The sequence below is a fragment of the Plecotus auritus genome (assembly GCF_963455305.1).
Source record: "Plecotus auritus genome assembly, chromosome: 9".
Classification (NCBI taxonomy): domain Eukaryota; kingdom Metazoa; phylum Chordata; class Mammalia; order Chiroptera; family Vespertilionidae; genus Plecotus; species Plecotus auritus.
The window spans coordinates 85,515,159-85,803,516 of record NC_137783.1 but is presented as its reverse complement, the minus strand read 5'-3'; the positions used below and the strand labels follow the sequence as shown (position 1 = coordinate 85,803,516).

The following is a 288,358-nucleotide window of genomic DNA, read 5'->3' as shown; positions in this document are numbered from 1 at the left end:
GCAGGGACACCCTAAGAATTTCAGGGGTGTGCCGGCTGCCTAGACTTACGCGCAGCCCGGGAGTTCGCACACTTGGGCTTTTTCCTCTTCAAATCCTTGCTTCTGATTACTAAGCCCAATACATAGGATCACCCAGTTGGGGACACCCTGGGAGACTGCAGGGGAAAGTGTTTTTCTGGAACCTGGGGATCAGAGCAGGGAGTGACCATCGGAGAGCCAGCTCTGAGGCAGCCCACTCCCACAAACCGGTAGTGAGTGCCACAGGGAAAGAAGGCTCTAACACTGCCTAGAGAGGCCATAGATAAACCCGGAAGTCAATCCAGAAACACTGCCACCCAGGGGCTGAATCAAAAATTGACTCTTGTGTAATCAAAAATAAAGGAATACGAGAAATTAAGACACACCGCCTGCTTAAAATCAGGACTGGCTTACAACACTGAAGAGCAGTGGAACGCAGGGAACTGCAATACTGTCTGGACTGAGAAACAGGTGAGCAAAACAGAACAACAGAGGAAGTGAATGACTTTCACTACTCCACATTTTATTTTTATTTATTATTTTTTATTTTCATTTTTTGCATCTTTTACTCAAGAAACTAATTTTTTTCTTTTTTCCTCACTTGATTTTACCTTTTTAATTATTACATTTTTATTTTCAATCCGTATTATTACTACTGCTATTTTACCTTTTTTTTTAAGTGTCATTTTATTTTCTCTTCATTTTATTTTGGGATTAGTGTTCTACATTCTATTTTTATCTTTCCTTTAGCATCGTTTTACTCTATCTCAACTCTACCTTTATGCCATCACTCTCTTCCTAACCTTCCCCTTTTCGGTGTCCTGTTTATCTTACCCCTTTCCTGCTTTAGATTTTCCCTATTCTTTCTGTTTACCCCTTGTTAAAATTTCACCCTACTTACATATATAATCTCCAATCCCCTGCTCCAAGTCCATACACACCTCTCTCTTCGCTATCTTAACTATCCAAAAAATTGTTTTTCTCTCTGTCCTTTTGTTGTTCTTCGCTTGAATGTAGATTATATCAAATTTTTATGATTTTTTGTGAGATTGTTTTGCTTATTCTTCTTTTATTTATTTTTTTGTTTGTTTTGTGCTTCTGTTTTCCCTTGCCTCACTCAATATTAGTTGGTGTTGTAGTTTGTATTAATCCCCAGGTACTTGTTGCTGGCATTTGCTGGGATTAGTGGTTGTTCTATTGGAGTTTTATCCCCAATATATATAGTCTGTTCCCCTTTCTCTCTTAGTCTCTTTCTTGTCTCTCTTACTTTTTTTTCCCCTTTTCCCAATTTCATTTTGACACTCCTTTTTTTTTTTCTTCTTTCTTTCTTTTATCCTCTTCTTCTTTCTCTCCTATCCCCTAATTTGCCATTCTCTGGTAGTCACCTTTATTGGAGGTTATTAATATCATGAATACATTTCTGTTCAGTGCCTTGTGTGTTGTACCTGGTAGTGCTGTATTTTGTGCCTTTAAATCAACACAGGAGAGAGAGAACTACATAACCAGACACCCAGAGAAGAGAGACCATGGGGAGACAAACAAACAGACCACATATGAAAGAAAAGCAGGCATCACCAGAAAAGGAAGTAAACGAAATGGAGGCAAGCAACCTTCCAGAAAAAGAATTCAGAGAAATGGTCATAAGGTGGCTGAAAAGAATGGAAGACAAATTCGACAATATGAGCAAGAACCAAGAGGAAATGAAGAAGAACCAAGAAGAAATGAAAAATGACATCGCTGCTGTAAAGAACTCAATAGAAAGCATCAAGAGTAGACTAGAAGAAGCAGAGGACCGCATCAGTGAGCTAGAACACAAGATGAGAAAAAATACCCAAGTAGAGCAACTTCTAGAAAAAAAATTAAAAGGCAGGAGGAGAGCCTAAGGGAACTTTGGGACAACATGAAACAAAACAACATCCGCATAATAGGGGTTCCAGAAGGAAAGGAAGCTGAGCAAGGAATAGAAAACCTCTTTGAAGAAATAATGACAGAAAATTTCCCTGATATAGGGAAGAAAAAACTCACACAAATCCAAGAAGCTCACAGAGTCCCAAGCAAAATGAACCCCAAAAGACGGACGCCAAGGCACATTATAATTAAATTGGTAAACACCAACGACAAAGTAAGAATCTTAAAAGTGGCAAGAGAGAGACAGAAAGTTACATACAAAGGAACCCCCATCAGACTAGCAACTGATTTCTCAACAGAAACTCATCAGGCCAGAAGAGAATGGAATGAAATATACAAAGTCATGCAAAGGAAGGGTCTGAATCCAAGAATACTGTACCCAGCAAGGCTATCAATCAAAATTGAAGGTGAACTCAGGAGCTTCACAGACAAGAAAGGACTAAGGGAATTTATTACCACCAAACCAGCAATGCAAGAAATGCTAAAGGGTCTGCTATAAAAAAAAAAAAAAAAAAAAAAAAAGGAAATAGGAAGCGAAGAAGGAACACAGGGGTAAAGAATAAGAATGGCGACAAATAAATACCTATCAATAATAACTTTAAATGTAAATGGATTAAATGCACCAATCAAAAGACATAGGGTAACGGATTGGATAAGAAAACATGACCCATATATCTGCTGTCTACAAGAAACCAACCTCAGAAAAAAAGATGCACACAGACTGAGGGTGAAGGGATGGAAAAAGGTTTTCCAGGCAAATGGAACTGAAAAAAAAGCTGGGGTAGCAATATTTATATCTGACAAATTAGATCTCAAAGTGAAGGACATAACAAGAGATAAGGAAGGCCACTTCATAATACTAAAGGGAGCAATCCAACAAGAAGAAATAACTCTGGTAAACATATATGCACCCAATACAGGAGCACCCAAATACATAAAAAAAACTCCTGGAGGATATCAAGGGAGAGATTGACAGCAATACAATCATAGTAGGAGACTTTAATACCCCACTATCACCATGGGACAAATCCTCTAAACAAAAAATCAGCAAAGAAACATCAATCCTAAATGACTCACTAGACCAGATGGAATTAATTGACATCTTCAGAACATTTCACCCCAAAGCCACAGAATATACATTCTTCTCAAGTGCACATGGGTCATTTTCAAAGATAGACCATATGTTGGGACATAAGCAAAGTCTCTTCAAATGCAAGAAGATAGAAATCATATTAAGCATCTTCTCAGACCACAGTGGCATAAAACTGGAAATCAACTACAATAAAAACAACCCAAAGAAATCAAACACATGGAGACTAAACAGCATGCTATTAAACCATGACTGGGTTACCACAGAGATCAAAGAAGAAATAAAAAACATCATGGCAACAAATGACAATGAAAACACTACAATCCAAAATCTATGGGACACAGTGAAAGCAGTCTTGAGAGGGAAGTTCATAGCTCTACAAGCCTACTGCAAAAAAACAAGAAACAATGGTAATAAATTACCTAACCCAACAACTCAAAGTGTTAGAAAAAGAGCAACAAGAAAAGCCCAGTGTAAGCAGAAGGAAGGAAATAATAAAGATCAGAGCAGAGATCAACGACATAGAGACCAAAGAAACAATACAAAAGATCAACAAAACCAAGAGCTGGTTATTTGAAAGGATAAACAAGATTGATGAACCTCTAGCCAGGCTCACCAAGAAGCAAAGAGAGAGGACCCAAATAAACAAAATCAGAAATGAAAGAGGTGAAATAACAACAGATCCCGCCGAAATACAAAGGATTGTTAAAAAATACTACAAACAACTCTATTCCAACAAACTCGACAACCTGGAGGAAATGGACATATTCCTAGAAAAATATAACCTTCCAAAACTCAATCAGGAAGTATCTAAACAGCTCAATATGCCAGTAACTATGGAAGAAATTGAAGCAGTCATCAAAGAGCTTCCGGCAAACAAAAGCCCGGGGCCAGACGGCTTCACAGGAGAGTTTTACCAAACATTCAAGGAAGAACTAAAACCTATCCTCCTCAGACTATTCCAAAAAATTCAAGAGGAAGGAACACTTCCAAGCTCCTTCTACGAAGCCAGCATCACCCTAATACCAAAACCAGATAAAGACAACACAATGAAGGAGAATTACAGGCCAATATCCCTCATGAATGTAGATGCCAAAATCCTCAACAAAATTCTAGCAAATCGGATCCAGCAGTACATCAGAAAGATCATACACCATGACCAAGTAGGGTTTATCCCAGAAATGCAAGGATGGTACAATATCCGCAAATCAATAAATGTGATACATCACATAAACAAACTGAGAGATAAAAATCACATAGTCATATCAATTGATGCAGAGGAAGCATTTGACAAAATCCAACACCCTTTCTTGATAAAAACTCTCAACAAGGTGGGAATAGAAGGATCATACCTCAACATAATAAAAGCTATATATGATAAACCCACAGCTAACATCATACTCAATGGGCAAAAACTAAAACCATTTCCCCTAAGAACAGGAACAAGACAGGGATGCCCACTCTCACCACTCCTGTTTGACATAGTACTGGAAGTATTAGCCATTGCAATTAGACAAGAAGAAGAAATAAAAGGCATCCAAATTGGAAAAGAAGAAGTAAAGCTGTCCTTATTTGCAGATGACATGATATTGTACATAAAAAACCCGAAAGACTCCATCAAAAAACTAACAGACTTAATAAATGAATTTGGCAATGTAGCAGGATACAAAATTAATGCCAAGAAATCTATGGCATTTCTATACACCAACAGTGAACTTACAGAAAGAGAGACTAAAAAAGCAATCCCATTTTCCATCGCACCAAAAAAATTAAGATACTTAGGAATAAACCTAACCAAGGAGGTAAAAGACCTATACGCGGAAAACTACAGGACACTGAAAAAAGATAAAGAGGAAGACATAAACACATGGAAGAACATACCATGTTCATGGATTGGGAGAATCAACATCATTAAAATGTCCATACTACCCAAAGCAATCTATAGATTCATTGCACTCCCCATTAAAATACCAACAGCATATTTCACAGACCTAGAAAGAACTCTCCAAAAATTCATATGGAATAAAAAAAGACCCTGAATAGCCACAGCAATCCTGAGAAAGAAGAATAAAGTAGGAGGGATCTCAATACCAGATTTCAAGCTGTATTACAAAGCCACTGTCCTCAAAACAGCCTGGTACTGGCACAAGAACAGACATATAGATCAATGGAATAGAATAGAGAATCCAGCTATCGACCCAAACCAATATGCGCAATTAATATTTGACAAAGGAGGCATGAGCATACAATGGAGTCAAGACAGTCTCTTCAATAAATGGTATTGGGAAAATTGGACAGATACATGCAAAAAAATGAAACTAGATCACCAACTTACACCATACACAAAAATAAACTCAAAATGGATACAGGACTTAAATATAAGACGGGAAACCATAAAAATACTAGAGGAATCCACAGGCAGCAAAATCTCAGACATATGCCAAAAGAACTTTTTCACTGATACTGCCCCTAGGGCAATGGAAGCCAAAGAGAAAATAAACAAATGGGACTACATCAAAATAAAAAGCTTTTGCACAGCAAAAGAAACCATCAACAAAACAACAAGAAACCCCACTGTATGGGAGAACATATTTGCAAATGTTATCACTGATAAAGGTTTAATCTCCAACATCTACAGGCAGCTTATACAACTTAATAAAAGGAAGATAAATGATCCAATAAAAAAATGGGCAATGGACCTAAATAGAATCTTTTCGAAAGAAGACAGAAGGAAGGCCAAGAGACACATGAAAACATGCTCAAAGTCACTAATTATCCGAGAGATGCAAATCAAAACGACAATGTGATACCATCTCACACCTGTCAGAATGGCTATCATCAACAAAACGACAAGTGTTGGCGAGGATGTGGAGAAAAAGGAACCCTCGTGCACTGCTGGTGGGAATGCAGACTGGTGCAGCCACTGTGGAGAACAGTATGGAGTTTCCTCAAAAAACTGAAAATGGAACTCCCATTTGACCCAGTAATCCCACTCCTAGGAATATATCCTAAGAAACCAGAAACACCAATCAGAAAGGATATATGCACCCCTATGTTCATAGCAGCACAATTTACAATAGCTAAGATTTGGAAACAGCCTAGGTGCCCGTCAGCAGATGACTGGATCAGAAAACTATGGTACATCTACACAATGGAATACTATGCTGCCATAAAAAAGAAGGAATTGCTACCATTTGTAGGCACCTGGATGGAATTAGAGAACATTATGCTAAGTGAAATAAGCCAGTCAATGAAAGAAAAATACCACATGATCTCACTCATTTGGGGATAATGAAAAACGTTATAAACTGATGAACAAAAAGATAGATACAGAGGCAGTAAAGCATCAAACAGACTATCAAATTACAGCGGTAAGGTTAGGGAGAGGTGGGGGAAATAAGAGATCAACTGAAGGACTTATATGCATGCATATAAGAGTAACCAAAGGATGCAAAACATTGGGGGGTGAGGGCATGTATGGGAGTGGGGTGGGGGGGGGGGCAATGGTAAGATATGTACACATATAATACCTTAATAAAAAAATAAAACACACAAAAAAATAAAAAATAAATTGTTACTATTTTGAAAAAAAAAAATCGTACACCTATGGATGAGGACAGTGGGGGGAAGTAAGGGCAGAGGGTGGGGTGGGAACCAGGTGGAGGGGAGCTATGGGAGGAAAAAAGAGGAACAATTGTAATAATCTGAACAATAAAGATTTATTAAATTAAAAAAAAAAATTAAGCCGAAACCGGTTTGGCTCAGTGGATTGAGCGTCGGCCTGCGGACTGAAGGGTCCCGGGTTCGATTCCGGTCAAGGGCATGTACCTTGGTTGTGGGCACATCCCCAGTGGGAGGTGTGCAGGAGGCAGCCGATCGATGTTTCTCTCCCATCGATGTTTCTAGCTCTCTATCCCTCTCCCTTCCTCTCTGTAAAATATCAATAAAATATATTTTTTTTAAAAAAATTAAACAAGAAAATAAAGAAGGATTAAGCAGAAATAATCACCGGATTTTTTTAAAGGGCCATTTCAATTCAGTGGGTTAGAAATGTTCAGTCTGCTTATCAATGTACAGAGCTCGGTTAAATGGAAAACCATGTGGAAAAAATTGAATGAGCTTAAAAAATTATTTTGAGCTGAATCATGGACATAAATGTGAGACTATTTCCATGAGTCTTTGTAGGCAAAAAAGCAAACATGGCACAAAAAATAAACTTAATTGTGCTTCATTAAAATTAAGAATTTCTGCCCTGACTGGTTTGGCTCAGTGAATAGAGCGTCGGCCTGCAGACTGAAAGGTCCCAGGTTTGATTCCGGTCAAGGGCATGTACCTTGGTTGCGGGCACATCCCCAGTGGGCGGTGTGCAGGAGGCAGCTGATCGATGTTTCTCTCTCATTGATGTTTCTCTCTATCCCTCTTCCTTCCTCTCTAAAATATCAATAAAATATATTTTTAAAAAATTACGAATTTCTGAGCATCAAAGCTACAAACAAGCTACAGACAAAAAGGAAAATATTTGCAACACATATAGGGTGTCCCCCAAAAAATGTATACACCTTTAACAGCTGATGGCTGTAGATTCTATTACATTTTGAAAATTAAATGTATTTTAACAAACATGCCTTTATAGTGTGTGTGAATGTTTGTGGGGGGGGACACCCTGTATATCTGGCACTGGACTTATATCCAGACTATTATAAATTTCCCATAAATAAGAAAAGACTGACAACCTTTCATGGGCAAAACACTTGAATAAGCACTTCACTGAAGAAGATACCCAAACGGTCACTAGGCATATAAAAAATTGCTCGACAACATTAACTATCAAGGAAACGCAAACTTAAAAATCACAATGAGAAATTAATACACCCTCACAGCATGGGCTGTTTGCAAAAATGTAGAACAACTGGAAATCTCACATTGCTAGTTGGTGTGTAAGTTGATCTACTTTAGAAAACTTCTGGAGTATCTAGCAAAACCAGCATGCCCTATGGCTAAGCACTTCCACTCTTGGATATATTTCCCACAGGAATGAGTGCATAAGTCCATCAAAAGACATGCACCCTGCTCTGGCCCCACTGCTTAGTTGTTGGAGTGTCTTCCCATACACCAAAAGGTTGTGGGTTCTATTCACCTAGGTTTTGGGTTTGATCCCCAGTTGGGGAGCATACTGGAGGCAACCCATCGATGTTTCTCTCCTCTCTCATTCTCTCTCGCTCTCTCTCTCTACCTTCCTCCCTCTCTCAAAACCTATCCTCAGATGAAGATGTAAAAAAAAAAGAAAAAGGCATATCCCTGATGTTTGTGATTGCTTCCAGAATACCCTCAAACTGTAAACAACCCAAAAGGATAAACTGTGGTTTAGTAATATAATGAAGTACTAATCAACGTGAATAAAATACGTATTCTCAGTGTGTGTTTATCTCTCCATCTCTCCTGCTGTTGTGGACAGGGATAATCAAGATCAGTTCTTGAAGACTAGGGGGAAAGGAAAGGGGATTAGCAAAGGATCCGGCTTCCGAATCTGTGGGGGAAAACGATCCCCACATTCCGAAGCCAGATCCACTGCAATTACAGAAAACAAAACAAGAATTATAGATACAAAAGGTAATTTTCAGTAGTTTCCATTAAACAGCCTATTGTACTGTGGTGTGTATGCCAAAATTGTTTTAGCCTTCAGATGTCCCTTAACAAAAAAAGATCCAGATGGTAAAACCATCGTTTCCCAAGTAGTCACGTAGTCGTAGACATTTGTCTTCCAAAATAGATAAACCTAATGAGTTCAGAATAATTTTTCTTCAGAAATGTTTGAGTCATCAAACCTAGATAACTATAAATCCGAGATTACAACCATTGAGACTAGGAAACCAACCCACGCACAGTTATTATTATCAAGAGTTCATTTCTACAAGAATGCATTGGCAATTTTCCTAGTTATCACAGCCGCTAGGCTGGGGGTGGAGGAGTGTGAATGCTGGGGCGCGGGAGGAGCGTGGGCACCAGCTCCCCGAAAACCCAGGCGGCTTCCTGGGGCCCTGCCCGCCCTGAGCCAGGACAGAGGACCCGACGGGGAAGACGCGTGGCCCCGCCCCCGCCCCGCCCCCACGGCGTCGGCCTCCGCGTCTCTAAGGAAACGGCGCCCACTTCGGCGCAGCGGGGACCACGATGGCGGCCGGGGAGCCGGGGGATTTGGGCGGCTACTACTTCAGATTTCTGCCTCAGAAAACCTTCGCGTCTCTGAGCACGCAGGAGAGCGCCAGCCGGCTCCGCCAGTGGTGAGGGGCCGGGGCGAGGAGGAGAAACCCTTGGCCTTCGCGGCTGTGGGGACGCGGGCCGGCGTCGGGGCGGCGGGTGGGGCGCCCCATCCCGAGTGGGACCCCGAAGGCCGGTGAGGCGCGCAGCGGCGGGCTCGGGGTGGGACTGGCCGCTGTGCTCTCGGAGGGTGCCGGCCCCAAGCTGACTTTCCCCTCCTGTGCTCCAGGTCCATGCTGGGCAGGATCAAGGCCCAGGCGTTCGGGTTTGACCAGGTGTTCCGGGGCTATCGGAAGGATGACTTCGTTATGGTTGGTATGGGGGCTGCAGAGGTTCGGGGTCTCTCCTGATTTTAAATCCCCCCGCTTCGGCAGAGATTGTTACGAACACTCCACCACGTGGGGACGTTGTTTCTTGGAGTTGGAGAACAGCACATGATAATTTTTTAAAGGAACTTTTACGTTTCCCGTCACCATACATTAGCACATCGTCAGTATCCTTCCATAGAGATATTTACAATTTTAGAAAATCAGCCTCTATTTTTAATAGGCACATCTCATTTTTGAGTATTTATTACCCAGCTTTATCACCAGCTTTAATCACTAGGCTTAGCTTCAAATTACTTTTGTTTGTGGAAATCCAGTCTGTCTTTGAGAGAACAGGCTCGAAGAGCACTCCCAAATGAGGAATCAAAAAATAATAATAATAAATTTTTAGCTACTAGAAGTAAGTGGTTTGAAAAGGAAAAAGCTCACTTGAAACAAGTTCTGGTGTGTTCGTTAAAATTAAGTCACATTGCCAAAACCGGTTTGGCTCAGTGGATAGAGCATCAGCCTGCGGACTGAAAGGTCCCGGGTTGGATTCCGGTCAAGGGCATGTAACTTGGTTGCAGGCACATCCCCAGTAGGAGGTGTGCAAGAGGCAGCTGATCGATGTTTCTCTCTCATCGATGTTTCTGACTATCTATCCCTCTTCCTTCCTCTCTGTAAAAAATCAATAAAATATATTTAAAAAAAAAAAAAATTAAGTCACATTACTTTTATTTTTGTAATATATTTTATTAATTTTTTAAAGAAAGGAGGGATAGAGAGTTAGAAACATCGATGAGAGAGAAACATCGATCAGCTGCCTCCTGCACACCCCCCATGGGTATGTGCCCGCAACCAAGGTACATGCCCTTGACCGGAATCGAACCCGGGACCCTTGAGTCTGCAGGCCGACGCTCTATCCACTGAGCCAAACCGGTCAGGGCTAAGTCACATTCCTTTTAATTCCTGGGTTTTTTTTCTCCTCAGTCAAATGGAAAAACCTGTTATGGTCTGTGATACTATCTTTGCTATTCTTCTCCTTGGGGCACTGATTTATTCACTCATTCACCAGCACTTCCTGAGGGCCTACCATGTGCTAGAGATGTTGTCAAGTGCTGGGGCTACAAGACCCAACAAGACTCACAGGAGTCTGGCTTTCAGGGATCGCCCGGGCCTGTGGCAAGACTGTCAATAAACAAAAATCCGATCCCCTCATGAAGAGTGAAGAAAATAGTAGCCTAATGAATAAATCAATGTGTTTACTGTGAGGGTATATTAGTTTCCCATGACCGTTGCACCAAAGTATCACAAAATAAGTGGGTAAATATAACAGAAATATATTATCTCCCAGTTTTAGAAGAGAGGTGTCGGCAGAGTGATGCTCCCTCTGAAATCTGTAGAGAAGAATCCTTCCTTACCTCTTCCTCGCTTCCAGTGGTTGCCAGCAATCCTTGGTACGCCTTGGCTTGCCACTGCAGAACTTTCATCTCTACCCATGTCAGCATCACTTAGCCGTCTGTCTTCTTGTGTCTATGTCTGTGTCTCTTTTTATAAGAACACCGGTGAATATTAAGGGCCCACCCTACACTAATTACATCTGCAACAACCCTGTTTCCAACTAACGTCACTTTCTGAGGTTCTAGGAAGGACATGAATTTTGGTGGGTACACTAATTCAACCCTTAACAGAGGGTAAATGGGTTGAATGTCTATTTCTCTTTCCTAAGCTAGTGTTATAATGTTAATATAATATGCTAATATAATGCTACTGATGACATTAATGATATTTCTCAAATATTCATTGTTAGATTTTTATAGTTTTTATTTTTCATTTATACCAGTACTGGCTCTTCATAATTTAAAAAAAAATCAGAATTTAATTCACTGAATTTGAGAGTGTTATAAAAAATTTTAATATATTTTTATTGATTTCAGAGAGGAAGGGAGAGGGAGAGAGAGAAACATCAATGATGAGAGAGAATCATTGATTGGCTGCCTCCTACCCACCCCCTACTGGGGATTGAGCCTGCAATCCGGGCATGTGCCCATGACTGAAATCAAACCTGGGGCCCTTCAGTCCGCAGGCTCATGCTCTATCCACTGAGCCAAACCAGCTAGGGCACAAAATTTTTCATGTAAGTCACTTATTCAATAAATATTTATTGAATACTTACTATGTCCCTGCTCAGGGGTTTTAAAAAGATTTGATCCCAGCTTGCAAAGCATATACAGTTTGGAAGCTAAAAATGTAAAATACTCTCTACAACACAGTAAAATAATTGCTATAATGGAGGATATATCGGATATCCTAGGCAAGGAAAAAAGACCACTCCATAGAGAAGGGCATTTGTGTTGGGGAGAATTTCATGGAGGAGAGAGTAGAATTCATATGGGTTGTGCATTAGACAAAGAATTAATCAATAGATTCAAGACATTCATAAAGCACAACCAATTTTCTTAATACCAGGCGATTTTTTTCTTCATGTTTGTTAATCCTAATTTATTTTTCCTGTGAGGTAGACACTATTATTTCCATACTAGAGGCCTGGTGCACAAATTTGTGCACGGGTGGGGTCCCTCAGCCCGACTAGCAATTGGGGCCTATTGGGGCTAGCCAGCTAGAGGGAGGGACCCCGGGAGGTTGGCCAGCTGTGGAAGGTTGGCTGTGGGAGTGCACTGACCACCAGGGGGCAGCTCCTGCATTGAGTGTCTGCCCCCTGGTGGTCAGTGAGCATCATAGCTACCAGCCAGTCATCCTGTGGTAACAGTCACTTAGGCTTTTATATATATAGAAGATTTCAATTCAAAGAGATGTACTCGTACAATCATCATTGTGACTTGTGTAATTAATTTGGAGGAAATAAAGCATTGTGGCTAAGAGCATGGCCCAGGAGGGGATTTGAATCTTCAGGGGCCCTCACTGGCTCAAGCTCCTCAGTTGCAGAAAACCTTTCCAAGGAACTCTAAGAGACTACAAATATGGTCACATATGGTCTCTCACCCTCCCTCCCTCTCTTTACTAGATAATACCAGTTTCCAAAGCAGTTGTTATGATCTCATCTTTTTTTTGTTAATCCTCACCTGAGGATATTTTTCCATTGATTTTTAGAAAGAGGGGAAGACAGAGAGAAATATCTGTGTGAGATAAACACATCAATTGGTTGGCTCCTGCATGGGCCCTGGGGCCCGGCCCGAGGAATTGAACCCGGGACCCTTTGGTCCACCGGCCGACATTCTATCCACTGAGACAAACCGGCTAGGGCCATAGTGTTTTTCTATAGCAATAGTGACTATTGTTTGCCAGATTAGCTTTCAGCACTTTTTATACATTTGTCATTAATCTTTCCTACAATCTGGTAAGTTTGGTGTTTTGATCCCCATTTTATAGCTTAGGAAACTAAAGCTCAGAATAGTTAGATAATTTGTGCAACAATGCTCAGCAAATGGCAGAATCCAGGCCTTCTAACTTAAACATCCATGTCATTTCTACTACAAAACCTCATAACTGAACAAAGGGTATTGCTTAAACCAGAATTCCAGATTCTGGATTTTTCAATTTAAAAATGAATTATGTTCCAAGTTCATTTGTGAGGTAGTAAATGGATGGAAATAAGGAAGGGAACATTCCTCCAGCAAACATTTCTTTAGTTCCTAGGTCTGTGCTGATGAACAAGATAGTTAAGGAGAGGGGAACACCAAAGATTGCATTGCAGAGTGAACAGTAATATGAAACAAAGCGTGTGCACAAGGTACTGGGGTGGCACAAAAGAGAAAGTGACTGTTTCTGACTGCAGTGGTCAGAGGAGGGTTTACAGAAGTCACTTGAAAGAAGTGGAGAAGTTTGTCAGGTAGACAAAGTGAGGAAACAATGTTAGACAGATGGGTGGGGCAATATTTTAGAAGACCTCTTGAGCCATGCAAAGGAGTTTGAGCTTTACTAGCTAATGAGGAGCAACTGAAAGGTTTTCAGCAAGACAGTAAAATGTAAAATACTGAGATCAGTGTGGTAGAAGTGTGGAGGGTAGAAACTGAGTCTGGAAGCAATGAGACCAAATTGGAAACTGCTTCTCAATTATGATGATGTTCTCAATTAAGACAATAGCACCAAGTTCAAAACACCATAATGGCCTGGAGAGATGTTTATGAAAAAGGCAATACACAAGGACTGATAAAATATTCAGAGTAAGGCACTAAGTTTCAGATTTGGTTGACTGGAGTGGTAGATGATGCAAACAAAATGAGTTCAGTTTTAGTCGTGCTAAATTTGAGGTGTATCTAAGTGGCAATATCCTAGATAGTTGAATATAAGATCTCACTTTGAGTCCTAAGAGAGCACCGGGCTCAGTATACAGTGTTGGCATCCTCACCATGGGACTGGGGCTGATGGGAGGGGAATCTTACACATAAACTGCAAGGAAGTTCCTTAATTTACAGGGCTCTCCCGAAGGTCTGCACAATACGTCTGCTTACATTTCATGACCAGGCTGCATACATCTCATTGCCACATGCCACAGAGACTAGAAGTGCAGAATTTTAGCTGAGCACGTACATGGGTAAATAAATTACGATTTCTTAAGGGAGAGGAGAGAATTGACATTGGGTTAGAAACCAGCAGTGTCATATAGATTAAAATATCAAATATGTATATTTCACATGTGTGGCATGCAGTAGACATACATTAAGAATTATATAGAGCCCTAACTGGTTTGGCTCAGTGGGTAGAGTGTTGGCCTGCGGACTGAAGGATCCTGGGTTTGCTTCTGGTCAAGGGCATGTACCTTGATTGCAGGCACATCCCCAGTAGGGGGTGTGCAGGAGACAGCTGATTGATGTTTCTCATTGATGTTTCTAACTCTATCTCCCTTCCTCTCTGTAAAAATCAATCAAGTATTTTTTTAAAAAAAGAATTATATAGGAAATATATATTAATTTTAGAAGTATTTTTCAAATTCACATTCTATGAAACAAGTTTATTCAAATCTTCACATGCATTTTATCATCAGTATATTTGTTATCGCTGTAATTAGTTTATGAGTCATTAATATTTTCACAAAACACATCAGCTTTCCTAAAGTTAATTGAGGTGCAGAGAATCCCTTCTAATGCCTCACTGGAAATTCTCTAACAACCCCAAAATATATTTGCATACATTAAGGTAGGTTGTTGTTGTTTTTTTATTAATTTGTTAGGTGTATAATTTTAATCCCAATGACAGCTATCATATTGCTTTCTTTAAGGAGCCTTTATGAAGACTTACTTCCATTAGCTCCACATCAATTCATTGCAGGCCATTTAGCCTACTTGTATTTATAATGACTTAAATGTAATTTGTAAGTTAATATCCCTCCCGAAAAATGACTAAATCTTAAATAAATTCCCTGCTTTATTGATTTGTTCAGAAGATGTCTAAAAAGCATTCAAAACCAGTATTGATTGAGATTCATTCCAGCTTGTTACTTTTTTTTTTTTTTTTAAGAATTCATGCCCTGGCCAGTGGGCTTAGTGGTTAGCAGCCGTGGGCAAACTACAGCCTGCGGGCTGGATCCAGCCTGTTCAGCTGTTCTGTCCGGCCCGCGGAGCCGAAAGAGCGGAGGGTTCTCTTGCTCTCCCCTCCGCTCCTGTACTTTGAATTTATATTAGTTCACACAAACACTCCATCCATGCTTTTGTTCCGGCCCTCCGGTCCAGTTTAAGAACCCATTGTGGCCCTCGAGTCAAAAACTTTGCCCACCCCTGGGTTAGAGCATCGGCCTGTGCACTGAAAGGTCATGGGTTCAATTCCCAGTCAAGGGTATGTACCTGGGTTGCAGGTTTCATCGCAGGCCTAATGGGAACACGTGCAGGAGGCAACTAATTGATGTGTCTCTCTCACATTGATGTCTCTCTCTCTCTGCCCCTCCCTCTCTCCCTTCCATTCTCTAAAAAATCAGTGAAAAAAGTATCCTCGGGTGAGAATTAACAACAACAAAAAAAGGGCTTGTCCATTGATGTTTAGAGAGAGAAACATCAATGGTGCAGCATCTATAAGCTGCCTCCTGTACACACCCCCACTGGGGACCAAGCCTGTAAGCCAGCATGTGCCCCTGACTGGGAATTGAAAGGCCAACCACCTGGTGCCCAGGATGGCAACATCTATAAGCTGCCTCCCATACACCCCCAACCAACTGACCCACGCTGGCCAGGGTGTAGCTTGTTTCTTTTCAAACATGTATGTTACATATACTAAAATAGATGTGCAAACACTTTACTTTGAAACTTTGTAAGGCAACAACTTCCTTTTTTTCTGAGGAATAACTTTGGGGAAAACTTACTTTTTGTAATTGGGCATGTATGGTACCTGTAACATGTTTACCTTTATCCTCCACCACTAAATGTAAATTCCATGGCAACAGGGACTTTGTTTTGCTTGTCATAATGTAGACTGACATTCACAAATACTTGTTGAATGTGTTCATCTTCACCCCACATACCTGGTCCCTTTCTCATTTCATTAAATGACAGGCGTTCTGCCTGGTTTTTTCATACAAAATTTCCAGGAGTCACCTTTGATTCTTCTGGCTCCCTTTGCTTCTCCTAAATATGCTTTGAATCCATTCACTTCTCTACCTCCCTACTTGCTATGGGCTTGACTGATGTGAATATCAAATATTCCGAATTATAGCATAATCCTCTCTCCTAACTAGTCTCTATACCAGGGGTCCTCAAACTTTTTAAACAGGGGGCCAGTTCACTGTCCCTCAGACCGCTGGAGGGCCGGACTATAGTTTAAAAAAAAAACAACTATGAACAAATTCCTATGCGCACTGCAGGCCCGGGACGAGTTGGCTGCTAAGCAGGACAGGCAGCGGCACCTGGCGGGCCGGATAAATATCCTCAGCGGGCCACACGTGGCCCGCGGCCCGTAGTTTGAGGACGCCTGCTCTATACCTTTCAATTCATTCTCTGCTACACCCAAAATTAACTCAAAAAATGACTCTAATCACCTTTCCTCTGCTTAAATCCTTCAGTGTCTTCCTCCTGCCCTTAATTCAAAATACTGATCAATCTAGATAGATCTTAGATCAACATCAAAATTTTTGACCTGGCCCTAGCCGGTTTGGCTCAGTGGATAGAGCATCAGCCTGCAGACTGAAGGGTCCTGGGTTCAATTCTGGTCAAGGGCACGGTTGTAGGCTCCTCCCTGGCCCGGGCTCCTGCAGGAGGGAACGAATCGATGTGTTTCTCTCACATCAACATTTCTGTCTTTCCCTCTGTCTTCCACTCTCTCTAAAAATCAATGGAAAAATATCCTCAGGTGAGGATTTAAAAAAAAAGAAAAATATATATTATTTAAAACAATTTTTTTTTTTTTACGTGATCTACAAGGTCTAGTGCAAGCATGTCAAAAGCTAACGCAGGCAAAATAAGGTTTAAGTTTATGTGGACCAAAAAAAAAACCAAAACAGAAGTTTCAATTTTCATAGAAATGTAGGTTTATTTTGATAGAGACATTCTGAATACAAAGGGCTGAAATAAATGAGTATTCGTTAACATAATAGAACATTTAAGTAAAAATTAGTCTTTTTTCTTGAACATTAACTTACCAGACACTGAATAACTGCACGAATTAATAAACGTAATGCAAATGAACCTATTTTTCTTGTTCTCCAAAAGCGAAATATTTCCTGTTGCGCACACCAAACAAGTCAGTCCAAGACTAATGACGTGGCAGTCAGCTGCTAAAATATTCGCTGCTAGTACTGTGTTTCCCCGAAAATAAGACAGTGTCTTATATTAATTTTTGCCCCAAAGACACGCTAGGTCTTATTTTCAGGGTCTTATTTTTCCATGAAGAATACGGTACACATTTATTGTTAAATGAAAATAAAGGAAATTTATTACCTGTATACGGTACGGTAGTACGGTAGTTGTCAACACAAACCAGACAAACTGAATCCTACAGTATCAAGAATTTACTCATTTATTCAATGACGATCATGTCATCATCTTCTGGAACATCATCATAACAATCCAATTCCTGAATTTCCTGGTGAATTTCTTGTGACTCCATTTCTTTCAGAATCAGTGGACCATATCTCTCATGTTTAGCAATAGCACTGTCTTTAAATGAGTACTTCTTGTCAAGGTAGCCTGCTCGCAGTGCATTTGCAATGCAACTGTCAGTGATTTTCTCCCATGAATTCTTCACCCAAGTCACAACTTCTTGCAGTTTAGGTTTCACAAAGTTTCCACGCTGATTTCTCTCCATTCTATTTTCAATGTAGTCATTAATTTCCATGCGCAAATTGTCTTTGAATGGCTTGTTTATTGCAATATCAAGAATCTGGAGATAGGCCGTCATTCCTGCGGGAATCATTATCTGATCTATTTTTCTTTCGTGAAGAAATGTCTTCATGTCTTTAGCGCGGTGAGTGCTGGCTGCATCCCAGACTAGCAGACTAAATCGACCCACTTCCTTATAACTGCTTGTGTGGCCCAGGCTTTTTCAGTTTCAGGAATAAAAACGCCCAAAACACGTTCAATCTTTTCCTTCTTGCCCTTAGAAATGATTAAAGGTGGGATTTTAGTGCCATCCAGACGAATTGCCAAAATACAGGAAACACGTGCACTTTCGTAAGCAGTGGAGGGAATGTACGCTAAGGAGGCACCCCGCTGTTCAATTGTTGTTTGAGATGATTGGCCCATAAACACTGCAATTTCATCCATAGCAATCATGTTGGAAAGATTGTATTTAGAGAAGTTAGCATCATCAATAAAGGACTTGAATGCAAGTGCTCGCTTAATAACTTGAGTATCTTCCAACCTAAACAATGTTGTAGATCTTCTTAAAGACAGTTCACTTTGCTGAAGGAAATTATCCAGCCAGTGTTGTGATGCTTTGAAGTCTTCGGGGGCTATGTCAAACTGTGGTGCCGTTGCAAGGGCAAATTCTTGAATCTGAGCCCTATTCACAACCAAAGCCTTTGCTCTCCTGTCAACAACCCATTCACAGATCAGGTCTTCCAGCTCGGAAAATAATGGTTGCCGACCTGATCCGCACTTGCGCTTTTTAGCATTTCCCTTGTCCACTTGTTCAATGAGGTTACCATACTCTGCTCGCCATTTTCGGACCAATCGGATACTCAATATCTTCTCTTTGTAGAAAGCAGTAAGATTTTGGCCCCAAGAGTCTTCCACGATTCCTTTCTTGTACTCCACGGAGTAGCTTTTTCTTTTTGCGCTCATTTCTAGGGGTAAAAAAAAAGGAATTGGGGTATCAAGGTGGGGGGAGGAGGATCACTCAAAATGACACAGGGGGGATCAGAGGGGGGAATCAAAATGGCACAGGAGAATCAGAGGGGGGATTACCATTTTAGTAACCCCTTTTGATCCTCCTGTGTCATTTTGATTGCCCCTCTGATCCTCCTGTGTCATTTTAAGTGATCCCCCTCCCCCCACCCTTGTGCCACTGAACACCTTCACCAGACATCCCCCCTACCCCTTTATCAGACATTTACCCCCTGGGGCCTGCCTGGGGACTGTCACGGGGCTTGCTGGGGCCTGGATCTGGGCTGGAGCAGGGTCTGCCACTGACTGAGAACCTTCAGTCATCATGAAGGCGGCTGCAAGCATCAGGTAGTGTCACCAGAGACAGACCAGCACTCACCACCTTCGCTGCGTCCCGTCCGCTCTAATCCTCCTGTTCTTCTACACCAGCCTTGGGCAAACTACGGCCCGCGGGCCGGATCCGGCTGTTCTATCCGGTTCTCTTGCTCTCCCCTCCGCTCCTTTACTTTGAATTTATATTAGTTCACACAAACACTCCATCCATGCTTTTGTTCTGGCCCTCCGGTCCAGTTTAAGAACCCATTGTGGCCCTCGAGTCAAAAGTTTGCCCACCCCTGTTCTACACGCATCTGCGAAAGTCTCCTCCTCTCTCCCGCCCCGTGCTCACCGCTCACTCCGACCTCCGCTCTGCCTCCACACAGCAGTGACGTCAGGACTCTGCGTAACGTCACTGGTTGCTAGACGCCAGTTGGGGCGGCCCTAGCAACCAGTTTAGGGTAAATTAATTTTCATTCTGAGACAGAGCCTGGGGGCCTTATTTTCGGGGGATGCCTTATATTTCACTCAGAAGGAAACCTGTAAGTAGGTCTTATTTTCGGGAAAACACGGTATTAGTGGAAAGAAATGGTGCGCCTGTGCATAAGGCGCTTAAGGGAAATGAATGCAACACGATTATAGTAATCAGTCATTAGCCAATGTTGCAGTTCATTAATAATTATGTATAACAGGATATTGTAAAAATTAAGTTACAAAATATTTATTAAAACGTTTCTTACATACTGTTACATTGGCTGGGCCGCAAAAATATTTGTGTGAGCTTAATGTGCTTGGTCTAGTGCAGTGGTCAGCAAACTCAAGAGTCAACAGAGCCAAATATCAACAGTACAACGATTTAAATTTCTTTTGAGAGCCGAAAACCGACTTCTGCGCATGGGCCACGAAGTTTCAATTGCACTGTACGTGCGCACCCGCACGTGGTATTTTGTGGAAGAGCCACACTCAAGGGGCCAAAGAGCCGCATGTGGCTCACGAGCCGCAGTTTGCCGACCACTGGTCTAGTGTAACTCCCCAACCTCATCTGACCATTGCCCCTTGGACTCTGGTCACACTGAACTTCATTTCCTTGAATGAGATGCTCCCTCCTTTCTCACATTATGGAGTTTAAACTTGCCATTTTTATATATATCCATTGTCATGCTAGAACCATATCAGGACAGCTTAACTGCTAAATTTTCAGGAATCTTTGCTGATTGCTAAACTATTGGATCATAGAATCCACCATGGAAATCAGCAGATGCTACAAATCAGGGTTTTGGGTGAGGAAGGGATATCAGTTGTTAAACATTTACCAACCTGCTACTCACCTTTCTCATCTAAACCTAAATGTTCTTTCTGTATTAACCTTTCTTCCCAACGTTATTAGATTAGGTCTGCCTATTGTGTACTTTTATAACACTTCATAATACTCATGGCAGGGACTGTGTCCATTTGATTTTGGAATTAGTAAGTCAAGTATACTTTTAGTTGAGTAGTGGGAGCAGCAGCCAGATACAGAATAACTAGAAGAGAAGGAAAACAAGAAGCTATTTAGGAAAAGAGTGATGGCTTGAAAGGAATGTTGAAATAAGAGAAATATTTATTGCAACAATCTAAGCACTAAGAACAATTCATGGAGTCAACAATCTCTATCCCCTACCCTACCTTCTCCACGTAGCGCCCGCACCCCCCTCCCATCCCCGCTCCCACACAACACTACAACCACCACTTCTGAGGTAACTATTAATGTTTTGGTATATGTTCTTCCACACTTTTCTTTATGTTCATATAAATGGGACTTTATCTTGTTTTTTGTTTTTTATCATACATATTGTTCTTCAACTATTCTTTTTTACTCAAAATGCTCATGGTTTTCCTTCAGAGTCAATGCAGCAGATGTTTATTGAGTAACTGCTCTGTGCCAGGCCCCACTCTAGGCCCTAGGAATATAGCAGTAAGAAAGACAAGGCTCCTACTCCTGTGGAGCTTACGTTCTAATATGGACTCTCTTTCCAGTAACTGCATGCCACCTAGTGTAAATGTACTGTATGTTATTCCATCTTATATTAATGGACGTTGAACCTGTTTCTAGGTTTTGACACTACAAACAATACTATAAAAATTTGTATACGTAGCCCTACCCGGTTTGGCTCGATGGATAGAGCATTGACCTGCGGACTAAAGATTCCCGGGTTCAATTCTGGTCAAGGGCACATGCCTGGGTTGCGGGCTCGATCCCTAGTTGGGGGTATGCAGGAGGCAGCAGATCAATGATTCTCTCTCATCTTTGATGTTTCTATCTCTCTTTCCCACTCCCTTCATCTCTGAAATCAGTAAAAATATTTTTTTAAAAATTTTTTATACATAAATCTTAATATATTGGTGATTTTATTTATGCAGGACACATACCCCAAAGTGGAATTTGTTGGATCATAAGATATGCATGTTTTTAATGTTCAAGATTAATATCCAGTTCCTTCTCAAAAGGTTATAAAAATTCATACTTCTACCAGCAGTGTGTGAGAGTACATAGTTCCTGGTGCTTCTGCCAAAGTTACCAGTCTTTAAATCTTGCCAGTGTAATGGGTAAAAGTGATGTCTCCTAGTTTTTATTTTCATTTTCTAACTATTCTTGTAATTGAGCATCTTTTTGTAAGTTTATTGTCTATTTGTATGTTTATATGACTTTTTATAGCCTTTCTCCATGTTTAGTTTTATATATATATATATATATATATATATATATATATATATATTTTTTTTTTTTTTTTAGAGAGAGAGGAAGGGGGAGAGAGAGAAACATTGATGTGATAGCAAAACATCAATTGGCTGCCTCCTGCACACCCCCTACTGGGGATCAAGCCCAGAACTGAACATGTGCCCCGACCTTTTGGTGCACAGGAGGAAGCCCAACCAATTGAGCCACACCAAGCCAGGGCTATTTTAATTTTAATTTTTTTTTTTAATCCTCACCCAAGGATATTTATTTCCATTGATTTTTAGGGAGAGTGGAAGAGAAAGGGAAAGACAGAGAGAAACATCAATGTGAGAGAAACACATCAGTCGGTTGCCGCCTGCATGAGCCCCAATCAGGGCCAGGGCCAGGGAGGAGCCTGCAACTGAGGTACGTGTCCTTGACTGAAATGGAACCCGGGACCCTTCGGTCGCAGGCCGATGCTCTACCACTGAGCCAAACCGGCTAAGGCTTCAATTTTTATATACTTACTGATTTGAGAGAGACAGAGAGGAACAAAGAAACAGCGAGGAAAGAGAGAAATGTTGACCAGTTGCCTCCTGCACACACCCTGACCAGGGATCTGTAACCTTTTGGTGCACAGGATGAAGCTCCAACCAACTGAGCTACACAGGCCAGGCCCTTTGGGCAGGTTTAAATAAGCCCCTTTTTATTTATTTATTATTTTTTAAATACATTTTTATTGATTTCAGAGAGGAGGGTAAAGGGAGTTAGAAACATCAGTGATGAGAGAGAATCATTGATCGGCTGCCTCCTGCACTCCCCACACTGGGGATCAAGCCTGTAACCTGGGCACGCGCCCTGACAGGGAATCAAATTGTGACCTCCTGGTTCATAGGTCAATGCTCAACTACTGAGCCATGCTGGCCAGGCAATCAGCCCCTTTTAAGAAAATCTTAACCATTGGGGATGTCAGCCAAAGATTTTTTTTAAAAAATCATATTTGTTGCAAATATTTTCTCCCAATCTATTGTTTTTCTTTTATTGCTTATCATAGATATCATTATTTTTACTGACTGCCTAGTACCTTTTGAGCATACATGTGATTTGGGGGTAATTTTATTTATGGAAGTCCAAAGTGGAACCCAAAACACTTGCCTCCTTTGCACTCAAAGCACAAACCTGGGGTTCAGGTTTACCAATCAGACTATCAGTGAAGATGTGAGCAACTTAAGGAACGAGGTACACAGAGAATCCATTTCACTGGCAACAGTGGTGGCAGAGGCATCCAGGTTTCAGGCAGGGCAGTCCTGGCAGGAGTGGCCTTAGTGAGGAGAAGGGATGGGGATAGCTTCTTTTAATGCTTGATGTGAGCAAGGATGACTGTTTCTTCATCAGGCAGTTCTGCATAGAGTAATGGATTGTTCCGAGGGCCCAGCCTTGAGCTGATTCTCTCCGCCTCCTGAAAATTATGTGGACTGCCTGATGAAGTTTCTCTTCTCAACTTTTCAGCCTGAGTCAGCTGCTGGTGCTTGAAACTAAAACTCGACTACTTTATTTTCTTTTGCCACATATAAAACTTTTTTTAGGATGTCAAATCTATGACTTACTTATGGTGCTCCCTGCATAGATTTAAATTGACAATCACTTTTAGATTTAGATCTAGTTGGGGAAGGGTGGTGATTACCAAGACAATTAATTGGGAAAGCAAGATAGAAGGAAAGCCAAATTTCAAACATTATATAGCCTCCTCCTTTTCACTATAAATCATTATTTTCTATTTATTAAATTGAGTGTCAAAGATATCTATACTTTGACATAGTGTTGTTCATACTGTTCCAACTTGAAGGTAACAAAACTGCACTTCTTTATAAAGCATTTATTACTTAGACATTTTACTGATTTAAAATTGCCTTTTTCCAATTGAGTTAAGTGAGATTTTACTGTAGTTATTTTAGAAGTTAATTCTTATTATTGTTTATAATAAAGTATCTAACTTGTTTTCTCAAATTTGTATTTTAGGCTTTTTTCAAAGACCCAAATGTTATTCCCAATTTGAAGTTACTTTCAGATTCTGGACAGTGGATTACATTAGGTAAATAAAATTTATTTTTATATTTTCAGATGACTATTTTACTGTCATAACAAAATTTTGTCCCAGGAATTTTTATTAAAATACAGATTGTGAATAGTCATTTGTTTGGTAACATCAAGGTCAAGTATGAACAGCTCTGCCAGGCCTGACCTGCATCTTTTCCTGGCTTAGCACATAGAGCAGTTTTTCTCTTTTCATTAATTTGGAAAGTATTTATTTTGCACTTTCCATGGACTCTGCCAGATACAGGGAACATTAAGATGAACAAAAGAAAACCTGTACTCAAAATTTGATATGTGGAAAAATATGTGCAATAATCTATCACTGGGGCTACCAAAGCAGTGGGGGCAAAAGGAGGGAAATGGTCAATTCTACACAAGTAGAAAGGGTCAGGTAAGATGGCCCTTGGTTTGAGGATGCTTAGGCAAAATCTCATTTGGGGCAGGGTAATGGATTTCTGAAAAGAACTAGCCACTATGGATCATTCTTTTATTTATTATATAAAAGCCTAAGCGACCGGCTGACCAGCTGACTGGCTGGTAGCTATGACTCACACTGACCACCAGGGGGCAGACGCTCAACACAGGAGCTGCCGAGCTGCGGTGACTGGGCAGCTGCGGTTCTCAGGTGACGCACCCGGAACCAGAGAGGAGGGAGCCTGATTCCATGGTATATCACCCAAGAACTGCCCTCTCGCAATCTGGGACCCCTCGGGGGATGTTGGAGAGCTGGTTTTGGCCCAATACCCACAGGCCAGGCCGAAGGAACCTACAGGTGCATGAATCCATGCACCGGGCCTCTAGTGTGTGTGTGTATATGTGTGTGTGTGTGTGTGTGTGTGTGTGTGTGTGTGTGTGTGTATATATATATATATATATATATTTTTTTTTTTTTTTAATTTCAGAGAGGAAGGGAGAGGGAGAGAGAGATAGAAACATCAATGACGAGAGAGAATCATTGATCGGCTGCCTCCTACATGCCCCACACTGGGGATCAAGCCCGCAACCCAGGCATGTGCCCTGACGAGGAATCGAATCAGGACCTCCTGGTTCATAGGTCAACGCTCAACCACTGAGCTACGCTGGCTGAGCTATGGATCATTCATTGAAAAATAATAATACCAGCCGGCCGAGGTGGCTCAGTGGTTCTTTTACCAGTCAGGGCATATGCCTGGGTTGTGGGCTCGATCCCCAGTGGGGGGCATGCAAGATGCAGCCAATTAATGATTCTCTCTCATCATTGCAATTTCTCTCTCTCTCTCACTCTCTCCCTTCCTCTCTGAAATCGATAAAAATATATTTTAAAAATGAAAATAATTCTGTAACCATAATAAATTTAATTTAAAAAATAAAAATATGTTAAATATTGGAAGAGTCTTAAATTCTCAAAAGAAGAACTTTATATAGCTAATGTTTTCATGGTACATTGAAATACAGCTAGAAATCTTTAAAGAAAATTACCAAGACACTTAGGAACATTCAAATCTCTAAATAACTCACAGGTCAATAACTAAGAGTGTTAATAGAAGACTATTTTGGAAACAAAAACTTGAGAAATATATATTTTTAAAAATATCTGTTTTATTTTTAATTTTAAAATTAAAGTTGACATACAATATTATTTTAGTTTTAGGTGTACATTATTTTAGTTTTAGTTGATTAGACAAATATATAACTTATGAAGTGATCCTCCTGATAAGTCTAGTACCCATGTGACACCAAACATAGTTATTACAGCATTATTGACTATATTCCTAATGCTGTACTTTACAGCCCCATACTACTCTTATAACTGGCAATCTGTACTTCTTAATCCCTTCTCCTTTTTCACCTATCACCTAACCCCCTCTCAGCTGGCAACCATCAATTTGTACATGAACACTGTATTTTAAATTTTAGATTGAGGCCTCTTAACAATCATCATTCCATTTAGGAGGAAAATCTGGTTGATAATGTGAATTTGTGCTCAAGAACAAGCAAGTTGATTTTAAATTGGATGGGGTTGTTTCAGTGAATTCTTACATTGCATTTTTATGGAATTCTATTAGCCTTGCACTAAAATAACTTTTCTTGGTATTAGTCAAAAACAAGATTTCAAACAGTTCATGATGTTAGACTTAGTGGGTCAGATTTTATTGCTTTTGGCTAAAGGACTACTGCAAAATTTATAGAGTAAAAAGCTGGTACAGCATGATCTTCAAATTACTTAAAAAGTTAAACAGTATCTGACCAAATGTATTTACCAATTCAAAATCTTCAAAAGAAATAATTAGAGCCATGTATCACTGTGTTTATAAAGCATGTTTACAGTAACCAGTCAATTCATTTACAAAAATAAGGTTCGTTGAGAAGTGTTCACCCTTCCCCCGTGTTGTTACGTACTTCACAAAACACTCACTTTTTTCTAAATTTTAAAAAAGGCATTGCAAAAGGAGAGGTTCTAAAACTCCACATGCTCCTGACAGAATCAATTAGAAGTACTCTGAAAAACAGGGCAGAGGAGGTAGCCCTCATTTCAGAAGCAGACATTTCTAGTGGATTGCTAGTATTCTTCCATTAGCTTGTTTTTATCTCCCCCTACTTATTTTTCTTCTTCTGAAATATGGTCTTCTCTCTGGTTTTCCTCTGGGGACCTTGATAAACGGAGAAACAGCTTTTTAAAGTGAGAGAGAGCATTCTTTTAGCAGGTGAACCAATGTTAAAGAAATGAGATGGAACCTCCTTCACTACAGGCTGCACTGCTTGATTGCCAGTGAGTGTTGGTTCATCCTCTCAGCCAGCTGCCATTGCCCCCTTCATTTAGACACAGTTTGCTCTTTTTTACTTATATATAATGGGTGCTTTATATGTGTTCAGCTAAGAGCATCATATACATTATTAATTCTCAAAACAACTCAAAGGGAGTTATTATTATATGTTTTTATTTCATAAATAAGGAGTCAGAGGCATGAGCTAAGTAATTCACAGTTTTACCCAACTGGCTGCATAGAGTTGAGATTCAAATCCAGGCTCCAGAACCCAAAACCTTGACCACTGCACCCTCCTAACTCTGCCACTTCCACATTAATGAGGTTGCCAGAAAAGCGCCAACTTGGACACAAAAACAAGACACACAGTGTATTATAATGCCAGGTGGAAAATAGTACATTTTTAACTTACTGTATGATCATAGTGATGCATTATCCTATATAATAAAGAGGTGATATGCAAATTGACCATCACTCCAACACACAAGATGGCCGCCCCCATGTGGACAGAAGATGGCCGCCACAAGATGGCCAGCAGGGGAGGGCAGTTGTGGGTGATCAGGCCAGCAGGGGAGGGCAGTTGGGGGCAACCAGGCCTTCAGGGGAGGGCAGTCGGGGGTGACCAGGCCTGCAGGGGAGGACAGTTAGGGGCGACCTGGCCAGCAGGGGAGGGCAGTTAAGGGTGACCAGGCTGGCAGGGGAGCAGTTAGGTGTTGATCAGGCTGGCAGGGGAGTGGTTAGGGGGTGATCAGGCTGGCAGGCAGAAACAGTTAGGGGCAATCAGGCAGGCAGGCAGGTGAGCGGTTGGGAGCCAGCTGTCCTGGATTGTGAGAGGGATGTCCCTCATATTAGACATCCCTCGAGGGGTCCCAGATTGGAGAAGGTGCAGGCTGGGCTGAGGAACACTTCCCCCCACCCCCATGCATGAATTTCGTGCACTGGGCCTCTAGTACATATTTTAAATGCTAGAGACATAGTGTAACCAAATTCCTACATAACAGATAGCATGTCCTATGGACTGAATTGTGTCCCTCCAAAATTCTTACACTGAAACCTTAACCTTTAATGTGATGGTATTTGGAGATGAGGCCATTAGGGTATAATTAAGTTTATATGAGGTCTGAAGGGTCCTCATTATAGGATTAGTGCCCTTATAAAAGGAGGAGGAAATAGCAGAGCTCTCTGCAATGTGTGGACAAAGTCATCTGCAAACCAAGAAGAGAGAGTCACAGAGGTGAAGCCACTACCCTGTGGATCTGGAATCAAATCAGCCAGCACCTTGATCTTGGGTATCTCAGCCTCCAGAGCTGTGAGAAATAAATGTCTGTTGTTATGCCACCCAGTCTATGGTATTTTGTGATAGCAGCCCGATCTAACTAATATGGACTTTGGAAATGGAATGCTGCTGTAGCAAATACCTAAAAATGTGGAAGTGGCTTTGAAACTGTGTAATGGAAATGGGTATAAGCTGGACGAGTTTTGAGGTGCATGCTGGAAATATGGGTTAGGGTTAGGGTTAGGGTTAGGGTTAGGGTTAGAGTTGATTCTAGTGAGGTTTCAGATAGAAATGAGGAATATGTTATTGGAAACTGGTGGGAAAGCAATCCTTGTCATAGAATGGCAGAGAACTTGGTTGAACTTTTTTAGTATTTTGTGGATATGTTGTATTGTAAATCATTGAATGAGATACAAGACACCTTAATGAGCCAATTAATTAGGAGTCATTATTGCGCATGGCCCAGACAGAGGTGTCTTTTTTCCAAATCTCTGAGCAACCCATACAGGAAGTTTTTCCATATTTATACTTTTCGAGCCTCTTTGTTTGCAGATATTACAAAGGGCTCTGTGTGAGTTATTGTTACAGACAGTTGTAACCTTGAATACATAATGAGTTTGTACTTGGCATAATTATTATCAGTATTAGTCTATTTTAGTCTATTACATTGGATGGCTAGCTTGCAAGGTCAGACAGTTAAGTTTATGTTTTTCTATTATTTGAACTAAAAACAAAGTCATTTTACAGAATAACAGACTGTCTTAAAGTGACAGAGTTTATAATAACAGAGTTTACAGGACTAGGGACTATCTAACAATAGCAGAGAATTCAAACAGCAGTTTTTTTTATACAAGATGGAGGTTACTATGCTTCAGATAGTAGAACTTACAAGTGATAAAATTGGATATTTAACTGAGGAAACTTCAAAGTATGAACTTAGTTCCTCTAGAATGCTTATAGTAAAACTAGGAGCCCAGTGCACGAATTTGTGCACCTTGAACTGTGGGCCTGTGGGCCACAGGGCTGGGATAGGCACAGGGGCAGGTCTCGGCCCATCCTTCGCGCCCCCGCCTGGCCCCTCCCACTGCCCCCCCCCATCCCCTGCCTGCTGGCAGCCCCTCTCCTGCTGCTGCAGCTCCCACACGCTGACGGCGCTGGCCCCACTCACACCCACTGACAGCACGGAGCGATTGGGACTGGCACCAGCAGTGGGTGCGAGCAGGGCCAGCACCATCAGCGGGTGTGAGTGGCGGCTGCTGCCCCAATCGTCCCTCAGGGGCAGGGGGAGATGGAGAAGCCACAGGGCCAATCAGGACCTATAGCCGCTGCTCACAACTGCTGATGGCGCCAAGTAATCAGGACCAGCACCAGGCAGGGCACCGACAGCAGGTGCAGGTCGGAGGCGCCGGCTGCAGGTACAAGTGGCAGCTCCGGCACTGGCAGCGGGTGCAAGCAGGGCCGGCACCAGCAGCATGTGCAAGCACCAGGCAGGACCGCGGTGTGTGAGAGCAAAGAATTTTCAGTAACCACCAGAGGCTCGCCCCGATGACAGTGATCAGCGCCCTGCCTTGGTCTGGTGCCCCCCACTCACCTGCTCCACCATCCTGCCGCGGCCAACACCTGTCATGTTCCACACACGCCCCCTGGTGGTCAGCACATGTCATAGCAACCGGTTGTTCCGTTATTCTGGTTATTCCACCGTTTGGTCTATTTACATATTAGCCTTTTATTATATAGGATATGAAAGGAGAGCAATGAATTGAACAAGTAATTGTTAAGCAGAAAGGAACCAGATCTTGAAGATTTGGAAAATTCTCAGCATATTCATATTGCAAAAAATGAGAAAGCTTGTTCTAAAGAGTGTGACTGAGCTACCATTTGATAAAGAGATCACAGGCTCAATTTATGGACTTAACTGGCCATTTCAACAGAAGCCAGAAAATGAGATGGGGATTGTACTAGCAAAGACTGCCAAAAGACGAAAGGAAGACTGTCAGACATCTTAGATCCTACAGGAACATACCATAGAGCCATTCAGCTGCAAATATGCTCTATCTATAATAATAAAAGCATAATATGCTAATTAGACTGGACGTCCTTCCAGACGACCTTCTGGATGAAGCTGGGGCTGCGAGGGAAGCCTAGATCCTGGGTGCCTGCCAGTGGCCGGAGGGAAGCCCGGGTCCCAGGTGTCAGAGGGAAGCCGGTGCTGGCAGCCGGGGGAAGGAAGGCCTACTCTTGCACAAATTTCGTGCATCAGGCCTCTAGTTTCTCAATAAAAGAAAAGAACTGAGAATGCAATTTAGAGATCATCAGAGCTACCCCCTCAGTTTCAACAACATACTTCACCTTGAGGAATCACAGAGGTAGAGCCTATGGATCTGGAAGGCAGTGCATTGAACCAAAAGGATTAGTTTTGGGGCTTAAAATCTAATGGAATTTGCCTTGATAAATTTTAGGCTTGCTTGAAACCATCATTCCTTCCTTCTTTCCTATTTCTCACTTTTGAAATGGAAATGTCTATCCCTATGCCTGTCTCACCATTGTATTTTAGAAGCGCATAACTTGTCTGGTTTCACAGGTTCATAGCTGGAGAGGAATTTTGCCTCAGGATAAATCATACCTCTAGTTTCACCCATACCCGATTTAGATGATATTTAGATGAGACTTTGGACTTTTAGAGTTTATGCTGGAATGACTAAAACTTCTAGTGCTGTTGGGATAGAATAAATGTATTTTGCATATGAGAAGGACATGAATTTTGGGGTCCAGAGACATAATGCTATGGACTGAATTGTGTCCCTTCAAAATTCATATGTTGAAGTCCTAACCTTATCCATTGCCTCATCTAACCCTAATTACTTTCCAAGGGTCTAATGTCCAAATACTATTACATTGCGGGGTGGGGTTTCAACATATTAATTTTAGAGGGACACAATTCAGTCCATAACAAATGCTATTTCTATGCCTCAGATTAAGTAGTTTGTATTTAATTACCTTCTCATAATCCAAACCCTCCTGTCACTCCTCACATCAGAGCTCGGGTACATTTGTTAAAATGGCAGGTTGCCCAATGTTTATCTCTCATTCTGTGGCCACCAACCCATTTTTGAAGACTGTCTTGCTCTCCACTGCTCTTGTTCTTTGACCTTTTAATATTGCTTAGACCTACTCTGTCATTTTCTGTGGGCTTTTTCCTTTATTCCCCCAGAAGATTTTGCCTCTAAAACACAAGGAGCTTTTCTTAGCAGCATTGCTTTTGAAATTACTGAGTATATATAATTCCTGGCTCCTTCTTGCCTTTACACTAGCCCAGCTCAGGTCCTAGCAGGATTCTAGGTGGACAACCAGAGTGAGGAAGTGCAAATAATTGCCAGTATTACTCCTCTGAATCTCAAACAACTTCTTGGGTTAAAGATCTGGCAAATGTATGAGGAGAGGACACACCAAAACCCACCATACCTTGGTCTACAATCTCCATAGAACTTTGAAGAAAGAAGACCAAAACCCCTCTATATCTGAGTGAGAGCATGTATATATGTGGATGCATAAAAGGGGGGAATTGAACGATTCATTAAGGAAATAATAAAAATACTCACTTTAACCTTTATGTATTTCTGTAATTTAATAGAACTTCTAATAACAGAAAATCCATCCCTGAAAGACATATTTAGGAAATAAGTGGGGAGGGGTAAGAGCTAGAGCTACAAGAGAAAAATAGACAAAACACCATGATTTCACATTTCTCTAATCTCAAACTTGTGATAACTTGATTAGGGCCTGGTTTGAAATATACCTTAAAAAGGAAAACTTTTTTTTGCAATAATACTGTAAATGAGATCACCATGAAGAAATTTTTAAATGGAAAGGGACATTTTTGAGACATCCTCAATGACTTTAGAAATACCCATTAGTTATATTAATTAAAATTTTGTAATATGCATTAAGCATAATATAAATCCAAAGTCATAAAGTAATTCCTGTGTTTTTATAGGCAATTCTGATATGTGCATTAAAACTGATCTAAAAACCTCCTACTACACACAAAAACATCTATTTCATTTTAAAGCACTTTCTAATTTATATATCCTTCATCTAGGCCTGAAATGGTGAAATTTTGTTATAAAACTTTAATGATTTTTTTTTTAACCCCCACCGGAGGATATTTTTCCATTGATTTTAGAGAGTGGAAGAGAGAGGGAAAGACAGAAACATCGATGTGAGAGAAACACATAGATTGTTTATCTCCTATACGTGCCCCTGACCAGGGCTCGGGCCGGGGAGGAGCCTGCAACCAAGGTACGTGCACTTGAGCGGAATCGAACCAGGACCCTTTGGTTGGCAAGCTGATGCTCTATCCACTGAGCCAAACCAGCTGCAGCCGTGGGCAAACTACGGCCCGCGGGCCGGATCCAGCCCGTTCGGCTATTCTATCCGGCCCGCGGAGCTGAAAGAGCAGAGGGTTCTCTTGCTCTCCCCTCCGCTCCTTTATTTTGAATTTATATTAGTTCACACAAACACTCCATCCATGCTTTTGTTCCGGCCCTCCGGTCCAGTTTAAGAACCCATTGTGGCCCTCGAGTCAAAAAGTTTGCCCACCCCTGGTAGGGCATAAACTTTCAATGATTAATAAAAATGAAAAGCTTTGCCCTGACCGGTTTGGCTCAGTGGCTAGAGCATCAGCCTGTGGACTCAAGGGTCCCAGGTTCGATTCCGGTCAAGGGCATGTACCTTGGTTGCGGGCACATCCCCAGTAGGGGGTGTGCAGGAGGCAGTTGATCGATGTTTCTCTCTCATCGATGTTTCTAACTTTCTATCCCTCTCCCTTTCTCTCTGTAGAAAATTAATAAAATATATTTAAAAATGAAAAGCTTTAAAATAATAATTTAATTAAATTCTTAAACTAATGTATCTTTTAAATATATCAAAACATGCCTGATATCATTACTTTGAACCTCTGCATAGTAATGCTTATTTTGGAAATAATTGCAAATATTAAACTAATTTTATATGTCTATAAAATACCTTTTTTTCAGGAACTGAAGTGAAAAAAATTGAAGCTATAAATGTTCCTTGCACACAGCTTTCAATGTCATTTTTTAAACGGTTATACAATGAAGATATTGTACGAGACAGTGGACATATTGTTAAATGTTTAGATTCTTTTTGTGATCCCTTTCATATTTCTGATGAGTTACGAAAGGTAAGTACAGAATTTTTAAATTTCACAATAAAATTTTATTTCAGAAACTGCTTATGTCAAAAACTTTTACCTGTCTAAAACCCACAAAATACCTCTTAGCAATTAATAATGATCAGTACATTGGTAGGTTTCTTGGATGACACTTTTACTATCAACTTAATTATTTGTGTATTTCAGTAGTTCTCAACTGGGTGCTCCTGGCATCTAATGGGTTGAGGCCAAGGATGCTGCGAAACATCATACAATACACAGGACAGCCCCTCACAACAAAGTTATCGGGCCCAAAATGTTCAGTAGTGTAAGGTAACAAAACCCTGACCTATGTAATAGATGGCTATTTTTCTTCAATGTGGGGCTCTTAACATACCAAATGAGTATTTTAAAACATACCTGGAATAAAATAGTATTTTTATATCCTTTCTGAGATTTTTTTAAAAAGCCATTTGATTAAGTTAATTTTTGTTTTAGTGGGGTTTTGAACCTGGAATCAGAAGACATGGATGATTTTACCTAATTTCTGAGTTATGTACAAGATAATAACTATAGGTAAATCATTCAATATGTTGAGCCTCAAGATCTTACCTGTAGAGATTAAAATGTCCATTCTAGGCTTTGGGCAGGTAGCTCGGTTAGAGCGTCATCCCGATATGCTAAGGTTGCGGGTTTGATCTCGGGTCAGGGCCCATACAAGAATCAACCAATGAATGCATAAATAAGGGAAACAACAAATCTCTCTCTCTCTCTCTCTCTCTCTCTCTCTCTCTCTCTCTGTCTGTCTCTCTGTCTCTCTCTCTCTCTCTCTCTTTCTCTATTTTTCTCTCCCTTTCTCCCCTTCCCTCTCCATTCCTCTCTCTCTAAAATCAATAAATTTTTTATAATGTCCATTCTACCTTCTTCCTGAAATCATTGAGAAAAATTAGTGGACAAAGCATTTAAATACTCTTTTTAAAAGGTATAAAATGCTGTTGAAATATTATCATTATTTTAATTATTGAGAAAGTATTTACAAAGTGGTTACAAATTAGGGCTTTGTTATCAAATAGACATAGGTTCAAATCCAGGCTCTGCCACTTTATAATTGATACTTAATGTCTATAAACCTCAGTTTCTTATAGACATTACATTATCTTATGAATTATGTAAGATAATGCATTTAAAGTGCTTAGCACAATGCTTGGCACTTAGTAAGCTTTTGATAATATTAATAATTACTATTTTTATTCTACATTAAGCGAAAGGGAGATATGCAAGTCTAATATGTTGCAAATCCATATAGAAATGAACTAGGGAAGCTACTGATGTACCATGATAGACACAATAATCCTGTCTGTAGGAGACCAGGAGGCATCCAGCTAGTCTATACATTGATCTACACTAGTAAAATACCTAAGAGAACTCTTAGTTTAAGAAAATAAAATGAACTAATTGAGAATAACCAAACTCGTCCAATTGAATGAGACTATAGTTTGGTCTTAAGTGACGTATATTTATATATAATAAGAATATAAATACTATACAGTGAGGATCTGATATTAATTTCTACTCCTTCTTACCATGTATTGGAAATTATCATTCAAAAAGTGTCTAGTCTGGGTTTCTCTCCTTTTGGGTACAATTAATCTCAGCTCTTCTCTCTGTCACTGATCTGTGTTAACTTTTTTTGTCTCAAGGCCCTTACCCCTAATTTTGGAGAGTTTTACCAACACTTCTACAGAGAGCCTCAGCAATGGACTTTTTAAAAAAGAGGATTTGATTTCCAATAGAGTACTCTGTTTAAAACTGCCTGCTGTGGCTTGTCTTAGTTATGCCATGAATAGTGCACCTTTATTCAGGAAGTGCTGGGACTCAGTGTTTTTCTGATAGTTGCCTGTATGTTTTGCTCCTGTGTTCTTTGTTACTGTATTCTTTTAATTTGATTGCTTTTTAGTTGAAAAATAAGTAACTCCCAGATTTAGCATGAAATATAAAGGGCCCCCCATTGTACAGCAAAATGGATTCTATTGCCAATACTGTGTAACATAAGTACTGATGATAATAACCTCCTTTCTGACTGCAGCTCGGAAGTTGGCTCCTTGACCGTTGCATACCAAATCACTAAACAGATCTACATGTGAATGGAGAGAAAGATCAACCATGGAATGTTATTGTTTAACATTCATTCCAAAAATAATTTCTAATTATTATAATTTTTAAATTGCATAAGCTAGTCAACTCAACATATGAGAGTGCTCGTAAGGAATGTGTTAACAATTCATTCTTGGGGGGCGGTTGGGGCGGCGGTAGTGGAGGTCGGCTCACCCCAGCAGTTTCTGAGGAGCTGCTGTGTCTCAAAGCCAAGTCCCTCGTTGTGGTCCATTTTGGGGCACCGTGGGCTCCGCAATGTGCTCAGATGAACGACGTGATGGCAGAGTTAGCCAAAGAGCACACCCAGGTTTCGTTTGTGAAGATTCGCGCATCAGCTATCACACGGTGTCTTGTTGAGGGGAGTTATCACAGAGCGTGCACTCACCTCATTTCACAGGCATTCACGTGGGCGCAGATACCAGCAGCCAGGAACCTGCAAGTTGGAAGCTGAAGCTGTTCCTGAAGTATCTGAAAAATATGAAATTAGTTCTGTTCCCACGTTTCTGTTTTTCAAGAATTCTCAGAAAATTGACCAATTAGATGGTGCACATGCCCCAGAGTTGACCAAAAAAGTTCAGTGACATGCATCTGTGGGCACCTTCCCACCCAGTGGTAGTGAGCACCCCAAAGAAGACCTCAACCTTTGCCTGAAGAAATTAATTCATGCTGCCCCCTGCATGCTGTTTATGAAAGGGACTCCGCAGGAGCCGCGCTGTGGTTTCAGCAAGCAGATGGTGGAAATTCTCAACAAACACAATATTCAGTTTAGCAGTTTTGATATCTTCTCAGATGAAGAAGTTCATCAGGGCCTCAAAACCTATTTCAATTGGCCACCTACCCCCAGCTCTATGTGTCTGGCAAACTCATAGGAGGACTCGACATCGTGAAGGAGCTGGAAGCATCTGAAGAACTAGATACAATTTGCCCCAAAGCCCCCAAATTAGAGGAAAGGCTCAAAGTACTGACAAATAAAGCTTCTTTGATGCTCTTTATGAAAGGAAACAAACAGGAAGCTAAGTGTGGATTCAGCAAACAGATTCTGGAAATACTAAATAGTACTGATGTTGTGTATGAGACATTTGACATTGGAGGATGTGGAAGTGCGGCAGGGATTAAAAACCTTCTCCAATTGGCTCACGTACACACAGCTGTATGTGAAAGGGGAGCTCGTCGGAGGGCTGGACATCGTTAAGGAACTGAAAGAAAATGGTGAATTGCTGCCTACACTGATAGGAGGAAATTAGTAACAGTTCAGCGTGGTGCCCAACTAGTGCAGGAAATACTTCGTTACAGCCGAGCGGCTCGTGGCCAGGCCTCCCCACGGTCGTGGGAGGAAAGGCCCCCTCCTGTCGCTGTGTCCCACAAAGCTGTGCTAAAGACATGTGTTACCATTTCCCCACCAAAAATAGAACGCAATAAACGAATTCAGTTAAAAAAAAAAACAATTCATTTTTTTAAAAATTAAACATATCAGGGTGACATTGGTTAATAAGATTATATAGGTTTCAAGTGTACCTTTCTATATGGTACATGAGCTGTGTATTGCATTGTGTGCCCACCACCCAAAGTCAAATCATCTTCCATCACCATATATTTAAACTGTTCATTCTTAAGGGCTTTAGTTACCCTTGTAATAAGCCAGATCTTTAGGTAGCTACAACCTTGGGCTTTAGTATCACATCATTCCTTACAGAAGGGGAGGAAGGGAGAGAAGGGAGATGTACAAGTGGCACACCCAAAGAGCAGTGAACTACGGACCACTTCCCCTTACCTATCTTACTATACAGTATATACTTTGGCTTTCATCAAGTAATTATAAGTAAACTTTATATAGACAGCACCATAGAGTTTATTATTTTTTTAAATGCCTCATATAATGACGTTGTGATGAATTTTCATTTGAGATTGGGGTCAATAAAATGTTAAGCTTAATCAGTTTTCCTAATTAAGTGTACTTCTTGCTACCTAGACAGTGATTATTGTATAACTTATGTTTCCCTCTTTTATCTGTATGGTGATGTTAAATGTATGTATAATATTTATAACTTTTCTCCATTTAGAGTTCCTTATGTGTATTTGTTTTCTCTTCCCATTTTATTTCTTGGTAAGAATTTTTAAAATCCTTTATTATGTTTATCTTATTTTATCTATATTTTATTGTTAGCTATTTACCGTACTTTAAAAAGTATATGGGATATAAACAATTTAATAAAATAAATATGTTATAGCATACATTCATCACCTTGTTCATGTCCACCACAGTCAACAAATTAATTGCCTGTAATGCCCAATGATATAAGAAAATCCCCAACATCACACCTAGTCAAACTATTTTCTGAAAGAGAGAAGGAAAGGGAGAGGCGGTTATGAGGCTCTAATTACCTGAATAGTTCAAAATGGGTTAACTGTGGGGATAAGGAAAGTAGTGACCCAAACACCGGAAGGTGAGAGGACATAGAAAATGACCATTGTGTTTAGCCTCCATAGAAGCAAAGACTATAGACCTAATTCGATGGAGAAACTTCTTTTATTTGTGCTCCAGTTGTTTCCAAATAAGATTTAAGGTGACTCAACACTAAATTGCAACAGCACTAAAACAATTACTGAAGATACAAACTAGAACAAAGAAAGTAGAAGAGAAGGTTTAAGTTTAGATTTAGATTTGTTTCTTTCATTGGAGGTCAGTACCTAAGGATAAAATGGTGGTGAAAACCAGCTGCAAGTCTCACAGATCACTCTCACCAGTTCTCAGGATTGGTTATTAAAATAGGACTAAGATTATATAAATTGAAATTTGCAAAAACACAAAAATTAGAACCTCGAATTATGTTACATTAAGATGAATTTCTCATCTTACATAGGTTTTGCTAGTGGAAGACTCAGAAAAATATGAAATATTCAGCCAACCAGATAGAGAAGAGTTCCTGTTTTGTCTTTTCAAACATCTTTGCCTTGGTGGAGCCCTTTGTCAATATGAGGATGTGATTAATCCATATCTGGAAACAACAAAGCTTATCTATAAAGATCTAGTAAGGTAATGTTGCTAGATTACAATATGTAAACCTCTAGTTACATTATTTGTAAAATTATTTGTTAAAGTATGGTGGGATTACCCAACATCTGTTTGTGGTCCTGTTAGCAACCAAAGTAAATAAAAATGGCACCACCCTGACCTCCTCATAGCCTCCTCCTCTTCCAGGCTAGAAAATGTCTCGATTTCTCTGTCCCCCCCTTTTTAAAAAAATACATTTTTATTCATTTCAGAGAGGAAGGAAGAGGGAGAGAGAGAGAAACATCAATGATGAGAGAGAATCATTGATCGGCTGCCTCTACTGGAATTGAACCCAGCACCCTTGAGTCCACAGGCTGATGCTCTATCCACTGAGCCAAACTAGCTAGCGCTCCCTGTCCCTCTTTTAGTGCTCAGTCCCCTCATTCTTCACCTTCCTCTTGTTGTTTCCTCATTCATACCTGTTACCTGCTCCATTCCTCATTAGCAACTGCCATCTTCCAGGTCTCCTCCTTTACCCCAGGCCTCCTATTAAATCTCAAGAGAACAGAAGATCCCTCAGGATGTTTGAATTTGCTTGACTAATAGTTAAAAAAAAATTTACCTTTGTAATTTTTGGAAGAATTTTCATCTAAGTGTAATCTTTAGTTTTTAAACTAATCCCAAATCCCAGTTTCTTTTAAGTATTCTACTAGGTTTTTTTTTTTTCTTTATGAAGATCAAATGAGGATAAAAACTATATCTTTTATTTATACTTTAATTTTAAATAAAATGAAAGTTCTTTGGTTGGGTTTTTCTGTGATAAAGATATTGGACCATCTTTATAGGCAAAGGGGATAGGAACAAGTGAAACAAAGGGCCCCAGAGTGTAGCTATAAAATTTACTTTACCAGGAAAACAACAGAATTTACTTCTATCAAACTCCTCATTGTTACTTACACTCAACACCTCAGTTTTCTTATCTATTTCATGTATCATATAGCTATACAAAAAACTATATTACTTAGCTATTTTATTTTAGTTAATTTCTGATATATGGTTTTAAAAACAAAAATATTTCTATATGTGATCTCTGATTTTTATGAAAAAGTTATTAAAGGTTGCTGGAAGAGATATATTCGAAACAGAATTTCAGAAAAAGCACACACATACCTACATCAAACATTCTGTTCTTACCATTTGCAGCTCATGAAAACTTACAAGACCACTTGTAGCACTCCCTGTGGACACTTCTCATTATACCTAGACATACACACACCCCACTGCCACCACAGTGTGTTGTTTCTCATCAGCCACATGAACCTGTGGAATTCCTCACTAATATGCCCTGTGGAGGAGGAAATTCTATTGGAGATATTTGAAATACAAGTAACTTTAGAACCTAATCATTGAAGAAACTTCTGTTTTGCCCAACATTCCCTTTCCTGGATTCTTATTTGTGATTCTCTTCTACACTCTTTGGGTGCTAAGAAAAAGTATGCCTCAAAGACTAATGAAATCAGTAGCCAAAATTCAGGACATCTTACAGACAAATATAAATTGTGTCCATGGAATCACTTAACCAGGCAGCCAGTAAGTGTTAATATTGTGCACAGAACTCTGCCAAACTCTAAGCTTCAGAGTCCTTAGAGCCTAAAGAGACTGCAAAAAGGAGCATCAGATAGTCCTTGACCTTAAGGAAATTACAACAAACATTAAATAATAGTAATGTAAATTGTTTAAAATCTTTTATAAGTAAAATTTTTATATAATCAAATGTTCAATTAATTATAGGCAAATGTTTATAGCTTTTTATACCTTATACATGCTCCAGAAATTCAAAAGAGGAAATTGTCAATGTCAGCAGTCAGGGAACTCTTGAATCAAATCGAGTCCATGAGAGCCAGCAAAGAGGAGGGCAGCCTATTCCCAGTGCAGGGGAGAGGCACACAAGTCCTCATGCTGGGGGAGGTGGGGAAGGAGCCCAGCCCAAATAGAGCCAAAACAGGGCTGATCCTCAGAAACTAGCACAAATGATATCAATAAGAAAAAGTTTATTTGATAAGCACAAACTTTTATAAGGTGGTTTGGTTTTTTTAGATTTTTTTTTAAATTGGGTAATTTCCATACACTAAAGTGAACAAATCACAATGTACATACAAGTTGGTGAATTTTTATATATGTTTACATTCATATAAACACCTTCAGATCAATATTTAAAATTTAAAAAATAAAATTAGATGTAACTGTAGATAGGTTCTGTATTTTGATCTGGTTGGTTGTGTATGCGTATACAAGTGTTTTAAATGTAGTTGTCATAGCACAAAATTTTAAATATACTCTTCAACTTTTAAAAAATATATCTCGGACATTAGATAAATAAAAGAAAATTACCTCAATCCATGTCATATAAATATGTGGAAATCGGTTTAATTATATGAATCCTGGGTTTAAATCAAAATGAAATGTTTTAGAAATGAAAACAGCCTAAGAATCTTGAATCCTGAAATGGCTTAGGTCTGGCCATTCCCAATAGCTGCACAGGCTCAAACACGCGCGCACACACATACACACACACACACACACACACACACACCCTCACCCTCCCGCAAAGCCCACCCTCTTCCTCCTTTCTCTCTTCTCCCATTACTTTTACATAAGCAGCAAAGGAGAAGCAGTGCTTTCACCTGATAAAGTGAAGAGGAGGGATATATCCTTTAAATTTAACCTACACATTATATCTGAGTAATACCCTTGATGCGTATGTAGGTACAGGATAAACAGGTGAGGTGTAGGAAAAGAGAACTGGACTCTGTGTCAACTAGGTTCTATTCCCAGAAATACCACTTTTAGTTGGAATGTCTTAAATACATCATTTAACTTTTCTAGTACTAACTATACTAATAAAAGAGTAATATGCTAATTAGACCAGGAGACCTTCGGACATCCTTCTGGACAAAGCCTGGGGCTTGGCCGGCCTGCAAACCGCCCCCAAATGGCCCTCAGCCCCTTGCTCAGGCTGGCCACGCCCCCCAGCGGGTACCCTCACCCCGATGGGGGCATAGCCAGCCTGCAAACCACCCCTGGCCCCTTGCCCAGGCTGGCCCCCACATGTGCACCAGGCCTCTATCTTCTATACTAATAGAAGGGTAATATGCTAATCAGACCAGGAGACCTTCCAGACATCCTTCCAGACAAAGCCATGGTGGCGGGGCCAAGGCAGTTAGGGGCAATCAGGCCAGGAGGGGAAAGCAGTTGGGGGTGATCAGGCCAGCAGGGGAGCAGTTGGGGGCAAGCAGGCTGGCAGGGAGGGCCAGTTGGAAGCGAGCAGGCCGGCAGGGGGTGGGGGCAGTTGGGGCTGAGCAGGCTGGCAGTGGGGGGCAGTTGGGGGCGAGAAGGCCGGCCAGAGAGGGGGCAGTTGGGGGCGAGCAGGCCAGCAGGCAGAGTGATTAGGGGCGATCAGGCAGGCAGTCAGGTGAGCAGTTAGGAGCCAGTGGTCCCGGATTGTGAGAGCGATGTCCGGCTGCCGGTTTAGGACCGATCCCTGTGGGATCGGTCCTAAACCGGCAGTCAGACATCCCCCGAGGGGTCCCAGATTGGAGAGGGTGCAGGCCGGGCTGAGGGACACCCCCCTCCTTGTGCACGAATTTCGTGCACCGGGCCACTAATCTATAATAATAAAAACATAGTATGCTAATTAGACCAGACGTCCTTCTGACTGACCTTCCGGACAAAGCCGGGGCTGTGAGAGAAGCGGCCAGAGGGGAGCCTGGGTCCCAGGTGACAGAGGGAAGTCAGTGCCAGCAGCTGGGGGAAGGAAGGCCTACTCTTGCATGAATTTCGTGCATCAGGCTTCTAGTTGTTTATAACATTGGTGAAATGATGCCTACCTCACTGAGTTGTCTGATCTTTATGAGGTAAATTATATAAAGGTATTTGCAGATTATAAAGCATTATAAATATAACTCTTATATATTTACATGTAGATATCTACTGTAGTTTATTTCCTCTATCCTCAATTTGCTTTCTGACTTTATTGGTAATGTTTTTTGTTTGTTTGTTTATAATTTTTTTATTTACTAAAGTTTTACATATGTCTCCTTTTTCCCCAATAGATCCCCCCCCCCTGCCATTCCCACCGTGGGCAAGCCCCCACCGCCCCAGTGTCTATGTCCATTGGTTATGCTAATATGCATGCATATAAGTCCTTTGGTTGCTCTCTCAACCCCCCTCCCCTGCCATTTGTCTCTGGATTTATTCTTTTTTTAAAAAATATATTTTTATTGATTTCAGAGAGGAAGGGAGAGGGAGAGAGAGATAGAAACATCAATGATGAGAGAGAATCATTGATGGGCTGCCTCCTGCATGCCCCACACTGGGGATCAAGCCCGCAACCCAGTCATGGTTGACTGGAATCGAACCTGAGACCCTTCAGTCCACAGGCTGATGCTCTATCCACTAAGCCAAACGGGTTAGGGCTCTGGATCTATTCTTGTTCATCAAATTATGTTGATAATTATATCCCACATATGAGTGAGATCTCGTGATATTTATCTTTCTCCGACTGGCTTATTTCGCTTAGCATAATGCTCTCCAGTTCCATCCATGCTGTTGCAAATGGTAAAAGTTCCTTTTTTATAGCAGCATAGTACTCCATTGTGTAGATGTACCACAGTTTTTTAATACACTTACCTGCTGATGGGCACTTAGGCTGTTTCCAAAATAGGGGTGCATATATCCTTTCTAATTGGTGTTTCTGGTTTCTTGGGATATAGTCCTAGAAGTGGAATTACTGGGTCAAATGGGAGTTCCATTTTTAACTTTTTGAGGAAACTCCATACTGTCTTCCACAGTGGCTGCACCAGTCTGCATTCCCACCAGCAGTGCAAGAGGGTTTCTTTTTCTCCACATCCTCACCAGCACTTGTCGTTGGTTGTTTTGTTGATGATAGCCATTCTGACAGGTGTGAGATGGTACCTCATTGTTGTTTTTATTTGCATCTCTCAGATGATTAGTGACTTTGAGCATGTTTTCATATGTCTCCTGGCCTTCTGTATATCCTCTTTCAAAAAGTGTCTATTTAGATCCTTTGCCCATTTTTTGATTGGATTGTTTATTTTCCTTTTGTTAAATTGTATGAGTTCTCTGTAATTTTGGAGATTAAAAGCTTATCTGAAATATTATTGGCAAATATGTTCTCCCATGCAGTGGGCTTTCTTGTTGTTTTGTTGATGGTTTCTTTTGCTGTGCAAAGCTTTTTATTTTGATGTAGACCCATTTGTTTATTTTCTCCTTAGTCTCTATTGCCCTAGGAGCTGTGTCTATAAAGATATTGCTGTGACATATGCCTGCTATTTTGCTGCCTATGGAATCTTGTAGGATTTTTATGGTTTCCCATCTTACATTCAAGTCCTTTAGCCATTTTGAGTTTGTTTTTGTGTATGGTGTAAGTTGGTGGTCAAGTTTCATTTTTTTGCATGTATCTGACCAAATTTCCAACACCATTTATTGAAGAGACTGTCTTGACTTCATTGTATGCTCTTGCCTCCTTTGTCAAATATTAATTGAGCATAATGGCTTGGATCGATTTCTTGGTTCTCTGTTCTGTTCCATTGGTCTATATGTCTGTTCTTGTGCCAATGCCAGGCAGTTTTGAGAACCGTGGGTTGGTGATATAGCTTGATATCTGGTATTGTGATCCCTCCAACTTGGTTCTTCTTTCTCAGGATTGCTGTGGCTATTCAGGGTCTATACTGGTAATGTTTTGTGGAGAGTGTAACTGAAAGACAGCTACTGAGAGGACATGCTTTTAATATTATATAATTTAGTAATACATAATTTAACAAATAGCTTCCATATACATTATCCCACTTAATTCTCCTATAATCCTAAAAGGAACCATAATATGCCTCATTTACATATGAGAAAATTGAGGTTCAGAAATATTAATCTTGACCAAAGTGAAATAACATCAGTGGCAGAACTGGCATTTGAGTTTAAGTTGTGTAGTTCTTTAGTTAATGTATATTTATCTACCCTTCCAATTCACTACACTTCAATCTAACTTTTACCAATTCTCGTTTTTCCAATAATTGTCTCTGGCCTTGGAGTCATGTCGTTTGAATCTCAGATTGACCCCAACCTTCTAAAATTCAGATTTTTGCAATTCCAACTCAGTTGACTTTGCATCACCCTTGAATGAAACCGCAGCTGCCACCCTTTTTAAATCACTTTATTTGGATGTTATATATTTCCATATTACATATGATTAAGAACACCTGAGTACCAAATGTATTATGCCAATGCTCGTTATATTTAAAATGTATCTTTCTCCCTTATTTTAGTGTTCGAAAACATCCTCAAACCAAGGAAATACAAATTACCTCTTTCATCTTTAAAGTTACAGCATATGTAAGTGGAGAGGAAATTTACTACCAATGAACTTAATTACTTGCTATTAACAGGGTTGTTACAACTGGAGTTAGCAGTTAGGGCTATGTTATGCCTATGAAAAAAGATGATGATATTTAGCTTTTTGTTAAATTTAAGGTATGCTTTTATTTGGAGAACAGTATGAACTTTTCCCCCTACCTTTCTTTCTGTTGTACATGTCTAATAATAGTCCTTAGTAAGAGCTAAATCTGTGACTCATGGGAAGTAAATCATAGTTCTCTGTCAAACCACACCTATAGGTCAAATAAGTAAGAATGCCATAGATGTCTTTGTGCCACAGAATCAGATGCTTGAATTTTAGTAGCATACAAAAGTGTCTTCATTCAATCAGTTCAATGTTTATTGAGTATTTACTGTGAGGGGCTAGGTGCTTTTTATTGATAAACAAAAGAAACATAGTCCCTAATAGTACATATGGACCATGTTTTAAAAGAAAGCAAAGATAGAAGAAAATTGCAAAATGGAAATTTTAGCAATATTAGCACTTTATAAGCACTTTTTCAAAAGATGGATTTCCTTTTAGGCTACAAATTCCTTAAGGTAAAAAATTATGCATGTTTGTGTAGTAATGAACATATGTATTATTAGCATAGTAGACTGTCGATATTTTTTTCATTTTAATTTCTTTATTAATTGAGGTATTACATATTTAGCCTCATCCCCCCATTACCTTCCCAACCCCCCCCCCCCCCACTCATGCCCTCACCCCCTGGTGTCTGTGTACTTTGGTTAGGCTTATATGCATGCATACAAGTCCTTTGGTTGATCTCTCCCCTTTACCCCCACGCTCCCCTACCTTCCTTCTGAGGTTTGACAGTCTGATCAATGCTTCCCTGCCTCTGGATCTGCTTTTGTTCATCAGTTTATGTTGTTCATTATTTCCCATAGATGAGTGAGATCATGTGATATTTATCTTTCTCTGACTGGCTTATTTCACTTAGCATAATGCTCTCCAGTTCCATCCATGTTGTTGCAAATGGTAGGAATTCCTTCTTTTTTATTGCAGCATAGTATTCCATTGTGTATATGTACCACAGTTTTTTAATCCACTCATCTGCTGATGGGCATTTAGGCTGTTTCCAAATCTTAGCTATGGTGAATTGTGCTGCTATGAACATAGGGGTGCATATATCTTTTCTGATAGATGTTTCTAGCTTCTTAGGATATATTCCTAGAAGTGGGATTACTGGGTCAAAATGGGAGTTCCATTTTTAGTTTTTTAAACTCCATACTGTTCTCCAAAGTGGCCGCACCAATCTGTATTCCCACCAGCAGTGCATGAGGGTTCCTATATTTTTAAAAAATTACTTAACTGCCAATTTATTGTCAAAGATTTGATGTATGTTTCATGACATTTTAACAGAAAATATATTAGTTAAATACGTTGACTATTATTTGAATACTGTTGTGTACTAAATAATTTAAGTTTATCTTTTTCAGGATTCTGTTGGTGTGTGCTACCCTTCAAGAAAAAGTCACGAACAGACATTTTCTTACTTTATTGTGGATCCTATCATGCGTCATGTTCATGTTTTATACCATTGTTATGGCGTGGGAGAAATGTCTTAGCAGTATTCTTTCAGATAATCTATATTTACTATATTTTTATTTACCAATTTTCATTTTAATACTTATTTATAGATAAGCAATTACTTTGCAAGTTAATTCAAATAAAATGTAAAGAACCCACTTAGAGCAGAAGCAAATGGCAAGATACTTTTCTTTTTCTTTTTTAATATGTTTTTATTTATTTTAGAGAGAGAAAGGAAAAGGGGGAAAGAGAAACATTGGCTGCCTCCTGCACATCCCCTACTGGGGATTGAGACGCAATCCCGGCATGTGCCCTGACCAGGAATCAAACCGGCAACCTCTCTGTGCATGGGACAACGCTCAACCAACTGAGCCAGGGCCAACATGCCTTTCTTTAAATTTGTCTTTTAAAAAGCTAACATAGGAAAGCCAACATAGGAAATAGACTCTATCCCTAACATAGTCTATACCAATACATTTGTAGAATTTTTACAGAAGTTACAAAGAACTAAAACTCTAGTTAATATTTGTTGCATTAGAATTCAAGTGAGTCCTTAATTTTTCATTTGTTTTATTTTAGAAGCTAATTAATTCCTTATTGAAATTGTGGAAGAAACTTAAACATCTCTACTACATATCATTAATATGAATTATTAGCTGTTTAAATTTGAATTTTATTTAATTATACTTCTACATTGTATAAAGATTTATATCTCAAGGGCTGTGAAAAGTATAACAGTTTCTTTGTTTCATTTGTCCCACTTAAAATCCTCAATTAAAAAAGAATGTTCTGAAAGTAATTGTAAACTCTTTTAGCACATAATAATTAAAATTGCAGCTGCCCACAGCTAGTACAAGATCTGCATGTAAACATAGAGAGTTGCCCTGATGGTATTATTAAGTTGGCAAAAGAATAAAGAACAGGTCTCTTAGTACTGTTTCCTCATTACATTCATAAAATGAATATCTAACTTAGATGTTTTTTAATGGAAAAAGTAATTGACAAGAAATGTTGAGACTTTAAGGAGAGGCAAGTTTGTAAAATTTGTTTCTATGTTGTAAGGATAAGGATGATAATCTTGGATTTGAACTTGTGGATATATCTGGAAGGCAACTGGCAAGCTGGGTATAGAGGTCAGGAAACAGAGTTTAACTTTTAATACCTAGCACAGTGGCTTGGCACGTTAATAATTTATTGAGTGTGTATTTTCCAGATATATTCATAATCCATAGTTTTTTTAAAAAATCATATAAAAAACAAAATCAAGAACTAAGATGCCTACTTGCTACCAGAATGGATGCCTGCCACACAGACCCCCTACAATCTGGGGACCTTCTCTTTATCAATCAGTTAGTCAATCAGTTATTTTTGAGTACCAATTTCATGCAAGGCACTGTGCTATATACTTTGGGGAAATATACACTCCCTATAAACTTTGTAGAGAAGGTCATCTATAAGAGTATGTCTACGAACAGTGACTGTTACCTGAATTCAGAGATGGAAGAGATCACTATGAACTAAGCCTGGGAAGGGCTTGGCCTGGCTTCTACAAAAGAATGGATGGGGTTCCAACACCTGGAAAGGAGAGCAGGCCAGCTGAGTAGAGAAGCATGATGTGGCAAAGTGCCCTGAGCCTCGCTCTGGGATGCAAGTTCAGAGGCAGAAGATGGGGACTGATTCGGAGGAGTTGCCAGTATTTTCTCTCTGCTTTAAAGCTGGAGGTAGAATACACCTTTGAAGGAAGATCAATCCATTGTTTTGGGAAAATCATTTTAATGACCTATCTGTGATTATGCAGATTTTTATAGTAAGAGGTAGTAATAAAGACTTCGGGGTAGCCAGTCAAATTGCCTAGATTCTTACTTCTGCCATTACTTGCTGTGTGACCAAGCTAGTTATAATCTTTCTGTGCCTTAGTTGCCTCTTCTATAAAAGGGGAAATTAATAGGACTCCTTCATAAATTATTGTGAAAATTACATACACACACACACACACACACACACACACACACATAAATGGCTTAGAATGGTGCCAAGCACATAGTTTAAGTGTTCATGAATTGTGGCTTTTTTCATTCTCTATTGAGGAAATATGAAAAAATCTGGAGCTAAGCAGCAAAATAATGTAAAAAGCTGTCTTCCTTAAGGTCAGAATTGCTTTTCTTAAGATTATTATTATTATTATTGATTAATCCTCACCCAAGGATATTTTTTCCATTGATTTTTAGAGAGAGTGGAGGGGTGGAAGGGAGGGAGAGAGAAACATTAATGTGAAAGAGACACATTCATTTATTGGTTGCTCCCACATGCGCACCCCCCCCACACACACACACACTTCACTGGGGCCAGGGATCAAACCTGCAACCCTTGCCCTTGACTGGGAATCCAATCCAAGACCTCTCTGTGGGCAGGCTGAAGCTCTAATCACTGAGTCATGCCTGCCAGGGCAAGATTATTATTTCTTAATGTAATTTTATTGATTTCAGAGAGGAAGGGAGAAGGGGAGAGAGATAGAAAAATTAATGATGAAAGAGAATCATTCATTGGCTGCCTCCCACAAGCCCCCCCCCCCCCCCCCCCCCGGGGATCAAGCCACAATCCGGGCATGTGCCCTGACCAGGAATCAAACAGTGACCTCCTGGTTCATAGGTCAACGTTAAAACACTGAGCCACACAGGCCGGGCTTATTTTATTATTAATTTGACTAGATAGAGTATAAGAGATGGGAGCACTTTTTCCCCTTTCTCTGTAGAGGACCTAAGTTCGGATTCTAAGTGTTTCTTTGGCAGCATTTTGCACACTTAGAATTATTTGCTCAACTATTTGTAATCATTTAATGTCTGTCATGAAAACAGCAACTGTGTCTGTTTGGTTCCCCCTTGTATCCTCAATGCCTAGCATATTGCCTGGCACTTAACTGACACTTCATCTGTGTTCCCTGACCAACTCAGTCCATGGGCGTGTGACTCAGGTGTGGAGAGTGAGGGAGTAGGGAAGGGTGGGTGAGTATGGTCACAGGGCATCAGGAGTACATTAGGTCCACTCGTTATCCCTAAGCCTGTATAAAATTGTGCACACCAGCATAAACTGGATGTAGCTGTACTGTGTGGAATCAGACAAGCAGCCTGGGACGAATTATCCTTGGAGAACAGCAGCAGCCTTAGAAGCCAGCTTTGAAGAGCAAGCTGTGATCAACTGAGGATAGAGTATTATTCTGGAGTGAGAAACTGACCATGGTGACATGTGACAACACAATGGTTTTCTGGGATTTGACAGCATTTTTTCAGAAATTCTAAAAATGACTTAAGAAGAGAAGGCTTACGGAATTATAATTTGGACATTCAAAAAATGGATTCAGGGTGAAGACTGGAGAACTTGGGACACTTAGGTATGTCTCATGAGCAAAAAAATAGGCAGAAGAACACAAGGTGATTTGGGGGGACATGAGTATATCTGATGAGTTGGAACTGAGGAGTCCTGTTCAGGAGTTCTGGGTAATAACACAGAGAAGACAGATTAATGGGGAACTGGTCACTGAGGGCTGTGGGTACAAAGCTAAGAAATGTAAATCTTTTAAATAGATGACATATAGCAGTCATTAAAGACTTTGGAGCAGGGTAGTAGCATCATGAAAGTGATACTCTGGAAAGATTAGTCTGGCAGTGATGAATTGGTGTAAGGAAAGTCCAAAGTCCAAAGATCAAACAGAAGATTATAGTAGTTGTCAAAGCACAGAATTGACTGATCTAAGTTAATAGCAATGGAAACCCTTTTTGGGATCATGAAGTATGTGACAATGGAATGCAGATTAGAAAAAAATGAAATATGGGCCCCAAAAAGGCTAGCAGCTGGGTGAATTATGAAGTGCTGGGTATTTAAGGTAGTGAGAACTGGGAAGTGGGAACTGTGGTAGGAAGATGTGGTCAGAGTGGGGAAATCCCTTGTCCTGCCTTTCGTTCCTGTCCCAGGCCATGCTCAACTAACCTTACAACTTTGAAAACCTAGGTCTGAAGTTTCTAAAAACTGACTGGAGGTTTCTTAGGAAAACTATTGATCCTGAAGGCTTCTTAGTCATCCAATTAATCAGCAAGTATTTATTCATTCTTCCACAGATGTTTATTGATTACCTACTGTATGCTGGGCACTTTCTAGGGACTGCACATACAGCAATGAACAAAACAGACAAAACTTTCTATATTTGGAAGTTTACATTCTAGTGCTCATAACAGTGTTAGGTGCAATGAGAGAAATACCCAATTATGAAACTTGAAGTTTTATTGGAGACATGACACACATTTTTAAATATTTTTCAATCTGGTGGATGTGAAATGATACTTGTTTTTTTAATTGCTCTGACTTTTTATATAAAATAGAGCATTATTTTATGTAGTTTTATAAACAAGTATTGATTCTGATGGGCAATTTCAGAGTTCAGAACCACTGCTCTACTCTACTTTTTTTCTAGTTTAAAAAAAAGAAGGGGGGAGAAAGAATACATGAAAAGCAAAAAACAAAGGAAAGAATAAAAGACAGGGAAATATGCTGTCTCTTACTGTAAAAGCTGCATTAATTAGTACTAAAAGCCGCATTTAGGGCCACATTTAGCCTTGTCCAACTGGCAAACTCTAGCAGCCGGTATACCTGATATCCTCTAATGTAAGCCTTCAATCTCCTGACTTGGCACACATGTTAAAGTTCATTCGAATAGGCTGGCTAACCTGGATTTAAATAAGGCTAAAACTTACCATTCCTGTTTATCTTATCTTTTTTTCTTTTGTAAAGAGAAAAAAATGTCACTGAGCTTTAGCAAACACCAAGAATCTAAATTATTTTTCTTTTTCATTACTAGAAAGGTGTGTGAGAGAAATAGTAAAATGGAAAGCACCTATAACAATATAAATAGACTTTTATTCAATCAATTCTTTTTATTAGCTGGCACCCTTCTATGTCCTTAACATATTGTAGAATGAAACACTTATTCTTAAAATACTTCATACATATAAAATAAGGTTAAATATAGCATTGCCATTCTGAGGGACCCATAGTGATCAGTCAAGGATGATCCACAATGAAAGGCTTCCTTGAGAAGGGAATTAAAGTACACCTTAAAAGAAACAGCAGTCATGGATTGGCTTAGGGGAGGAAAGATTTCCAGGCAGAGAGAATGTTCCTCGCTAATAGTGTAGAGATAGAAAATACATGCGGTATTACAAACTGTCTTGAATACAACAGCAGATATGCCTAGAAAAGTAGATCATTCAACTAATGTCTATTGTGTCTAGTAAACGAAGAACATCTGGACATCATCTCTGTCTAATAACCCTTCATATACTTGGATATAATTATTAAGTCTTCCCACAGTCATTTTTCTAAACAATCCCACATCTTTAGCCTTTACTCAATGTCTTGTTTCTCGGTTCTTTAATCATCTTTCAGTCTGCTAAGTCCTCTCCAAGTACCGCATGTTCTCCGGTTGTCAGTGTCACAATATATGCTACCTACTGTCCAAAAAGTCATTTACACACAAGTGATTACAATTTTTGATGATCATTATTTACATAATTTCTATGTGTCAAAGTGTATAATTTAACATTCATTAGAACTGTATTTTGTTTTAGGAAGTTAAAAGTTAAACTCTTAAAATGTGCATATGAATTTGTTGTGCTGAATTAGAATAACAGCATTTTAGAACTAAAAGGCACAGGAGATCACTTAGCTCAACTCTCTCTTTTGTACACAAGAACTTGAAGTTCTGAGAGGTTTTTCTGCTCTGTCTAATATGACAGTCACTAGCCATATATGAAACAGAAAATTCTATTCCTTAGTCACACTAGCCACATTTCAAGCGCTCAATAGCTACACATGTGGCCAGTAGTTCTGGTTTTAAATAGCACAGATATAGATCAGTCCTTCCCCCATCACAGAAAGTTTTATTGGGCAGCACGGGGTTAAATGACTTGCCCAAAGCCATAAAGCTCTTAGAACCAGAACTTCCAGTTCCTGGTCCAAAGATCCCACCATACCTTTTGTAAAAGGCAAAATATGATAGATTACTTACCCTATCTGCAACATTTAAGTTTTTGTACAAAGCATTGTGCTAGGCATGGATCCTGGCACCAACAAGGTTTTAAGAAAATTACTTTAGGTGGGTGGCTGCCTATATAGAAATTCCTGCAGTTTTGAGTTGGAGAGCAAGGGTGAAAATGGCACTTGAGGGAAATGGGTGTAGAATCATAGAAGATTGATGGGAGTGGGAAAGACCGGATAGAGCCTGGGAGACCAGCCAGGAACTGAGGTGTGAGCTGAAAAGTGTCTGATGCCTCTGGGAAGGTCAGAAGGACTGGAGACATTTCAGTAAACAAACCCATCCCCCCTCCCACCCACCCACACATTTACATATATATATATATATATATACATTAAGTAGCTGGAGGCCAGAAGGGAGATGTAACTAAAACACCTGCCACAACCTATATAGGCAGCAACCCACTTAAAGTAATTTGGTAACATATTCACATTTTTAACATGACATGTGGCACACAAAACATATTTTCTTTGTTTTTATTATTTTTAGCTAGAGGCCCAATGCATGCAGATTCGTGCAAGAACAGGCCTTCCTTCCCCTGGCCGCTGGCACCCAGCACCTGGGCCTTCACTCTGGCCACCACCTTCTGCCTTCACTCCGGCCCTGCTACCCTCCTGTGGCTTCCTCTACCCCCCGCACCCCCACTCATAGCAGGCATCCCACCCCACCCCAGACGCTCTGCGCCTGCGCGTGCACGCACTGCCCAGGGGCCCAGAGTGGCTGGGGCAGGGCAGAACGCCTGTGTCGTCACCATGGTGATGACACAAGCATCCTGGCCCAGCCGCCACCATCTTTGTCGCTTCAGTTTTCATATTCCCTCCTTATTGACTGTGGGTGCCACCATCTTTTGTCATGGAGTGATGGTCAATTTGCATATTCTGTCAATTAGATAGGATTTTTTTTTAGATTTCAGAGATAGGAAGGGAGAGGGAGAGAGATAGAAACATCAATGATGAGAGAGAATCATCAATTGGCTGCCTCCTGCATGCCCCCTACTGGGGATTAAGCCAGGAACCCAGGCATGTGCCCTGACCAGGTTCATGGGCCCTTGCTCAACCACTAAGCCACACCCACTGAACACAAAAAATGTTTTTAAAACCATTACGTTAAAAACTATCTTTGAAAAATACATCAACCTTTCTGATGTGTCTCTTATTATCTAACTTATTTCCTCTTTAATGATTTTAAAAACATTTTTGTGCCACATGTCTAGTTGAAGATATGCATATGTTGAAACAATAGTTACAGAATGTTAAAACTGCAAACATATTGGAATCACTGCTTAAGAGACCTTTGAAAGTAGAACTCATTGTTACCTTTCATGTAAGATTCAAGACATTGCTTTTTGAGATTCATTACAACATGAATGTTATCAAATAAACAGATTTTTTTCAATTGTCAAAAACATTATATACTAGATATATATATATTTATGGAATAAGTAATGAGATTAAAGGGATATCCTATATAATAAAGAGCTAATATGCAAATATGCCTTCACGCCATCATGCCGTAATGGCTAAGACACTCAACACTGGGGAGAGAGGAATGGGGACCAGCCAGGCACAAATGAGCTTGTGAGAGAGGAATGGGAACCTGCCAGGCTGCGGCCCGGGAGAGGGACAAGCCGCCTGCCCCGCGGTCCCGGGCACCTGCAGCTGTGGCCCGGGGAAAGCCACCCGCCCACGATCCCCTGTGGCTGCGGCTGGCCCAGGCGAAGCTGGCCCGGGTCCCAGGTGCCTGCGACTGGCTGGAGGAGGGAATCCTGGGTCCCAGGTGCGGGATGAGGCAGAGATGGTTAGGGGCGATCAGGCCAGCAGGGGCGCAGTTAGGGGTGATCAGGCAGGCAGGCAGAGGGGTTAGGGACAATCAGGCAGGCAGGCAGAGGGGTTAGGGGCAATCAGGCAGGCAGGGAGGCAAGCGGTTAGGAGCCAGTGGTCCTGGATTGCAAGAGGCAGTCGGATAGCCCCCTAGGGGTCCTGGATTGGAGAGGGTGCAGTCCGGGCTCAGGACCCCGTCCCCTCCCGTGCACAAATTTCATGCACTGGGCCTCCAGTTTATCTATAAAATTGGAAAGGGATTTTACCTTGATGCATGATGTTTACAAAGCAATATTTATAGAACAAAAACAGAATGTGGAATATAATATAGAATAGTGTTCTCAAACATTAGCTTGCATCAGAATCGCCTACAGGGACTTGTTAAAACCCAGATTGCCCTGTCTCCCTCCAGAGTTTCTGATTCAGTAGGTCTGGCTTATGGCCTGAGAAACTACATTTCTAATAAATTTTCATTGACACTGATGTTGGTTTGGAGACTATACCTTGAGAACCACTGGTAGGTAACATAATATGTTTAGTATTTTTAGAAGAGAACCTTTTCATTTTTTGTGTAACTTAGTAAAGTGTGGTTAATGATGAGAACTACGGGCCTTTCCTTTCAAGCCTCAATGTAGAAAGCACAAGCCTGAATGTGACAGTCTGTATTGCTCACTGCATGGGTGTGGCTCTTTGGGGTCTCCATTACTTGCTGCACTCGGTTCTGCCCTAAGCCTGAAGGGCTCCATACTTTGATATTCTTCACCTCCAGCTCTCAGAACAAATTTCTCCCATATGGACAACTTTAGCTAGATTGTAGAAGAAAAATAAATCTGACTTAAAATGATTTTTTTACTGCAGTATATATAACATTTTATTAAAAAAGAGAGAAGCCTATTAACCAAAATGCATCTATTGTGGTGTAATATGAAAAATACATATCATATTTGAAAGGAGTGGGTCTTTCTGTAATAGGTCTGACAGGTCCTCCAAGATACCAAAAAAAAAAAAAAAAAGGCTTGAGCAATTTACCTGTGACCTCAACCCTTTCTGGAAAGTTGTCATTACCTGGTGTATACTTATCAGTTTAGGCAACTAGCTCACCCAGATAGTAATCCGAGTAGAGTTGCTCATAAATATTTTTTCTGCTATCAGGGAAAAACGACAGAGAAGCCTAATGAGTGAAAAGTTGGCATAATATTTTTTACAAAAAAGTATTATCATAGATTGTAGCTTATCTCTCTTCTAATCCCAGTTCCCCACCCGAACTGATGTTGTATAACTAAACAGGGGTGAACATGATCTTGTTTTTTTTAAATAATTACATGTAAATGTTCATTTCTAAAGTGCTTTAAAAATGCTTATTCTCTAAAATTGGTAAATAGATGACACTTTGAGACTTTGACTTTCTTTTTTTTTTTAATAAATCTTTATTCAGATTATTACAATTGTTTCTCCTTTTTCCCCCCATAGCTCCCCTCCACCCGGTTCCCACCCCACCTTCTGCCCTTACCTCCCCACCACTGTCCTCATCCATAGGTGTACGATTTTTGTCCAGTCTCTTCCTGAACGTCCCCATACCCCTTTCCCCCTGAGAATTATCAGTCCACTCCCTTTCTATGCCCCTGATTCTATTATATTCACCAGATTATTCTGTTCCTCAGGTTTTTAATTCACTTGATTTGTAGGTTCACTTGTTGATAGATATGTATTTGTTGTTCATAATTTTTATCTTTACTTTTTTCTTCTTCTTCCTCTTCTTTAAGAATACCTTTCAGCATTTCATATAATACTGGTTTGGTGGTGATGAACTCCTTTAGCTTTTTCTTATCTGTGAAGCTCTTTATCTGCCCTTAAATTCTGAATGATAGCTTTGCTGGGTAGAGTAATCTTGGTTGTAGGTTCTTGTTATTCATCACCTTGAAAATTTCTTGCACTCCCATCTGGCCTGCATAGTTTCTGTTGAGAAATCAGCTGACAATCATATGGGTGCTCCCTTGTAGGTAACTAACTGTTTTTCTCTTGCTGCTTTTAATATTCTCTCTTTGTCTTTTGCTCTTGGCATTTTAATTATGATGTGTCTTGGTGTGGTCCTCTTTGGATTCCTTTTGTTTGGGGTTCTGTGTGCTTCCTGGACTTGTAAGTCTATTTCTTTCACCAGGTGGGGAAAGTTTTCAGTCATTATTTCTTCAAATAGGTTTTCAGTATCTTGCTCTCTCTCTTCTTCTGGCACCCCCATAATTCTGATGTTGGTACGCTTGAAGTTGTCCCAGAGGTTTCTTACACTACCTTCAACTTTTTGGATTTTTTTTTTCTTTTTGCTTTTCCAGTTGAGTGTTTTTTGCTTCTTTGTATTTCAATTCTTTGACTTGATTCTTGTGTTCCTCTAGTCTGTTGTTGGGTCTCTGTATAATATTTTTTATTTCAGTCAGTGTATGTTTAATTTCTAGTTGGTCCTTTTTCATATCTTCGAGGGTCTTGTTATATTTATCGGCCTTTTCTAGGATATTCTTGAAAAGCCTTATAACCGTGGTTTTGAATTCTATATCCAGTCATTTGTTTTCCTCCATTTCTTTCATTTGTGATCTGTTTCTTTGTCGCCGCATTTTCACTGATTCCCTGAGTTGGTAGGGTAGCTTTGTGTGCTAGGTTTCCTATATGGCCCAGTGGGTCGGCCTTCCCAGTTTACCTGAGGTGGACACTCTTGGTGCACCCCTTTGTGGACTGTGTGCTCAGCCTTGTTGTAGTTAAGTCTTGATTGTTGTTGGTATCACTGGGAGGAATTGACCTCTAGGCCAGTTGGCTGTGAGGATCAGCTGTGTCTACGCTGGGAGAAGTTCGGTGCTGGAGACAGCCTTATAGGATTAGACTTGCCAAATTGCAAAAGCCTCTGTGCTCAGCTTGGAAGGGGTGGAGTCTCAGGGCGGAGCAGACAGTCTTGGCTTCCCGTCAGCCTTGCCCTTGCGCGCACGCGCCTCCAGACCTCTGCCTTCCCCGGCTCCCGAGTCTCCACCCAAGAGTCCAGATTCCCCCCGTAAGAGCATGGGTCCCCAGGGGCTCGCCTGGAATTGGGGTTCAGTGCAGTCAGAACTGGGGTTCAGTGCAGTCAGAACTGGGGTTTAGTGCAGTCGGGAGCTTCCGACTCCCTTCTGCTAGGGAAAGCCTGTGGCAACCTCTGCAGTCTTTGTGCACACTGGCGTGTGCGCCTCCAGACCCCTGCCTGCCGGGGCTCCCCCGGGTCTCCCCTGGGTCTCCGAGTCTCTGGGTGCCTATCTCTCTACCTGACAGTCCAGACTCCCCCTGTATGAGCCTGGGTCCATGGGGTTTTGCCCGGAACTGGGGTTCAGTGCAGTCAGAACTGCGGTTCAGTGCAGTCAGGGGCTTCCTTCCTCCTCCCACCAGAGAAAGTCAGCCAGGCTCTCAGCCGCCCTTCCTCTCTGCGTGCACAAAGACCCTTTGCCATACCTCCAATTCTCTGTGAGCTTTTCTCTTCCCTTCTAGTTGTAGAATTTCCACTCAGCCAGCTTTCCTGTGGTTCTGGATGGTGTCCGTTCTGTCTTTTAGTTGTAGTTTTGAAATTGTTGTGCAAGGCAGCAATTTAGGTGCTTACCTATGCCGCCATCTTTATTTCTCTCTTGACTTTCTTACTTAAACCTATAGCTATGGCCTGGGAAAAAAATTCCAGTCTACAAATGAGTGACATCATGTGATATTTATCTTTCTCTGACTGACTTATTTCGGTAAGGGGGAGAGATCAACCAAAGGACTTATATGCATGCATATAAGCATAACCAATGGACACAGACGCCAGGAGGGTGAGGACATGAGCGGGGGTGGGGGGGATAGAGGAGGACGAGGGGGAAAAGGACACATATGTAACACCTAAAATCAATAAAGAAAATGTAAAAAAGTTCCAGTCTAACAACACCTTTTGTAACATAACTCAAAGTAATGGATTCTGAATAAATAAATTACCCCAGGAGTTGCAGAACCTACTCTTTAGTTGCATATATAGCTTTGCAGGGAACCTGACTTCAAATATCTATCTGTGTGCTAAATTTACTTTTCAATTCTGATAATATCTGTTAAATAATATGAACAATAATTTGTACTAGATTTTTATTTTTTTTAAAGTGGGTATTTTCCATCTATAAATTAGAGGTGCAGCTATGAGATTTGAGATTCCCTTCTCCCCATAACTAGACTGAAAAGCAGTTTTTAAAACCAACAAAGTTCTTGATCATTACCTTATGCATTTATTGTTCACAGTAGTTTCTAGCTATTTCAGAAGGATCTCCTTCAAGCCAGAGTCTAGCTCATAATTATTGATTAGTGTCTAATGTGGAACATGCATAATAATTGCTAAAGGCTGTGGTAATAAACATTTTATATTTGAGAATTCAGAACATGAATTAGAATAAAAATAATTTCAGGGCAATGTTAATTCTCAGGTACACACAAAATAACTTCTAAATATTAAAGTGGAGAACTCTGAAGTAATATCTATGAGTTGAATAGTCAAGTCCTATCAGGCCTAGGAGAACTTTCGTTAGCAAACTGTTCCTTAATTTCTCATCACACAATTATACCAAGTCAATTCAAATCAGGCTTTCTTAATCTACATAATACAATAATAAAAACTCATTCACACTTCTTATTTAATCCTCATGATTATCCTGTGAAATAAGCATAATTATATCAATTACTGCCAATTCCTGGCACATAATCAGCACTTTAGAAGTGCTTATATAAATGTTTCATCTTAATTTCATCCACTCAGTGCCAGACATATAGCTAGCAGAGAGTAGGAAGATCCAGAAACAGAAGGGAATAAGCAGAAGCTTTGAGACTATTAAAGCCACGAGTGAACAAAATCATGAGCAAGAGAGACAGGGACTTCTCCAGTTTTAGCAGGAAGGGAAGCTGAGTCCCAGTAGTGGATCACTCTGACGGGGGAACTTACAGAGAGTAATTGATTCTAGGGGTTTGGGAGATCACCACCAATGTGGTTAGAACTACAGTGAATCCTGAGCAAGACAGAGATCCACGAAGCCCAGCTCCACGTGCCAGGCTGTTTCTCCCTTTCTGTGCATATACACTGAGAGGCCAGATTATTATGATCTCTGAATGCATATTATACCAATATATATAGATATATTAGAGGCCCAGTGCATGAATTCGTGCATGGGTGGGATCTGGCCAGCCTGGCCAGGGGGAGGGGACATGGGCGGTTGGCCAGCCTGCCTGCTGGTCGAACTCCTGGTTGAGGGGACAATTTGCATATTAGCCTTTTATTATATAGGAGGATATACACTGAGTGGCCAGATTATTATGCGTTCAGAGATCATAATAATCTGGCCACTCAGTGTATATATACTAGAGGCCCGGTACATGAAATTCGTGCATGGGTAGGGTCCCTAGGCCTGGCTGGTGATCAGGGCCGATTGGGGCCTTCTGGCTGTTGGCTGGGACCTTCCTTCCTCAGCTGCCAGCTGACACCCAGGGACTTCCTTTGTTCCACACTGCCCCCTGGTGGTCAGTGCACATCCTAGTGAGCGATTGATCTTCTGGTGTCCCAAACTCCCAAGGGGACACTTTGCATATTAGCCTTTTATCCTATATAATAACAGCCTAATATGCTAAGTCTCCAGTTGTCCGGTCGCCGGTCAACCAATCAAAATGTAATATGTTAATGATATGCTAAAGGCATTCAACCACTCGCTATGATGTGCACTGACCACCAGGGGGCAGATGCTCCGACCAAAAGGTTAGCTTGCTGCTGGGGTCTGGCCAATCGGGACTGAGCAAGACGACCAGACACACCCTAGAGCCCTCCCGCAGTACCTCCCCAGCTAGCCAACCTCCAGCGTCCCTCCCCAACCCTGATTGTGCACTGGTGGGGGTCCCTCAGCCTGGCCTGCACCCTCTCGCAGTCTGCCACTCCTCAGGGGATGTTGGAGAGCCAGTTTCAGCCTGATGGCAAAATGACTGGTTGCTATGATGTGCATTGACTACCAGGGGGCAGACGCTCAACACAGGAGCTACCCCCTAATGGTCAGTGTGCTCCCACAGGGGGAGCACCACTCAGCCAGAAGCTGGGATCATGGCTGGTGAGTGCAGCGGTGGTGGTGGAAGCCTCTCCCGCCTCCATGGCAGTGCTAAGGATATCCAACTGCCGGCTTAGGCCCGTTCCCATTGGGAAACATGCCTAAGCCATCAGTTGGACATCCCCCGAGAGTTCCTGGACTGCAAGAGGGTGTAGGCCAGGCTGAGGGACCCCCCTGCCAAGTGCACGAATTTCATGCACTGGGCCTCTAGTATATATACATATCTATATATATTTCAGAGAGGAAGGGAGAGAGAGAGAAACATCAATAATGTTGAGAGAATCATTGATTAGCTGCTTCCTACATGCCCTGCACTGGGGATTGAACCCGTAACCTAGGCATGTGCTCTGACTGAAAATCAAACAGTGAACTCCTGGTTTTAAAGTTGACACTCAACCATTGAGCCACACTGGCTGGGCTCCCTTTCTGTGAATTCTTAAGGTAGAGCTTCCTTAACTGAGGTAACCTATGTCCCTTGCAGTATGAAAACCCCTAAAAAGTATATTGTCCATTAATTTTTTTCTAAACTCCTTTGGAATGAAAGACTGTCTCTTCACACTTTCAATCTGACTTTCCAGAGATCAACCTACTAGTAGCTTTGTCCTTAATGTTTAACATTAAGACTTCATAACTCTAGACCAGCATTTATTGGTCGATAAAAAATAAAATACTCCTTAAATGACAGGGTTTCTACACCCCTGTATCCTACATTCATAAATTTGTGAATAACCTTTTTGAACTGTCTAATGAAATTAAATATAATATTCCTGATGAGTCATTTGAGCTCTGGAATCAAATGTAGATTCAAATTCAGTTCTATCACATATTAGCGGTACAACTTTGGGCAAGTTATTTAACTCTCTGTGCCTCAGTTTCCTCATCTATAAGAGGTTTTTGTTGTTGTTTTTAAAAATATTTTTTATTTACTTGAGAGAGAGAGAGGGAAAGGGAGAGAAACATCAATGAGAGAGAAACATCAACATCGATCGGCTGCCTCCTGCTGGGGATTGGGCCCACAACCTGAGCATGTGGGGCATGTGCCCTGACCAGGAATTGAACAGGCGACCTCTTGGTGCATGGTTGACGCTCACCCACTGAGCCACACTGCAGGGCTATAAGAGGTTGTTTTTAATTTTAACTTTAAATAATTGTTATAAGGTTTAAATGGGATATTCCATTTAGAGCACTCAGCACGTCTGACACAATGTTAACTGTTACTTTTATTCCATCAAGAACATTCGAAAACTCAAGCGAATTCATTAGTATTTATTAAATGTTGTGAAGTCTTAGAGGTATGTGACTGAGAAACATCTGTGTGGCCTGTGGAAACTGAATGAATTTTCAAAATTGGAATCATGGCAGCAAGTTAGTTGTTTGACATTCAAACCCATACCTCTATTCTTGGGCTCTGGGATACCACCTTCCCTTCCTCCCCTCCTTGTCTTCTGTGTTTACTGAGTACCTATTGTCAACATTGCTAGCATGGGGGTAAAGAGAGGGGAGACCCAGAGTGGCACTGGGGACACAGACACATAAACAATCACAACAAACTATGGTAAATGCCATGATGGAGGAGGTGGGTGGATTATGTGAGAGCCCCGAAAAGAAGCCTCACCGAGTGTGTGGGGTGGGGACCACTGAGAAGGGGAAAGCCAAGGAGGCTTTTTGTTAGAGGTAGGTACATAGGTTGGAGGTTGAGTACAAGGGAAACCAGGTGAAAAGGGAGTTCCAAACAGCAAGAACCGCATCTTCAGAAGGCAAAGGATGAGAGGGAAAATGGCTTATTCAAGGAATCACAAGTGGTTCAACAAGCCCTGAAAACATAACACTTATAGGTGAGTTGCAAGAGATTAGTTGAGGAGAGAAGCAAGGACTAGAATGGTTAAGGTTATATGCCATGGTCAAGATTATATGCCATGAATTTGTCCTGAATGGTTTCACACCATGATCAGACTCGCATGTTAGAAAGATCACTCTGATATCAGAGTAGAAGTCTGGAGCCACGTAAAACTAGGAGTCACGTAAAACTAAAAGGAGCCACATAAAACTAGAAGCAGGGACATGATTTCGGAAGCTCTGTAAAAATTGATGGGAAGTCAAGTAGAAATGGACATGGAGCTGGGCAGCAGACCTTCAGAGATCTGAAAGAACAACTGGTTGTATGTAACTTATGGTAAAGGGAAGTGATTAAGAGGACACTTATGGCTTGAATAAGGAAGTGGATCATGATGCTATTAACTGAGATGGTGAATCAGAAGGAGGATGTGGCTTGGGAGGGTGTGTGTGTTGTTGGAGGTGGAAGAGGGTAGAGGTAAAGAGTTCAATTTTGGATGTGTTGAGTCAGAGGGTAAATGAATAAAAGGTGAGGAAGTGAAAAGCAAGCATGTGGACTGCTCTTTCCAAAAAATGTACATGTGTAAGCAAAGTCTTGTATGTGTGTTTCTGCAGGTTCGGGGTAAGATTTGTAGGGCTTTGGTACATGGTGGTCTCCGTTCTCTGAGTAGCTGGAGGTGATGTGATTTTCTAAAGGGTAAGTGGATGATAAATAACCATGATGAGGAGAGCAGTAAAGTTTAGAATAGCCATGTCATGTGAGTGAGAAGCTGATTGCAGTCACAGGAAAGATGGCTAGAGACTATAAATATAGAAAGACACCAATTCACGCGCCTGAGAGATTCCCTCCAGCACCCCCCAGGAACCTGGGTGTTAGCCAGGCTTTTCAGAAGTTAAGAGAGGGCTGGAGGCTTCTTCTCAAGCCCCCGGTCTACTCAAGCATACTGGAATGTCGAGAGGGTTACAAAACCAAGGTATGTTTCAAATGTTTACACTTAGCAAATTAATGCTTTTAACACACAACGATTACGATGCAATGTAATTGTGCTATTCGCCAGATAATTACAGAATTTACTTAAAACATTAATTCATAATGCATTAAAGAGAGTATCATTTGGTAACAGGACAAAGTTTAACGTTCTACAATGAATGCCTTCTTGTAATGGTGCAGGTATAGATCTCTGGGATGATAGTATAATCTCAGTTTGACAAAAAGTCTAAACGTGGGGCCCAGGCCCCCATAAACCTTAGATATTGGATGGAAAAGACAGATGACTGGATTAATTCAGTTTAAAAGATTCATTGAAATACATGAGGCAACGGAATTGAGGGCATAGATGACTAAGAGAGGTTGAAGCAATGTTATGATTTCTAAACTGAATTGGGAAAGAAAGGAAAACAGGAGTGATAGGTTGGTGGGAAAGAGAGAGGTTAATAATAAATGAGGGGTGAGTAATGAAATCAGAGAACCAAATGGTTATTGAGAGAATAGTATAACATAGTTTGATTTCATAGCTGAAGTATTTCTGAACAATGATGGGGTGTGGACATAGGAGGAGGTGACGGGGAGTGGAGTGGAGATGAGGGTCCATTGTAGCTGAGAAGTCAAGTCATTGGGAGACTAGCGTTTTGAGATAGTGATCTCCATGGACATTGAAAACCACCCAGGAAAACGGTGGGTCTTTGTCTGAGGAAGGCAACTCCCTATTTCAAGGTGCCTTAAATTGATAATTGCTCCAAAAGTGGGGCTGGAAAGGAGGAGAGGGGCAAAGGATTGAATACGTTATTGTTATTCCACACTAACCTGTGATTGAAATTTTATAGATGAGGCATAGTAAGTTACAAAATCTTGGTCGATGCTTCAGCAGTGCTTACAGAGCATAAAATCACTCCAAACAGTCTTTTAATCCACTTATCAAAGCAATTCTGTTCTCATTTTAATGGCAGGTGAAACAATACTGAACAAAGCAACCTCTGCGGCACCCTAAGCCCTTTAATTACAGTGTTCATAGTTGTAAATGCTCCAGTTAAGGGACAGCTTCCATTACAACCCCAGGTTTTTAATCACTTTGGTTCTTAAAGTTTGCTTTTTGTTTAAGTTTTTAATGCATAGTTTCTGTCCAAAGGCTTTGGGTGGGTTGATTACTGGACATGAGAGGAAGGGACTGACAACAGGATCTTGGGAGAAGTGGGAGAAGTTGCTGCAAAAGAGAGGTCATATCACTACATGTGAAGTAAACTGTGAACCTGGACAATAAGAGCCGACATTTATGCAGAACTCATAGGCCAAAACCTGAGCTAAGTACTTATTTTATGTTCACTGACTCATTTAATGCCTCAGCATATGAAGTGGCTGTTATTACTGGTGACAATATTAAAGAAATTAAAGAACAGGTAATAAGTTACTTGCCCAATGCCTCACAGCTAGTAAGTGGTGGAACTGGGATCTGAACTCAAATCTCTGTAACTCCAGAACTTACATGGGCATGGTTAAATGCACTTAACATTTTGGTATGGGGTGGAGAGAAATCTAAGGAGCACTGGGGGCTTCACTAAGGGGAATCCCTTTCTTCAGATGAAATTGGGATCCAGAGCAGTTGAGTAGAACCCTGCTTTAGAATCTTGAGGGCCCTCAGCCTCTTCCCCGGACCCCACCCTCTCACACCAAGTGATCCAGATCCTTCCTCAGAATTCTCCTGGGCATGTCCTGGCTGGAGGGAGATTATCCTTTTGCTCAGGGGACCTTTTCTTGCTTAAACCTATTTATACATCTGCTCCACTAGCACTGCAGACAAAATCATTAAAACAAGTTAGGCTTCTTTAAGAATGGGCTGGTGGATTTAAAATCAGAGTGATGTTGCACAATCCTGTGAATATACTAAAAACTCTGAGTTGCTTAAATGGATAAGCCCTATAGTCTGTTTATATCTCAACAAAGTTGCTTATTTTAAAAATCAGAATGTATGAATTAAAAATATTTTTCATTGCTTTTAATGATTTCACATAGAGAACCAGGTGGCTGGGGTGAGCTCCTCGCATTCCTTATTCAGCCGACATTCACTGAGTCCAACCTGTGCCAGGCACAGGGATGAGAAAGAGGGGGTGGACTCCCGTCCCCTTGAGGATGAGGCAGGTACACAGAGGAATACTTGCAACAGGTAAGCACTGACTTTTTTTCGCTGAGGTTTCATGTCTATGTTGCAAGTTTCGGTGTTAAAAAGGCTTTCACTTCTTTAAAAAAGGCAATATTGGTGGGGTTTTTAAAAAGTAAATTACATCACAGATCTAGTCTCAAAACTTTACAGTGACCGTTCATCCCTTTGCAGGGGGGGTTTGCACAAAGTGAAAAAATCAAGTTGACGTTACAAAGAATGGACCCTTATCAAAATCAGTGCCTGTTCACGGGTTTGTAATTGAACTCCGACCTATCCTTGAGGTTTTAACCCCGCATGGCCCTCCGCTGGGTGCGGGTGAGCTCCCGCGGGAGGGTGGACGTGGATTTACACCTCCCCGCCCGTCCTCAATTCGCAGCTCGGGGAGAGCTGGAAGCCCTGCGGGATACTTCCCGAGGACCGGCCGGCAAGGGCCGCGCTGGACTTCCTGCGGCCAAGGGCGGCCGCGTCCTCCGCGGGGACCAGACTTCCCACCCAGCCTGGCCTCCGCGGAGGGTGCAGGGCCGGGCGCCCTCGGGCGCTGGGCCCCACCGAGCGGAGCCGGGCCGGGCGGCGATCACGTGCGGCGGAGGGCGCGGAGGCCGGCGTCTGCAGGAATGCGGCGGCTCGCAGGGGAAAGTTTCCTCGGCCCCGGATCCGGTGCGGGCGGGCGCGCGGAGGAAGGAAGAGCCGGGAGGAGGCGGAGCCGGCTAGAGGCGCGGGCGGGCGGTTCTCTCAACTTTAGTTTTGGCGTCTGAGGCGAGTTTCTGTCTCAGTCGGGCGCAGCCGCCGCGGGGAAAAGAAAGGGAGGAAGGAAGGAACAAGAAAAGGAAGTAGAAGAGAAAAGGGGAGGGGACAGGCAGCTAGCTGTCCCGCGTCCGTCAGAGAGTGCAGGGGAGCAAGTTCCCAGGCGCCGCGGGTCCGGCCTCGCAGCCCCTCCCGAGGCGCAGCCGCCAGACCAGTGGAGCCGGGGCGCGGGGCGGGGGCGGAGGCGCCGGGGCGGGGGATGCGGGGCCGCCGCGCAGCCCCCCGGCCCTGAGAGCAAGAGAGCGTCGCTCCGCCGCCCAGCGCAGCCCGCCCACCGCCCGCGCCGCTTCTCGCGTCTGGGCCCGTCGAGTCGGGGCGCCGGGCGGAGCCCTCGCCCGCCTGGTCGGGGTGCGCGTCGGGGAAGCAGGAACCATGGATCCCGGGCAGCAGCCGCCGCCTCAGTCGGCCCCGCAGGGCCCGGGGCAGCCGCCCGCGCAGCCCCCGCAGGGGCAGGGCCCGTCGTCCGGGCCCGGGCAGTCAGCACCCCCGGGGTCCCAGGCGGCACCGCAGGCCCCCCCGGCCGGACACCAGATCGTGCACGTCCGAGGGGACTCGGAGACCGACCTGGAGGCGCTTTTCAACGCCGTCATGAACCCCAAGACGGCCAACGTGCCCCAGACTGTGCCCATGAGGCTCCGGAAGCTGCCGGACTCCTTCTTCAAGCCGCCGGAGCCCAAGTCCCACTCCCGACAGGTAACCGCGCCGCCCCTCTGCCCCTTCCCCGCTGGCCGGCCCGGGCCGGGGCGCTCGGGAGCGGCGGCCAGCCTCGGGCGGGAGGGGTCCGGGAGCTCTAGCGGGGCGGGGGGCGGCGGGGGTCCCCGGGGAAGTGGAGAAACGGGAGGCGCCCGCTGGGCCGCGGTGCCCGGCTCCCGCTCCTCCCGGAGTCCGGGGCCGAGATTTGTTTTTCCGCTCGGAGTTGGTCTCTGCGGTTGCAGCCGCGGGGGGCGTGCTTTCCCCTTCTTCCTTTCTTTCTTTCTTCCTGGGGTTCCCGGGAGGTTGGCGGGATGGCGGGGGAGGTGGTAGGAAGGAAGGGGGTGGGGAGAGCCGCCGGCCGCGGTGGGCTGCACAATGCGCGCGCCGCCGCCACCGCGCCCGCACCTTCGCTCCCGCCGCCGCCGCCGTGGGGGAGGGGGCGCCCCTGGCATCCGTGTGGGTGCGCTGCCAGCGGCGGCCGCGCTTGTGAAGTTGAGCCCCGATCCCCCTTTCCGTAGGGCCTCTCGGTCCCCTTCAGCCTCCCGGGGAGTCAAATAATTGTTCTCTTGTTTCCCAGTGTTGATTAGGGGCGGGGGTTGAACCAGTCCCTTCGGTTTCTGGCTGTTCCTCCCCCTCCCGCTCCCGAAAGCATTTCTTTTCCTTGCAGCCCCGGCCCTTTCTGATTACAGGATCCAGACTTTCCTGGAAGTTGTTTATGGAGTCTGCTTTCACCCCTTGTCTTCCCTTGTTCCTTGGAACTCGGGCAGGCTCGCTCTCATCAAACTTAGAAGGTTCACGTGTTGGTTTCCCAGTTGTAGACTATTATTTACAGTCTGCTGAAATGCGATTAAATAAGCCACATCTGCACGTTGCGCAGGACCTGAGTTGCGCATTACAGTGCCTTGGTTTTAACACAAGCCTTTGATAATACATTGCAGGTTGACTCATAGGCCGAGTCCTGCCTGGTTCAACTGTGATTAAAAGTTACTGTTTGGGAAGCGATGACTAATTCGAGGCTCGCCATTGCTTTTTAGTTTCTTACTGAGGATATGAACAGGACTGTTTCACATACACAGCGTTCGATTATTTTGTCAACTTGATGCAGCAGTGAAGTGAAACTGTTATAAAAAGTGCTAACATTCCGATAGGTCCCAGAAGATTTGTTTAGTGTAGGTTTTTCCTTTGTTTCTTAACCTTAAAAAAGAACTTGCTTCAGGCTAAATTTCAGCTTAGGAACTTTGCCCAAAAGTTAATTGGTTTTCCAAATACTGCGATGTAGTTAGTTCACTTGTGCTGTAACTTGAGTGAAAAGAAGAGTTGTCGCCCCATTCGCATTCCCCCACCACTTGCAAGCCTGTTGTATGTTCTTCTGCCTCAGACCAAGGGATTTTGGAATTCAGAGAAACTCACTTAACCTGCTGGCAAAAACCTGGGTTAAGAAGGAGAAAGGAAAAAACAATTTAGCTGTTTGCCTAAATACTTCAATTTTTAAGAAGTAGACTTTATGCCTTTTTCTTTTACTCCTGGAAGTGGGTTTCTGGACTCATGGGAAAAATGTGTGTTGGCATTGCACTCTACAGACTACAGGGTTAGGCTGCTAGTTAATATGTTTTGAAAGCATAATACACATAGGAGATTGAATTCCCCATTTTGTGGCACCTATATGCAATTGCAGCTAAAAAGTATACTCTAATTGCACAAGAATTTATATCCAGGAGCTTATTGGTTTATAGGGGCTTAATCACAAGGAACAACAACAGCCTGTAATTATTGGAATCGAGAGTCTATACTATTGATGGTTTAATATAGATTTGTTTGTTTTTAATAAGTTTCTTAAGTGATGTGCATCTTTAAGTTTGACTTATTTTTGCTAATGATTTCCTAATTCAAATATATTCTGATTGGAAACTCAGAAATGTACAATGACGTTAAGGCATAAATGCCTCTCTGATTGCTTCCAGTCTCCCTTCCTTGCATATATGAATCTAGGAAATTCTAACTTTTTGATAATCAATCCCTAATTCTAATAATGGAATTCAAATAACTGAATTATGAATAGTGTATGGGTTGTAAATAATATCCACAAACTATTGGATGTAAATTCATTCATATGTATATGTATGTGTAAGTGTGTAAGTTCTTAAGTTATATTGTAATTGAACTGTTGACATCTTTATTATCTAGGTACAAATAATATATTTGAATTTTCATTCGTTAGGTGACTTTTAAGAACATTTGGCTAGTTCTAAATCTTTTGCATTCATTCAAAGTTATATAACTTGTGATGGTTGTTTTACTGATGGCATTTGTTCATGATGAGAAAAAAAATGACAGTTGTCATGTGTTTAGGGCTTAGCTTAGGAAAAAAATTAACTACTTAAATATTAGCTAGTGAAAAATTGCAGTTATGTTCCTTGGCTTACATTTATACCTGGAACATTTTAAAACTTGGGAAAGCACCCATACTTCATTGACCTTATAGAAATTAGGTTTTAAAATTCAAAATTTATTATTTTAGGGATGTTTCATTCATTCTGTACAACTTGTCTTTAAAATATGTAGAAAGCACATCAAATGTGTAGTGGGTAGAAAATTCACTTAAATGGATTGCTCATTAATAAAATTATAAATGTAAAAGTACATATTGCAATTACATAAAACCTTTTAAAATATCCATCTGCATACCTGTATTCCTCTCTGTCACATATTAAATGTTGAAATTTGCCTTTGGTACTTAGATATTTGGTTGCAATGAAAGTCTATCTAGGAAATTTAAAGGGACTACTTAAAAACAGTTTTAAAAATTTCATTTTAATATTCCTATAGGCCAGTACTGATGCAGGCACTGCAGGAGCCCTGACTCCACAGCATGTTCGAGCTCATTCCTCTCCAGCTTCACTGCAGCTGGGAGCTGTGTCTCCTGGGACACTGACCCCCACAGGAGTAGTCTCTGGCCCAGCAGCTACCCCCACTGCTCAACACCTTCGACAGTCTTCTTTTGAAATTCCTGATGATGTACCTCTGCCAGCAGGCTGGGAGATGGCGAAGACATCTTCTGGTCAGAGATACTTCTTAAAGTAAGTGAAAATAATGGAGGGAGATAGTTTTCTAAGGAAAATGTATTTTGGAAAACACAGTACAATGTATCAAGAATTAAAATGCCATTTATTTTTTATTTTACTTAATATTTCTGTCAAGTTCAATTAATCTTCCATAATTATTTTCTCCCAGTTTGGTATTATCTAAATACCTTCTTTAGCTTGGGTAAATTTTGAAAGCTTGATTGATTCTTGTTTCAGAGCCTTTTAATAATCTCATGTGGCAATTTGGGTATTCTCATTTTGAGTTTGCGCCAGACCTATTAATTAATCTAGCTCAAAACTGAAAGAATACCATGAGAAAATTCAAATTGTGAGAATTATAGGGCTGGCATAGCCTTATGAGTTATGTATAGTACTAATCTTTTTAAATAAACAATTTACTGGTAAAGAAGAATTACAAAATAGTAGGACTTCTTTGGGAGTATAATTTTACAGCATTTTAGATTTGAAATAACAAACCATGTAGCCGCAGTTTGATGTGATTTATCAGGGTTTTTCCCCCCCCCAGAATGTAAAGAGAAACAGAATTTTTAGGTTTAATGTACAACCTCTTAGTGGCAAATTTACTAGCAGGTCTTCAAAATTGAATCCCTCCTTTGGAAAAGTAAAAATAAGGCCATTGGGTTATTTTTATCAGACTTTCTTGTGCTTAACAAAATGGTAAAATTTCATCAAAGCTGAAAATATCAAAATAAAATTTCATCCCCTCTCACTTTGAAATTATAGATAAGACCTTAATATTTTTGTTTGGCTTGGCTTGTTTAAGTGTGTACAAAATGTTTTCTAAAAGTAATTATTACAGAACTGAAATTGTTGTTTTAAAAAAGTAGTTTACTTAGTACTATTTAATCAGGTTGAGATAATAGAGTGAAAAACGGTTTTGATTGAGATCTGTCTTGGCAATCTACTCCTAAGGCAAATGTAACATATATTTATTAGATTAGATAATACAATTAATGATACTGTTTTATTGTGTGAGTCTTAGTATTTTATATTAATTGACTCAGGGTAGGTTGTTACTTTGTAACGTAAGATACAGTTTTGTGACAGACAGGCTTAGGGGATGAGCAGAGGAAAAAATTTGATCTTGAAAAGTTTCTACAGTTTTTGTTCCTTTTACTGCAACTTTTTTCTTCTTTTAATTCGTTTTCTGATGTCCTGGTATCCATTTCAAAGGGTCAAGTTTCAACCAGAACAATAAAGGGTCTGAGACTGGAAAGTACACACAAGTCTGGCAAACTCATCTGCATGAGCAAGATCATTTCTTCTCAAGCAGGCGTCCAAAGTAAATGATTGAAAGAGCTGCTAGCTGTGAGGATGTTTCTTTAAGGGAAAAAGAGTGGAAACAAACCAGGTTGTTAGGCGGAAAAAGAAAGGCTGTACTTTTTTGAACCTCTCCCTGCTGGGTCACATGCTGACCTGGGGAGATTTTTAAACAGCTTAATAGCCTGCTTACCTTCTTTCTTTGGTTGATTCTGTCACTGAAAGTATAAGGTTAAAGAGCAACACTTATGCTCTCCTCAGTCTTTTGTATTTTGTAATAATTGCTTATTGGTGACATCTGCCTATATTTTCATTTTGAGTAATCCTTTTGTTTTGAGCAGAAATAAATGTCCTATAATTTATTTTTCAATGGTTCTTCCTTTGAGAAGTGTTTCTCTTAAAGATATTTGATAAAGATGGATTAATGAAGAGTGTGTACACATACCACATCACTCTGAGCACCCCACTCCAGCGGGCCCGCAGGGAGGGTACACCAGGCCAAGTAACATGAAAATCATGCCACAAGAGTAATGGTTGCAGGAGTGGAGAGAAGCTCACCTGGGAAAGAAAAAAACAAAAAAACCCTGTGAAAAAGAGAGAAAAACATGATGGTTCTTCAAAAGTTTTGAATTTCATTATTTGAAAGTTGCTAAGTGAGTAAATCTTAAAAGTTAAAAAAAAATTCTGGCCCTGGCTGGTTTGGCTCAATGAATAGAGCGTGGGCCAGCAGACTGAACGGTCCCAGGTTCGATTCTGGTCAAGGGCACAAGCCCAGGTTGTGATCCCCAGTGGGGAGTGTGCAGGAGGGAGCCAATCAATGATTCTCTCTCATCATTGATGTTTCTCTCTCTCCCTCTTCCTTACTCTCTGAAATAAATAAAAATATATTTTAAAAAAATTCTGTAACTATGTATGGTGACAGATGTTAACTAGACTATTGTGGTGATCATACACACACACACACACACACACACACACACACACACACACACACACATACACATACACACATATGTATATATGTATAAACTAGAGGCCCGGTACATGGATTTGTGCACTGGTGGGGTCCCTCTGCCAGGCTTGCAGGGATCAGGCTGAACATCCCCCAAGGGGTCCCAGATTGCAAGAGGGCAGTTCTCGGGTGACGCACCCGGAATCGAGCTTCCTCCTCTCTGGTTCCGGTGCGTCACCCAAGAACTGCAGCTGCCAAGTAACCGCAGCTCGGCAGCTCCTGCATTGAGCGTCTGCCCCCTGGTGGTTATTGCACGTCATAGCTACCGGTCAAACAGTCGGACAGTCACTTAGGCTTTTATATATATAGATGCCAAATCATGTTGTACACCTGAATAATGTTGTATGTAATGAGGTATGTATACCTCAATTTAAAAAAATGGGGTGGGGAAATATTTTTGAGGGACTCATGTGGAAGTAAAATTAGGCTTATTATATGTTAAAAAATATTAGGATTTTTGACTCAGTTGAATAATTTTCTCATATCATACCTTTCAGAAATAGAAGGTTTTCCCTGAGAGAGAGATCTTGGTCAGTAAAAGCAGACAAAATCATGGGTTGGCTGGTACCTGTCAGGAATTATAGAGAGGGCCCCTAAGAATTGGTTGTGGAAGATGGGTATTATTCTTCTAAAGATTGTCTGCTTTATGAATAATATGCAATTTGGAGAAAAGTTATGAAAAGTTTAGTTCACATGCAGTTGTTAGCTACTTCCATGAAATAATTGGCTCGTTGAGTTGTCATAAATAACTTATTTTTGTGTACTGCACGGGTAAATGATTAATATCTGTCCTATGAGTCAAAGATGATAATGAATGAAGCTTTTGGAGCCAAGTTGCTTCTGTCAAAGTTCATTTTTATCCGAGTCTTAATGTTTCAAAGTCAGGCTCTCTTTGCAGTCCATACTTACATATTTTCCTTTTGTGGCTAAAGAAAATTCTTGTTGGCCAAAACCGGTTTGGCTCAGTGGATAGAGCGTCGGCCTGCGGACTGGGAGGTCCCGGGTTCGATTCCGGTCAAGGGCATGTAACTTGGTTGCGGGCACATCCCCAGTAGGGGGTGTGCAAGAGGCAGCTGATCGATGTTTCTCTCTCATCGATGTTTCTGACTATCTCTCTTCCTTCCTCTCTGTAAAAAATCAATAAAATATATTTAAAAAAAAAAAAAGAAAATTCTTGTTGCCAGCTAAATGTAGAATGAAAAATTAGTTGCATATTTTACAACTAGTGAAAAATTATATCTTAATATCTTTTTAGGTTGGAACTAACTTTTCACTTACAAGTATATAATTTGGCCCTAGCCTGTTTGGCTTAGTGAATAGAGCATCGGCCTGCCAACTGAAGGGTCCTGGGTTGGATTCCAGTCAAGGGCACGGGCCTTAGTTGCAAGCTACTCCCCGGCCCCGGCCCGGGCCCTTGGTCGGGGTGTTTGCCTGCAAGAAGCAACCAATTGATGTGTTTCTCTCTCATCAATATTTCTCTCTGTCTTTCCCTCTCTCCAAAAATCAATGGAAAAATATCCTCAGGTGAAGATTAAAAAAATAACATCAAGTATATACTTTATCGAGATTTATATTTGTCATTAAGAAATCTGATCATAAAAGGTCCAAACTTAGAAGGTGATGTGATGTGTTTGAAAATTTATAAATGTTGACTTTGGAAGCAACTAATTGTTGCCTTGTAACCACAGATGAATGACTTTGAAGTCAATTGGCCCATCTTGTTTCAAGGCAGAGTAATTACTGAAGAAGGATTATGGACAGGCAACCATTGGTATTTTTAAAGCTCTTCCTAGGTTAATGAGATCTTCTGGAAAAGACTTGTACCTTAATTTGACAAGTGATAAAGTGAATTATGGTGATTCTACCTACATTTATCAATGATACATATTTAAGCTCTTGTATAATTGTGAAGTATGTAAAAAAAAGCTTAGCCTGTATATTATGTATATATTTGTTCTACTGAATTTACTGTTTAAAACTAAGTTCTTCAAATTTGTATATTGAGTTTTTATTTTTTTTAAATCATTTCTCTTTATTACTCTGAAAAGTATTGCCTTCTTCAGCTTTCTTATAGTTTTCCTACAGGAAATAGTTCTTCAAGTAGTTGGTCAACAACTTCCTATTTCTTTATAAGCTGCTGAATAACTTCCTGAATTAGTATTCTGTAATATCTCTGGTTACAAGGAATGTTTTTCTCAGATTTATTTTATTGAATCTGATACCTTGTAACTATTACCATGTACAAAGAACTTCTTGTATATAATGTACCATATAGGATTTTATACTTTGATTTAAGAAATCTGATCCAGTGATTTTAAAAGTTTGTAAATTTGCATTGTTTTAATAATGTTCTAATTTTTAAAAGATTTTGTTTCATTTCTACTATTTATCACTTTCTGAGTACTGGCCAGTGTTTTCAAAGCTTGAAGACTCCAGGTTTCATGTGGCTGTGATCTGATTAAAAGTTATATTGAGTATCTTGATCCAAGAGTATTTTGTTCAGAGATTTTCAACATTGCACAGCAATATAAATTAGCCAGTTTTACAACATTAAATGAACTTGCCTTACGGATGTTATTGATCACTATAAATGCTTTGATTCTTTTTTATGTTATTTCAGAAGTTAATGCTCCACTGCTTTAATTAAAGCTACCTTAAAATGTATCAATTAAAGATGAATTAAACTGTTTCTTGTTACAATTTAATCTATGCTTCTAAACACTTGCCCCGCAGAAGACTATACACAAATGCAATGTGTATTGTTACTACAATAAAGATTAGATGTTTTTAAAAGGAACAGTTTCAAAAAGAATAAAGTTATTTTTTTGGGGGGGTGTTGGTTTTGTTTCTTGCTATATCAAGTTAACTTGATATGATTTCCTTTTAAAAGTGAAAAGCTTGTAATATTGCCATTAAATGTTGATTAAGCTGAAAAAAACAACACCCCAATTCAAATTATAATCACAAAGTATTTCCCTATCTGAGGGGAGGGCCAGCCTCTTGCTGTTGAGGTTGAGTGGGGAGAGAAGATGAAAGTATGCCCTCAGCTCTAGGGAAAAAATGCTTGCTTCTGCTCAGTGGGTGGGCATCTCAGGGAAGAATGGCCCGAAGTGCCACAATGATTTAGGCAGAAAAACTCTGGAGGAACTGTTGAATACAGTGGCAGAAGAAAAACAGTTGGAAGATAGTGGATGTGACAGAGTAAATAGAACATGGAGATTAATGTATTTCCTGGGGAAAATAATGAGTATTTTGAGTGTGAACTAAGAAAGATGTTTAGTTAACAAGCTAGATGTTTAAATGCAGCAAACTCTCAATGGGCTACAAGATGGTAGGCTAATTTTCTTTAAAAAATAACATTAAAAAAAAATATCCCTCCCTCCAAGTCTCATGTTAACTATTAAGGAAAAAAACCCAAGTAGTTTTTTAATAATTGAAACATTATAAAAATGTTATTGCTATCCTGAGATCAGTCCTCACTAGTAATGTGGAAAAATAAATTTTACTTTATAGTTAGAAAAAATAATGTGAATTGGCATCCTAAAATAGTAATGCTGATATGCAAATAACTCTGAATTGCCTTTTACCTTAAGGCTTTGAGGAAGAGGTAACCTCTAAACCTAACCTTTTAGCTGTCAAAATGCATAGTGAAGTTTAGGCTTAGGGCAAATCAAAGTTAAATCACTTTAAAAATTAGTTATTATGACTTAGATTATTCAAACTTAATTTGCTACCTTCAGTAATAGCATAATTTAGCCATTAATTATGGCTTGAAAGTTTAATAATAGTTGAGTAGCACTGTAGAAAGAACCATGTGGTTCTATAACTATGGTTACTAAGTGATGCAGTTCTTACAAAAAGGGCTTCTGATTCTAGGATTAATCAGAACTTCAAGCTATGAAAGGGGCATTGCTGTTTTTAATGAAGAAGAATTGCTTCATGGTTCTGGTTGCTCAAGTATTGTAGCACCAAGTTTCCTGAGAACAAGTACTGCCACAGTGGAAACACTTCTTTTGGGTAGGGCTTGACCCCTTCTAAAAGCAAACAAAGAAGTTTGGTATAAATCATAAAGGTCTTTTTTTTTTTTCCTCTTTTTAGTATTTTAGACAAGAAAAAGTGATCAGTAGTTTAATTCTCATTTGGTTTTTAGCATGAGGAGAATTATCTTTTTTTCTTTATTTAAAGTATTACATATAGTATTACATATGTCTCCTTTTCCCCCCATTGACCTTTCCCCAGGCACTACTACCCCCAAATCATAATCTTTAATACATTAAATGATATTTTTTCTGAATAATGTTGCAAATTAACAAAATAATGCAAATAGGGATATCTATTAAAATACTGCTGTTTATTTCCACCAAATATTTACTATGCTTTTTTTATAGCTAGCTCTATTACTTACCTGTCTTTACTTTTAGAGTGGTTAGCTGGGTCCTGATTTGGGGTGGGAAAGGTTCTTTTTGTTAAAAGCTCCTTCCTTCCTCTTGCAATTGCTTGCTTATCCTACAGCGAGCAGGTTTTTTGTTTGTTTTTAAAGTAAGGTCTTTATTTGACCAGTAAGTATGTTTAGAGAGATGTGCTTTTGATACATTCATGAAAGCTTACTATAGACTACTTGATTTGGGGTTTTGAGTAAAGACAACTTTCTTTAGAATGCTATTATGTGCTTTCACAAAATTAAATGTAGACTAGAAAGCTGTTCGAAATTTAACTTCACACGTATTCAGAAGTGACTGTAATATGGAGCTGGCTTTGGGAAGGAACCTACCTACCATCTAGGACAGTGGTCGGCAAACTGCGGCTTGTGAGCCGCGGTTTGCCACTCTGTTGACTGAGTTTGCCGACCACTGATCTAGGAGATGAGGGTAAAATGTGGATTTTTTTAATGTACAAGCATGAATGGAGATTCTTTTGTTTTTTATGTTAATGAAACTGTCCTCCCTTTTTTTCCTCCCCTCTGTATCAGATTTTACAGCTTTTTAATAAGGTGTACGTTTTTTATTACAAAAATAACATGTTCATGTTGTTCACACTGGGACGTTTCTTCACTCTCATCTTGGCAGGTCCCGTTTCACTCTTGTTGGTTGTTTACCCTATTTGTTGCTTTTCTCTTTCTTGATTTGCACATTCGTAGAGCTGGCTTAAGTAGGCTTCTCCCACAGGAATTTGCTGAGAAAATAGATACATTGGTAGGTAACATCATTGAGATCTTTTATGTTTAACAATATCTTTATCTGTTAACATTTGAAGGGCAGTTTGGTTGTAGAATTAAATTTAGTTATTTTTCCTTGGTGTTTTAAAATCAATGCATCGTTTTATTCTAGCTTTCAGTTTTCTTATTGAGTGAGCATTTAAACCCAACTTGGCTTCCTTGGGGATTTTTTGGGTTTTTTTGTTTATCTTTGGGCAGGCAGTGGTGGTCTTAAATTTCACAGTGTGCCTTGGTATGTACCTTTTTTTATTCATTCTAAAGATTTCATGGTTTGGAAACCCTTCAATGTGAATGGTGGCTCTTAAATTTTTAAAAAATGTATTTATTGATTTCAGAGAGGAAGGGAGAGGGAGGGAGAGAGAGAAACATCAGTGATAATGGCATAATCATTGATTGGCTGCCTCCTGCATGTCCCACACTGGGGATCTAGCCTGAAACCCCGTTCAGGTAGATGCTCAACCACTGAGCCATGCTGGCTGGGCCCTCTTAACATTTTGCAGTGTAGTTGCCCTAACTCTCCTTTGGTCCTGGGAAAGGTTTTTTTTTATCAGGTCTTGTATAATTTCTTCTAGTCTGTTTTATCTGTTCTCTTTACCTGGAATAACTAGTCAGAATAATTTTTTTATTTTCTTATCTTTACCCCCATTTTTTCCTACACTTATTAGCCTGTTGGTATGCTTTCTGGGAGATTTAACTTTAATTTTTAACTTTTCAGTTGACTTACCCCTTCCCCCCAAAGGTGTTTATCATTCATAATTTCCAAGGACCCTTTTCTGAGCTCATTGTTCCTTTGTGTGTGTATTTTGTTCATTTTTGGGGGGTTTTTTTGTTTGTTTTTGTTAATATACCCGAGTATATTTCTCCACTGATTTTTAGAGAAAGTGGAAGAGAGAGGGAAACACATTGATTGGTTGCCTCCTGCATGCCCCCTGACCAGGGCCTGGGCGGGGGAGGAGCCTGCAACCAAGGTATGTGCCCTTGATAAGAATCGAACCCGGGACCCTTTGGTCTGCAGGCCAATGGCTCTGTCCACTGAGCTAAACAGGTTAGGGCTGTTACTTTTAATGACATGCTCTTCTTATTTCATGGAAGTAGTAATAAAATGTTTCTCTGAGGATATAGCAGGTGTGTCTTTTTAAATTTTTTTCTACTTTCAGTGTCTCAAGTGAGCTTCACTGGAGTGATAGGTCAGGGACCAACCAGGCCCTGAAGTTGTGGGGGCCCTAACTGTCAGTATCTTAGTTAGGTTCTCTTATAGTGGCCAGTTTCTCCTGAAAAAAACTGCAGTCCTCTTTTTTAAAATTGTTTAAATAATATTTTTATTGACTTCAAAGAGGAAGAGAGAGAGAGAGAGAGAGAGAGAGAGAGAGAGAGATCTAGAGAGCATCATTGACTGGCTGTCTCCTGCACGTTCTTGCTGGGGCTCCAGCCCGCAACCTGGGCATATGCCCTGACTGGGAATTGAACTGTGACCTCCTGGTTCGTAAGTCAATGCTCAACCTCTGAGCCATGCTGGCCGGGCTGCAGTCCTCTTTCTAGAGAGCATTGGTGGTGATGGGTGTTAAGACTTAACCACTGGTGTTTTAGGGCTGACCAGTGTGGGGCTTCATCCGTGCTCTTGGCTGCGCCAGGTATCTGAATCTAGAGCCTCTGGCTCCCTTTCTTGGGAACATATAATTTCCCATCTCCTTGAGCCAGGGAGGGGAGTGTGCGATAGCTTTTTAAAAGTTGTATGTAGGCTCAATTTTTGTACTAGTAAATCTAATTTGTGGTTATTAGGTTGACTTGGTATGTAAAGTTGCAGCTTTCTAAGTCCCAAACAGCTAGACAGTTTCATATAATTTGACTTAAATATTACAGGATCATTTTTTTAAAAATATATTTTATTGATTTTTTACAGAAAGGAAGGAAGAGGGATAGATAGTCAGAAACATCGATGAGAGAGAAACATCGATCAGTTGCCTCTTGCACACCTCCTACTGGGGATGTGCCCGCAACCAAGTTACATGCCCTTGACCGGAATCGAACCTGGGACCTTTCAGTCTGCAGGCTGACGCTCTATCCACTGAGCCAAACCGGTTTTGGCCAGGATCATTTTTTAAATAATACTTAAGTAAATGCTTTTACCAGGCAGATGGTTAATTCAAGCACATTTGTTCCATTTAATGTCAGTTTTGCTAGTTTACATCTTCATGTGTTAGATTTCCCTAAGGGGGATCTGTATACTTGGACATCAGGGCAGTTGGCTTTGGGCATTGGACAAAATTTTTTGAGAGAGTTTGGATTATGAAAAAGTGTGGAGAGAGAGACTGGACACTTACTTCCTATTCTTAAATATGATAATGGAGATAATCAAATCTGTATGTCATTTTCTAGTATACATAGCTTTTAAAAGTAGGACTTTAAAGAAAAACAGCTCTATAAAGTTGGCATGTTTGTGTCTTCCTACACTCCTTCCTTCTATCTCGTTTTCATCAACATTTATGATAAGATAAGGAAAATATGCATATCTAAATTGACTAAGTTATTATTGATATACTTGTTGTGTAGTTTAACCCCCAAGGTATATAACTTGACTTACTTTAGTATAGATTGTTGCTTCCCTGGCAAGTGCTCTTTTAATAGATACCTCAGAAAAGTAGCCTGTGCTGTATTCAGCAGGCCACTTTCAATGTCATAGGATAATATTAATAAAGAGAATTTTCTTTTTTTATTTTACAGAATAATTTTACTTTTATTTTCACTTTTTAAAAAAAGTTAACATTTTCTCAATTACTATTTACATCCAGTATTATTTTAGAGAGAGTATTTTCTTTATAAACTAACCCTAACCATGGAAATGTAAGTAGTTACGAATTTCATGAAAACTGGGTTTAGGTTGAAATAGATTCACCCAGAGTGGGTGGCTGAGATGTGTTAGGATAGGACCCTTTGTTGTTGTTGATCTCTAGTTGAATTTCTTCAGACTTAACTTTCAACAATCTCTGCCTTGATTAGATTAAAAAGCAGATATATGGAAATGTTTTGTGGAAAAGAGGAAGCAAACCTTTTTAAAACCACACAAAATCTTAAGTGACCAATGCAAAACCAGACCCGGGCCATCAGTGAAAAGGGTTAAATGGTACTGTAAAAAAGGATACTTTGGAGTTGTAAAAGGCATTGAAATGTTGAATAATGTGGAGGAGTAGAATAAAATCCATACATTTTAGTTAACTATATAGAGTAAGGAGGTTTGTTAAAATAGTCAATTGCTAAGGTGAATGACCTAAATAAATAAATGGAGATTTCTGAGACCCTGCCTGGAACTAAGACTTACCAGTGATAGGGTCACAGTTAAAATTTACCATGTTCACCTGGATAACTTTTTTTTAAGATTAAAAAAAAAACAACCACCACCTCTGGGGAAGAGTTGGCCAAAATACAGATGTTTCTGTTTTTCCTCTACACATGTTCAGACTGATATAGGTTATGTTTCAGAAATTGTGTAGTTTGGATAGGATCCAGATGATGTAATAGGATCACTTTTATCCCCTCCCAGCTGGAGGGTGTGCAGACTTTCCTGTTAGGACTGGTACAAATCTCCTCTTATGGGTGACAGAATATAATCACTGTTTTCAGACAATGATATTATCATCATGGTCCTCTGAAGACAAAGCGTGTCCTTTGTGTACCTGCCCATTCTTAAGTTTTCAGTTAGTGCCCATCACATTACAGATAAGAATTTGCACAGTTTATCTATCAGTGTCCTTACTATTTCTACTCCCTCAAACACAGGGTGATTTTTTTCAAGAACTACGTGGTTCTGGTCACTTGCATTGATGTGGATATAGTTTCTTTTTGTCTGCTTTTTTTTTTTTTAGTTATTTTTTTAAAATTCACTATATGTGCTTAATGGTGTCTTGATTTCATAAAAACCTACCTAGTAGTTTTATGTAACAGATATTATTATTATTATTTTTTAAAATATATTTTATTGATATTTTTACAGAGAGGAAGGGAGAGGGATAGAAAGCTAGAAACATCGATGAGAGAGAAACATCGATCAGCTGCCTCCTGCACACCCCCCACCGGGGATGTGCCCGCAGCCAAGGTACCTGCCCTTGACCGGAATCGAATCCGGGACCCTTCAGTCCGCAGGCCGACGCTCTATCCACTGAGCCAAACCAGTTTCGGCTGTAACAGATATTATTTTAAGGATTCACTTGGTCCTACTCCGTGGAGTTGATTGATGGATTGAATTGGGTCTCAAGACTCCATTCATTCAAGTCATCTTTGCCTTTTCATTGCTGTCTCACTGGAGAACCTGTTGAGGCTATTATAAGCTCAGTAAAGATAGATTTTGTCCTCTTTGTTCAGTTTTATGTATGTAGCTCTTGATGTGTTCATTGGCAGATTTATTTCAGTCTGTTGGTTGATAGTCACCCTGATTAATGCCTTCAGTCCCTGAAATTAATGCAATGCAACTTCATGCTAAAAAGATGCTAGACGTATTGCCTTGTGTATTCTAGAGTTAATTTTATAAGTTTGAGGTTATTCTTAAACTCAAATAAGTAGAATTATTTTTAAAATACATACTTGTGTAGGTATAATTGAATAACAGTTCTACTGAGGGCATTGTAACCATGGAAGGGAATATTTAGAAAAAAAATTCTGTTGTAGAAGTGGTACCAGTTGAGTAGACTACCATGGGAGTTCAGGTGAAGAGATGGTACTCAAGTTATGCTTATGGAATTAGCATTTTCAATTCAGTGAATATGGGTCGAGGAGGTGGGGAGGCAAACACTGAGCTGCAAAAAAACGTTTTCTGGTAACAAAGGCTTTGATCTTCCTACCTGGATGACATTTGTATCTTAAGAGACTCCTCCCTTCATTAAAATGAGCTGTTAATTGTAGTTAAATCTGCCCTCTCACATTGGGCATTTAAAAAACCAGTTCTTTAAATGGTTTATGTTGCTTATTGATTAGAGTGTTGGCTTGCATACTGAAGGGTCTTGGGTTCAATTCGATTCCTGGACAAGGGCATGTATCTCCGTTGCGGGTTTGCGCCCTGCCCCCGAATTGGAGTAAGTGTGGGAGGCAGCCAACCAGTGTGTCATATCTATTTTTCTCTCTCTCCTCTTCTCCCTCCCTTCCACACTCTTTGAAAGCAATGGAAAAGATGTCCTTGGATGAGGATTAACAAAAAAAACAAAAACAAAAACAGTTCTGATATCAAAACAATTGAAAAAACATCTAATGACTTGGTTTTATTCACTGTTTGAAAAAAATGTTTCATAAGTGAGGACCATCTATTACATGAACATTGTCAAATACAGTTGTATTCTGTATGCATTTTAAAAGTTTATTTTGATATTACAGCCTATTAAAGATTTTTTGTTTGCTACTTTTTGACACTTTGTCAGAAAATGCTAGTTGAATTCTTTTAATTTTTCTGGTACTGTTTAAATTTAGCTTAATGTTCATTTGTTTATCAGGTAAATTTTATTAGAATTATGCAACGTGAATAAAACTACATGCATTGTTTTTGTTTTGCATACCATTGCACAAATTGAATTAATAGTAAAATAAGTGTAAAAGCTACAACTTTTTAATTTTTAAAGTTGCTTGTGAAAGCTGCTGATGACAAACATTCCAGAGCTTAAAGAGTTTTTAAAATTAATCTTTTGAATTTGTTTTAGGCAAGCATAATCAGATGGCTTAGTCCATTTTACATTACCAAAACCAAATAAGTATTTGAGAGCTTGTTTGTTGATCAATTATATTAAAATAAATTGTAAAGCAAATCTGGTACTCTGCTTCTCACCATTAGAAGTTACTGTGGGAACTAAATTTTGTCTTTTAAAACACTCTAGGATTTTAAATTTATTAATAAAACTTTCCTGGGACACAGAGCAGTCAGAATTCTTTACCTACACTCAGTTTAATTTGGTTTTGGAAGGAAGTTAGGAGTTTCAGGAATGCTAGTAATTAAGAAATGAATATAGTTGACAGAAACATATTAGGTTGTTAAGATTTCAACTCTGTTTTATAGTAAGTCACATGGAGGTCATTTACTGTTACTGGTTGTCTTAGTAAGCTGGGCTGCCATAACAAACCACAGACTGGGTGGCTTAAACAACCACCCAGTATTTCTCACAGTTAGGGAGGCTACGAAGTCCAAGATCAAGGTGCCAGCAAAGTAGGTTTTATTCTGAGGCTTATCTTGGCTTGCAGGCGACTGTCTCTTGCTGTGTTCTCCTCTTGTGTGCACAGAAGTTTCCTTACGTATTGGTGGGAGCCTTTTAAGAGGATGAATGCAAAAGCTGCACAGTTACCTTATGTCACATGTTACTGCATTCTGTTGGTGAGAGTCAGCACAGATGGGAGGGGGCTTGTTTGGGAAGTAACTCTGTTTCTTGATGTACCAAGTTGCAAAATATTGTGGCCATGTTTTTAAGTCTACCACACTTAAACGGGAAGTTTTTAAAAAATAATATTCAAAATAGGTGAATGATCATCTGGGACCTAAAATACTCGGGGTAGAACATAATGTCACTGGAAAATAGTTTGTACTCTTAAGAAGTAAAATCTAATTTTTTGTGAATAATATAAGTTGATAAGTGTTTCTCTCTTGAGATGCCATCAAATCAGGCAGGTTATTTTTAAACCATTCAATAAGGTTAGATAAAATATGGACTTTGGGATTACAATTTACATTTATGGTTCAAGACCATGAATTGAATTGACATCTAGTTGCAACTATCCTCTAAAACTTGACTCTGGTATTTTATCAAAAAATTGCCTCTTTTTACATCGTCTTTAGATTAATTTAGGCATGAACTCACATGGAACATATAGCAGAAATGGAACCTGGTATTTCCTGGTACCTATTTGTGTTTGATTTAATTACATTGCTTTTTTCCCCCTGCCTGAATTCAATTAAGTTGAGGAAAATCTGTATTGTTATTGCTCATAGATTTGACTTTATTAACTGGCTATTCATTGAATTTTTATTAATTTACAAACTAGTAAATTATCTGAATTATTAAGTTGTATATGTGTATAATACACATATAAATATAAGTAACGCAATTGGTGAGAACTCAGTGATTTTAGAACGTTTGTTCTTTCTGCGTTCCAAAAGTGTTTTCCGTGACCACACCACATGTGTTTAGGTTTCCAGGTTGCTTATGAATGAACACTTGAGGATCACTGCTTCACTGGGAGTTAATGAAGACATTCTCAAACATTTAATTTCAAAACTAAGCATCTACCTGTTTTAATAAAGGCATGTAAAAGCAAGGTGGTTTTTTCCTCCTCTTCATGAAATTGAGTGATTATAAGAAACTGATTTAGTTCTTTGCAATTTGTTACCTAAAAGTTGAATTTAAACAGTGAATTAGATTTTAGCACTGTGATTCATACTTCTGCAATTAGTAATATGGTTAGCAGGACATCCCTAGTTGTTCTCTTGACTTTTTTATTTTTGTTTTTTAAAATGGTCCATGGCGACTCCTCCATTTTTGGTAGTGGAGTTGTACTGGGTCTGTGAAGAGGCTTCACAAGAAAAAAGAGCAGCTATTTATGGAGCATTTCCTCAGGCCTGCAATTTGAAGCCATTACAGCAAAGTTGCTGAGCAAGTGATTACATGCCAGCAGAGGCCCTCACCCTGCAGCTTGTGTGGATAAGAGCTCAGGACTACCGCTGTGCTAAGTTTGCCCTCTTAAATTATTGTCAATTGCTTTTAAAATCCATTCTAAACTCACTTTCCTAACAGTTACATTATTAAAAGGTTATAGGATATAAGCTTGTTTTTGAGGTTTCGGGAAATCAGCATCCAAGAATATGATTTTCCCCATCCCCCACTCTTTTTAGTTCATTAAAATCTGGTCATCTTATCAAATGCAGATCTTGTCCAGCAGTTTTGCTTAAGTTCACAAAAACAGATGTTAGGAGTTGTCTATCAAAGGGATTTCAGCTTAATCTATACATTTTGTAGACCTGGAGTCTATGTTTGAGAGGTGTTTGATTTTCAGATTTTAGGTAACTTGATTGCCTACCTATGAAAACACCTTTTCTCTAGAGAGTTGCTTTAAAAAAAAAGTTATAGGAAATAAATTAAGTGGTCTCTTTTGTGTTTTATAACAGCATATGATGACGTGAAAACCAATGAACTTCAGTCTGCTCAGGAATAAAATTACTAGTAGCAGTTTTATCTTAAACAGGACACTTCTAATCTGTGAATTTTACAACATTTCCTTTCTTTGGTATCAAACTTTTAAAACTTAGTAGTTTTTCTAGGTTATAGTCAGGTGTCTTTAAAAAATTAGGCATTGTTCTACAGAATTTTCTCTGTCCTATTAAAAAAATCTAGATATGTCCGGCCGGAGTGGATCAGTGGTTGAGCCGTCAACCTATGAACTAGGTGGTTACGGTCTGGTCACTGGATTGTAGGCTAGATCCCCAGTAGGGGTCTTACAGGAGGCAGCTGATCAATGATTCTCTCTCATCATTGATGTTTCTATCTCTCCCTTTTCTCTCTGAAATCAATCAAAAATTTTTAAAAATCTGGATTCATTTTCAGGAAATTTTTTAATGACAGAAAAATGGCTTTTAGCTATAGCTGTAATTTTAATTTCAAAAAAGGATCAATTGATAAAATCAGTAATTATGTTATAAAAATTGAAATATGCTTTTTAAAATATTTAAATTCTTTATTGCTTAAAGTATTGCATATGTCTCCTTTTTCCCCCCTTAACCACTCCCTGCCCACCCCCAACCCCCAGCACATGCTCTTAGCCGCCCCTCCCCCCCAGCCCCTTATCTGTGTCCATTGGTTGTAATCATATGCATGCATACAAGTCTTTTGGTTGATCTCTTATCTCCTCCCCCCTCCCTCTCCCCACCTTCCCTCATAGGTTGGACAGTCTGTTCCATGCTTCTATGACTCTGGTTCTTTGTTCATCAGTTTATATTGTTCATTATATTCCACAAATGAGTGAGATCATGTGATATTTATCTTTCTCCGACTGGATCTTATTTCACTTAGCATAATGCTCTCTGGTTCCATCCATGCTGTTGCAAATGGTAAGAATTACTTCTTTTTTACAGCAGCGTAGTATTCCATTGTGTAGATGTACCACTGTTTTCTAATCCACTCATCTGCTAAATGGCACTTAGGCTGTTTCCAAATCATAGCTATTGTAAAATTGTGCTGCTATGAACATAGGGGTGCATATATTCTTTCTGATTCTGTTTTCTTGGGATATATTCCTAGAACTGGTATTACTAGGTCAAATGGAAGTTCCACTTTTAATTTTTTGAGGAAACACCATACTGTTCTCCACAGTGGCTGCACCAGTCTGCATTCCCACCAGCAGTGCATGAGGGTTTCTTTTTCTCCACATCCTCACCACCACTTGTGGTTTGTTGATTTCTTGATGATAGCCATTCTGACAGGTGTGAGGTGGTATCTATCTCATTGTTGTTTTGATTTGCATCTCTCAGATGATTAGTGACTTTGAGCATGTTTTCATATGTCTCCTGGTCTTCTGTATGTCCTCTTTTGAAAGTATCTATTTAGGTCCTTTGCCCATTGTTTGATTGGATTGTTTATCTTCCTTTTGTTAAGTTGTATGAGTTCCCTATAAATTTTGGAGATTAAACCTTATCGGAGATAACATTGGCAAATATGTTCTCCCATGCGGTGGGCCTTCTTGTTGTTTTGTTGATGGTTTCTTTTGCTGTGCAAAGCTTTTTATTTTGATGTACTAGAGGCCTGGTGCACGAAATTCGTGCACGGGGGTGTGTGTCCCTCAGCCCAGCCTGCACCCTCTACAATCTGGGATCCCTGTCAAAATCCAGGACTGCTGGCTCCCAACTGCTTGCCTACCTGCCTTCCTGGTTGCCCCTAAACGCTTCTGCCTGCCAGCCTGATCACCCCCTAACCACTCCCCTGCCAGCCTGATTGATGCCTAACTGCTCCCCTGCCAGCCTGTTTGCCCCTAACTGCCCTCCCCTGCAGGCCTAGTCACCCCTAACTGCCCTCCCCTGCAGGCCTGGGTCCCCCGCAACTGCCCTTCCCTGCAGGCCTTGGTCCCCCCCAACTGCCCTTCCCTACAGGCCCGGTTGCCCCCATTTCCCTCCTCTGCTGGCTTGGTCACCCCTAACTGCCCTCCCCTGCAGGCTTGATTGCCCCCAACTGCCTCCCTTGCAGGCCTGGTCCCTCCCAACTGCCCTCCCCTGCTGGCCTGATCGCACACAACTGCCCTCCCTTGCAGGCCATCTTGTGTCCACATGGGGGCAGCAATCTTGTGTGTTGGAGTGACGGTCAATTTGCACATTACTCTTTTTTTATTTTTATTGATTTTTTACAGAGAGGAAGGGAGAGGGATAGAGAGTTAGAAACATCGATGAGAGAGAAACATCGATCAGCTGCCTCTTGCACATCCCTTAATGGGGATGTGCCCACAACCAAGGTACATGCCCTTGACGGGAATCGAACCTGGGACCTTTCAGTCCGTAGGCCGACATTCTATCCATTGAGCCAAACCAGTTAGGGCTTGCACATTACTCTTTTATTAGATAGGATAGAGGCCTGGTGCACGAGTGGGGGCTGGCTGGTTTGCCCTAAAGGGTGTCCTGGATCAGGGTGGGGGTTCCCTTGGGGCATGGGGCGGCCTGGGTGAGGGGCCTGTGGTGGTTTGCAGGCCAGCCATGCCCCCCGGCGACCCAAGCGGAGGCCCTGGTATCTGGTATTTATTTATCTTCTATAATTGAAACTTTGTAGCCTTGAGCTGAGCCAAGACTCCTGCTTGCTCCGTGGCCACAGCCAATTTTGTTGGGATTTATTTATCTTCTATAATTGAAATTTTGTAGCCTTGAGTGGAGGCCAAGGCAGGCCAGGGCAGGCGGAAAGCTTGGCTTCCTCCATCGCCGGGGGGAACTCAAGCCTCTTGCTCTCTCCAGCTCCGTGGCTGCTGCCATTTTTGTTGGGATTTATTTATCTTCTATAATTGAAACTTTGTAACCTTGAGTGGAGGCCTGGGCTGGCCAGGGTGTGCGGAAAGCTTGGCTTCTTCCATCGCCGGGGGCAACCCAAGCCTCCTATTCACAGCCATCTTGGTTGGGTTAATTTGCATACTCGCTCCTGATTGGCTGGTGGGCATGGCTTGTAAATGTATTGGAGTGATGGTTAATTTGCATATTACTCTTTTATTAGATAGGATTCCCATTTGTTTATTTTTTCCATTGCCCTAGTTGTTGTGTGGGTAAAGATATTGCTAGGACAAATGTCTGCTATTTTGCTGCCTGTGGCTTCTTCTAAGATTTTTGTGGTTTCCCGTCTTAGCTTAGGTCCTTTATCCATTTTTAAAAAAATATATATTTTACTGATATTTTACAGAGAGGAAGGGAGAGGGATAGAGACCTAGAAACATCGATGAGAGAGAAACATCCATCAGCTGCCTCCTGTACACCCCCCACTGGGGATGTGCCCGCAACCAAGGTATATGCCCTTGACCGGAATCGAACCCGGGACCCTTCAGTCCGCAGGCCGACGCTCTATCCACTGAGCCAAACCGGTTTTAGCGGTCCTTTATCCATTTTGAGTTTGTTTTTGTGTATGGTGTAAGTTGGTGGTCTATTTTCATTTTTTGCATGTATCTGACCAATTTTCCCAACACCATTTATTGAAGAGACTGTCTTGACTTCATTGTATGCTCTTGCCTCCTTTGTCAAATATTAACTGAGCATAATGGCTTGGGTCAATTTCTGGGTTCTCTGTTCTGTTCCATTGATCTATATGTCTGTTCTTATGCCAGTACCAGGCAGTTTTGAGAATCGTAGCTTGGTAATATAGCTTGATATCTGGTATTGTGATCCCTCCAACTTGGTTCTTTTTTCTCTTTCTCAAGATTGCTGCAGCTATTCGGGATGAATTTTTGGAGAGTTTATTCTAGGTCTTTGAATTATGCCGTTGGTATTTTAATGGGGATTGCATTGAATCTATAGATTGCCTTGGGTAGTATGGACATTTTAATGATGTTGATTCTACCGATCCATGAACATTGTATGATCTTCCATGTATTTATGTCTTCCTCTATCTCTTTTTTTCAGTGTCCTGTAATTTTCTGAGTAAAGGTCCTTTACTTCCTTGGTTAAATTTATTACTAGGTATCTTAATTTTTTTGTTGCAATGGTAAGTGGTTTTTTATTTTTTTAGTTTCTCTTTATGTGAGTTCATTATTGATGTATAAAAAAGCCATAGATTTCTGGGTGTTAGTTTTGTATCCTGCTACATTGCAGAATTCATTTATTAATACTAGTAGTTTTTTGATGGAGTCTTTAAGGGTTTTCTATGTACAATATCATGTCATCTGCAAATAATGACAGTTTTACTTCTTTTCCAATTTGGATGCTTTTTATTTTTTCTTCTTGTCTGATTCCTATGGCTAGCATTTCTAGTACTATGTCGAACAGGAATGGTTAAAGTGGGATCCCTGTCTTGTTCCTGTTCTTAGTGGAAATGGTTTTAGTTTTTGCCCATTGAGTATGATGTTGGCTATTGGTTTGTCATCTACGGCTTTTATTATATTGAGGTATGATCCCTCAATTCCCACTTTGCTGAGTGTTTTTATCAGGAAAGGGTGTTGGATTTTTGTCAAATTCCTTTTTTGCATCAATTGATATGATTATGTGATTTTTGCCTCTCAATTGATTTGTGGATATTGTACCAGCCTGGCATCCCTGGAATAAATCCTACTTGGTCATGGTGTATGATTTTTCTAATGTAATGCTGGATCCGATTTGTTAAAATTTTGTTGAGGATTTTAGCATCTATGTTCATCAGGGGTATTGGCCTGTAGTTCTCTTTCTTTTCTTTTTTTAAGAGGAAAGGAGGAGGAATTCTTTTTTTTTTTTTAATATATTTATTGATTTTTTACAGAGAGGAAGGGAGAGGGATAGATAGTTAGAAACATCGATGAGAGAGAAACATTGACCAGCTGCCTCCTGCACACTCCCCACTGGGGATGTGCCCGCAACCAAGGTACATGCCCTTGACTGGAATCGAACCCGGGACCCTTCAGTCCGCAGGCCGACGTTCTATCCACTGAGCCAAACCAGTCAGGGCTGTAGTTCTCTTTCTTTGTGGTATCTTTATCTGGTTTTGGAATTAGAGTAATGTTGGCTTCATAGAAAGAGCTAAGAAATATGCCTTCCTCTTGGATTTTTTGGAATGGTCTGAGGAGGATAGGTTTTGGTTCTTCTTTGAATGGTTGGTAAAACTCCCTTGTGAAGCCATCTGGCCCCAGGCTTTTGTTTGCTGGAAGTTTTTTGATGACTGCTTCAATTTCCTCCTTAGTTATCAGCCTGTTGAGATTTTTTTATTCTTCTTGGTTGAGTTTTGGAAGGTTGTATTTTTCTAGGACTATGTCCCTTTCCTCTAGGTTTAGTTTGTTGGAATAGAGTTGTTCATAGTATTTTTTTTATAATCCTTTATATTTCTGTGGGGTCTGTTGTTATTTCGCCTCTTTCATTTCTGATTTTGTTTATTTGGGTCCTCTCTCTTTGCTTCTTGGTGAGCCTGGCTAGGCTCAATCTTGTTTATCCTTTCAAAGAACCAGTTCTTGGTTTCATTGATCTTTTGTATTGTTTGTGGGTTTTTTTGGTCTCTATGTCATTTATTTCTGCTCTGATCTTTATTATCTCCTTCTGCTCACTCTGGGCTTTTCTTGTTGCTCTCTTCCTAATTCTTTAAGTTCTAGAGTTAGATAATTTATTACCATTTTTTCTTGTTTTTTGAGGTAGGCCTGTAGAGCTATGAACTTCCCTCTCAGGACTGCTTTCACTGTGTCCCATAGGTTTTGGATTGTTGTGTTTTCACTGTCATTCGTTTCCAGGATGTTTTTAATTTCTTTTTTGATCTCTTTGGTAACGCAATCATTGTTTAATAGCATGCTATTGAGCCTCCAAGTGTTTGAATTGTTTTTATTGTAGTTGATTTCTAATATTATGCCATTGTGGTCTGAGAAGATGCTTGATATGATTTCAATCTTTTTGAATTTGGAGAGACATTGCCTGTGCCCCAATATGTGGTCTATCTTTGAAAATGTCCCATGTACACTTGAGAAAATTGTATATTCTATAGCTGAAATATGCTTTTAATTCAAATTCTCTGAAAGTGTTTTAATAATACAGAAATTGAAATGGTTTTTTAGTCATGGACATTATAAGAGATTAGTATTCCCTAACTTACTGTCTATATAACTTTCCCCTCCCCTGCCCCTTCCCTCCAACAACCCTGATAATTAACAACACAGACTAAAAGGAAAAAGAATAGTGTCCTTCTAGGATGCCCACGAAATTACTACATCTTTACAAATTGGCAACCTAATCCCTGAATAATCCTTTTGATTGTCACAGGTTTGGTGAAATAGTGAGTTTCTTAACTCTGGCAATTATAATTGAGAGAAATTTCCTAGTTCTGTGATAAATTGAGATTTAGGACATTTCTATAGTATTTAGTTAAATGATAGCCTCTGGAAACTGCTTTTTGGATTTTTTTACACTGCTCCCTCACTCTCCAGCAACTGTATGTATAACATAAATTCCTTCAAGATTCAGCTCAGATTTTAACTCTCTAGAACCAACATGTCAAACTTTCTGCCAGTGGGCCGCGTGTTTGACATGCTTGGGTCTCCCCAGATTTTTCCTAGTCCCATGTCTGTTGTAGAGTTAGCCCCCTCTTTCTTCACATGAACCTTGCTGCATTGGGGATATTTTTCACTTATAGAATTGCACTGCGTATCCTGTACCTGGCATAGTGCCAGCACATATTATCTGCTCACCAAAAATTGTTGGGAATTGCTTTGACATGGTGTACAGTCATTTCAGAAGCATTGAGTTATTTTCATGCTTTGGTGCCTTCAGAAAGCTTCAGCACCATGCTTAGAGCTATGGAACATAAGGATTGAGAGCACTCATCCCTGTCCTCAGGAGGCAGGGTGTGAAATAGTTAGAAATGGCATGAGGAAAGATCTTGTTGACTGCTAAATGACAGTCTTGTTGACTGTTAGTAATCCTGAAAAAGAAGCGATTGCTTGCCTGGTTGCTTGTCACCCCTACTGGATATTGGAAGGCCCTTTCAGTTCACCATTATGTCTTAAGCACTTAATATATAATAAATGCTTAAATATCTGGCTAGCTGATTTTCTTACTTAATTCCAGGAGCCTTGTTGACCTCATCTGTAAAGTCAGTGGATTGAAATATATGATTTCTAAGAACTTTTCTAGCTCTAAAATGCTGTGAAAATCAATGAAAAAATTCACACGGATTACCAGGTCTACATATATATGTCAAAAAATTATTTCCTGATGTGACACTGTATTTACAATACTTTCAATTTATTGTAAAGCATACTAAGTTTAAAATATAAGTACTGCCAGAACCGGTTTGGCTCAGTGGATAGAGCGTCGGCCTGCGGACTGAAGGGTCCCGGGTTTGATTCCGGTCAAGGGCATGTACCTTGGTTGCGGGCACATCCCCAGTGGGAGGTGTGCAGGAGGCATCTGATGGATGTTTCTAGCTCTCTATCCCTCTCCCTCTCTGTAAAATATCAATAAACAATATTAAACAAAAAATAAGTATTACCATTAAGCAAAAGCACTTAGTAATGTTGGCAATAGGAGTATTTTAGAAGAAGAATTTTTTTTTTCTGTCACTTAACTGGAAGAAAATGAAAAGTAAAAAAGTTCACTAACAGTAACATTAAGGGATCTCGGTAGAAAATCAGATGGAATTGATAAGGGCTGAAAGAGTTAGAAAAGAAAGGGCTGATCTTCCTAGATACAGAATCAGTGAATACAGAATCAGTAGTATCATTTTGGCAAGAATGCAAACTGATTTTAAGGAATATTGATTCTGTTTGAGGAAATACTAACATATCACAAGTTGTTTATTATCTGTTGAACTATAAAAAAGATATTGGAGGTAGGGGGGAGGATTCAAGATTTAAAGTGCCAGCTCTTTCTCATTTATGTTTTCTTTGTTAGCACAAAAACTTAGAGGCAGTCATCATTCCTAAGAGTCAAAAAAGGCTTTTTCTAGCCTGAGTGAAGAACTATTTGTTGTCAGAGCCACAGCATAGCAGTTCTAGACACTTTTTAAAAAATATATACTTTTATTGATTTCAGAGAGAGGAAGGGAGAGGGAGAGAGAAGTAGGGAGAGGGAGAGAGAGGTAGAAACATCAATGATGAGAATCATTGATCGGCTGCCTCCTGCACACACCCCACTGGGGATCCAGCCTGCAACCCAGGCATGTGCCCTTGACCGAAATCGAACCCAGGACCCTTAAGTCCGCAGGCCGACGTTCTATCCACTGAGCTAACTGGCTAGGGACCAGACACTTCTTATATCTTTTGGAATCTCTTCTTCACAATCAGTTTTAATTTTGGACTGTTTTGATTGTCAGATACAACTTAGAATTTTTTTTAACCCATTGTAGCCAATAATGCAACTTACAGATGATTATTTAGTTGCTTCATTATTCCATGTTTGAAAGAATGTTAATATTTTGTGAATAAGGTAGTGATTTATATTTAGATTTAATTTCAGAGAAAAACATTTAAAATTCCTTTGAACCTGTAAAAATTGTTTTATGTACTACATTTAACATAACTGCTTAGAGTCACCATGTCTTGAATACTTGCCGTGTGAATACTTACAATGTGTTCTCTCTTAATCTTGTCCATAGTCTTAAATATGTAAATATTACATGTTTTATAGATAGGGTGTCTGCTTTGAAGAGGTGAAGTAACTTATACCCATCCATGCCTGCGTAACTCCATAGCACTAGCTATTTCTATCAAATCTGTGACTGTCTCTTTACCATCAATAAAGTTTTTTTGTAGACTGAGTTAAATCTATGCTGTATTTCTCATAGTCCCATTCAATATTGCATACTCATTTGGTGATTATTAAATACTTATTGAATTAAACTACGATGCTTTAATTTCTTCACCATGTTCCTTAAAAGAAATGACACCAGTAAGGATGAATTATCTACTTGTTCAAAAGCTTCCTGGGTGATTCTGATAATCCACTTATCAAATAGTTGTTGAATGACTTGAAAAGATTTTGGTTTCAACATATCATATACTATTCTAAATCATTAAACATATCCATCAAGCTATGAAATGGGTGGTATCTCATTTTGCAGGTGTGAAAGTTTAGCCAGCTCTTCCTCCCCTTCCCCCACACTGCTAATTTAAGTTCCTTTTATTATTTTATATATATTTGTGCTAGTGTGTGAGACTATCACCTAAACTTGGTAAAAGACCATATAAATGTCATCCTTTATTACCTGACCTTGTTTATTACTAAGAGTAGGTCACATGGTATAGGCACCAAGGGAACAGAGGCTGCCTAGACATCTTGCTTTATCTGTAAACCAGTATTTCAGTTGAATAAATTATGTTAGCACTTATGCATTGGATTAGAATTTGATAAAGGATTTCATGTAGGCTCACGTTGCTCTGCTTTTATATAACTGTGAAAACAGTAGCAAATTGAAATCAACACATTATAATTTCCTTAATGGAACTGTCCTAATTGGAATTTCTACTTCTGCGAATGTTAAGCAGTAAGAATGATTTCTTTTATAGTACCTGATTAAGAAAAAGTGACCTTCTTAAACATATAAAGAAGACTAAGCAAATGTGCAGACTAGCAGGTGTGTGGTAGAAGGTATTCCAGTATTGGCAATCCATTGTGAGAAAAGGGTGACCACCTGGGTATATTCTGACTCTGGACCTGTGATCAGGAGTTTTTAACTGAAGTTGTTTGAACACTGAAAATAATGCCACACATGCTCATTTAAATGAAAACTGAAAATTAATGATACTATAAAAAGGCTATTTATGCTCACACACAGATAATTTTTCCCAATTATGTACAAAATTAGTTCAACTTAAACAATTTTTATTATGATATTAGGGCTGAATTATGTCCAGGGGAGTAAAATATTTAATTGTGTAATTTTAAGTAGGGGAAAAATAGTTTTATTTATGGAAATTTAGCTTATGTTTTAGGACCCTCTGTAAATTATGACACCTGTTGTATGAATTTTTAAACAAGGCATATTAATTCTACTAGGATGCTTATTTTTAAAGTACAGAATAAGCTTCTACTTTTAAGAATTCAGCCTAGTGCTTCAAATGAGAACTTATGTATTGCAACATTATTTATCTATTTTTGTAAAGGGCTGTTAATCACTTGGTGCCACCCTGTCTGAGTTGTGTGCTTGTGGATTGTCTACATGAAATCACTTGATATGGCCTCTCATTTCTGCAAAAATGTTTCTTATATTTTTAGCCGACCACCCTAGTATGAAGCTAAATTATTTAATAGAAATATTTAGAGACCAGGAGTTTACTTTTAATAAAATCTTTATTGCAGATGTTGCCCTAGCCTTTTTGGAACAGGATGGTGTTTAAGAGCAGATGTCAATGTAGTTATTAAATATAATTCATTTATTCTACCTTTGGCCAAAATACACGTGCATACACTGGTGTGGGTGAGCCCACTTCCCCTCCCTCCTTCCCCCCACCTTCCCCTCATAGTCCTTACCCCCTACCGCCGCTACTATTTCTAAGCACACAGTCTTTTGTTTAAAAGGATTCCTATGTTCAGTTTATTTCCACATTTCTAGATTTGAAGTTTTACTGGATACTTGTTTTTTTGATGGGACTGACATTTAATGCTTCTTGAATTATTATGTAGGAGTGTTAGCAAGAGTTGTAAACTGGAGTTCTTATGTGAAATGTGAGACTGTGACCTCTTGATTTAAAGGCCAGGAGTGTTACCAGCGGAACCAAACCCTGCTGTTTCCTAAGAATAGAAGTACTCTGCTTAATGATTGGAGTTTGACTCAGTGCTTATGGTGTTCTCCAATAATTGGTTAAATCCCAGATATACATGTTGGTTTTGTATGTCTTTTGAGTGGACAAGCAAGTATTTCTTTGTAGGGAGAGAAGAGGCAAGATGTGAATAATTTCTTCTGAGAGTTTGGGAAGGAATTCTAATGTACCAGAAATACCACTGATACCCAAGACTTGCCTTTGCTCTCACCCCATAGAAGTTATCTTCAAGCATGAAAAGAAGTATACATTTTTATGTTAACTATAAGCAATTTGAAAAGAAACATGTAATAAATTATTTCATGTTTCAATAAAAGTCTTTCATCCTTGAAAACTTAAGCCCTAGAAACCATCAATATTGAACTGAGTGGGAAAAAATTGAAGGTTAAGAAAGGTTATTAGGAAGAATGAAGAAATAGGTTCATATGTGAGGCATGGAACATTTATAAAATGTTGGCAGATGAACCATGGAATATTTATAAAATGTTGGCCATATTTTTCAACCTATTCAAAATTAAAACACAACAGGCCTCATAGGTCTTCATTTTTTTTTTAAAGATTTTTAAAATTGATTTTTAGAGAGGAAGGGAGAGAAACATCAATGTGAAAGCAGAATATTGATAGGCTTCCTCCTGCACACCCCCTACCAGGGATCGAGCTGCAACCAGGGCATGTGCCCTGACTAGGAATTGAACCAGCAACCTTTCCCTCCACAGGATGATGCCCAACCAACTGAGCCACACCAGCCAGGTCATAGGTCTCCATTTTGTGAACAAGATTACTAATACTTAATGAATTCAGAATTCTTGTTCTCAGATTTAAGCTGCTTTATATTTATTTCTACTTTTCCTACTATTTTGCTTGTTCTGTATTCTTTTCAAAATTTGCAGTGTATTTAAACCTCAATAGTTTAGAGACATTTGAGATACAGAAGAGAAGCCCGATTACCTACCCACATAGTTGTTGGGTAGGTCACTTAATCAAAATGCAATTCTGTTTAGTTAATTGAGTCACTTATGTCAGGGAATTAGTTTGGTTAGTTAAATTAAGTCACATTTATGTAATGTACAAGTCAGTGGAACCATTAGCCTAGAGCAGCCTTGGGCAAACTACGGCCCGCGGGCCAGATCCGGCTGTTCTATCCGGTTCTCTTGCTCTGCCCTCCGCTCCTTTACTTTGAATTTATATTTGTTTACACAAACACTCCATGCTTTTGTTCCGGCCCTCCGGTCCAGTTTAAGAACCCATTTTGGCCCTCGAGTCAAAAAGTTTGCCCACCCCTGGCCTAGAGATTAAGATCAATAGCCTAGACTCAAACCTCCTTTCTGGCCTCTATCTACCACCTCTTCCCCTCACCCTCTTCCTGCCCACGATGCACCACCAATCACCTGTACTGCAGTCACCATGCATAGCCACACATTTGTAACTGCATGACATGTTCCCACTATTTGAGCTGCTTATCCAAGAAGGTCTCCCCAACCTCCCCATTTTTATTTTATCATTTAAGGCTCAGCTCCAGCTCAGATACTGGCACAAATTGTTCTGTAGCTTTCATTGACAGTGTTTGAACGTCCCATCTCAATTTTTGTGATGTTCACTTCACTCATTTTTATTCCTATAGCATTTCTTTGATTCTAATATGTGTATCTTTCACATTTTAACCTGTGAAAATAGGGTTCTTCTTATAATTCATGGGGCCTTAGATTTGATTAAATAAGGTACCTCTCTGTTCTGGTACTTATTAGACAGAATCGAGGTTCTGTAGTTGCCTCTGTTCTGGAACTTGCACTCCTTGTTGGGGCCATATCTTTAACTCCTCTGCCAGCACAACACCCAATCGTTTCTGCTCAGATGTTGTTGAATGAAATTGAAATACTTTACTTGGCTTTTACTATATTCAGTTACATTACAAGGGCATTATTTGTTCTAAAATATATCAACCATAATAATAATGACTAGCATTTGCTAAATTTTTATTATGTGCTGATACTGGCTTAAGTCCTTTATATGGAGTAACTCATCTAATCTTCACAACTCTGTTATTGATGAGGAAATTAAGGCACAGTTCATCCAAGATGATATAGCTAATAGATGGCAGAGCCAGAATTCCAATTCTGTCAGTCTGGCTCTAAAGTCCACGACCCTAACTACTATTCTCTACTTAAATGTAATTGAATCTTTGTTTAACTAGGCGCTATGCTGTGTGCTTAGCTCTATTTCTCATATACCCCTCATTACAGCCCCATGAGGATTTATCTATATATACAAAAGCCTAAGTGACCGAACGAACAACCAGTCGCTATGACACGCACTGACCACCAGGGGGCAGATGCTCAACGCAGGAGATACCCCCTGGTGGTCAGTGCGCTCCCACAGCCAACCTCCCGCAGTCCCTCCCCCCAGCTGGCCTGCCCCATCACCCCTATTGGCCCCAATTGCCAGCCAGACTGAGGGATCCCACCTGTGCACGAATTCGTGCACTGGGCCTCTAGTTTAGAATAATAGAGTACAGTTTGTATTGGAAACAAGAATTTTGAATGATTTTAGTCTGTTTTAAAGCCTAGCCCATTTCTTAACATGAAAATAACAACATGCTTAACCCAGGGAATCTTTGTTTCTTAGTTGCAGCTTTGATCTGTAAAACTGCAAGTAAATAAATATCTGACTTGTCTGTAAATACCTGCTTCAGGGCTTTGGGGAGCCTAAGAAGACCATTGATTTGAAAGTGGAGATGAGTGTACATTTATGACAGCCTGTATTTCTGTAAAAGGAGAGTAGGTTTGGATTCAGAGTTGAAGGTCAGAGTTGTACAGTCTCAATAGAGAATTGAAAAAATAATACCTACAGCTAGTTCAGCAGTAGTTCCTTCAGTTCAGTAAATCGTGTTTGCTCATTGTGTGCCACACACTGATGGATTCTGGATGGCATTAATGTGCCAAGTTTAAGGACTCCGTAAGAATTAATGATACCTATTCAGTGTTGGTGTCAAATTTGGGGTGGCTATGCAGCACTAGGACCATTATAGAATATTTATTTGATAGTCATTTTATTTTTTTATTTTTTTATATATCTTTATTGATTTCAGAGAGGAAGGGAGAGGGAGAGATAGAAACATCAGTGATGAGAGAGAATCATTGATTGGCAGCCTCCTGCACATCCCCCACTGGGGATAAAGCCTGCAACCCAGGCATGTGCCCTTGGCTGGAATCGAACCTGGGAACCTTTAGTCCACAGGCTGACACTCTATTCACTGAGCAAAACCAGCTAGGGCTTGATAGTCATTTTAAAGTACTATCTTATACTGTTCTCTGGATAGCACATGAACATCTTAAATGTCTTTACTCATCTTCTGCAGTTCCTGATCATCGTGTCAATCCATTTTTAAAAACAAATACAAATACATTTTTTATTGCACAAGTAATGGAGATTTAATGTGGACTGGGTATTAGAAAATACAGAAATGCCAAAAGAACAAATAAATTACCCATAATATCACTACACATTGTTACAATTTGGCTATATATTTTCAGGCTACTTGCACTATAGTTTTTTTTTTGTTTTGTTTTGTTTTATATTTTATTGATTTTCTACAGAGAGGAAGGGAGAGGGATAGAGAGCTAGAAACATCGATGAGAGAGAAACATTGATCAGCTGCCTCCTGCACACCTCCCACTGGGGATGTGCCCGCAACCAAGGTACATGCCCTTGACCGGAATCGAACCTTGGACCCTTCAGTCCGCAGGCCGACGCTCTATCCACTGAGCCAAACTGGTCAGGGCTACTTGCACTATAGTTTTGGATATTACCAAACAACTCTTCAGTAAAGTTATAGCTATTTGCCTTCCCACTAGCAACAAAGATAGAATTCGAATTTTGTTGTTATTACCTTTTACCTCTTCAGGTGTTGCTGTGTAGTTTTTATTTAATTACATTTTGAAGTATGAGTTCTTTAGGTTATTAAAGTGACCACTCTGGGCAAAACATCATACTGGAGGTATGGAGGAAAACTTGAGATTGCCTCTGTAAAGCAACAAGTTAAAGGAATATTAATGCTATGCAGTTTGAGCGCATTCAGAAAGGATGATCACCAGCCAGTGGAGTCAGTGTACACCTTCCTGAACAAGCTGATTTCAAGTGTCTATAGGATAAAAAAAAGAAGAGACATGTTTTGTACAGGGGAATGGAATGTAAAATGACCTGTGTGCTGGATAAGAAATAGACAACATAGACATTCTGTCTGCAAGAGAGAGAGGAAGTTGGGGAGATGGGGGCAGGAGGAGAATGTCAAATTGAGTGTTAACCTAAGGGGTGGATAAAAGGGGAATCCAGATTTATTATTGTAAAGGAAGAGAAGAGACTAGATAATGAATTGTGTTTCAGAGAAGCTGGCCCATGAGGCAGGTAGTTGAGTTTAAATTTTTTTTTTTAATATATTTTTTATTGATTTTTTACAGAGAGGAAGGAAGAGTGATAGTCAGAAACATCGATGAGAGAGAAACATCGACCAGCTGCCTCTTGCACACCTCCCACTGGGGATGTGCCCGCAACCAAGCTACATGCCCTTGACCGGAATCGAACCTGGGACCTTTCAGTCCGCAGGCTGACGCTCTATCCACTGAGCCAAACCGGTTTTGGCTGAGTTTAAATTTTTAAAAAATATATCTTACTGATTTCAGAGAGGGAGGGAGAGAGAGAGAGAGAGAGAGAAAAACATCAATAATGAGAGAGAATCATCGATCGGCTATCTCCTGCACACCCCACACTGGAGATTGAGCTTGCAACCCGGGCATGTATCCTTGACTGGAATCGAACCTGTGACCCTTCAGTCCGCAGGCCAATGCTCTATCCCATGAGCCAAACCAGCCAGGGCAGATTTTAAATCTTTTAAGATAGATGTGAAATTACTTTTTTCAAGAAAAACAATGTTAAATATAATATTAACAATACTGTACTAACATAGTATAATATCACAAAAGTTGTAGGAAATATTAAAAATCTGCAAATAACAGGATTACTTCTATTCTAAAATATTTTTTTTCCTCTGGCTCTACTTTTTTCTTTTTGCCTTTTATTTTTTTTAAAATAAATCTTTATTCAGATTATTACAGGTGTTCCTCTTTTTTTTTCCCCCATAGCTCCGCTCCACCTGATTCCCCACCCCACCCCATGCCCTTACCCCCCTCCACTGTCTTCATCCATAGGTGTAAGATTTTTGTCCAATCTCTTCCCGCACCCCTCACATCCCCTTCCCCCTGAGAATTGTCAGTCCACTCCCTTTCTATGTCCCTGATTCTATTATATTCACCAGTCCATTCTGTTCTTCAGATTTTTCATTCACTTGATTTTTAGATTCACTTGTTGGTAGGTATGTATTTGATGTCATTTTGTTGTTCATAATTTTTATCTTTACCTTTTTCTTCTTCTTCCTCTTCTTAAAGAATACCCTTCAGCATTTCATGTAATCCTGGTTTGGTGGTGATGAACTCCTTTAGCTTTTTCTTGTCTGTGAAGCTCTTTGTCTGCCCTTCAATTCTGAATGATAGCTTTGCTGGGTAGAGTAATCTTGGTTGTAGGTTCTTGCTGTTCATCATTTTGAATATTTCTTGCCACTCCCTTCTGGCCTGCATAGTTTCTGTTGAGAAATCAGCTGACAGTCGTATGGGTGCTCCCTTGTAGGTAACTGTTTTTCTCTTGCTGCTTTCAAGATTCTCTCTTTGTCTTTTGCCCTTGGCATTTTAATTATGATGTGTCTTGGTGTGGTCCTCTTTGGATTCCTCTTGTATGGGATTCTGTGCACTTCCTGAACTTGTAAGTCTATTTCTTTCACCAGGTAGGGAAAGTTTTCTGTCATTATTTCTTCTAATAGGTTTTCAATATTTTGCTCTCTGTCTTCTTCTGGCACCCCAAAAATTCAGATGTTGGTACGCTTAAAGTTGTCCCAGAGGATCCTTACACTACCTTATATTTTTGGATTCTTTTTTCTTTTTGTTTTTCTGGTTGGGTGTTTTTTGTTTTCTCATATTTCAGATCTTTGTTTTGATTCTTGGGGTACATTGATCTACAGTTGAGTTTCTATATATTCTTTATTTTAGACAGTGTATGCTTAATTTCTGACTGGTCCTTTTCCATTTTTTTGACATTCTCATTAAGGTCCTTGAAGGTCTCACTAAGCTCCTCGGAGGTCTCAAAGTTTTTCGGCGGTTTTTAGAAGATTCTTGAGTAACCTTATAAATGTGGTTCTGAACTCTGTGTCGTCCAGTAGTTTGCTTTCCTCCATTTCTTTCATTCATGACATGTTTCTTTGTCTCAGCATTTTGGCTGCTTCCCTGTGTTGATGGAGTGGCTTTGTGTGGTAGGTGACCTATAGGGGCCAGTAGCTCAGCCTCCCCAATCACCTGAGGTGGACGCCTTTGGGTACACCCCTTTGTGGGCTGAGTGCAAAGTCTTGGTGTAGTTAAGCCTTGATTGCTGTTGGTACACTGGGAGGAATTGACCTCCAGGCCAATTGGCTGTGAGGACCCGCTGTGTCTATAATGGAAGAACTGCTGCACTGGAGACACGCTTATGGTGCAGGACTTATTTCAGTGGGACTTTGGTGCTCACTGAGTCTGCCTCTTGAATGTGTCACTTATGGATGTGAGGAGTTGAAATCTGGTGTCTCACACTGACCACTAGGGACATTGGCTTCTGGATCTCCAATGGGGTGCAGGTCAGCTACTGTCTGAGGCCACCCAGCAGGCGCTACAGCGAGAACTACACTTTCCTCCTCTTTGCTTGGGGTTTGGAGGTTTTGGAGCTGTCTGACCCAGGCTGCATGTTTGCTAGGTTAAGCTGGGATAGGGCAGGCCATTCATATGCTAAAGCCACTGCTTGGAGCTTGGGTGGGTTTGTAGATTGTGCGGGGCGGGGTCTCAGGGCGTCACTAGGCTAGGGCGTGGCAAACAGGGATGGCTGCCAGTCAGCTGGCTCTGCGTCTCTGACTGCGTCCCCGCGTCGTGTGCCCCAGTGCAGTAAACAATTATTCTTGCACGCAGCCCTGCAAGCAAGCCACCCTCACTTTCCGACCCAACGGCAGACAGTCCAGCTTCTCCCCGTAGGAGTTTGGGTCCCCCGCGTCTCCCCAGAAACTGGAGTTTGGAGTAATCGGGAGCTTGTCTCCCTTCGGGTTGAAAAAAGCAGCGCTCCCAGTCGCCCGTCGCCAGCCCAATTCGCGCACCTCTGTATTTCAGCTTTTCAGCGCTTGTGCACCTCTCAATGCTGTTTGCTCTTTCCTTCTAGTTGTAGAACTTCCACTCAGCCAGCTTTCCTGTTGTTCTGGGTGATAGACGTTTTGTCTTTTAGTTGTAGTTTTGAAATTGTTGTGCGAGGCAGCAGTTTAGGTGATTACCTACGCCGCCATCTTGGATCCTCCTCTTCTCTGGCTCTATTTTTGTTCATCAGTTTATATTCATTATATTCCACAAATGAGTGAGATCATGTGATATTTATCTTTCTCCAACTGGCTTATTTCACTTACCATAATGCTCTCCAGGTCCATCCATGCTGTTGCAAATGGTAAGAATTCCTTCTTTTTTACAGCAAAATAGTATTCCATTGTATAGATGTACCACAGTCTTCTAATCCACTCATCTGCTGATGGGCATTTGGGCTGTTGTAAATTGTGCTTCTATGAACATAGGGGTGCATATGTCTTTTCTGATTGGTGTTTCTGATTTCTGGGGATATATTCCTAGAAGTGGGATCACTGGGTCAAATGGGAATTCCATTTTGAAATTTTTAAGGAAACTCCATACTGTTTTCCACTAGATGTGAAATTATTAACTATAGACTTGTTATTGCTGAGTATGTAAGGGTATGTAAATGATTTAATATTACTTTTATGATCATGGAAAGTGGGAAGAATTTGTTTGGGAAAGTTAAAATTATTACTTTTATTTGCAGTACTAGAGGCCCAGTGCACCAGTGGGGTCCCTCAGCCTGGCCTGCAAAATCGGGCCAAAACCGGCTCTCTGACATCCCCCGAGGGACCCCACTGGTGCATGATCAGGGTCGGATAGGGACGTGGGAGGTTGGCCAGCCAGGGAGGGTCCACAGGAGGGCTCTAGGGCATGTCTGGCCCATCTCGCTCAGTCCCAATTGGCCAAACTCCAGCAGCAAACTAACTTACCAGTCAGAGCGTCTGCCTCCTGATGGTCAGTGCACATCATAGTGACTGATCAACCAGTCAACTACCCTCTGGTGGTCAGTGCACGTCATAGCAAGCAGTTGAGTGGCCTTAGCATATCATTAGCATATTATGCTTTGATTGGTTGAACGGCTGACCGGTCGACCAGATACTTAGCATATTAGGTTTTTATTATATAGGATTTAAAATACTAAATTTATTTCCATCCTAGCCCTTGTTCTACTGAGACATGGAACTCTGATTAGGGGTTGGGTCTCCCTTACTTTGTACCCTGTTACCATGCATGATGACTTCACCCATAGTTGGTGCTCAGGAACATTCATTGACTAATTGCATAAATGAAAGAATATACATTATTGGCGGGAGGGGTATTTCAATATCAAGATGGTCCTGAAGAGGACATGCGTGCGTACAACTTCTCAAGGCTAAATAAACAGGGCAAGTTGTCATAAATGAAGTGAGAAGATAGCCATGGGGCCAGCTGGTCAGTGCCAGAGAAAACTCTTGAATCTTTCCAAAAAGCTTACAGATCTGAGAACACACGCTCATTTTCTTTACATTTCATTTTTTTAACCCTCTACTGTTATTTTCTAAGAAAGAGATTGCAAGCAGTGTGCTTACTTCTTTCTACTGAAATTAGTGGTGTCATTTTAGTGTCCCTTGTCTTTTGTCTAATAAGAAGTCCTAGGATTTTTTGATATTTGGCTAGCTGAAATATCACCAGCCAGTATTTTGGGAATTTTTTAAAAGATGACTTAGTGGCAGATTGTTGAGATATAAACTAATGACAAATAGCTTTAGTTATCAAGTTAAGCCCGAGTTAAATAATTTATTTGATTATCTAATAGTTTATCTAACTCTTTCTCCCTTTAGATGGCACCCTTAAGAGAGTAGGGGTTCTGTCTTGTATTTATTTTGTAGTGCTCACAATGTCTGTATAATTTTGCATGGCTGTTTTAATGCCTAAAATATTTTTATTTCATAACATTAAGCATGTTAACAAAACTTAAAAGATGAAAAATTCTTACACATGCAGATTTTGGGGGGAGGAGGAAGTTCAACATTTCCTTATGAAAACAGTAGTTGTGTGGTTGTCATCACAGTGTAAATTTTCATTTTCTTTACCTTGCTGAAATTATCAAACATTTTTAATCTACATAGACTCTTTAATGTTTGCCCCTATTAATGGTTTAGGATTCCATTTAGGAGGTGTTTACTTGATTTTTATGATTACGTGAGATTGTTATAGAACAACATACCCAATCTTTCACCCTGCACAACTTTGACTTGTGCCTAAATCTATTTAAATAGTCAGTTAAAAGTATGCCTCTTTGGGGGTGTTTAATGAGCCTGAAACTTTTACCTAAATAGAATATATCTCATTGTTCTGCCTTTTTAGTTTTGTAGCTAGAGAATTTCTCCTGCCTTACTTGCTTGCAATACTTATTTGTAGCTGCCAAGGCCTAGATCTGCCAGTGGTATCAAGTGGATTTGTTAAGTCATCTTTATTTTCTTTTCATTTTTCCGGGTAGGTAGGTTACTTGCAGTTCAAGGTGTCTACAGTTCTTGGAAGATAGGATTGAAAATGTGGTTCAATAACACATTTAGAAGGTTTTTCACCTGGTCATAGCCTGTGAAGGAAAAGGAACATCAAATAATCTGCATGATTAACTTTTTACCTTAAATTTTTAAAAATTGTGATACATAAGATTCATACATACCATGAAATTTACCATTTTTAAATTACAATTTAATGGCAGTAAGTACATTCTCAGTGTTATACAGCCATCACCAATATCCATTTCCAGAATTTGTCATCCCAAATAGAAATTATTTATTACATGGAACAGTAACTCTTTATTCTTCTTTCTGTCTGTATGATTTTGCCTTTTTAGGTACATAATAAAATTAGAATCTTCTATATATATAAAAGGCTAAGTGACTATCTGACCGGCTGGTAGGTATGACACGCACTGACCACCAGGGCTAGACGCTCAACGCAGGAGCTGCCAAGCTGCAGTGACTTGGCAGCGGCGGTTCTTGGGTTACACACCCCAGAACCAGAGAGGAGGGAGCCTGATTCCGGGGTGCGTCAACTGAAGACTGCCTTCTCAATCCGGGACCCCTCGGGGGGATGTCAGCTGGTTTTGGCCCTATCCCCACTGGCCAGGCCGAGAGACCCCACCTGCCGGAAGGACCCCACTCACTTCGCAGATGCCCTTGGAGCCGAGGTGCCACCCCAGGTGCGGCCGGTGAAGGGGAGGGACCCTGGGAGGTTGGCTCCAGGGCGTGTCCAGCCTGTCTCGCCTAGTCCCACCCACCCCACCTTCTAATTAATATCCTTTCAATTGCACGAATCCATGCACCAGGGCACTAGTATTACAATATTCTTTTATATATCAGACTTTCATTCCTGTTATTGCTTAATAATATTCTGTTGTATTTGTATGTCACGTTTTATTTACCTATTCATATGTTGATGGACACTTGGGTTTTTTCCACCTTTTGGCTATTGTAGATAATACTGCTATGAATGTTGATATACATGTATCTGTTTGAGTCCCTGGATTCAGTTCCTTTGAGTATATATCTAGAAGTGAAATTGCTGGATCATATGGTAATTTTATGCTTTAAGTTTTTGAGGACCTGCCTAACATTTCTTTTGTTGTCATCATACAAAGGGAAGAGAAACATGGAAAATACATACCGTTCTATGCTTTGGTCTGAAAAGGAAACAGAACTTCTCATAGCCCTTTGGCAAGATTGAGTCACTAGATCCCTCCTCACTGGAAGGGGCATAGGAAGTGTGGGGAAGCGTTTGGGGATTTTTTTGGTGATCAGTAAGTGTTTCTGCCACATAGAGATAACAGGGACTTCTAAATTTGGAATTAAAGTTGCCATTTTTATAAGTAAGTATTAAGATCATTAGTATTTTCTAATCTCCTGAAGTAATGGAAATTGAAGCATGTCGGTTCTTACTATTATAGATGTTGTGTATACTCTTTAGAGACACATAGCCATCCTTATTCTGATGATTCATGTATTCCTGGATCTATTCTTATATTTTTAATTCTTCCATATACAGTACATGCCTAGCATTTGTTATATACATTTACGTACAACTATCCTACCTAATAAAAGAGCAATATGCAAATTAACTGTTATTCCGTCACCAAGATGGCGGCGCCCATAGCCACAAGATGGCAGCGCCCAGTCCTCTCAGCCCTGCCGGAGTCCCCCAGTCCTGGGGAGCAGGCAGCGTTCCGCGCCCAGCCGCGGGTGGGCTCCTGTCAGCACTCACTCAACTTACCTGAGTGAGTGCTGACAGGAGCATGTCATCCCTGTAACTTATTCATTTTAATTGGAGAGAAAGAGGTGTGCAAACTAGCAGTGCTGGAGGATCAAGGAGACACGCAGAACTCCACTTGGGGAAATCCGAAAGATACGGCTCATGGAGGCACAGCCACTCTGGGCACTTCACAAATGAATGGGGTGTTTTCTTCCCGTTCCTGCTACACTGAGCATGCAAATGCCAGAACCACGACTGTATAACACAGATAAAACGGATGGGCCTCTGGGCCGCACATGGGCCTCTGGGCCGCAGAGAGCCTCTGGGCAGTGGGGGCTGAGCAGCCAGGCCCGGCAGAGAGCTACTGGCACACAGATTCGTGTGCAGGGCTACTAGTATATTATAAAGCACTAATGTATATTTGTTTTACATATACATATTATGCCTAATATCTACTAAGTGATAACAGGTTAGTAATACAATTAAGAAAGATAGTCAAAGTAACATTATTGCACATATAAGGAATGCTTAAAAGCTAGAGGGGCAAAGATGAATAGAACATGATTTTTATTCTTAAGATTACAGCAGTACTTTTAACCAGGGTTAGTTTGTCCTCTCTCTCTTCCTGGGGCATTTGATAATGTTTGGAGACATAATTTGATTGCTAAAGACATAAATCGTTTTCAGCCAGAGGGGTTTGTTTAATTGAAATGTACTTCAGCTCTAATTGGACAAAAATCACACCTGTGATTTAGTTAGTCCATGCTTCCCCCATGTTGTGGAATGCTTTTCCAGTCTCTTCAGCTAGCTAATTTTATAGATTTTTCAGCACTAGGGTCAGAGGTTATCTCTTCTGTGTGTTCTCTGTATTCGTAGGTTGGACCAAGAAAGAACTTTTCCATAAATATTGTGAGCCTCTGTATCTTTTTTTGTTTTGTTTTGTTAATTCTCGCCTGAGGATATTTTTTTCCATTGATATTTAGAGAGCATGGAAGGAAGGGGGAGAGTCAGAGAGAGGGAACATCAATGTGAGAGAGACACATCGATTAGTTTGCCTCCCACACATGCCGACCAGGGCCAGGGATCAAGCATGCAACTGAGGTACGTTCCCTTGACCGGAATTGAACCCAGGATTTTTGAGTCCATGGGCTGATGCTCTACCCACTGAGCAAACTGGCTAGGGCCCATACCATTTTTTATTAAAATTTTATCTTTGTGGATATTCTCTTTTAAAAAGGAACTTCTCCAGGTCAGGGACTATGTCTTACTTATTTTGATGTCAGCAGCACTTGGTACTTAGTAGATGTACAGTAAATGTTTTAAATGAACTGTAGCTCAGATAATATTGTTTGCCTTGGGCAGGGGGTTGGTATGGGAGAGAGTTGGAGTTGTGGAAAGAGAAGCTGATTGACAGGAGACCTGAATTCTAATTCTGCCTCTACCAGCCACTTAAATGTCATGATCTTAGGCAGGTGATGGAGTGACCATCATAAGTCTCAGTTCTGTCATCTACAGCATGAGGGAGAATTGAATTTACAGGATCAAGAGTACCATTCACCCTGTATAAGCAGTGTATCACAACACATTTAACTGGAGTCTTACTGAACACAGCTGTGTGTTCAGGACTAAAAAAAAGAGACCTTAATGTAACTTCTAGATATTTTCCCTGTAATTTAAGGCAGGGATTACAAGTAACAGTCAATAGTAAATAAACACCAAACACTGAGAGTCCAAATGAAGAGGTTCCTTCATTTATCTGTGAAGTAACTTGGAGGGTGCATCTTTATTGATGTCCAGAATAAGGGAAGTATTCTCATTTAATCTGGTTCACAATCAGTGTTCAGTAAACATCCCTCACCTGGCTGAAGAAGAGCTGCAAGATGCTGATGAAATGGCTTTGTTGTGAGTTGTTTTTCAACCTGTGAGTCATTAGCATCAAAAGCAGTTGTAGATACTGCTTTTACCAGTGACCTCGATGTTAGCAGTTGTTTGACAGGTAGGCACTGCCTGGGTACCTTTCATTCTGGCCTCTCTAGATCAAGCTCCTTGATTTAAGAGATCAGTTTGGGTGTTGTCTAAGGAAGTCATGCTACTTTGTGAGTCAGAAAATGTTATAGTCTCATTGCAAGCACTTACTTAAATGACTGTCCATTCTCATCTATAAAATGACACAATTCGTTAGATGGTCCCCAATTCTATTTCTAGTGCAAACATGGTACTATACTAGTATTGTGTAAATTTGCCCTTTGATTTTAGCAAATCACTTTTTTGTGTTAACCACCAGCTATTGATTGAAAAGATTCAGGTAATGCCTGGAACGTAACTGAATGATCTGTATATAATTTTAGGGTATCCTATATAACAAAGAGGTAGTATGCAAATTGAGCATCATACTGTCACAAGATGGCAGCGCCCACAGTGGTGGCAGGGCTGGCTGCTCTGTGCGCCTGCTGCTGGAGTCCCCTCAGCCCTGCCGGGGGCCTCATGTCCTCCTGCACCTCCCACTGACTGAGGCTCTGGCAAGGCTCGGATGGCAGCTGCCCAGCTGCCCAGGGCCAGCCCGAGGCTCAGGTAACCAGGGCTGGCCGAGGCTTGCGCTGCCGGCAGTGGCAGCAGCAGAGGTGTGATGGGGGTGTTGCCTTCCCCTAATCGCCAGGTCGCCTCCTGCCCCTGAGGGCTCCCGGACTGTGAGAGGGGTCAGGCTGGGCTGAGGGAACTGAACCCTCCAGTGCATGAATTTTCATGCCCCGGGTCTCTATTCAATAAGTAGAAGTAATAAGTTGTGCTATATTTGGGTGATTGAAGGGAGAGTTTAACAGCCTATCTGGCAATATATAATGCATATTCTGTATTTTTTAAGTACAGATTTTATATCCTTGTGATGAGAACTCTTAGAATGTACTCTCAACAGCTTTCATATGTATCATACAGCAGTGTTAACTATAGGCATCATGCTATACATTACATTCCTAGTACTCATGTATCTTATAGCTGAAAGTTTGTACCTTTTGACCACATTCATACAGTTGCTCTCTCCCCCTACCCCTGCCCCTGATTACCACAAATCTGATCTTTTTCTACTGATCTTTTACTAGGAGTTCAGCTTTTTTTTTCTTATTTTCTTTTTAAGAATCCTCATATAAGTTAGATCACACACTATTTGTCTTTTTAATTCTGACATATCTCAGCATTATGCCCTCAAGGTTCATCCAGTGTTGTCTCAATGGCAACGTTTCCTCCGGTTTTTTGTTTGTTTGTTTTTAATGGGTGAATAATATTTCATTGATTATCCCCTGCTTTCTGACCGTTCACATTTCACATCTTAAGGTCTCACAAGTAAGACCTACATTAGCACAGTAGTATATTCTTCACTTTGGGCCATTTCAGCTTACAGAAGCTTTTGTAGAAACATTGCACTTTGGATAGTTGGAGAAACCTGTACCACAACGTCTTTATCCATTTATACATAGATGGACACTTAGGTTGTTTCCATATCTTGGCTATTGTAAATAATGTTGCCATGAACAAGGGGGTGAGATGCATATATCTTTTCTAATTATTGTTTTTGTTTTCTTTGGATAAATACCCAGAAGTGGAATTGGTGGATCATATGATGTTCTATTTTTAATTTCTTGAGGAGCCTCCATACTGTTTTTTTTTTTAATGGCTGCACTAACTTACAATCCCACCAGTGTCCAAACAAACAAGGGTTCCCTTTTTTCCATATCCTGAGCAGTATTTATTCCTTGTCTTTTTTATGCTAGCCATTCTAACAAGTGTGAGGTGATTTTCACTTTCATTTCCTTGATAATTAGTGATGTTGAGCAACTTTTCATGTACCTATTAGACATTTGTATATATTCTTGGGACAAATGTCTGTTCAGGTCCTTTGCCCATTTTTAAAATTGGATTGTTGATTTTTTGCTATTGGGTTGTACGAGTTTCCTGTTAAATATATTTCTTTATTGATTTCAGAGAGGAAGGGAGAAGGAGAGAGAGATAGAAACATCAATGATGAGAGAGAATCATTCATCGGCTGCCTCCTGCACACCCCCTACTGGGGATCGAGCCCGCAACCCAGGCATGTGCCCTTGGCCGGAATTGAACCTGAGACCCTTCAGTCCGTAGGCTGATGCTCTATCCACTGAGCCAAGCCGGCTAGGGCAGTGGTCGGCAAACTCATTAGTCAACAGAGCCAAATAACAACAGTACAACGATTGAAATTTCTTTTGAGAGCCAAATTTTTTAAACTTAAACTTCTTCTAACGCCACTTCTTCAAAATAGACTCTCCCAGGCCGTGGTATTTTGTGGAAGAGCCATACTCAAGGGGCCAAAGAGCCGCATGTGGCTCGCGAGCCGCAGTTTGCCGACCACTGGGCTAGGGCTTTCCTGTATATTTTGGATATTAACATTAAATATATACTTTGCAAATATTATTTTTCTATTCCATAAGTTGTCTTTTCATTTTGTTTCTTTTGCTGTGCAGATTTGGATCTTTTATGTGGCCTTCTGTTGATGGTTTTCTAGTGCTTTATTGTGGTTTGGAGATTGCTTGAAATGAGAGGCAGGGGTTGTCCGTTTGTTTTTTAACTATTCTTTCTCACCTTCCCCAACCACAGAACCCATCATATATTGCTTATGTGGACTTCTTTGATTATAGAAGAAAAAGTCAGTTTTACTTTGTGTTTGCCATTTTCCTAATCTGTAACATGAGTATGTTGGATCAAGTAATTCTGAGATCTTGAGCTCTTCTAATACTGGGTCTTCTGCCTGCTGCCAGTTGGCTGATCACATAAAAACTCCTAACACAGGTGTTTCCACTTTAATTTATGCATCTGAAATGATTCATATGATAGAATCAGAGTTTGGCCTACTACTAACTCAGATTCTTAGATTTATTCTCTGCCTTTATATTTGTTATGGCGGTATAGTAGTACCGCCCCACGCCCCACAATGCCTCACACTTCCATAGAGCTTCATAAATCTACAAGATTCCATGAATGTCCTCTTGTTCCTTAAAACATTGTGAATGTATACTATGTTTGGAGAGTACTGAGCCTATAGTCTAGTGTGGGTTTAAAGACATAGTATAGTGGTAACTCTAAAGACATTTTCATGAAAACAGGAGGGGCAGTTGGATCTTTAGGGGCTGAGTGGAGGTGGGGGGAGATCTCAGGAACTCTTCCTAGGAACAGACATTTGAGCTGGCTGGCCTCAAAGGCTTTTGACAGGAGAGAGGGGAAAAGGAATTGAAGCCAGGATAAGGATACTATGTGAGCAAGGTCACAGAGACATGAAATACTGATTGATAGCCAAAGTTTACCTTAGGGTGTGAAGTGATTTTCATGTGTTGAGAACTTCAGAATCTTCCTTCCACATCTCCACTTGAACTTCACCTTTATAGACTTAGGCATTCCAATTAAGCCTAGTCTATAAATGGTCTATCCCTTAAGCCATTTTACTCATTTGTCTTTGTCCAGCAGCTCCATTATGTCATTCTTGAGCAGTAGTGACAAAAACTTTCCACAATGTCACAGATATGAGTGATTCATAATAGGCAGACATTATTGCCATTCAGCCACTGCTCCTTCCCACCAGAGTTGTAATGGACAAAATATTTTATGAAAATTCTTATATGGAATTGTTGTTTTTTTTAAGATACAAAGAAATAATCTTTATTTTATAGTTCAGGTATTTCAGCCTTCTCATCTTAAAACCCAATAGTGTATTCTTAATACTACTTTAAAGAATCAGTTATTTTCTATATGTACATTATATGTGAATTAGAAGATTAACAAAATTAGTTCCATAGATAATAAAATTAAGTTTCTGCTGTGGGAAACCTTTTTCAGTTATTAATAATTTTATTTATCAAAATAGAATTTCATAGAAACTTTCAGGGAAACTCCCAATCTAGTGAATTGCCTGGCTTTTCATTAATGTTTTAGATTCCTAGAGCTTGGATTTGTTCTCAGTGAGCTGGTGGATATTGGCATTTTAATCAGAGTAGAGGAATGTCCTCTTCATACTTAAGAATTCCTTAAAAATAAACAAAACAAACCCTCAGAAACTTATGAAACTACTCCTTGGGGAAAATCTCCTGTAAAATTGAGGATCTAACCTTCTAGCTTCGTTTCAAAGATGTCCTAAGTGATCATGTTACTTAGTGTTTATGGTATAACCTTCTATTAATTTCCTTTTAATGACCATGCCTATGACCATTTGTCACATTTTCTATCCATATCCATAAAAAAACTCCTTCAAAAAGGTGTTAATATATTTCATAGTATAATTGAATTTCATAGTTATTTAACTTGAAAGATTCAAAGAAGAAAACTGTATTTTCACTCACAGATCACATTTCAATTATAACTTACAAGAAGCAATTTAAATCCTAGTTTTCAGCCTGAACAACTGTTCTGATTCTAGTGAATTGGAGGATCTGCAAAATGACTTTTTTTGGTATATAAGTTTCAGGTGTACATACATCTCTCTTAATGAATGTTAAGTCCAGAGGAGACAGAGGGAGAGAGACATTTAATCTGAATGTTATAATTTAATTTTGATAGACTACTGAGAGTATTCTATGTAAGCCAGCCCTACCTAATAAGGTAAGCCTGTTTTGGATGAGTATGTAGTATTCATTTTTCTTAAAAAAAAAAAAAAAAAATACCAGCATGGCATGACCATTCAAAATTAACTTTCAATGGATGGAAGAAAGGTAAATGACTACTTGGCTATGATGAAAGAACCCTGCACCCCCTTTGCCACATTCATTCTGAAAATGCGGTATAGAATATATAAAAGTTAACTCTTATAGATTTTGAGGTCTTCCCTCAAGTTATTTTGCTAATTTCAATATGAATATTTTTAGATGACTGAAGACATTCTACAGTGTTATCAAACTATTGTTTAAAGTGATAATTAAAGAGAAAATATATAAGATGCTTTAACTAATTTAAGTATTAATTTAATCAAAATGGCAGGGATAGAGGATGCTGACAAAAGTTCTATATGTGTTTTGCTCTAGTAGGGCCATTTGCCTACTTTGCTTAAAAGTGTTTATTGTGGATTTTCTCAACGCCTTCCTGGTGACTTGCCATTTGGGAACTGTTTCCCAGGCGGTTAGACTTGTCGTATATTAATATTTTGGGTGACTGAAGCCTTGTTGCATTGATAACAGTTGAAAACTTGAATGTAGCCATAAATATGCAATGAATGTGGTTCCAGGTTTTGAACCAAATGTGATTCCTCACAGTATAGACACATGAGCCAACACACTCAACAGATCCTTATTTGGAAGCTGCTGGTGTCTAATGAGACACAGAAAGTTGATTATAGCTTTGTGTGGCTGCCTAAACCTGTCTCCCTTCTTTGTGCTTAGTTGAGGGCCTCAGGCCTAAATCATGTCATGGCATATGAGGTCAGAGTTGGTATAGAACACATTTGTTCCTTATCTTCACCGCCCCCCCCCCCCCCCGCTCCTGCCACACACACACACACACACCCAGATTTTATTTCCTACTGCTAGAACAGCAATTATAAAATGAAAGACTAATACTACCAAGGTCTAACAACATGTATAAAATAAGGTTTACTTCTTTTTGACATCTGTCATGTAATAGTTTCATTTAAAAGTTATTTGCTCAGTAGTATCAATTTAAACAAAACAGTGAAATATGAGAAAAATAACTATCTTTTAAAGCCCTGGCTGATGTGGTTGAGCATCGTCCCATGCACTGAAAGGTCTCAGGTTCCATTCCTGGTCAGGGCACATGCCCAGGTTGTTGGTCTGTTCCCCGTGGTGCATGCAGGAGGCATCTGATCATTGTTTCTCTTTTACACCTTTCCCTCTCCCTCCTCTCTCTAAAAATCAATGAAAACAACATTCAAGAAAAGAGAGATGGCATTTTTTTATCTGGCTCTTCTGGTTACATGAATGCCTTATTATATTGTATGTAAGGATCTCAGATTGTGGAAGGATATGTAAAATTGTTAGATTAATTACTCCCCAATCTTACTATGCTTAGAAATACAGAGAAGCTAATAAGTCAGGTATTTCTGATGCAAGTGCTTTAAGGATCACATTTTGAATAATATTTATAGACTAGAGGCCAGTGCACAAATTCGTGCACAGGTGGGGTCCAGCTGGCCTGCCCCAATCAGGCCGGGCTGGCTGGGGGGAGGGGATGCAGAAGGTTGGCAGGCCAGTTCCGCCCCCAATTGGGGTAGGGGGCCGATCAGGGGCCAGGCTGGGGAGGCTGGGGGGTGTGTGTGTGAGCGGGGCCACCGGAGGGTTGGCTGTCCAGCCCCGCCCCCTGCTTGAACTCCCGCCCAAGGGGACAATTTGGATATTAGTCTTTTATTATATGGGATTTTTCTGTGTCTTAAAATTTCTCAAGAGCTCTTTTCTTCTTTTTTTGGGTCATAGTTCTGATGTTTGTTTTGTTTTTTCCTCTGTGTGTGTGTGTGTGTGTGTGTGTGTGTGTGTGTGTGTGTTTAAGGTTACTCTTATGAAAGGAGCCAGGTAGACTTTATAATTGAGAATCAAGAGACTTGAATTCCAATCCTTATTCTAGTAATACAACCATGAGTCTCAGTTCATACTGTGATGACATCCGTTATTTTCTATATCAAGAAATAAGGACAAATAGGGAGAAACCAAGATGGCGGCATAGGTAAGCACCTAAACTGCTGCCTCGCACAACAATTTCAAAACTACAACTAAAAGACAGAATGGACACCATCCAGAACCACAGGAAAACTGGCTGAGAGGAAATTCTACAACTAGAAGGAAAGAGAAAAGCTCACAGAGAATTGGAGGTATGGCAAAGGGTCTTTGTGCGCGCAGAGAGGAAGGGCGGCTGAGAGCCTGGCTGACTTTCTCTGGCGGGAGGGGGAAGGAAGCCCCTGACTGTACTGAACCCCAGTTCCAACTGCACTGAACCCCAGTTCCGGGTGAAACCCTGTGGACCCAGGCTCATACAGAGGGAGTCTGGACTGTCAGGTAGAGAGAAAGGAATCCAGAGACTAGGAGACCTGGGGGAGCCCCGGCGGGCAGGGGTCGAGGTGCGGGCGCCAGTGTGCACAAAGACTGCGGAGGTTAACACAGGCTTTGCCTAGCAGAAGGGAGTCGGAAGCTCCTGACTGCACTGAACCCCAGTTCTGACAGAACTGAACCCCAGTTCCAGGCGAGCCCCTGGGAACCCACGCTCTTACGGGGGCGGGGAATCTGGACTCTCAGGCGGAGGCTCGGGAGCCGGGGAAGGCAGAGGTCTGGAGGTGCGCGCGCGCACAAGGGCAAGGCTGACAGGAAGCCAAGACTGTCTGCTCCGCCCTGAGACTCCAACCCATCCAAGCTGAGCACAGAGGCTTTTGTAATTTGGCAAGTCTAATCCTATAAGGCTGTCTCCAGCACCGAACTTCTCCCAGTGTAGACACAGATGATCCTCACAGCCAACTGGCCTGGAGGTCAGTTCCTCCCAGTGATACCAACAACAATCAAGACTTAACTACAACAAGGCTGTACACACAGTCCACAAAGGGGTGCACCAAGAGTATCCACCTCAGGTTAACTGGGGAGGCCGACCCACTGGGCCATATAGGAAACCTAGCACACAAAGCTACCCTACCAACTCAGGGAAGCAGTGAAAAATGGGGAGACGAAGAAACAGATCACAAACAAAAGAAATGGAGGAAAGCAAATGACTGGATATAGAATTCAAAACCATGGTTATAAAGCTTTTCAAGAATATCCTAGAAAAGGCCGATAAATATAACGAGACCCTCGAAGATATGAAAAAGGACCAACTAGAAATTAAACATACACTGACTGAAATAAAAAATATTATACAGAGACCCAACAACAGACTAGAGGAACACAAGAATCAAGTCAAAGAACTGAAATACAAAGAAGCAAAAAACACTCAACTGAAAAAGCAAAAAGCAAAAAAAAAATCCAAAAAGTTAAAGATAGTGTAAGAAGCCTCTGGGACAACTTCAAGCGTACCAACATCAGAATTATGAGGGTGCCAGAAGAGAGAGAGCAAGATACTGAAAACCTATTTGAAGAAATAATGACCGAAAAGTTCCCCCACCTGGTGAAAGAAATAGACTTACAAGTCCAGGAAGCGCACAGAACCCCAAACAAAAGGAATCTAAAGAGGACCACACCAAGACACATCATAATTAAAATGCCAAGGGCAAAAGACAAAGAGAGAATATTAAAAGCAGCAAGAGAAAAACAGTTAGTTACCTACAAGGGAGCACCCATACAATTGTCAGCTGATTTCTCAACAGAAACTATGCAGGCCAGATGGGAGTGCAAGAAATATTCAAAGTGATGAATAGCAAGAACCTACAACCAAGATTACTCTACCCAGCAAAGCTATCATTCAGAATTCAAGGTTAGATAAAGAGCTTCACAGATAAGAAAAAGCTAAAGGAGTTCATCACCACCAAACCAGTATTATATGAAATGCTGAAAGGTATTCTTTAAGAAGAGGAAGAAGCAGAAAAAGGTAAAGATAAAAATTATGAACAACAAATACATATCTATCAACAAGTGAACCTAAAAATCAAGTGAATTAAAAATCTGAGTAACAGAATAATCTGGTGAATATAATTGAATCAGGGGCATGGAAAGGGAGTGGACTGATAATTCTCAGGGGGAAAGGGGTATGGTGGTGTTCAGGAAGGGACTGGACAAAAATCGTACACCTATGGATGAGGATAGTGGAGGGGAGGTAAGGGCAGAAGGTGGGGTGGGAACCGGGTGGAGGGGAGCTATGGGGGGGAAAAAGGAGAAACAATTGTAATAATCTGAATAAAGTTTTATTTAAAAAAAAAAAAGAAAGAAAGAAGGACAAATTATTTTTTTAACTTTGGGGAGAATGTTCTTAGTCATTATGGCAAAGAATGTTGCTAAGCACAACTACAGATAAAATCCACCTGGGATCTAGATTAAGAGACCTGTGTGCTTGTTTCAGGAAGCCTCCACTTGAGCTTTGGCATTATTGTCATAATTGCTCCATCCTCACCCCTTCCCTAGGGAATAACCATTTTCAAGGGGAGATGTATAGTATAAGCATGTCACTCTTGTTTGGGAACATGGTAAAATTGTGTTTAAATTGATTTCATACTTGTGGGCAAATGTTAATTTTATTCATCCTAAGAGTGATGTAGGGTCAAATTGCAGTGGGGTGTACAGTTTGTAGAGTATAATCAGTTGTCACCTTTGCTTTTATGTGTTTCTGCCCATACTTGGTTCATAATTTTAACCCATATTTTAATAGCTTTGAGTGATAGCCCAATTATTTAAATTCCAATTTAAGATTTTGATTTCTAGTAATATTAAAACTGTTTTCATAGAGGCAAAGTTTGTCAGTGTTCTCATCCTTATCAAGAAATTATAGTATGTGCAACTTTTGAGGCTTCTAAAAATAGTCCAGTGTAGACATATACAAACATAAAAAGCATATGGTTGTGGCTTAGGAACTGCAGCTCATAGAAGGATTAGATTGAACAATGTATCATTGTTCCTAGAGTCAATTAGGCGTGTAGGTTCAGCTAGCCAGGGTACAGCCTCTAGCATGTGACTCTATAAATAACACTTGCACAACAAACATGGGCTTGATAAGTAAGCAATAAATCTGGGCTGACTGCCCACTCTTCTAAATTTTAGAACAAGCCCTGCCATCATAATATTTTGAGGGCCTGACAGCAGTAACAAAAGTTTTTAAATTAAAGTGTTCCACACATCTATTTTGTATTATTCCTGGTTTTCCAGTTTTAAGCTTATTTCGTTGTTTTCTAAAGACAACTTTTTAAAATAAAGCAATCCTTTAGTTATCGTTAGTGATCTTACATATACTTAAGTACACAGTTTCTAACTTTCTTCAGGCATGGTGGTGATTTGGTTGCCAAGATGTCTCTAGCTTAAAAGCAGTCATCTTTGTTCACCTTTATTGGAGGAAATTAGGAATTTCTAACAATTTCCTTAATAGTTATATTACAAAAGATGAGTTCATAGTGATACATTTTATCAGAGTCTAAGCAGGTCACTCTTGCCAAAACATTTGTTTTGTTTTTGGTTTTCTCTTACCACAGCACAATGAAGAAAGTCTAAAAAGATGTGTTAGATTAAACACTTGTCAGATGTATTTTTAAAAAGTTTCTGTTTATATAGTTTTTAGATTATATTATTAAATTCTTTTTTAAAAAGAATCTTTATTGTTGAAAGTATTACATATGTCCATCTTTTTCCCCCATTTACCCCTTCTAGCCTGCTCCCACCCCCTACCCCAGGTCTTTACCACTCTATTGTTTATGACCATGGGTTATGCATATATGCATACATGTTCTTTGGTTGCTCTCTTCCCACCCACCTGCCCTCCCCAGCCTTTCCTCTGAAATCCCACAGTCTGTTCCATGTCTCTGGATCTATTTTGTTCATCAGTTTATTTTGTTCATTAGATTCCACATATGAGTGAGATCATGTGATACTTGTCTTTCTCTGACTTGCTTATTTCGCCTAGCATAATAATCTCCCGGTCCACCCATGCTTTGCCAATGGTAAGAGTTCTTTCTTTTTTATAGCTGCATAAATTCCATTGCTTAAATGTACAACAGCTTTTTTATCCACTCATCTGCTGATGGGCACTTGGGCTGTTTCCAAATCTTAGCTATTGTAAATTGTGCTGCTATGAACATAGCGATATATATATTCTTTCTACCTGGTGTTTCTGATTTCTTAGGCCAGTGGTCGGCAAACTGCGGCTCGCGAGCCACATGCGGTTCTTTGACCCCTTGACTGTGGCTCTTCCACAAAATACCACGTGTGGACACGCATGTACAGTGCAATTGAAACTTAGTGGCCCATGCGCAAAAGTCAGTTTTTGGCTCTCAAAAGAAATTTCAGTCGTTGTACTGTTGATATTTGGCTCTGTTGACTAATTAGTTTGTCGACCACTGTCTTAGGCTATATTCCTAGAAGTAGTATCACAGGGTCAAATGGGAGTTCCATTTTTACTTTTTGAGGAAATTCCATATTTTCCATAGTGGTTGCATTCCCACCAGCAGTGTACAAGGGTTCCCTTTTCTCCACATCCTTGCCAACAGCTAATTTGTGCATTCTGACAACAAAATCTTGGCAGAGTTGGAAAGCACCAGTAGTTAGGTAGCTGTGCACAGGTTCAAACAATTTAAGACCACATTGCTGGGTTTTTGTGAGAAGTAGATTTTACAGTTTAGGAGAAGAACATTTTCAAAAGGGGTATGAACTATATATATAATATGATTAGGCTTAAGTTTATAACAGTTTGTGATAACCCAGTAGAATAATAAGTTTTTGATTTATCAAATGGCTGTTGAGCAGTTACTTATAAAGCACTGTTTTTATGTATTAAATATAGAAAAGATAAGGGAGAGCGTAAGATCTTTAACCTCGTGATCTAATGGGAGACATTAGATTTGTACTATAAAAAAAACCCCTCTCTATTCGTAGTTTATGGTTACTTAATGCAGTGGTTTTTAATCTTGTCAAACCATCAGCCCCTTTTAGTAAGAAACATTTTGGAAAGTGTTTATTCCAAAATGAAATTCATATATAATATAACTACATACATAATTTTAAAAACCATTGTATCAATCTGTGTAATATGGAGAAATAATTTGTGTTAAAATAATATGTATCTATATCATAAAAGGCCTGTGGTCGTGATGACCGAATAAGCAGTGGCTTTCACAGCGGGCGGGGCAGGGTGGGGCACGAGCTAATAGTGACGGAGAGCTATGAGCAGCAGAGGGCGGGGTGGCCAGCTGAGGAAAGTGGAAGCAAGCTACTTGCACGATTTCGTGTACACTGGGCCTCTAGTATTATATATAAACTAGAGGCCTGTTGCAGGAAGATTCCTGCAAGAATAGGGCTTCCTGTGGCCGAAGCGAAGCAGAGAAGGGAGCGAAGCCTGCCAAGGTGGGCTTCCCTCCCGTCTCTGCCACCCCGCTTGCTTCTCCGCAGCTTCACTCCTTTCTGCAGCACTTGGCTTCCTTCTACGCTGTCTTCAGTCTTCGCTCTGATTGGCTGGTGGGCGTAGGGGAAGGATGGTCAATTTGCATGTTTCTCTTTTATTAGTGTAGATGCTTGGGCGTGACTGTATTATAAGCTATAATAGTGACCTGCCTGTATCTATACCTATAATTGCCATGAACATGACAGTTTTTTTTGTGTGTTTTTTTTTAACATGACAGATTTTTTTTTAAATATATTTTATTGATTTTTTACAGAGAGGAAAGGAGAGGAATAGAGAGTTAGAAACATCGATGTGAGAGAAACACCAATCAGCTGCTTCCTGCACACCTCCCACTGGGGATGTGCCCGCAATCAAGGTACATGCCCTTGACCGGAATCAAACCTGGGACCTTTCAGTCCGCAGGCCAACGCTCTATCCACTGAGCCAAACCGGTCAGGGCTGAACATGACAGTTTTAAATAAATACCAAGTGTGTTGAGTTGGTAACTAAAATTGATGTGATTATCAAAAAAGAATATACTATTAACAGATTTCCAAACAAAACTAAGTATAATTGATTGCCTTCCAGAAAATATTTTCAATAATTAAAATTGTGCAAAACACACTTTGTGGAGTTTTGTGTGTAAATATGGCTTTTTCCTACAAGGATATCTAACAAGACATTCCAGAGTTGTGGAAGTCATGTGCTGCGTTGTCAGAAATCTAGCATTCAGTACTGTCTCCTTATTAAATGTTTGTAGGACTGTAATGACCATAAATGCATCCTTCCACCCAGGTTCTAAATTAATAAGCATTGATCTAAAACATGCCATACCTGACTATTTAGTCAGGGGCACTGAGCTCTTTTCCCTTAGATCAGTGGTTCTCAACCTTTCTAATGCCGCGACCCTTAATACAGTTCCTCATGTTGTGGTGACCCCCCACCATAAAATTATTTTCGTTGCTACTTCGTAACTGTAATTTTGCTACTGTTATGAATCGTAATGTAATGCCGCGACCCTTTAATACAGTTCCTCATGTTGTGGTGACCCCCAACCATAAAATTACTTTCGTTGCTACTTCGTAACTGTAATTTTGCTACTGTTATGAATCGTAATGTAAATATCTGTGTTTTCCGATGGTCTTAGGCGACCCTGCTAGCGGTTCCCAACCTGTGGGTCCCGGACCCACAGGTTGAGAACCGCTGCTGTATTAAAGGGTCGCGGCATTAGAAAGGTTGAGAACCACTGCTTAGATTGTCAAATAAACAAATCAAAATAGCCAACATAACAATAGCCTCCGGTGTGAATGAATCAAAATTATCCCTTTTTTTTCCAAATTGGCAAAAAATACATTTTTGGTGTGCCGCAGAATTTTACTAATTAGTGTATGTGTGCCATGAGATGAAAAAGGTTGAAAATCGCTGCTCTGAATAAAAATGTGTGGTAGTACAATATCAAATCAATTTTTAAAAGCCTGCAGTGCTCTTTGTTTTATTTTTTAATTAAAAGTAAGCATAAAGGAGTAAACGGTCGCCAGTGTAGCCAGTGATGTAACAGGAGTGAGAAGGCCGTGCCATTGCGATGTAAGCAGTACTTACTGTAGTACAATCAGTAGCTGGTGGATTTCAGAGTATTCTTCTGCAGTAATGATGCAGATTAAACTTTGAATTTTTACTGCAGGTTATTGGTTTTGCTTTCTTTAAGTCTGAGATCTAAACAAAATATTTACGCTCCAGCCATTAGTCATCCTTAAAACTCAGTGTTGGAGGTCAAGTCTCACAGTAGTAGGTAGGGCTTCTCAAACCTGAACGTGCATACAGATCTCTGGATCTTGTTAAGTTGCAGATTCTGTCAGTGGGTTGGGTTGGAACCCGAGGCTCTGCATTTCTAACCAGCTCCCTCCCAGGAATTAATGTGGCTGGAGGCCCACACTCTTGAGGAAAAAGATATAAGGGAATTGTTAGTTATTTATTCCTTGAGGTTTCTAAACTTTATCACAGTATCAGTGAGAATGTTAATCATTAAAATTATTTTACTAAATGACATTAATTTAATTCTCTAATGCTTACACTAATGAGCAGCATAAAGTTAATCTTAAATGTTGAGGATAGATATAAGAAAGTCATCAATATTTTTCTATCATCATAAAACCCATTTCCCATTATGTTAATTAGTTTTCCTTAAATAAGGGTAATGAATTCAGTATTTAATAATACAATATATAGCCAAGAATTTGAAGAGCATGTTAGAATTTGTTGGGATGGACCTTGGCTGGTACATAAGAAATACTGCTATTTCTTTGCCTTGGTTTAAATTGACAGAGTTGATTGTCTTATGACTTAAATAAAAAAAAAAAATTGGATGAAGAGATTTTTCAATAATGAATATCTTAAGAATTTGGTTATAGGAATGAGATTATTCTTTTATTCCTAAATTCTTTTGCTGTGCTTTCCCTAAGAGCCAGTATCTCCATACTTGCATGATTCCTTTTCTAGTTCATTCTTACTCTAAGCTGATAGTTCTGTGAAAGTTGGTCTAATGGTTCAGGAGGAACACTTTTTTATCATTTCAGTTTTCAGCTATAGTGTCTACCTACTGTATCTTTTATCACCTACTAGAGGCCCGGTGCATGGTGTGTGTCCCTCAGCCCAGCCTGCACCCTCTCCAATCTGGGACCCCTCGAGGGATGTCCGACTGCCCGTTTAGGCCCGATCCTAAACGGGCAGTCGGACATCCCTCCCACAATCCAGGACTGCTGGCTCCCAACTGCTCACCTGCCTGCCTTCCTGATTGCCCCTAACCACTTCTGCCTGCCAGCCTGATCACCCCTAACCACTCCCCTACCAGCCTGATAGATGCATAACTGCTCCCCTGCCAGCCTGATTGCCCCTAACTGCCCTCCCCTGCAGGCCTGGTCCCCCTCAACTGCCCTCCCCTGCAGGCCTGGTCCCCCCCAACTGCTCTCCCCTGCAGGCCTGGGTCCCCCCCAACTGCCCTTCCCTGCAGGCCCAGTCACCCCCAACTTCCCTCCTCTTCCAGCCCGGTCACCCCTAACTTCCCTCCCCTGCAGGCTTGATCACCCCCAACTGCCCTCCCTTGCAGGCCTGGTCCCTCCCAACTGTCCTCCCCTGCTGGCCATCTTGTGGTGGCCATCTTGTGTCCACATGGGGGCAGGATCTTTGACCACATAGGGGCAGCCATCTTGTGTGTTGGAGTGACTGTCAATTTGCATATTACTCTTTTATTAGATAGGATAGAGGCCTGGTGCACAGGTGGGGGCAAGCTGGTTTGCCCTGAAGGGTGTCCCAGATCATGGTGAGTTTCCCTTGGGGCATGGGGCAGCCTGGGCGAGGGGCCTGTGGTGGTTTGCAGTCCGGCCACGCCCCCTGGCGACCCAAGCAGAGGCCCTGGTATCTGGGATTTATTTATCTTCTGTAATTGAAACTTTGTAGCCTGGAGTGGAGCCAAGCCTCCTGCTCGCTCCGTGGCCACAGCCATTTTTTGTTGGGATTTATTTATCTTCTATAATTGAAACTTGTAGTCTTGAATGGAGGTCTAGGCCCGTCAGGGTGTGTGGAAAGCTTGGCTTCCTCCATTCCCGGGGAAACCCAAGCCTCCTGCTCACTCCATGGCTGCAGCCATCTTGGTTGGGGTTAATTTGCATACTCGCTCCTGATTGGCTGGTGGGCGTGGCTTGTGGGTGTAGCGGAGTGATGGTTAATTTTCATATTACTCTTTTATTAGATAGGATAATTTGACATTTCTAAGAATCAAAGTGATAAAAAAATTTTAATGCTTTTCCAGATTAGCATTTACTGGTATTGGAACTGTTAGTCATCACATTATTAAATAATGCACACTGCTTTAATCTTCATTCATTTCAGCATGTATTTGTTGTGCCCTGCTATGTACCAGACACTCTCCCAGGTGCACATCCTTCAAGAAGCTTATATTCTAGTGGGAATAGAAATAGTATTTTGTAATATTCTTTATCTTTTATTAAATGTTCAATACCTTTAACTCTATTCCCTCTTAGTATTTTAAAAAAATATATTTTTATTGATTTCAGAGACAAAGGGAGAAGGAGATAGGGATAGAAACATCAACGATGGAAGAGGATCATCAATTGGCTGCCTCCTGCATGCCCCCTACTAAGAATCGAGCTTGAAACCCCAGCATGTGTTCTGCCTGGGAATTAAACCATGACCTCCTTTTCATAGGTCAATGCTCAACCACTCAGCCACGCTGGCCATGCCTTTTTTAGTATTTATGAAATATATTTCTTATTCAATATACATTACAAAGAATTTATATGTTTTAGTATCATGCTTTCCAGATATGTCTTGTACAGAAATTGTTTTCACAATTCTTGGGTACCAGATGCAGTTCTTTTTTTTTGTACTGGATGTATATATGTCCTTGTGCAAATTCCTCAATTTTCTGTGTGCATAAGGGGGGTACCAATAATGCCAGCCTCAATAATCATCTTAATGTTATACCCCTTGTTAAGAGAGTAGAAATTATATCAGAAATCACTCAATTTTCACTAGCCAGTGAAATTATTTGCTTCTGTCCTATCCTTTCTCACCTCCTTTTACAATGGAAGCAATGTCTACATTATGTTTCTTCCCACCAGTGGATGTATGACTGTAATTCTTCAGTGATCCCTTAGCACATCTTCAGCTATTCTGTTTCTGTTTACATTTAAACATGTGTCTCTCTTCCTCTTGAAAAAGCAAAAACTCATATTCATCCAGTTGCATTTTTGCTTTCCTCCCTATACACTTAAGTTGTTTGCTTCCTCACCTTGTATTCACTATACCCGCGTTATGCCACTGACACTACCTTGCCAGTGTCACCAATAAAATCCTTATTGCTAATTCTAGTGGATATATAATCCTTACCTGTAATTTCATTTTATTTTTTTTTAAGGTGAGTAGAGCTTAGGGCAAAAAAAATGTTCTTAGGGCAAAAAAAATCATTAATTCATTGACAAATATGTCAAGCACTCCTATAATCATTGAAGATACAGTAGCTAATAATATGAATAAAAGTCCCTGTATTCTTGGAACTTCAGATAGGATGGGTTTTAGATAACATGACCAGGGAAGGCCCACTAAGAACATGACTTTCAAGTAAAGACCAGAAGGAGGTAAGGGAAAGTTATATGCAGATATCTGGGGAAGAGCAGGCCTGGCAAACTGTTTATTTGGTCTTAGCAAAAATACTTTTTTGTGGCATGAAATGTTTTTATAAAGATTATTATTCTGTGGTAAAATGGAAAGCTGGGTATTTTGGGGTATGCTGTTGAAAATTGACTTACATTAGGATAAAGTAGTATTTTTCATAATTTCATAGATTAAAGACAAAGACACTAAAGTTAATTTTATTTCACATTTTCTTAGAATCTAAATAGTCACATGCTTTTGTAGATGGACAATTTAGATAATGGCATCTTTATTCCATAGAGAGTTGTGGATTTTTCAAAATAAGGGGAACATTGGCTGAGGTAACATAGTACAGCTCTAGGAGACTCTTAGTGAGGTTCAACAGCTTTTTCAGGAGGAGGAATTTTACCATCTGTACTTACATCATTTCAGCAAAATGATTGATCTTTCGAGAGCAGTAAAACTATCATTCACTTTATATTAATAATTTATTTAATAATTAATAAATTGATAATAATATTAATTTATTAATTATTAAATAAATTACTAATATATTTAATGATTAAATATTAAATATATTTAATTATATTTAATATAATTAAAATTATATAATTTTTAATTATATTAAAAACCTTAATTTATTTAAAGGAGAAAGAAGCCTTAAGAACAGCTTTATGGGTTGGCTTCAATATTTGGGAAGATGCGTGTGTTCAGAAGGGGTCTTCCTAACTCGGATGGAGTTCAGTCTAGTTATAAATAGACTAGAGACACAATGCATGAAGATTCGTGCAAGAATGGGCCTTCCTTCCCCTGGCTGCCGGCACCGCCTTTGCTCCGGCCTGGAGCCACCTTTCTGCCTTCCCACGCTGCCCAGAGGCCCGGAGCGACTGGGGCCATGTGGACTGCCTGCGTCCTGCCCCCAGCTGCTCAGCACCTGTGTATGCAAATTAACCCACCATCTTTGTTGGTTTAATTTGCATACTCCTGATTGACTGGTGGGTGTCATGAAGGTATGGTCAATTTGCATCTTTCTCTTTTATTAGTGTAGATTAATATGATTTCTATAACTGGTTAGTTTTTCGAGAAACCCAGCTCAAAAATCTTTAGCAGTCAGATCATAAACTTGCTTGTAGTACACCTCCCTCTTCTTCTTTACCCCTCACAGATATTAGGGATTTTTAAAAGTACTGGAGACAAGGAATAGGCAGTGGCATAAGGTTCATTGAAATTTAAGAGCCCCTAACGGGCAGTGAGAAACATTTCTCTAAATTTTGTGGATTTTAAATTTCTTTCCTTGAGTATGACTATATTAATTACCATATATGTTATTGCTTATCATCTATAAGCATGAGAAGGAAACACTATAGATCTAGAGAACATTTTATGGTTTAATTTGTTTGGCAGCTCATATGGAGAATTAAAAAGGAAGAGGAATAAGCTCTTACTGGGCTTGATAAGGTCTCAATCTTTTGGAATGAGGTGCTTACATAGCAAGACTTGAATAAGGTTTTGCCTGTATTGTCTAGACCTGAACAAATGCTAGTGCTACTGCTAAAAAGCATGTATGACCAGTGGACAAAAGGAAGTGCTGAATTGACAGGTATCAATCTTATTCCTGAGTGTACACATCTCCCATATTGTTACCTCCCTGATTTCATCTCCTTCCTGCTTGCTTAGGATCTAAAGGAATTTTCCTATCTCCAGTAGATAATATTTTTGGTCCAGTCCAGCCAGAGTCTATGATCCTTTTTTATTGTGCTATTGATAATGTTATTGATGAAGATATCGTCCTAATTCCATCTCAGGAAAGTAAATGACAGGGTGTCATTTCCTAACCATTTACATGGGAATTTATCATGGGACTATTCAAGAAGAGAGAACCCAGATTTGAAATTTAAACAGCCATACAAAAAATGATTTGGGAGGGTTACTTTTTAAAAATGCCTTATTTCTAGCCATTCTCCCCTGATCAGTTTCAAAAATAATACGAGTTCATGGTTGTTTAATAATAGGAAAACCTAGCAAAGCAGAGTTCTGTAATTTTGCTAGAAATTACAGAAATAAACACTGTTACATTTTGATGACTATCCTTCCCATGTGTTTTCACTACACACATATATTTAAACAATAAGCCTCATACTGTACATACTGTTTTATAGCCTAATTTAAAAAGCTGTATGAATAGTTTCCATGTTATTAAATATTCTTCTAAAATACTTTCAATAGCTGCATTATAATCTATTATATTAAACAATGTTTATTTTACCAATCCCTATCATTAGATGCTAGCTGGCTTTCAAGTTTTTGCTGTTATAAATTACACAGAAGAGAACCCTGCATAACTCTCTGGCTCCCCCCCCCCCCCCCAGGATAACAGTATTTTCAGTTGTTTCACTGAAACATTTGCTAGAAGAAGAAAACTAATATTTATTGAATAATGCTCAATTACCAGATACTGTGCCAAATGCCTTGTAGTATTATATTTCATGGAATCTTTAGCTGGTTTCATCCCAGTTTTATAGGTGAAGAAATCTATATGCATATGTCTAAGATATTTTGCAGTAAGTTAAATGCATGTAGAAAATATTGAAATGTTTTGTTTAGCAAATAACAGTCACAGGACACAATAAAAACTTACATATGATGTTTTAATTTAATTTTGGCTTTGATATATATTACAATAAGACTTAATAGCTTTGTGTTTTACCTAAAAGGTTTTAAGTCTAAAAATTAATTTGCATTCTTAGCTCAGGAGAAAAATCGTGGATGAGTCCCTTGAAAATGTTGGATTTTAGTCATGACCACTGTTACAGGTTACTTTATAAATGACATTTTATGTTTAAATTAGAAGTGGGTAATAATTGTCTACAAAGTGAAAATGGTTTCCTTTCACTTAAAGTTTCAGGCATAGATTTTTCCAATCCTGCACTTGTAAGATCTAAGAAGTGAAAGTTGAGTGATACAAGGATAAAAAAGTGTTGCAGAGGAACAGTAGGAGCAGTGAGATGTCATGATATATGCTTTTGCAGAGCTAGTTTAGAATCTTTGCCTATTAGCCCATGTAATTTACCCTATTTTGATAAGTGGGATTGTTGTTTTTAGGCCTGTTATTTGTTATCTAATGCACTGGTTTTATTTTTTATCTCAGTCACATCGATCAGACAACAACATGGCAGGATCCCAGGAAGGCTATGCTCACCCAGATAAATGTTACAGCCCCCACAAGTCCACCAGTGCAGCAGAATATGATGAACTCGGCCTCAGGTGAGTGAGACGCGGTAATTAGATCACACTGAATAATGCTTGTACATTGGTAAAACTTTCTGTGGAAAATAGTAATTATTCTTCTAAGAAAACTGGATCCTGGGTGATGGTTATTTTCTATCCAGTTTCACAGGGGAGACTTACTTATTTCAAAGTAACATACTATATGCCAAAGCATTGTTTAGCCATCTATATATATAAAAAGCTATTAACATCATAACAACCGGTTGCTATGAAGCCCACTGTGGCCAGTGAACTGCCTGATCAGAGCGTGGAGCTGGCCGGCCAACCTCCTGCAGCCCCTGGGCCAGCCCGTCCCTGATCAGACTCTCCCACCCTGATCAAGGGTGGGGCTGGCTGGCCAAACTCCGCCCTTCCCTCTGGCCAGCCCCACCCCACCACCATAGGCCCGCAGCCACTCCCCCCCCCCCCCCCCCGGCTGACCCCACCCCTGATCACACCCCCCACCTCCTACAGCCCCGACCCCGATGGGCCCCCACCACCCTGATCGGCCCACAGCCACTCTCCCTGACTGGCCCACCCCAGATTGGCCCCTCAATCCCGATCGGGGCTGGGGCCCACTGGCCAATCACCTGCAGCCCCTCCCCTGAGCCAGCCTGGCCCCAATCAGGCCCCAATTGGGGCTGGGCTGGCCAGACCCCACCCATGCACGAATTCATGCACTGGGCCTCTATACGTAAAGGGGCTGATGTCTAAAAGGCAACAGATTTTAAAGTTTTAATTCTGGAGTATCTCAAATTCCTAGTTTCGTTAACTTTGACATGCTTGTGTCTGTGGTCTTAAAGTTGAAGGTTTCCCCCTTCCTTTTGTGGTTTGGATTGGAAACCAAGCTATGGTGTTCCTAACTCTCTACCTTTTAAAGCAGATATTTGTTCTATCTTGAGATTAACTGGACGATAGAAACTTATAAATCCCAAGGCATTTTTCTTAGGTCTAATACGTATTATTGAGCATGTTTCCATCTTTTTCATAGGAGATAAATCTGAGTATAAATCTTAGTTTCGTTTTTTTGCCTTTTATTTGGCAAGTTACTTAAATCTGCTATTTTTCTCATCTACATAATGAGAAATGACATTGCCCCTTCTTATAGAGAGGAAGTTATTAAAGGAAATGATACAGTACATATAAAGCGTTTATTACAATAAACTAGAGGCCCAGTGCACGAAATTCGTGCACAGTGCGGTGGGGGGTGTCCCTCAGCCTGGCCTGCACCCTCTCCAATCTGGGACCCTTCAGGGGATGTCTGACTGTCAGTTTAGGTCCCATCCTAAACCAGCCGTCAGACATCCCTCTCACAATCTGCGACTGCTGGCTCCTAACCACTTGCCTGCCTACCGGATCGCTGCCTAACAGCTCCCCTGCCAGCCTCAAGGCCCCCAACTGCCCTCCCCTGTTGACCTCATGGCCCCCAACTGCCCTCCCTGGCCGGCCTCATGGCCCCCAACTGCCCTCCCCAGCCGGTCTCATGGCCCCCAACTGCCCTCCCCTGCTGGCCTGATCGCCCCTAACCACCTCTGCCTCAGCCCCCACCACTGTAGCTTTGTCCAGAAGGAAGTCAGACAGTAGGAAGATATCCGGTCTCCTGGTCTGATTAGCATATTACCCTTTTATTAGTATAGATAGTAGGTAGTAAGTAAAGGCTTATTTCCTTCTTCCCTAGTAAGTTAGATACTATTAGTTTTTTTCTTCTCTGTTATATGGCCCCAAGTTCATAGCTACTCCATTATGCATCTTTGTGCGTGTTAGAAAAAGGTGGCCCTTCCTCTGGGCAGATGCAACCCCATGCCTGGCATTAGAGACTGAGGCATTTGGGCTGGATTTCTGACCATTCCTCTGCCTCCCACACTTTGTCCCCTTTGCTTAGTGCTCTGGTTTAAGGCACAGATGGCAACAGTAATTGTCAGTTCTCACCTTCATCAAGGCTTTCTTCTTCATAATGCATACATCTTCCCTATCCAACAAACTGACCAACATAATATTATAGCTGCACTATAGATTTTCTTAGCAGCCACAGCCTTTGGAAAGGGATTGATGGAAGTGGGGAGGTTAGTGCAGTTGGTTGACAGGAGGATTCCTTGACTTGAGAGGGTGCAGAATTTGAAATGTCTTTGCCCCTGAAGGTGATGCCAGTGTGCTGGAATGTTTTTACTCTTCCATCACACTCTCCTCTTCTTTTGGTGGCTTAAACACATTTTTAATGAGTTAAAAAAACAGCCCAGCCGGCCTGGCTCAGTGGTTAAGTGTTGACCTATGAACCAGTAGGTCACAGTTGGATTCCTTTTGGGGCACATGCCCAGGTTGTGAACTCGATCCCCAGTGTGGAGCATGCAGGAGGCAGCTGATCAGTGATTCTCTCTCATCAGTGATGTTTCTGTTTCTCTCCCTCTCCCTTCCTCTCTGAAATCAATAAAAATATATATATTTTAAAAAGTGTTAAAAGCTGAAAATGTAAATGTAGACAAGGTTCATGAATGAGATTTTCTTGTTATAAACTGTTTATATAAATTCTTGAAATAAGATTCATTCCTTAAATCTTCCATTTTATTTTAATAAGAATTCATTTACTAATTCTCAGAATCTGTTTTATGTGTGACATTTAATTTAAATTTTAAAAATTTAAAAGCAAAAATTATGCAAGTATTTATTGACTAATATTTTTACTTGGCAGCTTTTCTTTTTAATTATCAGATTTCCAAATACAAGTTGTAAAAAACTGCCTTGTATTTATAGTTCAAAGAAGATGATTGAGATTATTCATTTTTGTCACGTTCCATCTAAAATTATACCTAAGAAATTAGTAATAAATAACTCCTACTCTCCTACTGGAAGAGTAGGCATTTTGCATCTAGAATGATTAATTATTCTTTTGGAACATTGGTGTGTGTTTTTTTTCTATTATATTTTCTAACAGTAATGGTCAATGGAAATGGAAATTTGTAATCAAATTTATGTTCATAATCAAAAGTATATATCAAATTGCTTTTAGAATATTTTTATATTTTATTTCAGCTCTAAATATTTTTTTAATTTAATAAATCTTTATTGTTCAGATTATTACAATTGTTTCTCCTTTTTCCCCCCATAGCTCCCCTCCACCTGGTTCCCACCCCACCCTCTGCCCTTACCACCCCCACACTGTCCTCATCCATAGGTATACGCTTTTTGTCCAGTCTCTTCCTGCACCCCCCATACCCCTTTACCCCTGAGAATTATCAGTCCACTCCCTTTCTATGCCCCTGATTCTATTATATTCACCAGTTTATTCTGTTCCTCAGATTTTTAATTCACTTGATTTTTAGGTTCACTTGTTGATAGATATGTATTTGTTGTTCATAATTTGTATCTTTACCTTTTTCTGCTTCTTCTTCTTCTTCTTAAAGAATACCTTTCAGCATTTCATATAATACTGGTTTGGTGGTGATGAACTCCTTTAGCTTTTTCTTATCTGTGAAGCTCTTTATCTGCCCTTCAATTCTGAATGATAGCTTTGCTGGGTAGAGTAATCTTGGTTGTAGGTTCTTGCTGTTCATCACTTTGAATATTTCTTGCCACTCCCGTCTGGCCTGCATAGTTTCTGTTGAGAAATCAGCTGACAATCGTATGGGTGCTCCCTTGTAGGTAATTAACTGTTTTTCTCTTGCTGCTTTTAATATTCTCTCTTTGTCTTTTGCTCTTGGCATTCTGCTAAGTTTATTTTGTACTATCTCCTTTAATTCTCATAATGGCTATTTAAGTTAAGTGCTGTTATTAGGCTCACTTTACATATGAGAAAACTTGAGTAACTTTCCCCAAATAACACAACTTTTAAATGGTAGAGGCCAGGATTCAAACTCTGGTAGTGGGGTTCCAGAGCCCATGCTCTTAGTCTGCATGTGACAAGTATTAGGATAAGTGACAGAGAGGAGAGTAAAGCCTCAGGAAACAGATGGGATAGGATCTGTTAATGCACTGGAGGCACTAGCTATACTAATAATAGAGGAATATGCAAATTATCCGGGACGCCGTCACAGTAACAGTAACGACCAGACAGCAGGCTGCGTGGGGCGACAAGGCCTACAGGGAGGTTAGTAAGGGACGACCAAACAACTGAACAGCAGGCTGCGTGGGGCGACCAGGCAGCGGGGGGGGGGCAGTTGGGGGCGACCAGGCTGGCGGGGGGGGGGCAGTTGGGGTCAACCACGCTGGTGGAGGGGTGGTTGGGGCGACCAGGCCAGTGGGGGAGGGCAGTTGGGGATGACCAGGCTGGCAGGGGGGCAGTTAGGAGTGATCAGGCCAGCAGGCAGAGGTGGTTAGGGGTGATCAGACTGGCAGGGGGAGGCAGTTAGGGGCGATCAGACAGGCAGGCAGGTGAGCAGTTAGGAGCCAGCAGTCCCGGGTTGTGAGAGGGATGTCCGACTGCCGGGCCTAAACCGGCTGTTGGACATCCACCAAGGGGTCCCAGATTGGATAGGGTGCAGGGTAGGCTGAGGGCCCTCCATCCCCTGCCGTGCAAGAATTTGGTGCACCGGGCCTTTAGTTTTAAAATATCAGTAGACATACTGGAGAACTCTTTCTACAGAAGCTGATGGGTATGGGGATGTTGTTTGCTTAAAGATATTTTGTGTATGATAAAATGGACCCTCTACCTTAAAGAAGAAAGTTTTTAACAAGAACACTAGAGGTCATTTTCTTTAATGGGAAGGTCAGACAGTATGATCAGTTAAGAAAGGAAGAGCCCTGGCCTGTGTGACTCGGTTGAACATTGTCCCATGCACCAAAAGGTTACCAGTCGATTCCATCCAGGTAGGGCACATTTGGGTCGGGTGCTTAGGAGGCAATCCATCCATGTTTCTCTCTCTGTCTCTCTTCCTCTCTTTCTGAAATCAATAAAACCATTAAAGGTTTAGTGAAACCAAAAAGTTTTTTAAAAATGAAACTGAAACAGTGTAAAAAAGAAAATGAGTCAGCAAAAGTTATAAAATTAGAGTAAGGTGTTAAATTAAGTATATGTGAAAATTCAAGTGTGGATTCTAAGTATGTTCACAAATACAAATGGCTTAACTATCAAATCAAGTTGAGGCTATTGATAAGATCGATATAATAAATACCTCATTTTACTCTGAATTACATGCATGAGATTGTTGTCTTTCATTTCTTTTATTTCAGTGGACATTTAAATTTAAAAATAAATAATGGATTTCTACATGGTGTTGAAATGCTTTGGAATGAATGTCATAGGAATAAAATACTGTCATTTTTCTGTAAACTCTCCAGACCTACTTTTTAATATTTGGCTCGACTGAATGATCTTTCAAGTTTCACTCCAAATCTAAGATTTTAAGAAATCCTATTTCTTTTGTTCAGTCTAATAATTCTGTTTAGCCAAAATGATCACTATACTTTGGTTTTAGAAGTCATTTTTCAAGACAGGAGGTTGAAAGGATGGATTTTATTGCTGGACTGGAGACCTGTAGTTTGTGATTGCCCAAATTCTACTAGGAAGTACAAATAAAGGTGCACTGGAAAGGGTTATAGAGGCAAGACTTAACTAGATCCTTTAAAGATGATTAATTTATATTCTCTGTCCATTTAATTGGCAAATAAATGACTAAACTTTATGAAAAGAATTTGAAAGAAAATTAAATAGAATTTTGAATAATTCAGTAAGATAATGGTTCTATTTCACTTTCCATTAAAATATGTAATGATACATGTATAAACCCTATTTTATTAAATTATTTGAGATGATTGCCCTTTGGAAGTTCTATTAAATGTGTTATGCTTGCCCTAGCCAGTTTGACTCAGTGGATAGAGCATCGGCCTGCAGACTGAAGGGTCCCGGGTTCAATTCCAGTCAAGGGCACATGGCTGGGTTGTGGGCTCCATCCCCGGTTGGGGGCATGTAGGAGGCAGCCGATCAATGATTCTCTCTCATCATTGATGTTTCTATCTCTCTCTCCCTCTCCATTCCTCTTGGAAATCAATAAAAATATATTTTAAAAAGTTTTTTAAGTGTCAATGCTTATAGAGTCTTGATTTAACAGCCTTTTGATGTATGCGTGGGTCTATATAAAATAGATCTACATAATGACTGTTAGTTAAATATTAGTGATTTTTGTTAGACATTAGAAAATAAGGACCTGGGGATATAAAAGTGGTATTTTTCCTTTAACCAGATTTATTTATATGAAGATACTAAGTTTTTTAGTAGTAGCTTGTTAACAGTGACCCACAAGATTGCTGAATCTTAAAGCAACAATAAAGTCAGGAAAGTATACTCTGTGATAATTCAAAAATAACTTGACACCAAAGAGTGTTTAGGAAAATTAAAAGCACAAGCTCTTTTACTTGGTTTAAATAAAGCAAAATCAATTAACCCAGTTATGTATGCTTTTTAAAAATGTAACTTTGATAATAGTCTAAAGTCAAAGGTCATTATTACTGTACATTTTAAAGGATTCATTATATTTATGTTTTAAAATAATTTTTTTTAAATCAATGCCCAAATCCTACTAATGTAGCACTTTCAGATTTCCTGATAAACCTGCATGGGATCCCTAGGAAATACCCCACGATGGGTGTAGAAAATGCTTTCTTGATGGAGACAGATGATACACGTTAGAGGAATGTGCTGTAAACACTTTCATTGCAGTGGGTGAAATGCTGAGAGGCAGCCAGAGTAGTGCAGAACTGCCTTCATGTTTCCTGCAGTATTACTCCTGCTTTGTGTAATCTCTGTCAGCACAGAAGACCAGATGGGAAAGAAAATTTTTTACCAGGGAAAATGACAGAATAGATGTGAAAAGTAAAAATGACAAAGTATAGGGTTTTTCACTTTAAAAAGCACAGTAAAGGATAAGGATGTGTGAGAAGTTGGAAAGTTGACAGCATGTTTTAGGAATTTGATAATTCCTACTTCATGTGTTGTAGTTCACAAACTTTGAAGTTCTACTTTTCATTTTTGGAGTAAACTGAAACAGAATCAAGTATAGGGGATAAGATCAAGGGTTCTGAGAGTCTGGTGGACATGGATTTGAATCCCACCTTTGTCACTTACTGCCTGTAAGATTTTTGGACAAATTACACTTACTCTTCCTAACTGTACCTCGGTTTCTTCACCTGGAAAATGGGGATAACAATAATATTACACTGAACTTACACGGCTATTGTGACGATTACATGACACTATTTAAGGTAATTGGCACATAGTTAGAACTTATTAACAATATACAATGCTTGGTATAATATATTGCATATACAATAGATAAGTAACTGATCTGATTTGATAGTTTACAATTTAATCAGTTCGTATGAACTGGTAGCCACTGTTTCCTTATTTAAAACTAGGATCCCAGTGCACGAATTCGTGCACCTTGAAAGGAACTGTGGGCCACGAGGCTGTGGTAGGCACAGGGGTGGGTCTCGGCCCATCCTCCGCGTCACTGCCCAGTCCCTCCCCCTGCCCAGCCCCTCCCCCCATGGCCCTGCTCCCACCACCGCCACTCCCACATGCTGACAGTGCAGAGCGATTGGGGCCAGTGTCAGCAGCGGTGTGAATGGGGCTGGTGCTGTCAGCGGGTGCGAGCAGTGGCTGCTGTTTGCCCCTCAGGAGCAGAGGGAGGTAGAGAAGCCCTCAGGGTGATCAGGGACTGGTGCCAGGCACGGGCAGCGGGTGCGAGCAGAGGTACTGAGGCGCGCATGCAGAGAGGCCTGGCAACTGAGTACGCGCCAGCTGTGGGTGCGAGCGGGGCTAGTGCTGGCAGTGGGTGCAAGTGGGGCTGGTGCCGGCAGCAGATGCAAGCACCGGGCGGGACCGCGGTGCGCAGGAGCGAAGAATTTTCAGTAACCACCAGAGGCTCGCCCCAATGACAGTGACTGGCACCTTGGTCTGGTGCCCCCTCACCTGCTCCACCCTCCCACCACAGCGAATGCCCGCCATGTTCCTCACCTGACCCCTGGTGGTCAGCACACATCATAGCGATTGGTTGTTCTGGTTGTTCCACCGTACGGTGTATTTGCATATTAGCCTTTTATTATATAGGATAATTTTAAAATCTATTAGTACACTGTCTTTAGGGCCACATTTACATGAATTTACCTGAGTCAGTATGTTTTTGATTCTTCTAAAAGTTCTTGAATATTATAAAATAGAAATTGTTGGAGAAACCAAGACGGTCGCATAGGTAAACACCTAAACTGCTGCCTCGCACAACAACTTCAAAACTACAACTAAAAGACAAGACGGACATCATCCAGAACGACAGGAAGGCTGGCTGAGTGGAAATTCTACAACTGGAAAGAAAGAGAAAAGCACACTGAGACTCAGAGGAACTGCAGAAGGCAGAAGTACTGAGGCGCGCATGCGGATTGGGCTGGCAACTGAGTACGCGACTGCCTTTCTCAATCAGAAGGGATAAAAAGCTCCCGACAGCTCTGAACTCCAGTTCCGGGTGAGACTCTGGGGACCCAGACTCATTCGGGGAGAAACTGGACTGTCTGGCAGTGGGCGAAACTCGAGGGCGGCTTTCACTCAGAGGTGCTTGCAGCAATTACCGCGGGACACTGAGACCCAGGGGCCTCTTAGGCCAGGGCTGATGGGAAGCCATTGCTGTCTGCTCCGCCCTGAGACGCTGCCCCATCCAAGCTGAGCAAAGAGGCTTTTGCAAGTCTTGTCTCATAAGGGTGTCTCCAGCACAGAAGTTCTCCCAGCGTAGACACAGCTGATCATCACAGCCAACTGGCCTGCAGGTCAATTCCTCCCAGTGATACCAACCGTAATCAAGGCTTAACTACAACAAGACTGTGCACACAGCCCACAAAGGGGTGCACCAAGAGTGTCCACCTCAGGTAACTGGGGAGGCTGAGCCACTGGGCCCTATAGGACACCTAGCACACAAAGCCGCTCTATCAACTCAGGGAAGCAGCCAGAATGCGGAGACAAAGAAACAGGTCACAAATGAAAGAAATGGAGGAAAGCAAACAACTGGATATAGAGTTCAAAACCATGGTTATAAAGTTTTTCAAGAATCTTCTAGAAAAGGCCGATAAATTTAGCGAGACCCTCGAAGATATGAAAAAGGACCACCTAGAAATTAAGCATACACTTACTGAAATAAAAAATAATATACAGAGATCCAACAGCAGACTAGAGGACCGCAAGAATCAAGTCAAAGATTTGAAATACAAAGAAGCAAAAAACAAAAGCAAAAAGCAAAAAGAATCCAAAAATATGAAGATAGTATAAGGAGCCTCTGGGACACCTTTAAGCGTACCAACATCCGAATTATGGGGGTGCCAGAAGAAGAGAGAGAGCAAGATACTGAAAACCTGTTTGAAGAAATAATGACCAAAAACTTCCCCCACCTGGTGAAAGAAATAGACTTACAAGTCCAGGAAGCGCACAGAACCCCAAACAAAAGGAATCCAAAGAGGACCACATCAAGATACATCATAATTTAAATGACAAGGGCAAAAGACAAAGAGAGAATATTAAAAGCAGCAAGAGAAAAACAGTTAATTACCTACAAGGGAGCACCCATACGATTGTCAGCTGATTTCTCAACAGAAACTATGCAAGCCAGATGGGAGTGGCAAGAAATATTCAAAGTGATGAATAGCAAGAACCTACAACCAAGATTACTCTACCCAGCAAAGCTATCATTCAGAATTGAAGGGCAGATAAAGAGCTTCACAGATAAGAAAAAGCTAAAGGAGTTCATCACCACCAAACCAGTATTATATGAAATGCTGAAAGGTATTCTTTAAGAAGAGGAAGAAGAAGAAAAAGGTAAAGATACAAATTATGAACAACAAATACATATCTATCAACAAGTGAATCTAAAAATCAAGTGAATAAAAAATGATGAACAGAATAAACTGGTGAATATAATAGAATCAGGGGCATAGAAAGGGAGTGGACTGACAATTCTCGGGGGGGAAAGGGGTGGGGGAGGTGCGGGAAGAGACTGACAAAAATCGTACACCTATGGATGAGGACAGTCGGGGGGAGGTAAGGGCAGAGGTTGGGGTGGGAACCGGGTGGAAGGGAGCTTTGGGGGGAAAAAAGAGGAACAATTGTAATAATCTGAACAATAAAGATTTATTTTTAAAAAAAGAAATTGTCAATCTGAAGTCAGAGTATATAGAATGAGGCTCTACTGAAATATATCAACAGTACTTACAGGAATAAAATTATAACAAAGCCCAACATCAGAGCAATGAATGTAGTAAGAGACTCTTTTTTTTTTTTTTAATGAATTTTTTCATCCAAGGACACTGAGAAGAGAGAGAGGCAGACATCAGTTGCCTTTCATATGTTCCCAGGCCATTATCAAACCCACAACCCCGGTATGTGTCCTGACTGGGAATCAAACAGGCAATTTTTCAGTGAACGGGATGACACTTAACCAACTGAGCCATTCCAGCCAAGCAGTAAGAGACTTGGTATTATTAGTTACTCTTAAGCTCCTATCCTAAATATCTTTTTTCAGCCAAAATTGGTTTCCTTTTTCTCATTTGGAAATTTAGATAAATTACGAAAAGGTAGCCAGAAGGAAAGGGGATAATAATAAAGAGCAAAAGCATAATAATCTAGAATTAATATAACTAATTCTTTTTTTTAATTTTTTAAAAATATTGATTACAGAGAAAAAAGAAGAGGGAGAGAGAGATAGAAACATCAATGATGAGAGCATCATTCATCAGTTTGCCTCCTGTATGCCCCACACTGGGGATTGAGCCTGAAACCCGGGCATATGCCCTGACCAGGATTGAACCCTGACCTTCTGGTTCATAGGTCGATGCTCAACCTCTGAGCCACACCAGCTGGGCATAACTAATTCTTAAGAAATTTCAATTGTTTTATATAGCTTCTCTTGATTTGTTTGATGATTTAAGTTCCTAAAAAATGATTAGTAATACGGAAACAAGAACCATTTTTGTTGCTTAAAAATAGGACCAGCATATTTCATTTTAATAAAAGTTGTAAATAAAATGTAAGGACTATGAAAATAAAAATATTTATTTGTGAAATGGAAAAAAATAATTCAGTGAGAATGCCCAATCAAGTTGCAAATGACGTTAGCTTGAAATTATTATGTCTTCTTTAGTACTATAGTTCTTCTGAAGTATTTCTTAAACCAAGTGGCATCTTCTAATATTGATGGATTCTTGACTTTGCTGCTTAATGAAGCATGCCACTCATGTCAGGGCAGCTAATGGCCTGTTTTATTCTGATTATGAAAGCATTTCATGCCCTCTCCACTGGGGATCACTTTAAAAAAATGTTTTTATTGTTTTCAAAGAGAGGAAGGGAGTGGGAGAGACAGATAGAAGCATTAATGATGAGAGATAATCATCAGTCGGCTGCCTCTTACATGCCCCAAACTGGGGATTGAGCACACAACCCTAGTATATCCCCTGACCGGGAATTGAACTGTGACCTCCTGGTTCATGGGTCAGCGCTCAACTACTGAGCCACACCGGCCGGGCTGGGGATCACTTGATGTTAAGTGATTTGGTCATGATTTTTAACTTAACAGTATTTTCTAAATAATATTAAAACTCAGTCATGGCTGGTTGGTCAGTGGTTAGAGCATTGGCCCGAGGACTGAAAGGTTGTGGGTTCCATTCCTGGTCAAGGGCACATACCTCAGTTGCAGGCTTGTGTGTGGAAAGCAGCCAATCGATGTGCCTCTCTCGCGTTGATGTTTCTCTCTCTACCCCTCCTATTCCCCTTCCACTCTCTAAAAAATCAATGGAAAAATATCCTCTGGTGAGGATTAAAAAAAAAACTCGGATTACCTGGGCAAAGCAGCAACATTTGGCAAATGGAACAATAGTTGTTGGCTGATAAATTGCTATTCTTTATGCTGAGTCTGTTCAGCTGGGCTTCTAAAATAAACACCTCTCCTCCTCTTAATATACAGCAAAACAATTGACTTGTACAATCTATTACATTTTTCTTTCCTTTAATGAAGAAACCCAAATTAATTGAAAGGTGGATGTATAAAGTTACTTGGTTTTTCAGTAGCTTCATAGCAGTATTTTTTATACTGTTCCATTTTTGAAAAGATCATTTCAATTTGAGAATTATAATATCCAAAATAATTATTTAAATGTCAAATGTGTGAGGGAGTATGATGTTCATATATTTAGTTATTTGCTTGCTTATTTCAGATTATTTGCTTGATTATAACCTGCCCTTTTAGCTTATTTTAGAAATTATATTCTAACGTAAGAAAAGATATATAGAATGACCTTAAAGAATAAATATTTTTAGAAATTTATTAGAAGTATTTGAAGTAATTGTTTGGTAAGTTCATTTGAATTCTGAAAGTTACTAAGGTTTTAGTGTAAATAATATGAACTTAATGAAGAAAAGGTTATAAACTTCTTTTATTTTAACCAACAAACTAACTTAGAAGACATTATTTAAAGAGTATAAAGAAAAAATGTTTCATATATTAGTATCATTGCCACCAGCTCTCTTAGATAGTGATGCTTAAAAATAGAACTGTCCCCGTTCAACTTTTTTCCTGTGATTATTTGTAGAATTTTGCAAATTTTGCTTTGGAGTAGAGAGGATGAGAAAGAAATTACAAATTATTTACATTTATGGACCAAATAAATGCCTATTTTATTTCTTCTCTTAATAAATGTTGGAATATTATTTTTTTCTTCCCCACTGATTTCTAAATCCTTCTAGTTTCTCTATTGCTACAATAACTATGACTCATAAGAAGAATATTTGTGTGAAAGATTAAGATGCTAATTCTTTAAAAATGATATCCATAGACTACCATATATAGGCAGCATCAGTGCAATGAAAAAAATCCTGCAACAATAGACAAGAATTTTCCAAAATAATACTTTCTTTTGATTTCAAGGTAACAAGGTAGTAAAACTTCTTTTAGGTTAAAATTTTAACAAAAGGTCATTGCTGTGTTTGCACATTCTAAAGCCTAAATGAGCTTAACAGAAAGCTAATCTTTTATAAATGTATTTACTGAAATTCTAAGCTATTAACTTAAAATCAAGAAGTATCAAGTTGCACTGAAGAAAGTCTGAAGAGTTGTGTATTAGAAAGTTCTCAGAGCTTTACTTGGCCTTTTTCTCTAGGAAGTTCATTCAGCTGTAACAGACAAACAGGAAAATGATTTTTCACAAAGTCTCATAGTTTCATCTTGAGACAATTGAATCGTTTTCCTTTCTGAAGCATTGATTCCACAAAAATGCCCTCCTTTGTACTACGCATTGTATGCCAGAGGCATTGAAGAGTCAAGTTAAAACGGTTTTTCCATATAATTATAACACTAAATGTTATGACAGACATATATACCAAGTGCTGAGGAAATAGATGAGGAACATGTGAATCAATAGGCAGGAGAGTAGAGAGGACATCTTTAAAAAGCCAAAGGTTTATGTATTTCTTCAACAAATATTGAATACTTAATATGTGCTAGGCACTATTCTAAATCCCAAGAATACAGAATATAAACAAATATATGTGTCAGATAGTTAAAATAAACCTAACTTGTTAAAGGGAGATATTTTAGATAGATTCTCCAGTGAAGGCCTCTGTAATTGATGTCTTTTGAGCAGAGATCTGAATGAACTATCATGCAGATATCTGGGGGAAAGGGGAGGAATGTGTCATACATAACACAACAGACCATTCAAAGGTTGCTGAGGCATGTTTGGGGAATAGCAAAGAGTCCACTGCAACTAGAACAAGTTGGTAAAAGGTAGCACGGAAACCATATGACACTGGGACTTGTAGGTTTTGAACACAAAAGTGATATAATCTGAGTAAGTTGTTTTTTTTAAAGTGGGGAGATTAGCCCAGTCTGGTGTAGTTTGGTGGTTGAGCATCAACCCAGGAACCAAGCGGTCACCAGTTCGATTCCCAGTCAGGGCATATGCCTGGGTTGCAGGCTTGATCCCCAGTAGGGGGTGTGCAGGAGGCAGCCAATTGATGATTCGCTCTCATCATTGATGTTTCTATCCCTCCCTCCCTTTCCTCTCTGAAAAAAATAAAAGTGGGGAAATTAGAGGGCTGTTGCAATAACTCAGGAAAGGATGGACCAGTGTGGTGGAGATGGAAGTGGTGAGAAGTGGTTTGGATTCAGGATCTGAATTTTAATAGATAAGTAGGAGTTAAATTTGCTGAAGGAAAGGAAAGGTAAAGGGAACAGTCAGTATGTGAGAGATCACTGAGTCTGAAACCCCCAGCACTGTATGACTAGTGGAATGGTGGAAAGATGAGACTGAAGATATCCACAAAAAATTTTTGTGTGATCAACTAAGAAATTTGTATTTTATCCTGAAAAATTTGGGAGACCATTAAAAATATGAATCTTCTCTAGAGTCCTTTTTTTATGGAAGGGAAAACCTTCTATGGGTTCTCTGTTTTTATTAGCTGATCATTTCATGTTTGAGGCCTGGGTATATTCTCATAAACCTGTCTTTTTATATACGAGTTTTGTAAGTTAAATATGTTATTGCAACAAAATGGCAGAACTATTCCAGGAAAGAGTAGGGAATGGACTTTTTAAAAAAGTGCCTACTGGTCCTGGCCAGCATGGGTGAGTGGTTAGGGCATCGGCTCCCACACTGGATGGTCATGAGTTGGATTCCTGGTCAAGGGCACGTACCTGGGCTGCAGGTTTGATCCCTGGCCTCAGTCGAGGTACATGCAGGAGGCAACCAATTAATGTGTATCTCTGTGTATCTCTGACATTGATGTTTCTCTCTTTCCTCTCTCTCCCTTCCTCCCTCCCTTCCACTCTTGCTAAGAATCAATGGAAAAAATATCCTCGCGTGAGAATTTAAAAAAAATAAAAATAAAAAAGTACCTACTGTAAGGCCTGCCCTAAGTCAAGCACTTTCTACTTTAACCCTCTCAACAATTAATTTGAGTGTTCATCTCCATTTTCTAGACAAGGAAAGTGAGCATCAAGCAGATTAAGGAGTTTGCTCAAGGTTAGAAGGCTAATAAATAATGGATCCAAGCTTTGAACCAAGGTCTGTCTGAATCTAAACCTTTTACAGTTTTCTCTTAACTATGCTGTCTTTCTAGAGTTTAAAATAAGGCTAAAATTATATTTCATTTAATGTATCAAAGGTGATCTTTTTTTAACCAAGTAATCTATTGACTGGTCTTTTGCTGTATTGGTAAAGTTTGAATTAATGGTAGGTAGTTCTATAAAGGAGTTTAATAAAACAAGTGAACCTTACTAGTTTTCTGTATTCTAGGTCAGTGATTCTCAATTTGTGATGTGTGGAGGAATTGCCTGGGGATTTGTAAAATGCAGATTCTGGTTAGTTAGTCTGGAGTGGAACCTGAGAATTCTGCATTTCTAATAAGTTTTCACATGGTGCTGATACTACTGGTTCATGGACTGCACAGATAGAAAACTCTAGAATGCTAAATTTAAACCCATACAAATGTTAATGATCTACTTTACTATTCCTATTTTTACTTTATTCCTATTCTCTGTTGAAATAACCTAAGTGCCTAATACATGTGAATCATTTTATCATTTAATGAGAGCTTATCTACACTAATAAAAGAGAAATATGCAAATTGACCATCCATCCACTACACCTCCAGGAAATCAGGAATGAGTATGCAAATTAACACAACAAAGATGGTGGGTTAATTTGCATGTGCAGAGCAAAGACTGAAGACTGAAGAGGCTTGGCTTTTCTGCTGCTGCCAGAGTGAAGGCCTGGGTCCCAGGTGCCGGAGGAAAACTGGTGCTGGCAGCCAGGGGAAGGAAGGCCTATTGCACGAATCTTTGTGCAACGGGCCTCTAGTTTAATATAAAAATCCTATAAAATGTTATAAACTTTTTTTAAAAATTGTGATTTATAAAAGCACAAACTGAGGATCTGAAGATTGTGACTAGACCAAGATCAATCAGTATTCTTGCCACATATTTCATTATTTTTTAAAAATGTATTTTTATTGATTTCAGAGAAGAAGGAAGAGGGAGAGAGAGATAGAAACATGAATGATGAGAGAGAAGCACTGATCGGCTGCCGACCGCATGTCCCATACTGGGGAATCAAGCCTGCAACCCGGGCATGTTGCCTGACCGGGAATTGAACCATGACCTCCTGGTTCATAGGTTGATGCTCAACCACTGAGCCATGCCAGCTGGGCTAATTTCTTCATTATTTCAGCTCAACAAACTTTGGTTGTATTTGGTGGCAGTGATGAGCTCCAGAGATACCAAAACAAAACAAGTCAAGGTGCTTATTGCAAGCCTTAGAGCCTAATTTGGGGGTTAGGGGTGTGTGTGCAGGCAAATGATTAGGGTACAGTGAAGCATCTGCTATGAAGGGGACATGAGCACAGTGGTTGGGGGCACAGTATGCTAGTGAGCAGAGTGCAGTTAAGTAGCAGTGCCAGGATACCCACCTAAAGCCCTCATATGTATGGGCCAGAGTAATCTTCATCTGCTACACTGTTCATTGTGGTCTACAGGGAGTTTGGGCTCATCTGCATGTTCTAGTAGTTTGGCAGAAGAATCTTATATCTACCTATAAAACATGGGAGAACACTTGAACTCAAGGAGCGGGGGAGGGGATGAGCTGGCCATCACTCTGAAGCAGGTTTTATAAACTGCTTTTCTTCCATAAATGCATTTATACACACTTGTCCCATGCTTGGTGACAAAAATATTTAATTGTACATGACAGCATTTAGGAGTCAGGGTTAAATATATTTTAGTTCATATATGATATTTTGAAAAAAATAATTCTGCAGATCAAAGTATCACAATCTGAGCTGGTGATAGTTTCTAATGTTACCATTTTGTCCTGAGCAACCTTGCGAAATTGAATATTTCCATTCTTGAAATAAAAGAACTCTTTTTTCTCTATTCTAGGGCAGAATGATAAATTCTTCCCATAATACTACCTGGTCTATATATTTAACTCAGTGTGGAAAAACAAAGAGGATCTGCAGTAAGCATCCAAAAAAATCAAAAGTGCAATTTCAGTTGACAGGTGGAGAAGAGTTTTACTGGTAGGATAGAGTTGAGAAAAGCTTCACAGAAATACCATGAGAATAGAATTGAAGTTCAGTGGATAGAAAGAGTGGAGGCCAGGAGGAGACAGTCTGGGGCTGGGGTGCATTGGGGATGTCTGTGGAGGTAAAAGTCCATGACACTGCTAAGTACAGGCAGACCTTGGATATACTATGTGTTTGGTTCCACACCACTGCAGTGAGGTGTGTTTCAATAAAGCACATCCTAATCTTTTTGCTGGTGTAGGGCCTTGCCTTCAATTTGTAAAAAAAACAACAACAACACATCTGTGAAGTCCAATAACATGAAGTGCAGTCAAGTGCCTGTACTGGACACACAGGAGTGAACAAGCCATGCAGCTGGGAGGACTAACATGGAATGAATTACTAAATTACTTTAGGCAAAGCCCTCTTGAGGAAGTGGCATTCACATTGGGGAGGGACGAGTAGAAGTAAGCAAAGCAAGAAGGGTGGATAGATTTCCTGCAGGGAAGTCCTAGAGAGAGGCGAGGAGAAGTTTGAAGGACCAAAAGAAGACTGAGTCCTGAGGAGGGGTTTGAATAATAGTAATGAATGCTTTCAGGATCTACACAGGTCTATGTAATGCCTGACTCTAGAGGACCTTGAATGACCCAATAAAGATCTGAAAATTTTTCCTGTGGGCTCTGGAGAGCTCTAAGTCAGAGAGCCACTTTCTCAGAGGAGGTGAGGCAAGATAATCTTGGCACACTTACAACATTTAATTTGTAGTTGATTAAGACCAATTTGGGGGCTACTGTTAAAAATTAGTCATGAAAATGTGCAAGTCCACATTAAAGTTTTATTTGGGAAACAGACGCAATTGCTATTTTGACGTATGATCCACTAAAATATTGGACATACTTTGTGATGTCTAGTTAAGTAGAGAAGACCATTGTTGATGCTGTGAGAAGCATTAAAGATGTAGGAATCATCTACACGAATATGACTGAAGCTATGGGATTTCATGAAAGTTCTAGGAAGAGAAAACTTTTAAAAACACTACTTTTGACTAATGTTTGTCATATTTGCAGTGTGGTACTTAAGAACATGGTTTCTGGAGAACTAGAACTGTCTGGGGTTGAATTCCAGCTCTGCCACTTACTGCCCTGGGAAAGTAATCTTGGGCAGCTTTTCTGTGCCTTGGTTTCCTCATCTGTAAAGTGAGGATAATAATAGTTCCTGTGCCATGGGGCTGTTAAATAAGTTAATATTTGTTTACAAAGACCTTTGAACAATGCCTTGCATATAATAAGAACAGTTTATGAATCAGCATAAATACAAGAGACCAGAATGTCAAAAAACTGAAATTGATCAGAATTAGATACCTTTACAAGATCATTGCATCTATTTTTCCAGCTTATTGCATTCTAAGGAAACCACTTCATAATCCTACACTTTGAACCACTCATCACAGTGTGTTTAGTAAACTTACAGCGTCCTGGAGGTGACTTCTTTATTCCTGAATTGTGGGACAGGTGAGAGGGAGAGATTGATCATCTAACTTGTGGTGTAATCAAGACTTTCTTGTTTGATTAGATACTGCAGATGGTTGTTAGTCATTACTAATGCAAGAGTGTCCTTAGGCAAGAGCAGGAAGTTGAGTCACCTTCACTGTTATGACCTGGAGTATTTTATTTGTTTTTAAAATATTGTAGGAATCAGTGGGGGGATGGGGAGAACATCTGTAATACTTTAAGCAATAAAGATAAATAAAAAAATATTGCAGGAAGTTAGTATTTTCTTTAGTAGATAAGTTATACAATCAGTAGTAGTAAATCCTACATAAAAATTTATTTTCTCAACAATAGGTAATTCTGATTTACGAATTACTTTAGTTATAGCCTACCACTCTTGCTTATCCTAATTCAGATGTCTTACCCTCTTACATCTCATTCCTTCAGAGAGGAAAGGAGAAAGAGAGATAGAAACATTAATGATGAGAGAGAATCATCAGTTGGCTGCCTCCTGTACACCCCCTACTGGGGATCGAGCCTGAAACCTGGGCATGTGCCCTGACAGGAAATCCAACCGTGCCCTCCTAGCTCATAGGTTGACGCTCAACCACTGAACCGTGCCATCCGGGCTCTCACTGCCTACTTAATTCAGAGCCTATTTTTTCTTTCTTTCCCAAAAAGACTTTGATACATGGTGGCCAGGCACGATATTCCAACCTGGAAAAACTCCCATATATTTCCCATGTCTAAAGGCCTACCTTTAGTGTGCGTGGATGTGATATGGGATGAAAATGTTTATTGCCTGCTTTGACTTGTCCATGAGTTTGGAGAAATTGGTATTGCCCTTTAGTATTGGCAGTTCCCTTTAGGTATTACCCATTCTTTTCTGATCAAGTTTGAATGATAAAAACAAAATGGACCACTGTACGCCATTCCTTGTATCTGTCCACTCCTTACTGGCCTCAGTGTTTCACCTGACTGGAATGCTCATGCCCCAGATCATCACATCCTTGGACTTGGATTGTGTTGGCTCTTAGCTTTAAGGTCCCATTCTCAGTGCACCCATTCTAGGTCCACATTTCTAAAGACTGGTTTTAAATATTTTATTTTTATTCTTTGCATTCATGCTGCTTTTTCTCCCTTTTCACTGCACCTATCCTTAGCCAATGTTGTATTATATCTATCTGTTTGTCTTACTGGCTAGGACCTAAGTTCCATGAAACGGGGACTATTTTGCTATTGCTACCTCAAGGGCCTAAGTAAGTGCTTGAATATAGTAGGGGCTCAATAAATACTTCCTGAATAAAAAGAATTTGCTATATCCGGTGCCTTCGGTTTAAGTGGTACCAAATAATAGAGAAACTGAATTTACAAGAAAAGAATAAAACAATATTTTGTTTCATAAACATAAATAAAGGATTTTAATTGAATTTCATTTTGATTGCATTTATTTCAGCCATCATTTATTATAATCTATTATAATCTACCCTTTCTGAGTAGTAGGCACTCTACTAGACAATAAAATAGAAAAGTGCATAATATATACTCCTGTGTTCAGATATTTCACAATCTAGCCTGGAAGAAAACACTGTAAGATAGATTCAAGAACAGTTCTGTTACCAGCTAAAGAATATTAAGTTGGTATTTTTGGTCCATGTTCTCAGAGTGAGCTCCTTAGACCAGCAGCATCAGCCTCATCTTAGAATACACAGGCCCAACCCCTAACCTACTGACTGAATTAGGAATTCAGTTGGAGTATCTGTTTTAACAAGCCTTCCACGTGTTTCTGATACATACTTAAGTTTGAGAGCCACTGTTTTAGACCATCTTTTATAATATTTATGACGCACTAACATCAGGATATAGATTGAACTCAAAGGCATCAATCCCTGTGATGTCTCCTCTTATAAATTTAGTTTTGTGGGAAGCCCAGCTTTCCCCCTTGAACTTACTGACTCACTCCATTCTAACTCCAGCCCAATTCAGAAAATATATCATTCTTGCTTTTCCTGCTTTTCATGCTTATTCAACAGTTAGCTTAGTTTAACATGTTTATTTAGTCATTGGATTTCTAAGGACTGTTTAAATTAAAAAAAAAAAAATCCCCCTAATAAATAAAGCCCAGATCTGTATTGTTTTATTTAATTCACATTTAAGGTTGAAGATTTCTTTTTAGTTTCCTTTTTCTAATACTAAGGATTCACTTGTGGTTCAAAGCTGTTAAATAGTAATCTTTCCTTATTTACTCTTTTGCCTTTTGTCCATATGTTTCCTTTTATATAGAGAAAACATCCAGTTTTGAACCTTTCTTTCCACATAACATTATACACGGGTGGGCAAAAGTTGGTTTATAGTTGTGGGTACACAAAAATAATTATTCTTGTAATTTATTAATTATAGTATTATTAATTTGTATTACAACCAAACCTACTTTTGCCCACTTTGTATTTTTGCCAGAGTGGTAAATGAAAGGCATAAATGAATATATAAAGCATTCTTTTCTGTTTAGCATATATATTTTGCCTTAAATGTGAGTGATTATAAAATTAATTGTATGGTTATCTATTTTATATGCATATAATTTAATTCTTTAGTTAGAAATGTGGGAAAATGGGCAGCAATTACTACACTCTTTATTTGTACTGGGCTTGTCTCTCCATCTTCATTTCTAAAATTAATGCATTTAGAGGTTTGTTTTTTATTGTTTATGGTCTATAAAAGTAGGATTGGTAATAAATTTCCTGAATTTAATTTTTTTAAAATTCTCACCCAAGGATATGTTTATTGATTTTTGGAGAGAGGAAAGGGAGGAGAGAGAAATTGATGTGATAGAGAAACATCTATCGGTTACCTCCCATATGCACCCGACCAGGGATCAAACCCGCCAACTTTTGGTATACGGGATGATGCTCCAACCAACTGAGCCACAGGGCCAGGACTTAAAGTCCACTATCTTTAGTAAAATACTAAATACTTAATGGTTTGTATGTGATAAATACTTGATATATGACATAAATATTTAATGATTTAAACTTGTATATAAAGGATAAAGTCACTGTTCCACTTTGAACTTAATGCATAAGACTTAGGAAATGTATTTATATCTTTGGGAAGCAGTGTATTCTTTGGTTTAAAATCAGAAGCTCTGTATCAAATCTTTTCTCTCCTTGGGCAAGTGACCTCTCTGAGTCCTTGTGCTCCATCTGTATGTTAGGGATAAGAACAGTGCCTAGCTCACAGAGCCATTTGGAAGATTTAGATGTGATAATGTCACCATTGTGGATGGTAGTAATGGAGCCCGGAGTGATAGAGGTGCTGCTGCACTCGGTACCCACAGGAGTTGTGCCTTGCACTACTAGAACAGCAAAAAAATTTAGAAACAACTCTGATATCCAATACTGCGGAAAGGGATAAATGAATTCTAATATCTCCATAAAGATCTATAAAGCCATTAAAAAGAGTAAGAGACCTATGTGTTCTATGAAGAAAAGATGCCCATACTATCTCAAGTGAATAAAGCAGTATGGTATAGGTAGAGCATGACACCAATGGGTGTGCATATGTTGTGGAATGGGCACAAGAAAAATCCAGATCCTATCACAAAATTGAAGCTGTTTAGTTTCCCCCCCTGGGAGTAAATTGTAAGACATTCTTGCTTTTTTTATTACGCATTTCTGCAATTTTTAACATTTTTGAAATTTATATGTTGTAAAAATGAATACATTTATGAACACAGAGTTTAAGGAATAAAGGCACTGGATTAATAACATTCACATATTCTGTTCATAAACATTAATTGAAAATAGTATATGTATTACATGATTTTAAGCTCATTTATAGAAAGTTCAAAGTATTACAAGGCAGAACATTCATTCTTCCATTAAATATTTATTGAGCAATTACTCAGATACTAGCCTACAAGTTAAAATATGAGTGACTTGGTCGTTGCCAGGAGGACAGACATCTAAACAAGTAATTACAGCGTTATCTGTTAAATGTTAATACAGAGTAGAAGAGGAAAGTAATAATTTTGTGTGAGGTAATCAGGGAGGACTAAATTGAAATGGTGACACTTGAGCTCTTTCTCTTGCAAGATGAGTACATTCACCAGGGGCAGGGCAGACTGTGATAACCACAACAGTACATACAAGGAGGTGCCATAATTTTGGGAAAAGTTGGAGTGATGGTGGGAATTGGGTGTGTGAAGACTTACTAAGAAAAATGAGTACAGCTGGCATTTTTCCTTTTAATGGGAGAGAGCAAGGGAAATGTTTTTAAAGGCATTGAGCCGAAACCGGTTTGGCTCAGTGGATAGAGCGTCAGCCTGCGGACTGAAGGGTCCCAGGTTCGATTCCGGTTGAGGGCATGTACCTTGGTTGCGGGCACATCCCCAGTGGGAGGTGTGCAGGAGGCAGCTGATCGATGTTTCTTTCTCATCGATGTTTCTAGCTCTCTATCCCTCTCCCTTCCTCTCTGTAAAATATCAATAAAAAATATAAAAAATAAAAAAATAAAAAAAAATAAAGGCATTGAGTGACATATAAAAGTTGATTAGGTAATATTGTAAGAAGAAAACTGTGGTGGTATTGGATAGAAGACACTGGGATGGGGCAGGAGCTGAGAACTCAGGTGCCAAGGAAGGAAGCTGTATAGGGTAAGGTAAAAGAGTTGCTATCTATTGATGGCTGAGTTCTTAGAGATGGACTAGAACAGATCAGAGAGAATGTAAGTGCATCTACAGGCTGGAGTGGGTGAGCAGATGGGGTGATGCTATTTTTTAAAAAGGTAGAGAATCACCATGTATTCAGTCAGGTTTGGAGGCTGTAATGATGTCTACTGGAATTGAGTTGAGGCTTCCCCAAGCATCCAGTGACTTGTTCATCAGCATATTTTAGGAACTTAGAATTTTATTACTTCTTTTCAAAAGGATTTTGCATTTGAGCCATCTTCATAATTAAAAGTGGTAACAGCCGAAACCGGTTTGGCTCAGTGGATAGAGCGCCGGCCTGCGGACTGAAGGGTCCCGGGTTCGATTCCGGTCAAGGGCATGTACCTTGGTTGCGGGCACATCCCCAGTGGGAGGTGTGCAGGAGGCAGCTGATCGATGTTTCTCTCTCATCGATGTTTCTAACTCTCTATCCCTCTCCCTTCCTCTCTGTAAAATATCAATAAAATATAAAAAAAAAAAAAAGTGGTAACAAACCACTAGTAGTCAGTTTCGGAGGTTCTACCTTCTTGTCGGGAAATAGAGCCCAGAGTGGCCGTGAAAGCTACTGAGAAAAGTGGTTTGATTTGAACGTGTAAGACAAGTTTGCTTCCATTCACCTTTTAGTATTCCAGCTCTGGGCATGGTTAGCATTATGTACAGAACTCTACATCCAGGCCTGGGGGCAGGTCTTATCTTCTGCCAGTGGCTTCTCTAGGATTTCACGCGTCTGCGTTTCCTAACTGGATTTTGCCCCTTGTCAAAGCAAATCTTTTGATAACAGTCTAGTAACAAATGGGTCTGTTCCTGATACACATGAAACAGGTCCAGAATTAGGGCTTTGGGTCCCATGGGCTTGTGTGAATAGTCTGTTTTACCAAAGTTAATTATTCAGCATCACTCATAAATTTGTCTTGGACTATCAATGTAGAAAGAAGGAACTGTGTTTTTGCACGAGAACCCTGGTCTTAGATATGGGACATGAATAAAAAGAAATCTATATATATATATAAAAGGCTAAGTGACCGACTGTACGACCGACCGACTGACTGGCTGGTACATATGACGGACACTGGCAATTTAAAAATAAACGTGGACTCATGCATGCGTGATGCATATAAAGCTCTTGCTGACGCCAATCGCATACATGTGTTTTGATCTGTCATTGTCGATCGTGAATTTGGTTGTTTTTGTTGACATTCTGAAGCTGAAAGAAGCTGGCGTCATTGACAGGATATATCTGAAGACCAACTATTGGCACAACGTACTTCTGAAGCTGAAAGAAAGCGACATCGTCGACAGAATATGTCTGAAGAACAACTATTGGCACAGTGTACCTCTGAAGCTGAAAGAAGCCAGCGTTGTCAACAGAATGTATCTGAAGACCAACTATTGGCACAATGTAATATCATTCTGGTTCTCTGAAGCTCACAGTGAACATTCCACCTAATACTTTATTCCTGCCCTTTTGGTGTTTTCTCCACGAAGAATTATTAAACACATAATGTTGTGGAATCTCCCAATAATAATAATTATGCGTGTCGGAATCTTCTCTATTCAATAAGAACCAAGCCATCAAAGTTGAAGAACATTTGACGTTAAAGTTAAACTTGTAAATACTTCATCCCAAGGGAAATTAGTCAAGCACTCCGAAAGTGTTTTTACTCTTAATGTGGTATTCAGGGAGATATTAGAGTAAGTTTAATCAATTTATCAGTCATTGTTTTTATCAATGTTGTTTTTATATCATGTTTTTGTTTTTATATCTTTGTTATTGTTATATCATGTTATTGTTTATTAATCTATATATTTTCATATACATTTTACTAATTTTCTTTCATCTCTGACACTTCTATTATAGAGAAAGGGTGAATAATGATATTAAAATATTTCTTCTAATTAATTTCCTTTCAATGTGCACGAATCCATGCATTGGGCCACTAGTGTAATTATAAAGAACAACGGCTCAGGAATTAGGCTGCTGGGTTTGAGTATCACTTTACCACTAATTAGCTTTGTGAGGTTGTACCATATTGAATCAGTCTGTGCCTCAGTTTCCTCATTAAAATGTAGATAATACTGCTGTTTATGTCATTGGTTGTTGTAAGGATTAAATGAGTTAATGTATTTAGAACAGCAACTGGCACACAATAAGCACTCAATTCATGTGGGTCCATTGATAGAAAACATTTAGGCGTTTACTCTTATTCCAATTTACACTCCTCTCCAGACTCCTGGTGGGGAAGAAAAGTGGAAGGCGGGGGAAAGGAATTGAGGAAGAAATATGCTTGAATTTAGTAGTTTAATAGCTTTTTTCATAGCCATTACGTACCAAAAGCAATTGTCTAGCTTCCATACCCTCACAAAGATAGAATAATCTTAGATTGGCTGTGTTCTTTAGTCTTATCTCCCAGACGTTTTGCCTCACTCCACAGCTGCTTCTGAGAAATTTGCCTTCCAACAGTTTTAGCACTTAACCTACCCTGTTTTAAAACTGACAAACTCCCAGCCACAATTTTCACCTCGTAGCAACTTTTGAGCTGCTTAAAAAAAAGCTTTTTTTTTTTTAAACTATAGTTTTCTCTATTATAGCTTCCTTGGTGTGAGCCCATCACATAAATAATGGAAATAAATGAAGCTTGGCAGGCTTAGCTAAAGTGTGCTTTATATTAAACAGACTGTTGATTATACTTAAGATGTTCTGAAAACACTCACATGTATTCCTTGTTAAAAAGAACCTTGGAGTCCCTAGGAAGGTACTGTCACAAAACTGGATTGGGCAGGTAGTACCCGAGCTGTAACACTCCGTGTCTTGTATTAAGAGTAATAATTATTTGCGTTGTGACTTCCAAAGGAATATTTTTGAAAATCTAATTTTTTTTTTCCATCTGTGTCTTTGGGGATGTAGATTTTATTATTTGGTAGTTTCTTTTTAGTGGAAAAGAATCTGCTATATAGGTTGTTTTAATGAATTGTTTTATTCAAGATGTATTTTCTTTTTTAATTAGTACTCCTCCCACTTTTTTTAGGTGCACCAAATAAAAACCAACCATGATTTTTTTTCTGTATTTATAGGTACTCTTCCTGATGGATGGGAACAAGCCATGACTCAGGATGGAGAAATTTACTATATAAACCATAAGAACAAGACCACCTCTTGGCTAGACCCAAGGCTTGACCCTCGTTTTGGTAAAGGTTCATCTCAAAACCTTTCTAGATATTTTTGATTATAATTTTTTGTATGTGAATTTGGGAAGGTACATTTAAATAAAATTGCACTGCTTTATAGTGTTAAAAAATGACTGCTCACCCAAGTTTCCCAGTACTATTTTATACCTTTCACTTTAAACTTGAGAAATTCAGATCTAAGCTTTTTAGGGGATTGAGGGAATGTTGTGGTGGCTGCTAGAATAACTGTTCCTTTCACATTTTTGGGAGACACAGTGATTTGTTTAAAATTATCTTTCTATAGTAATAATCAGGCTATCTTACCGCATCTAAAACCTGGAATACCAGATTTTGTCAGTGACCTGGTGTCTGCTTATGCCTAATTTCAGAGAGTAATCAGTATCATTTTGTGGCCTGGGTATTGTAATCTTTTCTGTCATAAATGAGGGGTTGGGGTATCCTGTTGCCCTAGAAATAAGACCAATGACAGCATTTTTTCCTTCGCTTCTGACTTTTTCTTTTTTTTTTTTTTTTTTTTTTTTTTTTTTTTTTTTTTAAGTAATGGTCCTTTGTTTTACATTTAGGAAACCAAAAGCAAAGCCATATTCCTCTCCAAATCACATGACAGAATCACTAATTTGCACAAAGGAAAACTCCTCTCCCAAATGTGCACATTTTGGTAATAGTACAAGCGCTTTATTGCCTTTTTATCCAATCTTTTTTTCACTGTTTTCAGTTTCTTCAGTTAGGTTTCTGAGATATTTTTCCAAAGCCATGGAAAAATGACTCTCAAAAGCAGCAGATCATTGTGGTTTCAAAGTTTTTGTCTTGGACTGAATGCAGCTAAATGAAAACAATGTGCAGATCACTGAGTAGGTCAGACTGAGGGGACACGGAACCTTTGAAGCTTTACAGGGGTTGACCTAACAACAACTGTGGGGCCCTTACGGGAAAGAGGAATTAACTCTGTGAATGCCGTCAAAACACAATGGGGGCTTAGGGGGGGGTGTGAACAGCCTGGAGCTGGTTGGGTAAAATTAACTTCCCTGTCAGGAATGTTATGAACTGTTCTCCTATGTCTTTATATATACCTTTAAGTAACCCCAACATTGGGGTTTGCCCTAAACTGGTCAGCTTTGTGGATTGCACCCCCTATTCAAGTAAAGTCAGAGGTGGGATCAGGGCAGAGACTGTCATTTTGACAGATATCCGGCTTGCCTTAAGTGCTACCCTCATGAGCTTCAAGACCTACTTGGGTGTTAAAAAAGTTACGTGGCATGTTAATAATTTGCAACTTCAGATTCTGTTTAATACTTGAATAAGCCCTTGTGGTGGAAACAGGAAACTGAGTAAGGTAGAGAATTTAATAAATGTTGCCATTTGTATGGCCTGGAACGATAGCAGCCATGTTTCCTTAAATCATCTTTAATGAATTCAACTTGTCCACATTTTGGAAACTTTTTAAAATGGTACTGTGGGGTTATTTTACCCTCCACCCCACCCCCAACGTACGGTTATGAAAGATGATGATTAACTCTTAGCTAACTGCAGAATCAGAAATTGGAACAAAGTTGTTTTTTAAAGTATTTTCAGTTAAACAGTGAAATAAAACAACTTGGCTGTGAGCTTAAAGTAGATCCATTAATTACACACGCAGCATGGTCTTTTGTTTTAATCAGAGAAAGTATAAAAAAATGCTTCTTCCCTACTACCTCTAACACATATGTACACACAGTCATACAGTTAGATATGCCAAAAAGAGTTTCATAAAATTATCTTAGTGCCTTTAGTTTCCCTTTTTGGGCCCACTGTGTATGTGTATTCCAGACAGGCTTGACAACATGCCAAAAGCTTTTTATTTTGTAGTCCAACTTTTAATCTGTTCCAGACCTTTTCAGTCAGAGAGCTCAAGTATAACTGAAAGGGGGCAGGAAGGAAAAAAAGTGTGGGTTTTTCTGATCTAGAGTGACAGGGAATAGAGACAAGCTGTTAGCTGCTGAATTTGAAGGAGTTTTCCTTGAAATCTGAGGTTCTATAGTGGAGTATGTTTTATCTCTGCCAAAAAAATATAAACTATCCCCTTTCTGACCTTTTGAGCCATGCAGACACAAACAAATAGTACGATATTGTTTTATGGTTTGGGAGTTTGCTTTCCTATATACCCCAAATCTGTATTAAAATATTTGCCAATTCTTAGCTTAAATTAAGTTGACCTGTGTCTTTTTTTTTTTTTTTTTTTTTTTTTGAAACCTGTAACGAATTTTTGTGAGTTTATTTGAGCCAAAATATCGACATATGCAGGGAAGCAGAACCTCAACGAATTGAGATAATGCTCCGGGGAATGGCGGGTTACATCTGTATTTATACATTGCAATCAAAGGAGGGACGTAGGTGGGTTACATGAAATTCATTGGTGATAGATTTAGGAGGTGGGATAAAGCAAAGCAGTGGGAAACCCCTGGGATTGGATAAAAAGTAAAATGATGGACACATACTTAGGTGGGTGCAGGAACAATTAACATGATAATGAAGGAATTTGTGGTATTGGTCTTGGCGCCCACCACATTTGGTTGTGCCCCAGGGGCTCCAGAAAAAGGGAAGTTACAAGTTACCCAGACACTTCAAGGATATGCTATCATAGATGCAAAAAGACAGATAGGCTCAGTTAAGGTAAAGGTTGACCTTGTCAGTGAAGATACTGGCCTAGGAGGTAACTGCCCACCATAACTGCTTTTAGTTTAAAAGTTTAATTTCAGACCATCCTTTGTGGTTACTTTAGGTCTCTGAGTTTTCAAGACTGCCATGCAGGCTTCCCCTGAGCTTGTCAGGTCAGCATGTGGCCCCTTTCGTCCACACATCCCCCTTTTGGTCATAAATCAATCCAAAGGATGCATTGATGACCAACCTTTTGTTTGGATAATGGAGTCCTGGTTCTAGGAAGGCTCATTCCTAGGATGTCTCAGTGTCAACATGTCTTGCTGAACAGGTGGACCACTGGGGATGGGGCAAGACCATAACCTTAGATGGCATTTAAGATCAAATTATTATTATTCAAAAAGGGCAGGTAAATGGAGGCAGTCAAATCCTATATGTCCTTGTTAAAAAGTATTCTGGATCATTTCTAATTTTTGAGCCACCATGATCCGAGTCTTTTTGCTGTTTGTCAAGTTTTGTTTTTCTGCTTCTAGTATAACATTTACATATTAGGAACAAAAGTAACAATACTAAACCAATAAGACCAATTAGGAACAGAAAATGTCTAATACTGGACAAGGAAAAGTCTAAGGGGAACAGGCATCCCAGCTAACCGAAAAACCCTTTACATGTATTATCATAATTTTTTATTAAGCTAACTAGAGGCCCGCTGCACGAAATTCGTGCATGCGGGAGGGGGTAACCTCAGCCCAGCCTGCACCCTCTCCAATCTGGGACCCCTTGAGGGATGTCCAACTGCCCGTTTAGGCCCGATCCCACTGTGGGATCGGGCCTAAACGGGCAGTCGGACATCCCTCTCACAATCCAGGACTGCTGGCTCCCAACTGCTCGCCTGCCTGCCTTCCTGATTGCCCCTAACCACTTCTGCCTGCCAGCCTGATCACCCCTAACCACTCCCCTGCCAGCCTGATTGATGCCTAACTGCTCCCCTGCCAGCCTGTTTTCCCCTAACTGCCCTCCCCTGCAGGCCTGGTCCCCCCCAACTGCTCTCCCCTGCAGGCCTGGGTCCCATCCAACTGCCATTCCCTGCAGGCCTGGTCGCCCCAACTTCCCTCCTCTGCTGGCTTGGTCACCCCTAAATGCCCTCCCCTGCAGGCTTGATCACCCCCAACTGCCCTCCCTTGCAGGCCTGGTCCCTCCCAACTGCCCTCCCTTGCTGGCCATCTTGTGGTGGCCATCTTGTGTCCACATGGGGGCAGGATCTTTGACCACATGGGGGTAGCCATCTTGTGTGTTGGAGTGATGGTCAATCTGCATATTACTCTTTTATTAGATAGGATAGAGGCCTGGTGCACGGGTGAGGGCCAGCTGGGTTTGCCCTGAAGGGTGTCCCTGATCAGGGTGGGGGTTCCCTTGGGGCGTGGGGCGGCCTGGGTGAGGGGCCTGTGGTGGTTTGCAGGCAGGCCATGCCCCGTGGCAACCCAAGCAGAGGCCCTGGTATCTGGGGTTTATTTATCTTGTACAATTGAAACTTTATAGCCTGGAGCGGAGCCAAGCCTTCTGCTTGCTCCCTGGCGGCAGCCATTTCTATTGGGATTTATGTATCTTCTATAATTGAAACTTTGTAGCCTTAAGCTGAGGCCTGGGCCAGCCAGGGTGTGCAGAAAGCTTGGCTTCCTCCATCACCGGGGGCAACCCTAGCCTCCTGCTCTTTCCAGCTCCGTGGCTGCCGCCATTTCTGTTTGGTTTTATGTATCTTCTATCATTGAAACTTTGTAGCCTTGAGTGGAGGCCTAGGCCGGCAAGGGCAGGCGGAAAGCTTGGCTTCCTCCATTGCCGGGGAAACCCAAGCCTCCCTCCTGCTCTCTGTGGCTGTAGCCATCTTGGTTGGGTTTATTTGCATATTCACTCCTGATTGGCTGGTGGGCGTGGCTGGTGGGCGTGGTTGAGTGATGGTTAATTTGCATATCACTCTTTTATTATATAGGATTATGTTTTCCTCCTTCACTGTCATTTGTACCTTATGATATGTTTGGCCAGATGAATTAAGACTTGGCTCCTTCAAATACTGGTCTCTCTTATATTTCTACTAGAGGCCCGGTGCATGAAATTCATGCGGGGGGGGGGGTTGTCCCTCAGCCCAGCCTGCACCCTCTCCAATCTGGGAACCCCTTAAGGGATGTCCGACTGCCCGTTTAGGCCCGATCCTAAACGGGCAGTCGGACATCCCTCCCACAATCCAGGACTGCTGGCTCCCAACTGCTCCCCTGCCTGCCTGATTGTCCCTAACTGCCCTCCCCTGCAGGCCTGGGTCCCCCCAATTGCCCTTCCCTGCAGGCCTGGTTGCTCCCAACTTCCCTCCTCTGCCGGCCTGGTCGCCCCTAACTGCCCTCCCCTGCAGGCCTAGTCGCCTCCAACTGCCCTCCCCTGTTGGCCTGGTCACCCCCAATTGCCCTCACCTGCTGGCCTGGTCACCCCCAACTGCCCTCCCCTGCAGGCCTGGTCCCCCGCCCCCACTGCCCTCCCCTGCTGGCCTGGTCGCCCCCAACTGCCCTCCCCTGCAGGCCTGGTCCCCCCGCCCCAATTGCCCTCCCCTGCTGGCCTGGTACCCCCCAACTGCCCTCCCTTGTAGGCCTGATCACCCACAACTGCCCTCCCCTGTCGGCCATCTTGTGGTGACCATCTTGTGTCCATATGGGGGCAACCATCTTTGTCCACATGGGGGCGGCCATCTTGTATGTTGGAGTGACAGTCAATTTGCATATTATTCTTATTAGATAGGAATTCTTTATCAGATGCTTTAGATTATGTTGGAACAATTGATCAGTTCTTCATATTTCACATGAAATTAATAATCCATATATCTCAGGAAATTAAATAGTAACTTGTGGATTGGTTATTTTTATTTTTTGTTAAAAATTTAAAATTTTATTAGAATTTTTAAAGTGAGATTCTCTAGGAGAGGGTCACACCTATAGGAGAGCCAGTAGCCAACAGGGAGAAATTTCTTTATCACAGGTAAACTTTATCCCTCTATTGAAGTTGTCCTTGCTCTCATTTCACTCTCAGCAAGTCAGAAATTTTATAAAAAAGCAAAATAAGAAGTCGGTGACTTAATAGGAAATACATCTCCCCAAATAAGGTCCATTTGTCTTTTTAGAGTGATCATTCTCTGCATTATCTTGCCAGGAGGGCTGAGCCTTATGCATGGGTGGAAACCCGAGGCATTTAGCTGCAAGGTAATTGAAGAGAAGCCAAGTAAAAGGAATTTTGAGCACATCAGTAAGGTTGATATGGGAAGCCTTGGGGTCTTCCAGGACTGATTCTGATTTTGGAACTCACCTTTCCTCACCATTAGTCTCCTTTGCTGCAGCTTTAACTGAATAGTTGCTATCAAGTGGAAAAGGAATTGGACGAGAAGTTGGTAAACCAGATTTTGATTTATTCTCTACCTCTTCTGAGCTATGTATCTGTGCTACCCCTGATTATTTAAAGGAGACTGGATTGGTTCTTTTTAATCTGATTTTCTTGTTTAACATTTAAAACCAATATTATCTTAAACATTTTTATTATTTTAGAGAATTTATTAGTAATTAATAACAAATCATGAAGTGGCAATAAGAACTCACTGATACTTATTGGCTTTGGATGAAAAAGGAGGGCTTTTGTTTGCTTGTTTTTTTTGTTGTTTGTTTTTAAGGAATTATATTAGGAATGTTTTTAACCTTGTATTAAAGAAAATTGATGCTTAAGTATTATGCAGGCCATTACATTATTTCATATAAACACTCTTTTCTTAGAGATTTTATACTTGTAAACATGGAGTCTCAGATTTAAACATTTCCTTGTATGTTGTAGAATTACTGTTTTTTGTGATATATGAATATTTTTCAGTAAAAGTGCTAATGAAAACACAAAAATATTAGAATTTCTGTTCTTCAGAATAAAAGATCTACTCCAAAACACTGATAGTCAATGAACTGATCTTTAATGTAATGTTGTTGTTCCAGTTGTTTATATAAAAGGACATTAATAGTGTTAGCAATCTGTGTTTCTGGAAATAAGTACTGATAATACCACTGGGATAAAGACATTTTTGGTGTAAATAAAATATTGGAACCAGAGTTTAGACTAAAAGCATATCTTTTGCATTTTCAAGGAAGTAATGAACAATCTAGTATGGCAAAAACAAAATATCCTTTAATTCCTAATAACAATTCTGTGCCTAGAAATTCTGTTCATGGAAATGTCAAAGGTGATTAAAATCCAGATGTTGCTTTTGGTCCTTTGTTTTAATTTCCCCAAATTTTATATGTTCTGTGTGAGTCTGTGTGTGTGTGTGTGTGTGTGTGTGTGTGTGTGTGTGAGAGAGAGAGAGAGAGAGAGAGAGAGAGAGAGAGAGAGATCATTTCCTAAAATACTAAGAAATGAAATTAGAATATATAGTAAATATATATATATGTATAAGTAAATATATGTCTATATATAATTTAAGTTCTAAAGCCAAAAGTTGTTCAGCATATCTTATCAAAATTAAGTATTTTCCGTAAATAGAGGTTTATTACAATTTTTAACTATTTGGCATTCACTAACCTTCCTTTCAAGACCAAATATTTCTGATAGTTGTTATGAGTAATATTTTACTTTTGATGAAAGTGCTCCTAATGACCATTAAATATCTAAGTCTGTTCTGTTAGAGGTGTGAAAAAGAAAAACACTAAAGGCTATAGGAATTAAACTTGTAACTCTATTAATGGAGCCTTGTGTAGATAGAATGTCCACATCTAATCATTTGCATTTTATTAAATTTCTTAATATCCATGCATTAAAAACAAGGGTGTTTTGTGTTTTTTGTTTTCCTTACCCTCTTATAATCTTTCCTAGTTATTGTCAGTACAGTATTTGGTTGTGGACCATATTATTAACTACTTACAATGCAGGATGTTTCACTATGATTTAGGTAAGAAGAGCTATTGCTAACTAAACATTTTTAACAGAAAAACCTCGCAAAATTTGGCCCTGAAGAGGAATTTATAATTCCTCTAATCAGTGTTTCTCAAAAGAGGAGAGGTGTATCCTGGGCACTGCGGGACAGTCAGCATCCCTGGCCCACTAAATGCTGTAGTGCCAGCCAGTCATTGTGACTCCCCAATAATGGTTTTTTGTGTGTGTGTGTTTTTAATACTGGGAGAAGTAGGGAATATTGCCCCAAATCTGAGCTCCTCTAAGTTCTAGGGAAATTATGACCAATCCAAGGTTATATAGTTAAGTGACAGAACTTAAATCTGAACTTGATCTTTTGTACCTAGACATTTTAAGAAATTAAACTTAGTATTTCAGAAATACACCCAACTCACCAATACTAATATATGGAAATTTCAGAGGGAAAAAAATGACTGTGGTTAATGTATTTACTTATATACTATACTAGAGGCCCGGTGCCCTCCCCTGCAGGCTTGATCGCCCCCAACTGCCCTCCCTTGCAGGCCTGGTTCCTCCCAACGGCCCTCCCCTGCTGGCCATCTTGTGGTGGCCATCTTGTGTCCACATGGGGCAGCCATCTTTGACCACATGGGGGCAGTCATCTTGTGTGTTGGAGTGATGGTCAATTTGCATATTACTCTTTTATTATATAGGATTGTGATTCATCTTGAAGATATTACTCAAAAATAATGAGTTTCCAATTACAAAAGAGAATTATACGGTGTGTGATTAGAGTAGACTGTGATGCCTCACCTCTATCATAGTTTTAAGACAGTGGTCGGCAAACTCATTAGTCAACAGAGCCAAATATCAACAGTACAACGATTGAAATTTCTTTTGAGAGCCAAATTTTTTAAACTTCTCACACCACTTCTTCAAAATAGACTCGCCCAGGTCGTGGTATTGCAGACCACTGTTTTAAGAGATTGTCTTATAACCTCAGCTTCGACCTCTCCCTTGATTGGTAGCTTACCACATTATAAGGCAGTTCATTCTACTTAAGGGAACTTCTGATGACCAGAACATATGTGCTCCTTTATTATTCAGAAATTCACTTCCCTTCAAATTTGTGGATATAGTTCTAATCCCAAAAGCATTCTTTTCTAAGTGTGATTTCTCCATTTTTTCATGTGTTAAAAGTTCTGAGTACTGTACCAGTTCACAGTTCACTCTTCTCTGAATACCTTTCACATAGTGTTCTAAGTGTACATTATCTAATGAGAAAAATAGTTACGGCATTTCTTTGACCTGGCATTTTATTTTGTGCCCCCTCCAAAAATCCAGTTTTTTACATTTATAGTTAGAAGTTAGCTAGCATCCTGTTTTCTACATGGTAGTTATATACAGGGTGGGGCAAAAGTGGGTTTACAGTTGTGAGTACTTGAAAGAGTTTATTCTTGTATTATTATTACGTTATTTTTCATAAGAACAACTGTAAACCTACTTTTGCTCACCTTGTAATGTACTGAATTCAAAAGAATTAAACCATGATGTAGAAAAATTTACCTACTCAGTTGGGAGTTAGACACTCAAGTTCTCCTACTAACCAGCTTATTCAGAAAGATACCTGACTTCTCTTGATTTAATCATTCTCTTGATTAAATGTGACTGGATTATACTGGATGCTTTTAAGGATATTTCCCATCCTTAATTTAATACAATATGCTAAATTATTAATTCTTCAATGGCTGCTTTGGATCCTAGCTTGAAGTTCCTTCTCAATAGCCTACGGATTTGAGTTCATTGAGGTTTCAGAGATACTTTTGAACTATTTATTGTACCATTTTAAGTTTAGCTTTTGGTTCTCTGATCGCAGCTGGGAATTACTTTTGAAGAGGAGACAGGGAAATCTTGCAACCTTTAATCTAAAGATAAGCCTTATCACATGGTGAGTATGCCCAGGCAAACATCTGATGGGGGAAGGGCAGAGCTGGCTGGAATAGTTTATCTGTGCTCTCAAACTCTCGAAGGAAGCACATAGGAGTTTAGACATGCTTACAGTAGCAGGGTTCAGCTTGACTGCCTTCAAGATGGTGCGTTTTGGTACGCTCTATATAGTTGTGTAATAGCCTGATGTAAGCTTATTTGAAGTATAGTTCCAGGCTACGGGCTTACTCAAAGCCAGATTTAAAACATACTTTTAGAGATTATTTCTAATTGTTGCTCACTACATTTTTTTTTTTACTTGAAAAACAGACACTTACCAAAATGAATATTTTATTGCTTAAGATTATAGAATATCAAAATTAGTTTAACACTTGAGGTTTATTCTTTTTTTTATTTTATTAAATTCAAGAGGATGGTGCAAAAATAGTTTATCAATCGTGGTAAGCAATCTCTCTACCACTCGCCAAGGGTGAGTAGACATGTTAATGAAGTTAAATTAATATCTAGTTTCTACTTGACAATGGTTCAATGATGCAAGTAATTGTATAACAAAGAAATACTTTTGGATTTGTTTATAAAATTTATTCATATAGAATTTTTTAAACCTAAAAGGGTAAGTTCACCAAAGTCACTGAATGATCATTTACATTAATGGTTTATTTGCGTTACTAAAACCTTAACATAGTTTTCTTTTAAAAACAAGTTGTAAAATATATTTAATAGCAAGTATCTTATAAAATGTGCTGAAGAACCATTTGGTGATGCCACTTTGGTGGCAACCCAGAGATTCGGATGCAAGAAGCAGAGAAAGCCATTTATAGACTTCCCAAGAGATAAGTCAAATTTCTGCTGAAAGTAGACCGGCTCATATTTTTTGTTTTGTTTTATACTAATTTTGTTCTGCTACCCTGGTTGCTGAGGTCATTTAAGAACTCATTCTGGATTTGCTTCAACTTAGAGATTCTCCTGTGCATTACTAATAGTATCCTACTAAGGATAGAAACTATTTCAGTACTTATTTACTCACTCAACAAACATGTGAGTGCCATTTGTGTACCAGGCACTAAACTAGCCATCAGGGAGGGGGTTGCATGCTACCAAACAAATAAATCATTTAAAAAATGTGTTAAATACAATGAAGGATAATAAACAAGGTGTCTTGTAAGGGAATAATGTGGGCTGGACGGAAACTGCTGGAGCATGTGTGGTGAGGGAAGGCTATTTCAAAGAGGGACATGAAAGGATGAGAGATAGCCAGTCATGCTCTAGCTGTATAAAAGGACCATTTTTGTGCTTATCTGTAAAAACGAAGATATGCATCTCTTCTAAATTACAACTTCCTATGAAAGCATTAATAGTAATAGATTACATGTAGTCATAAATAAAGCTGTTATTAATGGAACTGTTTACTCACTAATCGAACATGAATTCATGATGGCAGGTTTATTTTAAAATATAATAAATACCTCTTCTTAGACCAGTAGTCTCATTATCTGAACTTTCTCTCCAAACTAGTCTTTAAACTTTATTTTCATAGTACAGGGGAAAGCATGGCTGTACTCTGGGGACAGAGAGAGCTTGAAAGCTAGTTAGAACACTTGCTCCCTTCTCCTCCTCACCTCATTTAGCAACCCCTGAGTCCTGCCCCAAAATGCTTAATGAGGTGATGAGGAGAAAATGTTCTCTTGAATTTTTTTTTAAGCTCTATCCATAATTGTATTGTTTGAAAAAATACCATTATAATGAATTTTTACGCCAGTCTTTTGATAGAGAATTGAGAAGAAATTGACCGAAATAATGATGTTATTTATATTTTTTCAAGAATTTAAAGAATTTAGATACAGTAAGTCATGGATAGGCTAATTGATATAAACAAGAGTTAAGTTTCTACAGCATCTCATCAACATTGTAACAAAATGACATTGGTTATTCAAGGACCTGCTGTACTTTTAACCCAATTTTAGAGCCCTGGAGGTTGGTGCTTGGGAAGGGAGGGAAGTGCAAAATGTGACAAGACTTAAAGTCATAGAGGAGGTTAGGATTAGGTTACCACATAATGCAAAACAAAACAAGGTACTGTACCACTTTATCCCCAGTGGGATGGCTGAAATCAAAGAGACAATAACAAGTGTTGACTAGACTGTGAAGAAACTAGAACCCTCATACATTGCTGGTGGGATAGAAAAAGGATGCAGCCACTTTGGAAAATGGTTTGGCAGTTCCTCAAAAAGTTAAGCATAGCAATACCAGCAAATTCTGTCCCTAGATATATATGCCAAAGAATTGAAACATACGTCTACACAAAAACCTGTACAAGAATATTCATAGCAGCATTATTCATAACAGCCAAAAAGTAAAAACACAAATGACCGTCAATCTATGAATGGACTAACAAAATGTGGTATATCCATAAAATGAAATGTTATTTGCCATTAAAAAGGAATGAAATGCTGATACCACAACATGGATGAATCTTGAAAACGTTGTGCTGTGTGAAACAAGTCAGTCACAGAAGGCCATATATTGTTTGATTCCACTTATAACATGTCCAAATAGGCAAATCCATAGAAACAAAGTAATTAGTGGTTGCCAAGGACTGGGGAAGGGGAAATTGGAGTTGTACTGCTAAGGATATGGGGTTCTTTTTAGGGTGATAAGAATGTTCAGAAATTAGACAATGGTGAAGATTATAGGAGTCTATGGATACATAAAAACAAAAGTGAATTTTATAGTATGTGAAATATCTCAGTCTCAGTAAATGTATTATTTAAAAAATTCTTGGGCATGGTATTGTCATTTAAACATATAGCTTTATTAAATGTTGGTAAACATCTTTTGCACATTGATCTTTTGCTCCTTTTATAAGAGACGGATTTTCATTGTGAATCAAATAGTAAGAATTTTCACTGGAAAACCATCATTTTATATCTAAATATGTATATAAGTTATCCAGATAGTAGATGATTCAGTCCCTTAGATCCGTGGTTGGCAAACTGCGGCTCGCGAGCCACATGCGGCTCTTTGGCCCCTTGAGTGTGGCTCTTCCACAAAATACCACAACCTGGGCAAGTCTATTTTGAAGAAGTGGCTTTAGAAGAAGTTTAAGTTTAAAAAATTTGGCTCTCAAAAGAAATTTCAAACGTTGCACTGTTGATATTTGGCTCTGTTGACTAATGAGTTTGCCAACCCACTGCCTTAGATCATGTAGTAAACACTTAGCTAGTAGTAGGTGCTTTTTTTTTTTTTACTATTTTAAGACTGATAGATGGGCTATTAGTTTGTGTTTTTAGAAAAGCATTCATTTCTTTTAACAAGTCTTATTTTATAGTCTTAAGTACCCATGTAGGTATGGGAAAATCTAAAATTTGTTTCTAAATGTTATGAACAAACTAATGTAGCCATGTTAATATGTTAAAATGCAGTGTCTGAGACTTGATAACATAGACCAGCGACCGGTGTGCCACAAGAATTTTTAAAGCATGCCATACCTGACTATTTAGTCAGAAGCACTGACCTATTTTCCCTTAGATTATAAGTAAAAGAATTATAACAGCCAGCACAACAATAGACATCTGGTAGGAATGTATAAAAATTCTACCTATTTTTTTGTCAGATTGACCAAAAAAACACCACATTTTTTGATGTGCAGTAGAATTTTAGTAATTTTTGCCATGAGATGATAAAGGTTGAAAATCACTGTATTAGACAAAGTAAAGAAATGCTTTCTTTTGTTGTGGGAGATTTGTTATAAGATGTTTTAAAAGTTCAAAAATTATTTCTAATTTTAAATTTATACTTAATGAGATTACCAGGGTTTAATTTCTTATCCCAAAGTTTATAGTAGTGGATTACCAGATCTGTAGTTCTTTGCAGTATTGCACAGTTGAGGTTACAAATTATATAAATGTGAAAATTGTCTGAAGTTTCAAAACTCAGATGTTTAGAATGAAGTTTTAGAAGAGACCCATGGTGATGACCTCCTTTGTTGTTGAGAAAGGTGGTCTCTTCTTTTTCAGTCATTGCTGAGTGGATGGTTTGCTACCATAAAGCTGTCAGGATTGATTTGTTAAGTAAAACTTGAAACAGTTGCTATTTCATAGTCCAGGCAGCACAGAATCTGAACTTTAAAACAAAGCATAAGGAAATTTAAAAAATTCTGTCATACTTGAGGGATTTTTTTTTCTCTTTACCTTTTAGAAATTTTATTAAAACTGGAAACATTGGAATTTCAGCACTTGATCATGGAGGGGAAGAAGTTGGTAATGCTGTTCTTCTCTGGCTGCCCTTCCCCCTTCCCCCAGGAAACAAAGCCTGTTTTGTTTCATGCCTGCTTGTGAGGTCTGCTGCACCCCATGTGGGTGCACAGCTCTGCGCTTTGTTGAAATGCTTGAGATACTCAGAAGGTAAAGAACAGGATGCTTCTGGAGAGGGATAAATCTGCTTCAGTAGATAAACAAGGCTGTTTGAATTGGTCATTTAAGTGAGCTCTTTATATGGAAACCTTGGCACTGCTTGTATCCATAGGTAACAGCATGTAGGTAAACACAACTTAAAGTGCTTACCATTATTAGCCAGAGAGGTTGTTTATGTTGCATATTTTGTGGAAATTTCTGTTTAATTCTGCAGAGTTGTTTCTCCTCCATCTTGTAATGTCTTGTTTTTCCTTTTATGTGGTTTTGAATCGTCAGATAAGCTTAGATTTGCACCACATTTTACCAACTGCTTCATTATGTGATCATTGTCATTAATGATTACTGCTTATGGTGGGAAGCAGAGGATATTTACCTCTTTGTTTTCATGCAGTTTTGTTATTGTCCAGTTAGATTTCACAAGGAATATATATTACTTTTATTAACTTATTAAATGCTGTATTACTTAATAAAAACCTAGTGGGAAAGCTGAAAATGTTTAAGACATGAAATGTTTGAGAGTGTATAGATCTAGAACCTGTTTTGAAATCATGTTTTACAGTTTCAACAATCCTCAACTTACTAATGAGCTATTTCCTAGCAGTTATTTTTTAAATTTTTATTTATTTAATTGCTTACAAGTGAAAACATTTTCCCCCAATATATTTTTTTGCTCTAGGCCTCAATCTATGAGACATTCAATGCATGTGGTAGATTCTCAGATCAGCCCCTGATTCATATTTAATTCATATTATCAAACTTGACATAGCACAATGTAGAAAACATCTCTCTGGGGAAATTTGTTGAATGTCCTGGAATGCCAGGAACATGTTTCATCAAAAGAGAAGGATTCCTAAGGGGGTTGAGCTAAGGCTCAATCTCCACCACCCATTTTTTTCCAGTTAAATCTTCTAGGAGATATGTTATACATATCTTTGTGAATCATAGAATACTTTGAAACAATGAGTTGCATGGTAAAGTGAGAAGAGGGGACGGGAGCTAGGGAATTCAAGCCAGGATGATTATCTGTAGGCATACTAATCTTAAAGTTTAAGAACTATTCTGGAAAAGGGAGGAGACTAACATTTGTGGAGTATCTATTACATTCAAGATTATAATAGACTAGAGGCCCGGTGCACAAAATTCATGCATGGGGGGGCGGGCAGTGTCCCTCAGCCTGGCCTGCACCCTCTTGCAGTCCGGGAGCCCTCGTGGGATGTCTGACTGATGGCTTAGGCCTGCTGCCCAGCAGTTGAGGTAGTGGGCCTAAGCTGGCAGCCAGACATTCTTAGCGCTGCTGCGGAGGTAGGGAGGCTTCCGCCACTGCCACTGAGCTCACCCGCTGTGAGCCCGGCTTCTGGATGAGCAGCGCTCCCCGTGTGGGAGCACACTGACCACCAGGGGGCAGCACCTGCGTTGAGTGTCTGCCCCCTGGTGGTCAGTATGCATCAGAGTGACCAGTCATTCTGCCGTTCAGTCAGTCGATTTGCATATTAGTCTTTTGTTATATAGGATGCCTTACATATATTACTTAATCCCCACCATGACTCCAAAAGGGAAATGTTAATATCCCCAGCTATCCAAGGGTTGGCAAAAGTAGGTTTATGGAAAATTATTCAACAGGAAAAATTACTCAATAATTAAATAATACAAGAATAAACTCTGCATATTCACAACTTTAAGCCTACTTTTGCCCACCCCTGCAGTTGAGGAAACCGAAAGTTAGATGAATTACTAAATTGGTGTACTCAATTCTAGTTGTGGTTTGTTTGACTCTACAGGCTGGGTTTTTTATATCATACTATGATGCCTGTCAGTTGTGTGTCTAATGTTGGTGACTGGTAGATAGATACAAGCAATTGTATTAAATGAGATTATTGATTGGTGCCTGACAAAAGTTAGCTCTCAATTTTTTTGTCCTTTTTCTTATGTATTCCCCTATAAAATACTAAACTATAAACCATAGTTATGAAAGTTTTAGCAATTTGTTCTTTGTAAAGACATTTCATAAATAAGTCTGGTTTTTTTTCCACATAAAAGATTAATTACGGCTTTGAACAGTATGGAGCAGTATGTCTGTCATATTTTGACATCCTTCTCTGTTCTGCCAGACAAAATATTTGAAAGAGATAACCAAAAAGACATAACTGGGGTCACAATCTCCGTAGGTCAGAATAAGGAAACTGCACAAAGCAGCAGTAAGCCAGGGCAGAGCTAGGGGCCTGCCAGGTTTAGGGGCCAGTCGGGTCCTGAGGATATTAGGAACTCAGAGTTAAGAACAAAGAAGGAGGGACAGAAACCATGTGTAGAACCGGCTGGCCCTAAGCCACTAGTACTAAAAGCAAGGATTGACCACATGTCAGGTCACGAATTTCAAGAATCAATATACAGACCATGTTATTTTAACCACATGCACTTAAATTAGATCCCAATAGTAAGTTAGCTTCAAAAAGAAAAAATGGCTTGCCCTGTCAGCTATTAAAACATAAAGGTTGTAATTAAAAGTGTTGTATCTAATATAAGAGTAACACACTTAATGAGCAAGATAGGAAATGCAAAAACAAAATAACAAAATATGGGGATTTAACCTGTTAAAGATGATTGGTGGAAGGATACACTTTCCATGAGTGGTGTCAGAACTAATGGATAGTCATGAAGAAAGATAAAATTAGGCCCCTTCATACCGTCTAATTCCAAAATGGATTGAATTGCCAAAGAATTACATTTTATAAAGTGAAACCATATAGTTTTTAATTTAAAGATTGATGAATTCCTCTTTCATCTGGGAGTGGAGAAACTATAGCTCAAATTTCAAAATACATTGATGAATTTGACAACCTAAAAAATAAACTTAAAGAAAAAATAAACTAAAAAGATATAATAAGCTGAGGGAAATTATTTTTTACTTATATATGACTAAAGTGTGTTGTTGTTTTTTTTAATCCCTGGTATATAAAGGTTGTCTAAAAAAGGAAAAGATAAACAATTCATATAAAAATGCAAATGGCCCTTTAAAATGTGGAAAGTGACCAAGCTTCTATAATAAGACAAAGCAAAATATTGTGAAACCATTTCTCATCTTTCAGAATGGTAAAAATCCAAAAGTTTTGTAAGGCTGTGATGGATAAAAAGATAGTCTTCATATATTACTTATAGAGCTACAACAAAGTACAACCTCTATGTGTACAGGGGAAGAGGGGGATGACTTGGCAATGTTACTTAGTTTTTAACCAGTGACTCAGCAGTCTCTCCAATCTAGGACTCTACCCCAAAGATACAGTAGTAGAAATACAAAATTATGTATGTCTGAGCTTCTTCTGTATGGTACTCTTTAGTAATAGTGAAGACCTAATAGAGAATTGGTTGGATGGAATACTAATTAACTATTTAAAAAAGAAGATGGGGAAAACCTCTATATATTGCTTTGGAGTGAACTCACATATATATATTATTCTGTTCTTAAAAATCTTAGCAAACACACAGCAACTTCTTAGATATATGCTAGTATCCTATGAATACTTGATTCCACTTTGCCTTTTTCTATTTATTAAGCAAAATAGTAACAGTTATCTCTTGGGGATGGGAGGATGGTGGGTGGGAAGTAGAATAAGTCTCTAAAATTCAAAAGCAAACACAAGTGAACCACATAGAGAGTTGTTGGCTGAGTCACACAGAGAAGAATTATTTCAGGTGACTTTTAATCACAGTAATCTTACTATTTACACCAAAAAGAAATATCTCAAGGACAAAAAAAATTGGAAACTTTTATGAATCAGTAGGTTGAATTTTAACTAAGGCATCTGTTGCTTATAAAGGTTGCTCTATAATTTTTCTTCTAGTATCCTTGGTTCTTATGTCTTGCTGAACTCAGAAGAGTTGGTCAGTCTAAAGGGAAATGGGTAGGATTTCTGTATTGTTGTATCTTAAATGGTTAAATTTCTGCCTCAGTGAATACTCAACTTAGGAACGTTTTAGTAGTTTTTTAGCACAAACTCTGTGCGAGACTCTGTGCTAGGCACTAAGGATACAAGCAGTCCTCAGGTTATGTCGGACTCGACATACGTCATTTTGTGGTTACGTCGCCATCTCCCATTTATTTGTTAAAAAAAAAGTTCTGTCATTTCAACGTATGTATATATGTGCTTCATGTTTTTTTATTATTTATTTACTACAAGTAAAGGTCAGGAATTGTTATCTATCTTTTACATTTTTTTTTACTGTTTCACTTCATTACTGCTGTGTATGTGCTCCATGTGAGTGACGTAGGTGCTTATGTAGGTGGATTCTGACTTACAGCGAAAATCGTGTTACGTCACGCCATAGGAACGGATCTCCAACATAACCCGAAGACCTACTGTATATATGTGGCTGTTTCCCTATTCCTGTGGCACTCCAGTCTAAGAGAGTGTATACACAAATTTGTAAATAAAAAATTACAGTCCGGTGAGAAATGTCAAATGGAAAAGTCCTGCAGTAAGACAGTTCTTATTGTTCATAACGGACTTTGGGAAAGACTGAGGAAAAAGACTTAGTGTTTACCAAGTGGCTTCTGTGGAGCTGAAATAAAGAATAATTTACAGGAATTCAGCAATATAGTAGAGGATTCCGAGACTCAAATAAATGATTTGTTATATGAGGAAGCAAAAAAAACACACAATCAGAAGAGCAAAAAGAAAAAAAGAATCCAAAAATATGAAGATAGTGTAAGGAGCCTCTTGGACTACTTCAAGTGTATCAACGTTCACATTATGGGGGTACCAGAAAGAGAATAGAGAGAGCAAGATATTGAAAACTTATTTGAAGAAATGACAGAAAACTTCTCCTAACTGGTGAAAGAAATAGACTTACAGGTGCAGGAAGCATAGAGAGTCCCAAACAAGAGAAACCTAAAGAGACCCATACCAAGACTCATCATAATTAAAATGCTAAGGGTTAAAGACAAAGAATCTTAAAAGCAGCAAAAGAAAAGCCATTAGTCATCTACAAGGAGCACCCATATGACCAGCTGATTTCTCAACAGAAACTTTGCAGGCCAGAAAGGAGTGGCAAGAAATACTCAAAGTGCCCTAACCGGTTTGGCTCAGTGGATAGAGCATCGGCCTGCGGACTGAAGGGTCCCGGGTTCAATTCCGGTCAGGGGCATGTACCTTGGTTGCGGGCACATCCCCAGTAGGAGGTGTGCAAGAGGCAACTGATCGATGTTTCTCTCTCATCGATGTTTTTAACTCTCTGTCCCTCTCCCTTCCTCTCTGTAAAATATCAAAGTATATTTAAAAAAAAAAAAAAAAGAAATACTCAAAGTGATGAAAAACAAGGACCTATAACCAAGATTACCCAGCAAAGCTCTTATTTAGAATCAAAGATCAGATGAAGAGCTTCACAGATAAGAAAAAGCTAAAGAAGTTCATCACCAAATCAGTATTATATAAAATGTTGAAGGGTATTTTTTAAGAAGAGGAAGAAGAAGAAAATGATAAATAGATAGATAGACAGATAGATAGATAAATATAGCCCTAGCTGGTTTGGTTCAGTGGGTAGAGTGTCAGCCTGTGGACTGAAGGGTCCCAGATTCAATTCCAGTCAAGGGCACATGCCTGGGTTTCGGGCTCAATCCCCAATAGGGGGCATGCAGGAGGCAGCCAATCAATGATTCTCTCTCATTATTAATGTTTCTCTCTCTCTCTCTCTCTCTCTCTCTCTCTCTCTCTCTCTCTCTCCCCCCCCCCCACCCCTTCTTCTCTGAAATCAATAAAATGTATTTTTTTTAAATATGAACACAATAAAATGGCAATAAATACATATCTATCAATCAGCAATTGAACCTAAAAATCTAAACAAAAAATGTAATGAACAAAATAAACTGATAGATAAAGTAGAATCAGAAGCATGGAAACATGGAACACACTGACAAGTCTCAAAGGAAAGAGGGCCAGGAAGAGATTAACCAAAGGTCTTATGCATATATGCATTACCTATGGACACAGATAATAGAGCGGTGAATGCCTAGGGTGAGGCGGGAACCAGGTGGAGGGGGACTGTGGGGGAAGAAAGAGGGACATCTGTAATATTCCCAACAATAAAGACTAAAAAAATTTTTTTTAATTTTAATGTCTGAAAAGGTGATACATCATTCTTAACATTTTCACATAATAAAACTTCCATCTGCTTACCGAGATTACCACAATTCACAGTGTGGTTGTATCAGTGACTAAAACTCACTAGCATAAGAATCCAGTCCATTTCTAATTGTTAGATAGTGTAAAGTAGGTTCAACTAAAAAAATAGTGACTACCTGGCTGTATTGGGGGTATCATGGTGTTGAATGAGACAGAACTCTGCCACCCAGATGTTTGTAGGCTTATTTTATTTTTAGCATGCATCAGATCATTGTAATATACTTTATTATAGGTCTACAAGAGGCCCAGTGCACGAAATTCGTGCACAGGTAGGGTCCCTACGCCTGGCTGGCAATCAGGGCCGATCTGTTGGACGACCAGCGGCGTGATTGGGGCCCCTGCTCGCACCCGCCTTGACTAGTATAGCGCCACCCCGCCCCCCACCACCGCTGCGGGTTGGGGGTTGGGGCAGCTCCTATGTTGAGCATCTGCCCCCTGGTGGTCAATGAGCATCATAGTGACCCGTCATTCCACCATTCAGTCGATTTACATATTGGGGTTTTATATGGTCTACTAGAGGCCCGGTGCACGAAATTCATGCATTCAGAGAGGGGTCCCTCAGCCCAGACTGCACCCTCACGCAGTCTGGGAGCCCTCAGGGGATGCCTCAGAGGTGAGGCGGGAGAGGCTCCCACCACTGCTGCTGCACTAGCCAGCCATGAGCCTGGCTTCTGGTGAGCTGCGCCCCCCCTGTGGGAGCACACTGACCACCAGGGGACAGCTCCTGCATTGAGCATCTGCCCCCTGGTGGTCAGTGCGTGTCATAGCAACTGGTTGTTCTGCTGTTAGGTTGATTTGCATATTAGCCTTTTATTATATAGGATAATAAAAGCATAATATGCTAATTAGACTGGACAGCCGAACAACCTTCCGGACATCCTTCTGGACGACAGCCCCGATGAAGCTGGGGCTGCAAGGGCCGAGCCCCTTGCACGAATTTCGTGCATTGGGCCTCTAGGAGTTATTACAGATTGGTAATATTTTTTAATCCTCACTCAAGTATATGTTGACTTTTGGCAGAGAGGAAGGAAGAGAGAGAGAAACATCAGTTGCCTTCTGTATGTGCCCTCACCAAGGGTTGAACCTGCAACCTTTGTGGGGTATGGGACAACGCTCCACCTGGGGCAAGGATAATTTTGATGGGCTTTACTGCTCAGAATCTTTTGTCTCACTTGCTTTGGGTTATATTTATGGTTTTTTAGTTTTGGGGTTTTTTTTTTTACTGATTTGAGAGAGAGAAGGAAACGTCGATTTGTTGTTCCACTTTTTATGCATTCATTAGTTGTTTTTTATACGTGCCCTGACCAAGGATTGAACCCACAACTTTGGCATATATGGAAGACGCTCTAACCAACTGAGCTACCTGGCCAGGGTGGGAGATGTATTTTTAAATTAAATATGTATTTCTATTCTGTAATAAGCAATGCATTCATACCATTCAAACTTCAAAAAGTTACCAAAAATGTCTCTCTTCTACTCAGTCCTTTAGTCACAGTTTCCCAGCTCCAGAGACAACGTGTATTGGTTGTTTCTTGGCTGCTGTTTAATTCATATTCTCTGGATAGGCATGTAGTATACATTTCCCCCCCTTTTTTTATACTCTCTGCTCTGCACTTTGCTTTTAACTTCGTGTGTCCTAGACCAGTGGTCGGCAAACTCATTAGTCAACAGAGCCAAATATCAACAGTACAACGATTGAAATTTCTTCTGAGAGCCAAATTTTTAAAGCGTAAACATCTTCTAACGCCACTTCTTCAAAATAGACTCGCCCAGGCCGTGGTATTTTTTGGAAGAGCCTCACTCAAGGGGCCAAAGAGCCGCATGTGGCTCACGAGCCGCAGTTTGCCGACCACTGTCCTAGACGGCTCCTTGTCATTCATTGCCTGTTGGAGCTGCCCCTTGTTTCTTTTCTTTGTGGCTGCCTCGCAGCTTGTAACAACATGACTAACAGTAGTAATAAACCACATAACCATTTCACTACCGATGGGTTTTTAAGTTATTTCCAGATTTACTACAGAAAAGGACTAATATCCTCAGTTAAGTATCCCCAGTTGCTTTGAATAACTAAATATCTCTTTCCTCTGCTAGTTTTTTAGGACGCATCTTTTGTTTCATTTCAGCCATGAACCAGAGAATCAGTCAAAGTGCTCCAGTGAAACAGCCACCACCCCTGGCTCCCCAGAGCCCTCAGGGAGGAGTTCTGGGTGGCGGCAACTCTAACCAGCAGCAACAGATGCGGCTGCAGCAACTGCAGATGGAGAAAGAGAGACTGCGACTGAAGCAGCAAGAACTGCTTCGGCAGGTGAGGCCACAGGTTAGAAACCAGCCTTCCACTTTTTGGGGTCTGTTTTCCTACTTGAAGTTGGATGTATTTCATTTTTTAGTTAGAGGAATGTGTCTCTAAAACTGGAGTGACACAGAAACACTATCCAGCTCTGTCCTTGTCTTAGTTTAGTTTCTTGACTGGGCTTTGATCACATGGACTGTAACATGTAAAACGGTATCACAAAGCGAGGTTTGGGCTGTGGTCATTGCAGCCACGCAAAAATTAAAGGAAACAGGGGTGCTTCTTCACATGTACATGGAATTGTAGATTACTGTGCTTCTGCAGATTACTACTTCTGAACATTCACTAACGGGGAAACTCTGGGACACCACTTAGGAAGAACATCTTTTACTTTAAATTAATTATTGATCTGGGGAAATACTACAGGGTATTTCTCATATGACAGCTATCTTTCAGTATTGCTCAATGTAAGATTTTTAAAACATAACACAAGTTATCCTAAATTTGGAAGGTGCCAAAATTCCGTAAAAATTACCTGCTTAATGGGTATTTTTTTGTTTTGTTTTGTTTTATGTTGGGAAGGAAAGGACATTAGAGATCTTAAAATCATTTATGACCTTTCCATCAGTTTTCTTTCAGAAAGTACTGTTGGTCTTTATGTTCCATAAGAATGGATAATCCCTCATCTAAAAATCAATATTTACTTTATCTTGATTGAGAGGGATAAAGTCTAGATAATGGGGGTGTGATCTTATCAAAGCAGTTTATTTTTTAAGTTTTATATAAATTTGGGGGGTAATAAAAATAAGTGTATAAATGGTAAAAGCTGTCAGTTTCTTGCTTGTGTGTGTGTGTGTGGTTTTTTTTTTTTTTCAGAGACACTCTTATCTATTTATACACATTAAATACATGTGTCCATACTCTCCCTCCCCCACCTAAATCATAGCATGCTAAGTATAGATATTTAAAAAAAATACTCTACATGTCTGTTACCAGGAAGTGGGCATTTAAACAAGGTACTTTTTTTTGTAATGAGGGCTATATTTAAAAAGTGTCACTGGAGTGTTAATGGAAATGCATGAACTAAATTGAACTCTGATTTGGGATTTGAGGACCTGGAAGCTGAGGAATTAAAATAAGCCATGAAATCCCAGAAAGACTCACCTTTAAACTGTTTGTGCTGTCAGTAATCTCTCAGTGTAATGATAATGTGGCTGGCACCAAGGTGGGCTCGAGAGGGTAGGAGAGTCTGTGCCAGCAGGTAGTGTGAGGAAGTGGTCTTGCAAGAAATATTTCTTCATCTGCCATCAAGAAGGTGGGAACAGGAAGCATATTAACACGTTTACTGTGTCTCTAATGACTTCCTAACAAATTAATCTAAAGGAAAGATTTCTCATTTAAATAACACTTTATCATCAGAACAAGGGGGAGCCATCATGTACCTATTAGGAGAAATAAAGTAATTTAACAGTACCCTTTACACAGCCTGTTTTCATGCTTGCTTTTTATTTTGTTGTTACTGAGTGCTAGATGGTCTAAGTAAATACAAGTCTTAGTTTCACATATGAATGGGAGACTCTGAAAACCAAGGAATCTTGTTAAGTGATTTAATTACTTATGTCAAAGTCTTACTGTTTATAATTTTTATATGTAAAAGTCTAGAAATGGGCTATTCGTCATTTTGGTGTATGCTATAGACCAGCCTGGCTTGTTTTTGGTGTCTTTTTGGTGGTATTTTGGTGGGCAGAATGCTGCTCCTTGAAAAACGCTTCCTTCCAAAGAATTTTTCTATTTTCACTTTTACTCTGGGTGATGGGTCCTGGAAGAATAGCTTCATTTCCTTGGAAGGTAACTTCTTGGGTAACTTCTTGCTCTGTTTCTTCTTTACTTCCAACTGCGTTATCTTTTCTTGCATTGAAATGACAGAACTGCTCTATTCTTATACTAATAGTCTATATTTTTAGGGTGTTTTTGTTTTTTAGCAATCGGCATAAATAACGTATGTCTTAAGTCTTTTGCCTTCCTGTGAACTTCTTCCATTGACAGTTTCTCTTATCACTAAAACATCAAATTATATTTTTCCTGCTTCACCTAATACTCGGAAGCAAAGAACCTACCTGACCAAGAGCAAATCTGATTTGGGTCCTGACACCCAGTCTTGCTGTCCTGTCCTCAATGCTGTGCAATGCTTGAGAGGTTTCAGTTTGTTGTGTGGTGACTCCATTGGCTCCTGTCTTCCTCAGTCTGCTGCTTCGGGCTAGCTTGGGAATTCTGTGCTATGGTGATATGTCTGGATACAATTTGTAAGTCGGCCTACATAGCCAAACCATGTGGCTTGAAGTAATTTTTATCCATCTTATTTTTTACTCTTAGGCAATGCGGAATATCAATCCCAGCACAGCAAATTCTCCAAAATGTCAGGTAGGCTCTTATCTGATGTTTTAGCATTAAAAATGAAAAAGATACTAGGAAAGAGAGAAACTTGTGCTCCAAGGGCCTGTCCTCACTAAAGATTAGCCCACAGTATAACTTCGAGCTGTCTTTCTACCAAGATACTTCAGTTAATGTTGCTCTTCCCAGAAACTCTACTATCTGTTCCCTTCCTGCTCCTCCCGTATTGCTGCTAGTATTCATTTTTATTCCATAGAGGTCTTTTTTTATTCCACATTTGAAATGTATTATGTCTCCAGTATACATTCTATCAGTCTTGAAGTCTGCCTAATTTTTATATTGTGTAGCTTTAAAAAGTATTAAGTTGATAATCTGAGAAGTAACAACAGGAATATTGACTTGGGGAGGCTACTATAGGAAAGTTTATTAATAGTCATAATGATACTGTTAGGAAAGGAAAAATTCTTTCTAGTGAACATTCCAAAGGAACAATATCAAAATCACTAGAAGAGAAGGATCTTCCCCAGGGAATGTTTTGAATTTCTTTGTTGGCTTTTATCAGCACATTTTTCCTTGATGAAACCCAGGGAGCACTGGTTGTGAAGGTATCTTATTTAGAGGGCAAGATTGTGGCCATACTTTCTTCTGGCACAGCTACTTATCTGACTCATGGGCAGAAACTCATTCCTGAAACCAAAGGGATTCTCTGTGTTCAGGGTTCCTAGGGTTTGAAGGAATTGGGAGGTAGGGGGTCATTCCACTTTTCTCAGGTGGGCAGAAGCAACCATGAAACCCCTCAGATGATATGTAGCTCTCTTGCATTAGGCTAAGTAAGTGCATCACGTTAGAATCAGCTGTGGAAGTGGGAGTCGGCAGAATGTCACTCATTTTGGATACTGTTAACTTGTCCATTGGGGCACTGTGCCTATAAAGTCAGATGTCGTCTTCATAGAGACAAGTTAACTTTGTGAAGAGAGAAACTCTGTTCTTTATCTCATTAATGCCTCCTTTAATCAATAGATCAAATTAGGGAATAACTCATAGACGTTGTCTTTGCTAAAGCAGAGAGCACATGCATTCTTGTGATGAGGGCAACTGACACCACACTTGTCTGGAAAGAGCACGTAGCATTGGGTCTTTATGTGGTAAAGACATTTTTCCCTTGCTTTTTCTCTGAAGTGTTTCTGAAACAAGACTTATATTTGTGCTAAATGAAGTGGAAACTAACATAGGTTCAGAAATTAACTCAAATTTGAGCCAAAAGTCCTCTATGCCAAAGTGTTTTGGGAAATTGTTTTTTTTCCAATCTGAGATTTTAAACCTCAAATCTGATCAACAAAGTACTTCTAAGTTTTTATATCAAACTTGAGTATAAGTAAATCATAACTCTTATTAAAATTCTCACCAGGAGTTCTTAGTTACTTTTTTACTACTAAAACTTTAGAAAAGGTGAGCCTTATAAGTAATAAGAATTATATGCAATTTATATGGTATTAAAAATGCAGAGTTGATTTCTTAGATTTGTCTAAGAGCAAGCAACGTACAAAAGATACATTTTTTTAAATCAACTTTGCATATGCTGGAAAATAAGATCTTGATTTGTTATATAAGTTTTAGTTGTCAGTGTATTTACCTGGCACAATTGTGAAAATGTTGATAAATGTGTGAAATTCCAGTATAGGGCTAAATTTGGAGTAGCTCACATACATGGAATCTGGTAGTGTTTGTGTCAAGCAAGCATTTGTGTTTTTCTCATCCTCCATATTTTGTAAATGACCTTAAGGTAGACGTCAGGAAAGATTTCACAAAGAAGGGTCATGTTTTTAGTGAAGATGGCTTTAGATAAGGGTCAGCAGGGTAATCAAGAAAGTCAGGAAGAGCGTTAGGCACTGTTGTTCAAAGTTTATTATTTACTATTCTAATAGAAATTAGTGCAGATTAGTTAACAAGTAACGTGAAATTGGTGTCATTTTTTAATCCTACTAGAGGCCCAGTGCATGAAATTCATACACGGGTAGGGTCCCTTAGGCCTGGTCAGTGATCAGGGCCAATCAGGGCCTTGCAGCTGCCAACCGGGGCCTCACTTCCCCTGCTGCTGGCTGCTGGCCGGGGCCTTCCTTTGTCCCGCGCCACCCGCTGGTGGTCAGCGCGTGTCATAGCGAGTGATGGAACTCCCAAGGGGACAATTTGCATATTAGGCATAGACACCTCACATGCTTTGGGTTATGGGAAGGTACCAAATTTCAAAATGTTTACAAATCACTCATTTCAAAGGCTTCCGTGAAGTACTTTCTAATAAGATTAACAAAACATGTCTATATTATAGGATTCTCTGGTCAGGTAAACTAATGTCAGTATAGTTAAGGTTAACACAGAATTCTGAAAAATTAAGACAACTTAACTTTAAAGGCAGTAGTATATCTTCTTAGTTAAAGATGGACATTATCACCTTAATTTATTTGGAGAATTTTAGAGAAACTTGACCTCAGAGAGCTTAAAATTGTTAGTTTCATTTTGATTATTCACTATTCTATTTTTCAAAAGCAATTTTTATTCTCAGAAAAAACTTTAAAGCTACAAACATTGTCTTTGCTCTGTAAGATTGAGCATGTAATGCTTAATTTTCTAGATATGTCTTTTTCTAATACATGAATTGCTTATTTGTAAAGCAATGCATCCCAGCTTCTGTTTCAAGGTCTTTTAAAACAACATTTTAAGGGAAGATAGTCTGCCCTGTGTATGAAAGTTTTTAACTTTTCTTGTGCTTAAGAATGTGGTTCCTAATACCTGTGAGATGAATGTAAACTCTGCAACCTGGCTCATGGTCTGTGGTCAGTAGCCTGGTTAAGCCAATTGCTCTTCTGCTAAGTGTACCCTCCTGTATTGTTACCACGATTCTGCCGGGAGCTTTTCTTCCTCTTACCAATTAAGATTCTCCTTGTAGCCTTATAAGACATAGGTCAAGACTCATCCCCAAGTTGCTTCATCTGGATTCTTGAAACTGCCCAGGAAATAGATATAAGACTGTTGTAATTAGATACCCTTTTTTGTGAGTAAATAATTGCTTTAATCTTCATAGAAATTATAGCTATAAATGTTTTTGCAACTAATGAATGTTGTGTTTGCCATTTCTTACAAGTAGTAGTAAATATACATCAGGGTCAGTCATGGGTCTAATGAGTGATAAAACCCGCAGTGTTACTGTTGAAGATATTGTATGTACTACACCATTACCCACAATGGTAAAGAAGTTCAGATGTCCATAGTTTTAGTCAAATGGACTAAAATAATACTGTTCAGCTCTGTGAAAAAATAGCAATCAACTTTTTGTCCCCCTAATAGCAAAGAATTTGGCACCCCCCCCACCCCACCGTCTTTCTTGTCAGTAGATGCTGGAAAAGCTGTTTCAGAATCCAATGAACACTTCTCCTACTCCTAAGATTTATCTCGCTTCTTTTCGAAGTCCTAATATTGAATATAAACCAAAGACTCATTTATGTATTTTCCTGTGAATATTTTATATTTTATTTTTAATGGGCATGTTGACATTATTTGTATAAAAGGGGTCGGGGAGATTTAGCCTCACACCTTGCATATGCTAATAGGTTACCTTTTTTATTTTTATTTTTTCATTAAGATTCCATCATTTGAAGAATGCTATAATGACTTCTATTACTTCACTAAGTAATACAAATTACGAAAGACCTAACTCAGAGCTCTGTCGGAAAGAGTGTGAACCTCAAGATAATGCTGGGCACACCAAACTGCAAATCTATTTTGGATATTACTTTTCAGAAGTTAGGATTATCTACAGTTATAACTATTCCCAAATCCATATATACACACTTTTTAGTCAGAAATGTTTCTGAAGTTGAAGGTATTTTGGTAAAGGCACAACATTAAAAAACATAAAGCAGCCTGGCTGGCGTGGCTCAGTGGTCAAGCATCGACCTTGAACCAGGAGGTCACAGTTGGATTCTGGTCAGGGCTTATGTCGGGGTTGTGGGCTCCATCTCCAGTGTGGGGTGTGCAAGAGGCAGCCGATCAGTGATTCTCATCAATGATGTTTCTATCTCTCTCTCTCCCTATCCCTTCCTCTCTGAAATCAATTTTAAAAGTATTTTTTAAATGTAATGTTTTTTAAAAGACATTCTAAACCTTGGCTAAACGTTTTAATAACTTCAAACATAATGAAATATCTTTGACTGTTGAGAGTTGTGTTGGAAAATGGGGCATGGCGGGGCCTATCTTGCATAGTTGGAAGAAATGGCTTTTTCCCCTTCTATTTTTGGAATTGTCAACATAAACTTCTATCACTAAGGCAAGCTATTTATAAAATGTATATTTTTAGAGTTATTCTCCATTTCTAAATTTGGATTTCTAGTTTACTAAAGTAATCTTCCTTTGATTATGGGGTGGAGAGGACCTTCATTTATGTGCCTTGTACTATTCAAAAATGGATATATTATTACATAGCTTAGAATTTGCTAAAGACAAAATTGATTTAAGAAAGTAAAGTTGACATTGTATTTTTCAAATTTTCTGGCAGTGGAATCATACCTTTTTCACCTAGCATTATTATTTTGAGATTCATTCATGTTGTATTTATAGTCCATTCCTTTTTATTGCTAATTAGCATTCCATTATAGGGATATACTACAATTATTTTATCCATTCACCTATTGACAGACATTTGGGTTGTTCTGAATTATGTGACTTTGTGTAGATAGATGCTTTCATTTATCTTAGATACCCAAAGAACTTAATAACCTAGACACGTTCTAAATGTTCCTAGACTACTGACTATTTATATTGCTTTTCTCATTTTCTAAATGATAGGAACCAAAACATCCATTTTATATGGGGCCAAAATACTATAACTTAACAGTTATACTATCTTAAAGTGTCTTTTTACCATATGGGAAATAATACCACTATTTAAATGAAACAAGGGCAGTATGAAAAAGGTCAGTGGCTTATGGCTAGGTCCTGAGTCCATAGAAGTCTGCTCTGTAAAACAGGCAAACGTGCTTTTCTTTATCAACCATCCTGGAAAGTTCCCTCCAGACCCAGCTGGAACCGTTGGTTTTACTTAGAGCAGAGAGCTCTGACTAAGTGCGTCCCAGATTAGCGAAGATTTACAAGCTCAATGGGAAAAGCCACCACATTTTTGCATTATTACAGAATAAAATGAGCTAAAAATACTTGCTTCGCTTACAAAAAGTCAAATACTACTCCAGAAAAGCTATTTGACCTTTGAAATACAGAAGCATGATTAGATTTTGGCCAAATTTCCTATCAACTTGCTTACTTCTCCATTTTTGAGTCTGACAAACTATTTTTTCTAACTACCTTGGGGAAAAGAGAAGCTTAACAAACATATTTTTAGCTCAGTATTCTAATTTTAGGCATTTGTTCAGGATAAAAAGCCTCGTTAGAGATGAACGTAACTTTCAACATGACATGTTTCAGCTAAAATCAGTTTTTGTAGACAGTCCATTTATGTCCCAGAGGCTTATTTTTAAACAGCCAGGCCAGATTTACCCAATTACAAAATAATGTTCATATTCATCCAGAATCTGTTTTGATATAATGTACTTTATTGCAATAAAATGGGCTTATTTTACATATATATAAATACATACAGGCTTACTTTTTAATGCAGTATAATGGGAAAAGTTTATATGAAATACATTTTTGATCAAAAAATTCAGATTTTGCAAGTTCATTTCATACTTATCCACATTAAAATAATTACTTTTCTCTGGAGTCACTAGCAAAATGTCTCTACAGCTCTGAAACTAATTTTCAATATTTTACTTCTAAAATTCTTAATTTTATATGCGTGTTCTCGTTCATCTTTATAATCCTTGGTTACAAATAAAGCTCACTCCCAAGAAAAATCTGCAATTTCTTCCTACTGGGAAAGGTCAGCTTACAGAAGAACTCTTTCAGCCAGCTCTGATTCCATGCTCACTCCTACAAAATCTGAGTAGGTAAAGCATATATAGTAAGACACTTCGCCAAATTTCCATTTCACTTCTAAGATCTGCCTTTTAAAACTATCTTTGTATGGGCGGGGTGTGTGTGTGTGTGTGTGTGTGTGTGTGTGTGTGTGTGTGTGTATGTGCGTGCGGTGCGTGGGTGTGTTTATGTGGGAAGCAGAAGTTAACTGTTTTTGAATTCCAAAGTCATAGACTAAGAAGGAGGGAAAAGGTTGGCTTGTTTTCCTATCTAAATACAGAAGTTTCCCTTTCCCATTTTTGACAATTTCTTTAAAATAGCAACAGAAGCCCTAACTGGTTTGGCTCAGTGGATAGAGCATTGGCCTGTGGACTCGGGTCCCAGGTTCAATTCCGGTCAAGGTCATGTACCTTGGTTGTGGACACATACCCAATTAGGGGAGTGTGCAGGAGGCAGCTGATCGATGTTTCTCTCTCATCGATGTTTCTAACTCTCTAGCCCTCTCCCTTCCTCTCTGTAAAAAATCAATAAAATATATTTTAAAAATAAAATAAAATAAAATAGCAACAGAAATTGATTATCTTTATTGAATCCTGTGAAATAAATCATATTCACAGCCTGTGAAAATATTAACATAAGAATTAACGACTTGGGGAGGGGACTACCAAGTCAACTTTCATTATATAAAGCTATTTTGTTAGCAAATACTGAGCTATATAGGAATGTATCCTTTTTGGGGTAACGTGTGTAAGTTATTATACATCAATTTATACTTCAGGCTGTTCAGAAAATTACTAAGGACATCTAATCAACACTTTTTGCTGTAAACTAGAAGTGTCAAAAGTGAGTTGAATATTTATACCTTGAAATATGGTTTTTATAATCTGTATATATTAATTTTTTATCATTGGCCTTATAACATTGTATTTGTTTGCATGCCAAATTGTTCCCTGTTTGATTGATGATGCTAATACCCTCCTACCACCACCAGTAAAAATAAAGTGGCGTTTTTTCCTTGAGCCTTTCAAGTTCAGTACAGATGAATCCCTAGGTTAGTTACTCTTAGTCATGCATGGCTCAGGTATAGATTTGATGAAAAGTATGTTCCATAGCCCTTCAGGGAGTTGGATATCTTGTTAAGCAACTTGGAATGCTTTCCCTTCTTATTTGCATCTCTAAATTACCTTTCTTGGTAAATTTGGGTAAGTTGGTTCTGCAGTGTCAGCTGACATCAGAAATTTGGTTGTTAAAGGCAGCAGAAAGTAAAGCTTTAACAGCTTTGAACAAGTGAAGTGGCCTACATAATTTTATTAACCAATATCACCTCAGTAAATTCAAGAAATCATTTTTAAAATTTTTTAATCACAGATTTGAAAAGATAATTTGCACCCTCATGTTCATTGCAGCATTATTCATAATAGCCAGGATATGGAAACAACCTAAGTGTCTATCTATGAATAAAGATGTGGTATATGTATGTGTACAATAGATTACTATCTACACTAATAAAAGAGTAGCATGCAAATTAACCATCACTCTGCTACACCAAGCCATGCCCGCCAGCCAATTAGGAGCGAGTATGCAAATTAGCCCAACCAAGATGGCTGCCGGCCACGGAGCTGCAGCAAGCAGGAGGCTTAGGTTGCCCCGGCAATGGAGGAAGCCAAACTTCCTGCCTGCCCTGGCCGGCCCTGGCCTCCGCTCAAGGCTACAAAGTTTCAATTATAGAAGATAAATAAATCCCAACTAAAATTGCGGCAGCCACAGAGCTGGAGAGAGCAGGAGGCTTGGGTTGCCCCTGGCAATGGAGGAAGCCAAGCTTCCCACCTGCCCTGACCGGCCCTGGCCTCTGCTCAGGGCTACAAAGTTTCAATTATAGAACATAAATAAATCCCAGATACCAGGGCCTCTGCTTGGGTCGCCAGGTTGCGTGGCCGGCCTGCAAACCACCACAGGCCCCTCGCCCAGGCCACCCCATGCCCCAAGGGAACCCCCACCCTGATCAGGGACACCCTTCAGGGCAAACCAACCAGCCCCCACCCGTGCACCAGGCCTCTATCCTATCTAATAAAAGAGTAATATGCAAATTGATCATCACTCCAACACACAAGATGGCTGCCCCCATGTGGACACAAGATGGCCAGCAGGGGAAGTCAGTTGGGAGGGACCAGGCCTGCAAGGGAGGGTAGTTGGGGGCAATCAAGCCTGCAGGGGAGGGCAGTTAGGGGTGACCAGGCAGGCAGAGGAGGGAAGTTGGGGGTGACTGGGCCTGCAGGGAAGGGCAGTTTGTGTGTGTGGGGGGGAACCCAGGCCTGCAGGGGAGAGCAGTTGGGGGGGACCAGGCCTGCAGGGGAGGGCAGTTGGGGGGAACCAGGCCTGCAGGGGAGGGCAGTTAGGGGTGACCAGGCCTTCAGGAGAGGGCAGTTAGGGGCAATGAGGCTGGCAGGGGAGTATTTAGGGGATGATCAGGCTGGCAGGCAGAAGCGGTTAGGGGCAATCAGGAAGGCAGGCAGGCGAGCAGTTGGGAGCCAGCAGTCCTGGATTGTGAGAGGGATGTCCGACTGCCCTCGAGGGGTCCCAGATTGGAGAGAGTGCAGGCTGGGCTGAGGGACACCCTCCACCCCGTGCACGAATTTCGTGCACTGGGCCTCTAGTTCATTCATAAAAAAAGAATAGAATCTTTCCGTTTATGACATCATGGATGGATCTTGATGGCATTATGCTAAGTGAAATAAGTCAGAGAAAGCCAAATACTGTTAAAGTCCACCTATAAGTAGAATCTAAAAAAACAAAATGAAAAACCAAGTTTACAGATTAAGAAAACAGATTGGTGCTTGCCAGAGGGGTGGGGTGGAGGGTGGGTTAACTGTGTGAAAGGAGTCAAAAGGTACAAAATTCCAGTATGTTTTTAATTTTTTTTTTAATCCTCACCCAAGAATATTTCCATTGATTTTTTAGAGAGAGTGAAAGGGAGGGGGAGAGACAGAGAGAGAGAAACATTGATGTGAGAGAGACACATCAATTGGTTGCCTCCTGCATTGCCCAACCAGGGCCAGGGATCAAGCCAGCAACCAAGGTATGTGCACTTGACCGGAATTGATTCCTGGACCCTTCAGTCTGTGGGCCAGTGCTCTATCCACTGAGCCAAACCTACTAGGGCCAGAATTCTAGTTTTAAAATAAGTTGTGGGGGTATAATGTACAGCATGGTGATTATAGTTAATAATACTGTATTAAAAGTTTGAAAGTTGCTAAGAGTAAATCTTATAAATCTTCATTATGCCCAGCTGGCGTGGCTCAGTGGTTGAGCGGCAGCCCTTGAACCCAAAGGTTATGCTTCAATTCCCGGTCAGGGCACATGCCTGGGTTATAAACTCAATCCTCAGTGTGGGGCGTGCAGGAGGCAGCCAATCAATGATTCTCTCACTGATGTTTCTGTCTGTCTCTCCCTCTCCCTCTCTGAAATCAATAAAATATATTTAAAAGTCTTCATCACCAGAAAAAAAAATATTGGTAACTATGTATGGGGACGGCTGGTAACTAGACTTATTGTGGTGATTATTTCACAGTGTAAGCAAATATTGTATCATTATGTTCACACCTGAAACTAATATAATGTTATATGTTAATTATACCTCAATTTTTTAAAAAAGGAAAATAAAAAAGAATTGAAAGGGAGCCAGTACACTAGAATAGTGGTAGAGAGAAGGAACTGGAGTCCTGAGGTCGTAGGTCTGTAGCTCTGGTAGAGGAGGAACCACATCATGCAGGAACTGGGCGGCAAGAAAAATCACGGTCCCAGAGAGTGGGATGAGTGCATGTAAGATTTCCCCAGGGGGTGTGGGGGGTAGGATTTCTAAGCCAGTTCCAGGGCATAACTGAGGGAATGAAGTTGAATGAATAATGGTGAAGGGGCCAGTAGCATTGCCATTTAGAGTCCCAGAAATGTCCATGATAGGGATCTAGGTTTTGTGCACGGATGTTGACAAGTCTGGGGTGACGGATGCAGTTGCAGTGAAGTGAACCAAACATGACTAAAGGTTTTAGCGGTAGGCTTCATTTAAATAGCAAGGTCTTAGCTGTGCAAGTGGATGATTGAGGTAGGTGGAGGTGATGATCATTGAAATCCAAAGGTCAAGGAGCTGTCATGTTGAGTGAGTGAGTCATCCACCTAATGATAGAGCCTTACGTCTCGTATCTCCCAGAACATTGAAATGGTAATGAGGGTGAATGGTATTTTAACATACTTGACACAGCTACAGTATAATATGAAAATGCCTTCTATTGATGAAAAGACAATATGCTAAATACTACTGTCTGTTGCCTATATGTGTAATTAAAGAAAATGCTATGTTTTAGTCAGAAGTTAGTGAAAATGTGTAATTTTCTTTCCTCCATCCAAGTTCAGAGGCCCTCTTTATTCTGTCATGATTCTGTGGTTAAGAAAACCCATTTTGAGGGATGCTATATCACAAAAGGCATAAACCTGAATTTAAGAAGGTGGTTTTTGCATGAGGAAGAATTCATAGTTTAGAAGTGATGGTTCAGAGCTCAGAATGTCTCTGCCACCTCAGGACCCAGTGACAACGGAGGGCATGCAGGCTGGAGACGGTGAGCAGTGCCTCAGTGTGCAGGTGCCTCCGTGCAGGCTCGGCTCTGAGCTCAGGAAGGCTGCCGGGAGAGCAGGTGCTTTGTGATAAAAAGCCATACTTCAAGCCAAAACAAAAAAATTGAAGGGAGAGAAAGCTAATTCTCCAGTAGAGATAATGTTTATAAGAGCTTGGGAGGCACCGTGGAAACTCTTTAAGGAAGGGAGCAGTGAACCGACAAGTGAGAAAAAGGACAGAGCAGCAGTAAACTAGGCCAAGGTCCTGGGCAGAGGCTGGGATGCTTGGAGGCAGACCTGGAGCCATCAGGGTGGTGGTGACCCATAGCTTTGGCTCAGGTTTCCAGGTGGCATCCTGTTGTTTGGTGCCCCTGTTTAAGACAGAAAAACCTGAAGTCGCAATGAGACACCTAGCCCCAGCTGGTTTGGCTCCGTGGATACCGAGTTCGATTCCGGTCAAGGACATGGACCTGGGTTGCAGGCTTGATCCCTGGCGAGTGTAGAAGGCAACCAATCAAATGTGTCTCTTTCACATCATGTTTCTCTCTCTGTCTCTACCCCTCCCTCCACTCTTTGTAAAAACCAGTGGAAAAATATCCTCCGGTGAGGATTAACAGAAAAATAAAAAAGAGAGACACCTGATACAAAGTATAAAACAGTACAGCAGGCATGGAGAGGGTGTCTTACAATAAATTACCAAGTGTTCTTCTGACTTATTTTTATTACTGATGCCAAACACACAAAACCATATTGAAGGTTGATGAGTAAAAATGCACATTAAGAAGAATTACCTTTTAAAAGACCAGATTTGCCATCCTACCCCAAAGAAGGATTTGGGAGTGTCTGCCAAAGTAAGGAAAACAACAGTGAAATTGGGTAATAAAGTACATATGTTTTGGGGTTAATAAGACTAGAAAAACTTTCGATTTATATGATTTCATTTTTAATCACCTGAAATGGATAGAAGAACTTGGTCTTTCTGACTAGGAAACTTACTTTAAAATAGATGTTAATACTTTAATTTATGTGCACATGGTTATCCTAATGTGCATTGTATTTTTTTAACCTAACAATAAATTTGTTCATCTGTAGACTGATTCTGTTTGTGTTTGTTTTTTCTAGGAATTAGCTCTCCGGAGCCAGTTACCAACACTGGAGCCGGATGGTGGGACTCAAAATCCAGTGTCTTCTCCTGGGATGTCTCAGGAATTGAGAACAATGACGACCAATAGCTCAGATCCCTTTCTGAACAGGTTGGTGAGAGTTGCTGCTGGCCAGTATCTGAAAAAGATCATAGCTTTGAGATTATTCTCCTTAGTACTTGTAATAAGCTGTTTGAACATCTGTGTGGGCCAAAAATCATAGTTGTAAAGAAATCTTTCCATAAATGGCAGGTACAATAAAACGAGGATTAAAAGCTGGCTCCTGGGAGAGGAAGTGAGCTGTTCAGACTTGTAGAGGGGATACTTAATTCACAGTCACGTGTTGCTCCTGCCTATACTGTTGACTAACCCTTACTTAAAATTACAGAATCGTGGAGAAACATGTGAATGCCTTTCTATGAAAGCAAATGAACTGCATCTTAAATCTGCTTAGGGCTGTAGGCTGCACTATAAGGAAGATTGAAAGGAATTTTCCACATAAGTGTTCACTCTGAGTGATTCACGCAGCTCATAAAGGAGATAAAATGTAAATTGTGCTTTTTAAAAAATGCATTAATATTTAAGGCAGCATTTGAAATGCAGTCGAAGGAGTGGGTTACCACCAGCCTGGGATCAGGAAGCCTGCGATGTTATGTATAGTGCTGAGTCGAAAACTGCAAGCTGAAACAGGTCGTATTCGTTGCCTAGAAAACCATTTAAAATTAAGATTGGACTAGAGTTCATTCTTTTAAGTTATAAGATATTTTAGAGTTTCAGTTTTTAAAATTAAGGAACAAATACTTTCTGGTCTTTGTGCTTTTGATTTTTTTTTTAACTAATTTTAAACAACACAAGTTTTAAGAGACTTACAGGTCCCTTAGTTTAGGAAAGCTATTATGCTACTCATTCAGTTCTCACCAACTGAGTTGAAAACGTTATGATCTTAAGAAAAACAAACTTTGCTCTTTTGACAACATGTAGTCTATTTTATTTTATTTTGGGGGAGTTTATTAAGTAAATTTAATTTCAGGGAAAGTGGAGTGGGATACAAAGCACGGGTAGAAAGACTATGCTAAATATAGAACAGGCCTACATGAAATATACAGGAATTTAATGTGCTAGTTATGTAACAAAACGTTCACCTCATTCAGCAGTATTTTAACCTCACGTTGACACATACAGTTTAAAGTTCTGCCAAAAACTGAGTGTATTTATATAAAACTATAGTTCTGAACTTCAACTAAAGATAGTTAAGAAAGGTCATAGTCACAGAATTTTTGTTCCCCCCACAAGGGAAATTTCAGATCAATATAATTCCATTACCCATCTATTGAAAGCCTGTATTGATCCAGGGATAAAATTAGGCTATTTAGAAAAATGGATAGAATGTATATCTTTTTTTAAAAATATATTTTATTGATTTTTTTTACAGAGAAGAAGGGAGAGGGATAGAGAGTTAGAAACATCGATGAGAGAGAAACATCGATTAGCTGCCTCCTGCACCCTCCCACTGGGGATGTGCCCGCAACCAAGATACATGCCCTTGACTGGAATTGAACTTGGGACCCTTCAGTCCGCAGGCCGATGCTCTATCCACTGAGCCAAACCAGTCAGGGCAGAATGTGTATATCTTTCTTAGTCACTGGTGAAGATTCTTCCTTAAAATCTCTGAAAGCTGGGCTGCGGTTGTAGATTGTAATTTCTGGTACAGATCTCAGAGTGGCAGATCGTCAGTGATATTAGTCCAGAGGCAAAATGCTGTGTCCACTCTCTATAGTGCCTCTACCCCCATTTCTAAAACACGCATCTGACTATACCATTTCTCTTTCAAAAACTTAGGGTGGTTTCCCCATTGCCTGTTACTCAGTTCATACAGATTTCTTAAGCTCTAAACCAGGCGTCCTCAAACTTTTTAAACAGGGGGCCAGTTCACGGTCCCTCAGACTGTTGGAGGGCCGGACTATAGTTTAAAAAAAAAACTATGAACAAATTCCTATGCGCACTGCGGGCCCGGGACGAGTCGGCTACTAAGCAGGACAGGCAGCGGCACCCAGAGGGCCGGATAAATGTCCTCGGCGGGCCACATGTGGCCCGCGGGCCGTAGTTTGAGGACGCCTGCAACACTTCCCTAACTTGCCATGGAGTTGACTCTTAGCAGTGGTGCAACATCCCCTTATCTCCCTTTTACCCTGAGAGCCTTCAGGGCCATCTCTGGTGTCCTGTCCACGAAACGTTCCCACTGTACTTTTTAAGCTCCCTCCTCTTTGTTCTAAAAGCCACTGTGCTCACATAGCCCTTTGTGTGATTCATTCCTGTTTTTATTTGCTCATCTCCCGCCCTGAAGTGTGAGCCTCTCAGAAAGCACCCGGTGTTGGTGGTTATTGCTTTTAACCTCCTCTGCATCTGAGCCTAGTCTAATGCCTGTTGTAGTAGCAGATGCTCATGTATGTTTATGGCATGGCGATGGGGTCCTGCAGGGAGCAAGCACCTCTTTTTCAGGGAAGTGGCTTTGTAACTCCGTCCTCAGGAATGCCATGTGCTTGCTTCCCTGTGGCTTGGAGAGAGCTGCACAACTGTCTGAGTCCAGCTGTTCCGTAGCAGAGTCGGGAGAGTTTGGTGTGTGCCCATGCTTAGCAGTGGGAACAGTGACAACTAGGACCAGGCCTTGTCCTGGATCAGGACAGGCAAAATAAAAACAAACCACATTCTAAGGCCTTCTTCTGTGCAGCTGCATTGTATACAGATGGTCTCAGAGGCAAAATTGTGTTTTCTTGGGTCTGTGTGAGGCTTTTGAATCTTGCCAAAATCTGGCAGAAGTGTTAGAGCAAACCAGTGGTCGCAATATACAGAGTGGGGGGAAGAAATTTGGGAGAACCGAGCTTTCAACCTTGAGCAACTATTAAAGCTCCTTTATAAAGCTTAGTTGTTGTTTTTGTTTGTTGGTTGGTTTGTTTTTGTTAATCCTCACCCGAGGATATTTTCCCATTGATTTTTAGAGAGAGTGGAAGAGAGAAACATTGATGTGAGAGAAACACATCAATTGGTTGCCTCCTGCATGAGCCCCAACCAGGGCCCAGGCCAGGGAGGAGCCTGCAACTGAGGTACGTGCCCTTGACCAGAATCGAACCCGGGACCCTTTGGTCCACGGCCAATGCGCTATCCACTGAGCAAAACCGTCTAGGACCATTTTTGTTTTTTAACATTTGTGTAAACTAAATAGCTGCTTACATGTCCAAGTGTGAGGTAAGTTAAAGTTTACAGACCCATGAACAACAGTTGCCTTTATTTCACACTTTGCCATAAAATTTCCTAGTATTGGTAGAACCCCACATTTTACAGTCAATGCCAGCTGCTGTCTGCAGAGCCACTAGCTTCTGAGGCATTTGGGTTTTCCCCTCTAAACAGAAGCAAGAAGATCAAGATATGGGAGTTCTTGTAGAATCAGCAGTGACTTATCTATTCTGGCCTAGTCCAAACAGGAATTCTGGTTCTTTATTTTTGCATTGATTTTTTTCCCCCTTGGCTTAAACTCTCTGCAGAAGAGCTGGGAGTTTAATGTGATTCTAGTGCAGACATGACTCACCGCCCACCTAAAGTCTGTGTTGCCACCTATACCTGTGCTACCACCACTTAGGGAATGGAGACCTTGAAATAAGTATGTGGATCTCCCGAATTCAAAATGGGATTACAGCGAGAAGACCTAGACAGAGAATTTCTGTCAGCTGGGAACTGAGTAGATCTTTTTTATTCCCTATAACCATCAGGCCCAGACATTTAAGAGAAATCTTGGCCCCTTAGGGCTGCAGCTTCTATTAGGGTGACCTTTTCTATTTCACTGCACAGACCAAGGGCTGTACATGGGCCCTGAAGGGAGGGAGCTGGTTTCAGATGTTGGAGGGCAGGAATTTTCACTAATCCTCTTTGAGAATCCTGTTAGTGCTCAGCAGGTGTTTATTTTTACTTGAAATCATTTTTATTTTTGTATTGGTCTTTAATTCTCTTTGTAGTGGCACCTATCACTCTCGAGATGAGAGTACAGACAGTGGACTGAGCATGAGCAGCTACAGTGTCCCTCGAACCCCAGATGACTTCTTGAACAGTGTTGATGAAATGGATACAGGTTGGTATTCCTTATCCCTCTGAGGAATTGACTGTCAGGCAAGTACTATCATTTTATCATCAGGGCTAATAAGCTGTGAGCAATGATTATTCAGAAGAAAGCCATTAAAATTCTATCAACTTCAAATTGTGCCTTCTTTTATGGCAATTTGTAAGTTAAGTCTTTTCTCAGTTTTTAAATGTGATGGAATCTTAGCTCTATTTGAACAAAATGAGGACATGACTTATTTGTTTTTTAATCCTTACCTGAGGATATTTTTGCATTGATTTTAGAGAGAGGGAAAGACAGAGAAACATCGATATGAAAGAAACACATCGATTGGTTGCCTCCTGCACAAGGCCTGACCAGAGCTCAGGCCGGTGAGGAGCCTGCAACTGAGGAAGGTGCCCTTGACCTGAATCGAAACCCGGACTGTTTGGTCTGCCGGCTGGCACTCTATCCCAGGGGTGGGCAAACTTTTTGACTCGAGGGCCACAATGGGTTCTTAAACTGGACCGGAGGGCCAGAACAAAAGCATGGATGGAGTGTTTGTGTGAACTAATATAAATTCAAAGTAAAGGAGCGGAGGGGAGAGCAAGAGAACCCTCTGCTCTTTTGGATCCGGCCCGCGGGCCGTAGTTTGCCCACAGCTGCTCTATCCACTGAGCTAAACCTAGGGCAGTGGTTGGCAAACTCATTAGTCAACAGAGCCAAATATCAACAGTACAACGATTGAAATTTCTTTTGAGAGCCAAATTTTTTAAACTTAAACTATATAGGTAGGTACATTGTTATTAACTTAATTAGGGTACTCCTAAGCTGGCCTTTGCTAAAAACGTCCTCAATCTGATTGAGGTACGTTCGCTGAGGTCAACCCTTCCAACTCTCCCATCCACACTCGTCTTGTATGCTTGTTTCGTCTATCTCCTTTCGTTCATCCTCTCTGTATGTCCAAACCATCTCAACATACCTTTCTCAATCCTCGACACTACATCTTCTTTCACTCCACAACGTTCCCTAATTAACTTAATAAACTTTACTTAAAATTTTAAGTCTTAGTTAAACTATAGGTACGATGAATAAAACTTGATATCATACTTAATAACGATATTATTTATTGATAAAATTAAATTTCTTACAATTTACCTTACAATATCCATAAAATTAAATCATGACAATGACTGACAAACACTAATGTGAACAATGGCCTTGCATCTCCTTGGGAAGTTTGGGTAAGTCAGGTTTGTATGTTGTTGTTTTTAATCTTAAGCATGATTCCAGGTTCTCATCAATAAGACGACTTCTCAATTTACTCTTGATAAGATTCATGCTTGAAAATGATTGTTCGCATAAATATGTAGACCCAAATAAGGAAAGAACAGCAAACACTTGTTTTTTCAGTTGATTATATGAGTCAGGAATACTATTCCAGGTGTTAAAAATCAACATATCATCCTTCTCCAGGTCTTTCAAAGCAGACCACTTGTCCTGTGAACTAAGGTCACATTTGTTTTTCTCCAATATTTCTATATCAGCACAAAGACGTTCAAATTTCAAGACCACAATTTTTTGTTTTTTAAATCCAGCAATTGCATTTCAAAGTTGCTAATGTCAATATTAAAGGGAGAAAAATTTAATTCTGTTAAAGTAGCATTAAGAGGTTTTTTAACAAAGGCTAACGTCGCTTTGCTGTTTCTGAATTCCTGAAACCTGTTGAGAAAAGCTTCCCTCATATTTAAAAGTGTTGTTTTGAAATAGCAAATGTCAATATCAGAATTATTTTCTTGGCAATGTTTCAACAGGCTTGGAAAGTGAATCAAAGTTTCTCTTTCAAAATCTTGAGCAAAAAGATAGTTTTCGAATGAAATAACTTCTTCTAACATCGAAAAAATTGTGTTTCCTTTCCCCTGTAGTTTACAATTAAGCTGACTTAGATGAGACGTAACGTCTACCATGAAATAAAATTTTTGGACCCACTGATCATTCATTAGTTCTGGATAGTGAACACCCTTCTCAAGGAGGAATGCTTTAATTTCTGTTAATAAGGAAGTGAAACGTTTCAAACGTTTCCTCTTGATACCCAACATACCTTGTTATGCAGCAGAAGATCTGTGTACTCACTCTCCATTTCAACTAAAAATTCTTTGAATTGGCGATGATTAAGAGCTTTAGCTATAATGGAGTTGATAATGTTAATCACCAATTCCATAACTTTGCAAATTTCTTCTGGAAATGTCTGCGCACAAAGCGCTTCTTGATGAATGATGCAGTGGTAAGTAAGTATCTCGTGATTAATTTTTTCTTTCAAAATAGCAACAAACCCATTTATTACACCGGTCATACTTTTCGCCCCATCTGTTGAAATTGAGACCATTTTATCAAGTGGAATATGATGTTTTCAATGCACTCAATTACAGCATTTGCTATATCCTCTCCACGTGTTTGACCTTTGAGTGGCAATAATCCTAAAAGTTCTTCTTTAGGACCTGTAGATGAAATAAATCGGACAAAAAGTGAAACTTGCCTCAACTGCTTTCTTCCTTGCATCACCGACAGGATATTTAGTACTAAATGACACATGTTTAGTTGTAAAGTGTCTCTCCAAGTTTGATTTCTTGTTATGCGCCAATTTTTCCTGACAAATAAGACAGGTCGGAAGGCCATTTAAGTTTTGAATAAACGTGAAAGTCTCGGTCCATTCCACTTTAAATTCACGGTTTTTGTCTTCCGTTTTCCTTTGCTTCTTCTTTGTAGCCATGTCAAACAGGGCACCTAAAAAAAGTTTCATTTTATAATAATAAAGCCAACACAAAATAATTACAATTCTTAAATTGATGACAAAAATACCTGTAGGATTTGCAGCTGGTTGGAAAAATACAGGTAACTTTATGCTTCAAGTAGGTACTTTTGTCACCCGCGCGCGATTTGCGGACGCGACTACCGTAGCACTAACCACTGCAAATGAGATGCTGACTGACTGGCTCACTCAACTCGTGCATGAATGGCGCGCGCCTCCCCCCGCCCTGCGTATCCCGCGGCCCACCTGCGCCGCGTCTCCCGTCCCCCGACCCACCGACACCCCCACTTCTCCTAACGCCACTTCTTCAAAATAGACTCGCCCAGGACGAAAACTGACTTCTGCGCATGGGCCACGAAGTTTCAATCGCACTGTACGTGCATGCTCGCACATGGTATTTTGTGGAAGAGCCACACTCAAGGGGCCAAAGAGCCGCATGTGGCTCGCGAGCCGCGGTTTGCGGACCACTATGCTAGAGCAAAGACATGACTTATTTTAGCATTTAAAATAGTGAATAGTTGGCAGGGGAATTCAGGACCTTATTAAAATTCTCTATTAATAGAGATTTATAGTTGTAATTTTGGAGAGAGATTTCTATATGTGATTCAGTGTCTGCCTCCCTCTTTTCTCTGAGGGCTTTTGGTCCAACTTAGGTGTTATGGGGCTCAGGAAACCAAGTGGGGAAGGCTTGGTGATGGGGTTCACCTACTTTATTGTTAGAATAGTTACAGGAGTCTTGCAGGTGCTAAGAAATACCTGCCTCACAGAGTCATTGAGGAACCCTTTCTCCTGTGGCTCACCTGGTTGCCCTGGACTTGGCAACTGTCAGAGGGCAGGAACGTGCGCCATTCTCCAGCTAGCGGGTTCTTAGCTGACAGTGTTTGGCACGTCTTTTGCAAAAGCCTGTGCTCATCCAGCTCATGGCTGTGGTGCTTCCTAGAATCCCCTGTTCCCCTTTGTCTCGGCTTATCTAAATCTTCAGGCATCCTTAGGAGTCACTTCAGACCCGTCTCATTTAAACACATTTCCTTACTCCTGTTCCCCATTTGTCTTTTCTCCAAATCACTATAGCACTTAATGGTTTATATTAATTTTTCTGAAAATTGGAGCTCTAAGGAATGTTAACTTTGTCAAGTGCCCCCCAAAAGGGTTTTGTGGCCAGGCAAATTTGGGAAACCCAGAAGCAATGCAAGGAGGATTTATTTATTCAAGGACTTCTTGGGAGACTTGCTTTGCTGTATTATGAAATGTGAATCTCCAAGAGTGGAATAGAGTTTTCATCCAGTCATTTTATTTTAGTGTTTCCCAAAGTGTATTTAGGGAAAGATGGGACTATACCATTCATTTTCCTATTTCCTCTTACGTTGGTGTGCATATCTGGAAGAGAATCAGGTGGTGACGCTCTTGTGTGGTGTGCTTGCTCCCTCTCCCTTGCTGTATATAATTTTTCAGGGAATTTTTACTTTTATTATAGCCCTTCCCCTCCTTTAGTGCTTAGCACATAGTGATACGCAAGCAGTCAAATTGTTGGTTAAATATGTGGACGAATGTTGAAGCAGAAGTAATCTTGGCATTGTTATTTATGAATTGTTTGGTCTAAAATAAGCTGTGCATCATTTCAGGTCAGTCAGGAGTGCTTTTCTTTATGCATTTCTGTGTGCTCTCACATGATACAGCTCTGTTCTTATCTTTTCCACAAGAACCTTATTCTATCTCTTTCTCTGTTCCAACTAGGTGATACTATCAACCAAAGCACGCTGCCCTCACAGCAGAATCGTTTTCCAGACTACCTTGAAGCCATTCCTGGGACAAATGTGGACCTTGGAACACTGGAGGGAGATGGAATGAACATAGAAGGAGAGGAATTGATGCCAAGTCTGCAGGAAGCTCTGAGTTCTGACATCCTTAATGACATGGAGTCCGTTTTGGCTGCCACCAAGCTAGATAAAGAAAGCTTCCTTACATGGTTATAGAGCCCTCAGGTAGACTGAATTCTAAATCTGTGAAGGATCTAAGGAGATAAGACACACATACCAGAAATTTCCAAATAAGCCAGTTGCGATCTCCTGGCTAATACAGAAAAAGATGAACAAACGTCCAGCAAGATTCTTTCATCCACTATTTTGCTCTTCCTTGTCCATTGCTGCTGTTACTATATTGCTGACCTCTTTCATAGTTGGCCCTAAAGAATCAAAAAAAGCCACAAAACTTTTTGTTTCTTTTGCTATTATAACTACTGTTTGTTTTGGGGGCTAGGGGAAGTGAGCCTGTTTTGATGATGGATGCCATTCCTTTTGCCCAGTTAGATGTTCACCAATTATTTTAACTAAATAGACAGACCTGGAAGTCAGATGCTTCATGTCACCACATTTAGTTTGTTTAAGCAATTATTTCTTCAGCTGCTTTTGGCCAGTGGAAAAACATGACTTACTGGTCTGATAAACCAAATACGTTGTGTCTGATATTAAGTACTTAATGATGATTTGGAGAGAGAGCTGAAACCAAGGCTGAAGACTGTTTTACTTTCAGTGGGTTCTGTGTTGTTTTGTTTGTTTTTCCTCCTAGTGCTATATCATTAGTCACTTAGTGACTTTGATTTTATTTTAGGAGCTTATAAGGCATGAGACAATTTCCATAGAAATATATTAATTATTGCCACATACTCTAGTATAGGTTTTGATGGGTTTTATTGTGGGTTTGTTTTGTTTTGGTTGATTGGATTTTTGTTTTTGTGGGTGTTTTTTTTTTTCTGGAACCGAGGCAAATGACCATAGTAGTGAATCTGTTTATAGTTGTAGCTGGGATGGTTATTATAGTTTCTTTGGTAAAATCTACATCTACATTTCCTGATTTTTTACATTTTTATTTAAATCTTGATTATCTGCTCTCTCCATACACACACACACACACACACACACACACACACACAAACATACACACACACCCTGACACACTTATAATTTTATATGATAGTATGATAGTAGAATTTTTTTTTTTTTAGGTTTCCCTACTTTCCAACTTATTTTAAAGTGGTAGCTTTGAATATATGCATTTAGAATACATGACTGATAGTTTATATTTCACAGGTAGTTTAAATCTGGTTGGGGCAGTCTACAAATGTTTGAGGAAGTTTCATGTTCTAGAAAGGCTGCTGTTGTGGATAATGCCTTAAGGATAATGCCCTCCAGGCACACAATGAATATTATCTGATGAATTTGAAAGTAGCAAACAGGAAATGGCTATATCTTCCCCTTCTTACTCCCTTGGACTAATTTCAGGTCTTGATGGGCAATCACTGAGTAGGTTCATAATGTACATGACAGAAGTAAGCTTTATGTGGTCATGCACCTGCCTGTAGTGTTAGAAGTTTTACCTTCACCTTAGTTTTAAAGTAAATTCTAGTTATTTTAGTTGTCATTTGTTAATGATCATTAACTACATTGAAATATTGCCTACAAGACTATTCATATAAGACTTGCTCCTACTTCTGTATACTGAGAATTGACCCTGGACAGTATAATACTGTATGGTCATGCGTTAGCTGATAAAGTAGTCAGATTAATAAATGTATATTGGTAGTTGACTTTAGCAAAGAAATAGTGATAATCATGAGTATACTTTTATTTTTACAGGAAGAGATATTACTAGAGTATGTGTCTACAGGAGTAATAATGGTTTCCAAAGAGTATTTTTTAAAGGAAAAAAAAATGAGCATGAATCCACTCTTCAGTATAAGCTATGAAGGAATAGTTGGGTATGAACTACAGTGGCACCAGCACCTCTGTGATTAAGGGTCTTTCAGTGTTCCTAGAGTAACCCTTATTTTCAAGGGTTTATAACAGGCATAAAAATCTCTTTTCCTGGCTAAACCTGTTATGAAAAGCCTCAGCTTGGGAAGATAGATTGTTTTTTTTCTAATTACAAAATCTAAGTATTTTGACCCTTCAGTTTAGAGAAGTACAAAATTTGGAAGTAAAGTTTCATATTAAGTATTTTCAGTGCTCAAAAACAATGCAATCTCTATGTTGTATATAAGGATTAATAGGTCAATCACTCATAATAATTGACTCTTAAGGCTTTTTATTAAGAAACACCAGGAAGATTAAATCTTGAAATAAGTCTGGGGGAAAGTGGCCACTGTGCAGATACATTGATTTTTTTTTTTAGAGCAATAATGAAATTCTACTTAGAATGCATAATTGAGTATATGGATGATATAGCATGTTGGGTTTTTAACGTGTAGAAAATAAAGCTATTTGGAAGGAGTGCCTACAGTTTGCCAGTAAGCGGCAAGTCAAGATCACATCTTATATATCAGCAGAGTAGCTCTAGGTAAGGGAGGGGCGGGGAGGGGGTTGTGAAGACTTAGTGGGACTTTGATAGAGAACTTTATAACCTTTTTCTTCAGTAAGGACTTTATCTTGCATCTTGCTGTCATTGAAGGCAGCTGTTCCTAAAATTTCAATCACTTAAATACACCCACAAAATGAGACTATGGAGTTCTTCATTTCCCCTCGACTTTCATTTGCCCAGTGATACCTCAATGTCGTGGCGGCACTGTGGTCCGAGACAGGCACAGTACTCTGACCTTGTCATACCCTCTGTACTGACCTGAGGGAGACCTGAGTCCTTTCTTTTTCACAGCCTCAGTATGGTCTTTCTTGTTTTATGTCCTTGTTCCTAATGTAAAAGTGTTTAACTGCTTCTTGGTTGTTATGGGTAGCATTGGGATAAGATTTTTAACTGGGTATTCTTGAAATGCTTTTACAATAAACCAGTTTTTATAATCTTTAAATTTTATCAGCTTTTTACATTTGTGTTCTTTTCAATTAGGGCTAAGATCTACTTATGGTTGATGGAGCACATTGATTTAGCGTTTCAGATTTTCCAAAGCACTATTTTCTAAAATAACTATTTTCTAAATATAGTGCCTTTTTTGAAAAAAAAAAAAAAAAGAACAAAGGAAATGACTTTTATAAATAAATAATGTTGCTGTTTTAAGTATTCATATTAAATAGATGCATTCTGTATGGAACCTTGGCAAAAACACTGAAAATAACAGTAATTAATTGTGTAATTCATAATTCATACCAATCAGTGTTGAAACTTAAACCGTGCAAAGTGGGAGCCAATATCCAGTGATTAACAACTTCATAGCTTTTGCACATCTGAGAAGTGAGTGCTCAGATGAATTTTATCTTCTGCCAGCATGTTTTTATAAGAATTGTGGGTGTGTCTATCTTAACAATTGTTTCTGTATCTTGAAAAAGTATCCTCCACGTTTTAAATGTTTTATATTAGAGAATTCTTTAATGCACACTTGTCAAATATATATATATAGTACCAATGTTACCTTTTTCGTTTTAGATGTAAGAGCATGCTTATCATATGTTAGGTACTTACATAAATTGTTACATTATTTTTTCTTATGTAATACCTTTTTGTTTGTTTATGTGGTTCAAATATATTCTTTAAACTCTTCTTTTGTTGTTTTTAACAATTAATATATTTAAACTTTTTGGCTTCTTAATGGACTTCCATTTACAAGTACTGGTGATAAAAAAATAAAAGGTGAGCCGAAACCGGTTTGGCTCAGTGGATAGAGCGTCGGCTTGCGGACTGAAGGTCCCAGGTTCGATCCCGGTCAAGGGCATGTACCTTGGTTGCGGGCACATCCCCAGTGGGGGGTGTGCAGGAGGCAGCTGATCGATGTTTCTCTCTCATCGATGTTTCTAACTCTCTATCCCTCTCCCTTCCTCTCTGTAAAAAGTCAATAAAATATATTTTAAATAAATAAATAAATAAATAAATAAAAGGTGATTCCAGTAGTAACTGGTACAGAGGTGAACGTAAGGTAAGCTTGTCATTTGAACTTGTGAAGCACAGATTGAATTCTCTGAGCTTTCTGCTCTGCACTCGTCATGTAGACCATCCCCATCAATGGTAGTGTGTAAGCAGAATTGCCACCTTCATTCTTAAGTAGCTTTACTACACGTAACAGCACAGAAGAAACAGAAGAACTTGACACTGTCTTTCAAAATAGCCTTTGGTTTTATTTCTCCAAAATATTGGCTCATGGTATCCAAAATATAACACCTATAATAGTGAAAATTATTAGTTACTGTTTTATAAATAAATAAAAAACTCACAAATTTAAGTGGTAGGTTCTGAACTTTAAGAAGTAGATTTGATTGTCTGAAAATTATTTCTTTTTTTAATGGTTTTTTAAAAATATGTATTGATTTTTAGAGAGAACGGGAGAGAGAGAAACATCAATATGAGAGTGAAACAACAATTGGCTGCCTCCTGCATTTCTCCTATCGAGAATCAAGCCTGCAATCTGGTCATGTGCCCTGACCAGGAACTGAGCTGGTAACCTTTCAGTGCATGGGACAACACCCAGCCAACGGGCAACACCTGCCAGGGTGAAAACTATTTCTGTTTGTATATAATATTTTCAATTATTCATTTTTTTGTTTTGTTAATCCTCACCCGTGGATATTTTTCCATTGATTCTTTTTTTTTTTAATATATTTTATTGATATTTTACAGAGAGGAAGGGAGAGGGGTAGAGAGCTAGAAACATCGATCAGCTGCCTCCTGCACACCCCCCACTGGGGATGTGCCCGCAACCCAGGTACATGCCCTTGACCGGAATCGAACCTGGGACCCTTCAATCCGCAGGCCGACACTCTATCCACTGAGCCAAACCGGTTTTGGCTCCATTGATTCTTTAATTAGAGTGGAAGAGAGGGAAAGACAAACAATGATGTGAGAAACACATCAATTGGTTGCCTCCTGCACAAGCCCTGACCAAGACCTGGGCTGGGGAGGAGCCTGCAACCAAGGTATGTGCCCTTGACCAGAATCAAACCCAGGACCCTTCAGTCTGCAGGCCAACACTTTATCCACTGAGCCAAATCGGTTAGGGCTTTATCTTCAACTAGAGGCCTGGTGCATGAAATTTCATGCACTGGAGCAGGGGGCCCCTTAGCCTGGCCTGCACCCTCTCGCAGTCCGGGACTCCTTGGGGGATGTCTGACTGCCTGGGGAGCGGGCCTAAGCCAGCAGTTGGACATCCCTCTCGCAGTCTGGGACCTATCACTCCTTACCACCCACCTGCAGCAAAGGCGGGAGAGGCTCCCGCCACCACCACTGCGCTTGCCAGCCGTGAGCCCGGCTTCTGGCTGAGCGGCACTCCCCCTGTGGGAGCACACTGACCACCAGTGGGCAGCTCCTGCGTTTAGTGTCGTCTGCCCCCTGGTGGTCAGTGCACGTCATACAACCTGTCGCTCCGCTCTTTGGTTGATTTGCATATTAGGGTTTTATTATTTAGGATGACATCAGTTTTAGTGAGGCTAATCTAAAAACTTCATATTTTGTTATTTCTTTGCAATAGAACAACACTAATATCATGGAGCTTGAAATTTATTGTTTGCCTTGCCTTGTGCAAAATGTATGATTATACATCTTAGCTCAAAACTATACCTGTGCCTGCAGGCCATACAATGTTGGATGGCTTGAAGCCCAGTTACCTTCATTCTGGATTATGTGAACCAGAATTGTACAACCTTTAGGTAACCGATTTAGTCTAATTCAGCAGAATACTCGGAAGCTTGCAGGGGTGGTCATTAATGTGGATTTGAGAATTAAGTTTCTAGAGAGAACAAGGAAGGGGATTCTAAATATTTAGAAGTATAGTAATCTTACTTAGAGCCTGATATTGAGTAATTTACATAATGTTTTTCTTAGAAGACAGACCCAAAACTAAAATAGCTCAGTAAATGCATCGCCCAGCTGGCATAAGCAGACAAATGTTTGCGTGTTGTTTATTTCAGAGAGAGGGAAAGAATAACAACTAGTGGTAAAAGGAAACCTAGGTGGTAACTGCAGGACTTGAGTTATGTTTAATTGCCCCTGGTTTCCATCTTGTCGCTGAGGGTGCAGAAGAGCAGCCCCAAGGACCCCCTCATACTTTCTTCCGTAATGGCAACCAGACCATCCCTGATCCTGGCAACCGTGAATTATATTAGGTTCATGTTCAGTTACGTTGAAAATCTGGCTTTACTTGGTAGTTCAGAGTAGGTTCATGTGCCGCTGGATTCAGACATGTCTCTGACAGGGTACGTGCCAAGTTGTCTCACTTTCAACTATTGGCATTTACTCACTTTATTCTAATCACCATGAGAAATTTGATAAAGTATTCTGATTAAAATTTTATTACTGAATTAGAAATCAGATGAGAATCCTGTGACATTTAGTAACTGTTGTTTTCCCAAATCACCTATAGAATATTTTTTGCCATATTGCCTGGATAAAACTGATAATTTCCCAGCTGTAAACATAGCCTTAGACTGGCAGACTCAAAGCTACCACATATGAAAAGAGTTACAGAATCAAGGTACTAGCAAAACAAGATGATATTGAAAAGGTGCTCTGAATTTTTTAATCTGCCATATTTTAAGAGAAAACTTGTAAACGCAGTGACCTAGTTAAACCCTGTAAGAGTTAAAAAACAAAAAACTGGTATCTATGTGCTATTCAAAGCAGTATTTGGAGATAACTGAGCAAAGAGTCTCTTAGTCTACCTCTGTAAAATTCCTAAACAGCTAATCTGGTAATTGTAATGTTTGTTTTCAATGTAAAACTATTAAAAACAGGTTACTGTAACTTTGTAAAATTGATAGGGGTTTTAAAAGTAAATGAGTGGACAGGGCTAGATTCTTAGTAAAAGGAACCTCTCTAAGAAATCACCAAAAAAACAAATAGGATCGAAACCAGGAGGATGTCCTTAGCATATTTAACACCTGAAGCGCCAAGCCTGTTTTGTCTTCCTTTTCGTTTAGCCCGCGATATCAGATTTCACCGATATGCTGGCGGCACCAGTGACTGACCAGTCTGGATGGAAAGTATAGTGTCAGTCACCGGTGATTGACATGGCGCTTAACGTGTTATGGCTGCTAACTTATTTGTTAGGGTTATGACACACCTTTACCCATATTCCTTCATGTATTATCCCAAGTTTGTTTTTTGATGAGACTATAGTTTCCATGATCTTCACAGAATCTATATAAAATACTCTATTAGTTAAACATCACCTTTTAAAAGGTATAATTTGCTTTGTGGGATGTTATAGAAACCACACCTCAGTATTCCATTTGTTCAGTTACAAATAAATTATTGTGTTACAGTGGATTTACACAAGGTTGAAATGATGTTCTGTGTAGACAGTTGTGATAAATTCATATTCCTAAAGCTGTAGGTTAAGTGGCAGAATCTGAGGAAAAAGCCTTGTTGCATTTCATTTCAGTACTATTTCTATGAGCTGCTGAAGCCAGCTACTCTAAGCTAACATAGTGATGACTGAACTAAGAAATTTGGCTGAAGATCATTTCTCTTTAAGAGAACCTTATAGCAACTTGTATTTAGGCACCTCTTTCTACTGATTAAAAGCTAAGCATATCTGCAGCCAGGGTTCAACAGAAGTATCTCTGGCTGTAGGTCGACAGGATCTAAATGCTGAGTCAGAATATCACAACTGTAGGACTCTGATTTCTGGGGTGACCATAAATCAAGACCTTAGATTTTGTGAGAGAGAAAAAAAAAATCATACGCACAAGCAGCTTGAAATCATACTGGGCAAAACCACTTGTACAATATCTTATGAAGAAAACCATTTGCTGAAGTGTTTTCTCTGGGCACCAGGAAGTCTCTTGATCCCTCTAAAATAATCTCAATGGGAGTGGCCAAAGGAGAATGTGGGCTTGAGATTTAGTTGTCTTTTACAACTCAAACCATAAACAATGCAGTTTTTCTGCATTCTAGGCCAGAGGAATTTCTACAGAAGTCTGCAATGGGTTTTCAGTAGAACAGCATGAGCCCATAAGCTGTCCAATCAAAAAACAGCTGGCGGCTCACCAGGCATGTGTGTGTGCACCAGTTCAGAACTCCCCGTTGAAGGCACATTGTTGATCCGGAGTGGAGTGGTAAGCCCTGGCCAAATTTGGAATATTGTTTAGGAAATGTAACACTGATTTGAACTAAAAAAATAACTGTAGATCAAATTCCTATCATTCTTCCAAAGTCATTAAAACAAAATTCTCAACAGTTTCATAGTTGTAGCCTGCTAACTGCAGCAAATTATTCCAGTCAGGTTGATGTTCCACTGCCATCATTTATTGTGTGACTTGAAAACTAAGACTTATTCCATCGAGGGTAAAGGAAAAATACTGTAATTTATACAATCTCTAACACTGGTTATTAAGACTAAAACAAAATATAAGAGTAACTGGTGAACTGTTAAACATACTTTAACAGTAAAACTTTTTTAACATGTCCATGATTTTTCTCAGTATTATCTTATTTAGAAATACATATTGAATAATTCAAAATTGTCCTTCAAACTTGAGATCTACTGGTATTTGCCTTGCTCTCATTAGTCTTGCACACAAAGTAATTTACCTCTCCCCATCTATATATATAAAAGCCTAAGCGACCATTAGGACCAAACAACCAGTCGACCAGTTGCTATCATGCGCACTGACCACCAGGGGGCAGACGCTTGTGCGGGAGCTTCCCCTGGTGGTCAGTGCACTCCCACAGCCAACATCCCATGGCCCTTACACCCCCCTCACTGGCCAACCTCCTGCGGCCCCTTCCCCACCCCGGCCGACCCCCCCCCCCCGATTGGCCCCAATGTGGGGGCTGGCGGACAACCTCCCATGGCCCCTCCCCCTGGCCAGCCAGCCCTGATCAGCCCCGATTGGGACTGGGCAAGACAGCCCCAATCACCGACCAGGCTAAGGGACTCCCACCCGTTCACAAATTTGTGCACCGGGCCTCTAGTTTTTATATAAGTACTAGAGGCCCAGTGCACGAATTCGTGCACGGGTGGGGTCCAGCCGGCCCAGCCCCAATTGGGGCAGATCGGGGCTGGGCCTGTCAGGAGGAGGAGATGGTGGGAGGTTGGCCAGCTGGGGGAAGGGGCCGCGGGTGATTGGCTGATGGGTCCTGCCCCCGATTGGGGTTGGGGGCCAATTGGGGACAGGGCTGGCCATGGGGAGGGGCTGTGGATGGTGGGCCAGCCGGCCCCATCCTTGAATGGGGTGGGGGGTGCTGATTTGGGGCCAGCAGCCTGGGGGAAGAGCCATGGGTGGTTGGCTGGCCGGCCCTGCCCCTGATCGGGGTGAGGGGGCAATCTGGGGTGGGGCCAGGTGGGGAGAGGGGTTGCAGGAGGTTGGCCAGCCGGCCCCACCCCCTATTGGGGTGGGGGGCGATCAGGGGTGGGGCCGTCCAGGGGGAGGGGCTGAGGGCTGATCAGGGTAGTGGGGGCCCATAGGGGGCGGGGCCAGCCAGGGGGAGGGAGGGGCTGCAGGAGGTTGGCTGGCCAACCCCACAACCTATTTGGGTGGGGGGTGTGATCAGGGGAGGGGCTGCAGGAGGTTGGTCAGCTGGCCCCACCCCCTATTGCAGTGGGGGTCCATAGGGGGTGGGGCCAGCAAGGGGGAGGGGCTGCAGGAGGTTGGCTGGCCAGCCCCACAACCTATTTGGGTGGGGGGTGTGATCAGGGGCGAGCCAGCCTGGGGGAGGGGCCGTGTGAGGTTGGCCAGCTGGCCCCACCCCTTGATCTGGCCAGTTTGCTGGCCACAGTGGGTGTCATAGCGAATAGTCGTTCCAGTCGTTATGGCGTTACGATTGCTGGCTTTTTATATATATAGACTAGAGTCCGTTGCACGAAGATTCATGCAATAGGCCTTCCTTCCCCTGGCTGCCGGCACCAGTTTTCCTCCGGCACCCAGGACCCGGGCTGCAGCGGAGCCAAGCCTTCAGCCTTCAGCGGAGCCTTCAGTCTTCAGTCTTCAGTCTTCTCTTGGACAGAGCCTTCAGTCTTCACTCCATGCCTGAGTATGCAAATTAACCCGCCATTTTGTTGGGTTAATTTGCATACTCGCTCCTGATTGGCTGATTGGCGTTGCAGAGGTATGGTCAATTTGCATCTCTTTTATTAGTGTAGACTAGAGACCCGATGCATGAAATTCATGCATGGGAGGAGGGGGTGTCCCTCAGCCCAGCCTGCACCCTCTCCAATCTGGGACCCCACAGGGATCGGGCCTAAACCGGCAGTCGGACATCCCTCTCACAATCCAGGACTGCTGGCTCTTAACCACTCTCCTGCCAGCCTGATTGATGCCTAACTGCTCACCTGCCGGCCTGATTGCCCCCAACTGCCCTCCCCTGCCATTCTGATGGCTCCCAACTGCCCTCCCCTGCTGGCCTGATGGCTCCCAACTGCCCTCCCCTGCCAGCCTGATTGCCCACAACTGCCCTCCCCTGCTGGCCTGTTCGCCCCCAACTGTCCTCCCCTGCTGGCCTGATCACCCACAACTGCCCTCCCCTGCTGGCCATCTTGTGGCGGCCATCTTGTGACGCCGTGAAGGTGGCCATCTTGTGATGAGGTCATGCGAGGGTGTCGCACAAGGGCATGATGCCACCTAGGCTTTTATTATATTGGATGCTATTTGTTTCAATAACAATGAATATTTTAATCTATATAATAAAAGCCTAAGCGACTATTACGGTGCAATGACCAGAATGACCAGTTACTAGGATACACACTGACCACCAGAGAGCTGGCGCTCAACGCAGGAGCTGCTCCCTGGTGGTCAGTGCACTGCCACAAGGGGAGTGCCACTCAGCCAGAAGCCAGGCTCACAGCTGGTGAGTGCAGTGGCGGTGGCGGGAGCCTCTCCTGCCTCCACGGCAGTGCTAAGGAGCAGTGAGCAGGTGGGCAGTAAGCAGCAAGGGGTCCCAGACTGCGAGAGGGTGCAGGCTGGACTGAGGGACCCCACTCCCCAGTGCACAAATTTCATGCACCAGGCCTCTAGTATTCAATAATATTAAAACACTCCCACTTACTATATTATTTGATCATACCAAATTCTATAAGATACAGGTGTTATTATTACTATTCTAACTATGTGCCTCAAATCTAGGTCCAAATCCCACACTGTAGTTGTGAAGTAATTAATAGAATTTGAGGGTGTAGCCTATACCTGGGAAACATGTACAAGTCTAGCCATCTCCATTGGGGTATTTACATATTGGTTCTTAGCTTCGCTCCCCCTTGCCCCACGGCAGGTGGGCCTTTTGCTCTTCATGAAGAAGTAATCCTAGAAAGACTGCCACAACAATGACAGTGCTCTGATAGGTTATTAAATCTGTCCATTTATTAAAGAGATAAGACTGTTAAGTGCTGAAGAGTAGTCCATACAATGTACCACGAGAGCATCGTCTACAGAAGGTTTCCTCCTGGGATGGTTAGGAAAGCCATCTGGGCATTGAATGGTTATGACGACGAACAGCACTGGTGTTAGAGGAGGGAAAATCACAAAACAGGAAAACAGTATGTGGGAATGGGGAGTATTTCAATTCGGCTGGGCTGCAAACATGCAATGGATTAACCCATTCAACAAATACTCAGTGTCTTAATGTTCCAGGCACTATTCCAGGCCCTGGGAATACAGTAATGAGCAAAACAGACACAGACCCCGGCCCTGTGGAGCTTAGTACACTCGATGATAATAGTTAATAGGCACTGAGGTCCAGATGATAATAGTTAATAGGTACTGAGCATTCGCTATATGCCACGCACTTTCCATAGATTAACTCATTTAATCCTGGTGAAAACCCAGTGAGGTAGGTACTATCATAGTTTTGCATATAAGAAAACTGGCATAGCCCTAGCTGGCTTGGCTAAGTGGATAGACTGTCGGCCTGTGGACTGAAGGGTCCCAAGTTCGATTCCAGTCAAGGTCACATGCCTGAGTTGCAGGCTCTACCCCCCGTAGGGGGCGTTCAGGAGGCAGCCAATCAGTGATTCGCTCTCATTGATGTTTCTCTCTCTCCCTCTCCCTTCCTCTGAAATCAATAAAAAATATTTAAAAAAAAAAAAGAAAAAAGCAAGAAAACTGGCATAGAGGTTACACATCTCTGAATGGTGGATATGGGCAGTCTGGCTCCAGAACCAGACCTCTTACTACCAATGTGGTGCCTTTGGCTTGAATTCCTGATTGAGAAATTTGAATACCTAATGAGCAATAGACCTTTGAAGGTCTTTTATTTATTTTTTTCCTTTATTTTTTTCCCCATTGATTTTTAAAGAGAGTGGAGAGGAGGTCAGGGGAGAGAGAGAGAAACATTGATGTGAGAGAGACACATTAACTGCTTGCCTCCCACAGGCACCCTGAGGAATGAGAGTAGGGAGAACAGGTCAGGAATCGAACCTGCAATCCAGGTATGTGCCCTTGACCAAGAATCAAACCCAAGACCCTTTGATGCACAGGCCGATGCTCTAACCACTAAGCAATGCCAGCCAGGGCCTTTGAAGGTCTTTTAAAGAAGAGGACAATATTATCAAAAATTATTTAAAGAATATGCTATCAAATCAAAGTTTAAGGAAATTGATTGAACTTACCTAAAGGGAAACAAAAATGGGCTGGGCACACAGGTGGAGAGAGAAAAATACAGAGATATCTACATACACATTTCAAGACATTAACAGTGAACTCAGGGTACCTTTGATTTGCTCCCAAAATACTATGGGTCAGTTTTTTTCTTTACCTGGCAAATGGAAGACAGGAAAGGGAGGTGATTATTTCAAAGGCAACCAAATCGTTTTCCCCAATATTACAATGAAGCTTGCCTGCTCAGGAAGTGAATTGCTGTAGAATAGAAATAATTCTATTTATCATACAGAGATAGAACTGGTATCTGAGCAGATTCCCAACTTGTGAAATTTATGTCAAGCAAGGAAAAACGATGGAAAATCTAAATCTCATGAGTTCATCACGAACAGCTACTCAAAGGTCAAAGTCTGTGAGCCCATTTGGGGGCATAGAAGAGGATGATCGTTGAACTGAAGTCATAGCCTGGCTCATGTCACCAAGGGTAGTACCTCCATGTGTGCTAAAGCAAAAACCCAGTCTAAACTCCTCTGCACTGCCCATGAGAAGATGTGATATCAGTACTTGAGTGATGTGCCAACCTCAGCTGGTGTGCAGTCATCACAAGCCAGTATGAGCAGAAGTGACACTTGGAAAGTATTTCCTCAGTGTTACCCTGCTTCTGTGTGGCTCACTGGAGACCAGAGGCAGCAGAAAGACAATGGAGTCAGTGTGTCATGAGAAGGCAGGTTGTTTTAGAAGACAATGGGCCCTGCTGGTGTGGCTCGGTGGTTGAGTGTTGACCTATGAATCAGTAGGTCAGTTTGATTCCGGTCAGGGCACATGCCCAAGTTGCGGGCTCGATCCACAGTAGGGGGAATGCAGGAGGCAGCTGATCAATGATTCTCATCATTGATGTTTCTCTCTCTCTTTCCCTTTCCCTTCCTCTTTGAAATCAATAAAAACATATTAAATAATAACAAAAGAAGACCTCAATGGCTATCTATGGCAGAATCACAAAGGAAGGACCTCAGTGGAGCAGGGTTGACGAGTTCCTAGTACCATTCACAGTTCTGGAGAAATTGTCTCAGCCTATCCATTTAAAAAGAGACTGAATCATGTCTTAAAGAAGATCAATTGCCCTAGCTGGTTTGGCTCAGTGGATAAAGCATTGGCCTGCAGACTGAAGAGTCCAGGGTTCGATTCTGGTCAAGGGCACATGGCTGCGGGCTCAATCCCCAGTTGGGGGCATGCAGGAGGCAGCCGATCAATGATTCTCATCATTGATGTTTCTATCTCTCTCTCCCTCACCCTCCCTCTCTCTAAAAATAATAATAATAATCAAAAATATTTTTAAAAAGAAGAAGAAGATCAATGAATTTGTAGAGGGAGGGTAAAACAAATACCAGAGAGTAAGCCAACCCACATAGAAGAAATTATTACTTAGTCAATGTACAGAACGCCTATTAGGTATAAGCTATTCTGCTGGGAGTAGAGTTAGAGCAATGAACAGGACAACCTTCCTGCCCTCATGGAGCTTACTACCTCAGTGAGAGGCCAGCCTGAAGTGTTTTAGTTCCCTAACTATGATTGTGATCATTGTTCACTCAATGTGTTTGGGAGCCATGAGAATGTGTAAAGAGACCTAACCTGGTCCGGGGAGTAAAGGGAGGCTTCTCTGAGGAGGATACATATCAATCAAGACCTGGAGGATAGGGGAAGAAGGCTGGTTGGGAGCTGAGACGGGAGCTCATCATGCCAGGCAGGTGTAACACCATGTCCCCACAGTCTTAAGATGGAAAGAAGCTTCTATCAACCCTGGAGAAACTACAAACAAAAACAAATCACAGGCTGATGTGATTGGAGCATAGTGAGAGGAGCATGAGGTAGACAGAGCTGGCTCAGCCGGCTCTTCAGCCATGCTGACGGCTTGCAATTCAATCCAAACAGCAATGGAAAGTCACTGAAGGTGCAATGAACATAGGGGTGCACATATCTTTTTGAATTAGTGTTTCAGGTTTCTTCAGATATATTCCCAGAAGTGGAATTGCTGGGTTGTTAAGGCAGTTCCATTTTTAATTTTTTTGAGGAAACTTTATACTGCTTTCCACAATGACTGCACCAATCTGCATTCCCCCCAACAGTGCATGAGGGTTCCCTTTTCTCCACATCCTCACCAACACCTGCTGTTTGTTGATTTATTGATGACAGCCATTCTGACAGGTGTGAGGTGACATCTCATTGTGGTTTTCATTTGCATATCTCTCATGATTAATACTGTTGAGAATCTTTTCATTTCTGTTGGCCATCTGTATGTCCTCTTTGGAGAAGTGTCTATTCAGGTCCTCTACCCATTTTTAATTGGATTTTTTTGTTTTTGGTGTTAAGTTGTATGAGCTCTATATAAATTTTGGATATTAATCCCTTATCAGATATGTCACTGACAAATACGTTCTCCCATTCAATAGGTTTTATTTACCCTTTGTTAATGGTTTTCTTTGCTGTGCAAAACCTTCTTAATTTGATGTAGTCCTATTTGTTTATTTTTCTTTTGTTTCCCTTGCCTGATTACAGCATTATTTACAATAGCTAAGACATGGTTGCAAGCCTAGTGCCCATCAATAGATGAGTAGATCAGAAGTTGTGGTAGATACAGACAATGGAATATTATTTGGCCATAAAAAAAAAAAGAATGAAATCTTACCAAGTTGCAACAACATTCATGAATGGATCTAGAGCAGTGGTTCTCATCCTTTTTAATGCCATGGCCCTTTAATACAGTTCCTCATGTTGTGGTGACCCCCAACCATAAAATTATTTTCGTTGCTACTTCATAACTGTAATTTTGCTACTGTTATGAATCGTAATGTAAATATCTGTGTTTTCCGATGGTCTTAGGCGACCCTGCTAGCGTTCTCAACCTGTGGGTCGCGACATGAGGAACTGTATTAAAGGGTCGCGGCATTAGAAAGGTTGAGAACCACTGATCTAGAGGGCATTATACTACGTGAAATGTTAGACATTGACAAATACCATATAGTTTTAGTTATATGTGGAATCTAAAGAACCAAATAAATGAGCAAACATAACAGAAACAGACTCATAGATGCAGAGAACAAAGTGATGGTTGCCAGAGGGGTGGGGGTTTGGGGAGGCTGGGTGGAAAAGGTGAAGGGATTAAGAAGCACAAATTGAAAGTTACAAATTAGTCGCGGGGATGTCAAATTCAGCACAGGGAATAGTCAATAATATTGTAACAACTATGTATGGTGCCAGGTGGGTACTTGAATTATCAGGGGATCACTTTGTCTAGCCACTATGCTGTACACCCGAAACTAATATAAAATGACATTGAAGGTCAACTATAATTGAAAAACAAAATTAAAATTAAAAAAGAAAGTCATTGAAGTTTTACAAACGGGGATAACTGATCACACTAGTGTGCTTGGAAGATTGCTCTAGCTGTTGTGCCACACTGCACTCCGGGGTGGCGGGTGCAGGGCAGCAGTTGGAAACTACGTGGTAGTAGTCCCCGGGAGAAGCGCTGGAGGCTAGCACCAGGGTTGTGGCTATGTAGGGAGCAGATCAAAGCCACAGGCTGGGTAACCGAGTAGGTGTCAGAGAGAAGAGAGCTATGTAAAACAACAGAGGAGGAGGAGGCTTGGGAGGGAAATATCACCGACAAAAATGTGTTGGCTAAGTGCATATTAAAGTGAGAGGTTGCTCCCTGGCCCACCGAGGGGCTACTGCTCTGTCAATTCTGTGCTGTCAGGAAGGGCAACAGATTTCGATGGTGAAGTTAATGGGCAACTCTTGAGCATGTTGATCTCTTTCAACTCTAACACGACACCCAGGAAATTCCACAAGGACACGACCAGTCTGTGACCCCTTTAAAATTAAGAACAAACTAAAATTAACATACAATCCCCAATGCACAACCTGGATTTAAAAGATTTGTCACCTCATTATTTCTAAATGCAGGTCAAATCTCATTAGAACCTATCTGCATATGGTTAAAATAAAAATCCCTAGTCCTACCCCAAAACTCATTTAAAATAATGTAAGATGCACTGAATTGCAGTTCCGGGCGAGCCCCTGGGGACCCACGCTCTTACGGGGGAAATCTGGACTGTCAGGCGGAAACTCAGGAACCACGGAAGGCAGAGGTCTGGAGACTCACACACAAGGTCAGGGCTAATGGGAAGCCAAGACTGTCTGCTCCGCCCTGAGACTCCACCCCTTCCAAGCTGAGCGCAGAGGCTTTTGCAATCTGGCAAGGCTAATCCTATAAGGCTGTCTCCAGCACCAAAAATCTCCCAGTGTAGACACAGCTGATCCTCACAGCCAACTGGCCTGCAGGTCAATTCGTCCCAGTGATACCAACAACAATCAAGACTTAACTACAACAAGGCTGTACACACAGTCCACAAAGGGGTGCACCAAAAGTGTCCACCTCAGGTTAACTGGGGAGGCCGACCCACTGGGCCATATAGGAAACCTAGCACACAAAGCTACCCTACCAACTCAGGGAAGCAATGAAAAATGGGGAGACAAAGAAACAGATCACAAACGAAAGAAATGGAGGAAAACAAATGACTGGATATAGAATTCAAAACCACAATTATAAGGCTTTTCAAGAATATCCTAGAAAAGGCCGATAAATATAACGAGACCCTCGAAGATATGAAAAAGGACCAACTAGAAATTAAACATACACTGACTGAAATAAAAAATATTATACAGAGACCCAACAGCAGACTAGAGGAACGCAAGAATCAAGTCAAAGATTTGAAATACAAAGAAGCAAAAAACACTCAACTGGAAAAGCAAAAAGAAAAAAAAATCCAAAAAGTTGAAGGTAGTGTAAGAAGCCTCTGGGACAACTTCAAGCGTACCAGCATCAGAATTATGGGGGTGCCAGAAGAAGAGAGAGAGCAAGATACTGAAAACCTATTGGAAGAAATAATGATAGAAAACTTGCCCAACCTGGTGAAAGAAATAGATTTACAAGTCCAGGAAGTGCACAGAATCCCAAACAAAAGGAATCCAAAGAGGACCACACCAAGACACATCATAATTAAAATGCCAAGAGCAAAAGACAAAGAGAGAATATTAAAAGCAGCAAGAGAAAAACAGTTAATTACCTACAAGGGAGCACCCATACAATTGTCAGCTGATTTCTCAACAGAAACTATGCAGGCCAGACGGGAGTGGCAAGAAATATTCAAAGTGATAAATAGCAAGAACCTACAACCAAGACTACTCTACCCAGCAAAGCTATTATTCAGAATAGAAGGTCAGATAAAAAGCTTCACAGATAAGAAAAAGCTAAAGGAGTTCATCACCACCAAACCAGTATTATATGGAATGCTGAAAGGTATTCTTTAAGAAGAGGAAGAAGAAAAAAGTAAAGAGAAAAATTATGAACAACGAATACATATCTATCAACAAGTAAACCTAAAAATCAAGTGAATTAAAAATCTGAGGAACAGAATAAACTGGTGAATATAATAGAATCAGGGGCATAGAAAGGGAGTGGACTGATAATTCTCAGGGGGAAAGGGGTATGGGGGGTGCAGGAAGAGACTGGACAAAAAGCATACACCTATGGATGAGAACAGTGTGGGGGGAGGTAAGGGCAAAGGGTGGGGTGGGAACCGGGTGGAGGGGAGCTATGGGGGGAAAAAGGAGAAACAATTGTAATAATCTGAACAATAAAGATTTATTAAATTTAAAAAAAAAAGAAAAAAATAAAATCTTAAGTACAGAAAATAAATAAATAAATAAAATAAAATAATGTAAGAGTCTGGCCGGCGTGGCTCAGTGGTTGAGCGTGGACCTATGAACCAGGAGGTTATGGTTTGAATCCCAGGCAAGTGCATGCCTGGGTTGTGGGTTTAATCCCCAGTGTGGGGCGTGCGGGAAGCAGCCAATCAATGATTATCTCTCATCCTTGACGTTTCTCTCTCTCTCCGTCTCTCTTCCTCTCTGAAATCAATAAACATATTTTAAAATTTTAAATAGAAATAAAATAAGTACATCAGAATGCTGGCAATTCTATCATCTCATCCCTAACAGGAATTGACCTCATTTATCCAATTGGTTTTATTCACTTTTAAATGGACTGGACTGCCATGTCCGTATGATTAGCACTTCACACCTTGTTCACATTGTGGGGAAGGGAGGCTATCATTGGCATCTGTCCCGCTGTTTCTGATGAGCTATCAGGCTGAGAACTCTTCCTTCATTGGGACAATTGGGTCAAAGGCCAGGCTGACTGAGTGAAATGTCAGATGGTCCTTTTTTTTTTTTTAAAGACCCGCCCTAAAGCCTGAGCTGGATGCCTAGAGCTCTCTTAATTCTGCAGAACCAGCATCCAAGAAAGAGAATGCTTGTTTACAGCGCTACCTTCCCCCTTGGCCACCTTGTTCCTTTGGACTAAGGTAGTGGTCGGCAAACTGCGGCTCGCGAGCCGCGGTTTGCCGCTCTGTTGACTAATGAGTTTGCCGACCACTGGGATAGGGGCTTAATCACAAGGAACAACAGCCTGTAATTATTTTTTTTTAATGTATTTTATTGATATTTTATGGAGAGGAAGGGAGAGGGATAGAGAGTTAGAAACATCGATGAGAGAGAAACATCGATCAGCCGCCTCCTGCACACCTCCTAATGGGGATGTGCCCGCAACCAAGGTATGTGCCCTTGACCGGAATCGAACCTGGGACCTTTCAGTCCGCAGGCTGACGCTCTATCCATTGAGCCAAACCGGTTTCGGCAACAGCCTGTAATTATTGGAATCGAGAGTCGAAGGTGTAAATGGCAACTGGTTTCCCAGACCAGTTATTCAACACACACAGCAGCTGAGCTCTTCAGGCTGATGTAACAACCTCTCCTGCGCCATCCAGACTAGGGGAGGCTTCCTGGGGTACTGGTGGGGCAAGAGCCTTGAGGAGCAGCTGGGCGGGGCAGCCAGGAGTGAGGCCCACACAGTCATGACTAGGGAGCCTGATCTATCAGGGTCACGGAGGCACTCAAGAGGATTTAAGACAGGGATCTTCCAGATTTCAAAGTAAGAGAATGGAAGAACTCTCAAGAGAAGAATGAGACCCAGAAGGTGGAAGAAGACTTGCTCAAAGAGCCAGGAACAGAAACTTGGACTCTTCACTCACATTTGCCTTACCCTATAACTACCTTAGTAAAAAGTCAGAGTCAAAATCACTCTCAAAAACTTCAATTGCCTGTATACTTGACCCTAGAACAACATGAGTTTGAACTGCACTGGTCCCACTTATACACAGATATTTTTCCATAAATATAGATAGTGCTGTAGATGTATTTTCTCTTTTATGATTTTTCTGAATAACACTTTTTCTCTAGCTTACTTTATAAAAACACAGTATATAATACATATAACACCAAATATGTGTCAATTGTTTATGTTATTGATAAAGCTTTTGGTCAACAGTAGGCTATCAGTAGTTAAGTTTTGGGGGGACTCAAAGTTTATGGAGAGCCCTGGCTGGTTTGACTCAGAGGATAAAGTGTCTGCCTCCAGACTGAAGGGTCCCCAGTTCGATTCCAGTCAAGGGCACATGCTCAGGTTGTGGGCTCGATTCCTAGTGGGGGGCATGCAGGAGTCAGCCAATCAATGATTCTCTCTCATCATTGATGTTTCTATCTCTCTCTCTCCCTTTCCTCTCTGAAATCAATAAAAATATATTTTTAAAAAAGTTTATGTGGAGCCCACCCGGCATGGCTTAGTGGTTGAGTGTCAACCTATGAACCAGGAGGTCATGGTTCGATTCTTGGTCAGGGCACATGCCTAGGTTTGGGGCTCAATCCCCAGTAGGGGGCGTGCAGGAGGCAGCCGATCAATGATTCTCTCTCATCATTGATGTTTCTATCTCTCTCTCCCTCTCCTTCCTCTCTGAAGTCAATAAACATATATATATTTTTTAAGTTTATGAGGATTTTCTATTACACAGTGGGCACCCCTAGTCCCAGTCTTGTTCAAGGGTTAACTGTATTGTATATAGCACACCAAGATGCTCACACTTTGGAAGGCACTTAGAACTAAGCCCAATGGAAGGAAAAGCAGATCCAGATCACCTGTTTCAGGATTATTCTGCGGCCTATGCTTACTAAGTAGAAGGGTGCATGGAACTCACCCAGGCTTGTAACACAGTATTTCTCTCTTCCTTCCTCTTCTCTTTGTCTTCAGCATATACAGTTTATGTAAGTTAAAATGGGTGGTAAGGCGCGTACTTATCCGGAACTGTACTGGCCAGTAGTAGTTTGTTTGTTTTCTAATCCTCACCTGAGGATATGTTTCCATTGATTTTCAGAGAGAGAGAGAGAGAGAGAGAGATATTGGTTGGTTGACCCCATATGCACCCTGACCAGGGATGGAATCCACAACCTGGGTATGTGCCCTGACCGGGAATCAAATCTGCAACCTTTTCAGTGTACGGACGACATTCCATCCAACTGATCCACCTGGCCAGGACTGGCCAGCAGTAGTTTTGACTAATACTACTACTACTAATAATAATGAAATTACAAACTATTAAGAGCTAAATGTGTGCCAGGCACTATTCTAAGAGGTTTATTAACTCATTTAATACCCAGTGATGAATAAGCGAGCACGTGCCCTGCTTTCAAAGAGCTCCTTGTTTAAGGAAGTGGTTCCAAATCACAGCTGACTAGTAGAATCTCTTGGGGAGCTGTTAAAACACCCTGATGTGTGGGCTCCATCTGGAGGTTTGGCTTTAATTGGATAGGGGCAGAGCCTGAGCATCAGGGTTTTTCCCCAGCTTTCTAGATAACTTGTATGTGCAGCCAGGATTGAGAACCACGGAGCCAGGGTAAAGGAGGCAGACAGGTAGACTGGCAATGGCAGGTGAGTGTGCCCTGCTTGTCAAGGGGGACCACAGGTGGGACCTCTGACCCAGATATGAAGGGTCAAGAAGAGATTCTCACTGTACCTGAAATGTGCGGAAGGGTCGCTCCAGGCCTATCACCATCAAGGTGTGTTCCAGGGGAGTTTCTGTTCCCATCACGGTTCTTTGACTCACACTACCCAGGTGGCCCTGTCCCAGATGGAACCTTCTAGTTATAAAGAGTCTGAGCCAGTTAGAGTCAAACCAGCACCTCTGAAGGTCAAGCTTCCCCCCATGGAGCCAGGGACCGGTTTTCACCCCAGCAGGCGGGGAACCTCTGCCTGGCTCAACGGTCAGCAGTGGAGGCTCTGTCCCCAGGAGGAACTGGTCAGGACTGGGAATCAGAAGGGAGCTGGCTTGCTTGAAGAACCTTCCCTTTTTGGAATAAACCTCTGTAATCCAGCATAATCTTTTGACTTTGTTTAAAATAATATGCTGACATGTGGATATATCTTTTTATGGTTGTATCTGTCTGTCATTTTAACCTTTACTTAGAAAATATCTCAACCTGCTGCAGACCTCTAGACCCTTAGAAGCATCACGTGGCATCAGGCCCCTGTATTTTTGCGGGATTTGTCTACCCCTCTGGGATGCAGGGTCTTACTAAGGCATCTAGGTCATCTGCCACTTCCTGCTCGTCAGGCCCTGTCACTGTGAATCTATAAATCACTGAAGAGTGATTCAGGTCTCTGTTCACCAAACCTAGAGATTTTGTTTTTTTGTTTGGTTTGGTTTGGTTTGTTATTATTATAAAGATCAGGCAGGACCTGCGTGGGCTGCCCTATAATCTGACCTTGGGGAACTCATAATTATCAGCCACTGCCTGGTTTTGTAGGTTGGACTATTCTGCAAAGGACCCTGACCCTGCTGCCTATTTTTGTCATGACACCCACTTTGCATCTGTTAATTAATGGCTTCGACCTAACCTCTGCCACCCCTGGATCATAGATTTTCTCCCCACAGAAGGCAGAGTGCTCATTTCAATTAAGGTATTTCCTGACAACTACTCCAGCAATATTCAAAGATGCCGGTGCTCCCCTTCCCAGTGTTTCTCAAGGTCTTGGTGTTTTCTCAAGACACTTGGTGAACCAAGTGTCTTCTAGCTGTTCAAGGAACACAGCAAGGAGATGAGTGTGCAGTTCACCACTAAAAATTTACTCCAGCATTCCTACCTCCCTCAGTCTTTGAATTATTTCCTTCACATTATACCAAGGAATTTCTAGCATCTCAACTTCAATTAGCATGGCTAAGCTAGGGCAGACCACAAAGGCGGGGCTGTGTTTGTACATTGGTGAGAATGACAACTCAGACTTGGCTAAGAGTCCTCTCACTTGGTTGTACAATTGCTTCAAAATATACACAGATGATTAAAAACACAGGTTGGTGTGAGTAGACAAACACCTCAGCATCTTCATTGCTAATCACAGAAGTGTACTCTATGTTTGGTGGTCTCAATGCCCTCATAGAGTAATGAATTCAACAGGTCGGTGGTGCTTAGACACATGGCTGACTGGCTTTCATATCACTTTAGGCTGAAAGAAGGATAGCGCATGTCATTAATCAGGGCTCCATCTATTTCCATAAAATAAATTTCTTCATCAACTGCAGATAATCTGGTTCCTGTTGTCTTCTGCATCATCAGGCCTACGTGAAGCCTCTTTGTAGTTGGTCTGGGCCACAGTTTGCCAGAGTGGGCCCCTCACATACAAAAGTGGGCCTTAATATAAAAGTGGAGCACACAATTAGAATTGCTCCCAGCTGTTTGAACCAGCCCAGTGATTTCAGAATCGCTGGTAATTTGGCCCCCATTGACCATTTCAGTTTAATTTAAATTTTCTTGTTTCCTACTTGATCTAGCACCATCAGAAAACCACGTAGGCAGTCCATCTTTTCCCTAAAATAAATTAGCAAAATATCTCCCCTCAATTTGACTTTGTAATTGGCCACTCAGGGCATGGGCTCTGACTCTAGTTATGCTTTGGCAAAAATGGAGGGGAGAGGGCAAGCGAAGGACTGGCTTACTCTTAAAAGCAGGCTCACTGTTGTGGGGTCTTCAAGGAAGGCCAGATGGATTCATTCATGAGAAGAGAAGTGTGGCAACTTCCTCCAGCAAGGGAGGCTCAGAATATGTTGGGGAGTCCAGGCATGAGCTATTTCCATTCTTTGTGCAATTATTGGGTACCATTCTTTCACAGACAGAACTCATTTTTTTAGAACTGGGGAACCTGTGAATTCATCTAATATCATTTAGCCATCCATCAAATCCAACTTGGACTCTGGTTTTTCCCCTACAGAAATCAGAGTGCTCATTTCAATTAGGGTATTTCCCTAATAACTGCAAGTGACAAGTTTTCCTTTAAGTACCATCCTTTGTTTTTAGCTGGTCCTTAGCCAACAATTCGTACTCGGAGCTGGACAGTCTCTTTCTTTCAGCTGTGCAGCAGTCACCACCCTCCTGGAGTTCTTCGGTCCCTCGTGGCTTTCATAGGGTTCTGTGTCCGGTACCCCTTGTTTCTCCAGGCCTTGCCTTTCATGAGCACTTCAGATGTTTTTCTGGTTCACAGTTTTGCCACTCTGTGGCATGGGCTCCCAGCGTTCTGTCCTTTAAGACCAGGTGGATTTTTATGGCTGTCACCACAGAGTCCAAATGATGAATCCCAGGTTCTGATTATTCCTTGAGAGGCTGTTGTGTGCAATCACTCCTGTCATTGATTTCTACACGAATCAAGGTTCCTGTGATACACAACAGAAGCAAACTCAAGCTATTTTAGGCAGAAAACAGATTCGTTTGTATATGTTGAGTAATCATAGACTCTTCGGGAGCCAGAGAATCAGATTTAGAGGTCGCAGCTGAGCTGGGAACCATGCCCGAACTCATGCTACAGAGGGAGTCTGTTGGACACACAACTGCCACTTGCACCACTAACATCAGTCTTGAACAAGGACCCTAAATGTGTGTCCCTGTACCTCTGGGAAGTGGCTTCAGGAGCCAGCACTGTGGCCCCTGTGCCAGAATAGAGTCAGTACGGAGTCTGCTTTTTGTTATCACTAGCCTCCAATTCAAAGTGCTGGAGAGGGCCATCTAGTGCAGAGGACTCTGTGCAAAGCTGACAGGGGAAGCAAACACCCAACATTTCCAGCTTCTGTCATGGAGGCGGGGTTCCTACAAATATAAGAAGTGGTGTTTGGATGCTAGGAAGCTAAAGGAATGACAAATGCTAGTTCAGCTTATCAATTGCCATTTACAAACAAAGTAAATTTCTCTTTCAAACTCCTCAACTTTAAAAAGGGGCATTCAAGGTCTCCATTTACTTACTGGTCTAGAATGTATGTTTGCTCATCTTTCCTTATTTGCACTGAGAAGGACAGTAAAGCTTAGGAGAATTTTTAAAATCAAATGATTACATCTTGTTTTATCTCTCTACTGATACTGTATACTGAATCTATTCCATTTTCAAATATCAGCTTTTATGCAGATGAATTCCATTTTTAATTTTATGTTAAAATGTGTGAAAAATATCCAGTCATAAAATAATATAACAGAAGCAGAATCTCTAAAGAAAGTTTTATTCCTGATATTTGTTGGTACAATAGCCTAAGCCTTCCTGAGTTTGTTTTAAGTAGAATTGATGATGGTTCCATCTCTAGGCAGGAAATTGGATTCTGTGAGGGGCAACCCCAGCCACACAGAGAGTCCTTAAGTGGCAGTCCATTTCTAACACTGCGCCCCTGACATCACACTAATCCTGGCAATTCGAGAGAGAGCCAGATCAAAGCCCACTGGGAGAGAGAAAGAACATAATCCCAAACTGCTTCTTTGATGTCACATTAGGCCATTAATATACATCACATCTGTTTATCGTCAGCCTCCTGGCCAGTGCTGGTCTGACTTAATTGCACACCTTTGAGACCCAGCATTAAGTTACTGTGGACTCAGATGGGAAACGTGATTTGTGTCGTAGTTAATGATGAGGTTTAGGGCCAAGTCCATAGTCATGTGTTCCCATACTCTGCCCTGGCCTGACTGCATGTTCCTCATAAATCATGCCTTCACTGCGTGAGGGGACCATAAATCTGCCCAAAGATGGGCCTCTTCGCCCTGTCCTGCTCTCCTCCCCGACTCTGCCGTTTGATTCCCTGGAGAACAATGAGAAGGCTGTTCTTTTCTCTCTCAGCAGGCTGGTCCTTTCCTCCCTGTTACTCTGTCTCATGTGTATGTGTTTGTGGGGGGGGGGGGGGGGGGGGGCGGAGTGTGAACAGTTGTTAGGTTTTAAACTTTATCTTTGAAATATATCTGTCATCCAGACTCTCATCTCTTCATATTCCAAGTATTTTTAGAGCATGGTCCTGTTTTTTGATTATAGAAAGATTTTGTCAAGCTTTGTGCAAAAACTGGCGAAGTTGAAATAATTGAAAAAAAAAAATTAAAGGAGACACAGGGTTTTAAAAGTTAAATAAGTCCTGGCTGGGGGGCTCAGTTAGTTAGAATGTCATCCTGATACACCAAGGTTTCAGGTTTGATCACCGGTCAGGATACATATAAGAAGCAACCAGTGAATGCATAAATAAGTGAAACAACAGAATTCTCTCTCTCTCTCTCTCTCTCTCTCTCTCTCTCTCTCTCTCTCTCTCTCTCTCTCCTCTCCCCCACTTCCTTTCTCTAAAATCAATTTTTTAAAAAGTGTTGGCAAAATAAACACATTTTAAAACATTTTAAATAAGCCCTAGCCGGTTTGGCTCAGTGGATAGAGCGTCAGCCTGCGGACTTGAAGGGTCTTCGGTTCAATTGTGGTCAAGGGCACATGCCTGGGTCTCTCTCATCCATGTATCTCTCTCTCTCCCCCCTTCTCCCTTACTCTCTGAAATCCATAAAAATATATTTAAAAATAAAAAATAATAAATTTAAATAAAAGGGCATCATGAACTATTTTTACCTCTAGCCAACTTGGAAACTGCAGCAATGGTACATCAGATTTTAGCACAAAATAACTGATGCTGTCATCTTTTGTCTTTGTAGGAAAGAAGGAGAAGCAGCTGGACATTCATAGGAGGAAAGTGAAGGAGTCACCACAGGGGCTACGGAGGGAGTAGTTATGTGAACAGATCTGGGTCCGAGGTAAAGATGCCCAACGGGAGAAACTGGTGTGGATGAGTGGGAACTGGCACTCTCAGATAACCAGCATGGTCTGAGACCCTGAGCCTCGCGCCCGGTACTGAGGTATTTATAGACAACTTTCTAAAAGAAAGAAAAGAGAGTTCATAACAGTTTGGCCTCTTCTTTCAGTCCTCAAGTACAGCCTAAGAAAGGAGGCACCCTTTAAAAGCTAGTAAAACAAGCTCCTTTTAAGGAAGCATGTGTAGGAGACATTAAAAGAAAGAAAGGGAAGTAAGAAGAGATGAGAGAGAGCGAGAGCGAGAGCGAGAGCGAGAGCGAGAGCGAGAGAGAGAGAGAGAGAGAGAGAGAGAGAGAGATAGGAGAGAAATTAAAATGATAAAGACCTCCTAGCTAGCATGGCTCAGCTGAGCATAGGTCGCCCGGTTTGATTCCTAGTCAAGGCACATGCCTGGGTTTCTGGCTTGATCCCCCGTAGGGGGTGTGCCGGAGGCAGCTGATCCATGTTTCTCTCTCATAGATGTTTCTATTTCTCTCGCTCTCTCAAATCAATAGAAAACATTTTTCTTTTTAATGATAAACACCAAAACACAGCCAAAGTCAAGCTTAGCTAGCGTTCCTCAAGGTCATTTAGTGAGCTATGACTGAGATCAACATACTAGCTTAGAGCATCTCAAAGTTCTCCAAACAATCTTAAGGAAAAGAAAAGTGATCACATATCCTCAGGCAATTGGAGAGCTGAGGCTGGCACTGCAAATAACATTTTAAAAACATTTCCTGTTTCATCCTAAAACATTGTACAAATGTTGCATTCTATGCATAAGGTGTGTTTTTTAATAGAATATGTTTTAGGCTAATGACCATTCAGCAAGTTGTGTCCCACTTAGTCTATGGTTTTGCAAAGCCCATAGCCCATTGCCATGGGAGCCTCCGAGGGGGCTGCTCCATCCGTTTGAGATGCAGATGAAGAGCAATTAGTTCAATTCCAAATATTGTATCTGAAAATATTGTGACTTTCAGTTTAAGGGTATTCAACCATTTAGCCAAATATTTTAATAACCTGTAGAAACCCAAGGAATATAATTTTAAACTTTGGCCTGCTCTGTTCTCCGCTGAACAAACCGAGCTTTGCATGACTCCTTCCTGGCAAGAGACACTTAGTTCAATCAGAGGCGTTGCTCACTCTAAAAATTACATCCAAATCTGGAGTTAGTGTTAAACGACACCATGTGTTTCCTCTGGTTAAGGAAGGTCAATAAATTGTGTTCCTTTTTTGTTTCGGAAAACTGAGATATTTCAGTCTGCTCATGTTGAAAAAATACTAATTGTGAATGAAGAAATGTGGAGGCCAGTGGGAGCCCTGAGGTTGCCTGGGCGTGCCTGCTCATGTTGCCTTCGGAATTCTGGGGTATTTGACATGCTACATACAATAAGAAACCAAGTCTGCTTTCTTATGGCCTAAAATATGTCAAAAGACATTTTGAGAAATGACAGACAGCACTGTTAAATAAACCTAAGTCCTCACAAGAAAAGGCAACACTTACTTGAATAATTTAAATTACAATTTAAAAATCATCCATAATTGAATGAATCTCAGAGAAGAGGTTAAGCCTGAATGGCTTCCTTTGAAAAATGAAAAGTCATACTCAAGCCTCTATGATTATGAAAACCACACGACCCAACACTAATATCCCTATACTACCCAACATTAACATCTCTATACTACCCAACAAGGGAAAGTTGATAAAGATACAAATCTCTTAATTGAATATAACTTAACAATTCCAGAATACCCAGAGTAACACAGGGTGTCCCAAAAAAATGTATACAAACTTTAACAGTAGATTCTATTACATATTGAAAGTGAAATACTGTATATTTTAATAAACACTGCCTTTATAATTATTCTAAGTGTGTATACATTTTTTGGGACACCCTTGTACATATCTACAGGTGTGGGTTAGAGGGGGGAGGAAAGGATGGTAGATGTAAAATTACAGTAATTTGTAGTTATTCGCCTGAAAATCTAGTGGGGTGGCTTCAATGTATAAAAGATAAGCCATGAAAGTGTTACGTGCTTATTGCCCATGCCTCCTCCTTTATCTGGGTTGACCTTCCCTTCTAATCTGTTTTCCGCAGTTCTGCACAGCCAGGGAGAAGTTTGGGAAGCTTTCCTTGCTGACTCAAGGAACTTAGTCATCCCACAGCCATGCTTCTGAGGGCAGAGGCTGTGCTACAGCGACCACAGAGTGTCTCTGAGCTGGATCAATAAACAGATAAGTTTAAAATGTCAGTCCTTTGTCCCAGGTAGAAATGTACAGGGTAAGTGCTGCAGTGTAGCTCAGTTGATTAGAGCATAGGCCCCATATGTCATCCCCCGTCAGGGCACATGCAAGAATCAACCAATGAGCCCTGTCCGGTGTGGTTCAGTTGGTTGAGTGATGTCCTATGAACCTAGAAGTCGCTGGTTGGATTCTGGGTCAAGGCACATGCCTGGGTTGTGGGGATCAATCTCCAGTAGGGGGCGTGCGGGAGGCAGCAGATGGATGTTTTTCTCTCCCTCTCCTTTCCTCGCCCTCTCTAAAAAAAAAAAAAATCAATGAAAACATTTTAAAAGAATTAACCAATGAATGCACAAATAAGTGGAACAGCACAAATAAGTGGAACAGCAAATTAATCTATCACTCTCAGTCTCGCTCTCTCATAAATAATAAAATAAAAGAACATGAAATAAAAAGAAGTGTACAGGGTATTTGGGGGCACAGAGAAGGACATGAAACCCAAATGGTAGCTGCCCACGAAGGCAAACTCAGAGCAGCTACAGAACCAAGGCCTTGGCTTCCATGCCCTGGTGAGAGCCCGGTGAGATCTGGAGCTGCCATCGGAAAGGAGTGTGTGGCTTTGGCCACTGGCGCACGCGGGATCGCTCCACGCAGGGTGGGCTCGCCTGGCCCGGACCAGGTCAGCTCCAACTGAGGGGAGGAGCAGAGAGGGCAGGGCAGGGAGAGCAGCTCCCAGCTCAGGGAGAGGGAAAGTCTCCAAGGCAGCCCCAGATTCCTGAGCCGGGGCCAGCCTTGTGGAAAACATGTATTTCGGGCTGCAATTCAAGTAAACTCTGAGGAGCTTCAAAAGCTCGGACTTGGCAATTCAATTCAAAAGGCTCTTCCTATTCGACGGCAACTTCTAAGGCAAAGCCATTGTTTACCGCCTGGCGGAGTTGGAGGCAAGTAGGAAAAACAACTTGTCGTGACGGCTGGGGCTGAAAACCACCCTCAGGCTCCAGCTAGAGGCGAGTTTGCGGCGCTCCAGCTCGCGGCCTGGCTCCCGCCGCCGTCTGCATCCCTGCGCTTGGTTTTGGAGCGGGAACCGTAGGCCTCGGGTTTGTGGGCGACTCCTTTTCGTTGAGCACCTCTCCCACACTCCCATCGGCCACGCCCGTTAGGCCACCTGGACGGATGTGTCACTGTTTTCCACCGCAAGTCCAAGGGATCAAAGCCCCGTGGGTCCTGCACGCCCCGCCCCGGGGCCTCGCGGGTCCTTCTACAGGGGCGGGGCCAGTGCCGCCCACCGGGTGGGCGGGGCCTGCACCCCAACTCCTGACCGCTCCTGGGGAGGGGTCCTGCTTGGGGGTCCCTGGAGCTCCAGCACCACCCCGCTTCGGGAGGGGGCGCTGTACCAGCCGCGGGGGGATGCGCTCCTACCAGGTGAGTACCCTGCTGCGGCAACTGGACTCCTGGGACTTCATTTCCCCATCCACGGAATGAGGGGAATGACCCTACATTTTAGAGATGTGGGAGGATTAAAGAAAGATGAATCTAAATTTCCTGCGTGCCTAGCACTGGTAGCTGCTCTCAACGTTCCTGTCTTTCAAATTCTGAATTTCCAATCTAATTCAGCTCATAGCTACCGGGGATATAACCAGAAACAACCATCAGGAAACTTACTGTCTGGTGGCGAAGATGAGCAAGTGAAAACCGGCAGTGCGGCGGGGTGGGGAGGGTGGGGAGCGTCTCCTCTGGACGCACCAGGAGAGAGCCCATTCCAGAGGTCAGGGGAGCCTTCCCACAGGAAACAACCTCGGCAGGTGATGGCCAGGCAGAGGGGGCTGTGGAGGGAGAAAAGGTAGCAGAGACCAGAGGTGGGGAGAGAGCAGACCGCCTGGAAAAGTGAAGCTGGAGGGTCAGATCATGAAAGAAACCCCATGTTATAAAATTTTAGTGACTAGATTTTTATCTTGAAGCAAAGAGAAAACATTCAAGTGTTGGTGGCAGCGAGAAGGGCACCAGTGCTAGACGAGTGGGAGTGGGGTCAGACAGGACCTGGGTTCAGCAGCCTCAATACTTGGATTCTGGCTAGGAACGAATTCAGAGCCAAGACTCCAAATATAAGAGAACATTTATTTGGAAAGTCACAGAGGTAGAAAAAGTAATTTGTAGAAATGGACTTAGGAAACAAGTTATAGAGACAAAGGAAGGGCCCTTGGAGTTTAGAAGTGAGGAAGGTAAAGGTTATGTGCCTGGGGGGTGGAGGGGGGTGGAGGTGAGGGGCGCTCAGGGAGGGAGAGCCCGCTGGGTCCTCAGTCCTAAGGGTGAAGGGTGGAGGTTTTAGGGGAGGTCCCAGGGGAAGACCTCAATAGAATATTCAACAGCTAACCAGGTGTCTCCACTGATTGGCTGGTGCCAGGGTAGAGGGTCATTATTCAGTGCTGCTGGTCCCGAGGTCAGCCCTGGAGTAGTGTTGCTTGTCCGGTTTTGTTGCTTTTCTGGGCCTGGAGCTGAAATACAACTGAGGCCTAGATGTTATCTCTAGAGAGGAAAGGCCAGGGGGTCCAAACTGCTGACCAGAGATATGCTAGGGGAGGAAAGGTCACCCTGGGGACAAGGTCCCACCCTACAATTGTCCTTTGCTAGGCACCTGGGACTTTCCACCTGGTGACCTTCTGTACCTGGCCCCTCGTCCTTGCTCTGCTCACGTCTAACCGCCTGTCACTGAAGTAAGAGAGTTACATGGTCTGATGTGAATTTTAGAAAGATTCCTTTGAGTGAAAATCGCATAGAAGCAAGGTACAATTTAACTTACAAGTTCCTTACCATTAGCAGCTTCATTGGAGGGTTGAATCTTCTTGAGTCTAAAAAACTCTGAGATTTTTCAGGTCAGGCCAAGTAATCCTGAGTTCTCAGAAAAGAGTAGAAAGATTTGTTAGTTCTTTCTCAAGTGAGATTGAGTTGGGTTTTAATATCCCCTCTTTGAATGAGGCTTGGTTCCATGACCAATTTTATTGCTCGGTTGGGGGAAAAAAATTAAAACTTTTGTACCTACATTACTCAATAGCCTCTTTATAAACGTTTCCACTCACCTCCACGTGCCTCGCTGCTGGGATCCAGAAGCCAGAGGCGTGCTGGAAAAGTGTTATCAGACTTGCATAAGACCAGCCCCTCCCTGAAGATGTTCTGGAGACAAAGCCAAATGAGGTGGAGCTGGGTAGGGCTGCGGCTTCAGGCTCAGGCTTGCAGGCTGGCTTGGGAATTAGAAGCCCAAAACGAGTTGGTGGAGTTGTTCCCCTCCCTTTGTTTCCTGTTAGGTGATACGTGAGTTGGTTATGTTTGTATATCAGTGATTCTCCGGTGAACATTGCTTTTGAAAACAACCGTTTGCAGGATTAGCTAATAACCATGCTGTAGTCCTTGTTCAAACCCAGTGAACAGTGATTTAATCTCAGATTGCTCAATGCAGGCTTCAGGTTCTCTCTCCACCTAGCTCCAGCTGTGCATGGGGAGGATGACAGAGATCCTCCAGGTGTGGGGGTAAGAGAATGTCTTGTCAACAACTCCCCCACCCCCCAGTTGATTATATGGTATACCATGCAGATCTGCATTTTAAGTTTGAGCTGTTCCTAATTTGTTTCATGATCTGGGATTACTTCTTCCATTCTCTGAGGCTTAGTTATAAAGTGAGAAAATTTGACTAACTGCTGGAAGTTTCCTTCCGGCTCTCTGAGGGTCTGGTCATCAGAGGGGTCAGTAATATCGCATCACTGCATCTAAAGGCAAAGCATGAAATTGTAACAAACTCCTTAAGCACTCCTCGGGGTCTACACCTTTGCCTGTCTTTGCAAATTAATTTCTAAGTGAAATTGCGAATCTTGTCTAATATACAGGATTATATATATAAAGTTGAGGAAAAGTAATGTTGGAAAAACAAACTACAACAAAAAAGACAGAGACCTAGAATTAATTAATTTATTTTTTCTGGCCAGCCGGTGCCAACCTATGAACCAGGAGGTCACGGTTCAATTCCCAGATAGGAGAAAAGCCCAGGTTACAGGCTCGATCTCCAGTAGGGGGTGTGCAGGAGGCAGCTGGTCAAGGATTCTCTCTCATAGATGTTTCTATCTCTATTCCCTTCCAATCTCTGAAATGAATTTTTTTATTTTATTTATTTTTTTATTTTTTTAATAAATCTTTATTCAGATTATTACAATTATTTCTCCTTTTTCCCCCCATAGCTCCCCTCCACCCAGTTCCCACCCCACCTTCTGCCCTTACCTCCCCCCCACTGTCCTCATCCATAGGTGTATGATTTTTGTCCAGTCACTTCATGAACACCCCCATACCCCTTTCCCCCTGAGAATTATCAGTCCACTCCTTTTCTATGCCCCTGATTCTATTATATTCACCAGATTATTCTGTTCCTCAGGTTTTTAATTCACTTGATTTTTAGGTTCACTTGTTGATAGATATGTATTTGTTGTTCATAATTTTTATCTTTACTTTTTTCTTCTTCCTCTTCTTTAAGAATACCTTTCAGCATTTCATATAATACTGGTTTGGTGGTGATGAACTCCTTTAGCTTTTTCTTATCTGTGAAGCTCTTTATCTGCCCTTCAATTCTGAATGATAGCTTTGCTGGGTAGAGTAATCTTGGTTGTAGGTTCTTGCTATTCATCACTTTGAAAATTTCTTGCCACTCCCGTCTGGCCTGCATAGTTTCTGTTGAGAAATCAGCTGACAATCATATGGGTGCTCCCTTGTAGGTAATTAACTGTTTTTCTCTTGCTGCTTTTAATATTCTCTCTTTGTCTTTTGCTCTTGGCATTTTAATTATGATGTGTCTTGGTGTGGTCCTCTTTGGATTCCTTTTGTTTGGGGTTCTGTGCGCTTCCTGGACTTGTAAGTCTATTTCTTTCACCAGGTGGGGGAAGTTTTCGGTCATTATTTCTTCAAATAGGTTTTCAGTATCTTGCTCTCTCTCTTCTTCTGGCACCCCCATAATTCTGATGTTGGTACGCTTGAAGTTGTCCCAGAGTCTTCTTACACTATCTTCAACTTTTTGGATTTTTTTTTTGCTTTTTGCTTTTTCGGTTGAGTGTTTTTTGCTTCTTTGTGTTTCAATTCTTTGACTTGATTTTTGTGTTCCTCTTGTCTGTTTTTGGGTCTCTGTATAATATTTTTTATTTCAGTCAGTGTATGTTTAATTTCTAGTTGGTCCTTTTTCATATCTTCGAGGGTCTCGTTATATTTATCGGCCTTTTCTAGGATATTCTTAAAAAGCCTTATAACCGTGGTTTTGAATTCTATATCCAGTCGTTTGTTTTCCTCCATTTCTTTCGTTTGTGATCTGATTCTTTGACGCCGCATTTTCATTGCTTCCCTGAGTTGGTAAGGTAGATTTGTGTGCTAGGTTTCCAATATGGCCCAGTGGGTCGGCCTCCCCAGTTAACCTGAGGTGGACACTCTTGGTGCACCCCTTTGTGGACTGTGTGTACAGCCTTGTTGTAATTAAGTCTTGATGGTTGTTGGTATCACTGGGAAGAATTGACCTCCAGGCCAGTTGGCTGTAAGGATCAGCTGTGTCTATGCTGGGAGAAGTTCGGTGCTGGAGACAGCCTTATAGGATTAGACTTGCCAAATTGCAATAGCCTCTGTGCTCAGCTTGAATGGGGTAGAGTCTCAGTCTTGGCTTCCTGTCAGCCTTACCCTTGCGCGCATGTTCGCGCCTTCAGACCTCCACCTTCCCTGGCTCCTGAATCTCTGCCCGAGAGTCCAGACTCCCCCCACAAGAGCGTGGGTCCCCAGGGGCTCGCCTGGAACCGGGGTTCAGTGCAGTCAGGAACCTCCGACTCCCTTCCACTAGGGAAAGCCTGTGGCAACCTCTGCAGCCTTTGTGCGCACTGGCGCGTGCGCGCTTTCAGTCCTCCGCCTTCCCCAGCTCCCGAGTTTCCGCCCGAGAGTCCAGACTCCCCCAGTAAGAGCGTGGGTTCCCAGGGGCTCGCCTGAAACTGGGGTTCAGTGCAGTCAGAACTGGGGTTCAGTGCGGTCGGGGGCTTCCTTCCCCCTTCCGCCAGAGAAAGTCAGCCGGGCTCTCAGCCGCCCTTCCTCTCTGCGCGCACAAAGACCCTTTGCCGTAACTCCAATTCTCTGTGAGCTTTTCTCTTTCCTTCTAGTTGTAGAATTTTCACTCAGCCAGCTTTCCTGTGGTTCTGGATGGTGTCCATTCTGTCTTTTAGTTGTAGTTTTGAAATTGTTGTGCGAGGCAGCAGTTTAGGTGCTTACCTATGCCGCCATCTTGGTTTCTCCTGAAATGAATTTTTTTAAATATTAAAAAATTTTTTTGCTTTATTAAGGTATGATTGACAAATAGTATATATTCTTTAATACACACTATTTTTTAAATCCTCACCTGAGGATATGATTTTATTGATTTTTAGAGCGAGAAATAGGGAGAGAGACAGAGAGAGAGAAACATCAATTGGTTGCCTCCTGCACGTGCTTCAACTGGGGATTGAACCTGCAACCTAGTTATGTGTCCTGACCCGGAATCAAACCCACAACACTTTTGGTGCACAGAATGACGCTCCAACCAATTGAGCAACCCGACCAGGACTATATATATATTATTATTATTATTAATATATGTATACATTGTGAAATAATCACCACAATCAAGTAATTAACATAACTATCACCTCACATAGTTACCATTAAATTTTTTTTTATTTTAGAGTTCATCTTATATAGATTTTTGGGAAGTGTGAACTTCAGGGACTGCCAGACTTTCAGAAATGGAAATGTATATAAGGATAGGCTGATGTTAGGTGTGAAAATGTGGTTACTGGTGTGAGACTATAGCTAACTGGCTGACTCTAGCAGTGTGAGGCTATCACCAACTCCGGTTTTCAGAAGTATGGTAACTGACATTGTCATCCATGGGAATAAGTTTAAAAATGATCTGGCAGTTACTTGGGCTATGACCAAAGAACAAAGGGGCCTTTTTGGAGAAAACTTTTATTGTTGGTACCTAACATAGTGTCTTAATTGGTTAGTTTTTGTTGACTGACTAAATTAATAAAAAAAAATTTTTTTCTCCCTCATCTTAAGTCCAGAAGAAACAATATACTTTAAAAGTCCATAAAAGCAATATCTTACACACACACACACACACACACACACACACACACACACACACACAAGCAATATCTTATCCCTGGCCGGTATGCACCAGGAGGTCACCGTTCACTTCCCACTCTGGGCACCTGCCTGGGTTGCAGGCTTGATCCCAGGTAGTGGGTGTGAAGAGGCAGCCAATTGATGACTCTCTTTCATCAGTGTTTTTCTCTCTCTCCCTCTCCCTTTTCTCTCTTAATGTTAAAAAAACACAAAACACCAATATCTTTGATACGGAATTTTTGGACTGGGACACGCGGTGTTCCCCTGGGCTGGAACCCGCATACTTTGTCCACTGGAGTCAAAGAATGAATCCATGGACAGAAGATGGTATAGCAAAGGTGGAGATTTATTGAAGAACAAGTACAGATTCCCACATAGGGAGGGGGAAGAGTCCCACAGAACTGACTCCCACGTGGGGAGGGGGAAGAGTCCCACTGGGTTCCCTTTCCCTATGGCTTATAAAGGCTGCAGATCCTGGTGCCTTGATATCCCCTCTGATTGGTCACTGTTCCCTTGGACTTATTACTATAGTAACTCCTGAGCTCAAAGGTTGAACCTCCTGTGAGGTTCTCTCCCTCCTTCCTTATTGTTTTCCTATTACCTTTGGGCTTTCTTCTTCTCCTTCTGGATGAAGGGCTTCCTTCCCTTTATTTTGTAAATATAGACCTTTTGCTGTTCCCAGCTCCCTCATTCTATGGAAATGTACCTGTTGCAGCTTTTCAGCTTACACCTTCTGCTGCTCTGCAGCCCTGTGCTGCTTCTATGGTCTTCTGAATTTCCAAAATTTCTAAAAATTCCTAAATCTGTCATATTTTACCCCTAAAATTCCTATTTCATCTTAAAAAGACAAAAACAAAATGTTCAAAGCCACCTAAATGTCCAATGATAAGATAAAAAAATAGCCCTAGCTGGTTTGGCTCAGTGGATAGAGCATCAGCCCGCGGACTGAAGGGTTCCAGGTTCGATTCAGGCCAAGGGCACATGCCTGGGTTGCGGGCTCGATCCCCAGTAGGGGGCATGCAGGAGGCAGCCAATCAATGATTCAACTCCTTGAAAGACTTTCCCTACTTCATTTCCAAACACTGCAAGGTTTCTGATTTCCTCCTGCCTCCTTGGTTTCTCTTTCCCAAATTCCTTGCTTTATTATAAAGATTCAGTCTTTGGTCCTCTTGACTCATGAACACTCAATCTCTTGTTGATAATCAGTTCCACCTTCCAGTGTATGCTTTCATCTCCTAACTTCCTATATCTAGTCCCCAATTATCTCTTGGATACAGACATGTATAGCTAGCTGCCTGCCAAACCCCCATCCTCTCTCCTCTACACCTCAGTGAATAACAATGCCATCCTTCCAGAATCTCAAACCAAAAACGTTGGAGTCAATTTCTTCCTTGCACATCAAGCCATCACATTGCTCAAGTCTTTGCTCAAATGTCAATCATCTCACTGAATCCTTTCCAGACTACCGGTAGTATTTTAAACAGCCACCTCCCTGACCTGATTTATTTTCCATGCCACCCATCTCTGATGGATGCCATTTTCCTATGGATGAGATACTGTTTTTAACTTTGCATCTTGATTGGGAGTGAAGGGAGGGCAGTTTTGGAGGCTTGTACTAGGTCTTCCCCACTGTGGTAGTTTTACTCCAGAGGCCAAAGACTTGGGTTTTGCCACGTATGTCTACTAGAGTGATATTTAGGGAAGAGAGACACACTGTGAGTTGAACTCCATTTCTTACTTCATCCCCATATGCCTTGTTTTCCAAGGGGATCCATGCTATCGTTTCAGACTCTGAGTACCAATTTCAAATCAGACCCAATGTCCAGTGGTTCTTGAAATAGCTGGTTATACCCTTCCCCTAGTGTGCAGCCACTTGAGTCCATGGTCCCTGGTTTGTTGGGCTGGGAGAATCTTTACCATGCATATGTACCATGGTATTGCTGGGCCCTTCTTCTTGGGGACCTGCCCTCTCTTTCAATCAGTGGGTTCCAAGTTGGAAAACTGGTTCAGGTTCAGAAACTTGGCAAAGAATTATAATTTTTTATTGAGCTGTCTTCAGCTCCCATTTATCCATCCTTGATTTCTTGTTGGCTACCCACCTTTTGCCTCTAGGGAGGCTGTGTTCTTTTAACTATCTCCATACTCTTTTTTAAAAAAACATATTTTTATTGATTTCAGAGAGTAAGGGAGATGGAGAGAAAGATAGAAACATCAATGATAGAGAATCATTGATGATAGAGAATCAAAGATAGAGAATCATTGACTGGCTGCCTCCTGCATGCCCCCTACTGGGGATCAAGCCCACAACCCAGGCATGTGCCCTTGACCGGAATCGAAACTGGGACCTTTCAGTCCAAAGGCTGACGCTCTATTCATTGAGCCAAACCGGCGAGGGCCATCTCCATAACTCTTGTGGGTCTGGCTTCCCCTCTGATCTTGCACTTATGACAATAACTGCAGCCCCCTGCCTTTCAATAGCTAAGTCCTCTCACCTGGCCTCTATTGTTGGGGGCAGTCCTAACATTTCGATGGCTGTTAGTGATCCCTATTCTATGATGACATCTTCCACCATCAGCCCTGGCCTAGAGAGAAGAGCCACCTTTGACCTTCTCAGTGATGCTGGAGCCCCTATTGCCAGTGCATTCCGCCTTGCTTTAGTAAGGGATATACCTTTGGCTCTTCCATGGAACATAATGCGTTGATGGGTTTTTCAGCCTTCCATGGCATATCCTCATCAGCATACCCATTTCTCTGAGCCTCTTAATCTCTCCTTCCGCTGTTTGGCATGTCTACCTCACTTAGTGTGGCCTTCACTTTTTCCATGTATCCAGGAGCCATCCCATTAGCATATCAGCAACACCTCCTGAGGTCTTTTCCAGGGGGTTAAATTCTATATTTTGATCCAGGTTGATAAACTCCTTAACTCAGTCTCAAGCAGTCTCCTGGCTCCTGCAAGTACATGCTGCCTAGGATGTGCAGCTTCTTTGTGACAGTTCCTGTCCTTCCTTGTCAGCATGATTCCACCTGTGTTATATTGTGACTCAATCTAGTTATTATCCTTCCAGCCAGATGTTAGGTAGGTATAGCTTTTGGGGAGGGGGAGGGAGAGAGGGCTGCCTTCAGGGGAGAGACCTCTGCACTATCCTCAAGAAAGTAAGGAGTGCTCACTCCTAATAGGATGGGTGGGCTTCTTCTGCAGGCTCCGGTTTGAGGAATTTAGGGATTTAAGATTTTGGGGTCATCAACTCAGGTGAATCCCATCCCATCTGAGGGACCTACCCTTTCCCAACCAGGGCCTCTATCTTGGTATAGCAGATCAGCTTCTTTTCTAGCTCAGTTCCTCTTATGATTAAGTCCTGGGTCTGGTCCTTGGCTTTCTCTGCTGTCCCACCACAGGCAACTGAGAACCTATTTATATGCCACAAAGAAGGCCCTCTAGTCTTTACACTAAGCTTCAATCGCTCTTGGCCTTTGTTTTCTTTTGTTTTCCTTTTTTTCAAAATGTCACTTTGCTTAACAAGAGATGCCCATACGTTACTGCCCCCCCCCCCATATTTCTCAAACACCTAATGTATCACACCTCGTGCATATCATTTACAAAAATACCATTCCATTTCACTACTGGTGCCAGTTTTAACAATTGCACTGCTACCTGTGCTGGGGCCATCTGTGCTCTATCAACCACCAGTGATAGGGTCCTCATTTCCACCTGAGTGGGGGGTGATCCAGCTCCAAAACCCCAGCTCAGGTTGTCGGTACTTCTGGTGTCAGCTGGGTTGCATTCTCCAGATGGAGAGTCTACAGTAGATTTGTTAGAGTAGGCAATTAGTTAGGCATTAACAAAAGAGAAGGGAACGAATGGAACCAGACGCATCTGATTAAGCCTGATTAACTTTTCAGTTGTTCCAGGGAGTAACCGGCATCGTTCTGCCAAATGGAGCAAAACATCCTGCCTAGTTGACTGGGCAGGAAAGGTAGCTTTACAGCCCTGGGGGTGGGGCGGGGGCAGGGTAACTGGTATCATTCTGCTGGATTAATGGGGGAGGGAGAAAATGGTTAGGGGAATTCCTTTTCCTAAGTGCATGCACAGTAGGAGCCAAATGACCAAGCAAACTACGAGGCATGCACAATAGGAGCCCAAATGGTGACCATACGACGGGGAGGAGACGAGCCTAGGAAAGTCTGGAGGAAAGACCATACAGGATAAGGGCATGGAACCCGGAAGATCCAGGAAAGGAACTGGATGGGGGAGGCACCAGGATAGCCTTGGGAAGAGCCAGGAAAGAGACTGGTTGTCTGAAAGAAAGCCTACTCTTCCTGAACCCATGTAAATATGTGGAAGCTAGGCAGAGCCCAGCCGGCGCCCTCCCTGGAGCACACCTATGCCCTTCCTTCTTTCAGGCACGTACTTTTTGCCTTCTTTTCTCCTAAGTTCTACGGGTCCCCATGAGACTTGCAACCAGGGGAGCAGTGAACAGTGGCAGAGGTCTCTCCTTTTTCCTCTGTAACTTCCTTTCCTGAGTCCACACAGCCACTGCCCTGTAGCCTGCCGCTCTTGCTGCCTCTCCGAGAATGTACTGTCGTTGGTCACTTTCCCTCCAATAAATCTCCCCACTATCACTAAACTCCTTTCCTGTGACACTGCTGAAGAACCTGTTTCCTCCGATAACAGGTTGACTGGTTGAGTGCTTTTGGGGTCAGTTCCCGTGGAAGGAAAGTGAAGGATAGGAAGAAGGCTTGGGAAGAGGGAGAAGCTGCACAGCAATGCAGTTTGAACGGAGGCCTTGGTCAAACCTCTGGGCAGTCCTGAAATTGGAATGACTCCTGAATTGTCCCAAGTTGGGGTGAGGACACTGGGCCCCACGTTGATCTGCCATGCAATGTGGGATCCCCTGGGAATGAGGTGTGGCCTTCTATGTTCAGGCCGTCCTGATGGGGAGCTGGCTGCTGAGGGCTTTCTGCCAACAGCACTCCCAGCAGCTGGGGAATAAGCCCTTCATTCCTGAATTCAGAACTAGGTGGCACAGTGCAGCACCCACATATGGTGTTCATGTTTGCATTACCAAGGTTTTGTCCAGTGGCTGGAGCACAATAAGTACTCAAAAAATATTTTCTACATTCATAAACATTGCCCTGGGAGCTGAGTTCTGCTGTTCTTTGGTATTTGTCTCTCTTTGAATGTGGCCTCTCTGCATTCATGCCCCAAATGGCCCTGAAGTCCAAAGCCTGCCAGCTCTGTCTCTTCAGGGTGATGGAACCTCACTCCAGCGGTCAGTTAGCAACCACAGACTACTTTCCCCACCCAGCCCCGTTAGACGCGACTCCTCCCTCCTGGACTTTGTTCATTTGCTGCCTCCTCCATTCTGGACTGCCGCGGGGACATCCTGCCATCCATGCTCAAACTTGCCCCGTGCCATGACGGAGAACCCAGTACCAATGGGCCTGCCTTGACTTCCAGGGGTTCAGGATCTGCTCCTGACCCGTGTGCACAGCTTTCTCTCCAGATCTAGCCTTTTGGTTGAAACTTCCTTGGAACTGCTCAGTTCTCAACTTCAGCTTCTGGATGTTGTCTTTCTGGGTTTTCTGGATCTAAACTCTGTAGCTCATGAGCAAAACTAACCAGCCTCACACCCTGTCTAGCTCCTGCTTGCCTTGAAACATAAGCTTTGACAATAAAGGACTGAAAAGATCCAGGGGAGGCTCTGCAGTCTAGAAACCATCTCTTGGACCCAATCATCATTGTTTCCTTCCGGAGCACAGCCCATTTCATCTCCAGCATTCCTGGAGGATGGATAAATGCCTAGGAACCTGCTCCTTTTGCCATCCGTAAAGCCTTGTAAGTATAAATTACTATACAATTAAGCCAAGATCTATCTCACAGAGAACACGGAAGAGTTTAACTGTAAACAGTGTATATAATTACAATTCCTTCTTCTGATACTGTTTTGTACAGTGATGTCAAACACTCTTTAAATTTTTAACCTAAAGACAATGGAAGGCATTTGCTTCAAGTTGTAACCTCTGTTTTTACCTGTTTCTACCTGACTTTCATTTCCCATATCATCATCCATTTGTTTGCACAGTACAAATGCTGTGATTTCCCATCATCAGATACTTCTCATTCTTTACTAGAAATGGATAGCTTCTGGACTTACTGGCAGGCAGCTAAAAGCATTGTGAGCGTTGATCTGTTTCTACCAACGAGCAAATTGGTAGTAATCACTTAATAGAAGTAGAATGGTATACATTTCATTTGATGAGCAAAGTGGTAATTTCTCCAGCTACACGACATTGCTTGTTTGCTTATCTTTATTGTGAAGTTCACTAAGACTGGTACTCAAGTTGCTTCAAGCCCTGGCTTCCTATCCACATCTCTCAGAACAGCCAGTCCCAAACTACATATGGGTCATGATCCAAAAATGTGTTTGAAAATCAGTGTAGGACTCAGATAACTTCCCCATGGAAACAATGTAATGAGTACAAGTTGAGTCAATGGGCTGCCCCCCAAAATCTATTGAACACACAATGTAGCTGAAACTGGGCTAGTAATAGTCCCAATCTAAATGGCCCCCCCTCTTCTGCCTGTACCCCTAATCCCATCTGCTCTTCACACAGCAGTGGCTAGTGATCTTTCTCAAGTATAAACCTCATCATATAACTCGGTGCTTAAAACCCTACCTTTGACCCCGAGCCCCATACAAATCAAGTCTCCACTCTATTCCCCTACATATTTCTCTAACCTTCATGTTGTTCTCCACCCCCCATTGCTAAAATCTTATTTCAGGTTGTGACCTATTCTTACCTAGACTCTGAGAATGGTCTCCTAATGGGTCCCCCTGCATCCAGTCGCATCACCTTTCTGATTGTCCACTGCGCTGCTGCCAAACTCTGGAGCAAGTCATGAGGGACCTTTCAGTCTTGTCACAACCACTTTAAAAGCCTCACCGGCTTCCATATCCAGTCACATGCTTCTACACAGCTATTTTCTTTACTTGGAATTCCTGAGAAATCCCTGGTCAAAGCCAAGTGTCACCTCCCCTGGGAAGTCTTCCCCCAACAATCAGAAAGAGAAAGTCATTCATTCCTCAATGCTCCCCTTGCACTTTCATTATTGCCTATCCCATGCATGATGGATCATCGATGAGAGTGTAAAGATGACGAATGTCCACCCCTTGCTCTCAAGAAGCTCACCCTAGACAGAAACAGAAATCGATAATTACAAATCATTCTCCTTATATAAATGTGTTTAGGGTGCTGTAGATTCAAGGATAAAAGGCAACTAACTTTTATTTAACTGGGGGTCTGGAAGTAATTAAAGAGGAGATGATATTTGAGTTGAAATTTGAAGGATTTCTAAAACTTCATGAAGTATTCCAAAGGGGAAAGGGCATTACGAGTAGGGAGATTAGTGTTTGTAAAGGCATACAAGCATAAGAAGGGTTAGCATGTTTGAAGAATTGCAAATAGTTTCATATGGTTCCAGGGCAAGGTGTGTGTGAAGGCTAAAAAAAAAAAAAAAAAAAAAAAAAATGAATACCCTTCCTCTCACCTTCTAAATTCTTCTTGTTGGGCCAAATAATCAAATTAACAGAGGCATATTATCAGGAGAAAAGAAAATGTTTAATACATGTGCATGGTGAATTCACATAAGCATGAAAATTCCCAAGACAGTGAGGCAACGTTGGGTGTATGTGACATTTTTGGACAAAGGAAAATGGGGAGGGAGACGGGGTATTAGATTTCAGAAGTGCGAATGGGCAATTTTTAGGTAGTTGAGGAAAAAGGGAACATGCTAGCAGGAAAATCCTTGCTCAGAAACAATGGGACACAGGGGATATCTAGCTAACAGGATCCTCCAAATTTACCATATATAATTCACATTAGGCAAAGGCAGCATCCTAGAATCTCCTTTCTGAACCAGGTTTCTCTGTCTGAATCTCTTGGGCAGAAGAGGGGGGAGGGTCAAAGAGTCTTTCTGAGTCTCGTTGCTTTTTTGTTTTTTAAGTTTTTAAAATTGGTTTTTAGAGTGAGGAAAGGGTGAGGGAGAGAGAGAGAAACATCGATGTGAGAGCATAACATCCATCTGCTGTCACCTGCACGCCCCTACCGAGCACTGAGCCTGAAACCCGGGCATGTGTCTTGACAAGGAATCAAACCAGCAATGTTTTTGGTGCCTGGGATGATGCCCAACCAACTGAGCCACACTGGCCTGGGCCAAGTCTTGTTTCTTAATAAACAGCTTAAAATCAATATCCCAAAATGGTAGTGTCAGGGTGGCAAAACTTTGGTTCCCTTCACTGCAAGACAGAGCATTGGAAACCAAGCAAAGTTAGATCATAAAAGGCCCCAGCAGCCCAAATGGAATGTTTCTATTTTATTCTATACAAATGTCTATGACAAAGTCAAAGATAGTGGGTTATTCATCTTGTATCACCTCTAGCTTCCAGCACCAATGAGGCACATAGTAGGCCTCATATTTATATTTCTTTAATCATATTTAAAATAGTTTTTGTTATCTCTTAGTGATAAAATCTGGGAAAATATAGGCAAAACTAAGAGTTACATCTAACAAAAATTGCAAACAAACTTCTTATTTCTACACATTTTCTTCCATTATTTTAATACTAAAACAAATCAAGATACACAAGAAAGTCAGCTATTTTCCCCCTTTAATTGTACATGTTTCTGTATAGTTTAAACATTTAGAAAATCAGGTTCATATGCTTTTCTAATTTAAAAAGAGTTTACATTTTGTGAATTTAAAAAAGCAAATAGAGTTCTAAATATTGAAGGTTGAAAAATGAATCCCTCATTAACTTGCAATCCCTTTGAGATTTATTGCACAGTAAATTAGTTAATTGCAAACCTTCCAGCAATGTTTTACTCCATTATAGATTACTTTGGAAAAACAAATTTGAGTTTTCCCTCTTGAACAATGAGTGGCTTATTTTAAAGTAGGTGAAAGGTAATGTGAAGGGAAAAAAACACACACCCCAGCTTCACAGATGTATGGTTTAAAGTTTGCCAAGTACTTAGTGAAGGGTTACACCAACTTCAAACGGTTGGAAAGTATAATGTAATGTGAGAACACGAAGGTCTCGTTTCTTTTTCAGCTCTGACTCTCCCTCAGTTCCCTGCGAACCACCAACAGAAAGAGCACAGTTGCGGAATCACAGCCCCTGGCGGGGAGCAGCTGCACGCAGGGAGTGGGAGAAACGCGGTGCCCTGCACGTTCTCCGTTATATTTGCAGTCGGGTTACTCTGTCCTGGATAAGAACTTCATATTCCCTGGTTGGGCTTGGGAGTCTGTCTGTGCTCGGAGTTAGTATGTTTCTCTTTTCGAGCCATGATCCAAAGCCAGTGAGAGTATATGGAGCTGCCATCTCATGGTAGGTTGAGTACGCACTTGTTTATTTTATGTACCTTAGAAAAGTGAAGTAAAGTAAATGTTGGTGATATAAAAGTTGATATTCTATTTGAATTGTCAATTGCTATCCAACCACCTCGAGTCTTTCCCTTTATGGGATGGGCTTCGAATCTCAGCAGGGAGAGGTGGTTGGAGTGGGGGCCTCTGCTGTAAGCATTCTTGTAAGACGCTTTTTTTTCCAAGACAGGTCTCAGTGTGTTGGGGTGAAGGGGAGCAGAATATGCCACCCCAAAATGTGCTTCTTTGGCATAAGGATGATTTTGAGAAACAACAGCTACAGGAGAAGCTCTGAAACCAGTAGGAGTTACCTTTTAGGAAGGAGCATTTACATTTATAAGGAAAATCATTTGTAAGGGTGTCTCTCTCTCCCTCTGCACCAGGCAGCGGATGACTGAGTCAGAAGAGGGTCTTATCAGTGCAGAAGGCCCCAACTTAGATCTTATAACAAACTTTACCTTCCCCTGGTAACCTCCCATAACTGGCTCCCTCTCCCACACCTTTTTCTGCCCCTTTTTTAAAAGATATTTTTATTGAATTTTAGAGAGACAGGAAGGGAGAGGGAGAGAGAGAGAAACACAGACACACCAATGTGAGAGAGCTAAATATCGATTGACTGCTCCCACCCCAACTCCCCACCAGAGATCAAACCCCCAACCTGGTCATGTGCCCTGACTGGGAATTGAACTGCCAACCCTTCGGTGCATGGAATGATGTCCGACCAACTGAGCCACACTGGCCAGGGTCCTTTTTATTCCTTTTGTCTTCAGCCAAAGATGGTATTTAAGCCAGTGGCTTAGCCCAGTGGTCGGCAAACTCATTAGTCAACAGAGCCGCAGTTTGCCGACCACTGGCTTAGCCCATCTCAGGGAGTTACATAGTTACCCCTGGGTGTCTCCCATGTATACATGAAGTTTATATATGTATAAACTTCTGTTTGTTTTTCTCTTTTTTAAAAAAATATATTTTATTGATTTTTTTTTTTTTTTTTTTACAGAGAGGAAGGGAGAGAGATAGAGAGTTAGAAACATCGATGAGAAAGAAACATCGAGCCGAAACCGGTTTGGCTCAGTGGATAGAGCATCAGCCTGTTATTTCAAGGGTCCCGGGTTCGATTCCGGTCAAGGGCATGTACATTGGTTGCGGGCACATCCCTGGTGGGAGGTGTGCAGGAGGCAGCTGATCGATGTTTCTCTCTCATCGATGTTTCTGGTTCTCTATCCCTCTCCCTTCCTCTCTGTAAAATATCAATAAAATATATTTAAAAAAAAAAAAAGAAACATCGATCAGCTGCCTCCTGCACACCCCCTATTGGGGATGTGCCCGCAACCAAGGTACATGCCCTTGATTGGAATCGAACCTGGAACCCTTCAGTCTGCAGGCCAATGCTCTATCCACTGAGTCAAGCTGGTTAGGGCTGTTATTCTCTTTTATTAAAAAATAATAATGTTCAAGGTAAGTTTTATGACAATTTTGCCTAAGGCCAGGCTGATTGCAAATGTTCCCCTTTTAACAGAAGGAATTCATTCAACAAGCATTTATTGAGTGCTTTATAGAGAGAAATGATCATTAGATTTTTAGAAATTATTCAGAGGCAAAAATAAAAACCAATACTAGAAAAATATATGCCAATTTATTCCAGTGATTTTGTTATCAATGTATAATTAGAATGTAAGTGCAGAGTTAAACTCCATTTTTCTATCAAGAAGTAATTATGAAGGAGCTATGTCTAAAATTGTGGTTTTTCTTCTGAATAACCTTCTGCCTCACATTTGGGAATATGCTTTGCAACCAGCTTATTTTAGTTATTTTATTTTATTTTTGGTCAAGGCACCAGCACTGTGACTTTAAGCAGTGTATCATTAGCATGCATTTTTTTTAAAGTACCAATTAAGAAAAGAATAGGATAATAGTACATCTCTCTAAAGCAGGGCTGGCAAAGTACTGGTACACACTGCCTGCAGGTCAGATCCGGCCCACTTCCTGTTTTTGCATGGCCAGTGAGTTAAGAGTGCCTGTTATATTTACAAATGGTTAAAAAAAAAAAAAAAAAAAGTCAAAAGGCCCTAACCGGTTTGGCTCAGTGGATAGAGCATCGGCCTTCGGACTGAAAGGTTCCAGGTTCCATTCTGGTCAAGGGCATGTAGTTGGTTGCAGGCACATCTCCAGTAGGAGGTGTGCAGGAGGCAGCTGATGGAGGTCTCTCTCTCATCAATGTTTCTAACTCTCTATCCCTCTCCCTTCCTCTCTGTAAAAGATCAATAAAATATATATTTTTAAAAAAATCAAAAGAAGCCGAAACCGGTTTGGCTCAGTGGATAGAGCGTCGGCCTGCGGACTGAAAGGACCCGGGTTCGATTCCGGTCAAGGGCATGTACCTTGGTTGCGGGCACATCCTCAGTGGGAGGTGTGCAGGAGGCAGCTGATCGATGTTTCTCTCTCATCGATGTTTCTAGCTCTCTATCCCTCTCCCTTCCTCTCTGTAAAAGATCAATAAAATATATTAAAAAAAAATCAAAAGAAGAATAACATTTTACAACAAGTAAAAATTGCATTACACTTACACTTCAGTATCCAGAAACAAAGTTTTATTAGGACACAGCCATGCCTATCATTTCCTGGTACATATTGCCTATGGCTGCCTTCAGGGCAGAATGCAAAATCATATAGATGCAACAGACCATGTGGCCCCCAGAGCCTACAGTATTTACTATTTGGTCCTTACAGAAGTTCGCCGGCCCCTAGCATCGAGTATTAGTTCTCACACTGTGTCCTGTGACCTCACCAGGTGCTCTGCATAAAGAAAGGCTGCCCCAGCGAGTGTGCATGCCACAGCTCACTTTCAGACAATCATCGCTACATTGCGTGTTAAAGGATCCGAGAAGGACCGCTGTAAGTAAATCCTGTTTATCTTTTTTTTAGCCAGTTTCTTAAGCTTACTTGATCTCAGAACACTCTTCTCGCCACTCCTTTCTCTTTCCCATCACACCTCTAAGCCTCCAGTGGACTGAGAGACATTCTTGCCTAGGAGTTTTGAGTTGGGACCTCCTGACAGGTGGGAGGGATTTTCAGGCAGGTTATAACCAGTCCTTTGATTGGACATGCTGCCGCTGGACTCAGTACGTTTCTAAGGAATGTTCGGGATCCTTTTGTCTGATTATCGCATTTCCCACAGTGGGAGATGGAGGCTGATCGCGGTTCTGGAGCTTGTGATTTCTTCTGCCTGGAAAACTTCCCCTTGTGATCCATCTGTCTCGAAGGGACCACAGTTTTGCCACCCCGGGGCTGCCCTTTTGGGATATTGATTTCAAGCTGTCTATTAAGAAATAAGACTCAGAAATAACACTTAACAACCCCCCGCCCCCTTTTCCTGCCCAGCAGATACAGACAGAGAAACCTGCTTCAGGAGGGAGATTTGGGATGCCGCCTTCGCCTAATTTGAATTAAGTGTGGTTAATCAGAGGGCTTCAGGCAGGGGCCTGTTAGCTACATACCCGCTGAGCTTACCCAGGAAGGATTTCCCTGCTCTGTGTGAACCCCTCTTCCTCAGCTACCTGTATATCACCCATTCTCACCTCTGAAATCTAAAACAGCCCCCCTTTTCCTCTTGGTCCAAAAATGTCTTACATACCCATTGTTACCTTCCAGTCTTCGGGCTTTTCATGGAATTATCATGCCTATGAGAATTCCTCATGTGCATGTATTCAATTTTGATTTTCTCCTCTTAATCTGGGCATTTGGTTATTAGCCCAGCCTAGAAGAACTTAGAAGGTGGGAGGAAAAGTATTAATATTTGTTGGGCCCCATTGTCTTAATCTTTGCCTCCTCCAGGTGTTGGCTCAGATGCTTCCCTGACCACCCTGACAAAAACTGAAACCCCTTTCCTGGCACTCCCTAGCCAACTGCACTGTGTGATTTTGTTTAATAGCACTTATCACTACCTAATACCCCCTCCATTGACATATGCTCTTAACAATTATATTCCACCCTTCATTAGAACTAAACTGCCCTGGCTTTGTGTCTGTTTTGTTGTATCCCAGGGCCTGGAATAGCACATGACTCATCTACATTGTCAGATCTGTGACTCAGGACGTATTGTTCTATGTATTGGGGGCAGAACCAGGGCTTGTTCCCAGACTTCCTGGGTCCTCCAGTGGGAAAGCAAGCGAGGTAATGGAATGAATGTAAGATTCAGCATCATGTGTGTTTAACTCAGAGCCTCGTTCTGGCACTTGGTGGCAGTTGTAATTCGGCCTAGGTTTCACCTAGACACAGGGGTTATAAACAAAGCACATTATTGTTATGATTCTCCTGTGATGAAGAGGCCCAGGTCGATCTGGCAGCTCTACAGCCACCGGGGGCCCAAGCTCCTTCCATCAGTTTGTTCCACCCTCTGTGGAGCATGGTGCCCGTCCCCACGTTCTGCGGCTGCGGGAGCTCCAGTTGTGACATCCAGGATGCTGGCAGCAGGGAAATTCCGTTTCCTCTAAGGCAGTGGTTCTCAACCTTCCTAACGCCGCGACCCTTTAACACAGTTCCTCATGTTGTGGTGACCCCCAACCATAAAATTATTTTCGTTGCTACTTCATAACTGTAATTTTGCTACTGTTATGAATCGTAATGTAAATATCTGTGTTTTCCGATGGTCTTAGGCGACCCTGCTAGCGTGCTCAACCTGTGGGTTGCGACATGGGGAACTGTATTAAAGGGTCGCGGCATTAGAAAGGTTGAGAACCACTGCTCTAAAGAGTCTTCCCAGTGACTTCTGCTTTTCTCTCATTGACCATCCATGGCTGGGGAATGTAGTATTCAGGATGGACGTGTGGTAGGCAGTTAGACAGACATGAGCACTCCAAGGATGGGCCAGGTACAGGTCACCAGCAAAGGACAGTTGTAGGGTGGGACCTCTTCCCCAGGTGACCTTTTCCTCCCTAGCATATCGGTGGTCATGCGGTTTGGATCCCCTGACCTATCCTACCTAGAGATAACATCTCGGCCTCAGCTGTCTTTCGGCTCCAGGCCAAGAAAAGCAGCAAAACCAGACAAGCGAAACACGGAGGCTGACCCCAGGACCAGCTGCACTGATTAATGCCCCCCTGCCCTGGCGCTGACCAATCAATCAGTGGAGACCCCGGCCCTGAAAGGACACTCCTGGAAAGCTGATGAATATTCTATTGAGATCTTCCCCTGGGACCTCTCCTACCTCTCCACCCTTAAAGCCCTTAGGACGAGGACCCGGTACACTCTCCCTCTTTCAAGCTGGCCCACGCCTGGTGCCATTCTCACCACCTGTCCCACGCCTGGTGCCATTCTCATCACCTCACAACAGACACATTACCAACCCCAATATCACTTGGCCCTGTTGGTAGAGAAAAAGGAGAGGATGGATCCAGATAGGTAACCAGTGGTCCCTGACACAGTAGCTGTGTAACTCTGGGCAAACAACTTAATATCTACCTTGTAGAGTATGTTCTTTTCCTAGAGCTGACATGACAGAGTACTACACACTGGATGGCTCAAAGGAACATCAATGTATCCTCTGGCAATGCAGGAGGCCAGAAGGCTGACATCAAAGTGACAGTAGGGTTGACTGCTTGCTGGAGGCTCTGAGGGAGGAACGGTCCCATGCCTCTCTCTGAGCTTCTGGGGGTTGCTGGTGAGGGGAACAAAAAGTTTTTCTCAGCCCTTGTAGGGTCCCTGGCTGGGTCTGAAAATTAAACTGACAAAGATGGATCAATAGGAGGAAAGCACACACATTTATTTCATGTAAGTTTTATGTGATACAGGAACCTTCATAAGGAAATGAAGACCTGAAGACATGGTTAAACTTGTGCATTTTTAAAAATATGTGTTTTTATTTATTTCAGAGAGGAAGGGAGAGGGTGAGTTAGAAACATCAATGATGAGAGAGAATCATTGATCGGCTGCCTCCTGCTGCCCCCACTTCACCCCCAGGAATCGAGCCCACAACACGGGCATGTGCCCTGACTAGGAATTAAACCATAACCTCCTGGTTCATAGGTCAATGCTCAACCACTGAGACACGCCGGCCAGGCACACTTGTGCATTTTTTTGGTCAGGTTTGATGAAGAGTGGAGAGGTACAATAGGGCAAGGAGGACTTGCCGTGCGTGTAGTGAACTGGGGAAGCTGAGCAAAGCCAGGCTTGTTTGGATTCTTGGTGTCCCTTTGTCTTCAGAGGCAAGGACACGCCTTTCCGCTAAGTACAGGGAAGGCCCCTCTCACAGGAGGATTTTGTGACCTGCTCCAGGGCAGAAGGGCAGAGGTGGGGAGTAGATGAGAGTTCAGGGTGACCGGCTTGTCTCTGTTATTTTTCTCAAACGCCTTTAGCTTAAAATGTTCACTATGCCAGGTGCCATATTTTAGAGTAGTCACAGGCAGTCCTCAGCCTTCCTTGGCTGACAGGCCCATTGCTCCAATCTCTTGTTCATCTTCTCTGTGTCTCTGTGTGTCTTGTTCTTGTCTTGTAAGGACACTGTCGCTGAAGTTAGGGTCCACTCTAATCCGTATGGTCTTATTTCAACCCTTACTTTGATTACATCTGCAAAGACTCTATTTCCAAATGTTACTGGACAGGGGACCTGGCCCCGAGCCTACTTCATGTAGGAAACATTCCACAGCATGAGTCCAGGTGACTATGAGGGAACATTTATTAAAGCTGGGGACAGTGAAACAAGGAAGGGATTAGCATAGAAGCAACAAGAGCCTAGGCTGGGCTGCTTTGGCTCACTGGGGAGTCAGAGAAAGGCGGCCTTGGGGACAGCTTCAGGGGATTGGCCTGGGATGAGCTGTCACTGCCCATTGTTCCCCTGGTTGCAAGTCTCGTGGGGACCCTTAGAATTTGGGAGCTGTGTGCCAGTTGGGGAAGAAGAGAGGGAAGGGAATGGCGCTGCTTCCCAGAGGGAGATAGGGTACTGGGTGCTGGGTCCTCTGTCTTGAGGCCTTTATCTCTCTTGCACGCAGGAATCTTAGGAGAGGTCTCGCGGGGAGGGTTCCAGCAGCGTAGTTATTAGTTTTCTAGGTGTGCTCTTTCAGGATTGTGGTCTCTACTGATTGGTCAGCGCCAGGGCAGGGGGTCCTTAGTCATTGCAGCTGGTCCTGGTGTCGCCCACCTGGTGTGGCTGCTTTTCTGGGCCTGAAGCTGAAATACAACTGAGGCCTAGATGTTATCTTTAGGGAGGTGGCCTTCTGTATCTGCTTTAAATTGCTTGTCCAGTTTGTCCACCTATCTGTGGTGGTTTTCCTGTTCCACTTGTCCTGGCTTCCTGGCCTGTCTCACGGGGAAGGTTACATTCTGAGTTCCAGGTGGACATGACATTTTTGGAGGATACTATTCAATGTGCCACATAGAGTCATTGTGATCATTAAAGAGTATGGGCATATAGTGCAGGCATTGGCTATCAAATGAGGAAAATAGATCTTTTTACTGAGAAGTGGGTGTGAAACTACACACACATCACAAAACTCTTCTTGGAACTTATAGTAGGAAGAGGGGATACCTTTTCTGCCTTTTTTGTGTGTTTGTTATGCTTGTTTATATTTGTTTTCACGCACATATCACAGGCATTTAGTTCAATAACGGAGTTATCCTAAGATTTAAACCTGGGGAAAATTAGCTGTTGGACTTGAGAAATAACATTCTTCTGGACTGTGTGAAGAAATTTAGGAAAATTCGTGGAAGTGCACGTGGGAGGCAGGTGCCTTTGGGGTTGGACCTGCCTGTTTTGGACCTGCCAGCAGTGGCCAGTCCGACAGGATTGCCTTGAGTCCAGAGCTGACTGATCTAAGGGGGAACCCTGAGCCAGACCTCTCAGCAAACATCCAAAATGGAGCCAGACTATGGTAAGAATAAAAACTTTTAAAGTCTCGTGTTCATTAATAATAAAATGTTTAATTTTCAATTTTTTATATTTTCCCCATGATGTTCAATAACATAAGAAAACTACTCAACTACATTAAAGAATTAGTAGCTGGCCTGAGAAATTTTAAGAATTGAGGAAAAAGGAAGTACTTGAGATAGTATAAAGTAGTTAACAAATACAAAGGAACTTTCAAGTTGGCTCATTCAGAAGTTCCTTTACTCATTATAATGTATTTATATTTTCTTTATTAAAAGAAAATTTCACCTTTAAAAAAGAGGTGAGCTAGTAGCTCAGTGTATTATCTTTATATTTGGCTTCCAAGTTTGAGACCTCTGAACTAAATCAATGGCTGAGGGCTACAGCACCACGGTGCGGCCTAAGGTTCGTCTGGCCCCATGAGAATGTAAAGCTCACCAGGGCTTAGAATTACAGTCTCTCTTGTTCACTGCAGTTAAATAGTACTTGTCACATAGTAGACACATTGTAAGTATTGGATGGATGGATGGATGGATGGATGGATGGATGGATGGATGGATGGGAAGTTCAATGACTTGCCACTAGGTGGCAATGTTTACCTGGATCCGTGCTGCAAATCTGCACAGCAACCGCACAAGCCAGAACCTCCCGGATCCAGCCCCCTCAGGGCTGCCCCTTGGTTCCCACCAACCTCCCCCATGCTATGGGTTAGAGAATCACAAGATTTCTTCTTGGTAAGGAATCATAGATATCACTGTTCTAGCTCTCCAATTTTTCATTCCCATAGGGCTGCCAAGCCCGAAGCCCACAGTGGTAGTCGAGCCCTCAGCAATTAATTTATGTCAGATGTCTCAAACTTGGGAGCCAACATAAAGATAACAACAAACAGAGCTACTGGCTCATTGAAAGAAAAAGACCAGCAGAATTTCCTGTAGTGGAGACTTCACACCTCCACCTCTGCAGTCACCCCATTTCCCGTTCTGTGCCAGCTCTACAGTCGTATTTACAGTTTTCTCCTGGAGCAGTTTCCTGCAGATCACCTAGCTCTGGCATTTCGGTCCTTAAGCCTGATCTGTTTCTCCATTTGGCCTCAGGCCCAGCTGACCTGACTTTCCCCCATGGCCTCCATGGAACCCAGAGGTTTTTATTTTTTCGAATCCTAGCATTTAACAGCACCAGAGCAGCCCTGCTATGCATGGTTCCATTAGTAATATTCCCATGCTTTTTACCCATTATTCAAAACGCATCTTTTACCACAGACGTAGAGCAAGTCCAATCGAGCCATCACTCATTAATCTGTTAAACATTTACTACATAATATTACATTAAACCAGACTCTATGTTTGTCTATAAAAACAACAAACAGGGCATTTCCACTCTCAAAATTAGAAGTGCAATCAGATAAAGTACAATAAAATGCACGAGATGCATATTGTTGTATAGTAAAAATAAATGGGTCTTTGGCCAAACAGAAATGAAAAATTGTGCTGGAATACAGACCACTGCAGATGAGCCTTTATCTACAAAACAGGAATGCCAATGCCACCTCCCAGGCTGGTGTGAAATCAGGGTGATTTAGTACAGTTCCCGGCCTGCAGTAAGTTCAATAAATACTAGTTCCTTCCCGTCTCTGTAATGGAGGCATAAACAAGATTTTGTAGCAACCCAGAGGAAGGAGCGATAAATATAAGAATTTCCTGAAAAGGAAGTGACATTGCAGTTGGGACTGGAGGATGAATGGGGACTGGGAGGCGCAGAAAGAGGAGAGAGTTCCCGGCAGAGGGCAAAGCAAATAGGTAGACAGGTACGTCTCCCAGCCTCTCCTGTCACCTGGGAAGCAGATGCTGAGGCCGAGTGAGGAGTGCAGGAGGCTTATTTAAAAGTGATGTCTGTGAGACATAAAAGAGACTGGGTTTGGGTAGTGGGCAGGAGGGCCTCAGACCACTGCAGGTCTGCCTCTGGCCACCAACAGGGGGCGCTGGAACCAGGTTGCCTATGGGAGGAGTCCTGCATGTGGCAGAAATAGCCATGCTCTCCAAGGAAGAGCATGACCTCTGCTAAAATGCCACAGAGCCCGAAGGCAGTAACCTCACTCTTGGCAGCTGAACAGCAAGATTTTTCCTGGAGCGAGATCTGAGAGGCACACCTCCATGTCTGTCACAAGAGGCATGCTGCTCTACTTCCTCCTAGGGTTTGCAGAGTGCTGCTGTGCCCAGACACTGTGCCAGACACCCACTTGGTTATTCTCAGCCGCCCTACGAGGCGGGTAATTCCCACTTCACAGGTGAGTACAGTGTGTTTCAGTCCATGGTCTTGCCAAGCCGCCTGCTTAAAGCAAGGCCGGGGCGGCTGTTGTCTGAATCAGCAGAAGGTACCGCAGGGCCGGAGCCAGGGTGAGACATGGATGCAGAAGCACAAGCTGAGCATAAACTGGAACTGGCAGATTCTAGTCAAAACTATAGGGACCATGGTCACTTGATAACCTTGGAAAGGAAAGTTCAAAGAGAGCATCCAGTGTAATTGGAATCATGTGATTCTTCTATTTGAAACTTTCCATGCCTTCTCACTGGCTCAGAATAAAATGCAGGCACCTTATTTACCACGGCCTCCATGAGGCTCTAGCCCAGTCCTTCTCAAGTGGGGGCCATGCTGTCCCCAGGGGACATTTGGCAATGCCTGGAGTTCGTCACAACTGGGGTGAGGAGAGAGCGTGACCGATATCTAGTGGGTAGAGGCCAGTGATGCTACTAAACATCCTATAATGCACAGGACAGCCCAATAAGAAGCTATCCAGCCCTGGCTGGTGCGGCTCAGTTGGTTGGAGTGTCCTTCCCTCAGGGCACATACTTAGGTTGTGGGTTCGATCCCTGGTTGGGGCGCATATAGGAGGCAACCAACTAATAGATGTTTCTCTCTTTCTTTATCTCTCTATCTCTCTAAAATCAATAAACATATCCTCGGGTGAGGTTTTTTTAAAAAAAGAAAAGTAATTATCCAGCCAAAATGTCAACAACCTCTTCTGCTCCTACGTTCACGGCCCTCCACCACACCTCCTCAGACACGGCAAGGCCTTTCACACTCCAGGGCTCAGCAATGTTGTTCCCTCTTCCTAGAAGCTTGTCTTCCAGCTACGCCTACCTTAGACCCCTCAGGTCTCCGCTCAGCTGCAAATTGGTCAGAGAGCACACTGACAAGGGCCCCAGGCGTGTGCCTCCCAAACTCTCCTGTCACCGTCCCTGTCCACAGCCCTCACCACAGCGTGCACATCCAGACTCATTTCAAGGATTGGTTTTGTCTTTCTCCTCACGTTGTAAACTGCACACACCATACTCCGTTCAGCTAGCAACGTGCCGAGGGTTCTGCACGTGCTCAAAATGGACTTGTTGAGTGAGTGAATGCCATGATCCAAAAGATGCCTTGGTTTGGGGGAATCTAAATCCCAGGTGTATTTATAGGGTTAATTTAATGGCAGTTTAGTTACAGTGAGGTGTTTGTCCTTTATTTTATTACGGGTTGTCCCAAATTTTTAGTCATCAAGTTCTTTTTGGAGATTGTCGTATAATATTTCTAATGTAGACTATCTCATTATAAAAGTGAGTTATAAACGAAATAGAAACAAAATGTAAACATCCATCTTTTCATGGCCTTCCTTGCCCCCACCCATCCCGTGCTCACTTAGCCCTGGCTGCACGCCAAGCAGTCTCCGTGCCTCCCGAGCCCTGGGCTCAGCCCGTGGGCCTCTCCACCTGCTCCCCCTCTGCCGAACCCCCTTCCCTAGACCTCCCAACACGGCCTGCTCACGGCTGCATCCCGGTCCCTGAAGTCCCCTTAGTAAATACCGTTGAATGGATAGGTGAGTATCTGAGTTCTGGGATCAGAGAAGGATACTCAATACCGCTGGGTAGCAGCAACTGTCCTTTCTATAAAAGCGGTCTTCCCGAAGGAAGGGGCAGATCGCACCACTCCCTCCATATATGTAGCCACCGTGTACTCTGCTACGAAGAGTGTGTTTTGAGCCAACCTCAGATGGACTTCTCATTGTCCTGTGGTACCTCTGACTGCCTCCGCTTGTGTCAGGAGGGGTGAGAGAGGGTACCTGAGCTTCTGGTGGGAGGAATATCCTGGAAACAGAAGTTGTCTCAAACTGAATTCCACTCCGGGTCATGGGCTTCCTATAGTTCAGGACAGTAAACCCCTCTACAACATTTTTAATGTCCCAAACGACTAAACTAAATATTGGAAGACTTCCCATACGAGGGAAATGCCAGATTAATTATGTCCAGAGTTCTGACGCTTGGAGAAGAACGTCTTCATGATGGTGTGTCACTGTCTCGCCATCACGCAGGACAGAATGCTGCTGGAAGGAACAGGAGGTTCATTCTTCTCCAGTTCTGTCCAGTCCCAATAGGGCCGCATTGTCTTTCTTTTGTTACTAAGTATGCAATGTCATGTCTTCTACTCTTGTTGCCAGATGGATGTGAATGAGCACAATACCATTCTATTAGCATTTCTGTCTAAACGTAAGTCAGTGTAATGCTGAGCTGGGAGCTATATAAAAAGTAATCAGCCCTAACTGGTTTGGCTCAGTGGATAGAGCATCGGCCTGGGGACTCAAGGGTCCCAGGTTCAATTCCAGTCAAGGGCATGTACCTTGGTTGCAGGCACATCCCCAGTAGGGGGTGTGCAGGAGGCAGCTGATTGATGTTTCTAACTCTCTATCGCTCTCCTTTCCTCTCTGTAAAAAATCAATAAAATATATATTTTTAAAAAGTAATTAACCAGGAGGACAATTACAGTTTAACTAGCTGTTTAAAAATCTAAGATATTGTGAAAAGTTACCATTAAAAAAAAACAAACCTAAAATTTCCTGAAATATCTTGACCTTTTTAAAAAAAACTACAATTCATGGTTTCATATTTAGGATGAAATTATGCTCTGAATTGACTTTAAAGTATTTTAGTTTCTTCTTTGAAGTTTCATAGTCTTTGTGGCTATATTAACAAAGGGAAAGAAAATGAAATACCACAAAGCTATAAATTATGTTTATGTTTTTTGTTTTTGTTTTACTTAAAAAAACAACCAGCACACCTGAACCACCCTGGCCAGGTTTTGTTTTCCTACCACTAGATGGTGCTAACAACACTGTTAAGCAAAAGTTCACTGTTCAAGTGCAAGCAACTATGTGAAGGTGCCAACTGAGCCCACAAGGAAATACAGTTACGTGTTTATTTTTGAAAATACAACCCATAATAGTTTGATTTGAAAAGACTACATTAAAAAGTCGTTTTTTGCTGTAATGGAAAAACACCTAATCATACATTTTGTTTTTATGTTCAATCTAGAAAAGTAATAAAGAAGGAATGTATACAAAAAAATTATGCCTTTGTCTCAAAAATATATTGAAGTAATCTGAGGTGTATTCTTGGACTCAGTGACAATTCTTGAAATTTGTACCAAGATAAAATATCAGACAAGTGAACAGAAAATGAGTGAATAAAATGTTTATCTCAACATTGTTTAAAATACTATAGAATGGCTCTATTATGGCATCTTCACATAGTGGAACCGTGAGTAATAAGCAAATAATGGTGTAGATCTGTGTTTATTGTCATGGGAAGCTATCACATAATATTATTAAATTAAAAATGCAGCTTACAAAATAGTGAGCTAATATTTCATTTAAAGAATTAAATGATAGGAAAAGCGGGACATCATTCACTAGATGGCGTGATTCTTTATTTTCTGGTTGTGTGATCTTGAGAAACAATTGTAACCTCTCTGTACCTCTCAGATTCATCAGTGGCACCTGGAGGCAACAATGCTTTATAGTAATACTAGAGGCCCGGTGCACGGATTCGTGCACTGGTGGGGTCCCTAAGCCTGGCCTACGGGGTCTGGCCAAAACCAGCTCTTTGACATCCCCCGAGGGGTCCTGGATTGCAAGAGGGTGCAGGCCAGGCTGAGGGACCCCACTGGTGCACAATCGGGGCGGGGAGGGACCGAGGGAGGGCACCAGGGTGTGTCCAGCCCATCTCACCCAGTCCCGATCGGCTGGACCCCAGCAGCAAGCTAACCTACCAGTCAGAGAATCTGCCCCCTGGTGGTCAGTGTGCGTCATAGTGACTGGTTGAACGGTTGAACGAATGGTTGGACACTTATTGGGCTTTTATTGTATAGGATATGTAAAGCACTTAGAACTGTGTCAAGCACTGGGTACTCAGAAAATAATTAGTTTTTGCCCTGGTCGAGTGGGTCAGTTGGCTGGAGTGTCATCCTGTACACCAAAAGGTTAGGCACATACCTAGGTTTCTTCAGGTTCAATTTCTGGTCAGGGTCCGTATGGGAGGCAACCAATGGATGTTTCTCTCTTGAATAAATGTTTCTCTCTTTTTCTCTACCTCTCCCTGTCTCTCCCTCTCCAATCAATAAAAACATATCCTCAGATGAATATTTAAATATATATATATATATATATGTATATATGTATATATATACATATATATATATATATATATATATATATATATATTAGCTTTCATAATAACTACCTAATTGTATTTTCTGATTTTAGGAGCTTTATGTGTTAATGTTATAATCAGAAAAGATAATAAACACTTTTTAAAAAAATGATGGTTCACATGCGGAAGGGGTTATTGATTTTATTCCCATCTATAAGAATAGTGAGTCATTTCCTGTTTACCTAGAAAGTTAAAGGATTAGATATTTTTTTTAAATAAATCTTTATTCAGATTATTACAATTGTTTCTCCTTTCCCCCCCACCCCATAGCTCCCCTCCACCCAGTTCCCACCCCACCTTCTGCCCTTACCTCCCCACCACTGTCCTCATCCATAGGTGTATGATTTTTGTCCAGTCTCTTCCTGAACCCCTTCATACCCCTTTCCCCCTGAGAATTATCAGTCCACTCCCTTTCTATGCCCCTGATTCTATTATATTCACCAGATTATTCTGTTCCTCAGGTTTTTAATTTACTTGATTTTTAGGTTCACTTGTTGATAGATATGTATTTGTTGTTCATAATTTTTATCTTTACTTTTTTCTTCTTCCTCTTCTTTAAGAATACCTTTCAGCATTTCACATAATACTGGTTTGGTGGTGATGAACTCCTTTAGCTTTTTCTTAAATTCTTTTTTTTTTTTTTAATATATTTTATTGATATTTTACAGAGAGGAAAGGAGAGGGATAGAAAGCCAGAAACATCGATGAGAGAGAAACATCGATCAGCTGCCTCCTGCACACCTCCCACTGGGGATGTGCCCGCAACCAAGGTACATGCCCTTGACCGGAATCGAACCCGGGACCCTTCAGTCCGCAGGCCGACGCTCTATCCACTGAGCCAAACCAGTTTCGGCTCCTTTAGCTTTTTCTTATCTGTGAAGCTCTTTATCTGCCCTTCAATTCTGAATGATAGCTTTGCTGGGTAGAGTAATCTTGGTTGTAGGTTCTTGCTATTCATCACTTTGAAAATTTCTTGCCACTCCCGTCTGGCCTGCATAGTTTCTGTTGAGAAATTAGCTGACAATCATATGGGTGCTCCCTTGTAGGTAATTAACTGTTTTTCTCTTGCTGCTTTTAATATTCTCTCTTTGTCTTTTGCTCTTGGCATTTTAATTATGATGTGTCTTGGTGTGGTCCTCTTTGGATTCCTTTTGTTTGGGGTTCTGTGCGCTTCCTGGACTTGTAAGTCTATTTCTTTCACCAGGTGGGGGAAGTTTTCGGTCATTATTTCTTCAAATAGGTTTTCAGTATCTTGCTCTCTCTCTTCTTCTGCCACCCCCATAATTCTGATGTTGGTACGCTTGAAGTTGTCCCAGAGTCTTCTTACACTATCTTCAACTTTTTGGGTTTTTTTTTTCTTTTTGCTTTTTCAGTTGAGTGTTTTTTGCTTCTTTGTGTTTCAATTCTTTGACTTGATTCTTGTGTTCCTCTAATCTGTTGTTGGGTCTCTGTATAATATTTTTTATTTCAGTCAGTGTATGTTTAATTTCTAGTTGGTCCTTTTTCATATCTTCGAGGGTCTCGTTATATTTATCGGCCTTTTCTAGGATATTCTTGAAAAGCCTTATAACCGTGGTTTTGAATTCTATATCCAGTCGTTTGTTTTCCTCCATTTCTTTCGTTTGTGATCTGTTTCTTTGACACCGCATTTTCACTGCTTCCCTGAGTTGGTAGGGTAGATTTGTGTGCTAGGTTTCCTATATGGCCCAGTGGGTCGGCCTCCCCAGTTAACCTGAGGTGGATACTCTTGGTGCACCCCTTTGTAGACTGTGTGTAAGATAATTATCTATATCTATAAATAAAGCTCCTGACTACGAATATTCTGTTTTCTACTTATTGTAGTTAAGTCTTGATTGTTGTTGGTATCACTGGAAGGAATTGACCTCCAGGCCAGTTGGCTGTAAGGATCAGCTGTATATATGTCTACACTGGGAGAAGATCGGTGCTGGAGACAGCCTTATAGGATTAGACTTGCCAAATTGCAATAGCCTCTGTGCTCAGCTTGGATGGGGTGGAGTCTCAGGGCGGAGCAGACAGTCTTGGCTTCCAGTCAGCCTTGCCCTTGCGCGCGTGCGCGCCTCCAGACCTCTGCCTTCCCCGGCTCCCGAGTCTCTGCCTGAGAGTCCAGATTCCCCCCACAAGAGCGTGGGTCCCCAGGGGCTCGCCTGGAACTGGGTTCAGTGCAGTCAGAACTGGGGCTCAGTGCAGTCAGGAGCTTCTGACTCCCTTCCACTAGGGAAAGCCTGTGGCAAAGGATTAGATATTTTTAATGTCTAACTTTCTAAATAAGAATTCTCTTACCCTATATAATTCCAGCATTAGTCTCCATGGTGTTAATACAGCTAAAAGGTAAAAATTAAACATTATTAAGGTCTGCCATACAGTAAGAACTCAAACTATGTTGTAGGTGTGACAAATCATAGTGACACTTTACCCCACAGCTCTTCCTCGGTAAGAGATCATTTTTGTTTGGAACAAAGACACTTAGCTAGGGAAATGTTTGGGTAAATGGTGGATACCAGAGTCTGGGTGTCCACTGGATTAGTGCTTTACAGAGGAAAGGATTGCTGCTCTTCAGTGTGAAGGGAAACTGAGAAAGGGGGAAGTTGAGGGGAGGAGAAGAAGGGAGGGAATGAGAGGAACGGGAGATCGAGGGAATGAGAGGAACGGGAGATCGAGGGAAATGAATGGAGGGAGGGGAGAAAAGGGAAGCGGTGGGAGAGAGAACCTGGACAGAGGGCTGGAGGAAGGGAGTCTGCACAGGACTTCATAGAAATGTCCAAGCCATATGGGCAGTAGGTGATAGAATGGGCCCCAGCGATTCTGTAAAGTGTATGTACTTCGGTTGGTGGAAAATGGTGAAAAGCTAGATTTCACATGTATGTTGGTACTGTTTGGACAGAGATGGCAGGTGTAGATGCAGGATTCTTGAGGCATAGGGGATCATGAGAATACATAAATTTCTAGAAATGCATAGACATCTTGGACACCCAAGGCCATGAAACTTGGGCTCAAGGCCATCTAGATCTTAAGGGACAAGGGAGCGAGGGCTCCAGCATCCAGGTTACATAAAGATGTGTGTGGTGTGTGCATGTATGTGAGAAAGAGAGAGAGAGAAAGGGAGAGGGTGAGGGAGAGAGAAGAGAGATGAAGACAGGAAGACAGTGAGAGAGGAAGGGGGTAGAGAAAAATATCACAGGTCTGGGAAGAGAATTGAGGAATGGAGACAGAAATCAGTTGTGCTTATGAAAAATTCAACTACATTTGCACTGAGTGGCCAGATTATTATGATCTCTGAACACATAATAATCTGGCCACTCAGTGTATATCCTATATAATAAAAGGCTAATATGCAAATTGTCCCCTCAACCAGGAGTTCGACCAGCAGGCAGGCTGGCCAACTGCCCATGTCCCCTCCCCCTGGCAAAGCTGGCCGGACACCACCCATGCACAAAATTCGTGAATGGGGTGTGTGTCCCTCAGCCCAGCCTGCACCCTTTCTAATCTGGGACCCCTCGAGGGATGTCCGACTGCCCGTTTAGGCCTGATCCCAGTAGGGCCTAACCACTCCCCTGCCAGCCTGATTGATGCCTAACTGCTCCCCTGCCAGCCTGTTTGCCCCTAACTGCCCTCCCCTGCTGGCCTGATCACCCCCAACTGCCCTCCCTTGCAGGCCTGGTCCCTCCCAACTGCCTTCCCTTGCAGACCTGGTCCCTCCCAACTGCCTTCCCTTGCAGACCTGGTCCCTCCCAACTGCCCTCCCCTGCTGGCCATCTTGTGGTGGCCATCTTGTGTCCACATGGGGGCAGCCATCTTTGACCACATGGGGGCAGCCATCTTGTGTGTTGGAGTGATGGTCAATTTGCATATTACTCTTTTATTAGATAGGATATATATACTGAGTGGCCAGATTATTATGTGTTCAGAGATCATAATAATCTGGCCACTCAGTGTATACCTTTAATCCTGTAATAGTCATATTTCATGCAAATGACTTTCTTCTGGTTTCCTCCTTGCTTCTGATTAATAGTTGAATGGATTGCCTAATATCCTTAACAAGCAAATATCTCCAGCCATTGCGGGAAGTCCTTTCTATTTTTGAAAACTTTTGTGTTTAGAAAGTTCTTCATATTGAACTAAAGATGTCATGTATTCATTCACCTAACAAATATTTATTAAGTGTCGACTATGTGCTAGGCACTGTTCTGTGCATTGGGGATATAAGGCCCTTGCTTTCATCAGACTTACTTGGTAGTGGGTGCAAAGAGTAAGTGAATAAAAGGTATATACTGTATCAGGCGGTGTGATGGCATATGCTAAGTCTACCATACTGGCAAGTACTGAACGGAAAACAAATAAACCTCGGGAGTGTATGGACTGGAGATATAAATGAGTGAGCTGTCAGCTCATAACTGTCTTTAGATGACGAGTGTCAATGGTGCTGAGAAGAGCCCTGAGGCGCCCAGGGTTAGCATTTGGGGCGATGTGAAGAGACTGGTAAAGCAGCAAGTTGCAGATTCCTGTAGCTTCCGTTTCTGTTCACTGGAGTAGAAACTCTTCCTTAGGAAGGAAACGGTTTTATATTTGAAGAACACTACTCTGCATGGTACAGTGGGAGCAGATTTCCTCCCACAATGGAGATGCAGTCAGGTGGTGTCACAGAGGAGCTGCTGGGACTGTGCCCAGGCTGGGGTGGCGGTGGCAGCAGCCACCAGCAGGGGCAGAAGCCACAAGGCAGCAGTGCCAGTTGCTGAAGAAACCTTTACTGGCCACTGGAAGAAGGGAAACCACCTAGGGAGAGGGATTTGCATGGGTCCAGAGTTCCTGTAATTAGCGTGACTAGAGACTGTTGTTCCCATGATCCACTGTCCTGGAACTGTATGTACTCCTCACACCCCTCCCCGCCCCACCCCACCCGGGCACGGCCAGGCTAGCACAGCTTACACTGCAAAACACATCCCTGCAATTCTATTCTTGAGCTACCATGCCTTGTTGAGGTCAATTCAAAACGCAAATCTCACCCGTTTAGACCTCTAAGACTATTATCTATTTTGCCATCTGTCAATCCCAGATTTCTGCCACTTGCAAAAATGATGAGCAGTGTCTTCATCCAAGCTATGCTTTTTATTAGTATTTTTTCAATTAAAGTTGACATTTAATAATCCAATCTATTCTTAATGATATTCACTAAAATATTGTAAAGGACAAATTTGAGGTCAGACTCCGAGGCATCATCTCTTTAGACATATCATCAGCATCTGCAGGGAGAAAAGGACCTGTCTGACAAACACCAAGTTGCAACGAACATCAGATACAAATCAATGCCATTTATGCCATCATCCCGTCAGTTTCTATCCATTTTGCCACTAAGATGTCGTGAGAGTCCTTACCAAGGGCTTTGAGGAAATGCAAACACCTGCTGCGTTGGCTACTTTACTATCCGTCTCACAAGCTTATCAAACAGGAAGTGGGTGTGTCAGGCCCAGATTTTCCCTTATGATGGCAAACTATGTCACAACGATCACTATTTCCTAAAAGCTTACAAACTCCCCTTCGACTAATACGTAACAGAGACTTGGTTAAGATGGTTATTAAATGTATTTACCCTAAACTGTCTACAGAAATCCCTTTCTTTTTTGAAAACCATTTCCAATTCTTCCGTTATTTGTGTGATTTTCAAAAATAATTGTCAATGGTTAAGTAATATTTTCTGTAAGTTTTTTTTTTAAGTCATTTTTCCAAAATGAGAAATAAGAATTATTTAGAGTGGCTACTTGCTTTTCACAGCCTCCTCATTCATCTTGACCTCTGTTTCCTTCTTACTAATGTTTGCCCATCCTATTCCACCTCTTGCAGGGGATTCGGGCTGGACTGGGAGGAGCACTAACCACGTAACTGTGGCCAGAGGATGGGACTAAAAAGCTGACGCATAGGCTGACTTATTAAGTGGCAGCAGTGAGGGACTGCAAGAGGAGTCTAAGCTCATGTCTAGCAGGAAGGATAGAGTCTAATCCACAGCAAACAGCAGGTCAAAGTCGGGCTTGGAAAGCAAGTCAGGACCAAGCAAGTAGAGGATAAGGCTATTGTGTTAAATTCGGTGGCCGCTAACCACCTGGCTCCTGGGCAGCTGGAGGGTGGGGAGCACCTCTGGGAAACTGGATTTTTAATTTCAGTTTTATTTTAACTAACTTATATTGAAATTTTAGAAGTGAATCCATGTGAAATACTTTTCTGAGAAATGCAACAAGCCCATTATAAAACATATAGATATAATTTTTTACTTATTTTATTTTTAACACTTAAATTCAAAAAACTTTAGATGTACAGAGGAGTTACCAGTACAGTACAAAGCGTTTCTGTCTACTCTTCACCCACCTTTCTCTACATGACTGTGGTACAACCATTAAACACAAGTAATTAACACTTGTACAATAAATTAACCAAACTACAGACTTTATCTAGATTCCAGCAGTTTTTCCACTAATGTCCCTTTTTGTTGTTTTAGCATCTAATCCAGGACACCACACTATATTTAGTTGTTAGATTTCCTTTGTCTCCTCTAGTCTGTGATAGTTTCTCTGTCATTCCTTGTCTTTTTCCACCTTGAGACTTTTTTTATTGATTTCAAAGAGGAGGGGGAGGGAGAGAGAGATAGAAATGTCAATGATGAGAGAGAATCATTGATTGCCTGCCTCCTGCACGCCCCCCACTGGGGACTGAGCCACCAACCCAAGCATGTGCCCTGACCAGGAATTGAACTGTGACCTCCTGGTTCCTAGGTCAAGGCTCAACCACTGAGCCACACTGGCCAGGCCATCTTGACACTTTTGAGAAGTACTGATTAGGCATTTTGTAGTATGCCTCCTAATTTGGTTTTGTCTGATGTGGTTTTTTTTTTCCTTTTTTTATTATTTTTTAATTTTAAAATATATTTTTATTGATTTCAGAGAGTAAGGGAGAGGGAGAGAGAGATAGAAACATCAGTGATGAGAGTGAATCATTGACCAGCTGCCTCCTGCATGCCCCACACATGGGCCCTGACCGGGAATTGAACCATGACCTCCTGGTACACAGGTCAAAGTTCAACCACTGAGACACGCCAGCTGGGCTTTTTTTTCCTTTTTTAATAACAGTTGACGTTCAATATTATATTAGTTTCAGGCTTACAGCTCAGTCATTAGACATTTATATAACTTACAAAGTGATTACCTCAATAACTCTAGTACTCACCTGACACCATAGGTAGTTACTACAGTATCACTGACTATATATCCTATGCTGTACTTTACATTCCTGTGACTGTTTTTATAACTGGCAATTTGTGCTTCTTAATCCCGTCTCCATTTTTACTCATCCCCCTCACCCCCCTCCCATCTGGCAACAATCAAAATGTTCTCTGTATTTATGAGTTTCTTTCTGTTTTGTTTGCTTGTTTATGTTGTTTTTTAGACTCCCCACATGAGCAAAATAATATGGTAGTTGTGTTTCCCTGACTTATTTCACTTAGCATAATACCTCCAGGTCCATCATTGTCTCAAATGGCAAGATTTCATTCTTTTTTGTGGCTGAGTAGTATTCCAGTGTATATATGTACTATATCTTCTTTACCCAATCATCTGTCATTGGACACTTTGGTTGCTTCCATATCTTGGCTAGTGTAAATAATGCTGCAGTGAACATAGGCGTGAATATGTACTTTTGAATTAGTTTCTTCCAATAAATGCCCAAAGTAGAATGGCTGGGTCAGATGGTAGTTCTATTTTTAATTTTTGAGGCACCTCCAAACAGTTTTCCATAGTTCCTATAACCAATTTATATTTCACCAATAGTGCTTCAAGATTTCTCATTTTCTCATCAATACTTGTTTATTGATTTAATGATAGCCATTCTGACAGGTGTGAAGTGATATCTCATTGTGGTTTTAGTTTTCATTTACCTGATGGTTAGTGGTGTTGGGGCTCTTTCCATATATCTATTGGCCATTATATGTACTCGTTGGGGAAATGTCTGTTTAGGCCAGGGGTGGGCAAACTTTTTGACTCGAGGGCCACAATGGGTTCTTAAACTGGACCAGAGGGCCGGAACAAAAGCATGGATGGAGTGTTTGTGTAAACTAATATAAATTCAAAGTAAAGGAGCGGAGGGGAGAGCAAGAGAACCGGATAGAACAGCCGGATCCGGCCCGCGGGCCGTAGTTTGCCCATGGCTGATTTAGGCCCTCTGCCCATTTTTTTAATTGGATTTTTTTAGTGTTAAGTTGTATGAGTTCCTTATATATTTTGTATATTAATTCTTTATTGGATATGTCCTTGGTAAATGGCAAATATCTTCTATTGAGTAGGTACAACCCCTTTTTTTAATAAGACTACATTTCACTTTTTGTTGTTGTTGTTACTCCTCCCTGGAGGATATTTTTCCCATTGATTTTAGAGACGGTGGAAGGGAGGGGGAAAGGAAAGAGAAGAGAGAGAGAAAAACATTGATGTGAGAGAGCCACATCAATTGATTGCCTCCCATATGTGCCTTAACCGGGGCAGAGAACCCACATATGTGCCCTTGATCAGAATTGAACCTGAGACCCTTGGGTTCTTGGTCCAACACTCTAACCACTGAGCAACACTGGCCAGGGCAACTACATTTCACTTTAACTGTTGAATAATATAAGATGCTATTGGATATGGTAGTGTGCATTGTGGGCATATATCTTTTCTAGTATTACACATAAACACATCACCAATCTAGTTGATGTCAACAAAATTATTTAAAGTACTAGAGGCCTGTTGCACGAAGATTCGTGCAAGAATAGACCTTCCTTCCCGGCTGCCCGGGAGCCACCAAGTCCCCGTTCACAGCTGGAGCACCACTCCTGTAGCTCCCTCCGCCCCCCCCCCCCCCGCCCCCGCCATAGCAGGCGTTCCGTGCTGCCCGGCCACTCTGCGCCTGCATATGAAAATTAATCTGCCATCTTTGTTGGGTTAATTTGCGTACTCACTCCTGATTGGCTGTGGGTATAGCAGAGTTACGGTCAATTTACATGTTTGTCTATTATTAGGTAAGATTTTCCTAAGCACTTGGGTGTTTGTGCAGGTAGCAGCACAGTAATACCTATGTAAATTGTAATTGATAATTAAATGGAAATACTTATTATTTTAATTATAACATAATTATATAATTGTTTTATTTTAAATATGAAGTATGGACAAAATTTTCAGTTTAAGACTAGGACATACTTAACGTAGAATCAAATGGGTAAACAGAAATCAGTCCTATAACCAGAACACTAAAAAAAAAAGATTGAAGTTTTGTCTCAAATTTCACAATGAATGGCAATTGCAAAAGCAAAATGAAAGAGCTGTTTGCTTGATGTTAAGATAAAAAAGTAGGCAACATTAGAGATATTTCACCAAATCCTTAGTGATTTTGATGTTTTCTCTCAACAGTCAAAAAAGAGTTAAAGAAAAACTAAGTCACCTGAAATTAGAAATAAATACCCAACAAAATTATTAAAAATAGTTTAATAGGTTCTGAACTTATAATTTTTGCTAGCTACTAAATGGGTTAGATGATTGCACCAAAAAAAATCAAATAATTTTTAGATAGTGACTTGATAAGAAAAATTATTTCAGTTATGAAAATGTTATAATTTATTAAGAAAATCTTATTTATGCCAAAACCGGTTTGGCTCAGTGGATAGAGCGTCGGCCTGTGGACTGAAAGGTCCCAGGTTCGATTCCGGTCAAGGGCATGTACCTTGGTTGCGGGCACATCCCCAGTGGGGGGTGTGCAGGAGGCAGCTGATCGATGTCTCTCTCTCATCAATGTTTCTAGCTCTCTATCCCTCTCCCTTCCTCTCTGTGAAATATCAATAAAATATGAAAAAATAAAATAAAATAAAAAATAATGTCTTTAAAAAAAAAGAAAATCTTATTTATTAAGATTCTAAATTAAAAGAATCTAAATTATTAAGAAAAGAATCATATTTTATAAAAAAAGTAAAACATCTTTACTGAAATTACAAAGCAACTAACCATAGAATACAAGCCCTTTGTAAGAATGTCAAAGATCAATGCATTCAAAATTTGAAAGATTGCAAGTAATTTTCTTTAGCTTGAGATGAGTCATGCGCAATTAATACTTTGAGTATGTTTTGTCTCAGAGGAATTTCAAATTTATGAAGAAGTGTTGTAACTCATAGACTAAAATATCAAACTTGTGGCATAGAAATATTTGAAACTTTATGACTGTCAAATAATAATTTCAGCTAAAAAATAGAAATAAAGTGTTTCTAACATGATGATGGAGGTGTTTCAGCTGTTAGGTCAAAAATCTGGATTTAATAGGACTTTTAAAACAAGAGACTGATGTTTTCCTTATTGCTTTATTTCACCAGATAACATACCTATACTAATAAAAGGGTAATATGCTAATTAGACTGGGAGACCTTCCTGATGTCCTTCTAGACAAAGCTATGGTGGCGGGGCCGAGGCAGAGGCAGTTAGGGGCGAGCAGACTGGCAGGGGGGGCAGTTGGGGGCGAGCAAGCCGGCAGGGGGGCAGTTGGGGGCGATCAGACCGGAAGTGGGGGGCAGTTGCAGGTGGTCAGGCCGGCAGGCAGAGTGGTTTGGGACGATCAGGCAGGCAGGCAGGTGAGCGCTTAGGAGCCAGTGGTCCCAAATTGCGAGAGGGATGTCCCAGATTGGAGAGGGTGTAGGCCGGGCTGAGGGACACACCCCACCCCCGTGCATGAATTTCATGCATGGGGCCACTAGTATTGAAAATATTTGTACTCAGTTGTCTGAGTCAGATGCATGGAAAGTGATAGATATGGTTATTAAAATTGTTCAATAGATACATGTCGATGGGCTGAATCAGCACATTTATGGAACAATTGAAAGAAGTAGAAGACACTGAATTTAATGATCTGGTATAGTTTACCAATGCTTACTGGTTGAGCTGTAAAAGAATTTTACAAAGGTTTACTTTGTTGTTAACTCCAGTTCAAGATTTTCTTAAAACAAGCATGTTTGTCGAATTTTCAATAGTGGAAGGCAAAACCTGTCAGCATGACTTGTGTTTTCTGTCGTATCACACTGCATATGAACAAGCAAAACCTGACACTCCAAGGGAGAAAGCTTATCATAACCTAGCTCAATGGGAGAATTCATGTTGATATTAAAATGTTGCATAAGACAACTCAGTAATAATTTTACACATTTTTCTAACATTAATATGCAGCGTATCTTAATTATAATCAACAGAGCTATGTAAATTGGCTGAAAAACAACTGGAAAAAAAATGAAATAAGAAACATTTGTTTCTAATGATAATTTAGAGTTGCTTTGCTTCCCCCCAGCTTTATTGAGATACTAGAGGCCCGGTGCACGAATTTGTGAACAGGCCAGTGATGGGGGCTGATTGGGGCCGATCGGGGCCAGCCGACCCAGGGAAGGGACCACGGGAGGTTGGTTGGCTGCAGGAGGTTGGCTGTGGGATCACACTGACCACCAGGGGGCAGCTCCTGCATTGAGTGTCTGCCTCCTGGTGGTCAGTGCGTGTCATAGCTACTGGCCGGTCATCTGGTTGTAACGGCTACTTAGGCTTTTATATACGTACTAGAGGCCCGTTGTACGAAGTGATTTGTGCAATAGGCCTTCCTTCCCTTGGCTTCCAGCACCGGTTTTCCTCCGGCACCTGGGACCCAGGCCTTCGCTCCGGCCAGAGTCTGCCATCTTGGTCTTCGCTGCAGACTCTGGAGTCTGGAGTCTTCGTCTTTGCTGTGGCCAGAGTGCCGCTCCTGTAGATCCCTTCACCCCCCGCCCTCCCTCTCATAGCAGGCATCCTGCCCTGCCCGGCCACTCCGTGCCTGGAGCAGCTGAGTGGCCGCCATCTTTCTCCTTCTAATTTGCATATTCCCTCCTGATTGGCTGGTGGCGTAGCAGAGTGATGGTTAATTTGCATGTTTCTCTTTTATTATTGTAGATATAGACTAGAGGCCCAGTGCACAAAATTTGTACACTCGGGGGGGGGGGGATCCCTCAGCCCAGCCTGTGCCCTCTCACAGTCTGGGAGTCCTCGGGGGATGTCCGACTGATGGCTTTAGCGTTGCCGCGGAGGTGGGAGAGGTTCCCACCACCACCACTGTGCTCGCCAGCTGTGAGCCCGCTTCTGGCTGAGTGGTGCTCCCCCTGTGGGAGCGCACTGACCACCAGGGGGCAGCTCCTGTGTTGAGCAGGATCAAGCCAAAACCGGCTCTCCTTCACCCCCCTCCGCATCCAGGTTGCGAGAGGGCACAGGCCAGGCCGAGGGACCCCACCAATGCACCATTGGGGCTGGGGAGGGATGCAGGAGGTTGGCCAGCTGGGGAGGGACCATGGGAGGGCTCCAGGGTGTGTCCGGCCCATCTCGCTCAGTTCCGATTGGCCAGACCCCAGCATCAAGCTAACCTACCAGTTGGAGCATCTGCCCCCTGGTGGTCAGTGCACGTCATAGCAAGTGGTTGAGCGGCCTTAGCATATTATTAGCATATTATGCTTTGATTGGTTGACTGGACGACCAGAGGACCGGACACGTAGAACATTAGGCTTTTATTATATAGGATAATTGACATATAACATTATATAAGTTTAAAGTGTGCAATGTGACGATTGTGTCGTTTACCACAATAAGGTTAGTTAACACATCTATCACTTCACATAACTACATTTTTTTTTTTTTTTTTTTTTTTTGCTGGGACAAGGAGTGTTGAGAACATTTATGATCTACTCTTTTAGCAACTTTCCAGTACACAATACAGTATTGTTACTTATACTCACCACACTGTATATTAGATCCTTAGAACTTAATCATCTTATCACTGGAAGTTTGTACTCTTTGAAAAACATATTGTTGCTTTTCAATTTATACAATACCCCTTTGAATTTGAAATTAATACTAATTTGTCTTAAGTTAGTGAATTTATTAGACTTCGATGGACATAGTTTTGAAATTGATATACTTTTTTTAAGAATGCCAAACTGGATAAGCCCATATTGCATCACAAATAAATAAATAAGTAAGTAAAAAGCTGTTCTTGGGGGCGGGGGGGAGAAAGAATACCAAACAGAGTTTGTTTTACTGCATGATGTTTGTATAAGAAAAAATATTATTAAAAACTGTAAAACGTCATACAATTATCAATAACCTAATTATTAACTTTATACTTAAGGTAGGTAGGTAGGTAGATATATAATCTCAAATTTAAAAATTAGTTCCAAAAAAGTAACATGATGAGCTTTTAAATATGGCTTTTATTCGTAGTTTTTAAAAATATATATTTTTATTGATTTTAGAGGAAGAGAGAGGGAGAGAGAGAGAGAAACATCAATAATGAGCAAACCATTGATTGGCTGCCTCCTGCATGCCCCCTACTCGGGATTGAGCCCGTAACCCGGGCATATGCCCTTGACTGGAATCGAACCTGGGACCCTTCAGTCCGCAGGCCAACGCTCTATCCACTGAGCCAAACCAGCTTTATGTTATTAAAAAGTGCTTCCAATGTACTGCTGCAGAGTTGCTCTTTGTAATGGTGCTGGTGGTTATAACATTATAAAGTAAAAAACTAATTATTTTTATGAAATTAGAATGCTAACACTGAGATAGTCAAACTTTTGAATTTTCACTCAGATTAAGTTGATATAATCTAAAAGATCTGTTTTATAACCAATGAAAGTCGATTGAATTGTAGTTATGCATGTGGAATAATCAAATATCTGAGTAGGCCTGAATGGTGAGGCCCAGAACCCACTCTGGTTGGTGTTAGTGTTCTGGGCCACGCAGCGGAAGCCTTCTCGGGAACGTTGCCTTTTGAGCACAGTGCACAGGAAAACTGAAAGACTGACATTCCGTTTTTCAGAGACACATACACTGCCCTTTCCTGTTGTCTGACAATATAAGCCAAACATCTCTCTTGACCGCTCCTCACTGATGGCTTCAGGTCTGTAAGATCTTATTCCCACATTAGAAGTGGTTTTATCTATCATTGTGAATCAAGTTCTTCTGATTCTAATGGCCTTTCGTGATCTGCACAATCCACCAGAAATACAATGCCACTAAGAGCAGGAAGGCAGTTTTTCTACATTCCCCGAGCTTGAGTATGTTCGCCCAGACCAAAGTGGTAAAGGTCATGCTAGAATTGGTAGTTCCTCTGAAGTGGACGCACTGTTGGGACATGCCCAAGTCTGTCATCTGTTAGTATGTGTAGCAATGTTAAACATGTTTGGAACAACTTGGGTATGTCTGTCTACTTTTTCAACTTGGAATTTTTAGAAATCTAATACAGTTCAAGTGTTTTGATGTAAATTTAGCATCTGAATTGAGATGTGCTGTAAGTGTAGAATACACATGAATATTAAAAATGTAGTATAAAAACAGCAAAATATTTCTATTTTGATTACATCTTGAAATGTTAATATTCTGGATATATTGAGTTAAGTAAAATATATGATAATTTCACTGCTTTTTACTGTCTAAATAATATGGTTACTAGAAAATTTCAAGTTATATACATGGCTCACATTATATTTACATCGTACAGCATGAGTCTAAGGCTCTTGACAGAGACTAGAACTCACCTTTTCATACCTACGTGGGTATGACCAGAGCCAGAGCAGACAAATTTAAACCTTCCCAGTTCTACTGGATTGTCAGCTCAAAAGTAGGGTACAGTATTGTGCTGTACATGTTTAATAACTGGCTCTGGGGAAAAAGCTCTATTTTGTAGTATTATCCAATTTCTGTGGTATTAATACTCCTACCATGGACCATTTCAAGTCACCAACTTGACATCACTGGAAGGTGGGAAGAAATACTGATAAGTGGCCCTCGCGAGCAGGCAGCAGCCGGCACTAGTCGGGACTAGTCTTCTTCATTGTTTCTGCAGGATCTTGCACAAGATCAGCAAGGAGTAAATCCATTTTAAGTATTTGTTCAGGGAATGAATGTTTCTGACACCTACACATCTGTAGTTTCAGTTTTTTTCCTAATCCTTTAACCTTTCGGAAATGTGCATTCCTAAAGTTGAGGGTAGATGTATGACTACAACAAGCAACAAGCGTTCTCTTCCTTGGCCATGGCAATGCACGCCCAGATTCCCCGTTAGCCTTGAGTCACGCATGACCTCAGCTGTTGGAGTCTTGTCTGCTGATGGTGTTCAGCTGAGAGCTGAGTCTCCCGAGGAATTGAATTGAGCTGCAAGGAGCTGCCTCCCCATGGTTCCCCAGGCAGCATCCTGCATCCAATGACTGGTTGATGTTGGAGTACAAGGGCTGGCCCCTTCAATTACAGACATTCCTGAGTGCTGTCCTAGTTTCAGAGTTTCATGGGAGATCTTCCCAGACCTCTGTTGCAACTACACTACAACTCAGTGTACAACTCTGCTCAATCTTGCTTCTTTTATTCCTTTACGGGTGGTGTCTCTGAAAGCAGTGCCCCATGACCCACCTGCACGCAATCCCATCTTAGGGTCTGTTTACCAGAAAATAAAATCTACAGCAGTTATTTTAAGAAAATCAAAGACCACATTTCTTCTTTCTCTCACGGTCCTTGTTATTTTTTACTTCATAAACAGTTCTTCCCTGTTGGTTACAATAAGGATCACAAGAGATACATTTATCAGCAAGGTAAGTCAAGAAGTTATCTTTGAGGATATCCTAAGAATTTTCATTGTGGATGAATTTAACAGCATGAGGTGAAACTCTCATAAACTAGTATGTCTTACTACTTTTTTGGCTTGCTACTTGGAATGTTTTGACTTTTATTATGTCATTGTAGTAAATACGTACTTAGCCACATTTAAATTTTTTTCCACGCATCAGAACAGGAATGATTGCGCAAAGCTGAAGCATTCCTAACCTTAGCAGATGAGGGCAACTTTCAAAACTCCCTTCCTCACAAAACCGGGCACCTCAAGGAATCTCAGTTTCTGAGTCAATATGCTGTACATTTAATTTGTAGAAATGAATGCTTAAATTTTAAGAGAAAATGTTTCTCAATATCTCCAAAAAGCAAATATATTGACTTTTTCCTTTCCAAATTCCTGTTCTTTTATACTTGAATTCTCAAGTATAAAAATAAGATAGCATAATGTCAGGTAGATCTATTCAATTGCTGTATAAAATTCTACAGACCATTTTGGAAAAGTCCAGTGCATGAGCCTAGAATTTTTTTTTTCTTTAACAATTCCTTTTGCCACAAATTAGGTTAAATTGTTATTTTTCTAAATTGACCTGCAGCCAAGACCAGTTTGGCTCAGTGGATAGAGCGTCAGCCTGCGGACTGAAAGGTCCCAGGTTCGATTCTGGTCAAGGTCACGTAACTTGGTTGCGGGCACATCCCCAGTAGGAGGTGTGCAAGAGGCAGCTGATTGATGTTTCTCTCTCATCGATGTTTCTAACTCTCTATCCCTCTTCCTTCCTCTCTGTAGAAAATCAATAAAATATATTTAATAAATAAATAAATAAATAAATTGACCTGCAGACTAAAATAAAAGGAAATTATATAAAATGAAATAGTAAGAGTTTGTTTTTTTTATTTCCTGATCTTTATTAATTTAGAAGGTAAACTAATATTACCATCAAAACACATAAAAATCTTTTTTTTCAATATATTTGTCAGACATCCAGAGGAATATCTCTTACTTATTATAAGGTTTTTTCATAGTACCTAATATGAGAATACAATTGAGAAAAATATGTAAAAATGTCCTCCGTAAACTCATTTTATCAGCACCAAATCTGACATTTATTTTCATTTTCATAATATACTTCTAGAGAAATCAGAGTTCTTATTGGTAGTTGTAAATGACTTTTCAAATGAGTCTAAGAGATAATCTGTTCTTGAATATTCACTGCTGGTCGCTTGTGGCATAATGAAGCAGTTGCCACCTTAAATTACTAAGCCTCAGGCTTAGTAATTTCTGAGAAAGTCTCAGCCTCTTTATATCGGATTTCCCCCCTCTCTTTATTATCTCTTCTGGATCTTGAATTAGGCAAATATAAGACCTGTCATCCATGTCCACCAACATTTTCACTTTTTTAAAATATATTTTATTGATTTTTCACAGAGAGGAAGGGAGAGGGATAGAGAGTTAGAAACATCGATGAGAGAGAAACATCGATCAGTTGCCTCCTGCACACCCCCCACTGGGGATGTGCCCGCAACCAAGGTACGTGCCCTTGACCGGAATCGAACCTGGGACCTTTCAGTCCACAGGCTGACGCTCTATCCACTGAGCCAAACCGATTTCGGCAACATTTTCATTTTTTAATTTCTTCATCTCTTTGCTGCAATCCAGTAGTTTCTATAAGTTGTCTATCAAATTCACCAATTATATCTTCATTAGTAGTTTAATTATTTCATTAAGGTTTCAATTTCACTGATTATTTTTCAGTTTTTAAATGTTCCATTTTGTTTTTTTTACAAATCTGCGTGCTCATTTTTTTTTAAAAAATCCTCACCTGAGGGTATTTTTTCCATTGACTTTCTAGAGAGAGTGGAAGTGATGGAGGGAGGGAGGGAAGGAGGGAGAGAGAGAGGGAGAGAGAGAGATCTATGTGAGAGAGACAAATAGATTTGTTGCCTCCTGCATGCACCCCGACCAGGATCGGGGAACGAACCTGCAACCCAGGTATGTGCTCTTGACCAGGACTGAACCTGAGACCACCGGCCAACACTCTAGTGCTCATTTTTAATAATCTCTTGCTCCTTACCCATGTTTTCAATTCCCTCTTTTATTTCTGCGTAAACATGTTAGATGTACTTCTTTTCTATTTGATGATTCTAATATGTCCTGTGAGTTTTATGTGTAAACTCATATTTATTGAGGTTTGGGAGACCCAGTGTGAGGATACATTCTTCCAGAGAGAATTTGAATTTGCTTTGTCAGGGAACTTACTATTTTTTTATAGCTGTATAACATTTCATGGTCTAAACAACATATTCAATCCAATATTTTCAATTGCTTCGCCACTGACAGAGATTTTGGGAGGAGGCAGGAAGAGATTGTGTATTTCCTATTGTTATATGAACTAGAGGCCCAGTGCATGAAATTTGTGCATGGGTAGGGTCCCTAGGCCTGGCAGGCGATCAGGGACTATCGGGGCCTTTGGGCTGCCAGCTGGGGCCTTCCTTCATTCCGCGCCGCCCCCTGGTGGTCAGCACACATCATAGTGAGCGAGCGAACTCCCGTGGGGACAATTTGCATATTAGGCTTTTACATATATAGATTACACTCTGAGTTTGTTTTTTCAGCTGTACCGCTGGGTTGCTGCGAAGCATTGACACAATTCAGCTTGTCCCTTGGGATTTATGGTGTAAGCAAGAACTAACTTGGCCTGAGAAGCACCATTGCTAAAACAAGTGTAATGATAAGCCATTCTGAAATTCATTTTAAAGAACTGCCATATCTTCATAGAAGATGGTACCAACCTCTAATATTAAGAACTTAACTTACCGACTCTATGTCTCAGACACTTTCAAAGTACCTCTCAAGTATCAACTCATTTAATTCTCACAACACTCTTCAAAGGCGTGTGCTATTATTATCCCCATGTTGCAACTGAAGTGCAGATCGATACCCAATGGGTCACTTGCTCTAGGCGCCACTGTATTAGCCTCTCCAGGAGCAGAAGCTGGCACAGGGAATCAGAAACACGTGATCTATGGAGAGTGACGGTGGCAAAGCCTGCAGCCAGGGGGACAGCAATGCACAGCAGGGGGAATGAGCTGCGCAAGGAAGGAGTCCAGTCTTAGCCTGATCCGCGGGAGGAAAGGCAGGGCATTGCAATGGCAACAGCTGTGGAAGTGGCCTCGATCTCAGGTCAATCAAGGGTAATTCTCCAGAGTGGGTCCCGGGTGTAATCTGTTAGCAGCTCTGAACCATCTGAGATTTGAGTGTACAGGGCGATAGGAGGGATCTGGGCCAGTACCAACAGTGTCTGCTGCACTCACAGAGGGAGGAAGGGCAAGAGGGGTTCAAAGCCAGATCACCTGGTCCCAGAGTCGCCCTGCTGCCACTGCAGGCCTGCCTCGAACTCTCTCACTGCGGCCCTCAAACACCGCAAGCACCGTCTACCAGGAAACCCCTGAATGCCAAAACAAGCACCGCACCCAGATTTGTAGAGAGATTAGACCTTTCTGTCTGGAGAAAATTTGTGCCCATTTAATTCAGAGATTGCAATATCAATTCAACAAGAACTCTCTTGTTGCCAGTGCTCCCAATTCAGAGAGGCCTATTCAATGCAATTTTGCACGTGCCCAGGGCCAGAGCTAGGGTGCACAGCCCGAGGGTGAGCACCTCCTTAAATGTTGTGCCCTACGAGGCCCTGGGAGAGGGGCTATGATCCTACACCCTCCCTTCAGACAACAGGGAGTCTGCTTGGTGAGAAGTATTCCTGGTATTCCTCTTTCTCTTTCTTTACCTTGTCAGTGGGGAACTGGTAGAAGGAGGGAAGTCGGCATCTGGAACTAATGACTTCAGCTTTTAAAGCTTCTGGTCTGAGGAATGTACTCAAACCTACACAGGCACAGAGTGAGCAATGGAAGGCTGGAAAGCTTTGAGAGTGGAAAAACAGGTCATCACTAGAGTCCTCCTATACGTAAACCACTCTGTGGATCTCTTTCTCTCTTGTAACTTCTTCCAGTTATTTCCCCCCTTTTTATTGAATTTATTGGGGTGACACTGGTTAACACAATTATACGGGTTTCAGGTGCACGATTCTACAACACATCCTCTGTACACTGTACTGTGTGTTCACCGCCCCTAGTCAAGCTCCGTCCATCACCATTTATCCCTCTATACACTCCTTCACCTCCCTTTATCCCTCCCCCCAGCAATCACCACACTATTGTCCATAAATTGTTTTTCTTTTTGCTTAATCCCTTCCCCAACCCAGTTCACACACACACACACACACACACACACACACACACACACACACACACACACACACACCCTTAGGCTGTCAGCCTGCTCTCTATGAGTCTGTCACTATTTCTTAGTTCATTTTATTCATCAGATTCCACATATGAGTGAAATCATATGGTACTTGTCTTTCTATGACTGGCTTATTTCACTTAGCAAAATGCTCTCCAGGTTTATTCATGCCTTTGTGAAAGGTAAGATTTCCTTTTTTAAAAAAATGTTTTTATTGATTTTAGAGAGATGAAAAGAGAGAAAGAGAGAGAGAGGGAGAGAAATATCGAAGTGAGAGAGAAACATCGATCAGCTGCCTCCCATATACACCCCAACTAGGGATCAAGCCTGCAACTGGAGCATGTGCCCTGACCAGAAATCAAACCGATGACCCCTCAGTGTATGAGATAATGCCAAGTAGTATTTCATTGTGTAAAGGTACCACAGCTTTTTTATGCACCCATCTACTGATGGACACTTGGGCTGCTTCCAAATCTTTACTATTGTAAATAACTCTGCAGTGAACACGGGGGTGCGTGTATTCTTTAGAATTAGTGTTTCGGTGCCGAAAGCCAATTCCAGCGTGTCATAATTGCAAGAGTTTCATCAAAAGGTTGATGGAACTTGGAGACTCAACAAAGGCTGAGTCACATATGTTATCACCTGTTGGGAATGGCTAAAGGCATTTCCCCAAACCTGAAAAGGATGATTGCTTGCTGCCAGACAGCTCAGGGCATCGTAATCTACATATTATTGCCTCTTACTGGCCAAACACCTGAACAGCTGAAGGCAGTTGCTCCCAAACCTGGTAATCTGGCAATGGACTCTATATAGGAAACCCTATCCTTTGATGTTTAATAAATCTCCACCTTGCCTTAGGACAAATTGTGTTAATAAAAAGCAAGGGGTCCTGAGACAAGGAGAACTTGTTTTCTTTAGCCAAGCTCCTCTGGCCCCCATAATGCCTTCCAAAATTATGTTTTGTCTCTGGACTCTTATTTAATTTATTCACTTCTCCAGATCGCTGAACCCTTCTAGATGCTGGATCTAGACCCCCGGCATTATTTCAGGTTTCTTCTCATATATTCCCAGAAGTGAAATAGTTGGATTATTGGGCAGTTCCATTTTTAATTTTTTGAGGTTACTCCATATTGGTTTCCATAGTGGCTGCACCAGTCTGCATTCCCACTAACAGTGCATGAGCGTTCCTGTTTCTCTACATCCTCGACAACATTTGTTTGTTGAATTATTGATGATAATAATCCTGACAGGTGTGAGGGGATATCTCATTGTGGTTTAACTTTGCATCTCTCTGATGATTAATGATGTTGAGCATCTTTTCATGTGCCTATTGACCATCTGTATGTCCTTCTTGGAGAAGTGTCTATTCAAGTCCTTTGCCCATTTTTAATTGGATTGTTTGTTTGTTTTTGGTGTTGAGTTTTATAAATTCTTTATGAATTTTGGATATTAACCCCTTACCAAATTTATCAGTGAATATGTTCTCCCATTCAATGGGTTGTCTTTTCATTTTGTCGATGGTTTCTTTTGCTATGCAAAAACTTTTTAGTTTGATGTAGTCCCATATGTTTATTTTTCCTTTTGTTTTCCTTGCTTAAGGTGATCTGTCAAAAAAATATTGCTATGAGAAATGTCCGAGATTTTATTGCCTATGTTTTATTCTAGCATTTTTATGGTTTCGAGTCTAACATTTAAGTCTTTAATGCATTTTTTGGTTTATTCTTGTGTATGGTGTAAGAAAGTGGTCTAGTTTTATTTTTTACATGTATCTGTCCAATAGTCCCAATACCATTTATTGAATAGATTATCTTTACCCCATTGTATGTTTTTGCCTCCTTTGTCAAATATTAATTGACCTTAAAGGCGTGGGATTATTTCTAGGCTCTTCATTATGTTCCATTGCCTATATGTCTGTTTTTTATGTATAATAGTATCATGCTGTTTTGATTACTATGGCCTTGTAATATAGTTTGATATCAGGTAGCCTGTGATTTCTCCATCATTTTTGTTCTTCTGTCTTAAGATCACTGTTGCTATGCATGGTATTTTGTGCTTTCCGTATACATTTTTGGAATATTCATTTTAGTTCTATGTGTAGAGGGCTGCCTGGGAAGGCACATGGGCATTTCTTTAAATTGTTGTCAGCTGAGCCTGAGGCGACTGGCAGAGCCGTGTCTCGGTTACGCCCTCCCCAAAGAGGTGGGGGGTGTTATCAGTACTGACTTTTACCTTTGTCCAAGTGCCGGGGAAGTGGGCTTTGAGGTGTAAATCCAGTCTTGCACCTAGCACCGGGGAATTTAGGGAATGAATAGGACCTGGGCCCATCCAAGCTCCTTTGATCCTAAGTTTTGGTGATACTTCCTGGTATTTGGGGTATAAAATAAATGTGCTGCGTGGGCTCCGGGGTCCCTGCCTCTCCATCAGAGAGGATGGCGTCCCACCTGGCTCCCAGTTTTGTTTCTATCTTTCTATCTGGTCTCTTTCTTTCTTTTATTTCTTAATCCCCAGCTCCTCCACTCAGGAACCGGACCTGTTCCTTTTCCGTGCTGGATGCGGAAAAGAGAGAACACCTCTATACTATGAAATACACCATTGGTATATTCTTTTATTTTTTTAAATATGTATTTTTTATCGATTTCAGAGAGGAAGGGAGAGGGATAGATAGCAACATTAATGATGAGAGAGAATCACTGATCAGCAACCCCCTGCATGCCCTCACTGGGGATTGGGCCTGCAATCTGAGCATGTGTCCTGACAGGGACTTGAACCGTGACCCCCTGGTTCATATGTCAACACTCAAACACTGAACCATGCTAGTCAGGCCGCCATTGGTATTTTGATAGGAATTGCATTGAATCTATAAATTGCTTTGGATAGTATGGACACTTTAACTATGTTAATGCTTTCCATCCATGAATACAATATATGCTTCCACTTATTTGTATCTTCTTCAATTTCTTTTTTTTTAAATATATTTTTATTTATTTAAGAGAGGAAAGGAGAGGAAGAGAGAGATAGAAACATCAGTGTCAAGAGGGAATCATTGATTGGCTGCCTCCTGCACAATGGATCAAGCCTGCAACCCAGGCATGTGCCCTCGACCAGAATCGAACCTGGGACTCTTCGGTTCGCAGGCCAACACTCTATCCACTGAGCCAAACCGGCTAGGGCATCTTCAATTTCTTTTGTCAGTGTCTTATAATTGTGTGAGTATAGGTTTTTTACATCCTTGGTTAAATTTATTCCTAGATATTTTATTTCATTTACAGTATTGGCATAAAGATAGACAAATAGATTCCTAAAACAGATTAGAGTCCAAAAAGGAACTTCCAGAAATAAATTCAATTGATTTTTAAAAAATATGTTCTTAGTATTGATTTTTAGAGAGAGAGGAGGGGAGGAGACAGAAACATTGATATGAGAGATAAATAGCAATCAGGCCCTAGCTGGTTAGGCTCAGTGGATAGAGCGTCGGCCTGCAAACTGAAGGGTCCCTCCCAGGTTTGATTCCAGTCAAGGGCACATGCCTGGGTTGCAGGCTCAATTCCCAGTAGGGGGTGTGTAGGAGGCAGCCAATCAATGATTCTCTCTCATCATTAATGTTTCTATCTCTCTCTCCCTCTCCCTTCCTCTCTGAAATCAATAAAAAAAATATTAAAAAATATATAAATAGCCAAAACCGGTTTGGCTCAGTGGATAGAGCGTCGGCCTGTGGACTGAAGGGTCCCGGGTTCGATTCCGGTAAAGGGCATGTACCTTGGTTGCGGGCACATCCCCAGTGGGGGGTGTGCAGGAGGCAGCTGATCGATGTCTCTCTCTCATCGATGTTTCTAGCTCTCTATCCCTCTCCCTTCCTCTCTGTGAAATATCAATAAAATATATTAAAAATATATAAATAGCCATCAGGTGATCATTTGTCTTATGTCAGTACCCTGCCTGGGGATTGAAACCAAAATCTGGGCATGTGCCCTGACCGTGAATCAAATCAGCAGCCCTTCAGTGCATGGGATGTTGCTCAGCCAACTGAGCCACACCAGCCAGGGCAAGTTCAATTGATTTTTGACAAAAACACTAAAGCAATTCAATGGGGAATTGGGACTTTTCAATATATTATGGTGGAATATAATATTTAGAGAAAAAAATGAACCTTGATCCTCAATTCACACCCATTGCAAGATTAATTTGAGATAAACCATAGTCTTAAGTATAAAAGCTAATACCACAAAGCTTCTAAAAGAAAATGTAGAAGAAAATATTTATGATCCTGGAGTAGGTAATGATTTCTTAAATAGCATTTAAGATGCACTTTACATAAAAGAAAAAATTATTAAATTGGAATTCAGAATTAAAATATTCTACTCATTAAAAGAAACTTAATAAAGGCAAAGTCAAGTCACCAAGTTAGAGAAAATATTCACAATGCACATATCAAGGGACTCATATCCAGAATATATAAAGCACTCCCTTAAATCAATAATAAAGTAGTTAATGCAGTTTTAAAATGGACAGAAGATTTGAATGGGCACATCACAAAAGATGATATATAAATCATCAAAAAGCATACAAAATATATTAGATATTATTAAACATGAGGGTAATACAAATTAAAAGCATAATGAGATATCACTACATACTCAAAAGAATAGCTCACATTTGTTATTTTATTTATTTATTTTTGTTAATCCTCATCTGAGGATAGTTTTCCATTGATTTTTAGAGAGAGTGGGAGGGAGAGAGAGACACAGAAACATCAATGTGAGAGAGACACATTGATTGGTTGCCTTCGCACATGCTCCAGCCAGGGCTGGAGCCTACAACCGAGATACATGCCCTTGACCGGAATCAAGCCCGGGACCCTTCAGTCTGCAGGCCGACACTCTTTCTACTGAGCCAAACTGGCTAGGGCAGAGCTCACATTTAAAAAGTTGACAATTCTAGCCCTAGCTGGTTTGGCTCAGTGGATAGAATGTTGGCCTGAGGACTGAAGGGTCCTGGGTTCAATTCCGGTCAAGGGCACATGCCTGGGTTGTAGGCTTGGCTCGATCCCCAGTGGGGGCGTGCAGGAGGCAGCCGATCAATGATTCTCTCGCATCATTGATGTTTCTATCTCTCTCTCTCTTTCCCTCTCATTTCCTCTCTAAAATCAATAAAAATAAAAAAAATAAAAAGTTGACAATTCTATGTCTTAGGAAGAATGTTCAGAAACTAAAATTCTTATATATTGCTGGTGGGAGTATAAAATGGTACAAACATTTTGTATAAGTTTTTGGCAGTTTCTTATAAAAATAAATATACAGCTATTCAGTGGCAATTATATGTCCAAGTATTTACACAATAGAAATGGATCTATAGATTCACAAAAAAGCCTTGAACTGAAATGTTTATAGCTTCTCTTTTCACAAGGGATCAAACCAGGTAATCCAAATGTCCATCAGCAGGTGAATGGGTAAGCAAACTATGGCATATTCATTCAGTGGAATATTACATGGCAATACAAAGTACAAACTACTGCTGCACGCTACAATGTGGATGAAACTAAAATATGTTAATGAAGGAAGTCTTTATGAGCACACAGTATGATTCTAGTCATATGAACTTCAAGAACCGAAAAAACATCTGTGATGATAGAAGTCAGAATAGTGGTTGAGGTAGGAAGATGGTGATCTGATAGGTATTGACTGGAAAGAGGCAGAAAGGAGTTTTCTCAGGTGATGGAAAATTTTCTTGATCTTGGTCTGGTTGATGATCACCCAAGTACATACAGTTGTTAAAATTCATGAGCTGTACACTGAGGATGTGTATACTCTTGACTATCTAAATTATATGTTATCTAAATTATATGCTATTAAAGTACTGTCAAGATAAAAATGAAAAGTAAGCCACCATTTATAAGGCAAACTTCATTGAGAACAGGTCTGTCGATATTTAAAAATTTTTATTTGTAGATTTCCTCATTAGCACTTGTTCAAGGCTGATTTAGCAGTATTATATTTGCAAGATATAAAGTTGTTATCACATTAGGAAATTCCCAGCATTTACTCTCATATTTACCTTGGAATCAGAACAGTATGTTCCCTTTGTTAGATTTCACTTTTACTTTCATTTCTAGATTCTTGAGTAGGGTCCTTATGTATTTCTTTATTTTTATTTTTGTATTTTATTTTATTGTTATTCCTCACCCAGGATATTTTTTTTTCCATTGATTTTTAGAGAGAATGGAAGGGAGGAGTAGGGACAGAGAGAAACATCGATTTACATCAAGTGGTTGCCTCCTGCACACACTCTGAGCGAGGTACATGACCTTTACCGGAATCAAACCCAGTACCCTTCAGTTCTCGGGCTAATGCTCTAAAAACTGAGAAAAACGGGCAATGGCTATTTTATTTTATTTTAAATTTATCTTTATTGTTGAAAATAATACAGATTTACCCTCCCCCCTCCATTGACACCTTCCAGCCCACCCCCATGCCCTGCCCCAGGCCTTCACCTTACTATTGTCTATGTCCATGGTTATGCATATATGCATATAAATTCTTTGGTTAATCTCTTCCCACCCACCCACCCTCTCGTCCCTCTGAGATTTATCAGTCTGTTCCATGTTCCTATGTCTCTAGCTTATGTATTTCTTTAATTAAAAATGTTAGAAACTTACAGTGCAATAGCATTAGGCTGGTATTAAAGTTGTTACCACATTATTAA

The 288,358-nt window shown here is 40.9% G+C and overlaps 2 protein-coding genes and 1 pseudogene across 11 annotated transcripts; all 3 read left to right on the top strand.

The window, feature by feature from the left end:
- The first annotated feature begins 9,062 nt into the window (after nt 1-9,062).
- Nucleotides 9,063-48,116, top strand: CFAP300 (cilia and flagella associated protein 300). Its single transcript, XM_080641313.1, has 7 exons — nt 9,063-9,294; nt 9,501-9,582; nt 23,878-23,950; nt 33,009-33,175; nt 38,161-38,333; nt 44,633-44,699; nt 46,182-48,116. The coding sequence occupies exons 1-7, from the start codon at nt 9,185-9,187 to the stop codon at nt 46,308-46,310; spliced, it is 801 nt and encodes a 266-aa protein (XP_080497439.1). The 5' UTR covers nt 9,063-9,184; the 3' UTR covers nt 46,311-48,116.
- On the top strand, nt 35,832-36,665 carry LOC308234092 (glutaredoxin-3-like; annotated as a pseudogene). The gene has a single exon. The product of its transcript is annotated as a glutaredoxin-3-like (transcript).
- A 17,966-nt stretch (nt 48,117-66,082) lies between the features above and the next one.
- YAP1 (Yes1 associated transcriptional regulator) lies at nt 66,083-205,428 on the top strand. Of its 9 annotated transcripts, none has more exons than XM_080640014.1 (9): nt 66,083-66,766; nt 69,593-69,843; nt 130,059-130,174; nt 156,465-156,578; nt 178,788-178,969; nt 181,328-181,375; nt 193,037-193,167; nt 197,064-197,176; nt 201,687-205,428. In XM_080640014.1, the coding sequence occupies exons 1-9, from the start codon at nt 66,446-66,448 to the stop codon at nt 201,923-201,925; spliced, it is 1,515 nt and encodes a 504-aa protein (XP_080496140.1). In that variant the 5' UTR covers nt 66,083-66,445; the 3' UTR covers nt 201,926-205,428. The 9 variants fall into 9 exon arrangements, with proteins under 9 accessions (XP_080496140.1, XP_080496138.1, XP_080496139.1 ...); XM_080640012.1 differs by having other exon boundaries at nt 178,788-178,981; XM_080640013.1 differs by having other exon boundaries at nt 156,465-156,584.
- The last annotated feature ends 82,930 nt before the right edge of the window (nt 205,429-288,358 follow it).

Bases quoted from the DNA above. Each gene is read 5' to 3' on its own strand.
- CFAP300 (XM_080641313.1), top strand. From the start codon at position 9,185: ATGGCGGCCGGGGAGCCGGGGGATTTGGGCGGCTACTACTTCAGATTT. The intron at 23,951-33,008 runs GTAAATAAAATT...CCTTTTTTTCAG, and splicing joins TGGACAGTGGATTACATTAG to GAACTGAAGTGAAAAAAATT. The intron at 33,176-38,160 runs GTAAGTACAGAA...CATCTTACATAG, and splicing joins TTTCTGATGAGTTACGAAAG to GTTTTGCTAGTGGAAGACTC.
- YAP1 (XM_080640011.1), top strand. From the start codon at position 66,446: ATGGATCCCGGGCAGCAGCCGCCGCCTCAGTCGGCCCCGCAGGGCCCG. The intron at 66,767-69,592 runs GTAACCGCGCCG...ATATTCCTATAG, and splicing joins CCAAGTCCCACTCCCGACAG to GCCAGTACTGATGCAGGCAC. The intron at 130,175-156,464 runs GTGAGTGAGACG...CTGTATTTATAG, and splicing joins TATGATGAACTCGGCCTCAG to GTACTCTTCCTGATGGATGG.